This window comes from Passer domesticus, chromosome 1 (genome assembly GCF_036417665.1).
Source record: "Passer domesticus isolate bPasDom1 chromosome 1, bPasDom1.hap1, whole genome shotgun sequence".
Lineage (NCBI taxonomy): Eukaryota > Metazoa > Chordata > Aves > Passeriformes > Passeridae > Passer > Passer domesticus.
In genome coordinates, this window is record NC_087474.1 from 141,932,004 (window position 1) to 142,220,361 (window position 288,358).

At 37.9% G+C, this 288,358-nt stretch overlaps 2 protein-coding genes and 1 long non-coding RNA gene across 6 annotated transcripts; all 3 read right to left on the reverse strand.

The window, feature by feature from the left end:
* Positions 1 to 390: 390 nt before the first annotated feature.
* On the reverse strand, positions 391 to 29,220 carry DPYS (dihydropyrimidinase). 2 transcript variants are annotated; one of them, XM_064394286.1, is made up of 10 exons: positions 28,706 to 29,220; positions 25,322 to 25,480; positions 23,058 to 23,237; positions 22,007 to 22,196; positions 16,789 to 16,945; positions 15,670 to 15,811; positions 13,705 to 13,847; positions 4,161 to 4,368; positions 2,550 to 2,655; positions 592 to 730 (listed from the first exon to the last, which is right to left on the reverse strand). In XM_064394286.1, the coding sequence occupies exons 1-9, from the start codon at positions 28,973 to 28,975 to the stop codon at positions 2,581 to 2,583; spliced, it is 1,524 nt and encodes a 507-aa protein (XP_064250356.1). In that variant the 5' UTR covers positions 28,976 to 29,220; the 3' UTR covers positions 592 to 730; positions 2,550 to 2,580. The 2 variants fall into 2 exon arrangements, with proteins under 2 accessions (XP_064250345.1, XP_064250356.1); XM_064394275.1 differs by lacking the exon at positions 2,550 to 2,655 and having other exon boundaries at positions 391 to 730.
* A 7,483-nt stretch (positions 29,221 to 36,703) lies between these two features.
* LRP12 (LDL receptor related protein 12) lies at positions 36,704 to 86,620 on the reverse strand. Its single transcript, XM_064394295.1, has 7 exons — positions 86,224 to 86,620; positions 57,254 to 57,310; positions 50,551 to 50,686; positions 48,895 to 49,097; positions 43,246 to 44,347; positions 42,275 to 42,407; positions 36,704 to 39,921 (listed from the first exon to the last, which is right to left on the reverse strand). Exons 1-7 carry the CDS (start codon positions 86,300 to 86,302, stop codon positions 39,058 to 39,060), a joined length of 2,574 nt encoding a protein of 857 aa, XP_064250365.1. The 5' UTR covers positions 86,303 to 86,620; the 3' UTR covers positions 36,704 to 39,057.
* A 3,448-nt stretch (positions 86,621 to 90,068) lies between these two features.
* Positions 90,069 to 133,942, reverse strand: LOC135283463 (uncharacterized). 3 transcript variants are annotated; one of them, XR_010349218.1, is made up of 4 exons: positions 132,157 to 133,942; positions 131,899 to 132,047; positions 124,247 to 124,345; positions 90,069 to 91,162 (listed from the first exon to the last, which is right to left on the reverse strand). It is a non-coding gene; the product is annotated as an uncharacterized LOC135283463 (long non-coding RNA). The 3 variants fall into 3 exon arrangements; XR_010349217.1 differs by lacking the exon at positions 90,069 to 91,162 and having other exon boundaries at positions 122,681 to 124,345; positions 132,672 to 133,942; XR_010349216.1 differs by lacking the exon at positions 90,069 to 91,162 and having other exon boundaries at positions 122,681 to 124,345.
* Positions 133,943 to 288,358: the final 154,416 nt, after the last annotated feature.

Sequence of the window (288,358 nt, forward strand, 5' to 3'; positions counted from 1 at the left end):
TGGGTTCACAAGCATTGTTGGCACAGGTTTGCCATTTTCCCTTGTTTCTCAACAAGGGAAATAACTGAACCTGTCAAAAAAAGCTTGGTGGTGCAGTTGGCAGGGACAAAATATATAAAGTTCTTTAAAGATAGTGACATAGAGATGGGGCAGCAGCTCCAAATAGTGAGTGTTCTGGATATTTCTGCATATTTCTGTACTGACCCCTTCCAGACAGGGAAAACTAAAAAAAAAAAATAAAAAATAAAAAATTCAGCATCTGCTCTCAGAATTCTCTGCATTGCCAAGCACAACAGAGATCTTCCTAACATATAAAATAAGTGAATTAGAATTCATCTCTTGAGACCCAATGGAGCAGGAGTTTAAAAAATGTCTTAAACACCATTATTCATTGCTTTCACTTTATTGAGTAGCTGATACCTTCTAAAGATAAACATTGAGAAATACCATCCCAAAACTTACATATTTTTATGAATGTACAGAGCTGTGGCATTGTAATTGCAGGGGTTTTCTTATTATTACTACTCCATTTTCTAAAACAATTTTCCAGTTCTTATAGCAAAAGTATTTTCAAAGATAAATTTCAACGGCAATTTTATGTAGGAAACCAAGTATAAGGCTTATTGGTTATTGTTTCATGTTGGCTCTTGAGAAGTTGATTGTAGATTGATTGCTGGACCCAGAAGGAACTGCTGGTGAGGGCAGCAAGGTCATTTTCATTTGCTTTTATCTACAGAGAAGAAAAAGACAATACAATATCATCTTTCAAAAGAAAATCTCTTCTTTGCAATTTGTCACTCAGAGGTAATAATGGAGAAGGAGTGCTAGGAGCGAGAAAGAATGATTATTGCTCCCTCACTCTACTGAAGCTTTAGCCTTTAGTCCTCTCTATTAGAAAATCTTTTCCCTAAGGACAGAGAAAAACAAATAGGATACTGCACTCTGCTGCTGCTACTGATGCTCTGGATGAGGCTCACTGTAAGGTAGCTTTAAAGAATGATACCATGAGAGGTGGAAAAGTTCATTTCACCCTCCTACCATAGCAGGTTTGTTCCTGTCCCATATTAATTAGCACTAAGAACAGACCCATTTTGCCTGAGGTACAAACTGGGGCTTTCTCTTCACCTATTGGGAAATCATTTCTCAAAGTAGCTGATCTTATTGTTGATACACATTTGCACCCAAAACTTCAGCTTGGATTTTGGCATGCTTCCTGTCACTCCCTGTTCCCCCAACCCATTTTAATCAACTCCTCTGCTGCAGCAGACAACATTTCAGCTGCAGTTGGCACACAGCAGCAGCATGGCTTGACTGTGCTTGCTGAAGGACTTGCCTGGTTTTTCCCTTTTCCTGAAGCATTTCCTCTGCTTGTTAAAGAGCTGGAGAGTGAGGTGCTGTCACTAGTCCTTGTTCCCAGCTGCCTCACCCCACTCACAAGCTGCACTGCATTGATCTTTGCTTGGTTCTTCTAAGAGACACTTCAACTCACCAAGGCAACAGAAAACTAACCCAGGAAGCAAAGTTAATTGATTTCTGCTCGCGGAGAGATCTGCCAAGCACCAGGGCATATACAAGGACTGTCAATAACCAAGTTACACACTGTGAACACTGCAGAGGAGGGAAGGGGAGATGCTGGGTGTTACTCCTGTTAGCAGTGATGGGCTTGCACTAATTCAAACACTGCTGGCACTGCCTGTAACACCTTTACTCCTATAGTCACAGAATGGTGTGGGTTGGAAGGAAGCTTAAAGATCATCTAGTTCCAGCCCCTCTGCTGGAACAGGGGCAGGGATGCCTTCCATTAAATCAGACTGCTCAGATCCCCATCCAACTTGGCCTTGAACACTTCCAGAGATGGAGCATACACAAATTCTCTGGATAAACAGTTCCAGTTCCTTACCAACTTCACAGTAAATAATTTCTTCCCAATATCTAACCTAAACCTACTCTCTCTTTCAGTGTAATTCCATTTTACCTTGTCCAACTACTCCATGCCCTTGTAAAAAAAATCCTGCTCCAGCTCTCTTATAGGCTTCCTTTAGGTACTGAAAGGCTGCTCTAAGGTCTCCCTGGAGGCTTCTCTTTTTGTGAAAACAGCTTTTGTTTTTGCAAAACAAATCTGTCAGCTTAACCCAAACAGCACATTTGTTGGGGGGTTATTGTCTGTAACACAGGGACACTAACAAATTTAATTTTTCACATCAAGCTGTCTGTAAATTTGCAAGTCAAACAGTCATGTTTCATTTTGTAGTCTTGCTAACTGAACTCAGGTTTTGTATGTGCCTTCAAACCTATGTCTCAGTCTAGCAGCTAAACTTTATCACTTTCTTTCATCTGACCTTTTTAAATAAGACTCCAATCAAAATGATTTCTCCATGCCTGGGATGCCAGAACTTTTTGTCAAATTTACAGATACCAAGACAATTCAGCTTCTGAGAGGGCTTATTTCAGACAAGCCTGACACCAGATAGACAGCCTGCTACCCTTTTGTTTTCATGAAGTTTCAGAGAAGCATTAAGTAGTCCTTACTAAGCAAAAGAGAAGGTTACCTGCAACAGCCAAAACTGAGGAACAAGCCTGTTATTTTCCTGTGACAGGTGTTCCTGAGACCATGCCTGTATATGGTGCCCTCTTGACAGGAACAGGTTGACATACCTGCAATAAAATGTTTTAAACCTTTCACTATTTTCTCTTCTCTTGCAATTGCTAATTGGACAAAATTTAAATAGAAGTCCTATGATAAACTGTCTTTCTATGAAATCCATCCCAATACTTTCATCTAACTTCTCCCTGGAAAAGATCTCTTGCACTGGGATTAAGCTGTTCAGTTCTCAGCTTTCATCAGGAGCTGGAGGGTAAATCTGCTCAACACTCTAGCAATCCAAATCTAAATTCATCTTTTAAAGAAACAACAACATGTTCCACCTCATTTTGTGGATTATTCTATTTGTTAGAGTATTTATATATTCCAGCGATTTTTTTAATACATCAGGTAAGAGAGGTAAATAAATATCAATGAAGCAAAGCAAATTCTGGCTTGTGTAGATATCTATCACTCACTATTCCAGTTGCTGGCTGCAGGAGGCTGAGCTGGTTGAAAAATCACTTCTGAAGACATGCTGCAATTGATATTTGGGTTAAGGGAAAATTCTCTCTAGCTTTGATGGGAAATTGAAACCACTATGCTCACGGAAGTCTTTCAAAATTGTGTAATTATCAAATTTCTTATAAATTTCAATTTCGTTTAGTTTTGATACTGTATTGTGTGTAGGAACATGCAGGCAGCTCATTACATCCTGTGAAATTGTGGTCTTTGGAGGAAAGCGTCATTCAGCCACTTTCACATGCCCTCCTCAGTTCATTAAGACAGCAGAAGAAAGAAATAGACAGATTTTTTTGGGGGACATTTCACTGGGCCTTATTTCACATGGATTCAGCTTTTAGATCCTGCAATGAATCCCACTGATTCAGGTGGTGATTTTAAAATGTACTTACTCAGTGTGCTTTCAAAAATCCTATTCACAGTACACTAAGGATGCAAAAGCATCATGGATGCTTGCAGAGTAAATAGGCACTGAAAATCCAATCTTTATGTATTTGAGATATTTCTCTTTAAAAAACAGAAGGGAACAAAAGCTTCAACAGAGCTATCTTGCTGGGCCCAGCAGTGCCCTTTGCAGATGTTCCATTTTAACACATTCTTGCTGGAACACAACAAAATGTTCAACGCTCTGCAGGGTTTAGCCCAAAATATCTGATCCATGAAAGAATTAGAATTTTTTTTATTTCTTCCTTGGTGTAATATTTCTTCCTGCATATGAAATTTGGGCTCTCTGATTTTCAGTGAAATCAGTAATGAAATGTACCAGTTAGATTACCCAGAAGCAAAACTCTGTCCACTTTTATTGCAAGTAGGACATGTTTATTTTTAAAAGTACTGAGGCTTAGTTCCCAAGCTGGACAAACTACTGTAAGAGTCTATGATGTTTTTCTGTAAGATAAAGAGCAATAAAATTTGAGTCCTTCGTTTCCTTTCCTCCCACCTTGGCATATTTTGATTAGTAAGGAAAATTACCACTGAATCCCCAAACTCCTTTTCCCAAGAGCTAGTTATCCTCATGTTGTACAAGGCATTACAGAGATTTATTAGTTTAATTAACCTGTTCCCGCTGTCTGACTCGTTTGTAGACATATGGGGAGAATGGTGGACGGGAGACATATTTGCCTTCTCCTGCTGTGACATTGAAAACTCCACCTTCATAAACCACTTTGCCTCTTGAAACTGTCACAACTGGAACTCCATGGCAGACCATTCCTTCAAATATATTGAAGTTATTTGCCTGGTGATGTGTCTTTGCAGATATTGTCCTGTGTTTGCAAAACAACACACAGAAATTACTATGATTCGTGCATTTGACTTCATTATAAAATGTTGATAAATTGATATAGGAAGAAAATTTAGCAACATTATTTAAATACAGCCTTGCACAGTACATCATAGAGCACCTGTAAAAATAGGATAGTGTAATAACATTTCATTGAACAGTAATTGCATTTCAAAAGAATGAAGAGGGAGTCAAAAGGACAGCACTCAGCAGCCTTTAAATGCAAAATTTTCCACTACAAAAGAGATTAGTGGAAAAAAACCCAGGTTATAGTATTTTCTTTGGATAACATGATTTTATTTTGCGTTGTCAAGCAAATATCTATGCACAATCCAATCAGAAAAAGCTCTGACCTTTTATCTGGAATGACTTGCAATTTCAAGTTTGAAAGGCATGGCTGCAATGTTTCAAAGACTGAGTCTCACAAATAACACAAAGACCATTTCATTGGAAAGTCAGTAGATGGTAATGATTTTTGGTAATGCTTCGTGTGAGCTCAATTGATTCAATGACTGACAGCCCAAATATCTTAAGGCTGCTAAATAATAATGACATCAGACTTCTACATACCTTTCCTCCAAGGGTATTAAGTAAATTAGAACTTCAGATTTCAACAGAACTCATTTGAATGGTTGTATCATTGCTTTTTATATATATATATATATATATATATATATATACCTCATTCTATATGATTTCTATTTTTTCCAGACAATTTTTCCAACCCCAACTGGCTACTTTAAAGGCAGAGCCAATGCTAGAGCTGACATTGCTATCTGGAAGTCCAAGCTGTGTATACTTCCTTTATTGTCTATTTTCCCTACTGAGCTACTTGCTATGTACTTTAATAGCAGACTGTGAATTTCAGCTAATTATTTTATTAACTTCCTGTATCCAAGACACAGATTATATATATTATTTAGAGAGTTTATATATTTCTTGTAATTTATAGTTTTTGAAAAGGAAGCAGCTTTATGCTTTTGGCTACCAGTCAGGCTTTTTTCAGGATGGGTGCTCAGGCAATCAAAAATCTATCATGCATATATTATAATGCATATACATGTATTCATATTATTCCAGAGACTATATATTTTTGAAAAAAAATTATCAAAGTCAAAAGAAATATGAAATATTAATAGATGAAAGTATTGATCAATTTGGAGAATAATTTTTTAAAAAATTTTAGTGAATATTCTTATCAAACTGAGAAACATAAAAATCTGTATACTTGAAGTATAGCCATTTTCAAAACCAACCATACTAAATATTCAAAATGATTACTTATAAAGAGGAAGAAAGCATTCATGGAGGGATACTGAGTTTCCTTACATATCATTCTGTTGAACTAAGAGTAATTGTTTCTCCTAAGGGCTACATTTAAATCGTGGTGGTTACTGACATTTCAAAGGCTATATATATATGTAAATGCTCTCTATGACCAGTCTACCCATAGGAGTAAAACCTTTGCCTTATACAACACACCTTGGACAGAAAACTTATGTTTGCCTGCTCACCAGTATCAGCAGCACCTTGTACATTCACATTGGGAAAAATCAAACCTCTCTTGTTTTCACTGGTCCTATCGAATGCTGTCAAGCAAATTTATCCATGGTTGTTGTAATAGCCCTATTAGGAGTTTCTGAACATATTCCTCTTGCTTATTGCATTATCCTTATGGGTCCAATTGCTAGAACAGTAAGTAAGAACAACTGTAACACAATAATCTTCAGCATTCTCTGTGTATAAATCTTATCTACTTGCACAATAGCACCGGGACTTGAAAAGAAAAATGGAGAGGGTAATTTGAGGAAACACAGAAAAATAAGCAAGATTCTTCATCAAAGTGTGAGCTGTTTAAATGTGCTAGAACAGGATCACTAGAGGTAACCATGCCTCAGAGGTAAGTATGTCCTTCATTTAAAGATACAAAATGAATGGAAGTAGGTACATTTTAAAGTAATATCCATTTGTACAGCTAAACTTCGCAACAGGACAAAACACATTTCCAGACCTTGCCTCAGCAACAAACCTCAACAGAATTCATTTACAGCTCTTCTGTTGAAACAAGCTGTTGATCATGCTGCCCTTTCTGAAGGTGAAGTGCATTTTCCCTGATGGAAATCACCAAAACTTTCCTGTTATTTAACCCTTTGACATTACCAATGTCAGTAAAAGTTTCAGGTAGTGAGCAAGCAATCAAATAGAACTAGATTCTCTGTTTGGGTCTGAAGATCACAATTCAGCAACCTTGTTCAACAGATGGTTTACAGCTGTTATCACCAAATTCAGGAGCAGGCAGCTTATCAAAGTTCCGATATTTATTCTCAGCTAACAGCAAAAACAGTTGTAACACACCAATAATCCAAGAAACCAAGACTACCTCCATGGTAGACTACAACATAACAGCTGTCTCCAGCATCCCAAGTGATGCCTGACATTAGGGATTACTCAGCATGAAAACAGACTGTGAGTCCAGGTTTCAAAAATTTGTAATGTATTTTTAAAATAAGACTTGTAAAATTCTCTAATTCTGGTTATAAGTTGAAGTGGCTCTTGTTTCAAACAACCCTTCCTCAAATGGAGGCTGAGATCAGAGCAATTACTTCAACATTTAAAAGAACATTCTGCTCTATGAAGAGGATACTCTAAAGACATCAGGTTCTACATTGCTCTTACTCACATCAGTGTTTCCTTGCAGTTCACTTCAGCTGCTTTTTATATACCTGGCTTTCAAAGTGATTCAAAGCTATTAATACACACATTAACATTCCTGTAGTACCAAAGAGGAAGACATGCTTCTGAAATTGTCTTTTTTCACCACCATACATCTGTCCAACTAATTTAGAGTCAAAGAGTAATTTAGTCTAAAAACAGCTAACAGATTTGCTCTGTGTGAAGATTCAGTGACAAGAAGGACTGTATTTATTTATTTATGCTCTACATGAGAAAGGACTTTATAGCCACTCCTAGAGTATTGCAACTAAATAAAATACAGACTGCAAGTTGAAACTTGAAAAAGAGCGGCAGCTTAGACTAATGCAGCAACACGTAGGGTGAAATTCAAGACTATACAGATAGTCAGATCAAGTTATGACCTAAAACTTTGTTAAGGAGTTAGAGGAACCAGTTTTCATCTCAATAAACATGCCTGTCCTTCAGTCAGAGATTCAAACAGTAAACAATGAGTTACAGTTGGGCAGGAGGGGGACACGGATGAAGGGAAACCATTAGATATTAGAGTGATCTGATACCTTTCATAATGCATAGGACACAAAGCTACATCAGCTCTAGAACCAAGACATTGACTATCATAAGGATTGTCCTTTTAATTTTCAAGGTCACATAAGCAAACAAATGAAGAATTTAATTACATTCGATGGAAATGGCTCCATACCTCACCCACATTTCTTTAAAAAGTCCAGAGGTAGGAATATGAAGGAATGCTGCAGATGATAGCCCTCAGGCAAGAATAGCTGCTCAACATTTGAGTAAAGGGAGGACACCTACTTCATAATAAATTAATTACCTAATTTAAAACGTAGTAATAAAGTCTGTAATTGAAAACAGCTGCTTTGTTGACAGCTGCCAAAGAAAACCAGTTTATGTAGGAGTGAGTATTTGAGCTGTAAGTAACTTCTCTCAATTCTTATAGTGCAGTATCTCTGAGCTTTTCAGAGCTGGGCATAGATGAGAAATGCCACTTTGCTGAGGACAGTGTCAGCCTTTGTGAGTTGTCTCTTCTCATCACCTTTAAATGCCTTTGAACTCTACATATTGTTAACCCACTTTTCTAAAATCTAGAAAAAAAAAGTCTTTTACCTTTCTGGGTTTTCTGAGTCACTCATTTATAATGATAATTAAGTTTTATTTAAAAGGAAAGGAAAGAGCAGGAAAAATAAAATAGAGGAAATATAAGAAAGTCTTCAAATCTGTGTGTAAAAATGCTAGCTATAAGCCTATAATGTGGATTAAAACCTCATGACCTACTTTATATTAAGGAATTGCAATAAATGCCTATGCAAAAATATGCAGGCAACTATTCATAAAGTTCCTAGCCTCTTAAAAAATATCTTCAATAAACATTACTTTTGAGTAGTCATATGAATAGAGAAGATTTGTAGATAAAAATAGATGCAAGAAGAGGGAGGAAATTAATGTTTGGGAGTTTCATATCAAAGTGACTTTTCTGAAGAAATGGGATATTTAATTCATGCAATCATATCTCCTAACATTCGTAATTTTAAGGGGGGTAGATAATGACAACAAAATAATTTTTTATTGTGGTAAATAGCTCATTTGTCAACAATATTATCCAGTCTGGTCCTACCAATTGTTCCAAGCTGATATAGAATGGAAGAGAATGTTTGTGAAAAACTGTGGGCAGAAGAGAAGCAGGAATGAAAAAATAGTTTGCAGAAAATATCTTGCACCAAAGCATACAAAAAAAGAACACAAATTAGTCTATTCAACGACTAGAGAAGATCTTGAAGTGTTTACAAGGGAAAAAAAGTCAAAATTATGTAAAAGCAAAATAAAGACTTATTTAATTTTTTGGGTAACCTTTCAGAGATTTGCTTCTCTGAAGAGATCAAGTAACATTTTGAAGACAGCAAATTACTAGGGAAACAAACATCAAGCACTCTCAGAAAGGCTGATCTTTTTACAGGTCACAGAACCAGTGTCACTGAGGTTGGAAAGCATCTCTGGAGATATCTATTTCAAGCCATCTGTTCTGATCAGGGTCCATCAAAGTAGGTTTCTCAGGGCCATGTTAAATTGGATTTTAAGTGCCTCTAAAGAGGGAGATCCACAATCTTTATGGGCAACTTGTGCCAGTGTTTGATCACCATCACAGAAACACAATATTATTTATCATGTTGAAATGGAATTTCCTATATTTTAATTTGTGCCTATTGTTTCCTTCTTCCCATTTTCTTAATGTAAGATAAGAGGTCTTTGGCAGGATTCTGGTGAATTAGTGTACATTCATGCATGCACACTGCTTTCACTTGTGCAGAAGAACATGGAGCTATTGAAAATGCCAGAACACACTTGTCCTATGCATTGATATTTGTACACCACATTATTTCATTTTGTCTCATTGTGATTAGATGCAGTCATCCATATATTCAGTATTCAAAATTATGCTCATTCATCAAAAGAGTAAGCCAGTTACAGCATTATTTATTCTAATCTTCTGCTAACATCTTGGTTTCTTCCTCTCTTATGTTACTAAAAATTACAGGCAGTTACTTGGCAGAGTGCTTAAACATTGTAAAGTCCCCACTTAAGCCCCTGAGCCTGAAGACTTGACTGCAAATGAGACAGACATAGGCTACAGATTTTGGTTCTAACAAATGCAAAAGATTTAGCCATGAAAGTATCTGGATGGAAACAAAGGCATTGAGGGAACATATGCCAGGAGAGAGGGGAACTCTGACATTTTGCTGATTCACATCCAGTAACTGTTTCCCTTAAACTGGAAAAAATACTAAAAACAAACTAGAAAACACATCTTCCTCTGTCATTTCAGGCAGGTAGATTACAGAGTGATGTGTCCTTTTCCTCCCTCCTGTCCCCACTAAAGGCTTCCCACATCTCCTGCTGGTCAGGGGCAGCTGAACTGGGGCTGCAGCCAGCACTGCCCTGCTCAGGGCTTGAGCCCAGCTCCACCAGCACAGGGGGGCTGCCCAACAGGGCCACTCCAGCAAAGCCCAGAGAGGATGGTTCTACCTGCACAGCCACCTCTGCCTTTGCAATCAGAAGTATCTAACTTCTCAGCTATATTTAAGGAGGGGAAAACCCTGGGGAATGTGGCTTCCCAATTTGCATGTTGTTATAATGAAGTGGCTTGACTTAGAAAGTTAAACTCAATTTGAGACAGGTTTTTTATCCTTATGGGTGTTTGATCTTGCCTTTGGGACCTGATCCAGAGTTTACTTGCAAGGCTCCAACAGGCTACAGTGAATTAATTGAGCCCTAATATCTCCTGGGAGCTGGATGTCTCTTTACAAGATCTTTAGGACCTTCTGCCCCTACTTCACAAGGGATGCTCAGTTCTTTTCACTGCCTGAATTGGGCAATGCAGTATTTAGATTCCTTGCTGAGCATTTCTGAAACAAACCCTAGAGATTTTATACTCTTGCTTGCTTTCAAATAGCTAAAGGCGTCAGCTATAGAGGACACTGACTTGCTGACAGGTGAAATTCCCTTTCCCATACTTTGCTTTCTGCTCCTGAAAAAGTCTTTTACAGTTGCTTTTGTCTCACAGACTTGGGGCTTTTATATTATTTGTGTGCAGCCACAAAAGAAGTCAGTGAACAGTCTTGATCAAAGCACAGATTAAAATAAGATGGTGCAGTGAGTACACATTTGCTGCCTACATGGATTTTCCCAAGGAGTTTTCACAGAACAATCCTTTATGTACAGACTGTACTTGGGATGCTGAGGGTGTTGAGGTCTGCAATATGATATTTGATAGCACATGGCTTGCAATAAACCGACACATCCCTTTTGTATTTTTCTGGCCTTTAATGGATGGAATAAGTATAAGGAAGCTAATGAAAACACCTGCTTTGGCAGGACTCACCATCAATCTTTTGTAATTTCAGTTTCTAACCAATTTGTACATTTAATGTTTCTTCCCAATAACACTTGCTGTCATGCAGACATGCTAAAACCATTATTCAGATGCTTTTAAACACAGTAGCAAACGTTATAATTGTTGATATAATATTTTCTGCAGAAATTACCAGAAAATGCTAAAGAAATAGGCCAGTCAATGAAGCTGACACTTGAAAGCTTCAGCTGGAGCAGCAGAGTGCTAGAAGCAGAACGTTAAACTGCAATTGCTCCCAGTTTGCAAAGCCATCACGTAGAATTCACTAGGGTTTTGTAACCAAGAAAGAGAAAATCCTGAGTGCTCAGATAGCACCCAATGTTATTGTGCAATGATGTGGGCGGGGAAATGCAGCTGATTTTGTGGGGATACAAGTTTCTGTATTAAAGAGCTGCACTACCTTTCTAAATGACTCTAGAATCTTCTGTATAGACTTCCTCTGACAGATAGTGATAAGATCAATTCCTCACAGCAATACTTCAGCATTCGTCTAACTCATTAGGCTGGTATCAATCAGAATTTTAAGACTACAGCAAAACAATCTCAAACCAGAACTGGAAAATTGCATTTCCCTCTTGCAAGACTTATGGTTACAAACAAGAAAAAAAGTCATGCACAAAAGAGGAAGAACTTAGCAAGAAAGAGGAACAAGCCTATTGTGAAACTAAAATCACCCCCAGAATCAACAAAGGACAGGAGGCTGTGCCTTGTGTAACATCTTAAATGGCTGAAATCCATTACATAGATCCCTTTTTTTTCTTCTGGGCTGTCAATGCCCTCTTCAGGATTTGTGCTGAAATTAAAAGACAAGTTCTAGTGAGATTTATTTATATTTTCTCATATAGTTCACAAAAGTACCTGCAAAGAGATCGTACCCAGCAAACTTAAATGGAAAAACAATGGGAACTGTACCAGACCTGGAAGAAAAATATTGGCTGAACTTAAAATAAGCTTGCTCAATAAGAAAATACAGTTAAAATGTTTAAAAAAATGCTTAAAGAAAAACTGCACCTTCACAGCCAAAGAGGGTGAAAAGGCAATTAGAGCACTCAGGAGAGAGTGAAGGGAAGCAGAAAAAATGTTTGAGAGGAAAAAAAAAAATTACAGGAGCTGACAAAGCACCTTGAGAACATTGTCAGAACTCTGTTATCCCTCTAGATCATTTGTCCCCAGGAAGAGCAGAAGAGAGTTCAGAAAACAATCCTTCAGGGGTTTTTTAAATCACAGTTCATAACTCCACTGTCCTGAAATAGCTCAGTGCTGGTATCTCAAAATATGCCTGCTCAACATGCCAAAAGGCATAATGCACATGAAAATCTCCCTGACCCAGCACTGGGCAAGCCTCTATATTTATTTGGGTTGTTGACAATCCTGAAACTTCTTTTGCTGGTGCTGTCAGCTTGTTTGTGGGACTTCTGAATAGCAACCTCCATATCCTCAAATGTTGTAGCTTAAAACACAGAAGACTTCACACTTTCACATGTTTTTGGTACTCATTTTACATTATTAAATTACATTACATCAAAAATTTTAAAAAAAAACCAAACCAGGAGATTGGTCAAAAGATTTTTGTTTCTGTAGGGTAAATCTAGGATTGAGCAAAGTATTCAACTTTTTTCTTTTCAAAAATCAAAGGCTGAAAGCAGAGTTGTACGGTCACACTGCTCACTAGAGCTGAGCCCATGAAGAAAACCACCATCCCAGAACACTTCCCGACCTGCTGCTGCTGCTGTGTGCATGGGTGGTCAGAGGCAGGGCTTGGCTCTTGGAGTTCCTGCAGACCTAAGTTACCCTGCACAGCCCTGAAACCGTGGAGATGCACTCACAGAGCTCGTGGGCAGCTCAGCTGAGAGACAACTCCCCAGGTGATCTGGCTCTGACAGACAGCCCTCAGACCGTTTCCAGACAGCCTTAACAAAACCAGGATGGGCACAAGAGCCAGAGCAAGACTCAAGATATAATTCCTGAAATATTTATGGAGTCCTGGCTATGGAGCTAGCTGATGGTGTGAATACACCTGAGGACAGGAATCAGCTGTAAAGCACAGTATGCTGTGCGAGCTCACTTCATGCCCTTTCCATGGTATACCATGGGATCAAGTCATGCAGTGAGACACCAGGACACTGGTGTCTGTTTGAGCATCTGTCAGTGCAACAGGCTCTATTCTGGCAGAATTACTGTGCACACAATCAGAAAACTCCTTAAATAAAAGCATAAGGATGGAAAGATTGAGCTTCAGAAGTAAGTTCAATCTACCTTTGAGCATGCTTTAAGTGGCTCTAAGTTCAAAACACAAGTTTGTAACACGTCATGCTGCAGCAGGCTCTTCTCCCTGCCCTTTGCAGTGGAGGAATTCAAACATACTCCAGCACTAAAAAGAGTTGCTCTAAAATCCCAAAGGAGTTCTTTTTACTCTTAGGATACCAAGCCCTGGTTGCATAATGTACAGACTTTGTAATTTTTGCACTTGGTCAGCAATCAGAGAGAATGCTTTTTAATCCATCTAGAGATCAAAGATATCTCCTTACATACACTATTGTGGGAGACAAAACCCTTTAATTAATTCACACGAGGTGCTACTTAAAACTACCATGACCTCAACTAAAGGCTTATTGTTGTACAAAGGTTTTGTGTTGCTTTTTCCTGCAGAAAGGCTGGAAGGGTTGGGGGTGGGGGGGGTGAACAACTTCCCATGCATACCTTGTAGCTTTAGGATCCCAAATTACAATGTCAGCATCAGAGCCCACAGCAATTCTGCCCTTCTTTGGGTAAAGGTTAAAGATTTTTGCTGCATTTGTGCTGGTAACAGCTACAAATCTGTTTTCATCCATTTTTCCACTGTGCTGCAAAACAGTACACAAAAGAAAACTCATTACTTTTTTAAACACAGAATGAAAAAATGTTCTTCTTGTTGAAAAACTAGGATGAGTGACATCCATCATTTTTTTAAAAGGTCATACTGAAGAATTTAGAAGTAAAAGTGACTATTTGTCTCAGATGCCCATAATGCAATGTACTTTCACTAAATACAGTGACTTTATCTTACTTTATCCCACAGCAAAGAGAAAAAAAAAAGACAGCTTTAAACGAAACACTCTGTGGATCCAGCCTCAAGTCAACTGAAATCAAATGTTTTAGCTGGCTTTGAATCTCTACTCCTGCTCAGCAATTTCCTCAGGAAACATAACATCTCTCGAGTATCTTGGTTTTGAAAATGGTGACACAGTATCAAGGGGAGCCTAGAAGGTGATAAGGCAAGGCAAGGTACAATGTGTAATATAGGAAAACTGATTTGCAGATTTATTTAGCAATGACACAGAATATAGCAGTGATCAGTAACTGCTGCAATCAAATAATGTAAAAGATTGCTGACATGACATTTCAGCAAAATACCAAACAACAATGGATATACATGTGTCTTGGGACTGTCCACTGCTGTGTAACTAATTTAATCCAGTTTCCATGACTGTTGTTCGTTTGGAAAGCCACCTACCCTGGCAGTAATATTGTGCACAGATCAATCTGGGAATCAGACTGTCATAAAAACATATTTATGGTGGTCTGTGAGCAGTCATCTGAGAAGAAAAGTATAATGAAGATGGTGAACACTGCTCTTCTAAGTAATGGCGTGTGGGAAGAAAGGGAAGCTGTTCAAACAAATTCACACAGCTGTGTACTATTTTAGAAATTAAAAAAGGGAGGATAACATCAATTGAAAAACTTTTTAAAAATTATCTTGCCCAACAGGATGCACTGTTCAAAAGCAGCACAGATGAACACATTCATGTCTCAGTTTCATATGAGCCACAAGCTAGATTTCTGTTTACCCCACAAGAAATCTCACTAGAGCTGTGAGATACCACAGGTGAGTATAGACAGAAGTGTGTGAGTTTTGTACATACCAGCTGGAACTGAATCCCAACTACAGATAAGCAAGAGATGTGTGTGAGGTAGGTAATTATACTGTGACAAACGAATATGCTTCACAGTGCATTATCAACCTGACTTCACTACTGCAAGAGAACTTCAATAGAACTAGAACACAACAGTTTTGCATTAGCCAGAGCAATCATAACACCTGCTATGCAGCAGATTCCTCACGAGATTTCCTTACTTCCCCCCTCATCAGACATTGTCTGAGAAGCACTGACCCTTCTTGTGTTGGTACGACAATCTGAGGTCAGTGGGACTTGAAAATGCTCATTTCATCTTATCACATTAGAAAAGCATTTCTTAAAACATAAATTAGAAGTTGACAGGCACACCACTATGCAAACTCCTCCAATGGCTAAGTTGGAGAGAGATCAAAAAGGAAAAAACATACAGCTGATAGAGTTGAAACTGTAGGCATCTCTTTTATTTTCATTTCACTAGCTGAAAAAAGTGCTTCAAGGAAATATACTTGCAGTACCACTGAAACAATAGCAATGCTTTACTGCTAAACAATAGAAATTATTCTTTAGTGAAATACTTTAAACACTAAGAATCTTCTTCCATCTTCCATGAGCATAAAGTAAGAGCTAATAAGGACTGTTATAGTTTTCAATTGAATGAGTTATCTTATGATAAACATAAGATAAAACGGAAGAGTTAATACCTGCTGAGAGATTATCTTTTGTGGGAAAAATCAATTACCTCTACGTTTGGACATTTTGATATACTTACAACGCCTTTTTCCCATATGACTGACATCCTGTCCTCCACACCATTCACTCCATTAGGGATTTTTGTGAAGTCGTCTTTGCCCAGAGCTTTCTGACAAATGTCAAAGGTGCAATTGTCAGTCCCTGTCACAGACAGGTCACCACTGTAGAGAAACAGAGTTCATTATGAATCAGAGCATGTACCAGAGAGTACAGAGGAAAACCTGTTGTAAGGCTGGGTTGATCAAGACATTCATCCTTCAAGACAAAAACTGATATGCCCTGCCAGCCTGCCCTCAGTCCCATCTTCCAAGACTGGCTCCACAGTAACAACCAGTTGCCCTGTGAAGCAGTTTCCTCTTCAGAAACCCCTCAGAAGAAAACAAGCACCAACACTGTCTCTTACTCTGGATATGTCAAAGGCATCCCACATATGGAGGAACTGTCCACTTTGCCCAGAGCAAGCAGCTTTGTTTCATCCTCACATTGGGGAATGAAATTCCCCAGTCTGTGTCACTCCATAGGACCTCTGAAATTACTATGGATCTGCACAACAGTTAGCCTGTGTTGAGGCACACCTTTACAGGCTCTTCTGTCAAATTCAACCCTTTTGTGGACTTAACTCTTACTGGTAATGAAATACCAGCAAACCACACATCTTGTTAAGTGCAGATTTCCTAGATACTTCTTTTTCTACATCCTTCTGAAGTAGAAGTTATGAAGTGAATATCTTACGTGTACCTTCAGAAGTTAGCAGGCTTAGTTTCATGCAGCATTTGAATTTCAAGTGAAAAAGGCAGCTGACAACAAACTCCAGAAAAATCTAGCTGTGACCTCACCTTTTACATATTTCCCACTGACTTACAGCTTGTCTTCCTGATCATGTTACAATTTTTGTTGTGGTATGAGCAAGGCAAGGTTTACTGAATGAAATCATATGTGGACAGTAGGACATAAGAGTTCAGAGAAATAAAACAGAGAATTTATTTTCATCTGTGATTTCACCCTCCATTTCTCCTTTCTGATAATGTAACACTCCATACTTAGAAAATCTCTGGAGCATCAGCCTGCTATTATGTACTCCTGACAAAATTTGCTGTGCATTTGGGTATCAGTGGTCACTGTTTATTCATCTGCTTACTTGGCCAGTAAGTTCATGAGGAAACCAGGAGTAGATGGATCTGGTCTCAGTGGGGGTCCCATCACATATGCTGCAGCATGAGCCCAGTCTTTATTCCAGTAGTTGGTGCCATCAGTGCCAAGACTTGCAGCAATAGGCTCCCCATAAACCACCTTTCCTGAAAAATGTAAAGCAAAGGTATCATCATCAAACAACATAAAAATGCATAACTTGTATTTTCTCTGTGAAGGATCTTTTTGGTGGCAATGAATTTAAATTTGAATGAGTGTTTCAAATTAAGCACCTACATATGGAAGGACATAATAAACTAAGCTATAACACAGCATCTTTGTTCTGAATTTTCTGCTAGTGATTTCCCAATATATTTTCTCCTAAGAACATTGCTTGGGGAAGTTTTTTAATTAAATTGTTGATAGATATACTATAATGAGTTTTACACATTGTTTACTAGGAATGTGATTGAGATTTCAAAAAGAAAGCAGTCCTCAGTTGCATTAATTATGTTTAAGATTCATGTACTTGGTAGTACCTGTTTGGTGCTCTGAAATTACTGACTACACAACAGTATCAGTTAATATATACAGCACACAGACTTTGCAAGGTGTCACTTCTAATTGTCAGGCTATAATTATGGCAGGAAGAACAATATGGCAGGAGACATAAACCAGAAGGTATAGAAAGATTTCCCAAATCAAAAACTATAAATAACTTAATTTTAAAAGTTATCTCCCAAATGTTAATCTTTTATCCTTTGCTGCACAGTATCCTATTTTCCTCAGAAGAGGACACCAACCTAGACTGGCTGTTAGCCTTTGGACAGAACTAGCATATTTTAGCTACTTTTTTCTCCTGAGAAATGTGGATTTGAAACTCATCAGAAGAAGGTGTTTCACTCCCTGAGTGAGTTCTCCAGACACTTTGCAGTTCTGCAGCTGACAGGTGGAAATTTCTCCAACTGCAAAGGTCACTAAAGAAGCAGAATGAACTGGGACCTCCCACACCCACTCAGAGGCCACTTGGTGCTGGGTCCCAGCAAGAGCCTTCTCCTTCCCCTGATCCCTACAGACAGTGGGTATTTTGCATTGGATGTCAGATTTCACTCCAGGCACAGTTTTTATTGGAACCATCACTGCATTGCCCCAGCAAGGGCAATTCTCCTGGTTTTATCAGCTGGTGATTGCTTGGTGATCAATACTGTGACCTTTCTCTGACTTTCTGAGTGTAAGTCATGCAGTCATGGTACTGTGGAAAACAAAAAGCAAAGCTTTGTAGATCTCTCTCTGTACCTTAGACTGCTACTTCTGTGAGCTACTGCATTGCAACTCCTGCACTGGCATTGAATCCTCAGTAGGATTCAATTATTTTCCAAATACATTTCTCATTGCACTAGTACCATTCCAGAAATCTTTGGTGCTAGATTTGCTAAAAAGCCTCATACAACTTTATGTGGTGTCACAGTTGGCTTTGGTGTTACTATATTGTACATTTATTCCAAATACTACCTAGTACAACTTTGTCCACAGCCTAAAGACTCCCCATTACTAATTTTTTACCATCACCTCAACACACTCTGACATGCTCAATGTGCTTGTCTCATATTGATGCTTTGGCTTGGAGCATTCTAAATTCTCAGTCCCACTTAGCTACATATATTATAGATTAGTACTTGAGCTCAGAGGGAAACCACCATTTTTTAGACTTGAAAACACAATTTGAGCTCAGAGGGAAACCACCATTTTTTAGACTTGAAAACACAATTTTGGCAGTTATTTACTGGTTTTTTACATCTTATTTTCAGAACTCAAAAGCAGTGACTATGAGGCCATGCATGGAGTGACCACTCACTGATGAGGAGATTTGAGCAGATTAGTGTTTTCTTAATTCAGAGCTGAATGAGGAAACCTAAGAAGAGACATGGATAAAATCAGGAGAATGGATGAAATCAGGATGAAACCTGATCCTGAGGGTTCCTGATCGAGGTCTTCCCTGCCTTTTGCAGGAACCCTTGGCCTTCCCTGGCCAACTCCAAATATTGCATATGAGGGTAGGCTGCCACCAATCTAGATGTATATAGAGAAGGTCTGGTACATGTAACCAATCTGTCATATTTACGTATTAGTCTTTTGGCAGATTTTTTATTTACAAAGACATCAGAAAGGGGAGGGAGGGGAAGTGTGGTCTCTTTTACTGCATTTAAGCAAGCTAAAGAAGCTTTCATCCAAAGTAAACCTGAGCTATTAATCATTAGGACATAGCTACAAATTATTAAAATTAAAATTGCAGGAAAATAATTTTTTTTTGCTTAATAAATACTTTAGAGAATAATAGGAAAGTAATTTTCTCATCATAGTTTCACAACATGAAAATGAAAAGAAGTTTTCAAGCTCTCAGTTGGATATGCTGAACTGATTCTAACTCATGTACCGTAGCTGATGACAGTATTTCTGCAGTCAGAGTTTGAGCTGACCAGCTCCCTTTGTTGCCATGAGTGTGGAGGAGTAGAAGTTATTCCCTCAAGTGATTTTGAATCTGAGCACTGCAGTTTCAACAGACTACCTCTGGACAGTTCTGCTGAATGTGCAATTTCTTGCATTTCACTTGGGCCATGACAAGCCAGCCTGAAGGATACAATAATATCAAGATTCTGCTTTAAGAAGAAAATTCTGCACTAAGGCTCTTTCAGCTGAACTGGCAACAAGGAAATTCTGCATTAAGGTTCTTCTAGCTTGATTGACTTCTGCCTATAGGCATAAAAGTGAAGTAATGCAGTAATAAATCATGTCTTTCAAATTGTTATATTTTCTAGCATTCAATTAAAAAAAGGAACCACTAGCTGTTCTGCTGTTTGGTCTTCCTGACACCTTTGAGCAGCTGGTAAACAGCTGTGCATTTGGTGACTTTTTATCAGATGGTCTAAATGGCTAGCCAGAGCTATTTTTAATAGATTACTTTATCAAAAAGAAGAGCATTCAATTGCTATTTTTGTACCACCTGCCAGAACTCAAAAAGAGTTGAAATACTGATAAACACCAACAAAAACATTTACAGATTTGAAAAACTGGTCCATATGTTCTTATTCTTGTAGAAATTTTAGAAGCACTTAAGATGAGGTCATATGGGGCAAAGATACTCACAAGCTATGCTCTGAAAGGAGGAGAACTGCAAGGCAGGGTTTACTGAACCAGAGATAGCATTCCATCCTTTTGGCTATATACAGCCTGGACCTGAGCTGTCCTGCATGAGACAGCTAAAATGTTGACATTTTTAGTTGCATTCCTGTGCTCAGAATCAGCTTGAGAGTTTGTATTCCCTCCGCAATGGACATACCTTTCCTCTCACTAAGAAGAGACATAACCCATGACTGTTGGTAGGAAGCAATTTTTTAAGCCTTAATAAGCTTCTTAGAATCTGACCAAGGACATATTTTTTCTATATACTTTTAAAAAGGAGGAACTTTTATAAAAAATTACTTTTTCAGTACTATTTTGCTCTGCAGGTTTCCACTAGAAAGTCCCATTTCCTGGCCGTAGCATCACATTAAACGAGTGAATTTCCAATTACCAAAATTCATACAGATCAATCTCATTAAAAACTACAATACTTGTAACTACCTTTGTGGCATTCTAGTTAGCTTTTGAAATTTCTTAATCTTAGATTTCTTTTTTCTAAGCAGTATACTTCTATGCAGATCAATATGAATTATGAAAATATGTTATATGTTGCTGTGCACAGAAGAAAGCATTGGTGAATCTGACTGCAGCAGCCCAGGAAGCTATAAAATGAAATTTGCACCACAATGTGCATCAATTCTCCCAATTTTTTCTTAGTACATATTGGAAAAGCATACGTCTGTCCTCAGTAATCAAACTGGCACTGTAGATATCTTACAACACATTCCTAATCAATGTTTCACAGTATTTACTGTCAGCACAAAATTCTTTACTTGAACAGTGCATTATAAAACACTGGCTTAGGTCTTCACAGCCAGTTTTTCATCTTTAATCTGGGTATTTTAACTGTTTTCATAACTTGTAGTTAATGTTCACACAATACCTGTGAATGTAAAACCAACTGATGGATATAATCCACATTCCTGGCAGCACTGGCATCTAGTGGAGGAATCCAATATAGCACAGTAGAAAATGTGCCAATAAAATATAGTCCAGTAAATTCTTTTACAAAATTGAATTACTGCTAAATCTTACTAGAAGTCATGGTCATGCATATTGTGCATAAACATATCCATCTCCATTAGTGTAATGACATCACACTGCTTTGATTTATTATGATCTCATACTGTACATTTTAATATTAATAATCTGTGCCCCCTGTGTAGGCATTATCTAAACACAAGAAATAGTGAAACTGATGTCTATATGAAATTCCAAGTCAGGTGAAAACAAGCTGTAAATGCAAATATGTAAAAACATAGTAAAAAAGATTCAAAAAGATAGTGAGGACATATAATTTTAAGTCCTCCAAATCTTGGGCTCCTGACCTACTCCTTCCACCTTGATAATGTCTCCTCACAGTGCTGTTGTTCCACGTGCTGCTCTGGATTAATTTACAGATGTGGAGATAAAACATCCTGAATACCTACGGCCTCCAGGCTGCCTCTAGTCTTCTTAACGGATGGTCAGGAAAATCAGGCCCCCTTGGCTGAGCAGAGTTATTTGTGAACACTGCAGTGCAAACCTGAACAGCTCTGCACTGCTGGGAATCAAGGCTTTCAGACACTGTCATCTTCACCATGACTGTTAAATGCCCAGCAAATAGGAGTCATCATGGCACTGCCCGAAAAAATATGGTGTGGTCTCTTTTATAGAATTTCTCATCAAGATATTTGGTAAAGTCTTGCAGACAAACTCAAGAGAGAAGAACAGTAGATTATTTATTGTCTTGAACTGGTCACATAATTTTTAATGCAATAATGCTGTCCTGGCCACCACTTTCACCTTGGAGGTACAGTACGAAGAGAAAAAAGTTTGCTCTAGGGAGAAGGGAAGGTCTCGATTCTGATTGCTGCTCTTACACACTGCTCCCCTTGAGCCCAACAACAGACAGACAGACAGACAGATACACACACAAAATTTAGAAATTCACCCATGATCTGAGGCATATAACACCCATGAAAAGTAAGACACTAATGCTGTGTTTGGTTTTCCATGACCCTTCCCCCAATGCCATTGTCCAAGCACAAAAGAATCAGGACTTTTACCTTCCCTTCGTGCATTACTTATCACCTTTGCTGAAGATTTACTCATTACGTGGACTACATACAGGGGGCAGTTCACAGCATTTGCTATGGTAATCGCTCTTTGTGTAGCTTCAGCTTCCACTTCTTCAGGACGACAGAGTTCGTGACCCTCAGGGCCGGTTATTCCCATTGCCAGCATCTTCTTTGCACCCTGAAGACCACACAAAAGCCATGTAAGAGTCAGTTAAAATATATCTATGTTGTCATGGGCATGCTGCCAGTAAAGTGGATTCTGAAGCAGCCATTGCATCCAGTTCGAGAGAAAAAAATAACTAGGCAGTTGTGATTTTTTTTCCAAAATAAGTTACTGTAGTTTTATCTGAACTCTAATATATCTCTCAATAAACTCAGGTCTCAGAATACTTAGGTAAATTCAGAGAACACACTTCATTGTCTTGCAGGATTAAATCACTGCTCTTGAAAACCCTCCCCCTCTCTCAATATGTACACTTAAATATCACGGCAAATGTTGTCCCATGATGCTACTAACCCTCACTGGAGAGAAAAAAGGAAAAATTCTTACTAAGCACAAAGATGCATATCCAGAGCCTCTGAAAACTCCAAGAGGCAAAGAGGCTTTAAGAGGCAAAAAGGTTTTGTCCTTACACTGTTCCAGGAATTTAAGATTTGCTGATTTGAGATAATTTAGCAATGGATTACTTTCCCTTATTGGACAAGGGGCAGAGTCAAAGTGCTATTGACTGGAATAGTTGAAGAAATTATTTTATTACAGCCACTCCAGTCACCACTGATGTCTATTATTACCAGGGTGGTTATACCCTCAGGGGCCCAGAGCTCTCAGTGCCTCCACGCAGCACTAAGGTGGCAGTGGCAAGTATGAAGTGAAGCTAACTATGCATAGAGGGGTGTTGAGACTTCTGTACCCAGCCAGTGAAGCTTTCTCCATACTTATGGATCTGCTTCTGTTTCATGAGCTGACTATGTCTGGAGAGACCTAGGGCTAGGACCATCCATATTCCTGACTTTGATGGACAAAATGTCAAATGTGCACCTGTGCAATTAGCTCCCCATTCTCCGCATGGACTTGAGCAACCGCCCCAAGTTCCTTACAGCAGGAAAAGGCTTCATATAGCTCCTCATCATTGACCATGTATATGTCTTTATAGGCCATAAACATCTTGAAGGAGTTGACACCTTTGTTTTGAACAAGACTTTCCATTTCTTGCTTCACCTGAAAAATACAGCAATTATATTTTACATATTAATAATTTTGTATAAGGAAATTGTAAGTATGAAGGGTGAACCTTTGCTTACCCATCAAACATATGTTCAGTACAAATAACCCAAGTCACATACTTAAAGACTGGTTTAGATTATTCTTCTTGTATCAAATTGATTCTCAAAGTATATAAAAGGGTAACACTGCAGTGCAAATATTAGAAGCACAAGCTAATTGGAGGATGGAATGATTTTTACAAAAGGTAATGAGGCAGAATTTTATTTCAAATAAACCTCCTGATGTTGAAAACACCCATTCCAATATTACAATCAATGTGTCCAATTCACACAACATGGACCTTTATGCAAAACTGATTTTCAAAATTGGATTGCAATGGGCTGCAGCTTCTAGCAAACAACACAGTGATAGAAAAGATTTTGTCTTTTAGAGATTTGTCCTGACTCTAAACAACACACACAGCCTTTTAAAACATTTTGTTGTCAAACAAAACAGCTCCAAAATGCTATGTGCAGGCCTGCCTTTTTTTAAATTCTTTATTCACTACTTGTTAGGATTCCCTGGTTCTGCTAGAGCCTATGAGGTTCAGCAAAACATTTCATCGCAAAGAAAGAAAGACACATATTTTAGTCTTAAGACTTCTTGCACAACTGGTTAGCTAGAAACATATATTACGTAACTTTGGCTCTCCCTTCCCAGTAAAAGGATGGTTACAGTATCTGTAATCCTATTACAATTTCCATGGGATTAATTTCTTTCAAGAAGTAAAATACTAATTTTCATCTTCTCTCTAATAAACTGGATATATAAAAAACTCAATGAATTTTTTTTTACTATCCAGAGGAGGGATGGACACATCATTTGTGGGAGTTATCAAGGCCCTGCTCTGCACAAATATAGAGGCATGTCATTTATCCTCTTCGCTGTTTACTACATTTAACAGAAGGCATTGTAAAGTATGTATGCTTTTAATTAATAGTTCAAATCCTGATGAGATGAGAGCTGATCAGATGGGTATGACATATCAGTCTTTTTCACCCAGGCCTTTCACAGCTACAAAATGCTCAACCTATTTCTTTTAATCTTGGCCTTCAAAATTCAGTTACATTCTTAATATAAACTAAAATATTTCATTGATTTACATCTCCCTATTTTTATTGGATTTGTTAGGACAATTCCACTATTGTCTGCTGAGGCTGTTTCAAATGCACATTACTCAGATTTCATTGGAGAATTTATTTCATGACTTTGCCTTAAGTTAGAAGTTGTGGTCAGCCTATTTTAGCACTCAATACACAGAAGACCAAAGATGTGTTGTTTGCAGAGTGAATGCTTTGGTACATATATTCTAGAATTTAAAAATTAGAAGAAGTACTCATATATAAAATAGCAATTTACTTAATATATCTGTGTACTGATGCATAGCTCTCTGAGAATCCAAAGTCATCTTGTAAATCATGGGTCTCATTCTGATAGATATCAAGCACCTGAAAAATTAATTTATCAGTAAAGCTTTCAGGCTGTCAGCAAACATTGACTCAGCAAATTTGATTCTCCCATATGTAAATTCAAAAAAGGTTTTTTTAGATTATTTTGCATTTAATGTACTATTGGCTACAGTCCTGCTTCACTTTAAATGGGTTTTACTGCAGCCACCCAGGAAAAGAAGTCTTCCCCTACAAATGAAGTACCATATTTTTTAGTATACACTTATTAAAAAACAACAACAACAACAACAACAAAAAACCGACCAAAAGCACCAAAACTCATCAGAAGTATAAAATATCAAGTTTTCAAGCAAAAAAACCCCAAATTATTGTAAATACCTCTTTCCCCCTCTGACCTGCCTGGTCTTGGCCTTGCACAATCCCTACCTTTAACTCTGTGCAGTATTATCCAGAGATATATGCTATTTGCAAACTTCTTTCAAATACATATATGCTCAGAAGGGTGTGGGCTATTCCAAATGTTGTCTTTAATCACAAAACCACTAACCAGCAAGCTATATTTAGCATGTGAAGACTGATTCCAAGCAGGTGTGGTACAAATTTATGGAATTTAAAATCGCTCGTGTCTACCTTGTTGCTCCACCAGGTGACTGCCACGTGCAGTGAATAATCACAGCAGACTTTGGGGTCTGCCCAGCTTTTCCATGTATCAAAGGCTTCAGTAAGAGAACAACCCTTCTGAGGGATGGCAAAGTCAATGATCATAGTGGTTCCTCCTGCTATAGCTGCCTGAAAAGAATGAAGTTAATATTTAGCAATCAGAAAGAATGCAAAATTTCCTTCTACCCTCTCCAATTCCCTTACATCAATTAATCTGGATACACTGAAAAGCCAAAAGCCACTGAGGAGTTCCCCTGAGTAAAGTCCAGACTCAAAAGATGATTATGGAGATTAATTTCATTTGCTTTGAGAATGCAAGTGAAATTCTCACACTGGAGGAGAAGCTTCTCTTCATGTACAAAAACTTATCAAAGAATTGGAGGTGTGTCTGTAGTGGTTATGCATCAGTGAGTTTCCTCAAGTGTGTGGAATCACTGAGGAAGAAGAGCACTAGAAGAGCACAGTCAACTTGAGACGTGCTTCCTCAGAGTCTATGTAGTGGAAAAAACAAGCCTGAGTGACGGGCAAGTATTAAGGGGCAACTACACAACAACAAAAACAAAAAGCCCATTGAGTTTGAAAATACAATATGAAAATCCCCAAACTCTTGTCTAATACCAAAATATTTTAAAAGTGCTTAAAAGTATATTTTTATTAGAAACAGAATATCATTTAGTAAAACTGAAGAGAGGGTTTTAAATAGAATGAGGAATTTACATCCTCTACATAAGGGTTGTCAAGTAATAAAATAAACTACAACCTTACTTAACAGACGAATGATGATCAAAAATTGCTTTTTAACCAAAAATTTCCACTCTTATTTATGGACACCTGAATTATTACTTTTCTTGCCTTTGGAGGGAAAAGAAGTCACTCAGCTGCTAGATCCTTGACTAAAAGAAATTGATTCAGTACAGAAATTCCTTTGTTGAAATTGTTGCTTTCTTCCAGCTTAGCAAAAGAAATCCTGTCTATTGCTCTGAACAATGTCCCTTTGCAAAACAGAAAAAAAACAATTCAGATCAAAATATGCATGGCTCAAATTCACAGGATCAGAGAATCACAGAATTAGCTAGGTTCGAAAAGGTCTTTGAGATCAAGTCCAACCTATGACCTAGCACCACCTTATCAACTAAACCATGGTACTAAGTGACACTTCCACTCTTCCTTTAAACACCTCCAGGGATGGTGACTCCACCACCCCCCTAGGCAGCCCATTCCAATGCCCAATCATTCCTTCTGTGAATAATTTTTTCCTAATTTTGTCCAGCCTAAACTTCCCCTGGTGCAGATTAAGACTGTGTCCTCTTGTCCTGTCACTGGTTGCCTAGAAGACCAAGCCCCACCTGGCTGCACTCTCCTTTCAGGGAGCTGCAGTGACCTGAGGTCTCCCCTGAGCCTCCTCCAGGCTGAACAGCCCCAGCTCACTCAGCTGCTCCTCACAGGGCTTGTGTTCCCCACCCTTCACCTTGTTGCCCTTCTCTGGATGCATTTGAGCACCTCAATGCTCTCCCTGAACTGAGGGGCCCAGGACTGGACACAGCACTCGAGGAGTGGCCTCACCAGTGCCCAGTGCAGGAATGACCTCCCCGCTCCTGCTGGCCACTGCACTGACACAGGCCAGGGTGCTGTTGCCCTTCTTGGCCACTGGGCACACCCTGGCTCATGTTCAGTCTGTTGTCAGCCCCAGATCCCCTGGGCACTGTCCAGCCACTCTGTCCCCAGCCTGTAACGCTGCAGGGGGTTGTTGTGGCCAAAGAGCAGGATGCTGCACTTGGATTTCTAAAACCTTGTATTGTTGGACTTGCCCCATCTAACCAGCCTGTCCAGCTCCCTCATGCTATATTACTCTTCCTTTTTCTATGACAATTAGTCTCTTTCTCCCTTCTGTTCACTTAGAAATCAGAAGAATAATTGTAAACATGTCAGTATATTTTGCAAAAAGAGAAGTTTGGAAAGTGACACAAGTATTTGTAATCTCTAATGTATTGAGCAAAATATTTTCTCCAGGAAAAGTTGTTCAAACTGTCAAATATTTTCCATCCAGTCTGATTGACTTATTTGTTAAACAGGATTTAAAGAAAATTTATAGACTTAAAAAAAAAAAGTAATGGGTTCCACAACTCCAGTCAAAGTCTCTTTTTATTCCCTACATATTTTTCCCCCTCTATCTGTAAAGAGTGGAGCCTTTACTTATTCAACTGAATAGGTAAATCTTAGCTAATCATTGTAGCATATTTTGCAATAGCTGGAATACAACTCTGTCTCACTGAGTTTCTTGCCAAAATATTTGTCAGAGGATGACCTTCAGTGAATAGGTCTGAACACTTTCCACACTTTGACCTGGGTTAAGGATAGCCACAATATCTAACTTTTTGACATCTGATTGCTAAGCTGGATCTAGAATTTTCTTGTAGGCACTGAAGTGGCATCTGGATATCCTGTTTCGTGTACGCAGCCTCTGTTTTGCAGCTTCCCTGTCCTATAAGTATCTCAGTTACTCAGAAAACTTTAAAAACTCATTTTCTTCTTTTTCGTAAATGCCAGTTCTCCTGTGAGAGGACCTCACAGGAGAGTTCTCCTACTCACAGGAGAATATAACAATCTGTGAAGGTGATGGCTAGCAGACAGACCAAGTAGGGCAATGTGATCCTTTCTGTGAACAAAGGATTTCAGTCTGCACAACAAAGCTCTTAGAAAAGTGGTTGAAAATTTTGGTTATGGAAACTGTATGGAGATGATGCATGGTACTGTTAATATGAGTAATTGATACACTATTCATGTTCAGGGAATATAATAAGATCAGCTAAAAAGCTGAAATAAACCCACTCCAAGTGTAAAACTGGGAGAAATTAGGTACTTTCATAGGGTGTATTTGAAGTGGACTTTCATTGTGAGACACAGTAAGCACCAAAGTTACCAAAGTGAATGACAGAAGAATAATCTTCATTCCCTCATATTAACAGAGGAAAAAGATCAGATTACCATAGAAGTGCTTAAACAGCACAGGGAAATTAAACTGTTGCTTTAGTTAACCTTTGCTCAGAAAAGCATGAAGCTTGATGCATGTACCCAAGCAGGCTGTAGTCTGCATGCTGACAGCCAGGGTTAATGCCTGCCCCACTTGATCCCCGCAATAACAATTTCTGGAAGAGCCCAAAATAACATACTGGCTGGGGGTGACCTCGAGTACCCCAACTGCTTTATGACTATGTCCCAGTCAAAGGGACAGGAACAACTGGCAATGCTTGATTTACATTCTGTTTTCTCTTTTAGAAATACTACTGGACAACCAGCAGGCACCCTCCCTGAGAAAGCCCAGATGCACACACAGACATGCACACATGCACCCACCTTGGTTCCAGTGTAGAAGTCATCTTTTGACCTGCTACCCATGAAAGGGAACTCCATGTGTGTGTGAGTATCAATGCCCCCAGGGATCACCAGCTTGTTGGTCGCATCCAGCACCACAAGTCCAGTTGAGGGTTCTGGGTTTAGGTTTGGTCCCACCTGCTGCACCACTCCATCTTCCACATACACATCAGCCACCACGGAGAGGTCAGCATTCACAACTTTTCCCCCTTTGATCAAAAGTCTCTGCCGAGCCCGGGTTTGGGGTGGCATGCCAGCAGGTGAGAGTGAGGCCTCAGCTCAGAAAGCTGCTCTTGCCTCAGAGTACTTCACTGCCCCCTCCTCCCGGGGCAGCCGCTCTCTCCAAATGGCCCTAAACACCCACCACACCATGCTCTTTAAACAAACACAGAGGAACTGCCTCCTGTCCCCGGAGCTCCACCTCCCTCCTCCGTGCAGCCCAGTGGCACGGATGGGAGCAGGGCGCTGCCCTTGGGCCCTTTCTGCTCCGGACTCTGCCTGGACAAAGCGAGCCAGGCTTTCAGGGGCTCTGGGGTGTTCTCACAGCACACACTCCAGCCTGCCCTGTGCACCTGGGGGTTTGTAGAGATGCTTTGAGCATGTGGCTATTTTATCATCTTGTTTTATCATCACAACAAAAGCAAACGAAGCTTTGCAGCCACATTTGAGGAAACCGAGGGTGACCTGAGCTCTCCACAGAAGCAGCCAGAGCCCAGGGGTGACCTGAGCTTCCTGCAGCCATGTCTGGGGAGCCCGTGGGTCCAGCCCATGCAGAGGGAAAGGCAGAGTGCAGTGCTCTGGTGACCCAGGTGTTGCATCCTTCTCAGTGGAGATGGCGGGGTCCACGCTGCTCCCAAGCTGTTTCTCAAAGGATTTGGGACACACCACCCTCAGGATCCAAGCACAGCTTCCCACTGCCACTGCAATGACACCACAAGGACAGTGCTCTGGCCTGAAGGGGAAGCTGGGGTGTGTGTGTGCCACCATCCAGGCAGAAATCCCATTTCAGTATCTGATGCTCCACCTGCCCCACAGCCCTGCTGTGCCCGCCCGGCCTGTGCTCGCCACCCCCCGGCGCTGCTGCCCACACAAGCTCTGCCGGCCTCTGGAATCTCCCTGTCCCACGGGAGCCCTTCCCGAGCCCAGGGGAAAGTCAGGATCTTCTGTGCTGGGTTTCACACAAGGCTGGTGTGACCTTGGCAGGATGTGTTTCAGAATATACACCTGTAAAAAGAGGTTGGAAAGTAAAACGAAGACAACTGAAAAATGAGCTAAAGAGCACCACAGAAGAGGAAAGACCTGCTCTGTACCATCTCAGAGGCACTAGTTTCTATGGCATTTTCCCACTTCTCCCACAACCCTGGATTTGCAAACTGAGAAGTCTCTTAAGTGTGTTCCTAAACCTGCTGAGCACTTGCATCTTCATCCCCTCACCTCTTCCAGTTCAGTGGTGATGATTTAGCAAGATAGAAAATTGTCTCTGAGGAATGTGAGAGGGTACCACACAAGATACCAAAAAGCCATTTAGACAAAGGACACAAGATTTGGAAAGATCTCACCCTCACATCAGCATGTCAACTTTGTTCCTTCCCTTATGATGGGTAAGAGAGCATTACCATACATTTACTGTTCTATCTGCTCAGCCCAAAGTACCTTGTCTTACACCTTACCTTTGTGCAATGGAACAGAGATTCATAACCTGACACAGCAACAAAACAGGTCAAAACTCATTTGGAAAAGCAGCTTCACTTTGCATAAATTAAGTGACCTTTGTTAAGTGAGGAGAAGGGGTAACAAAGTCAGAGGTTCATCTGATCATGTGGTCTACAGCAGTTAAGTTCCTATGCCCACCCCAATGGATATTTAATGATTTGAAGTAGAACAGCATGAACAGATTTTACAGTATTTACTGACAAAGAGACTCCACCCTGAAATTTCAGTACCACTTCAGTGGTACCTAAATTGCCAACCTAAAATAGTCACTTTTTTGTAATTTCTCCCTGGCCAATGACTACTTAGTATTTTCTATGAAAGGAGTTTTGGCATGACAAACTCAGCCAGCCATCTCTGAGTATGCTCTTGGGCTCGTGGCAGTCGTAAACTGTTTCTTCCTAAATCCTTCTGCCAAATCGGGCAGAGGGAAATCTGAAGGCAGATTGTAGTGTGCACTGGGATATCCAGTTCCCTTTTTGTGTGTGTTGCACAGGAAAGATTTCATACAACTTTCATACATAAATACATGAAGAGTAGCACAGCCTATTTACATCTGTTTCTGCACAAGAACAGGCTTGAACTCTGATTCCCCTCCTCTGATTTCCTTCTGGATAATTTAGACTTGTGGATCCTACTCTCAAATGCCTAAACCTTCCTATCTGTAACTTCATGCCCAGTTCAGAATTACAGAGCTGCCCACAAACCAGCAACAGCACATCTTACAATGCCGTGCCTAGAAAAACTGAATTTATCCCACAGGTGGTTTTGAACACATTAAATAACGTATTGGTATGTAACAAGATTCTGTCTAAGCAGCCCTTTTAATTAAACCATTTGTACAAAAATATAATCTCACATCAGTTGCATTTATGTATATTTGGTAAATATTTAATATTCCACAGTTCAGATGTCCCTAGGAAAAATAGCCTGAAATACCACTGGTGGAACAGAAATAATATTTAAAATACTCAGAGAAGACAACTGGCCCTACATTCTCAGTGATCACTGAATATCTACTGCTGCTCCAACAGGGCTTCTGGCTTCTAATTGACTTTGTAGTGTTTACTTACCCACAAAACATTTTACCTTTTTATCCTTCTCTTTGCAGAGTTTCAAACAAATCTTTGCCCCATAATCAATGTTTGACTCCACTCTGTTGCAGTGGTCTGGGCTGGAAGAGACTTAAACTCTGTCACAGTACCTGGTATTGCTCTGTGTTTTGCATCTGTGCTGAAGGCACTGTTGGTAACACAGGGAAGTTCTCATTGGTGCTGAGCAGCACTTGCACTACGTCAAGGGCTTTTCTGCACCTCATACTGCCCCACCAGTGAGGAGGCTGGGGGTGCACAAGAAGCTGGAAGGGGACAAAGCCATGACAGCTGACCCCACCTGACCACAAGAACACCCCTGGCCATATGGTCACGCTCAGCATACAAAGCTGGGGAAAGAAGAAGGAAGGGGAGGGACATTTGGCGTAGATAGCGCTTGTCTTCCCAAGACACCGTTAGTGGATGGTGGAGATCTGCTCTTCTGGAGATGGCAGAACATCTGCCTGCCCCTGGGAAGTGAGGGATGAATTAGTTTTGCTTCGCTCACAACTTTTGCTTTACCTGTTAAACTGTCATTATCTCAAACCCACGAGTTTTCACACTATCACCCTTCCAAGTCGACTGAGTGAGTGGCTGTGCAGTGATCAAATAACAGCCAGGCTTAAACCACAACCCTGCAGAGAAGTTTCCTGTTAGGAAACATTCACTGAGCCTAAAATGTTACATAGTAGCTCAATAATTTGAGAGCCATTGGAGAAAGTCTTCCCAAGCTCACAAATCTGAAGTTGAATCATGTGCTAATGCTTTGTTGTGTCTAGCAAAGCAAACAATCCTAGAAATCTAAATATGGAGTGCCTTGTTTAGTGTAACTATCACAGAAATACAATCATAGGAGGTTTCTCAGTAGCCTAATGATTAACTGATTCAATTTGAACAACCCTGAAGGAAACACAATCCACATCCATGATTGATCAAATGAAAATAATTTAGCAAATTTAGGAATAAGTTTGCAAGAAACAGAGGACTGAAGTTTGGAACATCCAGCAAACCTTGAGGACATCCAAAAGTCATTATAATGCAGACACCATCAGTTTAAAGTCTTCTGAGACACACATACTCTCACCCACTTCATCCTGGAACCTTTAACTGCTACCTGCCTGCATAAAATACTATTTAAATTCTCCTTTAATTATCACACCTTACTCTTATCTTCCATTTGCTTCCAATTTCACATTCTTCTTACCATACCCTAGTGCTGTAAAGCTCTTCTACTATCACACAGTCTTCAGCTTCTTCTTAACTCCAGGACTCTTACTAGCATTAACCTTCAAATTAAAGTTGTTGAAGCTGAAAAGTATCTCAAAATGCAGGAGCAGCAAACAGGCTTTTGAACAAACAGACACTTTGTGAAGGAACCTAGAGGTTGATAATGAGCAGCAGAAAGAAAGCCCAGCTAATGTGCGATTAATATTACTTATTTTTGACAACTTTCCACCAATGTGGATCATGAGCCACATTTTCAGTGTGAGAAAATTAACAAAAATGGTACCAACAGCTTTCAGTAATGATGGATAAAGCACTAGGTTTTGGAGAATTGGTGAGTCTGAGGTGCACTTTGGATTTGCGGAAAGGAAAGAATGGTTATCTTTTGCCATATTCAGAAAGTCAGAAGGACTGAATTTCTTTCAACTCCTATAAAAATCCACAATGCCTCTTCACCTGGGTTTTGCTTTCATGCTCCTCTTCTCTGCAGTGGGAATTTAATAAAATTCAATTCAATAAAACCAGATGGTCTAAATGTACTTGCACCTGTAAAGTCTTTGTAATTGCGAGATGAGTCAGGTGCCCTTGTCAAAACCTCACAAGTTTTCAGAAGAACTCTGCTGGCTACTTTAATGAGATGGATTTTCAGACACAAGTGGTGAGGTTTCAAAACCAAAGCTCTCAAGCCTTCTTCAGCTGTGAAAGCTTTCCAAAACTAGCAAGCATGCCCCATGGTTTTCTATAACAAAACAAGGCTAAAGGACATTAAGAAAGGTGTTCAATCCTCTAGTTCCACATGACCTGTACTATAAATATGCTCTCCTAAGTACTGGACTACATCCAAGATCCTAGTGCCAGTCTTTCCACAAATTCATTAGCAGTGATGAAGCCCATTAGCACCCAGCCTTGGTTCCCCATGTGTGACACCAAGGACGGCAACCAAAGGGGTGTGTGTGCTGAAGACCATTCTGCTTTTTAGAGAAACAATAAGTAGTGACTGTTCTCTCATTTTCATAAGGCCAACTGCTTCCTCCTCTTTGATCAACACAAATGGTGAACCACAGACAGTACAACCAATAAAGAAAAAGGAATGACCAGGAATCCAGCAGAGGAACAACTAAGAAACCATCATAGTCTCTCTCAAAGTGCTCTTTGCTCTTTTCACTATTCATTGGCTCAATAAGGGTCCAATAAAATGTCCACTTTCTAAATATTTGTGAGACAGTTCAACTCAGGCATTGGAGTCTTAAGTCTCACAGTACTCTGGGAAAAAAAACCCCACATCATACCTGTCAGTCACTTCCTGGTGCATAATCTCAAAGAAACTAAGTTCTTAGGTCGGATTTTTCCAAACTCCAAGAAACATAACCACAAAAGCACAGGGATTAGCTATCTTTGGAAACTGTTATCTTTACTAATGCATTGTCTAAAAAAAAACACTGCAAAGTATTAGTTGTGTTTTCTCCAGCTCTCAAACTCAACATCTATTGAAGGAACACAAAGTCACAACTATAACTGCTGGCCAACAGAGTAGATGAGAAAAAGGAAAACTGAACATCTCTGCTCCTTGCCATGCCACTGCAGAAATACATGTCAGTTTATGACATTCCTCACTATCCTGTATATTGCTCCTCTTCTTCCTCTGGTGCACCAGAACTTCTTCTTCCAACTCTGGCTGTTCAAGGTGGTTTTTAACTAACCACAGGAAAGATGACAGATTAAACCAGTGTATTTTACCAGTTGTTTTTCCTCTGTTTTATAAACCTGGAGAAGCAGATAAATCTATTACTTCAGTTCTGCTGGCAAGCTTTCAGATGCATGATTATTTAATTGCGAACGTACAAATGCAATTCTACTAAACCTCTGTAACACCACAAGTCATCATGTTGTGATGAAATCTGAGATTTCTGCTCTGAATTCGGACACCTGCCTCTTAGATAATATGCTTATTTCAGCGATCATGTCCTTATTCCTTAAAGCGATTTTATTTCTTCGTCCTTTACATTTTGCATAAGAAACCCTTATTATTTGTAAGGAAGTCTTCACTAAATTATAACTTCTTCTTTCTTTCTCCTATTTCCTGACTTGACATGTCCTACCCACTATGACTTATTTTTGGGAAGGTCTCCTGCAATTGTTTGTCTCCAAAAAAACCCAATAAACCTTTGTGCAATGTAATATAATTATATTCCTTTAGAGTCTTGTTTTATTACAGCCTTTCCAAAATTAAAATTCAAAATCCAGTGACTCATCTTTTCATCTTTTTTTTCTTCCTGTGTTTTCCACCCAGCATAAAGAGTAACTGTGATCTGAAAAAAACCCTCAATCTTGCAAAAAAATTCACTTGCATTTGAGTATTTTCTTTGGTTCTTTGATAACAGGATGCAACTTGGTCACAAGGAGAAATTAATGCTGGAAGCTAAACTCTTCTGCTAAATTTCAGTGTGCATGTAAAAATATCACAATCACTAATTTGTGCTTGGATATCCACAAAGATTAGCTAAATTTTGTTTACTGTACATGTCCTTTCTCAAAATGTGATCAGGACTCACTGACGCTGCTCAGAGCGATGTCTCTTATTCTCTCCATCGATGTGGGGAGTCTTGCCCATCTGAATTCTTAGGTTGTACTTCAGTTTAGTGAATCCTACATTCTCTTCCCCCATTTATTACTCACCAGACAGTGGGTACTGCATATGAACAGAAACCTCAACTAGACATACTGACATGAATGTTGTGCTATAAAACTTCTCTGTATCAAGTCCAATAATTATGGACTTTAATTTATTTGGATGAAGCAAAAGCTAAATACAACAGTAAAATCCCAGTGGAGGATTGAAGGGTAAAAGTTTTAACTATCAGTCTGCTTACCTCTGTATACTTTTGGTGACTTGGCAAAGGGACAAGACAGTCTTCTCCCTTGTCCTTTCAGAACATACCCCATTCTGAGCAACTGACTTGTAGCTGATGTCCTGGAGAAATTCAGTTACCAGCTGCTTAGTCTCAGAAACTCACAAGGGAGGAAGAAAAGATACAAACAAAAAACCCCACAAACTGACAAAACACTTCACAGAAAGCTTCATCACAACTGGAGAAAGATTAAAACTTTTGACTTAAACCAAGATTTATGGGAAATGTGCAGCACTTCCTCAGGACAACCGTCACAGTTGAATATCTGGAGATATATATAGGAGAATAAAACACTCACTTTTCAGAAAGGAAGCAAAACCTCATCCCAACAGAAAAAGCCATCATTTGATCTGCAGTGAGTATTTAATATATAAACTTCACTGAAACAGTATTTGTGTCCCAACCTGAACTTGATTTCCCTGGACTGAATCCAAGCTTTGGCACAAGTTCACGCTTTGACATTCAGACAGAAAGTGAACACATAATACAGTAACTAATTCCAGCATCCGCTCCAGGAACCTGTTTTCAGAGGAGAGTTATCAGCAACACTTGCTGAACTTGTACTGAAAATGAACTTTGGAAACAAAACAAGTCCTTGCACCATCTGAAGCTCAGACACACCCCCATAATGTTTCAAATGACAAAAAAAGTGTGGTATGTGAAAAAGAAAGGTGACAAACTCTTTTCATGTTTAAATAACTTTACATGAGGAGAAAACTTGCCTCACAATAACCTAGATTCTTCAAAGCTGGCAGATGAAAGTGATTTATTACAGAAAACAAGATAATTCCACAGTAAATATTTCTGACATTTTTTCAAACTAGTAGTATTGTAGCACAGCTAAATCAAGAATCAATTCAACAAAATACTAATTCAAGCTCTCCAGCATAACAAGAAACAGGGTAATAATGTCTTATTGGAACTCTCAATAAAACAAATGCAAATCCTCAAACAAAACAAACGCAACCAATCACTCATACATTACTCCAAGGAAAAATCAATCGCTCCTTTTAATATCACCAAGAAGAAAAAATCACTGCAACAAATTCACCTCATACAAATATGAATTTTATTTACAATTTTCCAAATTATCAATCAAATCCAACTTCTCATTAAATGTGTAGCATTTGTCCTTTAAAACAAATTAAACATTGTGTTCTTTTTACATCTGCAATATGGAATCCATAGGTACATGCTATTTGGGGCATCTAATGGAACAAATTTAGATCACTATGTGTGTTAAACACTGAAGGTATTCTGTGAAGACTCTTTCTTTAAAATTTATCTGCCTCAGGGACAAGCATTTCCACAACCACTTGCTAATGACAATTAATTAGGAAGGTTTAAAAACCCAGTATTTTATACCAGGACATACTGTTCACATATACTTCAGGGTGTGTTACCATGTTCCTATTGCAAAGCTGCCTGCTCTATAAGCAATGCTACTGAAATCAGACTAGAGATTACCACAGATTTAGATATTATTCAATGTGAATAAAAATGGCCATTGATGACTTTTACTTGAGTATGTGTAATTATGGGCCAACTTGTACCTGATCTGGTACCAGTGTGTTGTGATCTGTTCTGAAACTTGAAACCACATGGGTCATTATAATAAAATCTTTTACAACTGTATTGCACATAAGGTTCCTCAAAAGCACAAATCTATGTAATTGCATCCTGAACTCAGAATTTACCTGCTAACTCTCATGAAAAAATCAACCAGATGGTAAAATAGTTTATTTCTCTCATCCCAGTGTCTGTGAATGAAGAGAAGAGGGAGAAGATATATACACTTTGGAATCTATTCAATTGTTTGTTCCTTCTGCATGTGATTTGTACTTCAGAGATGAGGATTTTAAAAAATAAAAAGCCAGACAGACCTTGGATTTATCTTTAAAAGTACCTCAAAAACATAACAAAAATTCAATTTAATTTTGATACATATTAAAATTTTAGTCAGTTCTGCCCGACAGCATAACACGACAGAAATGCACAAGACTTTAAACATGCTTTAAAATGACATTCAACAAAGTATTTAAAATTTAATAAATAGCATACAATCACACACAAATACATTTCATACTGGATCTTTAAGCCTACTGAAAACAGACTGGCAAAGAATAAATAAAACAGTAGTTGACAGTTTTGTTTTTAAAAGGTGTAGTTTCTTGTTGTCACACTAGTAGCCACATATTAACCTGCTTATCACAAAATTGGAAGTTATGAGCTTTTTTCCTCACTGATTTGTTTTGCTCCAACATGTAATATCATAAAAAATACACTAAAAGGGTTTTCTTTTGGTTTTTTTAAACAACCAGTCTGCAACCAAGTAAACCAGTTTTTAAATACAATGAATAAATAGGGAATTAGTAAAGCAAATTCAATTGCAACAAAAACGCAACACCCCAAGAAAAGAGCCATGGAAATATATAGCCATTGCAATATTAGACAATAATAGTACTTAAAGTGATAGTGCTTGTGCACTAAGCTCATTAGAGACCTTAATATGATTTTAGTGCAAATCCCTTGAGTCCAAACAAGCTTTATACCCTACAGTATTAGGGAAAGATCTATTACCAGTTGGAACTTTTTCTGTAGTGTATTTGTACATATCGGATATTTAAAGAACTAACACATATTGTAATATCTTCGGCCCTTTTTTACTTCAAATCAAAAAGACTAATGACTGGGGATTTTACATATTATTTGGCTTGTACCATATTAGATTGCAGTTTAGGAAAGTCAGTGCTAAAAAAGCTTTTGCCATCAGTTTATCTACTATGCCTAAATTCCATATATCATTGCATTTTGTACTTCTGAAAGAAAAAGAATGCTCCTGGAGAAAGTTTCTCCTCCCTTTAAGTAAGTTCACATTATGATGAAATTCAAGAATATTTAGACAAAGTGTTGAATAAACTCAAAGAAAAGTACATATTTTACATTAACAATCCTTACCATATTTAGTATATTAAGTTACAAGTATGTTGGCAATAATACAACAGTCAATTCCTAAAGGAAAATAATTCTGTACAAATTCACCTGTTAATATGGGGTTAAACAGGCAGCCACTAAGTCTTGAGCAGCCATGTTTCAGGTTTGAACTATAGTACCAGGATAAACTAAATTTGAAACTAATGAGGAAAACTTCAGTTTAAAGAGTAATCCAATTATACTGGATACACACACTGTGTATTCAGAGCCATTAAAATGTTCCCTCTTTTAGTTCCATAATGTCAACCAGTATAAGAGAAGTTTAATCAACCACACAGGCTAAAATAGCTTTAACATAATGTTGCCCTGGATTTTTTAAAACTAAAAACTAATTTTAACCGTGAAGTACAAAACAATGACAGATATTGCTCCAACTTGTACACAATCTTTCCTAAACAATCCGTACCTAGCAGAGTAATAATGCCTCATCGTCACTAGTTTCGTTTTTCACTGTTGCCTCTAAGCAAGTGTCGGGGATCTGGGCAGTGTGTACGATGCCACAGCTCTCACAGGGGCCATCTCGACTGCATGACCTTACACTGTGATGTGTTGCACTGTAAGGCTGTCTAAGCCCTGGTCCTTGATCTGAGCTGAGATCAAGTAGAGGTCTTGAACAGTCATTCATGTCAAAGTCTGATGCTACATCAGAGACTGGAATTAACATTTCAACATCATCATCCTCTTCTCTTCCACTTACCCCATTATCAAGCTGTCTCAAAGGACTTTGGTTCTGATTCACTGAGCTTGATCTCCCTAAAGTAAAGCGTACCCAGCGTAAGCCTTGAGTCATACGGCTTAGTGCGCTCGAGAGCTGGTGGCGTGCAGGGCTTGTGCTTGGGGGCTCTACACTTGTCACTTCTCTTCCACCATCCGTGGTGCTGCTACTGCTGCTCTGAGCAGAGGAACTCCCACACGCTCCCACTGTTGCTTCTATTGCTGTTGCAGGAGGGACTTTTTGAGGCAAGGTGGCAGCAACACCACCAACTGCTCCTGCTGTGTCTCTTCTTTCATTTTCTGTGTCTGTATCATCAGATTCAACTGAAAACAAACCTCTGTGAGTATTATTTCTTTCACCTTCTCTACTAGTACTTTGGCTGGCAACATCATCTCCATCCGCCGAGACCAATGCCAACGATCCAGAATGACGTGACCTTGCAAAATTAAAAATTCTATTCCAAATGTTACTTGATCTGCCAGCAATAGGAAGTCTGATTGAGGTAAATCCAAGCTGAGATCGTACTGCCAGCCTGAGGTTTTCCAGAACTGAAGCCTAAATAAGAAGACAAGCAACAATCAACCACTGACAGTCTACTGGTGTAACTATTAACTATTGCACAAAACAGCATTGAATGAAGTTAAATGTAGAATCTTAAATATTACAAAATGTTGCAACCTTCTTAATAAGGATCTGGTATATGTAGCAAAGGCTATTTAAAAGAAAAAAGTAGGCATGACAAAAGTCTAGATGCTATACAGGAAAAAACATTATAAACAGGCAAATTAAGTGGAAATACATATGCAAAGGCAACAAAAGAGCAAAGACTTCAATACAAGTTATATTTCTGCCCTAATAAAGGATCTCCAAATAAAGACAATGTGAAAGCAAGGCACTATAGTCTGGATAGGGAACACAGACTAAAGAAAAGTACAATCAAAGAGCCAGCAGAGCAGGCACACAAAATCTGTTACAAACAGTCTTACCAAAAAGACACTGTGGATTTTAGACTACAGCACACAGAAACATGTGTCAAAATGTTTAGGATTTGTAAACAAAGTCTTCCGGAAAGATTTAACAAAGGTGGTCACCTTCTTTATCCACTACCATAGGGCTGCCTCAAAGGGACTAAATTAAGTATCTTCTCCAGTAGAGGCTTATAGTTTAATTTTCCATCCCCGTTTCTGATATAATCAGTTAATTCCAGTTTCAAAATGCTTTAATGCTTCTGTTTAAATAAAATTATCTTATGTGCTCTAAATTATAAATTTCCCAAACTCAGTATACATTTTCTAGTTATCCAGCTACAGAAGAATGCATGCCTGAATTTTCCTTTTAAAATACTGTATAATTTTTCAACTGTAAGGTAACATAAACATAAGAACAGAAACTCCTTTGTCTTGGAGATCTATCTCAAACTTAGAGAAAACACTGCCTCAGTTAAGTAGCTCCATTCTCAAATAGGGTAGATCATCTTCCAGGTGTTCATCATTCTAAAAATATTCACAAATGTGTTTAATTATAGGATAAAGCCCATATTTGCAACTTTTCCTTAAGACTATGGCAAAAAAGTAGAACATTCTTCAGAATAGCCATTCCCTGATTAAACCGTTAACATATGTATTTCCCTTAATTTATAAAAACTGAAATCTAGTGTTCTCATGCTGTCACCTTTATCTCTCTTCCACCATCCTTCAGACAGTGTTTCTTCAGGAAGCATTAGTTTGTTCCATGTTACCTGTACTAGAGGACTCACACATCTGGGCATGACAACTGCATTGTCTCCAGAGACTTTCTCAAGCTAACCCTACCTCAAGAGACTTGTGAACAAAGATCCACCATAAACCAGTGAAGGTTAATTTTTTTGGATAAGAGGACAGCAAGACAAATTTGTGAAAGTACAGAACTAGTTTGAAACAGAAACATACTGATCTTTATCACAATCACAGTAACCCACTGAAAAAGAACACGGGATTCTACAGTGTTCACTACAGACAATTATTAAATTTATTAATGAAGTTCAGTGCTAATTTAGCTATCCAAAAAAATCTTTACAATGTTTTTTTAAAGCTTCTCATGCAAATTGCAATTTATTTTCCTCTTTTCCTCTAATCTTTTGTGGCAGATCCCAGCTGCTTGTGAACATGTGAGCATGAAAGAACATGTGATAGTCATGCAATTTTTTCTTACCATAAACTTTGCTATATTAACTGCAATAGAACACAATTAATGCCAATTCTAATAGAGCACACCGGGATTCCCAGACTAAGACTTCTATTTCTCACAAGAGCTTTATAACTGAAAGACATTTTTTAACTACTTGAAAAGTTTTTTTGAGAGAAACTCAATCATCAACCAAGTAAGAAATGCACGTAAGAAATACACCTCTGAATCTGGGTGACTAGAAACTACTGACTGCCATTTACTAGCTTTTGCTTTATTACTCATTCATGATAATTTTATATGATATGACACCCTGTCTTTCCCCATCATCTTGTTAGACACAGCAGGCAAGAACATATCTGCACACTGTGCATGTGAACTACCATTCTGCATTAGAAGGCTAGGTCTTCTTTTCAAAATTGCCAAGTGCCATCTTGCAATCTTTACTTTCACAACAGTAATAGAGAACATACAATTAGATCTACCAATCTATTACTTTTCATGCAAGAGGGAGTTCTATAGTGTGCATTATTGGCATTACCAACAAAAGAAAGCCTGCAAAAGAAAATGTGCTCTTACTATATCATGATTTTGTCCAAAGGCTATATCACTTGTATAACACTATTGACTTGAAAGAAGAAAAAGGAAATGCTATAGAGGAAAAAGAAGCAGAATGAAAATTAAAATATCTTTATCTCAGTCTCCTTAAAATTTAAGGGGTCTGCCTGCTACTTTGAAATCTTACCTGATTGGGGGAACAAACAGGGAAATCTTCAACTGGTGGAATTAAACCCTGGGCAATTAATTGTCCATAGGATGGAGGAGCTTCTCTTCTTAACAGTTCAGCCTCAACTCTTGACAAGTGAGTTTCAAATGATCTTTCAAAGAGAAAAGAAGTTTCAAAATATGTAAGACACTGATTTATATATATGTATATATATATAAGAATGAAAGCACAACAGACTATTATAATCTAAAATAAAAAAACTTCAGAAGAGGCAGTCTAGCTAATTTAATTCAAATTTAGTTGGCAAAGAATATAGTCATTCCTGTGAGTCTGTCCAGCTGAAATGAAAGAAAAAAAACAACCCAACAATAATTTTTTTTTAAAAACAAACAAACCAGCCCAAAGCCATGGGCCAAACAAATATAAAAAGCACCATAAGTAACTCTTATATTATTGTAAAAGAGTGAAGGATGTGTAATCCTGATATGAACTAGCCTACAAGAGAAGAAACATGCTGTTATATAAAGAACGGTGATATAAATTGCAAATTAATTAACTACAGTTTTCCCACACTTCCTTTTTGGTAACACCATCTGAAAGCTTTAACCCTCTATAGTGAAGTGATCAGAATACTTCTATCCCTTTTTCCTCACTGGGAGAGTAGTCAGTACCTGGAACAGGCTACCCAGGAAACTGGGTCACAGCACCCAGCCTTCAGAGTTCAAGGAGCATATGGACAATGATCAGCCATAGGTCTTAGCAAGGTTTAGCTTCAAATGTCCTGCAAGAAGTAGGGAGTTGGACTTGATATTCCTTATGGGTCCCTTCCAACCTGATAAAAGTCTATGATTAACCTCTTTTTACTATCAAAGAAAAAGGAGCAATGTCTTTACAAATCATGTGCAACAATAACCTTATGGGAATAAAACTACAAGTATATAAAGGACAGAAAGCACCAAAACATTTTTATGAAGTTGAGTTCTACTTACCTTCGCTCAAACATCCTGAGTGAGTACAATTTACAAGTACATCCCAGTGCAATGACAAGCAGCAATCCACAAATAAGACTCCCAATGACAGCTGCAGTTATCACTCTAGTGGGCACAATGACTGGGCAATTCTCTTCGTCACTGCCATCACCACAGTCATCTTGAGAATCACAAACCCAGCTCTCAAACACACAGCGGTTATTTTTACAGTGAAAATTGCCTGGCTGACAGAAGAAACAATTCTTTTCATCCGAACCATTAGGGCAATGATTCTGGTAGTTGCAGCGATCTGAACGAGGATAGCAAACACCATTCCGAGAGCAGGGAAACTCATCTCTTTGGCACATGGTGCAGTTGGTTTCATCCCTTCCATTTGGACAGTGCCAGTAGCCATCGCAGCGTTGCTGCTCTGTGTAGCACCCCCAATTTCCACCACAGGGGATCTCCCAGGGCAAACAGAAGCCATCAACTTGATACGTTGCATTGAACCCTCTTGCAGCATTCACTTTGTCAGCACAAAAATGCACTCTTATCTGTCCTGAGGATGAAACAACTGTGAGCGGAGCATGAGAGTCAAATGCTGTCAGTACACGCAACAGCCTCCGTGGATTCTCCTCTAATCCATCATATATTTTGACATAGTCTCCATAACCTGTACCATCAAGTTTAAAATCGGTGAATCGCAAGATTACTTTGCGATGGTCACCAGTGTCTATCAGCCAGGTGCAGTTGCTGCCAGGTGGGTAGAAGTCAGGATAGTTGGGAGAACTGAAAGTACCATAGAAGTATTTTAACCACTGTCCACATGTTGGCACATCACAGTCTATTTCATCTCCCAGGTCAAGACAATCAATGTTACCATCACATTTTAAAGATTCTGGAAGGCAAGTGTAAAGCTTGGTGAAGCGGGACAGACACTGGAACTGATCAGCTGCACAAGGCTGAAAGGAAGAAGCTGTCGGAGGATTAGATTTGGCACAGATTTCTTCATCTGAGTTGTCTCCACATTCATCCATATTGTTACATTTCCAACTTTCTGGAATACACTTCCCATTAGCACAATGAAACTGGTCACAATCACAACTTGGTTCATCAGATTTCCCTGAAAGTTAAAAAAAGAAGTTTTCTTAGAGTTTACCACTTCATAGTTTGTGTTGTATTTATTTGCTGCACCAGGTACTTCAGAAGGGCAAAGCAAATGCCTGAAGTATCTTTAAACCATGGCAACTTTCAGCAAATTTCAAGACAAAACAGGTTTTTCAAGTCAAAATTTCATCAACACAGCTGCATGAATCTTATCCTTAGCTGATTTCAGTCATATATGCTAAAAATAAGTTACGAAAACACTCTCTCATCTATCACTCAAAATACAGAAACATTTTGTGCAACAGTACTGGTTATCTCCTCAAATTCTTTCTCAGAAAAGCAGTGAGACTCTCTTCCCTTTTGGAAGTTCCTACTTTGTACCAAAGGATCTAAGGCAAGAGAGAAGCTGACAGCTTAAGATCACATATTACCACCAACCACAAAAAGAAACCTCTGTCCTCTCCTTTTCCCACTGTTTGCTCCTGTCTCTCCTGCAGAAACTAAGATGAGAGTGCAGCAAATGCAGAAACGCATGCTTGCCTTTACTTATTGAAGTTGCAGCCATGCTGAACACAGAAGCATACCTTGGATCCAAGTTATTTCAGCTCTTCAACAATTCAGTTGAGTCAAACACTGCTATATAATTTTCAATCACTGTTATTTCTACAAACCACAGTACAGACTGTAAAATTTGATATAAAACAAACTGTCATGGCCAAAGTATTAAAAACAAGTCTGCAATGCAGATGGTCTTACACAACAGTAATTCAGAAAATAAACTAGACAAATATAGATTCATTCTAAGGAACATTATACCTGAAGTTTAATAAGGAAACAGGAAAGATAGCATGATGAACTCACTGAAATCCTAGTGCTCCCAGGAGAAGAATGTTTTATCTTTTTTTACAAGAGAACAATTCAGATTGGAATGGAGGCCATCTAATAAAATAATCTGCTCAAAACAGAGCCAACTGGAGTTTGATTAGGCTTTTCAGAGCCTTCTCCAATCAAGTATTTTTAAAGTTCCAGAGCTTCACTATACAAAATAATAGAAGTTTTCACAGCTAGCTTGAATTTTTCTTGCTGGAGCTGATCTGCTGTGATAGGTCAAGTCATATCATCATTTTGTTCTCCTTTTTTTCTACTTTAATATCTCTTAGAAAGCATTGAAAATAAATACTCTAACTTAAAATAATTTTTCTTTAGAAAAGTACAACACAATTTTTAAATTTCACAAATGCTAAGGCTTTTAAAAAGTGAATGCAGGAAAAAATTAAATCAAGAGTGATAAATGTTATATGTACTGCTGAAGAATGTTTAAGTCTACAAATCTGCTTTCAGAGACTGAAAAATGAAAGGAGAGCAAAATGTATGTGTTGTCAGTGACTAATTTTCTGACTATGTTCATTTCACACAAAAAAAATCCAAACAGATGCAGTATAAATGATACCATCTCCTCGTTCTGTTACAGATATATAAGTATTTATAGTACACTCAGACATACATATGGTTGACAATATTAGTATGGCAAAGTTGGAACCTTGGCTTTGAATTTAAAGCCTGTAAAACTGAACTGCTAGACTAGTCCTACCTAAATTGAATGACTAAGCTCCATAGGTGGAGGCAATAGAATAGCAGGTAGGAGGTAGTAGAATAAGAGGTAGGAGAATATGCATCATTGAACCTGTTCAAGTACTGATTATAATCTACCTCAGTCCTTATGCATTGCAGAACCTGGAAGAGGTTGAGAAGAAAGCTGTAACATGGAGTTATAAATATTGGGATGGGAATATTGCAGTAACAAAACAGGATACAATTTCAACCCAAGCTCTTCCTTCAACAAGCTTTTAAACATCCCAGAAAAGAGATGGGATACTTGATCCTGATTTAGCATTTTTAATCACCACTCCTGCAATCCTTACATGAAGAGAATTTACCTATGAATCAAAAATTAGTCTTAAAATGATAAGAGATGTACTAAGTAAGACTACCTTAGTACCACAAAAGACTTCAGGATAGCACAAAATCATTAGCAGAACCCATATACAGTTGTAGCCAAAGGACTAACACAATTTTTCCCTTCACACTGGCCATTGACCTCTGTGCTTTTAGTAACTTTATTTTCCACTCTACATCACCATCAGTAAGTCCCATTTCAACTCCCGTAATTTAAAAGGCTGATAAATAAGTAGTTGGAGGAAGACAGAGGGAAGAAAGATAAATAAGTGGCCCAAAATTTACTTTCTAGTCCAGTACCCTTCCTACCTGTAAAGCTTTTTTCCTTCCTATTACTGGTTTGTTTTGAGTTAAATATGAATATTTACCTATTATTTTCTTTAAACAAGAATTAATTCAATGAATTCACAAGACCTGTCTTCCACATCAGATTTTAAACATAGGGCTCTCTAATGGTCACTTTTATGCTTGGAATCTGTAGTGTTTCTATCATTCCAGCACAGATAGGCCTAACTTGCATTCAAGTAACTATTGTATTACTGGTTTTTCACCTTCTTCTACGATGACTTGTCAGCTTTGAGAGTAGCCTTAAAAACACTGAATTAACTAATCTATTGAGGCATTACTCTGAGCACTACTGCATAAGGCTGATGAGAAGAAACCAAACACAAAATGGCACAGTTGAATGCATAGCAAATGCACTAGCATTTCAGAAGCCTTTTTTGACACTCAAAAGCAGAAATGACCAGATAATTATTAAAGCAACTGTCAACTCTTCACCTATACACAAGTTAGTTTAAAACATCAAAAGACCATTCTGATCACTGAAACACTACACTTATACTTCAATTGTGAAATACTTCCTAAGTATTGTATCACAAGGAGCAAACTCCAGCCAAAGTTTCAGTAAGACTTGTTTGTTAAAAATTTAACAAATCTTCCCAAAATAAAACTTTTTTTTTTAAAAAAAGACATTTATAAACATAGAAATAAAGTCTTAAGCACTCTAATCTACAACACAAAATAGAAGAAATCAATTAACAGAAAAAAACTGCTTGTTAGTGAATATGTTAGAGCTTCTTCCAAGAGGGGTTACATAATGAAATTGTCTCAAGATCAGAGAAAAAGAGAGGAAAGGATTTGGAATGAGGAAGAGGAAAAATTCTACAAAGCCCATGGCTTACCTACCCCACCCATTCCACACTTTTATCTTTCCTTCTCAAAACACCTCAGGAAGGAATGCTGCCTTTTCTCTGCATCTACTTTAAGAGAGAGGTGAAAAGGGCAGAGGCTGATGCCTGACACAGGTAGCAGTGTTCACCTGGGCTGTTGGCAGAAATGGCAGCACAGGATGACTGACTAGCCAGTGGCTTCTTCCCTCCTCCCTGACATGTTTTTGGTGAGACAGTGCACAAAACTCAGGTAGAACACTGCCCTGAAAGCTGAGCCAGTATCAAATGCAAGGCTGCATTACTTCCCCAAGGCCTGCTAAAGTGCAAGGAGCTGAACCACAGCAGGAGCTTTTTTGTAGACTTTAGAACAGATCAGAGAGAGGGATAAGCCTGCCTGGAAACTTGTTTGTGAGAGACTGACATAGTGGAGGAAGCTACAAGGTAAGAAGAGTGCAGAGTAAAAACCAGGAGCTTAGCCTAGAGATCAGGGGTAGATTTACTGAATCTTGTTGGAACAGTTTAGAAGCTGGGTAGCACTGGATATGTTTACAAATATGAATTGTTTTATGGAGGAGTCAAAAGTCAGCATGCACAGAAATCTGGAGCAGGCCAGTGAGCGGATACAGGCACAGTCGGAGGGAGCAAGGTAACATGAAATCATTGTGAAAACCAAAAAAAATCTAATCCAGTATTTGGGATGATCATGATGTAGAAGAACACCATGATCATGCTATTACATAAAACTGTAATATCTCTTAAAGCCAGGAAGGGTTTGGAACTAGTCTTGACCCACGACTGGCTTCCTCCTCTCTCTTGGCAACCTCTAATAGAACAAGAATGGCTCACAAAACAGTCTCAAACTATTACTACTGATAACTAGTTCTTATCACATCCTGTAATTACACAAGAAAAATTTTGCGTGTACAGAACCATGTCTGCACTTGGCTGGAATAATCTATTAATGTGGGGGCATTTTTTTAGATTTATTTTTTTAGAAGATAGTATGCCTTCTGGAGATGGGAAAAATGATGCAAATTCTGTGAGAAATGTAAAAAAACCAACCCTGCCATTTATTTCCTCTCTAACTGTATTTCTAATATTCAGAAGTTTACTCAACTACTTCAACAAATTAATTTTTGTCTGATGAAAACATTTTAAATCTTACTATATTTAAAGAACTTCCAGGTGCCTACTACTACTGGCTAACCTTTTCTTCCCAAATATCATTCCATCTACTTATTGTTACCCCCACTTTGAATATTCAGATTGTGCACGGGATTACCTAATCTGCATTTTCTCTGATTTCAACAGACCTTGAGGCGACTACAGGAAAGACCTTTAGTCAGTACTGCACCTCGTTAGAAGAAAGTAATTCTTGAAACAGGAAACAAAAAGTGAAACCATAAAATTATACTAAGTATCATTTGAAACATACCAGCAAAGTAGGCTAATCTGAAGCCTTTTCTGGAGATGCTATCATCTGAATGAAACCTTATCCAAACATGATCCTGTGAAGAGATGTATGGTGAGGGAATGGAAGAGCCACATGCTCTATAGCCTTCAATGTTCTTGTAGCTTCCAATTGTTAACCAATCTGAGCTGCATCGTCGAGATCCCTGAACATCAAAATCTTGAAAGCTGAAAAAGAGAAAAGATCAAAATTGCTACTGAACTATTACACAAACAAGATGCTGAATTACTACACATGAAAATTAGTTTGAAGTTCTTTTTGAAATAAATACTTCTTCTTCTGAAATAAAAAGAGTAGCTTCTCTTTACCCTTGTAGAAATAGGGTTTAACCTTGTGCTGATACTTTTATATTACAAGGACAGCAAAGATCTATTCTGTCAAACAAAATATTGCATCCACCACTCAAATAAATGTAATTTTGCTACCAAAACACACACTTTCTTAATCTAAAATTCTGGTAACAAAATTGTCCTTATGTGTCTCATTTAATGACTGTCATACACCACTAAGTGATTTTAACTCAAATTTTACCAGAATTTTAGCCAATGCTACACTTATGACAGTAACATGATTTGATATTATAATTACAGTTAAATTGTTCAAAATTATGTTTTCAGATAAGACTTTCTCCCAGTTGCACTACTCAGCTACCCCAGCATTATGTCATGGACTGCCATGGTATAGCTGCACTTGCTCAAGACAAGCTGCCATGGTAACAACATGTGAGGGGGAGACTGTGCAAAACACGTCTGTACAGACAACAGAGCACTATCAGAACTGAAATGTGGTATGTATGAGTAGAAGAAAACAACATGAAAGAAAAAAGGAGTTTTATTAAAAATAAACAGTATGAAAAGTTTAGAAAGCATTCTAGTAGCAGAGCAGTTTTACCTACTTTACATTGCATTTATGCCAGTCAAATATTTAGTAGAAAGACTGTTTAAATTAAGAGGCAGAATTTAAACAAGTAACTGATGTCAAAGCAAATACTTCATAATGAAGAGCAGTTTCTCAGGTCAGCAAGTCTGAACTGGAAACTGAAAAAAAATCTGCAGGTAATGCAGTTTCATAATCAAGTCTATGAAGCAGTACTAATTTCTATGTTGATGCTAAAAGAAATCAGTAGTCAGAAATGAACTGATGAGAACCTGAATCAACAAGTTTTTTACATTACTACTTTAGAAAAGCTACAAGATATGTGAAACTGTGAGGAGCTCCCTGTATTAAAACTCAGCCTTTCCTAAGCTGCTATCTATTGACTTGCTATTTGTCCCTGACATTTTTAAGCATGCAAGGAGACCCCACAGCAATGATGCATTACATTTAGTCACATTTACTTACATACTTTTTAATTAAAGATTCCTGTGTTTCAGACACACTGAAAAAATTTAAATAAATGAGCACACTGATATTTTTTCTAGTCACTAATTGTCCAGCTAAAAACAAATGCTGCATGGCTATGTGCAAGCAAATCAGATAAAAGGCAAGGCAAAAAACAGACAGAACTGGAATCCTTCACTTATGGGAAGGAAGAGAAAACTGGTATGTGTACAACTGGCAGCTAAAAATGCCTGGTTAGTATTTCCTCCATCCACATGGATATTACAGGAGCACTGTTACCTTATAGTAATGATCTCCCCTGGGTTGGCATGGATGTACCAGCTACAGTTAATTCGGGCAGGATACTCAGAGGGCCACCCTGGACTGGTGATTGTCCCGCTTGGTGATCGAATTTGTTCTGGAATATCTCCACAAGCTAAGAAAGACATATATATTGAAAACAACTTGATTAATTCCATTTTTTTTAAAGCCAGAAGGACAAAAAACCCCACCCAACCAATCATCACCCAATCAGGGAGAACAGAGTGAATTAGATGACATACCAATTAAAAACCTCACAACTTCTGAAGGAGTTTGCAATGGAACAAATAATCAAGCAGCTGAAATTTTCTGTCTTAGGCAGACCCAGTGTTTGACCATCAATTAAATACCTTCCCCCTTCCAATTCTTGGCATGGAAATGATCTCCATACACATGATTCCAAATGCTTGAAAGGAAAAGAGCACTTACTGCAGCAGAGAGACCTGCATAACTCCATGTCTGATAATGGACTAGAAAGCCTACATTTATAGGTCTAATTATATGCAACTGAAGTAACTCAGACATTTGTACTCTTACTTTATTATAGGTGTAGCTTTCTGCACTGGCCTTAACTCAGCTGCTGTTCCTTCCACAGCCGGAATGTTCTTAATTCTTCTGATTTTATTTATCTTCATATTTCATATGTACTTACATTTAACTTTGTGGATTTTTTTTCCTGTTTCACCCCCCTCTTAGCAGCCTCATATCCAACACCTGTCACATAGCATATACACAACCTTCACATGAACAGAAAGGCTAGAATACTCTCACTGCAGAGCTTCAAATTATGAGGAAGTCTCAGAGGTGAGAAAACACATTAAAAATAACTGCCCTCTGTGTTTTTATTTTTCAATTTTATCACTGAGAGGCCAAAATATGCCAAGCTGTCAAAGTTACTGGTAGCCCAGTAAGTTACACACAGCAGCTTGAACACAAGAACTATTACAAGTAAGGAAGCACTTCCATGATTTTCTGATCATCAAAACCTTTTAGAATTCCTATTTGATTAAAATAGCCAATCAGAACTGATGAAGAATGAACTGCATTTATAACAGTGGAAAAGTTGCAATAATGTAATTTGTGGACAGGTTACTTTTTTCTATTTGTATACAAAACCAAGTTTTAAAAATAATTTTGTAATATTATGGGGACCTGAAATTATAAAAAGTTATAATCTTAAATTATTATTACTTTAAAGTATTTCTATGTGGAAGAACAAATACACTTTAAAATATATTTTAGAAGGACTAAAAGACAAAAATGATGACTTATGTCTGAATTTTCTATATCAACTTAAATACCACAGCAAAAATAAAACTCATGAAATTTTCTATTTTCCTGTATATCTGTAAGAGAACAATGCTTTAAATAGTTTTTCACAAGTTTTTAGAGCTTTAGCCATGCTTCACAGTTAAGTATTAACATACCTTAACTATAGGACACAGGAGCTGCCCTAATATCTCAGGATGAAAGTCACAAAACACAGAAATAATTTCATTTGAATATGCAATCATTCACTTTCTTTTTAATTTTTGAGCAAACCCTATAGGTGGTGCTCTAACACCATGGTAATTTGGAACACAGCTCCTGTGTAAGTGATCTTTTGATACTTAACATTTGTTCAAGCAATAAATGTAAGGACTTGAAAGAAAAGCGGGTTATTCAGTTGTTAAAGTAAAATAGCAGTTTTAACAAAAACCAAAAAACATACAGAACAAAAACATGCAAAAAAGTAGAAGAATGTATAATATATTTTGTACCAAGCCTGCAAATGCTGGCAACAATTCCACATACTACTTGGTTACTACTGAAATAGTCCCCAGTTTCAAAAAAGTTGCCTAGAGGTAAATTTACACTACAACATACACCTGCTATCGGGTATTTCCAAACAGAAAAACTTTTGTAACTGAGAACCTCTAAAGAAGCTATTAAGTTTACCTGACAAAGGAAACTTTGCACTAAAATACATTAAAAATAATCCACTCAACAGGGGCTCATTCAGTTTTACAGAGTTCACCTCCAAAAATATTAAAATGCTAAATCCTACAGCAGTACAAATAGTAACATATTTGTACACAAGTGGAATGGAAGAAATTCCACATAAAAATCCTGTATAACCAAGGTAATACTTTCAGAGCACACGAAAGCTTCCAGTTTTACTCAAACTCAGGATTTTTTTAACCTTTGCAGAACCAACTTTATCCCTGTAATTTCTACATGCTTTTATTAAGATGTGTTTTTCTCTGTTTCCAGTAAAGCTCACACAACAGAGCTGAGAGCAAAAGATGATCATTTGCAACAGCATCCAAAATGGGGAGAGAGAAACAGACTATGGAGGGCACGAGGAAGCAAGAATCACCACAGGCAACACATGGTGAACAAAACTGTACAAATGCTGTAGAGGAGAAAACACTGAAGAAAGTATTCATGACAAAGTGGGGGTTCAGAAAAAAGGGAATGGACTTGAAAAGTGAATTACAGCTTTCTTCAAGTTGGCTAGACAAGATAAACACATTTGCATACTTGACATACATTCATGCACTAAAAATCTCTTATTACTCAGGAGACAACAGAAATCTGTTTGCTTTAAAAGTGCATAAAGGTCAAGATAACTGTGCAGAAGCTACACTTCAGAAGTGCAGTCTTTTTGAGAGAGAATAATTTTTCAGATAAATTTTTAAAATCAAGGATAACCTTTTGAAATAAAACAGCTTTAAAGGGAACATACTTTGTAAAGACAATAGCAAGCCTTTAAAATCAGTTCCTGACCCTCTGCATAACAAGGATGTTTCTCCTACACTATAATAGACTATAATCCACATATTGTAAACATGCAGAATGTAAGCAACAACATGAAGAATATGGGATAAAAAAAAAATCCAACTGGCAGCATGTAAAACAGAAATGCATCAATAGAGGCAAACATCCCTACTTTAAGTTGAGGAAAATTTGGACTTTTAATCTCAATTGCTAGCAGCCCTACAAGCATTTGTCATACAGGTCAGTTGTGTCTAGGACAACATAAAACTACAGGAAAATTGATTAGGTTTATAATAATTTATTTAAAGTATAAAAAATACAAAAGAGAACTGCAGAATGAAAATTAAAAGAGTCAGGATAAAAGGAAATTAATCTGCAATCAAGGCAGAAGCACAAAAGAAACTGAGAAGGCTGCATTGTAGAGAAGCAAAGACACCCAGTGATGCATGCCCAAGATGTTCTCAAATCTCATGCTGGTGGCTGTAATATTTGGAGTGGGGAACAAATTCCTCTTGCACAACCATTTCTACATGAATGCTGTGCTTGCTTACATTCCCTTCAATGCCCAATATTCTCTGGCAAAATTCTGTTCATCCATCTCTTACCTGTTTCAAACTCTTTCCTTTGATAACCTTTATTCTATTAAAAATCTATCTGCAATTCTGTTTGTTACTGTGATATAACTGTTCAGTAAATTGCAATACTGCAATTAGGACTGAGGATGATTCACATATTACAATATAAAATAATGGTCAAAAGAGCTTGCACATAATTTTCTGGTGCACATGGATTTTCCTGTAGACTTTTTAAAAACAGACACAACAATTTTTCTTATTTCCTTCTTCCTGAAATTTCTTTACCACCCCAGATTACACAGCATTATAATAAACTACAGGATGTTGACTGGTAAACAGAAGAGAATCAATTAAAAATTTACTGTACCAAATTCAACTAGCAAGTTGTAATAAGAAAATAATTAAGAAACTCATGCAAAAATTCTGTAGCAAGATCTTGAGAAGTACCTGTAGTAAGAGTGAACAACATGTCAAGGAAAAAAGTCACTTCAGAAAAGCAGGGAGAGGGAGATTAGGGATTTATCTTCACAGTAATGCCAGGAGATTAGTTGAAAAGATAAAAGAATTAGCTTTCAATGTGAACCACAGGATGATAAGGTATGCATTATATTGAACATGGTAAGGACATGAATGCAGCTGGATAAATGATCTGAAGGTGTTTAAAACAGCTTAGAGTAAAAAGAGAATAATGTTGTGATAAAGTCTAAACCGTGAACAGGGAGGATAATTATTGCATTGTAACTCTCAGGAGCCACTGAAAGTCTTACGTGGAGAACTACAGGGGAAGAAGGCATGGGAATCTTTGCCTCCAGGTCAAGCCAAAAGGCTGTAATTTAAAATGCCCTTTGCTCTGCAATACAGAGACATGCAGTAAAAAGAAATCATTATATATATATATATATATATAAAAAACATTGCTGCAGTTCTTTAAAATGTAGAGTGAGGGGTTAGGGAGATGGGAAATTGGTTTTGCAATTGTGACAATTATGGCTCAATATACCTCAAAGACAGACCTGAAAATATTTCTGAACTCTTCAGATTTAAATGGAATAAACACTTCTTGTTTTTTTCATAGCTTATATGCAAAGAGACAACATTCCACTAATTGCTGCTTGCAGAAAAAGCATGCTCATGTATTAGAGGGGTACCTGTAACCTGGCAATATAATATACAGCAGAAGCATAAATACCGAAGGCCACAGAGGTCTGTGCTATTAAAACATAATTTAGTAAGGTAGGTCACGTAGTCTTACAGCAGCAGCATGACAGGAAATCTACCATCAAGACAAAAATTTCATTTTACATCCCATCTCTGTACTACTGTCCAAGACAATCACTTGCTTGGTTTCAACACCAACTGAAAGTTGGATTTAGAAAGATTAAAAGCCAGATGTCTTTTGTTCTATTTTACAGAAACTCTACTTAAAACTGTTCTTCTAAATATAAAGTTGTCCAGGTATGCTTGATGAAACATATAACCTGCAAGTTAGAAAATACATTTGGGAGATCAAATTTATTTAAAAGGAACTAAAAAAAAAAATTCATTCATCACAATCTTTTATACTTGGGCTATGCACTTAAAATTTGAGATGTACATACAAAGAGCAGTAAGGAAAACGCTACCTGGTCAGTCTACATGCTTTCTTTAGGTTGCCCTTAACAGATCACCCCTTCCCCATTACCTTGAAATTCCCCAGTACTTTGTATTAAGAAACAAACTTAGGAGTACAGTATTTAATTAATTTTTTTTCCCATCTTGAAAGCTATTTAAAAACACAAGAACATCAGAGATACCTTTTTTGTTTTGGTTTGGCTTTTTTTTTCCTTTGTTGTTGTTATTATTTATTTCTAAATGGATCTTTCTTCTCAGTAGTTAAAGTTCTATCTACCAACTGCTGTTATCTTGTGTACAAAGTACGTTGTGTTCTGCTCTTCTTGGCACTGCCTATTCAAGCATGCGGGCCAAAGTACTGGAAGCAGAGTCAAAAATTCCATTCACCCCTTGCCCAGCAGATGCTTTTCTGCCTGTATTGTGACTTGCAGTCAACAAAGGTGAGAGGGGTTGTTAAAACATACTCTGAAAGCTGCATAACGAGATTTTAGTTTGATTTAGTGTCTCTCATCCATTCCAATTCCAGTAATAATTGTTCCAAGAGGGGCAAGAGCTATGTAGATATTTATTATTTACAGTGTGCCATAAATGTAGTACATATGATACTTGGTGCACCAGTACTATTAAAAAGCAACAGCATTCTTCATGACGCAGCACAAGAATGGGCAAGAAAGATCTTCTATAAACAGACTCTTAAAGTCCTTGTGTGGCGAACAATAAAAGGGAAATAGAAAGCAGTAGGTGTAACAGAGACCACCCACTGACCATAAATTTATCCAAAAATTCAACCATATAAGCATAAGTAGCAACATAATGTTTAAAGCAATACTGCAAGGATAACTACAGTGAGATGTACAAGCTGCTCTCAAAAAGGACAACTTTGCATTTTGACTCCTATTTTAGGAGAAGGAGGTGTGAAAATCAGTTTGAATTCTAGGGATTAGACGCAGCTTTCCTAGGGAAAGAACCAGGCTTGTATTCTGCTACCTGCTGAGGAGGCTTTATCTCCCCGTTTGCACATGCTGTGGGTATCTGTATGATAAACCACGCCCAGCAGCTGCTGACCCTGCACAGCATCTGAAGAACAAAGACTGCACACCAGTGCCTCAATGGCCACACAGTCCCACCACTAACACACAACAGACCCGACTGCGGCTGCTGCCCAGAGGGGGCCTAAAACTGACTTATTGGAAGGGAACATAAAAACCTTTGAGCAGTGTGTGCTGCTTTTATACTCCATATTCTCCCAGCATCTCATCAGTTTCTCAGTTTCATGAGTTCTAAATTTTTTTTCTTGTATTAAGGAAACTGTGCAGTCAAGTGTACAGTTGTTTCAGTTAAATCTAATCAGGTGAAATGCATAACTCTTGGATTTACGTTATTTGATAGTAGCAGTGTCCAAAATTACATTTCAGTAAATTTCATTTCACAAAAACTTCACTGTGGAAAGAAAATATCAATTCAACTTAAACCAACTTTTCTCTTAGTTCAATGTTTGTATGGAAAAATAATTAAGCAGTCCACTTAGAAAGGCATAATCTGTTCATGAGCATGCAGGTATCAGTTTTATCTTATGAGAATTTTTCCATGTTCCAGTTGCTTCATTCCTTATTACATGCTGCAAAAGGCAGTAATAATTTTTATAGCCAAATATCTCTTCATAAGATACCAGGTGGCTTTCAATATTTACTATTTAAGTCATGCATGAAATTTAAACATTACAAAAAATGACTTACCCGTTGACACTCCTGAAATATGCACATTTTCAGAATGTTCTGCAAGAGCACCATTTCCTAAAATTAAACATAATGAATAAGCTAATTTCCAAGATAAAATTTGTAAAAATTCTTCAGATACCTTTTTACAGAACAGAATGAACAAACCTGAAGTTCTTTTAATTAATATTAAACATGAAAGGTCCTACATAAGTTTTATCATAAATTAAAGAGAAAAACTAAAGAGAAAGTTACCATACAATAAAAAATACCCCCACCCAAGCATTTTTAGTTTACCAGGAACAATTAGATGTACTAGAAAGTTAAGAAACAAGTAGAGACTGATACTGTCAGTTTTGAGAAACCTTATGCATGTCAGATGGTAGACTGTATTTTGCATCAAGTGCTATTTTATTTTCAAGAAAGGTTTCTTTCAATGCATCTTCCCCATCTCCTTCTGGAGCAATATTTGTAAGTAAATGCTATGCAAATAAAGACATCCAGGAGACTATACCCATCTGTTTCAGAAAAATTGCAGCCTACACCCTTTATCCAGAAAGATAGTTCAGATACAGCAGGGAACCAGCTACCTTCGAGAGTAACTCCCCCCAGTGCTCAGTAAAACGAAGTAGACTTGCAAAGATGAACAAGACCCATGTGGTCATCAAGAGTAAGAGACCAAAAAAAGTTATCCCTCCAAACCCCATACTGCTTTGTACTCTCTGAAGTAAAAGAAGGCTGGTAAAGCCAACATATTTGCTGGCAGGTGGCAGTCCTGGTATACGATGCAACACATCAAATTGTACTTGTGTGCATTTCTCCCATCCTTTATTCATCATCTTTTCTTTTAACTTTACAACAAATTTTTAGTAAAATCTTTCAGAATTTTCAGGAGGAAAGAGTTACTTTGATACATAAGCTCCTTTGAACACAGGTAGTGAATCTAACATGTAAAGTACTTCACTAAGCAAAAAACCCCACAACTCTTAATCCTTCAAAGTTTTGTAGTATTTAAGATTTGCCATATCACACAAATTTTCATGCATGCGATATCAGTTGTTCTACCAGCACTGCAAGGTCAGTGTACTATGTCTGGGAACAAGAACCTTAAATATATGAAGAAAACACAAATTCCTTTTATACCAATTTAAAGACTGTTATGAGTTGACCAAGAACATAGTATACCTCAGTGCTCCTCTGGAATAGTGATTATACGTAAGATGTTTAAGAAATTGCTCCCAGGGTCGATACCAAATACAGAGAGCCGTAATTTTTAGCTTCTTAGAGACACAATACCTGAATGATCAGAATTTGTAGAAAAATAGTACATTTAGTACATTTTTTAATTTTTTAAAACTAAATTCCTTGGCTCTTCAAAGTGGTGCTTCCCACTCCATTTTCAAAGTACTAATTTCACTGCATATATTTACATACCAAGTTGTTTTGTCTCAGTTGTTAAAAAAATTCCACATGCAACAATTCTCCTGAATGTACAAAACACTAAAGTATTTTTAAAACAAATGCTATTTCAAATACTGTGTTAGTGAGCAACTATTTTTCAACTAAACTATTTTCAAAGTAAAATATACATCTATGTTTTAAAAACCGTTCTCCATTTTGCATATCACTGACATGCCAAAGGATGTTGCCACTAATTTTGTGTGTACGGTAACACTTAGCTCTCAATTTACAAAATAAACATCTTTGCTGGAAAATTATTTTACTTGGAACTAATTCCACAGAAGCATATTTCTTGATTGTTTTTTTTTTTCCATTATTTCCATCAGCATAAAGAAAACATTAACTCATTTCAGGACCTGTTGTCTAACCTAAAAATAACTTACTGACATTTCATCTTTCGAGTACACCAGGGATTATTCACCTTTTTACTTGTAAAAAGGGACATTAGCACATACATATATCTGTAGTTGTTACTGAACACTGAAAATGAACATGACAAAAAAGAAGGAACTCACAAACACTGAGAAATATGAAAAACCCAGAAGTTATTACACTGAAGACAGTATCTGAGCACTTCATTGATGCTCCCAGAATCTGAATTCCTGACAAGCTGCCTGTACATAAAGACCCAGCAAAACAAAAACCCCAGAATACTAATGAAATCAGTTCTGATAAAAATACAATGAAACATGAAAAGACTGACATAACACTGACGTGATGGAAAACAAAACAAAGTATATATATACCAAAGATTGACAAAAACTATAAATCAGTAACAATGAGAAGCATACTAAAATGGGAACTTGCATCCAAATCCTGTATGTGTTGACTCAGAGAATTAATGGATTAAGAAAACTTAAGCCAATACCTAAAGAGAGAACACTTGAATATTTTCCATCTAAATAGGCTTTACAATCTAACAATTAATCTCTTGAGATAAAGAAATGTCATATTTATTGCCAAACTAACTTCAGTGATTAGTCAGAAGTGGCATTAATGTGAGAGGATGAAGCATAAATTCAGATCCAAGTACTACAGCATCAAAATAAGGACTTTTGTTTTTTTAAAATAAACTCCCACTAAACTTTCATTACATTAAAGATGAGGAATCTCTCAGATTATTACTTCCTCTTTTGTTGAAAACTGTCATTGAAATAGTGTGTTCAGATGCCATTTAAGTGTTACTAAGTGCTGAAAACTTTATAAAATTTTTAGGCAATGATCATTATATGATCTCAACAAATAATCACATGGTTCGTTTTAAAGTCAGCCTTCTAGAAGACCAACATATCAGGCAACAGATCAGTATCTTCCATTAAGATATGGGAACATAATTATCTTTTAAACTCCTGCTAGTCTATTTAACACAGGAGAATATTAAAATGTAAAATAAAATTTCTTAGGTCACCAATAAGTTTTTATATTTCTTTATGTCCTAAAGAAATATTTGCTATTTATTTCCATTTCAACCTGAAGTTTTAAACTGAAACAGTTTAGGTGTCACCTAACAAAACTCAGCACTAGATTTGTCTGTATCAGTTACAGGAGTCTGACAGCACAGCATTGGAAGCTACACACTGAGAAGATCCTGCCTTCTGTGCTGCCTTTGAAAAACCAGGATTGTTTTTTTTACAACCAACATCTTCCATCACTTGAGTCACCAGGACTATGCCCATCTTCTTCACATCCTTTTATAAACACTTAGAACAAATACAAAACAGAAACTTATATCAACTTTAACCCTGCAGCTTAAGATATGGCGCATAAGTTAAAAAATACAAATCAACAAGGATCAAGATAAAATCAAGCATTTAATATACTTTTTCTAAACAAAACAAAATAAATTCATAAATAGAATATGAAATTTTAAACTAATGGAAATGTATAGATTTAAACAAAAATATGGAAAGTGCTTTTAATGGCTTTCTACTAAGGTGCACATGAGTTTGTTGCCACCATTCATGGTAATATCTCTAAAGATTGCTTGACTGCAATATAAAAAAACACACCAAACTTGTCACTCAATGAGCTGGATTTTCGATACAATGTTTTACAGCATGGAATAACCTCCAACATTTGAGGTGCCTTTCTGTCTCCAACAAATTTAAAAATCTCCCAAATGTTCAAAGGAAGAATGGTTATGTTCAAAGTTGTTCACCCATTCTTACAGATGTATCCATAAAATTTTATTTTACTTTCACAGCACAAAGCCAGACCTTTTGACCTCCACCATTTTTTTCTGTTCCACTCAAATCCTCTGGGCTGCAATGCCACCTCATCTAAGGAGCAGGCAGAGACCGACAAATAGTTCCACAGACACTTGAATTAATTCCTTTTGATTCATGTCTCACAGCTGACTGACCACAGAAGCAAGCAAGATTACACTAGGTCTGCCTTCAGGTTTTCCAGCAGTTGGGAAATTTCTCCCCTACAAATCCATATGAAATTATGACGAACATCTCATACCTCAACCAGAAAATCCTGCCACTGTCAAAACATCACTTCCCAATATCCTGGTTCCAGGACTCCTAAACGTAATCTTTAGAGGTGATCAGAACTATGCAGAAGATAACACCCATACCCTTGGAAGGTATTTGACTCACTAACTACTTCTGAGTTTCATCATAGGTAGGAGATTAAATACAGGCCAGGGGAGTGGGCTGGCAACAAAGAAAATGTGGCAGCAGCAAACACTTCAACTAAAGAGCACAGGAAAAGAATGCTTTCACACTTGAAAAACATTACTTATTTGGAAAAATCACCTGCCAAGTTCTATATATTTGAAACCCAGATAGCAGCAGTGATGCTGAGCCTCACTCTGGAGGTTAACCACAATGCTGCAGCCTTCATTTTAGGATGTTACACCTCTACATCCATCCTTCCCCATAGCCTATGCAGCACAGTTCTCTCAAAATGGGATGAGTATCAGACTCAAAGGATTATGTGCATATAACTTCAGAGCATAAAACTAAGCCTACGGTCCTGATATGAGCTACTTCTTTGATTTGTACCCAAATTCATGCATTTACAAAAAGCACAGCCAAACAGACTCCCACCTACCTCCACTCTCCTACAATTAAGTGTTCCTTAGCAGATTAAACAAGATAACCTTCTGCTCTCCAGATATATAAATACATACTTATATACATATATATATATATATCTGACCTTGAAGGCTTTGGACAAAGAACAAATTTACCTAAATAATGAGACAACAAATAATGACTCTTAAATTAAGCAGTTTTGATTTCAAATAGACTAAAATTAGTAATACCAATATAATACACTGCAATGATAAACAGTGCAAAAGCACACACAAAGATCTGGTACATGCAACTTTGTCCACTGTGATTGTAAAATCAAACTCTATAACTTCAGTTTGAAATAACATCATGTATCTTGAGACTGAATTAAATCCAGATGGTGTTTTACAGAAAAATTGATTGTTGAAGAGAAAAAATGAAAAGAAAAAAAAATCATAGTAGCAAAGGTTATTTAAGTCACCTTTATTTCTGCTGGTACACTAAGTAGTTACTGTCCACAAAGAAAAATCACATACACCTATCTCCATTGAAGCTAAATTCTTCTGTATCAAGATTAAGCCCGTGCCATTATCCTCAACAGTCAAATTACAACCCCCTATAAATAGAACTGTATAAATTGAAGAAGTGCTGTAACTGAACAGCTATGAAGAGAGAGCTTTTTAACTACCTTGAGTTAAAAGGCACTGTGGTGTATAATGAATGCCACATAAGCAGACTGGACAGGGTATTTTTCTTGAACCACAATTATCAAGGGCAAGAGATCAACAACAGTTCCTGCATATTATGTGTTTCTCAACACCCTTTATCGTGACATGTGTTCAACTTGCTCTACTTTAAACAACGTATTTCATGACCAAATATCTTTTCTTCATTCTACTCCCAAAATTCCTTCCATCCTGTACCTTACAAAGCTGCCTCTTCTCCTGAATTTACTTTGCATCATTTTTCACTAAGTTTTGCTTCTAATTGACCAAAATAAGGGTACTATATGCTTTCAAGAACAAATTGGTGCTGTCTTCCATATCACCTCACTAAAAAAACACTTAGCAATGGTGCTTTGACTACTGAGTACAAAAAATAAAAATAAACTTCTTCATCTACAGATACAGGAGCTGGCAAATCCATGATGCCTCTGTAATATCAGGCTTCCTGGAATGACTCTTTTTGATAGCACATTTTGTGACAATCCCAGCCATAGCCCACTTCCAGCAAACACCTAAGCACAGCTGAGCAGAAACAAGCTTCCACCGAAGCTGCCGTGTGTCCTGCTGAACCACAGTCAGGCTCCTCTGCCAAGCCTGTAGGAGAAAAGTGACAAAGGCCACGGCCTGCCTACCACGCCTATGGTTAATCCATGGTTATGATGTTACAGCTCAGAGTCAGGCATGTGGGAGACCAACTGAAAAACAAGTACTACTACTCTTCTTCAGATAAACTGGATTATCTATAAAGGTTCCTTCCAACACAAACCATTCTATGATGAAAGCATTAGTATTAGCAAAATACTGAATTACTTATTTGTGGGCCACCTGCAGTTAATGAGCCAAAAAAATCAGGAGCCTTCTCAGTCTTTTGACTCATCATTTACAACCTCATCTCTTGAACACTTTCCTTATATTTGTTAAACTAATGTTCATTTAGAATAAAATGCATCAGCTGCAGGAATTTAAAGCTGTATCCACAGCCAAGAGCTACACAGGCATAGGTATATGGCCATACTTCTGCCAAGCTCTCCTGCATTGCAGAAGGATCAGTATTTAGCATTCAGTATTACTGAAAGCACCAAATGAAAGAAACACTTTCTGTAATCTGAGGGACATGAGCGGGCAAAAAGGACTAGATGTGTTTTTTCCTCATTTATAACCCAGAGTCTCTAAAATTAAGGTTTCTCCTGTACTTTCTTTTATATCTCTGCACCATGTGTTCTCCAACCACTGCTAAATTGAACTACAGAAATTCAAATTTTCTCTTCCTCAGAAGACAGGAAGAGCCACATGTATGCTTCAAATTACATGAGTAAAGGAACTGAAAACGAAGCAAAAGCGAAAAACAAAGAGCAGTCTAATGGTTTGAAACTTACCTGCCAGAACAGTCTGTGAAATAGGGAGTTATTGCTATCTGGAATGCTTCAAACTAAGGTGTGGCACAGCTCAGAACACACAGTCCACTGAAGTCAGGCAACTGTTTGTAATATCTCCATATCCAGTAAAAAAGCAAAGCAGCAGTATCATTTCCAGATTTCTACAATACCAGTACCAGCTTTTACAGATATCACCACTTTTTTCATACATTAAAGGAAACAAGTTTTCTTGGGAACTTTACAGTACTTTTAAATTCTATCAGTAAGAAAACTAAACACATCAATAAGTATTAAAAGTTGTCAAATCAAAGTTTTATTTCTAGTAATAAGTAGCAAGAAGGAAAGAACAGTTTTATCTTTCAAATGAGGCTATTTTTCTTAGATGCAATAAACTATTTTACTATTTTCTGCCTTCTCACAGTTTAGTTTGCAATCACTATATCCCTTCTATTACAGATATGCATGACATAAAATTAGTTTGTGCACCAATATGTACTTGTATCAACTACTCAGAATAAGTTTCACAAAGCACAGTAATCTCATATTTTCCTGTCTTCACTGACTTTTTTTACATAATGTATTGCACTTTGACCACTAGTTTTTGCCCTACACCCAGCTGCTGCTTACTTCCTTGACAAAGGGCAATATGCAACTCATGATAGAAGGCAATTTAAAAAGCACCATGAGAAGGGATGATATTGACTTTTAGGAATTAACTGATCAATAATCTCCACTGTAGCTGAAGAATCTCCAGAACAGTTATTGACAAATTTTATATTATTTCTTTTTAAATCAACAGTTTGGCATTAACGAGTTCGGTTTACTTTATTTTTTTCCCCTTATTTCCTTACAGAATTTCAGGTGATCATTTGTAAATCAGATTTCAAATGCACAGCAAGATACAAAATATCCTTTATGTGAGGAATGGATTAAACAACCATTTATTTTAATATAAAATTACACATGAAATACATAGAAACACTGCCATATAGGCATCAGTCAGAATTTTCTATGGAAGGTAAGTAGAGCAACAGTGACAACCTTTATTGAAAGTTCTAGTAACAGAAGAACGCTTACTACAAAGAGGATACAGTTAATGTATCTAAAATTCCAAAGAGTGAAAGCCAATGTTCAGACGAAAGGAGAAAGTGTTGTATATGCAAACAGTAGCTTATGTAATTTCTTTAATTAAGAATAAAAGTGACTAACAGATGAAACTATACTGAAATTGTGGCTTATTTAAATATTTAACATTACAAAATCCAGAAATAAGCACATAAAATTTCACTGTAAAAGAAGATGAAGCACAGAATTTGCTTACAATACTCAATGCTGTTATTTTATGTGGGACCATTTTCATTTTAGACCAACTGTGATTTAACTTTATTTAATTATTTAAACTAAGACAAAAACTTAAAGAATCAATTCTGCAATGGAATAATTTCATGCAGGTTTCAGATTTTTTTTACCATTTACAACAACCAGTATCCACCATTTTCTGCTTAGACAATTATTCTTGGGTATAAAATAATGGAAATGGTGCTGCTGAAAGTCTGCACTGTATATTCAAAACTTGTCTCACATTGTCTTTGATTAATCACTCTCTCACACTGTCCTCTCCTTCTCTCAGAGGAACTTTGTGTACAACATGTAGTTGCATTACACTTTTGAAAAACAGGTCTTTATTCATTTCTTGGTGGATAAAACAGTCATGAAGCTTCCGAATCCACATTTTCTCTGAAAAGCCTAAGCTCCAAAGTTAATCAGCACTTGAATGAACATCACACCTACCTTTGTTGCCATAAGTAGGGCCACAAAGGTGATCAGTGCTGGAGTACCTCTCCTGTGAGGAAAGGCTGGGAGCTGTGGTTATTCAGCTGGGGTTATTTCAGTGCCTAAAGGGGGCCTATAGGAGAGCTGGAGAGGGCCTGTAGTGACAGGACAAGGGGTAATGACTACACTGAAACAGCAGGCTTAGTCTGGATACCAGGAGGAAATTCTTTGCTGTGAGGCTGGTGAAGAACAGAGAAGTTTTCTCCCTATAAAAATGCCCCATCCCTGGAAGCGTTCAGGATCATGCTGGATGGGGCTTAGAGCAACCTGGTCTAGTGGAAAGTCCCCTGCCTAGAGCAGGTGAATTAGATGGTCCTTTACTAGCACAGCCCATTCTATGTTGATATTTTATAATTTGTAACACTGAATTAAAAATCTCAAAAGACAAATGTCCTATTACTTTTATGTTTCTTAGCATTGTAATTACCTCCACATCTAAAAAAAAGTCTGCTTTCTTCAAAAATTGACTATTACAATCCATACTCTAAAAATCTAAGTTTGCTACATCAGTGAATGCTTTGCATTTACAAATTACAAATCTATTAGCTTCTTTACCAAAACATAATACATCCTTTATTCCTGATAGTATTATCATGTGAACTTGGGATTTGTCTACATTAGTATTTTTTTTCAGGTAAGGGACATGTTTCTGAATGGATTTCTCTTGGAGAATATGCTCCCACTTGTAATGGATACTGAGTTTTCTGGGCCACACTACACCTAGACCAAGAAAATCCCTTTAGAAACGTATAGCACAAACTTAAGTCTTCAGCAGAACTTGTTTTGCCCCATGAATCCCCTCTTGCCAGGCTGTGGGATGTACCAACACAGTCCCCAAGCATGTCCTCTACACCCCACAGCTTCAGTGCTGCCAGGGAAGCTCCACCTCAATTTCAGGAATAAGCTCAGCCTCCACAGCCACTCAGTGTAAACCACACAAGTTCTCATTCTGGATTCACCAGGTACTGCATACATTATTCACTAATATTACACCAGTTGTGAATGCCATGGCAACACACATAAGAAATTGTATAAAATTCCACATCATCTGAGATGTTAGCATAATACAAATTTTACATAGATGCTGCCAGACAGATGATGGTGGAGTCTTAAAACAGAGCCCACAGCACCATCAGCAAACATCAAGCAAATGTTTGGAAGATGCTGAAGTCTATAAATTATTCACATTCTTGAGCTGTAAATGTGGCTTCCCAGTCACTTTCACACTTTTTGTATTTTGAGACTGCTACCATTAAATACATAATTTTAAAGTAGAAGTTAAACTAATCTGACTTAAGGATTTTTGTGTGAAAGTTTCAGAACAAAAAAACAAAAAACAAACCAGTTGCAGCTTCTCAGTTGTTGTTTTAAAAGGCAGGAACAGAAAAGAACCTGACATTATTTTTTATTCTCAGTCAAAAATTCCACAAACTATTTATAGACAGCTCTAATATACTTGGCAGCAAGCAGTGGAAATTGGAAATCTAGCAGAGACACTGGCTCAGCTTCAACAAGATTCCTGATTTTAAGTACATAAGTACTTCTATTCATGTCACACCCTACCCTACTTCTGCCCTGCCAGGTGTAAAGGAGGTTACCTGACTGCCCACTGCCTGAAGGTTGTACATGTTCTCAGGTGGTAATCTAACGCAGCACTTGACATTAGACAGAGAGTAGAAGAAAAACAGATTACTAAACCAAAATAAACAATTCAAACAGTGAATTCAGTCACCTAAATTACAACTAAATCTCAACAAAAAAGACTGAGGAATTCAGAGGGAAAAGGAGTAGATCCAAACTAGCAGGGGAAGCAAGAGAGACTATACTGCCTACCCATCCTTAAATGAGCTATGTTCATTATGAGGCTTAGAAGCCTATTCTTAACTGATTAGACCCTGTCATTAATTTGAATCTAACACTTTGCCCTCCTATTTGGAAACTTCCACTGCTATATTACTTAAACTAGAAAAAACCCAAGTTTCTAGCTATTTTAAACAGCTATTTAAAGTACTGAAATTCAGTTATTTTATGAAAGAACTGCTTAGCCCATTTGTACATGTTCAATGGCTGTAACTATCCTTTTCTAAAACCCCCATTTCAGAATTTAAACTACGTCACATTCGAGAAGTGCCAGACTAGGGGAAAATTTTGATGTGTGGGCTGCACAGTGCTTATACAGAAGAGGGAAGAGCAATGCAAATTTGATTCATACCCTTCATACGCTTTGTACTTTTACCTACTGGCTTCTATAAATTATGGTTGTAGTAAAAAAATTGGTTTTGTTTTTTCATCATGCTAAATTATTTCTCATCTTAATTCTTTGTAAGTACAGGAATAAATGTTAGCACACAACAATCTATGTAGAGCTGGTGTATTGTATTTTTAAAAATTAAAATAAAAATTCATAAACACATACAAACAAAAAGATTTCACTACTCTGTCACAAGTTAGATGGTAACAGCAAGAATTAATCAAGTCATATATTCTTAAAGTATAATACTGCTGGTTATCCTCTTTTCTTCTCATGATTTGGGCCTGTGCCACCCCGAAAAAATGCTAACAGAAGCAATTAAATCATTATTCACAAATAATAACTGCAACCATCAAAAACCTATTGTAAGGTTGAAGAAATGAAAATATAATCTGCTATTACTCCATGAATCTCTACCAGGAATCCACAAAACATCCAAGTTTCTGGTTCCAGATTACAGTATGACTCAGACTTACAACTGATTTTTTTTTTTTTTCCAAAAAAGACTGAAATAGTGTAGGAGTACTTGATATTGTAGGGTGGTGGAGAATCACGAGGGTTTTTGAAAAGAAAGAAAACACTGCTCTACTGCTGCACATTTACTAGTGAGCCTACACATCATGTGCCAAAAAGAAAAAGGCCTAAGATACATCTAGAGAATCATGGTTTCAAAATCCAGAATGCTAACCAGATTCACAAAATAAAGTTACAACAACAATTTATTTCAAGTCTTTATTCAGCAGAAGGTCTAAGATGTCACAATCCAGACAGAAATCAAGCAGAAAATTTCATGGTTCTGACTGAAGCAAAAATAGGGGATTGAGAAATCAAACCAAAATTTCCAGATCTGCTATAGTCTTTTTGGAATATTGGCCTGAGCAAACCAGGGAATACTGGAGTCAGTGGTATAGTGCTGCTGAGCTTCAACTCCACCTTTATGACAGTAACAATAAATTAGAATTAACTGCAACATATCTGAGCTGAATTCACTGTAGTGACAAAAGTGACTTGAAAGCAAGCAGTTTACCAGGAAGGGCAATGAAGCAACAGTATATTTACAGCACATTTTGCACATATATCAAATATAAAAATCATAAAAACACTGCATGTTTATTGCATCTAAGAAAAATATCCTCATTTGAAAGATAAAACTGTTCTTTCCTTCTTGCTACTTATTACTAGAAATAAAACTTTTGATTTGACAACTTTTTATACTTTTTAATGTGTTTAGTTTTCTTATTGATAGAATTAAAAAGCACTGTAAAGTTCCCAAGAAAATTTGTTTCCTTTAATGTATGAAAAAAAGTTCACAGAAATCACAGACCTTGCAAAGACTTGTGCAGACTTGTTTATGCATATTCTGGTAACTGGAGTTTTTAGACCCCCACGCATCTATTCACATTGAAACTAAACTTAAACCACATGTCATGCTGTCTGCCCAGCACCTTCCAGTAACACAAGACATAGTCTCGGTCCCTTGTTAATGCTTCAGTGAACTAATTAAAGTGTAGAAGTAACCTTGCATAGTGTAACCCTGCACCCATTGTGCAGCCAGCATGAAACAGCACAGCCAAAGGGGGAAAGAGCTCCTAAGGCAACGCACCTTTTTTACCTGTCCCTTCAACATCTGTGAAATAATGCTTTTTGTTAATCACATGCAAACAACCTTGTGCAAAATTAATTTCCTTATTTATCACGAGCTACTTGATCTGCTCTAGTTACAGCAGACAGAAGTGGAGATGTTACAAAGTTTAAAGACAACTACACCATGTAGGAGCTTCTGTTCTTGCTACTGAAATGACATTGAATTGACACAGTTCTTGCTCTAAGGATGTCAGCAGGGAAATTTCAATTGCTATGATAGGAAAGGCTATTAATTAGCTACACTAACTTTCTAGAGTTGTCTAAACAATGCTGCTTATTAAATATCCTCAGGACTTAGGAAGAATAAGAGATGAACTTGCTAGAACTTGCTGGTCATACATACCACATTCCTCAAACTACTGTGAATCGCAACAAGTAAAAAAAGACAAGATGTTAATAGAAGATAGATGGCCTGCAAGACATGATTTTACCCAGATTAGTAACTTCTTTAAATAAGAATCAGATCTTGAAATTGCTAAAGCATACTCCTAATATTAACATGTGTGCACATACTTGAATGGGTACACTCAGCACCCATGAAAAAATTGTGCATGGCAGCCTTGAGGTTTTTAGATTCTTTTGTTCAAATAGATTTGATTCATCACAGCAAACAAGATAAGGCAAATAGCCAACAAAATTTATAATTTAGTAAAAATTATTTTGTCTCCAGTACTTTATGCAAGATCTGTATTTTTATTTGAGAAAACTCTGCTACAGCTCCTGCATTGATTCAAGCCATTGATTCCAAATAGGAAACTCCCGAGAGCCTCATCGATAATTTTTTAAAAGTCTAGAAGCTGTCTATATGTATTCAAAAAATTTTAAAACCAATAGACAAGTAGGTGCATATTGCTAAGACCCAAGTTCTCTCCCTCTCTTTCAAAAGATCTTTTCCCTTTTTCCTCCTTCCCTCCCATGCTATCTGCTATAAATCCTGTGATTCTTGTCCTGCAAGAATAATGCTGGTGCTGTACCTCACACATGAGCATGAGTATACCTGTTTTATTTCAAACACCATGGAGTATCTTAGAAATAAATTTTCAAAATAAATTTGTGATAAATTTGGAGTCTTCTTTACTTGGCTCATGATACAGTAACATACCACTACATGGCTATTTTCCCTGTAACAGTACAAATAAGCTTTTCTCTTTATTATAGCTTTATTGTGTCAGGAACTCTGCAAACAAGAAAAACAACTCTTGCTCTACAGAACTCATTGCTTTGTAAAAACTGGAAATTTCAGCCCACCACGTTCCAAAACATAATCAAATAGCAGTGCTTTACAGGAAGCACAGCAGAGATAGGTGGGGTTAAAGAAAGCACATACGATGACTTTGTGTTTCCCATGGACAGAACTACCCATGGGAAGCATAAAGGAAAGAACGACTAGGCTTGAGTAATGTTCATAAGTGATAAAGCCATCAGTACTAAAGAAACACAGAACAACAGCAGAGTAAAACCAAGTGAAACGGAACTGACATACAGCGATCCTGTGCTAACAACTGTCTCCTCGTTGTGCTTCACCCTCCCTCTCTCCCCTGAGTCACTGAGAAAAAAGTACAAAATTCTGAGCACCAAAGGGAAAGGCTTTCATGAACATTTGGAAATCCTGAATTTCATTGATTGTCCTGGAGGTTGTAATGGAGACAAGAGAGATTATGTGAAAACACTTTTAACAGTAATTGTAAGATAAGGACAGTTAAGACTACCACCTTTATATGCACTGGAAACAAGTGCACTTCTGACAGCCAGAATACTGTGTCTCTTATTGCACAGGACTGTAGGGTACTACAGCATCTTGCCATAAACACAATCTTCTACTATCAGCGACTACAAATGTGAGTGTTGGAAAGTACTCCACAACTGCAAAACAAAGCAAAATAAAATCCTTTCTGTAGAGCTAGATAAGCATTTGACTAGATAGATAGTTTAGGCAGCTGCAGTTCAGCAGAGTACAGCACAACCTCAGACAGCCACAGTACACCTAACATTGGTCGAAGAGAACACAACAAAGTCTGTTTCAAAACACTCAAGTATGTAATTTCCACTATCAAACTACATTCCTGAGACTCACAAATTACCCCTGAAAAACTATAACTGTGTTAAAGTAGACACACAAGTAATTTGCTATATGGATTCTGGTTTTGGCTTTTTAAGTAGCAAGTATTTGTCACAGAAACTTTAGGATCACGATTACTCACATCGTTTATATGCCATCGTTTACAAATGAAGGCTTGTTTGTATGACCCTAAAGGCACTTTCTGTGCCTGTTCTCAATAGTCGGTAAGAGCAAGTCTCACATTTTATGGGTCACAAAACCTCACATTTTATTATATTACAGTAGCTCTAAGCCTTCAAGAATCTTTCATTCTTTTTTGTAACATAAAATTTGAACTACATCCAGATTTCCTTCTTAAATATGTACAGATATTCCTGTCAACTACATCCATGTAGTCCTGGGCAGCAGAACCATAATTTCTATCAAAGTGCTTTGTAAGGAATTGGAAACATCCATAAAATTCATGATACATGTTGATCTCAGGGTCAAATTAACTCAAATATGGTGGTACATTGCACGCTGAACCATCATGTTTTAGATGTCATTTCACTGCAATTCAAAAGAGCAAAGAGGTTTTCATAAGTTAGGTAGTTGAACTAGGTGCATTTATAGACGTGTGAATTGGCCCACTCCCCCTTTTTCATTCAGTTACCAACTGCATGAAAAAGCCTATGGAGATGAATGACAAAGAAATAATCTTCCTCCTTTCACTGAAACATATTTGGAACCATACAATCTCCCTCAGTGTCAACACGGCCAGCATGAAGCTGCCCATTTCTAATACTCCTGTTCTCAGGCTCACCCACATGCCTGTCCCACCAGCAGAACTAGGAAAGGAGGTTCAAAGAAACTTACCTACCAGGGATAAGCACTGGGAAAACCAAAGAGCATCACACTGCAGTGCTCTGAAAAACCCTACAAACCATCAGTTCCCCAGGGAGGGAAAAGCAGCCCATGAGTAACACACAAACACACACACAAACACATTTGCTCAAGGGCAGGCTCCCAACGCGACAAAAGCACAAATAGAAAGAGAGGTTTAAACACAGTAAGAGAAATTAACACCTTGGACAAGAGAATGCCATCTAACAGGTATTTCCAAAATCCTTATCACCACATACCCTTACATTCATAGTTATAATTACCTTCCAGTATGCTATCCCTACACCTAGTACACCTCATCTCTTTGACACAAGCTCTTCTGATCTGTGCTTTTCTTGATAGAAAAAACATTCTCACTACTTGTTTACACAAGCCAATAACTTCCTAAGGGTATTTTAAAACAACTATTTCTTTCTGCAATCCAGCTTCCTAAAGAGAACTTATTAAAATATATGGGATAATATATTAAAAAAAAATTACTCTCTCTGTGGAAAACCCTGACAAGAATGATTCTGATTAACACCAGATGACTGAATGTCAAGTTACTATGTAACTGCCTGCTCCTTTGTCCATCCAGTTGACAACCTCATTCTCAAAAGGCCATTTCAGTTGTTTAATTTGAGCATACTCACTGTTACCTAACAATGCGACTATCAATTCACTTCCTGTGGATCACTCAGCCATGCACATCTGCACACTCCCCACAACTTCCAAACACTCTGGACTATTTCTATGTTTGGCAAAAGAGTAACAGTACCAAAAATCCAGTTAATAAAAATTTAAACAAAAAAATCTTACAGTTCTGTATGTATTCCAACACAGAGGTTTCACTGTAGATTTGTTACTAAGTGTAAGATTCCATATAGAATACAGTAATTCATGATAAAGAATATTCTACCTCTGCTTCCAAGAAAATGTATGTGGTCTGAAGGAGCTCTTTAAGCAGCAGCAGATCATCACTAAACCTCTTAAAGCACTCTGCATCCACTCACTTAAACACAGCTGAAATATACAATAGACTGTGCTTCTAAGGAGCAGATGAGAGGAAATCAGTTGTTAGTAACATCTGTAAAACCAGACAAGGATAAGAGCTAGAGTTTTAAATAAAGTAGAACAGACACTGCTCTGAAAGTAGCCTATTTGCCTATTTCCACTTCCACAACAAAAACTCAGTAACTGGGTATTTCCCAGAAGGATGCTGCTGGCATTTAAATAATTTAGGACAACTCTTCATTCTGTATCTTCCCTCTAAGGGCCAGACTAATCTGCCTACACTGAGAATTGAGACTTCTCTGCAGAGGAGTTCAGATCATTAAGTCATGCTCCTGTTGCCTCACATTCCTTTAATAAGCCTGCCTTTTCCCACACTGACTCTGCCTTAAATTATGCCAAACCAAGACTCCCCAGTTCACTCACACAGAATCCATATAGGATCAGAAATGTGGAGTAACAAACTCTAGGCATGCACAACCACGAAACAGCTATTTATTTTCTGTGCTTCAGCTTCTACCTTGCTCAACATACTTTACAGGAATACTGTCAGTATTAGTCTATCTTAACAATTAAACCTTATTTAGGTAGTAAAGAGCTTTTAGGAGACTATGCAAAAAATATATTAAACCAAAAATATTTATTGAAAGTTTGTTACCAACCATGTCCCATCTTGGAGCACAGTAAATTCAGATGCAAGTGAGGTTTACAGCATGCTTCTGGAGTAAGCCTATTTTTTTAAGAAGTCCAGTACCAGCAAGTCACCACTAGGTACATACATGCGCCTTTATAAAGAGAGACCACATGTGAAGTAAACACAACTAGGGAAAGAAACGACAGCCATTTGTTGGGACATTCAGATTCAATCTGTGTATGACTGGGAAAAAAAAAAAAAAACAAACCCAAAAACCAAAAACAAACCAAAAAACCAAAACAACATCACAAAACCCCGAAACAAACAAACAAAAAAAAAGCAAAAAAAAAAAAACAACCAAAAAAAAAACAAAACCAAAAAAAACAACCCAAAAAAACCAGAGCATTTTTTAAAAGAAAGGGATGAAGAATGCTTTGGAAAAAGAGCTAACTGAAAAATATATTACTTTCTTATGTTAATAGCATTTACCAAACTTGACAGGCAGTTGCATTCTTCTGGATGTAGATTCTTTTCAATGCACATGAAAAGCATTGCTACACTTTTGCATTGATGAAAGCAGATTACATCCCTTACAATTCCTTACTGGTAACTGTGTTTAATGAATAATAATAGTAAGTCACAGTTTAAGGGCATTGGCTTTGCTGTGTGTTGGTTCTTTGAGAAACAAAAAGGGTACCTCTAGAAGAGGTTCAGTTCTGGGAAACAAGTAGAAAGGAAACCTGGAATATTTCATTGTACCAGAGTTTTCCATTCCTCATCTCTTATTGATGGTAGATACATATACAACTTTTTAAAATTAGGGAGAATTCACAAGTTGGTAGAGATTACAAAACTGAAGAGTAAGGTTTATTTGTGATAAAGCAGATGTTGTGAAGACAGCACACTTGCAAATTCTTACACTGTTTACACTTCACTGTGATTGTTATCCACTTGACTATTTACTCCCTTTTCTTTCTGGATCATCTGCAAAAATACTCAGAGGCTCAGCACTGACATTACATGGTAAATGAGTGGTTTGGGTTTTTTTAGATGATTGTGGATCACGACACAATAGGTGATACTTTATTCTGCGTTTAAAAGGTTCCAAGGTTCCAATAGCTATGGCTTTCCTTTTTGGGAAATGTAGTTGGAAGAGGAGGTTTCAATGCATTAATTCAGCTGTAAAATAAAGGGTAAAAAAAATACTTTCATTTTACATACATTTCACTCTATTAAAAGCCAACCTGATAATAAATTTCTGCACTTGCTCCTACGGCCTTTTTAAAGGGAGGCACTTAATTTTAAAATAGCAAAAAATGTGACACAGCATGGTGACAAGTACAAGATCGATGTCAGACATAATGCCTACATGTTCAAATTCCTATTTATCTGCCTTTATATAATGAAGTATATTGCTAATTTAAGTACATATCATTCCTGTTTAAAAGCAGGTTTCCAGATCTGGGAGAAAAGCACTCCCAGGACAATGGAACTCCATAAAGTGCAAACCAAACTCTGACTACCTGTCTAAATAAATTTAAGTATCATCAAGACATTTCAAAAATACATCAAAGTACAATGTATTTCAGTACAGGCATAAAGAAGTTGCTTAGTTAAGAATCTAACAGTGTGATCCTTATATTCATAGCAATAATTTATACATCACATTCAAACAAGTTTAAAGCTAGTTCAGACCTCCTTACAATCACAGTAACTCATCTCTCTCAGAAATTGTTTGATGTGATCATTGTAGTTGAGCAACACACATGCTTGAGGAACTGTGCATGTTTATTTCAAATCAGGTACTTTGAGCACTTTATTTGCTTCCAAATACGCAGTACGGTCAGTAAGCAAGACCTCAGATTAAAGACTTAAATTCAGCTTTATTTTAATCATCAATCATTTCTGAAAGCTTTTACATTTTATGCCGAATTCCTTCATGATCAACACTTCAAACTGCTATCTCAGACTTCAGATAGACCTCCTTTGTAAAGCTGCAAAATACAGACAGTTTCAGAAAACTGGTGAAAGGAAGTCAAACACAGACCAATTAACTTAATTCTCACACATATTCCTGGCTTCCATGCTTTTACTTAACATTTTAAGACTGATGTACAGCCGAGTATTTCAAGATATTAATTTTTAAAAAGTCACTATCAAGCATCAATAAAACTTTCTGTTCCATAGGAGTGAAGGATGTCTCTCAACTCCCCAGCAATGACCTTAACTTTACTCTTTGGGCACATCTGACTTGAAAGATATCATGACTGTGTAGGACAGTTGCACTGCTGCTCCTACTACTCTGCAAAGTTAGAAAATAGGATTGCTTATTCCAGGAAAACTCCTCATGAACCCTAAAAGCACCTATACTGGGTTTACATGGTGAGAGGTTCAGGGAGGGGTTACAGGAGCTGGCTTTCCACAAAATCAGCTGGAAGCTTCCACTGTGTCCAGGAGAGCCAATGCCAGCCAGCTCCAAGACAGATGTTCTGCTGGCCAAGGCTGAGCCCATAAGAAATGGTGTAAAGCCTCTGTGATAACTTATTCAAGAAGAAAAAAAAAAGTCATTGTGCAGATGTAACTGTGGCCAGACAAGAACAAAGTGAGTACATGTGAAAGATAAACTTTGAAGACACCAAGATCAGTGGAGAAGAAGGGGGGTACGTACTCCAGGCACTGGAGTTGAGATTCCTCAGCAGACCATGGTGCACCCAGCCCATGGTGAGGCAGCTGTGCCCCTGCAGCCCATGGAGGACCACAGGGATGCAGAGATCCACCTGCACCTGTGGAGGAGACCCACACTGCAGCAGGTGGATATTGAGAGGAGGCCCATGTTGGAGCAGGCTCCTGGAAGGGATCTGCAACCTCATGGAGACAGAAGCTCACAGTGGAGGTTTATGCTAGGACTTGTGACCCTATGGGGAATGCAGAATGGAGTAGGCTGTTCTTTAAGGACTACACCCCAAGGAAGAATGCAGCAGTTCCACTATTGCCCATGGAGAACTGGAGAAGTTCATGGCGAGTTGTCTCTCATGCAAAGAACACTGCACTGAAGCAGGACTCCTCTCCCTGAGCAGCACCAGGGATGAACTGACCTAACCCCTATTCCCTGTCTCCCTGTGCCACTGGTGGGGATGAGGTACAGCTAAGAAAAAGGGAAGGGTGTTTTAAGGTCTGTTTTTACTTCTCATTTTCCTGCTCCAATTTTGTTTATTTCAGTTAATATCTCTAACTTGAGTCGGTTTGGTCTATGACAGTATTTGGTGATTGAGCTCTCTCAAGGACCTTATCTCAACCTATTAACCCTTTGTTATACATCCTCTACCCTGTCCAGTTGCAGAAGGGAGTTAAAGAGTTGCTTTTGTGTGTGTCTGGTATTCAGTCAGGATCAGCCCACTACGGTTCTACACACAATTCGGCTTGGCAATTCCAACTGACAGTGTGGGACAGTGCTCCTCGCTACGGCAAGACAACAAAGGTATAGGTCTTTCCCTCAAGCCTTATTCATGTACAGCGTAAAGGCAAAAGGCCTCTGTTCTATCCCACATTTCCACAATGGATGAGGAAAACTGGAAAGCTAGTATTGTGGACCTAAAAAGAAGTTAGTAACACTATCATTCAGCTGTGGTATATTGGATTGTCATTTGCATGAGAACTGTGATACCTCTGAGGCTTTGTTACAGTGTGCATAGATGACAGACACAACAAATAATTTAAAATATGGAACTGAAGTAAGAAAAACTACATGACACCCAGGCAACAGGCACTAGAAACAGCATTAGCCGGATCAGCAACAACAGGGAGGTAGGTCATTAGTAACTGGACTCTGTAAACATGCAGCTCCCAGGCACATCCTGCAGTAAAGCTGCTGGAGTGCAGAAATGCCAAATGCCAGTATCAGCCAGAAAAGGGATCACATAAAGGAAGCTTAAAAATATTGACGAAAGCCATTCACTGAATTACAAAATGTTCGAAGATCTCTACTTGTTTATTAACTTATTTGCTAAAGTACAGGTCAAATGCAGGAATCTAAAGTTCCTGTAATACCTCTCTGCCTGAGAATACTTGGATAGCCAGAGATCAAGACCTCAAGCAATTTCCAAGCTTTCTGGATTCAAACCCTTTTTTTTCCTTGCCCGTAAGAGTAACCTCTTAGACTGATTAGATGCTCACTCAGCCACCATAACGCCCTCAAAATAAAAGGATGGTTCCTTTCCTCCCCTCTATTTCCCAACCTCTGAAAAAACAGCTGTTCTTGTAGAGATCTTGGCCTCCTATTCCACTCTGAAGAACAGTTCTTCCACCTTTAGTTGTGAAGGCACCTTAACAAGAGATCCCAGTCTTTCCCTTCCTTGCCATCCCAGCTCTCTTGTCTTCATGAATCTCTCCAACCACAGACACCAGATGAACTTTAGCCATGGAACTGACTGCTTGTTCAGTACCTTTAGATAGGAAACATGACAAATGGGAGGTGCCCTGACAAGGGAAGCTATTTCTGCTAATTATACAATCACCCAAATCCATCCCCGTCAGTGCTTCCAGCTGCAAATTGTTGTGATCAAGTCATGTGTCTGATGTCATTCATCTTCCTGACTTAAGAGTAGACATCTCTCTCAGATAATTTTAACTGATGTTTAGATCATGGAAAGGACATATCTTCTTTCCCCATACTTTAAAAAAATTACAAATTGGATAAAAAGAAATATGTATTCTCTCAAGTCCAGTAACAAGTATTTCAATGTGGTTTAAACACACATTTTGAGTTAAATCCCTGTGCACTCTCCCTAAACACTTCTCTAGAAGACAGCAAATGGAAAAATGTAGTTCTTTAGTAATATGAAGAGCAGGCTGAAGTAAATACAACAACACTACAAGCAAAAAAAAGCACTTTAATTAGGACTCTAAAATGAATCTCTGTTTGAAAATTACTCTGTTGAAGTCTATGTGCAGAAAATAAAGAAAGGGAGGGTTAAAGTCTCCACTTAAATCTATGTGATAAGAAAAGCACACATATATGGATTTGTTTACTGCATGTGATGCATTCTTTATCGCAGTCCCAGTTACTACAATATCCCCAATGTGAGCTTCTCCATACAACTTCATAGAAGGAAAACACCCTACCTGGGTATACTAATTCATTGAATTATAATATCCTTTGTGAAGCATAGGAAAAAAGATATTAAGCAAAGTCTTACGAAAATTCATATACAGCTAACATCTAGAAGTCAGAGCATATGAATGTGTGTGCCTTCCCACTACAAGGCACATCAAACAACATTTCATTTTTCTGTTCTAAACTGCTTGCCTTCAGTTACTGAAAATTGCTTTCTAAAGGAGCAGCTCCTTAAATTAGTAGGATCATTAAATTTTTAAGATACATCATTGACTAGAACAAAATTATTTCTAGTAAAACTAAATATAAATTAGAAGAAAATCTTATTTTTTTCCACAAAATAACTATTCTCACAATCCTTCTGTACTTACAGAGGAACTTATCTCTATTTCCCAATACATGCATATGAAGCTGGCGTAATAAAACCAAGATATAGGACCCTTTAGCAGACTAACTTTTTTCTTAACTTTTAAATACAAGCAACTTCATTACAGACTTTTACCATGCACCAAAGTGTGCTCACACTGCTTGTTAGAGGATCATTCTACTGTTATATGGCTACAACTGACTTTGCATGTCTGCTCTGGTTACCCACAGCCAGTCCCAGGAGCTCCCACTTAGCAGAGGAAACACCTGCAAGGTTAAGCAAAGGGCAGTCATGAATTACACACAATCAGATGGGTGAAACCTGCAGTTTCCATCCCAATATATATAGTTCAAATGTACTTTCCACTCAGAGAAACACAACTAGTTCACTTTCATTGCTTTGCGGAATTTATGATTTACTAAGCGTGAGCACATTGAGCTTTCTTGCACAACAAAAAATTCCGCAACCAAATCAATGTATCTGGGAAAGTCCTGTAAGTACTAAAACTTACAAGATGCTTAAGTGAGAAACCACCTTGACTCAAGTTACTAAACCAAACGGTTTTGTGTGACTCCCTTCCCCCCTTCAAAACATGCTCTACTTGTAAGCTTTCTTAGTTTTGGGGAGGCTCTCATGTTTGCTTGCTAGCTTCCTGACTAGCCACAAAAAGTTGCTCCTCACAAAATAGCTGAGAAAGATATACAGAAATTCCCTCATAACCTAAAATTCAGTGACAGCAGGAAAAAGCCTGAACCTAACCTAACCTAAATAGAATAGCAGGAAAAAAAAATCTAGTACATAGCTACTAAATATGCTATCCTTGATAAGAAGACACCACCACCATTATAACAATGTACCAAAAGTTAACAGTATATCCAAATTTAAAGCAGCTGTTCCGAGAAACAAGTCCGAACCACAACTTAGATTAGGGCGTTTTTGAAGTGTTTGCACTGATCTGTCAATTATGCTGAATTCAGTAGTTGTAGCTTAGATACTCACAAGAATCAATAGTGTATATTTCAAAGCAATTGTAAAGCTTTGCATAATGAACCATCAGGGAAGTAACAACTGCAGCAAAAAAATCAAGTGTAGCGAACAAAGAAAGAACACAGAACAATACAAATACTTCACAATACTTCAGAGTATGGTATCGTACTCTGGTGCTATAAACCACTCTGAGCATTTATTTCTACTGAGGGGATAAACACAGGAACTCAAATTTACAACCAAATTTTTTAGTATCCAATGCACTAGTACGCTGTGTTTTCTTAAAACCACGTAAACTATGGAGGCTCAATGTTGCCAACCAACAGACACCTCAAGTAATAACTGGTACTGCAAAAATGCCACAGCTAGTAATTCTGAAACGCATGCCAACTAAAAACATCCCAGGCTGTCAACAAATCACACTCTCAATTACTGCCTAGCTAGATATCTCAGTTGTTCCAGTATTTTAACATAATCATTAACTATCTGGGACAGTATAAATGGAACACTAAAACTAGAAAATGCAGAGACATCTAAGAAAGCAAACCCACACTATTTACAAAGTGCAAACAGCACTCATGCATTTTCAAAAAACCTGTAAGGAAATTAGTGAATTATATTTAAGAAGTATGGAAATAGTGTCTACACCTTGGGAAACTTGAGGAATCTGGTAAAAGGTATATAATGTGTGAAGGAATGTACTTATACACCAAAGGCACAAAGTTTAAAAATTTGAGATCTGCTAACAAACCACAAGACTGATAATAATTTTAAGTTTTATCCAGACCAAGTACAAAAAAATAAATATTTAGTGCTTAGTTGAAAATAATACTGATACAATTTACATCTATTTGACATTAAAACAGCAATGACTGAAGTAAATAATCAAACAGATTCACGTGTAGGGTCCTTCCAACACCAATGCAGTAGAGCTCTTCCTCTCCTAGCAATGACAGAACAGATGAAAAAGCCATCCTCATTACATGCTCTGCTCTGATGACAGGAGTGGAGTCAGATGGCTTCTGTCATGATTCTGGTTACAAGTACACATCTGCTCTTTCTCTGGCTGACAGTATTCTCATTTAGTGCATCATAACAATTACACCGACTACTTTATATTCAATTTTCAAACTTTTTGCTATGAGGTTGTTTAGGATATGGGTTTTTTTCTTCTCTCCTTGAATTAACTTTGCTTTAAATGTTATCCACATGACCTCACAGACATTTTGACTATAGATGCAATATTGGCTCTGCACAGTCAGTTGAATGTGTACATACTTGGACAAGTTGACATACGATTAACTTATCAGACAACATAAATTTCTAGTGTTAAAATTAGGATGTGTTCTCCTAAAGGACTACAAAATTGTTCTAATAAATTAAATGCAGTGGTTTTGCCAATAATATGATTTACAGCTTAGCAAAATATATCTGTTCAGTATATCACAAAATATCACTAAAGACTGACATTCAAGACTTTACAATACAATAATTTATTAAGTCAAGTGATTCCTTTAGGACAGTCTGTTCTGGTTTTAGAGTTCAACTTCTCTAGAAAATGGAATAAACTGGCTGGCAGACTTCAATTGCTTACATGATTCAGGCTATTATTTCAAACAAGGTGAATGAACCCAAAAAGCTATTTATTCTTCCTCATTCACACCATCATTAACAAACTGACACGCAAGTAAAGTTCGGGTCCTGACAAGTGAACTTTTACGACAATTTTACTTGTCTTCCCTTAGAACCAAATGAAGAATGAGTTATATACACAGTACAGTTATCACTTCCAGCAACATTTGTACCACAGAAACCTGGAATTATTCTAATCCAAAATTAAATGTTTTACACCTCATGTAAGTGTACTATGTTTTTCTTTAACAGGACAAAATAATATCAGTAGCACTGTACTCTCAGTAGTCTAACATAAAGCACTGTTTCAATCACAATTTTGGGGAGTAATCCTTTTATGATCTCCACTAATGTTTCTCAGTCATTACTACTTATAAGGGTATCCACCAAACTAAAAACCAACCTAGAGATAAGGATAATTAAGACTGACCTCCTCTGCCGCCATTTCTACCTTGGAACTCTTTTAGTGTCCCTGTCCTACTACTGTAAATATTTTTTGACACATGTTTACATCTGGAAATCAGAGCAGGGAGATTCATCTACTGTACCACTGCGCTGACTGCCTCCAACTGTATGAAACTTTGTAGAAATTGCCTGTAGTCTTCTGCTCAGTGTGACAGAAATTCAAATTAATATATCTGGGTGACAACTATAGTTAAGACTACGTAAAGTTTGAATTTCCAGAAAGCTGAAGAAGCCAAATACCCATGCTTCCAGACTCCACTGCAAAGGAAGGCATGTCCTAGTTTCTGCACTGTACCCCCTCAGAGACTTTTCATAACTCAGCCTCTGCTCTGAACACCAATCCCTCACAAACTGGTCCTGAAAGTGCTCCATCACAGTACCAATCAGATATAAACCACCATCCTGTCAAGAATTAAACAAATATCAAACAAAATGGTAATGTTAGAAATTCAGTTCTCTAACTGAAGTTCATGTTACAGCAAAAAAATAAGATCAGCGTCCCTGGAGGTACTTTAAACATGCATAGATGTGTTGTTCAGGGACATGGTTTAATGATGGACTTGGCAGTGCTGGATTTGTGGTTGGACTCTGATCTTGAAGGTCTTTTCTAACCTACATAATTCTATGATTCCAAGATTTACTTAATTTACAGCAGATCAATCACAGAACTTTGATTTGAAAAATACTTCCCTCAAGAACAGGACCAATTTCTCAAACAACATTTTTCCCCCTAAAATAATTACTTGCACAACATATGGTTCTGTTTTAAACTCAGATAACTGTTATGGTCTTTGAGATAAGCAGAAATGTCTTAATACTTGTCCCAGTAAAAGCTAGGCCAGGATTATATAGAGACACATAAGATCAATTACTTGTTGGATATAAAATTCTCAAGGCAATAGGAAGGCTGGAAATATAAACCAAAAAATAATGTTGCCCAATGCACTACACCAAGCCGTAATTCTTGTTAGTCGGTGCTATTCCAATATTTCACTCATCAGTATTCCTCCTTCTCAAATTTTTATAATTATAGTCATCATCAGAAAGAAGGTTTGAAAAATTCACCAACTACAGGGAAACAGAGAAACATTCTCTGGGGAGCTGAATGCCCACATAACAACCTTGGTGAATTTAGTATTTTAATTAGCAGAAAATTCTAGACATTTTAGCTGTGCAACTGCATAATGGAAGGCAACTGAAGTGATGCATCGTTGCTTTCCCAAATATGCATTTACCTTGGGTACTGCCTACTGCATTCAAAGCCTTAACGTAATGATATCTGCAAGGCTCTGCTCAGCATCAACATTACAGTCCAGAGCTATGCTGACAGCAGTCTTGATCAAATTCATGTCAATACTAAATCAGTTTAGTTTGGAAGAGCTAAAAGCAGTTGTACAGGAAGTTAAAATGCTTTAACAGGACATAGTTCTCACTCTCACTTTTTTCTCCCAAAATAAATAAATGGGAGAAATCAAAGTGAAAGCTAGAGAAAGCTACACAATAAATGCTTGGTTTTGTTTCAGATACTATAGCCTGGGGACAATAAAGCTCCTTTCCTTTGAGCAGTGAAATTGGTCAGAACTTCAGAAATTTTTAACAAGAACTCTTAAGAGAAACTAATTTCTCATGAGGATGAAGTGACACAGCGTGCTTATCAAAATCAGAAGTGCCTGCTCCTTCCTGGCAGTGGCACTAATGGATGGTGATGTGTTTCTTAGCAGGCAGAAGAAACTTATGAAGACTTCTTGGCTGAACTTTCAAAAGCCTTGATTGAAGGTCTATGAACAGCGTTAACAAGAAACACGAACCAAATTAAATTCTTTCTCTAACCAAAGATTATGCTTGTGATTTAAGTTTTTGTAAGGGAAATGCTGACTGTAACACCGAAGTTACAGTATCACAGTTCAAAACGTTTTACTTGGGTCAGGCTGATGAGGAATATCACAATTATAATTTTGACTTTTCATTTTAATTCTGTGATGAGTATAGCACACTGAGTTTGTTAAAAAACCTTTTCACAGAAATTAAATTTGTTTAAGTACAGTAAGTATGCAAACAGAACAGCTTAATATATCGAACCCTGAGATTTTGCTACCACTTCCTGCTCCACCATTAGCTAACTCCCTTTCAGTTGTGTTTGTAGTTTACCTTTCGACATGAATTTTTTTTTGCTTTACTTAATGTGCATTTAAAGTCTTAAATGCAGTCAGCCAGTATCCCACTGACGAGTCGGTCAGTATCCCACTTTGTTCATGCAAATATAACCACTCAAAAATTAAACTTTACCAGTGTATCTATGAGTACTGGCCTAGTTGAATCTCTGTTTGAAGAAGCCTTCCTTATTCTTCTACTCATGTAAATATGAAATAGGAAAGACTCCTACACGTTTATGTAGAACATCTACATTTTTAGAGTTTGGACTGATTGTCACAGCACAAGCATGCACTGGACACACTTTGCAAAGGCAAAACTGAAATATCTTGATGTTCCAAATACAAGCTTGCTTTTTTCACAGTGAAAGAGATACCGATTTCTAATGTTCAATTGCGTGTTTGGAGCAAAGGCATTTACTTCAGAAACTGCTGAAGCAGGGCTCCTGTCGCTGTCCTCCTCGGGGCAAGGCACATGCCCAGCTCTGTGCCAAAGGCTGCTTCTCCTGCTTGAGGCCCATGGACACAACCTATGCTCGACTTCATAAAACAAACACAACTCCCTGAGAAAACATGAGACGACTCTCTTTGTCAAGTATCTGTGTTTTTGATCTCTCATGTGTTACTGGGCCCCCTTTACACTGTAAAAACCAACCTCAGTACATTTACACAAATATTTTTGATTAGCAGTTCTGTTTTAAAGATGGGTTTATACTCAGGCATGAATTCCTGTTCGGGTATGAACTGCGGACAGGCTGAGCAGAAGCAAAGGTCCCTGGAAGGTCTTCCAGGCCTGCGCTGATGTGTCACAAACTCATCACCAGCGCCAGCCCCCGACTCCGCGGCCCGGAGGGGCCGCCCTGCCCCCGACACCAGGCCTCGTTCGTCCTGGCCGGACGTGGAACATCTCCCAAGCATCCATCCCTATTATCCACAGGCAGCGATTACTCGTGACTCAGAGGATTTGGGGCTGGCTTGTTTGTGCGGCCCCGCGCCAACTCCGGAGTTCCCGGCAACGCACATCTGCGGGAGAGCAAGCCCAGGGCAGCTGGGCCGAATCCCAGAATCCCGGCCGCAGTTTTAAGCACTTCCCAGAGGAGATTTCCGTCCACCCCCACAAATAATAAATAAAGAAATTAACAACACGCAAAAAACCCCAAACAAAACAAACAAAAAACCCCGGAGCGAATTTTGGAGCAGTCGAGTTCGGAGGAGACGGGGCTGGGGGCAGAGAAGGTAAGTACGGGGACGCCAGCCGGCCGTGGCGGCGGTGCCGAGAGGCTCCGGGGACCCCGCCGAGGCCGGCCGGGAGAAAGGCCGCTTTGTTCCCCCTCCCCCGCGGCCGCCTCCCGGCCCGCGAGCCGGAGGCGGACGGGCGGCGTCACTGCCCGGTACCTACCGCAGCAGGAGACGACGAGGAGCAGGAGTTGCGCTGACCTCCAAGCCGGGAAGCCCTCCGCGCTCCCCCAAGGGGCCATAACACCCGCCCGCGGGGAGGCGGCGCGGAGCCGGAGCTGCCACCGCCGCGCCCCCGACACGGAGCCGGAGCTGCCGCCGCCGCAGGAGGGGCCGGCGGCGCCTCGCCCCCTCGCCCGCCGGAGCCGCCGCCTCGGGGAGCGCTAGCGGCCCGCACGCCTCGGCCGCCCGCCCGCCCGCCGAGCCATGAGCCGCCACCGCCGCCGGCCTCGGCCTCCCTCCCCGCGCGCCGCTTCCTCCTCCCGGCTGGGCTCCGCCGCGGCTGCGCACTGCCGGCACGAGCGCATGGAGCCGCTCCCGGCAGCCGCGGGCCGGGCGGGCGAGCGGGGCGGAGCGGCGGCCCTCAGACGGCGGGGGCGGGCCCGAGCCGCCGCGCTCGGCGCAGCACCGCCCCGCCGGCTCCTCCGGCTCCTCCTTCGTCACCTCCTCCCGACCCTCCCACTCCGTCGGCGCCGCAGCCGCCGAGTTTTGGCCCGCCCCGTCCCGCCGAGGCCGCCGCCGGCGGCCGTGGGGGCTGGGCCGCATCCGGAGGAGGGAGGGTGAATGTGCGGGCGGCTGAGCAGCCCTGATCCCCGGCCCACACAGGACAGCCCAGTGGGTGTTTGAGTGCCCTGGCTCTCCGCCCTGAGTAAAACTGCCTGAATCCAAACGCAGGCTGTAAAGCACAGGGGTACTCTGGCAGCTGCTGTGCTTCTGACCTCCAAATCTGCATTTCAACAGTGACACCGAAAAATTACCGTGGGAGCACAAAAAAGTTCAACTGCTGTACATGCAAAATTATGGACCCCATAGAAATTGTTTGCGACGCTTCCTGTTCGATTACAGTTCCTGTTTTCCTGCTGCATAGTTACCTGTTGTCAAAAACAAGTGGGATTCACAGCACAATTTTGATATTTTGCTTTAATTTTGCCATGCCTGTTGCAGACCATGAGAAGTGTTTATTGACCCTGTTCCACTAGAACAATTTGTTTGAAATAACAAAGTGTTGCCATTCCCGAGAAAAGCAAAACTTTGGTAAGGCTTTACAGCTACACCTTGAAAGCAGGTATGTTGAGTCAGACCAGAGTTCTTGCTCCACAAATGGTCATTGCTACAGAGAGTGCTCTATGCTATTTCTTCTCATTCATCTCATTTTTAATAGAATCATGAAATCACTTTGGTTGGAAAACACCCTTAAAATCATTGCATCCAACTGTAAATATAGTATTGCCAAGTGCACTACTTAACCATGTCCCCACATGCCACATCTACAAATCCTTTAAATACTTCCAGGAATGGTGAGTTAATTGCTTGCCTGTTACAATGCTTGACAACCCTTTCTGTGAAGAAATGTTTCCTAATATCCAATAACTTCTTCTGTTACAACTTGATGTCACTTCCTTTCATTTATTGTTCTGTGATTGCTCCTGCTTTTGTTTCCAAATCCTATCTATCTGGGAAGGAAGAGAAATATCTTGGGGAATGTCTCATTTGAAAAGAAGGAGATGTTTTGTTTAAGGGTGATCATCGTGATGAAGATTCAGCATTAATGATTGTCACGAAAGAAGGAAGGGAAACCAGCCAAGCATGAATGCTTTCCAAGTCTGGGAAGTTGTGGTCCAGAAACACCCTGAGGTGGCATCATTGAGTGTAACAGTTCTCAGAGGATTGGTCTTCACTACATCGGCCTTTAGTCACAGTTTGAACCAATGGGTGTTCATCTCTCCAAAGCCATGAGTTTGCACACAAAACATTTCATGGAAGAAGAATAGCCTGCAGTTTTATACAAATATGTAAAGCATTCACAGCAGCTTGGCCAACAATCTTTTAGGTTTCTTTCTACTCACAAGTCTAACTAACTTTTTCAGTGAAATCTCAGATGGCCTTTTTTCATGCAGTTTATCCCATTCCTTTTTTATTTTTAATTATTAACAATGGGGCACTGAAGAAATGCTCAGGAAGTCTGGTCTGTAGCTTCTGAGAGAGGAATTACTGCTTCTATGAACAGACACCACACAAAACCTATGAACACAAAGGGACTTCTAACCCTCACACAGTAATTACAGCTGAAACTGAGAGGTGTGATATGATTCTCTTTCCATAGATTTTAGTTGCATAACAAAGAAGACAACACTAATCATCTTTTAAGATTAAATGCAATTCCAAACAACTCAAATATCTCTGTTGGCAAAACTTCTTTCAACCTACTCCACAAAGAAGTGGCTTTACCATGTACCCAGGTTGATCATTCATGACAGAGAGCTGAGCATCTACCCCTGGCATCAGGGGCTTAATTCCAACATCCTTCTTAAAGATGCAGAGTGAAGATTTATATGCAAAATAGCCTTGCCTCAGTGCAGTACTAAATAAGCTTGGCAAACTAATGGTGACATACCAAAGTGATCTAGAGAAAAAAAAAAACAAACTGCAGGAGCAGTTTGCCAGCATATGAGATGAGCCGTATCTTCTAAATCCAGGGAAGAAAATGTGTTAGTAATCCAGATAAAACACTCAAGATGGCAAGCAACATCTACTCACATAACGCCCTTAGCAGGTCCACCAGATCTACAAACTTCTTCCCTAGCCAAATAAAAAGTCTTATTCATTTTTGGCATTTTTTTGCTACTCCTTTTGGTCTCTGCTGAGAGCTTTCTTAATCTCTTTGATATTTTGGAAGAATGTCTTCACTCCTATGCCTGAAAAGTATGTTGTAAATCACAGTCATAACTTTATGTACGTGAAATTCTAATCATGGCTGCATTTTTTGTTTGGATTTTTTTCTGTACTGTTATCTGAAAATGACTAATAGAAGTTTATTACTAGGAATAATTTTAAACTGGCACAGATGTTGACAGCATCTTTCTTTTGTATTTGAAGGCAGGTGAAGATAAAACAAAGCACACATGCTTCACCTTGAACCAAATCAAGATTGCTGTTACAGGCAGTTATTCTTCTGTCTGATGCTTTAGGCTGGTACATGAAGTTACTGAGGCAGCTTCAGCAAGAATTATCAGGCACCCACTGACAATATCAGCATATGATTTTTTTTTCCTCCTGTACTTTTCTTTGCAACATTATTATGTTTTTATTGATCAGTTGGGTATAGTCACTTCAGTTTCATTTTACTTCCCACTAAATGCACTTCCTTTTTGCCATCCTTGCTCTTCTTTTTTCCCTTTTCCTCATCAGTTCTCCTCGTTCAGACTATGGTGTTAGTAAATGCCACCCACAGATTTAACAGCAGTTTTATGTCCCATTGTAAAACTACTCCACATTTAATTCCTTTCTCTCGATTCCTGCTCTGACTGTGTGTAAAATTGGAGAAGATCTTACAGTGTTTCCTGAATGCGAAGTCCTGGCTGGAACCTCTCAGCACCATTTTAATACACAGTGACAATGGGGACAATTTAAGACATTTACAAGATCTCAGCAAATAAAGTAACAGTATTCTTTTACCAATCTCATTATTTTCTGTCCCATAACTTCCCCTAACATGAAGTCAAAAGAAATATTGCTATAATCAGTACCAGTATTTAACTTTTTTGGTGAGTCCTCTACTACATCTGAATTTACTTGAATTTACTTCTGTTTTTTGCAGAAGTTTATCATGTCCCATAAGAGGGACAGCAATGCAATTCTAAATATTCTTATTAGTTTTTATAAAAAGAATTACTTATAAACAGTAAAACATAGTAAATAGGCAGCAGAGAAAGTGAATTTCTCTTCTAGACATGTTTATTTTGCAACACAACATATGAACACTGGAACAAAAGTTATTTGTGCCATTTATTCAGTCATTTATTTTTTTCTAACAAACAGTTGTTTGCACAGCAGTTGTCTAAAGTGTGCTACTAAACTACATTTTTATACAACTTTAATTTTAACACTAGACCACAGCTACCTAGAATCTAGAGTACGCTACATAACTCCACTGCAAAATGATGAAAGACAGTAGAAGATGTCAGAAATGTCTGGAGCAAGGCCATTGTGCTAAAAATATATAGCACACATCAGAATCTGCTTACAGTGTGCTGGTGTACATATTCATATTGCTTTTTCATACCGAAGGAAATATATCAAATGTGTTAAGTCATCCTTCATTTCCCTGGTATTTATTATTAGTATCACTGTGCAGTCTAGAGGTCAGTCAAGAGCAGGGTCCCGTTTTGCTAGGGAGTCTACAAACACAGGACATGCTGTACATTTAGCATGTGAAAACAGTCCAAATATAGTTCGGCTAACAGCAAATGAAGTGTGCCTGGAGACAGTGGCAGTGTAGCTGCATCCTTGTAGCTTGCATCCACCCAAACTAATTTTGAAGGGCACATCAGTTGAAGCATTTATACTCCACTAGCTGCTTCTGGGATTCACATTTGTTTCTTCAAACCACTGCAGAGCACTTGGAGTAGGTCACTGCGCTTTTTCCATTCTTTCTGGACTGAGGACCTATTTGTAGACAGTTTGTAAGCTCTTTGCCTAGAAGCTAAACAAAGTAACTGTATCCCCCTCAGAAGAGAGATTTTTGTACAAACAAGTTTTAAGAACTGTCTACAAAATTTCTTACTTCAGTTAAAAGTACTTCATGTCCCTGTCACGATAGTAGTTGGGATTTTCTTTGCTTGCAATCCAAATCTGGACTGTCTCTCTTACATGTATCAGATATTATGCTTTCAATATTTTTACAGCTGGTTTATGTTCAACTGACTCTTCAGAATAAATGACTAGTCGTGGTCATAATCTCTGTAGTTTCTCTGACAGTAATAGCACTTCTGTCATATGCTGCATGAATTGCAATTGCCTAATTTTGTAGTTTTAAACAGAATTTTAAAAAGTTCTGGAAATGTTGCCCAAGCATATTCATTTGTTGAAGTACATTGCTGCTCCTGAAAGGACAATCAAACAGAAGTAACATCAATTTAGAATAAGCCATGTGACCAAGCGTGACCTAATTCAGCCTGCAATTACACCACATAACTTATTGCTTAGATAAGTACAACGTGGTAACACCACCAGTATTAAAACTGCTTTTGTTCATTCCTTGCTGTTAAGTAAAGCAGCTTAACTCTTACTGTGGCAATGTGGACCTAGATGACAGGCAAAGATGAACAAGTGTGGTGAAATCTTAATTCTTCTGCCTGCTTCCTTAATAACAGCCCCAGAAATGCTTTAAGAACCATTACATTAACATTGTTTTACTACAAAATTTCCAGTGCATTAGATAAATAGCAGTGGTTATCTCAAGTGGTTGAATAGTATCAGAAGATAGGAGATAATCAGGGTCTATAGTTTCATCCCAGAAGAAGATTTAGTCTTTCACTCCAGTTGTTAGAGGCCTAAGGCTGCTCTTCGCAGCCATTTTCATACCTTTGGATTTATTTTCTCAGGATTAAGGAACCAGATCTGCTTGCTGGTACTTGGAGAAACTTCTATCACTGAAATCTCTGTTTGACTTTTACTCATTACTGAATAAAACGTAATAAACCCATAAGGAAGACCTGAGTTTAAAGTCTAGTAAAAATAATGTATTTATAGCTGAAGATATTTGTATAAAGATTTCAAATATCTTTTAACAATTATCCAATGACAGAAGGAGCTCAGCTGTTCAGCTGATTCATGGATAAAATTAAGAACTAAACTATTATTTTAATTTAGAACAAGCCCAAAGACCAAAGAGAAGAAAGAGGCAAAAAATCCTGAATATGGAAAAAGAAAGAAAGAAAGAAAGAAAGAAAGAAAGAAAGAAAGAAAGAAAGAAAGAAAGAAAGAAAGAAAGAAAGAAAGAAAGAAAGAAAGAAAGAAAGAAAGAGAAAGAAAGAGTCAAGACAAAAGACTTCATGAAAAGAAGAAAACCAAAAAATCTCTTCAATACTAACAGAACATTTCATGAGCAGTTTTCAAAACCTAAGAGGCTAATTAGTTAGTGTGGAAAGAACTGTTAAAAAGCCCACAAGTTGTTTGGTTTTTTTTGTGGATTTTTTCATTTTCTTAATTAAATTTATTTTTTCTTACATACAATTTTTGAAGCAGTTATCTTTTCAAGCTCCATACTGACACTGGTAATATTCTTGATTTTTAATTAGGTTAAATTAGAACCTCCTTTATCTGGCCTGCACATGCACATTATGTCTCCACTGGTCATTAAATCAGAAACAGTACAAAGTCTGAAGTAGTGAACTACTTCTAAAGTACAGCAGTTTAAAGTTACTGAATTTATTAAAGTTTGAAGAAGCACAATAAATTGTAGTTTTATAGCGGTAAAACTATGTTCTGCATATTGATAGATCTGGAGGAAAAGGCAACAAGTGTAATAGGTTCATATTTTGCCCAAATAGATTTTTTTTAATCTTGTTAAGTGCAGCTAGTATTTAGTCATGGTTCCAGATCATCTGTTTCTACTGTGCACCCATAACCTCCAAGTGGAAGACTTTGAGTCCAAGGGAAGGATCCCAGACACAGGAGTCCTCAGGTCCACATGGGTGTCCTTGCCATGGCAGGGGCTTGGAATGTGATGATCTTTCAGGTCTCTTCCAACCCAACCCAATTCTGTGATGATTCAGGGACTTAATCCAGTCTCTTCTTCCTTAGTGGATGCCAGAACTGATGTCTACAATTCTCCAGGACCAAGAATGAAGTGGTTTGTTTTTCTTACATGATGGCAGTTGAAATGATGCTGTTTTAAAATTCTTATCAAATTTTGTTTGGCTTAGCCATATCTAATGCCCTTTCATTGATGCGATTTGTGATTTGGAGAAAACCACGGGGTCTAAACTTGTAGAGGTGGTGATGGGCACTGTAGGATAAATGTTAACTTCAAAGGGAGGAACCCCTAGAGGAGCCAGAGTGGGATTACATTACTTCAGTCTTACTCATCTTTTCCATTGTTCCAACCAGTGGAAACTATCCTTCAAAACCATAATTTGGGTTATAAGTCATGACTGAACTGGATTTGGCAAGACGAACTACAGTCATAAATCCAAAAGCATTGGTATCTCTTACGTTAATGAGAACTATGAGTCAAATAATCTAACTATAGTAAGACTTCAAGATAAGCAACAGGATACCCAGGGTTAGATGAGAGGGTCTTCTAAGAGCTTCTCTCAAGAGAAGCTCTCATCTGTTAAATACACATGGAGCAACTAACAGCTACTGGCTTGAGCAAAAGCATTCCAAGGAATACCACACTTTTCTGCCTAAACTTCTGAACATGACAGTTATTCTGTCAAAAATCCACATTTATATGAAACACATAAACACCTCTGTGTGTATATGTGTGTGTATGTATTACATTAAAATACACTGTTCCACCTTCCATTCTTAGGTACTTTAATCCTAGGAGTCATTCTAGTTCTCACCTTCCCTTGCCCCAAATGACATGGTTATTAAAAGATTGTAAGGCTCTCAATAAGGCTTTGCCTATGACTTGACTCATAAAACTTGGTGATGCAGTAAAGCTAAGACATAAACCATGTGGAAATATGTTAAGAGTGCCAGGGACCTACAAAGCTCCGGATGTCCCCAAGAGGAACACAAACTTTTTAGTTCTGAAGTGTGTACAAAATATGCATGTAAATTAGAACTCAAAGCAAGTTTAATTTTGTACTTTGTTTCCATTTACAAAGGTATTTTATAGACCATTCTAGTCTACTCTGACAAAACACCTTTATTTGAAATCCCATACTCAAACTTTTCCTTATTTGTAAAAGCAAATCCCTATTAAACCACTCACAAGACAGAGAAAGTGGATTTCAAGACCCTGAAGATGTACCTTAGTATATTCAAGAAATATAAATTAAAATAAAATGCCCTGAATTTAATAATTCAGTATTCTAATTGGACCTTGTGGCAGGGTGATATCCTGTAGTGAAGAAAGATGTATTACATTTTCATTTTAGCATTTCTCTATCTTTTAACTAAAATACAAGAAAATGTGAAAGGAAGATTAAGATTATGACATTCACATTCTGTCACCTATTCTTCAGAGAACATATCAACAGTACATTTTACATCTAGTCATTAGAGCTACAGGAGTAAATTAAAGCCTGTGTGTCTAAATCCCATTTGCATCTTTCAATGCATCTCCCATGAGTGACAGTGGAAGATTCACAGCAGAAAAGATGTCCTAATATTTCCTGTTTCCCTGTAGCTACAGATATCGGTGGGTTACAATTAGAATGATCATTTGGAGGAGCATTTCAATATACCAAAAATACATTTAGGACTAGACACAGTTGTTTTACGTTTTAGTTCTTCACTGTGCCAGGCAATTTGGCACTTCATTTTTCTCTTTTAAGCTTTAGTCCTGCTATGTTATGCTGCTCATTTATTGACATGATTTTTTAAAATATATTCCTGTTAGGCTTCCACAATAACACTGAAATATTTACATGACAATATTCAGAGACTTTTGAGTTAGAGGCTGTATCATGAACTGCAGGAATTAGCATTGTTCTGCAAAGTGAATGAAACTCCACTAATATCAGATTTGCCTGAAATCACTCTTGGATCAAGCTTCAGATTTTCTGTTTGTGAAAAATTCAAGCATTTGATGAAGTTTCACTTGTCTGCAAACAGACATCTGGCTTTTTTTCCCCACTGGAAAGAAGTGATAGGGGCTAACAGACAAAGGCTTTTGTTTGTTTGCTACAGAACAGCTGCTCCTAATCTGCCTTGGACTCACACTGGTATTGCAGTATCAAGGAGGATGTAAGCAGACAAGAGGACAGTGAGAGGCTGAAGGGCAGATTTTCAACACCAGTAGTGTTGGATTCAGATGCAATTTAATGCAATATCAATGTAGTTTACTGCAGTCATTTATTACATTGTCCTTTAGCTCCAAATGTGCAGAATAGTTTACTACTGAGCCTGCATAATTGCATTGCAGGAGATATCTGGGACTCCTGGAAATACTGGCAGGAGGGATAGTTTTCATGAGAACAAGCATGTGAGGCTCTTAAAATTCTGAAAGGCATTTTGTTATTTTTCAGAGTTACTTGTTTATTCATGACTGTCCAGGTCCAAAGGGTAAAGACACAGGCTCTGTCAGCACTAAACCCTCTGTCACTGTCTCTGATGACTGGCCTGTGTCACAGAAAGCCAGCTAGATGACACTGCTGCACCCATCTCTCATTTTACTCCCCTGTGTGCCCTCTTCCCCCTCCTTATTCATCACAGATCTAGAGCTGGAAAGATAAAAATTGAGGGGAAGCCAGTATTTCCTCACACTTAATCTGTGTGTCCAGAGACAGTATACACTCTGGCCATGCTGTTAATCCCTATGTGCCCTGAACAGATACAGCTTTCTAGAGAAGCTTCTGTAGACAACAAGGAGAAAATAAAACTCCCTTGGTTGCTTCCTTGGAAGACTTCAACTTCCTAACCTGAATGTGGACATCAAGTGCAAGAACAAATCCTGGCAATTTCTTCCTGTAGGAGGAGGTAAAATCTGATGAGAAGAGAGACAGAATTATAAAACTTAATTCCATAAATCTGAGGCAGCAGGAAACCTATCAAGACAACCTTCCATTCAGCTGCCGTTGGGCTGTTTGCAGGCAACATTCCGGCTTTTCCTGACCAGGCCCAGTACAGACATGGCACTTGCTGCTCTAAGGATTGAAGGGTTCTTGACAAAGGAAAGGTCACTGAAAGCTTCACATATTACTGCAAATTTTCTGTAGACTCTCAGTTACTCATTTCTTGCTCTTCTAACTAGTAGTGCAGAGAAGGGGAACTTTAATATTTCAGTTTGCTGACTCCTTCAACTGCCCATTAAACAAACCTAGACTAAAATATCACTTTCAGTACAGACAGTTCTGCATAGGATAATCCAGCCTACCTGTAAGATCTACTTAGCTCTTTGACAACTTGTGACATTTAGGCTTTGCCAGAAAAGAAAAAAAGGAAAGCCTAGAGTAATAGAAGATGGGAGTGCTGCTGACAGGACATCCGTGGAAGCTGGCACAAACTGGCACTAGATCAAGAGATAACGTCTTTGCTCCAGTTATCCTCACTTACCTTGTAAAAAACAAGATTTTTCTGTGTTTCCAAGGTAAAGAATGAGGCAATACTCTTTTACCCACCATTTTCTTTAAACTGGGGATTTTGATGGTGGATGTCTTAGTGCAAAAATGTACAGTGCCCATAGTTCAAGGATTCTGTTTTTAGGCATTCTGCAGTGTGTTTAGGAAACTGAATTGAAAAACTGTCTTTGTAAAATATAATTCATGACACGTCTGTCTGGAAATCCAGCAGCCTCTTCATATAACTCATTAGTAAAAAGCCTATTCACTTGCCTTTAAAAAGCAAGGACAGTACAAAAGAAAAAGACAGATCCATGAAGTAGAAATTCACAGAGAATAGAGATGCAAAGGTAAAGCCTTTGATACACTTTACTGCAGCCATTAAGGTTAATTTCTTGGGAAATTCTTTCTATGTGTAGATGTGCAACAAACATCTGGAAATCTCGAGTGAAATTTATAGTTGCAAATTGCTTGCAAATTAGATTTCACTGCAATATCAAGTAGCCCTCCCCTATTATTTTAATTCCTCCAAGAAATGCACTCGCCCACATAAGGAATATACAAACATTTTTATATATGTCTATATATACATGCATAATTCATATGTTGCATGAAAAAGTACTTTAAACTGCAGTGCATTCAAAAGTGAATAAATTTTAGCAATGGATGTACAAACAGCCTTTATTCTGTATTTGCATTTGCTCATTTTATAGTGCTCTTCGAATATTAAAGTAGTATTTATTCTACTGTTCTTCTTAGGTGGCTAGGAGATAATATTCCCATCATCAAATGGTTTATTTTTTAAACCTGTTGCTAATCTGCTGCTCAAAAGCTGCATGTCTGGGGTAGAAACCCCTTGACTAATAATTATAATTAAGTAATGAAGATAATGTCACTATTTCTGGTGATTTGGCAGGTAAGGGAATACATGAAGAAACAGAATATATAAGGATGAGCCAGTCTAGAAGATATGCACCCTGTAGTCTTCAGGGTATTCACTAATAAAATTACTGTATGACTTGTAATTATATTTTGTAAGTTAAAGGAGAGCCAGAATTATATCTAAGGGATTGGAAATTAAAAGATAGACTGATTAATTTTTTTGGTTATATATAAAGAAACAGTAGTAATTACAATTTGCTAAACATACCTTGAACTATCATAAATTTAATTAAGATCATAAATAAGAACATCTATAAGTAATCATCAGTGAGGACTAATAACATTTCAAAGGATGCAGATGCAAAGGCATATGGCACCTTAATGTTTTAGGTCAGAATTTCATTAGATTATTAGATACAACTATAAAACCAGACGGGACTTGTGGAGTTATGGAAAGAAGAGAAATTCCATAGTAATATGAGTTTGAGATGAGAGATTCACAGAATATTCTGAGTTGGAAGGGACCCACAAGGATTAAGTCCAACTGTTAAGTAAATGGCTTGTGTAGGGATTGAACCTACAACCTTGCTGTTATTAGCACCATATTCTAACAAGCTGAGCCTAGTTAAATACAGAGAAAGCTTTCATTTAAAAAAAAAAGGAGAAGAAAAAGAAAAAAATATTTTATTCTAAATTTGACAGAAATTTCTACGAAAACTTTCCAGTTGGCTTGAAAAAGTATGGGTGGAATTCTACATGAATTTGAAGTCAACAACAAAAGACCCATGAACTCCTGTGGGAAGAAGACAATATTTTGTACTATTGTATTCAACCTACAGTTTTCACACTGCATTTATTGCTGTGGTCTCTGAGTATTTTGCAGGGCATTAGGGTGATGACTGACATCTATCTGCCACGCAGCTGCTCCCTTGGGGCAGAAGTGAAGGTGGTGTGCTTTTCTCCAGAGGTGAAATGGACAGACCCCACCAGGTTACTGCAGTGCAAGTAAGTGAAAACTGCAGTGGATGAGGATGCAGGAGGTGAAGTGTGTCTGGAATCAGACACATATGCTCTGTGGCTACCACACGGATTTGGCCACTGAAAGGAGCTCTGTGATGATGCCAGTGCAGAGAGGCTGCCAGGATGAAGGTTTAAGCCTGTGTCTGTACATCTCCTCACCAGCCTGGTTGTATGGTTCTTTTACCAAGGTCTGAGCAGTGCTAGCAATGAGGAGCTGAGGGGTAAGGGAATTTGCAATGACATTTCACTTGCATGGCATTATACTGCCAGTCTTTCATCTGCTGAGTTATCTGACCTATATTTCGTCCTGTCCAAAGTAGCTTAATTTCTAAGAATCTTCCTCTTTGTACATTTTTAATTCAGAAGAGTAGCTTGTGCTGATTATTGTGCAGGACCTCTGAATTTTACCAGAGGTGGAATGCTATCTACATTTATTTAGCTTGCTCAGCAAACAGTCCTTTAAGAGTAATTATTGACAAGTTAAAGAACTCAAATTAAGTGCTGCAGGGATACAAAGGGATCACACAGAATGTCTTAATCAGGAGTATGCTGTTTGAAACAAAATGTCATCAAAGAATGGTAAATTGAAAAATGCAAAACATCTGTTAGATAACCCATTTACCATTTGATCTACTGTCATAATTCTTAAGGAAAAAAAAAAACAAACCAAAACAACAAACTCAAAATGCTGCTGTAACTGGTCACTGGTGGAATACAGAAGATAGAATTTCACTGATCAGATGATACAAAATTATGGAAAAAAAAAAAATTCCTATTTATTAATTTGAGTCTAATGGTAGCCAAATGACAATGTCTGAAATTACATCTTTAGAATTAATATTGAGTTTAAATAGTGTACTTAGAGATTATATTGCTAACTCTAGGGAACACCTAAATAACAGATCAGTCACTTGCTATTTTATTTGAAGAGTACTGATTATAAATCTGATGTAGCATTTCCTCAAATATTGTTCTTCCTTGATCTGAAAACAAAGAAAACAGATGTGATTTTTTCCAGTGTAACAGGCAACATTTCATAAAAGAATTCAAGGCTGAACAATCAACAAAGTCCCATTACAAATGCAAGAAAATTAAACACCATCATATTTTGTTCTTACATTTATGAAAACATTCAGCTTGTGTGTCATGCACTCCCTGCAGGAAAAAACAAGTTCAGCATTATGTAAACAACAGCAGTGTCCTTACCTGGGGGAAAGCTAGGGAAAGTCACACCATGAAAATTTTCAATGTAAAGGAGCTATTGAAGTTGTCTCCTCCCCTCTAGTCATACATGGTATTTTAAAAGTCAACATTTTTAAAACTAGCAGCTACAGTTAAATCTTAGTTACTATATTAGAATAATACATAACTTCAACATCAAAGCTACAACACAGTATTTTGACTACTACTAAATATTGATATCTTAGTTGTGAAATAAGGTCTGGGTTTCTTTGGATAGCTCTTCAAATTACAAATTTTTCTGTTCATTATAAATGCACATAATGGCAACAGTCTCAGAATTGAAACAGTATCAAAGTAACACCACAGTTAGAATTTTAACTTAAAATCTTTAACTTCCTTCTATAAACAGTAAAATGTTACATGCTACTACTTTAAAATAATAAAAGAAAATTTTTGTAACTATAGGTCATTGATACTATTACCAAGCAAGATATTTACTTCAATTCTCTTGTTGAAATTTTCCCATATACTCACCAGCAGAAGTCTCTTTGCTTCCCTAGGAATTTCCACATTCACCCTTGCTTTAAACTCTTCAGTATTTTCTCTTAAATGATCCAATTGTCTTTTTTAAAAATCTGGATCTATAATACTTTTGCATAAAATTAAATAGCCTCCACTGGTATATTTTGAATACTGGGGAACTCAGAACTGTTAGCAGTGATGGTCCATACCAAAACTTCATCTGTAACACTGGGACATGCACATTCCTTCCCAAACATGGTATTCATATTCCTTTCTAAGTTCACATGTGAAAAGGGTCTCCCGATTCATTTTGAAGGGATGCCTTGTGTAATGTGAGCATGAACATATATGAAGAAATTTCATAAACACATCAACTGGAACAGGCAGTATCATAGTTTCTGCAGGTGCTAGCCATAACATGCACAAAATGAAACAAATATTCACAGGGCCAGATGGCAGGATGGCAGGGCCAGAGCACAGCTAAGCCTCATGGACCAGCAGATGGACTGACAGCAGATATTTTATCTTTTATCCAAGGCCACAGGGAAGAAGGGCAGGAGGGCAGAGCCATCACCCCAAGGACCCATGTCTGCAGTTGTGTGGGGAAGGAGAATGCTGAGCTCCCAAGGTGAAAGTCAGTGGAAAGGACAGCTTGGAAAACGTGAGGAAGTGAACTGGATATTTGGTCTTAGTAAGTCCATAGAAGTAGGACACTGTGTAGATTCCTTTGTAAATAAACTGAATTTATCTATAGAAAGACCTTATTGTAAAAATCAATTCCCCTTACCAGCAGACTAATTGAGCACAGCTCTGAATACTGGCTAAACACTTGAGTCAAAAGACAAGAAGATAAAGCTTTGAGCATAGTAGAAAGGTTACTGAAAGAATCTTTTCAAGCCTATTCTGGAACATTACACAACTTATTTCTTCAGATTTATCCCCAGTGCTTTCTGTCACTGTTCTCAGAGGTTCTTTCATACTACGATATTGAAAAGCATAAACACTAGAAGTAGTCTGCCTTTCTACATCAGATTTCTTTCATGCCTCTTCAGGTTTCAAAGCAAAGTTCAAATACAGATGATGCAGGAAAATCACCTCTACCAAATGGGAAATTGACACCAAATAAATATGTGGAGGCATAAAAAGAAAGCTTATCTCTTACTAAACTTTATTTGTCTTTGCTTCAGTGTGGAAGGCATATACCAGTCCTCACTTTAAAGGAGAGGTATCCAAGAGCCTGTGTTGGCACAGAGGGGTGAAGAATCAGGAGAGATTCCAGCTAAGCAGTGGCTGGACTGATTATCAACTTGCTTCCTCCAGCTCACAAACCCCAGAATTGTCCCTCCGTATCTAATGTCGTTATGCAAAAGCAAAACAATTTCTTCTGTAACACCCCAATACACAATTAGGCTGGGGAACTTAGAAGATGCTAGGTACATAAATGTACATATGCCTTGAAGAAATATTATTAAATAAGCCTATGTGTCCTTGTGCTTTAAGCCAAAATTAAGCAGACTATCATATAACAGTCAAAAGAGTGCAACAGTACCCATAGGGATTTAAAAGGAAAAAAAGATCTCCCACAACAGGTGTGAACACTAAGCAACTTCACCAAGTGTAGTGAAATTAAGATGTGTAGTTTAGGCAGTTTATGTCTTTTAGTGTTTAAATCTATGGATCAATCTTGAGATAATTGTATAAAACTTCATTTGTAATGAGTGTTGTTCATTTGACTACATAAAAATACATTTCATTAATGAATGGTTTCCTCTTATTCAGAATCACATATTTTTAGTTTGGGGCCAGAGATAAATAACAGAAACTAAATGAAAGCAACATTTGCCCTGTGAATGATTTTCTTTTCTCTCTTGCTGGAAACATTTCCTCCCTCCCTGCTAGAAACCATAAATCTTTCTCTGTACTGCTCTGTTAACTTCCGTAAGAAGTACAGCACAGTAGCCAGTGCTGGCTTTCACTTACTGTAGCTGAATGTTAAGCAGCATTGCAAAATGTTAAGTTGCAAGATAACGGAATAGTTTTCTTAAGTATTTGTATTGGATTTAGATGGTAAGATTTTGGAAGTGGGAAGGCTGTAGGGTTGGCTTCTGTGAGAAGCTGTAAGAAGATTCCTCTGTGTCCAATGGAATGGATGCCAAGCAGCTACAAGGTAGACCTGCAACTGGCCAAGGCCATCAGTGACAGTGGCAGCACCTCTGGGGTAATGGATGTCAGAAGAGGAAAAACCTGTACAGCTATGGATGGAGCCTGAAGGAGAAAGGAGACTGTGACCCTGTGAGAACTTATGCTGGAGCAGCCTTCTGACAGGACTTGTGTCCTTGGGGTGAGCCCGCACTGGAGCAGCATGTTCCTGAAGAACTGCACGCCATGGAAGGGACCCACACTGGAGTCTGTGGGAAAGACCCACTTTGGAGAAGTTCATGGAGGACTGTCTGCCATGGGTGACCCCACACTGGCACAGAGAAAGTGAGGAGTCCTTCTCTGAGGAAGAAACACCAGCAGCCACAATATGTAGTGAACTGACCACAGCTTCTGTTCCCTGGGGGAGATTGAGAATTAACAATACTTCTCACCTCCCTCTAGACATTCGAATAGGAAAAGACTAATTTACTAGTAACCTCATCACAGCTGCCTTGCTTTGCATTTTCCTTGTTTCAGACAGGAACATATACAGTGACACCATGCATTGTTGATGGAAAAGTATTTGGGATTTCTTTCAGCAAAGATTCTGCTTGGGAAACTTCATCCAAGAGAGGGAGAAAATTTGCATTCTTTAGGGCATGAAACCCATACAACAGAATTTCATCGCTTTTTCATATGATCTTGTTAGTAATGTTCCAGTGCTTTGTGGCTAAGTTCCTAATCATAGCTATCTATAGCCTGACTTCTGAAAAACAAAATATTACTTTAGTTCTTTTAACACTGTCAGCAGCAATATGTTTATACCGTTGGACTGAATTTCTCACAGGAGTTCTAGTCCATAATCATCCATACTGCCTATGTGTTGATCTGTCTGCAAGAAAAAGTTTGGAGCCAGGCAGATGGTTTCAAAACAACTGCAAGTGGTCACAGATTACACGATTCCAGCTGGGATTCCAGTCTGCCCATGTACTCTGCCCCCTCCTTGCTCCATGCCACCAAGCACAAGGCACCATAACTGTGCCCAGTGCTGTGACATGCAGTGCTACAGTGAGCAGCTCTCACCTACTTGCTTCTGCTCTAACAGCAGCAAAGTTGATGAGGATGAGCATTGTTTTCCCATAAGTAATGGTTTGGTTGCACAAATCTGTCCCAGGCCTGGTACACACAGATCAGGAAACCATCTCAGAAATAAAACCCAAGAGTGGAACATCTTTGTTCCCCCAAAACAAGTCTTCAGTTTTGAGTAGCTCACTAGATTTACCCTTCCTACTAAGCTGGTCCTCATCCTTTACAAAGTGTCTATGACCAAATCAGATCATCTATCCTGTCTATATTCATTTCCAAGACACAGAAGAAGTTTGTTCCCAAGCCCAGTCTGTAGCCATGGCAGTGACACTTTTCCTCCAGTTCAGCATAAGTCCAAGCTAAGCTGCCTGACTAGCCAGCATTATGGTGTTACTCTGCAAGTGAGCTGATGCTGGTATGCTTGCTGCTGGTGAGGGGAGCAAGGCTGAAGGGCAGACAACACCATCTTTAGAGAGAGGACATGCTTGCACACACTTGTTTAAGGAGGGCATACTGACAGCCAGGGGCCAGAGCTGTGTGCCTGAGATTAGGAAGGCTCTCCAAAGACTACCCCCTCTCCCAGTCTCCTTCACATATGCATTTTTGCTGTTCTCCCTTCATCCATCTAGCAGTAAAGCAAGCACTGTGAAGGGTTCTACACTCTACTAGTCACACTTGCAGCTCCTCAGACCTGTATTGCAAATCTAGTCCTCATCTATCAGCCATGTAAATAGGCAAATTTCAAGCCTTGTTTGTTACAGGCTGTGGTTAATGGCCTGTAGTAGTTGTAACACTCCAGACTAGATCACATTTTTGTCCAGTGTGGGTAAATGTGGCATTAAGCAGAGGTACTATAATCAGAACACACCACCACTCCACTAATTACAAATGCCCATTTTGCTTTCCAAGGACTCATAAAGGAGCCGTGGGTTCTCTAACCACATCTCTAGATGTAGGTCAAGCATTAAGACAGACAGACAGACAGACAGTAGGGTAGTACCATTAGCATAGTGCCTTCAGGGAGACAGCTGTGTCTGCCAGGAAACCAGGTGTTGCAACCTGGGGCCAGAGATCTTTTCCAGCCAATTCCCCTGGATCAAGGCCTGCAGAGAAATGAGCCCAGCCTCGACAAAGGAATGTGAGTAGTGACCTGGCAGGAATCTAACTTCTAATGTGGAGTCTGCCCTCTTCTCTTTCCAAACATATTGGGAGGCAGAGGAGAGTGAAGATTTTTTCCTGGGAGACTGTGGCTGTAAGTACATGCTCAAAATGAAAAATGGGGCACAAAAAATATGAACATCAGCAGTAAGTTTCTGTGCCTGATTTTTGCCCATTCCTGTTAAACTGCCCATAATCAATGAAAATATGTTACAGCATGTCTGCAGGTTCTGCAGCACCCACAGCCATGCAGCAATCTCTGTCAGGGAGAGTGTGCAAACCCATAGAATGGGAAGGAACACAGCATTTGGACCTGTTAAGATCTGAAAGAGCAATAGGACACACTAAGCATATGTTCTGGAAAACACAGACCTGATTTCCAGAGGGAATATTTAAAAATATTTCCAGGCCAAGATGGACAGAGAAGGATAATGAGATTTTTGGGGTACAGGTACCTCAAAAAGAAAAGGAAAAAGTAGTGGTTCCTGTGGATAGAGCTATTCCCTGAAGAGGAATCTTCTCTGTGATGTAAAAGACAGAGGTATTTCTTTTGCTGCTCTATAGCAGAGTTGCCATAGAGCAACACAACTGTTTTGCTGAATTGAAAATATCTGCTCTTTGGTTTTGCATGGGCGTCAGCTCCTGGCAGAAGGAGAGGATGCTTTCCTCCTCTTGAGATTTTGTGCACATTGTGGCTATGTTAGATGTGGCAGGGCAAGTGATCTCAGTGGTGCATTTTGATTTCCCTATTTTAAAAGTGCAAAGAACAGATGAGTCCATCCTTGATTGGAAATTTTGGCCAAATATTTCCTAAACTGTGCTTTCAGAACTGTAAAATACCTCAGGACTGTTCCAAAATCAAATCATTCCTGTGCCTGTCTACTCATTGATCTAAGTGGCCAATAAAGTTGTGGCAATAGCTAAAGAAAAAGACAGGTGCTGACATTTACTGGCAGAGGGGAAAACATTCGTTATGAGTCTAATGGTATGCATTTGGTTCTGCTGTTTGTGCACTCAGAAACAAACCAAAAAAGCAAACACATAATGATGGTTGCTCCTGATGTGGAGGTATGGGTGGTCACGTGCATGGTGGTAGCAGTGGCTGGCAATGCCTCATTATCCAGTGGAGTTCCACCCAGGGATGGCTCTCCAGAGCTGCTGACTGTGTAGAGAAGGCATTAGCAAGTTATCAGGTGGCATAACCTGCATTTATTCAATTTGATATTGAGGAAAAGGTAAGTATTGGTGAGTTGGGAGCAGGTGTCTTGTGGTCTTCCAGTCACAGGTCTCATAGGACTTGCTGTCAGCTGTGGGAGCACTAGGCAGCGTGATCATGCAGATGCCTTACAGTCCAGCGAGGGCTGAAATTATATATTGATCATATTTCACAAGTTACACTTTAATCTGATTATTATATTTAAAATACTGCTTTAAGTATTTTGGACTGCTAGATAACTGAAGCCAAACAATAACTTTTAACCAACAACAGAATAATTTTAAGAATGCAATAAGAAACAAATGAAATTACAGCAGGGCTTCTGCTGTGCCTCTAATTCAATTTCTCACTGAGTGTGATCAGCTTTTCCTCTCTTGGTGAAGACCTGCCCTTTGCTCTGTGAACAGATGAAGGGCTGGTGGGGCAAATTGTTTCTGGTGGCAACTGCTTTGGTTCACCAAAGAGTCAGATTCAGAATCTTCTAATTATGTAAACAGTGAATTGGAGCACTGGTAGTCCTTCCAGCGTTAGAGAGGGTGTCAGTGTCACCACCTCTTGCTAATTCCTTGAATTATACAGTACATGTAGATGAAGGCAGCAAAGCATTTCCTTTACCTCAAGCTATGAAATAATTGGAAGTACAACCATTTAAATCCTTTGGTGCTGGAGGGAGTGGTAAAGGCAGTGGAAGGGCTAAAGGTGGGCAAGAGGTGGGTAAGAGAGGGGCAGTCTCTTAGTCTCAAAACTCATTCAGTTGTAAATCAGATGACCTTTGTGTTACTTTTCAATTTACTTTTCATGGAAATTCAGAAAACCCAGTAGCCTAAAGCAAAAGCTTAGCAAGCCAGGCTGCAAGTCAATGCTTGCTTATTATGACCTTTACTCATGAAGACTGTCTTCACTTTCTGAAACGGTTTTCTTTTCCCAGTTGTCAGAGACTGAAATGTTATGGTTCATGGCTGAAACATTCTTATGGAGGACCTTTTCCCCATGATGACAAAACTGTATAAAGAAGGTGTGATCACCAAAGCCCTCCCCTCCCTGAAGATGTCTCCTAAGGGGAACTTTGGACTGTGAACTAAGCCACCTAAGGCAACTTGAGATAAGATAGAGGTGATTATTGTTCAATGATCTCAAAAAGTAAACAAGGCTTAGGGAGAAGAATGCATCCACAAGAAAGCCAAACCCAGCAGCTGTTCTGAAAATCATCTCTGCCTGGGTTCCATGGGGCAGGGGAAGCCACAGCCCTCAGGCTCTCTGTTGAGGGCCAGTCTGCACAGACTTCGACCCCTCCCCTCACCCCGGGAAGGCCATATCCATGGGACATTCATGAGGAGCAGCTGAGGGGGTGTCATAACCCATCACAGACCTCTCAAAGTGCTCCCCAGACTTATTCCTGAGGCCTTACAACAGAGCGCTGCGCATGATGCAAAGCAATTCAACAGATCCAAAGTCCGCTAGTCTGCTAGAAGAGACAGTGTCAAAATTACCTGCCCCCCTCCAGGGTGGTACCTGGGCATTCCCACCTGGCTTAAATGTATATTAGTCCATCAGACTCTATGTTTCTGGGGGAGACCCTCACCACCAAGAAGACTGGATGGAGAGGATCAATAGGACATTGTTGGGGGTGGTGATATTTTCTACTTTGTCTGTCTCTTTCACTCTCTTTCTGTCCCCCCACCTCTTTTCTCTTTCTTTCTCTTTTTCTCTCTCTTTCATTTACTTTTAAATAAAATCCATACTATTGACTTTGGCATATGGTCTTGTTTGCACCTCAATTCAGGCAGACACATTTCTAATAATTTAAAGAACTGGATCATAACACCCATAGAGCTTGTATTTTCTAACCAGTGAAGAAAATGCAAAAATTATCACAAAAAGCATAAAATTCATGAACAGTAATTGAAAGGATGCAGTTTACAATAGGCTGCATTTTGGTGCCTGAGCTTGGCAGGAAAATTCACCTCTGTTAAATAGAAGCTTCTGGTCATGAAACACTCATTGATTATATCATTTTCTGGACTTAACTGAGAGTCAAGTTATAGAGGGCAGCATGGTATAAAATGTGACGGGCATTGTACATGGAAGCCTTCGTTGTAAATGCCGTGAACTGGATGATGCAAAAAGAAGGTAAATACAGAGGTTGTTGGAAAGGTTCTATAAGGGAAAACTCAGAGTGATAGGATGAAAAGGGAGGCCAGCTGCAGATGGATGCAGAGCTGACTGCATTTAGTCTGTGCCAGGGAGAAGACAAGGCTCCAGGAGGTCAAGCTGCACCAGAGCCACCACAGTCAGGATGGGAGATTATGAGCACCTATAAGCTATGTTCTAAGAACTGCCTAATAGGATGTGAAGGGTGAAGTGAGAGCTTGATTCCAATTCAGTTGGAAAACTTTAAAATTGCAGTAATAATTCCACCATCCACTTCAGAATTGAAGTTCAATGGAGCAATACATTATTAATTTCCCTCCTCTTCTGTACATCTTCTTTCCCCAGTGTTCTACCATGTCTGTGAGTTCACTTTTGAAGCATCTTTCTGTTTCAGCAATGATTCTTTTGTTTCCATCATCTTTCCTCCTCCCAGGCTCTTTTTGTCCTTTTGCTTTTTCTTAGCTCCCTGCCATTAATTTCTATTTCCCCTCTTACCTTGCTTAGTCCCATGTCCCTCTTTACCAGCTCAATCCTAATAAATGCTTGCAAATAAAAACCTGTGTTAGATTCATCACTGACTGCTCTTTTTTAATGCAACTCCCAATTTCAGCAGCCAGAAGCCTTTCATTGGCATCATGCCAGAATAATGACACAGGTGAGGAAGGGAATTGAACTCCCAATACGTACAGTTGTTAAAATTACAGACTCAGTGTTACGACCTGTCCCTGAAGGTGAGGGTAACTGAACTTGTTTTTAATAGAGTCCCTTGGGGTGGATTAGAGTGAAACAACAGTGAATGATCGGTGTTTAAATATATATATATATATGTGTGTGTGTAGGTTTATTTTGGAACAATTTGGTTGCAATAGAAAGGAGGTATGTAGCCATTTAGGTTATTATTCTCTATAGTAATATAACAGTATAGAAGTATAAAGATATCACTCAAGAAAATATTTAAGGAAAAGAAAGAAAAAGAAAGGATAGGAGTAGATTGTGGAGAGGAAAATATCACCACCTATGGATCCAGAAATGAGACTTGATCATTTCAATTTTGATGTCTGCTGGTTGAAGTGGTCATTAGAGTCTTAATCCATCAGAGTAGGGGAGGCCCATGAAACACAGATTTCAATGGGTTAATGCAAGTTCAGCTTTATGTGGGAATGCCCAGGTACCTCCCCTGAGGGGGCAGTTTTACACTGCCTGATGTAACCCTGTAGATCTCTTGCAGCACTGTGGATTATAGAGGGAGAATTACGCACAGTTCTCTGAGGTGGAAGGCCTCAGAAATGTGTCTGGGGGCACTTTGAGGACCTTTGATGGTACATGACACCTTCTAAGACATGACAGCTGTCTCTCACACCAGCCAGCATAGTTGAGCCACTTATGCCCCATCAGAAGGGATGAATACCTTCAGGCCTACATGAGAACGTCTTGGTACTTCATGGGAGGAGGGAAGTTTTACAACTGATACAGTTGTGTAAGGGAGGAAATTGGCTTGATAAAAAGCATTATCCCACCAAGCAGAATCTGTTTCTTATCGGCCCTCTCCCTTATGTGGCTCAAACCCCAGCTTGTTACTAAACAAAGGATGGTTTTTGTGGTGATCTCCTGGTGATGAGTGTTCACCTCCTCTGTCTTATGTGGATCAGAGATTTTGCCACCACACTACTCCCTGACCTTTGCTGGGCATGCAAATCTGGCCTCACAAAAGCACACCGTTGCTTTTGCAAATGGCTGATTGTTTGAATCATTGACCATTAACATTTCAGTCTCCAAGTCCATAAGGCTCAAAATGAGTTGAAACTCTGCAGTTAGTTCTGCATCATGCCCTTACACATGCAGAGTTGTTTCCCCTCTCTGCTACATCTCTGGCTTAGAGGGTCAAGCTGCTGGAGGATAGCTGCAGTTCAAAGTGGGGAGGACATTTATGAGACTGAGAGATGTCTCTTCTAGAGCGACTGACTGACTGCTTCCTACAACATGTCAAGATGCAACACTGCAGTAGAATTTGGGGGTAAATCAGGACACCCTTGACTGTGAGCAAGGCTACCAAATGTCTGGAATTTGCACAGACTTGATGTTTTTTCCAGTCCCCAAAATCTTTCTGGGTGAACAACTGACACATGAAAGCCCTTTGATGACAAAATTGTCTGTACTACACTTTGCTGTCCCAAAGTGATGTTGGGCTGATGCTTCTCTTAGTGCTCTTACACAACAAAAAGATCACATCCTCTGCATTTGGCAGTACAGATCTTAATCCTGACCCTAAAGACTGTCTATCCAAATTTTCCTTTGGCTAAAAGATCGAGTGGTTAACAAAGAGGAAAACAGTAGCAGTCCAGCTGCAAACAATAAAGGGGTGTTCCAGTGCCCCAAGGATAACCACAGTCTAGTTTTTGAATTATCCAACAGCATCAGGCAGTGCCACAACTGATGGCCTTGGTGCAGGGACAACCCTAAAACTCCTCTAAAACCAAATGCAGAGCGGAGGTCAAAGACTGGTCAGTCTGATCTAACTTCTTCATGGATGGTCCAAGTGATAAAAGCATTAAAACCACTGTACATGCTCCATATGTCACAGAACTCCTGTGAACATCGAGAAGGATGAGACAGTCCCACTGAACACAGAGTCTGCCTATGAGACAGTGACAGTCTTTTTCAGGCAAAAAGGGTCACATAGGTTGCTCCATAGCTGGAGACTATTCATCAATGTGGAGGGAAATATTTTGTAAATCAAAAATACAGACAACCAAATGCATTGGTTTATTTGTTTTGCTTTGGTGGGAAGTTTCCTTGTTTGGTTAGCTTGTTAGTTATTGACATAATTTTTCTGTTTGCATTGCAAGCTGGTTTCTTGGATTTTTTTAGTATCATGAGAGTAAAACACCATATGCCAATACACATATTTGCACAGTAAGTACTGCAGTAAATATAATTCCTACTAATTGTTGCCTCTGGGAAAAGGGGAGATTTCTTTCTCTCCCTTTGGTATGGGCATTTCTGCCAATTGTTAACATTATTTTAAAAACATCTGTCTTTAGGATGATCACCTAGACATGACACTCCAAACTATGCTTAAATTGGGAACACTATTTTCAAACCTGGCTACTTGAAACTTAATTATATAATAAAACAGTGGTCAGTGAAACTTCTGACTAGTCTGTCTGTTATCATCAGTAATGTTAAGTATCAGTTCTCTAGAAAATTAAGGCTCTAATAAAATAATCTATCATTAATTAAAAATAGTTGTTTTAATGTCTTATATTGACATCTGAATGTTGAAAGCAATGTAAATGAGACATCTGCAGAACTAATATACAGTACATCATGAACACTCATCTGCTGTCCATCAGTTTATTAATAATTATCACATGCATAGTTAGAATTAAAAATTTAGATTTGCTTCTTTGCTTTGATAAATTGATTTATAAGAGGCCTGAAACATAATATCAGTGTAAAAACCTTTTATGCCCTGAGCTCAGAAAGATTTTTTTTAACTCCTGAGAGCTTTTGTTGGTTAGCTGTTAGAGCATGTGGGAAGACAGGACCAAGTGCACAATTTTGAAGAATACAGCTGCCATTAGTTAAGCACAGAACATGAATTAGAGTGTCTGCACTGCTGAAAACATTGAGCTTTAAAAAAAAAAGCCTCCATTTTATATCAGTCAATTTAAATGCATTAGCTCTGAAAGGTTTTTTGCTATTTGTCATCACAAGAAGCCAAGATATTTTATGGGTTTTTATATAGGAAAAGCATTAAATACTGTATGTACCTGCATATATATATTATATATATATGTGTGTGTATATATATATATACACACACACACACATATATTCCATATAAAAGCTATCTTCAGGATACATAGAGACTGTAAAACCAGCCAAAGTTAAATGTGCCAGTACAACCTCTTGCATATTCATTATATGCAGGTTTTTTTCAACATATTCTTTCACACTACTGTCTATGGAATACTTTAAACCTGTTTTCACCAGAAAAACCTTCCTGTTCTCTAAGAGCCATAGCAGCACACCATCCTAAAATAAGCTTTTTGACAGCCTTACAGGCTGAGTGTGCTATTGCATTCTTGGTTCTTGGTTGCCTACTCTTTGCTGGCAGCTGTTGCCATCCCTGTTTTGCAGGTAGGAATATCAGGGGGATACTCCCCTTTTACACTTGCGGTGAGCATGGCCAGTGGATTCAGTCCACCCAGGTCTCTGGTTTCAGTTTACCCAGATGGCCCAGAAGTGGTGGCATGATTATACTTTCATTTGAAAAGCCATGGAGGGGGACAGGATTACAATGAGCAGCTGGGGTACAGTAATATCTCCAGTCAGTACAGCCAGCTTGGACAGGGAGGGGTGTCCACAGCCACACTTACATCACAAAATAGTGTTTCTGCTGACATGGCTGTCACCAATTCCCGGGACAGAATTAAGGCATGTAGCACTTGTTAATCTGTTTTCTTTCTGTCAGTAGAGTCTTTGTCTGTAGAAACCAAAAAATGACAGTGAAATACCAAGAGATTTTAGATCTAGATCTGGCATTACATCTTTGCCTTGAACAGCATCCAAAATTCTGAAACTGACTACCATATGGATCACAGGTCTTCATGTAATAATCAGTCTTTCAAAAAAGCAGTGATTAAGATGTGTATCACAGGTCTGCCTAGAAAATCCTTTTTAAAAAGCAGAAAACAGGTCCTGAGGCAAAGCTATTGATTTACCTTTGGAGTAAGGTAAATCTGGTACTCGCTTACCTGAAGTTCTGGCTTTGACGTGGTGGGTTTTCAGTTTCCTCTCATTATTGATTTCCATTGCTACCTCTGTAAAGATATGCCCTGCATAGCCCATGGTATAAGCAGCATCCCAGATATACTGAAGTTCCCATGTCTGAAGTTCTCTTAGAAAAATTCTTGCATCCTGGTTAATCTTCGAATCAAAAAATCACAACTTGGAGGAAACTTTTTTGATTCAGTGACTTGAGAGAATAGCCTTTGTAAGAAGGAGACATAGCACAAATCTTATAATATTCCTAATATTAGTGTTCTTTACAGTCAGTAAATTCACCTTCTACAATTCTCAGTCATTATATTCGCCCGTTCCAAAAGAATTATTGAAATTACATAGCATGGTTCTGTAGTTTGATACCTACATTGAGAAGGTAGACAATATTTTATTTCAGATGTACATTAAATACTTGAAATAAACCTTTATTTCTTCTCTCCTAACCTTGACTATAGGACAAAAAAATTATAACAAGCTACTCCTCAGTGGCCCCTTATAATAATTTTCAGCTTGGCTAGTGTTAGTTGCTCATCTTGAATGTGTATTTTCACTGTTCTAATAAACACCATACCCACTGGGAATGAAAGGTTTTCTTTAAATAAGACAAGAAGTCTCATTCAGATTTTCTATCAATTCAGATTTCTATCAAGTCCTTTCCAAGAGGAAAGGACTTCTATTGCAAGAAGTCCTTTCCTCTTGGAAAGTAAATTAGGAGTGCCAGCTCTCCTGACCCATCCTGCCAGCCTTTCAGTCATTTCTATGAGAGACAGAGAAATTTGATCTCTACAATATATTAACTTTTTGCTCCTTCTTTGAACTTGGCCAACAAACTGGGTCAATTAACATAAATGGCAAAAGAGACTGGACATCTGGGGAATGACACCAAATCCATTTTCCATAAACTTCAAAGTAACCAGATGGCAAATGATTCAAAGGCCTATTTTCAAGAACCAGCTGTATAATCCAGTTACCAGTATGGTGTTAGAAGTCAGGCTTTACAGTAAGAAATTATACCTACAACTTTGCCAATGACCTTGCATTAAAAACAACAAAAAACCCAAAATTAAAACCAAACCAAAACAAAAAAATTCACACTACAGGAAGTTCATAAGGAGCTTATCTGTAAATGAGGTATAGGCTATCAACAGTTAATTATATAAAGATAGCACTTAACAAGGAACAGGGTACACATCTTACCTATGCAGGCTGTATATTCAAAACAGATTAATGTTAATTAAATGGTCCGTCAAGCTAGAGTGTGCAAAATCGATGAGCGCTGACAGCAGTATAATAGAGATAAATCTAAGACATTGTCAACTATAGAAGGAAAAGTTTAGACATTACACATAAGCTGTGGCATCCAAATTTTGCCTGGGACCTCCTCACAGATTCAGTGTTTACTCTGGCTAGATTTTAAGGTCAGTTAGAAGTATAGAGAGAGACCAACTTTCAATATTAGCGGCTTTTGGACCGAGATAAGAACAAGTCAGCTCTACCAATCTCACATATTTAGGCTGAATTCCCCTCCCTCCACAGAAGGTAGATGAAGCATGACTTTTAGAAAGAGATCTAAATCTCATGAAAAAGCTTTCTGCTGAATATGTACACTAAAGTCAAAGTGACATTTGACTAAGTAATATACATCACTTGGTAATTCATTTCAGCTCTCTTTGCAGAATATGCAAATTTAATTAGCACAGTTTTTATGGCATAGCATTGTTCCCAAAGCCTTCTTTAGGAAGAAAGGATTTTGGTCCTTCTGGAACTTCCCCTCCCTGGTCTTTGAATTAGAAATACGCTAAAATGACGTCCAGTTCTGAAACAAAGCAAACTTTTAAATCAAAATGTCACAGAATATTAACTCCATACTTCATGAAATGCAAGAATTTTACTTGTGTCTATTTAATACCAGTCTGATGTAGATGAATTATCTAACAATCGCATCTCTTTTTTCTCAGAAGACCTTCTTGATAGCAGGATGTCAAAGCAAAAAGAGAACAAAGCACAGCTGATAATCCTCTTCCTATCTAACATCTTTCTGTAGCAACCCTGCTCCAAGCATAGCACTGTGGCATAGAGAGAGGCCAAAGCACCCCTTGATCATATACTGAGATGACATGACAGAATAAAGAGAAATACATTAGCTATACTTTACCTGTATTTTTAGTTTCTTTTCTTCCCTTGACACTTTCCAGACAGGAATCACTTTGAAGAACTGCCGGAACACAAATATCTCACTGAAAAACTTTTCTCTGTCTGATCCTTAATTCAGCTTTAGAAACTTTCCACTTTGAATGAAGGAATGACTACCCTAGTAGTACATGGATATTTTCTCTTCCAACATTACAAATACTAAAATGAACTTTTCCTGATTTCTACAACTTGTAAGTCACTTCTGTTGTACTACTCTAGAAAGGTGCAAGCTCCCCTGAAATTTCTAAGGCTAGCTCCTTTGTGTATCATCCTTCTGCTGTTGATTACCTAGTGCTCAAAAAAGGATGAGCTCACCCAACATCTTTTCCTGAGGGCATGTATGAGATCTTCTTTCCCTAAAAAATCATCTGTTTTCACAGAGTGCAATTATCTCTGAGGGCTGATTTCTGCAAGGACAATGAGCTTAAAAGTGATTAAGAAGGGTATGCACATCTGTATATGCTTGCACAAAGGCAGCATGATTTCATTTCCATAATAAGCCATAAACCAAAGTGCTTTTTAGATATTGGTCCATCTATGGAGTTTTCCATAGTCAAAAATTCAGGAGAAACATTAGCCAGTTATTTTCAGTTATTTTCAATTGACCATTCTGGTCAAATAAAATACCAAATAGTAAAAAAAAAAAAATTCCCAAGAAACTCATCTAAATAAAATAATTGAAGGAGGTACATCCATGCAGAGGAACAGGAAACAAGAGGAGCACATCCTAGACAAAAGGCCAAGAAAAGAGCATTTTGAGTCGTTCAGCCTCATCAACTACCATCCCATTCTAGTCTGTGCTAGTGCAGCCTCACCTCAAGTCCTGTGTGCAGTTTTAGGTGCCACAATTTAAGAAGGATATAAAGCTCTTAGAGAGCACCAAAAGGAGCACCACGAGGATGGTGAAGGGCACTGTGGGGAAGCCGTATCAGGAGCATCTGAAGTCACTTGGTCTGTTCTGCCTGAAGAAGAGGAGACTGAGGGGAGACCTCATAGTGCTCTACAGCTTCCTCCCAAGGTGAAGTGTTTCCTTCTATTTGGTGACCAAAACACAACCCCAGAGAATGGCATGACGTTGTGTCATGGGAGATTGGATATTAGGAAATTCTTCTTCACCCAGGGGATGGTTGGAACAGGCTCTCCAGGGAAGCGATCATGGCCTCAAGCCTGACAGAGTTCAAGAAGAATTTGGAAAATACACTCAGGCACATGGTATGATTCTGAGGGATGGTGCTGTTCAGGGCCAGGAGCTGGACTTCAATGATCCCTGCAGGTCCCTTCTGACTCAGATTATTCTATGATTCTATGAACACCACTGTATGTATGACAAGCAGTTCCCTGACATTCACATAAAAGCCTGATCTACTTTATGTACCCAACATTTCATTGTGTCACTACCATCTTTTGGGAACTCCTCTTCCTTTTATTTGTCTTTGACAGCATATTTTCTTCATTTTAGGGATTGATTGAGACACCTACGAACATTCACTCAACTGTTTTCTAAGCTCAAATATTTTGATGTTACTTTTGTTCCAGAAACAGACTGAATACCAAAACTTTCTGAGAAATTATTTGAAATGTTTTGGAAAAAAACCAGAAAATATTTTTTTTTCTCCAAATCCAAAAGATTCATTTCAGCATTTTCATATCAGCATATTTAATTTTCTTGCATTAGAACAAACTGAAGAAAAGTTGATTGAAGGCCACATAAAGATCCAGCAGTCTGTGAGGTTGAAGTGCCTTGTGGGACCTGTCATTCTAGAGCCCTCCCTCCTGCCTAAGAGTTAGGCAGCCTTTTTTGCAGTGCATGATTGCCATGACAGTATGCCAAAATGCATCATGAGAGAGATGTATAGGCAAACAGAAGCTCAGACCATGGATTAAGGGAGGGCTACAAAAATATTTGCACAAATCCGTGAAACCATCCATAACATATACAGGTTGAACTGATTTCAGAGAGTTTTAGTGCAGTTCGAAAGATTTTAATTTGGATCAAATGTATTCAAGAGGAGATACTTTCTCTAGTTTCTCCTTGAAATAAAAATAACAATAATTTTTAAAAATACTGTATTAAAGAATTTATAATTATAGCTTCATGATTTTAAGTAGAAATTTGTGAACGAGAAACAGCTTTGAGTGAGTCTGAAGGAGAGACACAAAGACGATCAGAGGGTTGGAGCAGCTCTCCCATGAAGACAGGCTCAGGGAACTGGAGTTGTTCAGCCAGAGGAGGAGCAGGGCTGCCCCTAGAGCAGTGTTCCAGTGACCAGAGGAAACTACAAGAGAGCCGGAGAGGGTCTTTTTATAAGGGCATATGATTCATCACTGTTTGACCCATATGAAAGTGAATGTAATGTAAATTAGTACAGGAAGTTAGCTATAATTACCAGCCAAAATGCTGGCAACCTAAGACCATTCTAGGGCAATTTACAAAGACACTGACCCCACACAAAACGCTTCTTTTTCTTTGGAGACAGATTTTTTTCTCAGAAATCTTGACTGCCATCTGGTAGGGTATAACTTTCTAATCTCTTTCTGAACCAGTTTGAAAGTGTTAATAATGCGCCATAATTTTAAGAAACAATTCTTTGTGAAAGGTAAGAAGATTCAGGTGTCAGCCTTTAGGGACCTTTGAAAACATTATTATATTCAGGAAAACTACCCATAATCTTGCACATAGAGAAAAAGTCTTAGAAGGGATTAGAAAATACCAGTGTTCTTTGTCAGTAAGTACATAATTCATTCAATTTAGTTACTGCTAATCTTTTTTTCTTTACCCTTTTAGAACTGACCTGATGTGTCAAATTTACATACATTTCAATAGAAACACATTCTCTACTCATACAGAAAAGATTAGCTACATATAGCATGGTCCTCAAGAGTTCCAAACTGCCTTTAAATCCTACAAAGCAATAGTTTAGAACTGTGCTAAGAGATTTTTTTATATAATTGCTAATAAGAACATTAGCACTCTTCCCTTACTAAAGGTATCAATTAATCTCATGTATTAGAGATAACCTGGTGTTAATGCATCATTAGATCAACAGCATTGATTTCATAAAGGTTTTATTATGTGTATACATTTTTGAAAGATCAGACTATAATAAACTATTTGGTTTATAAGTGTCCTTTTGCATATGCTTATCATTATCAAGCTTTGTAAATGACCCACTCTGCAGTCACACCAGGAGAATTATGGTAAAGGAATTGATCACACTGAAGGAAGTGTAATCTGTTAGTCTCTGCAGTAACCTCTGTACAAAATACCTGACTAAAAATTAAAAAGAAAACAATAAAGAAATGACTTAATGAAAGAACAACCCACAACTAGAAGAGAGATTGGCTGGATTGCCATGTGATTAAAATCTTGGGTTTACAGTTGGAAAACCTGGAGTCAATTCTTGTATTTACCAATGCAATTCATGTTTCTATTCATAACTTTGCATTTGTCAGATGAAATGAAAGTACTTTTCTACTTAAGCAGCTAATGTGTTGGAAAGGAACTGTTTCTCCATGTGTTTCTTTATTGTTCCAACACAACAGGATCCTGGTGCAACTGGAGACTGGGCACCATAAAGGCACATATTAAAACCCCCACAGAAATATTTATAGAGACTTTAAGATTTCAGAGCAGGTAGGGGTTAAGGCTTCTCCATAACAAAATGAAAATGACCTAGCTAAACAACATTGAGAGACAACATTTAAGGTCACAGGATGAGGTACAAGGAAGTGCTGGAATCAGTGTGTAGGTACCATTTTTAAGCTAGTCATCCTGATTATTTTTTTAGTTTTTCATTATGGACTGAATGTGCAGCTTCTAGTCACATAGAAAGGAAAGGATTCACTGTGTAGAGGAAGTTCAAGAGCAGGAAATTACTTCAAATCTTACCAGCCAGCAAGAAACTTTTTCTGTTTTCTTCTCCCCCCACCAATATGCTTTGTTTCCTCGGGTAGATTTTAGGAGGGAGAAATTAGGATGAAACATCCCATGACTACTGACCTTGTGGGAATGGGTGATGTATGTCATTTGCCAATTCTGTGGGAATTCATCAAGCTCCTTCTCTACCAGCTGAAAATCATTACGCACATCCTATTTTTAGTTCACACAATATTTGTTTGTGTATCTTTTTTCCTGTCTCTTCTTCTTCCCATCAGACTGAGGGCAAGCACTGTGGGAAATTCAATGCTTGTTTGATACATATTAGTTTTGTTTTTGTATTTTAAGTAGCAACAAAATCTTCCACATTAAAATGCTAGACTGAACCATGACCATAACCTTTTTTTTCTGATGGACAAGGCTACAGAATATCCTTGGAATAAGCAACCACTTAAAACCATGTAGATCTATCAAAATGGTTCAGATTTACTAAAAACAATAAAGGTAGTAGGCCACCTGCAGAATTTGTTGGTTAATTGTTTGTCCTCACCATTCAAACAATAACAAAGAAATAAAAAAGGAAAGTAAGTCTCTGGGTTTCAGTTTCTAGACTGGATTTTGTCAAGAACATACTACTGGGTACCAGTCACATCTTCATCTGCAACACTGGAACCCAGACTTTCATCAGTTCTCCATCACAGGCTATAGCTGGGAAACAAGTCAGCCCTCAGCTTCTTCTGTCACATCAAAGTGAATGGCCCACAGAAATCTCTCAGTCAACAGTGTATTAAAGGATGGTTTCCAAACTCTTCTCTAAGCCCTCATTTAGTGTGGGAAGAACACAGCCCTGAGACAGCTGGATAGCATTTGAGCTGTGTCCCTGTGCATCTGGTTTTCCCAGCTGCTGTCTGCATTCTTCAACCCTATAATCAAAACTGAGACCAACTTTTCCAAGTTCTTTTTAACAGCATGCACAGGACCTTTAGCTAGCTCTCCAAAATTTCCTACTGCTATTCCCATTCTCCTGCTTTCCTCTGAAAGAGTCCTCCCTAAGGAAAGAGCATCTTCTGCACCAGCTTCCCTCAGGGCTGCCATAGCACTTTATTAAAGATGAACTGCATCCTCCTTTGTAGTACATACAGGTAGGATACACTGAACTACAGCACACATAAAAGCACATGATAGAAGCTGTGAGGTGGAAAGTTTTACACAATTACACCCTTCAGGGCTTGTTCTGCCTTATTTATAGCCTTCTGCACCCTCTTATTCTACCCCTTTCCAGGTAGCAAATCCCAGACATACTTGGATAAGCACTTCAAAACTGTATATTCAGAGAACAGTTACAATGGACTGCTCATATTTACAGTTGCCATGGAAAACAACTCTGTGCCATGCTCTGTCATCTTAAATCTGGTTTAGGCATGACGGGCTGAACAACCAAGGTAATTCCATTTAAAATACATCTAGTCAGAGTCAAGGAGTTATTCTTTCCTAGACTGTAAAGCCATAAAGAAGATGAGATGCAGCACTGATGGTAGTAAACCTGGTGATAATTTTAAGGCTAAATGTGCTTCCCCCTTTTCCATTTACATGTTTTGCTCCAGATGGGCCTTAAAAGCTCGGTATAGTTTGCTAACTAATTACTGGATTAAGTGACACCGAGTTACAAACAATGACAATAAAACTCCCATATCCCTCAAAGGTATTTCAGTACTTGTCCTCTCACCAAAGAGTCATCAGTGATCCAAGGTGCTGGGCTATCCCTTCCCTGCCCTGACTTAGTGAAACCCCTCTGCTAGGAGCCACCACCTGTGCTGAGTGAAGCCTTGCTGCTCCTAAGATCAGGAGGACTTTGTCAATAGCTTCCAAAGAGAAATACCAAAATCTTTTCTATGGAAGGAATCCTCTCTATGACAAGGATCAAAGGGAGGCACAGCTCAGCCAGATTTCTATTTCTGACATCTACCTGAATCTTACAAGAAAGTGGATTATCCTCATGCAGATGTTTAAGGATTCCAGTAATTATGGAAATTGTTTTTGCATACATTTCAGCATGAAAATATGAAACACATATACAAATCTTAAATACTCAGTTGTGCAAATGTTTTCCAGAGCTGCATGATAAAATGATGTTACATTACCTGCCTTTTGAAGCCAAGCCATATATCTATTTTAAGAGGATAATTAAAAAATTTAAAATTAATGGTGAAGGGTTGCATATATCCTCTAGAGTGGATATCCTCTAGGTGTTGAAGATTAATACATTTACTTAGCCCACTTGATCTTGGAGAAATAATTGGTAAGCAAATTAATCCCTGATTCTGAGCAAGTATAGACCTTTAAGTGTGTCTATCTCTGGCTCCATATCTCAAATTTGAAGTTTACATCAAGTCTACCTCTATTAACAACAGGTCAGAATCATGCAGTCTTTTACAAAATAGGAGTTAAATACATTCTTTCCCCACTAGCCTTAACAGGTAAGTGAAAAAGTGATTGTCTATGTGTAGGTACACAGTTTGTGGTAACTGGGCGTGGGGCTGTGGCCCAGCCTCATCCCCAGTGGGCACAGCTGTGAAAGCAGGTGAGCAGCACTGACAGCACTGAGCCATGGAGTGCCCAGGGGCACTGACCAACCACCACAGGGAACAGAGGGCACACGGGTGCAGTGCATGAACATGAGGGGTATAAAAGGCTGGGCTAAAGAACAAGAAGGGCAAACACTTGAAGCCTTCTGAGGTGGTATGATGTCACTCTTCATGGGCAGATGCTTAAAGCTGTCTGAAATTGTATGGTGATACTCTGTGTACTGTGGCCCTCTCAACTGTGGCATATATGCAGTCTAACATTATCTGTAAAAGGGTGAGTTGAACAAACATGTAAAATGGGCTAAAGTGCATTGTTATAATGATCTAATCATCTGTTGGTTAGTTCTCATTTTCAGATCAAGTTCTGTGTTTACTTTTCTACTTGTTACATTATATAATTTATAACCTACCTGTTCATACTCATCAAAAGATACTGTATGCATATATATATTGTTTTTAACACCACTTGTTTTCAGCTTTAAAGATTGTAAGTTTCAAGGTTTTTTATTATCTGCAATACTGGATAAGATCTGAATAATATGCAGTGTAGTAATCCCTTAAGTGCTACTTTTCAGGCCAAAGAAACTATGCAGAAAATTTTCTGAAGTCCTCAATAGAAAAGGTTTTGTATAGGAGGAGGATAAAAAAGAAATTTTAATTAGGAAGTGTGGAATTGCAGTATGGAGTGACAGGTTAAGGCTCCCCAGGGGCATTAAGAAAATTTAATTTTGCTTCTCCAAGGATGGAGACTCAGGGCTTTGACCATGGGAAGTGGGAGAAGCACCACAGGACTCTTGCAAGGTATAGAATTTGTTTGGTTTGCTGCTGCCAGAGAGAAGGTCTGGGCATTCCCACAGGCCTGGGCTGCCCATGTGTCCTCATCCTCACATTGTAGCTCCACTTCCAGTAGTGACCTTGCCAGTTTTGCCACAGGCAATGTAAGCAGGAGGGGCACAGCCTTCCACAGTGTCATCCAAAGCAAACACCATCTCTTCTGCTCACAGCTGGTGATAATCCTTAATTATCAAGGTGTTCCCATGGCAGACAAGTTCCAGTGCCTAAGAGCATGGTATCTCCTTTTTAATGGACAAATATTTTTGGAATCATCATACATGAGCATAGTGCAAAAATAGGATCATGTATACGCAATGTAGAATCATCCTCCAAAGGATCAGCCCTTGTTGCTTGCCAAAGAAACTTATTTCAAGTAATAAATACAAGATACTCAATTACTAAAAATTGCTACATGGTACAGACATTCAAAATTAACTTGAAATTTACAGCTCTGTGATAATTTTATTTTCAAACAATTCACATAGTAGAGTACAGGAGCTGTAGTTATTTGTGGTGTACACAGATGTCTGGAGCAAGTGGGAGCCACATTACACAAGTCAACAGGCAGCACCCATTTGGCCACAATGCACCATTCATACAGACAGTGTGTAAAAACTAGATGAGACAACAAAAATCAGGGCAAGATGAAGATAGGACAAGGTGCATGAGGAAGTTATGTAACAAGACCATAGTTTAATATCAATAGTCAAGCATATATACAAAACAAAAAAGAAACCATTAGTAGCGGCAAGCACAGTATGAATGTTACAGCTAGGAAAATAAATATATTTTAGCTGATTTTAGGGTCTTTTCAATTTCCACACTTATTGTCAAATTCAATTTCCTTGAATTTGCTCACTCATAGCTATATTTGCTTTCTAAAATAGCTTCATGAGAATGCCTGGTTCTCTGTTTTCAAATGGCCTATAGAACTAATCATGAAAGGTTTCAGAAGTGGAGTTACACAAAGTTTGTTAACTGTGGTATTTGGGCAGCTAACCTGCTAAATTAAAAAAATATATGAGTTAGCCCTGCTTACTCAGCTATCATTAATAATACTCAGATTCCCTTCCCCTTTTTAAGTTTCAGCTGACCAGAGATGAGAAGCAATCTGATCTGTCAGGATTTCATGAAACCTTATTAACATGACTGAGGAACAGATAGCTAAAACAGAGCAAAAAGCATTGGGCTGACATGTCCAAAATTTCTAATACCTAAACATGTTTTATTAATAGTTTGCAAACAGAAACAACTGCAGACTGAAAAAAAAAATATGCTGAATGGCTTGATGGCATTTATTTACCACACCAGCAGGAAAATGTTTATTTCTAACATTTTAAATAAAATATTTATATTTTTGAAATAGGAAAACATTCACTATATAATAGTCTTCTACTTATTTTGTCTGAAAATATCTCAATCTTTGCAACAGAAATAGTTATTAATTAACAACACTAATTTTCTAGACTTGTTCAGACTACACTTTTGATTAAATATCCTCAGGACCCAGTAAGAATAAAACAGGAGCATGTTATGACTTGTCAGTTGAACAAACATAACTTTCAGTTACCAGGAAAGTCTGAGCTACATAAATACTTACTGCATTACTACAAAACACAAACCACATGGTGAACTGCCTCCACTTAAAAAAAAAAAAAAGAATTGCAAAATTGCATGTAAGAAGTTATACTTTTTCACTGCTTAAATTATAACCTCTTAAACAAGAGGAAAAATGGAGATATTGCCAAGTGGTTAACGTACATTTGTGCATAAACCTTTCTGCCCACGCATTTATGTAAATACAATCAGCATTTGATTTCTGTAAGTGTCACTTTTCCCCTACATTGTTCTAGTTAATTCCTACATTGCTTTCTGAGAAAAATAGCCAATAGGAAAGGAAACAAATAACAGAGGAGACAAAGAGTGTCTAATTAAATAAGGTATCTGCCTCCTTCCTGGAACTCTATTACATCACACTCCCAGAAAGTATTTTCAGAAAATCCATTTGTTCCAGATATCACCTCCTCTCCAGCTAATACACACAAAGCCTATTCTGCTTTTGAAACACTTTAGTCTTAATATTTTAACCAGTTAACATTGGAACATTTGTCTGAATCCTTTCACCTAGGTTAGAAATGGCAGATATCCAAATCCTTGCAGCAGTGTGAAGGGTATTTTTTCTGGGACAGGAGGCCTATTCTTTTTTTGTGCTCACCATTTCTTAACCTAAGCCTATGGTTTCTTTTTCTTGGATGCTGGTCCTGCGCTTGTGTGCATGAAGACAAAGATGCCTGTAAGAGATCATTTATATTACTTACAAACTCAGGTGCACTGGACCATGGAATGTTCCTCTGAGCCATTTCCTCTGCGCTGCCCTTCGAAATAGAGCTTCATCTCCTTCTTGTTTGCCGCATTCTCTTTACCACAAAAAAAAAAAAAAAAGTAATGTGTTAGTCTTTAATATCTTTAATACAGCACACATCAAGGACTTGGACTCCATTGTGTTAGAAACAACACAAATGAGGATAAAAAAAATCCTTACTCTAGAAACCTTGCTGTTCTGAGAATTAGATATGCTAAGCTGCAACACTGATGGATTAGATCAATATGGCATTTGCTGTATTTTCCTTTGCTTTGGTCCTTCTGGTAAATAAGGAATAGAGTCACTTCACTAGCAGCCAAGCTGTAATCAGGGAGCAGGGAGCTACAGCTGAGGTAAATCTTTGAAGGTTGTATGAAAGTCTGTGGAGACCATAGAAAATGCAGAAGTATATTTGCAGGAATGGCATGTAATTACTGTAAATCAGTCCTCAGATGATAAACACTGATATAGCTTAAAGACCAGAAGATGAATATTTGCAAGGATCCATTCAAACCAATAGATCCCATATGCATGTAGCATTAGGACATGGAAATGGAAGGAGAGGATGGCTGCCCATTTGTGGAACTGCTTGCAACTCCAATACCCAAGAAACTGGGTTTCCATTAGCATCATTGATTAAGGAAATTTCAAGCTGCTTTCTGCAGAACTGTAACACAATACTTCAGGTTGCCCACTCCCACATCCTGACAGGATCAGTGGCATAATCAAATCACAGCTCTTCTGGCTCCTCTCCTCTCCTTGCCTTCTAGAAACCATTCATGCAGGAACACTTACTCCTCGCTGCCCAGCACTTCTACTACTGAAGACATAAATCAGAGGCAGCCATTACACTCGGATCTCATGCTCCAGGGCTCCCTGAGGACAGCAAAACAGATGGCCCCCAAGACATTCCACCCAGCTGACTGCCAGTCTCTGTCTTCCCGTCCTGCTGGATCATCTGCTCCTCCAGTCTCTGCCTCCCATCTTTTATTCCTACCAAGTGCAGAGAACTTCCAAGCTGCTAGCTCCTTGGAGAAATAGTTATTTCCTTGAAGAAATTCTTTGTTGTTATTTTGTGGCAGGTCACAGAGCATGACTACAGAGAGGACAAGAAATAGGGCATAACCAATTCCCACATGCAGGCAAGACAGGAAAATGTCTTAGGACCATCCAAAGGAGAAAAGAATTAAGTTGGACACACTGCTTTTGCTGTGTGTCTCAGCAATGCTTTCCTAGGAAGTAATAGGGACCTACTTGATGGGCAGCCAGAAGTATGAGTTAATTCTACATCTCTCAACAAAAATCCTTGGAAAATCTTAGTAAAACAAGGGAACACTGGCCCTTTTTAAAGGTTCATATGTAAAGACTGCCTGGCACAGGCTCTGTGGTGTCTCCACAGCAACTTCATACTGACCCCCACTGTTCGCACCCTGTGAATACAGACACGCTGGGAGAGCCTGCATCTCCCGCAGAAAAGTTCATGTGCAGCACAGCTGCTTCTTCCCAAAAGTGCTGGAATTCACTCCACAGTGACATTGCTTAGGATTTGGAACACACAGCAGATAGGCTGGAATACCCGAGAAATTACAGTTTGCCAGGTTGCTGCATGCCAGGAAACATGGGATACCTAAGAAAAATTTTCAGATAGGAGAAGAACGCATCTGAGAGAACCTAATTATGTAGTACCTGTAGTCTGGAAGAAGACAACATTTCAACCCATGCAGAGGACACACGAGTCACTCAGCCTGTTTGGAACAGAAAGTGCAAATCCTTCCAGCTTCCAGACTTGTCTGCATTTCCTGGTGCCACTAATTTCTTTCCTGCCCCACTCCCCGCCCCCAGCTTCTGCCTGGCATTAACATGCCCAAATTTCTTTGTCTCCACACACCTGCATTTATTTGCCCTCCTGATGTACACAGGATTCTGCATATATTTCCTATATCATCTCCCTGTGATTATCCACACACACCTTTTCTGTCCTTTCTGACAACTGAACATTTTCTGAATTTTTCACTGCACACATATGGCACTTCTTTTTATATCCCCACCTTCCACCTCCCCCTGGAGTAAAATCACTTCCGCTCAAGAATGTAAGAAGCTTTATTCCCTCTCCTTTTTATTTTCTTTTTTTTTCTGATTATGTCTCCAATGGCCACTGGCTTGGGGTGAGTGTCAGAGCCATTTGCACTTCCCTTTGGAAAAAGCTACCCATCACTCATAAAACCTGGCAGGTAAAAAGTCTTTTGGCCCTTCTACCTCTCAATATAGTTTAGGTTTGCAAGTGAAGCTAACACCCCCCTGCTTAGGGGACTTTCTGTTTTTCCCTGTGGGTTTTTTTTTTTTTTAAATAAATAACTTTCTTCATGCTTTTCTCCCTGTGGGGTAGTGAGTGACAATCTTTAGCTGCGGTAAACTTCAGCCACCAGGAAGGACAATGAAAATATGTCTTTATTTCTCGGAATTTTGGGAAACCTTGACAGAATGTGACAAACCTTAATTAAAGCTACTTTTAGAATGGGGCTTTATCCCAGAAACCTTTTACTGAAACCATACCAAGTGTGCCTTGCTGCCTGGGGTGCCCCATCCTCTCCCAGTGCCCAGATGGCTGTCAACTGTTTCCAGGGCTCTGACATTCAGCAAAAGACTACTGGTGCTGGCACTTTGTCCCAAGACAAGTTGTAATACCAAGGCTAAAGCAGAAGGAGAGAGCCTTAAAGGTAAAGAAAAGGTGAAAGGTGTCATCTCATTTTTAGTGGCTGCTAGTGACTGGAGAAGCAGCAGTTATACTGATTTATAACCTCCTTTCTACAGAGAGGATATAAAATAAACAGAGTGAAAGGATTCAAGTATGTGGACACAGCTTGTGAATATCAGCTTAATCATTCCTGGAATTAAATTTTGGTGGTTTTTTTTTTTTTAGATAATTTCTTATAGAATCAAATCTCACTTTGTGTTTTGCAGAAGATACCTGTTAGAAAAGCAAGAGGCAGACTCTCTTGCCTCTCCCATGTGGAGTTTAGGATTATGTGCAGTTTGGTGTGTTCAAGGCCAACAGTCAGGCTGGGCTGGAGCCTGTTGGCTCCCTACTAAAAACAGAGGCTCGTAGTGCACTGCAGAGCTCATTAACAAGGTCAGCTTGTTCAAGTAAAGGTCTCTTTATCAAAAGGATTGTTTGCAATACAAGCAATCCCAAACACTTTCTGCACACCAAATTTATCATAGAAGTTCATGTCTGCACATCTATTTCTTTCCAGTAGTTTAGATGGAATAAATACTAGGATGTTAAACCACAATTTAAAAAGAGGGAAATTTTTTTAGTCTTCCAGCAGAGCATGTCTGCTGCTTAACTGGAAGCCCAAAGAAGCAGAAAAGCTCCTGAACATCAAATAAAACCAAATGCAAACTGAGATTTGCATTGAGTGAAAAGAAATACAATGCACATATGAAAAGTGGTCACCCTATTTCCCATTTGAAAATTTAATGTAATTTTTGAATTATATGACTGAACTTAAAGTTAGACATCTGTTTGGACAGATTACTTAGCACCTTGGCACAGATGTTCTATGTTTTTTATTATGGCACTTTAATTAAAGATCATTCATTAGCACTCATGCAGCATAGTTAAGTGCCATTTTGAGTAGAGCTGCACAGGGAATGAGTCCTGTGTGCCATTTGTAATAGCAGCTTTAAATCAGGTGGTGATGGCAAATGATTGCCACAAAGCCAGCCACAACCTTTTTGCCACTACTGAGTGGGGAAAGAGGTCAGGAGGGGACTCACACTCTCATATCTGTGCAGCAGATGCCAACACACCTTCCACCCCCTGCTATCCCCAGTGCTCCTGGAGGAGAGCAGGACAAGGTCCTGTTATCCCCAGTGTATCTAGAGGGACAGGAGCAGGTACCAAGGAAACCAGTGGGGCCTCCCCTCTGGTTCCTGCTTCCACTCTGCCCTGGTGCCTCCTCTTGCTACTCGCTGGTCTCTTCCTGCAGGGCCCCAGCAACAAGTGTGCTCTACCAGTACAGGGTTTTCTAAGAGGGTGAAGGGAGAAGGTGACACAAAATCTATCTTAGCTAGGCAAGGTAACTGGGAGTCTTTCAGGTTAGACCCCAGGAAAGCTACAGAAGACTAACTTGGGAGGATGTGGAACAGTCCTTCAAAAATATGTGCCAGGTGATGCAGTCCAAAGGAATAAATTTAAAACTCTGTGAGTGAAGGAAAAAGGTTTACAAGTTTAATGTCATATCCCTGCAAAGCATTTCTGCAATTCAGTGTATTCACCTCACCACCATTGCACATCAGCCTCTTGTAGGTATACCATGCCTTCCACCCTGGTCTCTGCCTGGCAGAGATTTGCAGAAATGACTGCTGCATACCACAGAAATGTGCTAGGTGGGTTTGATTTGTAGAGAGCCTATAATTTGCTTCCTATATCTTTTTAAACCCATTACATCCCTAACAATGGAAACTGTCAGCTGAAGTGATTTTGTCAGCCACATCTGAGAAGCTGCATATTTTATGACCATTAAAGTTTCCCGTAACTTCTCACTTGAATTTTTCATTGCTTAAGAACATGGGGTTTTTATTTCTCAAATTCCAAAACAAGCATCAGAAGTGATAAAAACTTGTCAGCTCAACAGGAAAGGAAGTGAGGATTTGTTCCCTGGGTTACTTCTATTCTTTTAATCTAATGAATGTTTAGCATAAAATTCACAGACAATTACATGGTTACACTTAATGCCATTCCCATTTTTCACCATGTGGGTTTTGTTTGCATTACCTACAGAGACAGCTCTTCAGCAGCAGGAGAAGAAATATGTTTCCCAAAGCTTAATTTCATCCCAGTGGTTGCAGTATTTTTCCGGGTCATGTAAGGTGCATGCTTGTTTCAGGCCAAGAGGGTGAACTTCAAATTCCCCTAAGGCATATTCTCACCTTCAGCAGAAAATGCCCAGCTGGGTCTAAGTGGGAGGAGGCTTACAGCAGCCTGATGCTGATGTGCCAGCTTTCACTACCCACACATTTTAAGTAGACCAATGCAGTGCTCTGTTGGGAGGGAGGTGGCTCACCCACCAGGCAGGGAGAGCAGCCCTGATAGATATCTTGAGATTCACCTTGCCAGATGGGAGCCCAAGTGATTTGCCTTTATTAAACCCATAGTTTCTTAAAAAATTCACTCTTAGATGGACACTTCCTTGCCATTTGTGTGTTTTAAAACCACTATCACTGTCTAAGCATTAAGGACAGCATCCTTTTCGTCTGTGCCAAGCACAGCACATAGCAGAGGCTTGGTCAAGAAGCACAGGGCTCTCTAATGATTCTGCTGGGGCAGAGTGAGTAGATGATTTGATAGAACTTTGGGGCAACATACAGAGTAACTCTTTTAGGTATTGTTCCTAAAACAATTTTGTAGTCTCTTTCTGCATATGTCCTTTCTCTGTACACATCTTTACCCTTCTGAAGGATTTTTCTGTCCTATTTTTTGTCAGTACAGAAATACAGTTCTGCTTAATATGCTTTGATTCCTGTTATATGCTGATATAACAGAAAAACAATTGAATGGCTACAATGGCTTAATCCCTATTCTTGTTTTGTGGGTGTTAAGAAATCTGGAAGATTGTATTTTGTATCTTTGTATTCTGGAATGTATTTCTCATCCTTCAATCCCTACCCTACTATTCATAAAAGACTTTGTGGGTAAAAGGCAAAACCATGCATACCCTGCTTCAAATGCTCCTTACCTTTCCTAATTACATGCATCAACAAGTTGGATAAATATTTTTTTCTGGAGTAAGAGATGAGAAAAAGATGGAAAGAATAACACATGACAAGTCTCAGTGACTTAACACATAGTGAAGGCATTCAGATACTTAGGAAATAGGCAAAGAGGAGACAAGGAGGAAGGAAGAAGCACTGAGCATTCATGAACAAAAGGGGCTCTATTGACTTCTTTATAAACAGAACAAATTATTTTGTGACTACAGCTACTTAAAACAGGGTTTGACAGGATACAGTCTTCAGTTAAACATTGGTGTGGCTCTATGCTAAGATGCCAAATAGCAAGAGTAAGTACAATTTCTCATCAAAGTGCCCTGTTGAAAAAGAAAGCAGATAAGAGACCATTTCCCATCTAATGTAGTTGAGAACCTGATGCTACAGAAAGCTGGCCATTCTGAAGAATAATCAACAGTTCAACTTTTTTTCCTTTCCAATTCAAGTTGTTTAAGACCAGTGTCATATTCCTGACTTGCTCTGTGCCTTACGGCAGTTGTATGCTGCCCTCCTTTCAGATGCTAGGCTTGCTATCCCTCCCAGCTTCCTAATTAATAAATTATATGTATGTAAGGGATGTATTGTTTTGGATAAATTTCCTTATTCCTTTAAAGAAATAAAGAAAAGAGATTGATTAAAACTTTTTTTTTTTTTTTGTTTTTTTTTTTTTTTTTGTTTTGTTTTGTTTTGTTTCTGGTAGATTTATAGAGTCACAGAACCAGTTAGGTTTGAAAAGACCTCTAAGATTGTGTGCAAACATAAAGCCAGCACTGCTAAGCCTATCACTAGACCATGCCCTTAAGTGTCACATCCACATGTCTTTCAAATGCCTCCAGGGTATACCCTGGCAGCCTGTTCCAAAGCATAACAGCACTTTCAGTGAAGAAATGTTTCTAAATACCCAATCTAAACCAAGGAGGTCAGTCCCTCTCAAACTATCATTTGTAACCTGGGAGAAGAGACTGACTTCCACCTCTCAGTACTTGTAGAGAATGATAAGGTCACCCCCAAGCCTCCTTTTCTCCAGGCTAAACACCCCAAGCTCCCTCAGCTGCTCCTCATGGGACTTGTGCTCCAGGCCCTTCAGCAGCTCTGTTGCCCTTCTCTGGACTCACTCCAGCACCCCAATGTCCTTCCTGAATTGAGGGGCCCAGAACTGGACACAGGATTTGAGGTGAGGCCTCACCAGTGCCCAGTACAGGAGGACAGTCCCTGCTGGCCACACTATTGCTGCTCCAGACCAGGATGCCATTGGCCTTCTTGGCCACCTGTGCACAGCTGGCTCATGTTCAGCTGCCAACAACCAGCACGCTCAGGTCCTTTTCCACTGGGCAGCCTTTCAGCCATTCTGTCCTCAGCCTGTTGTTGTGACCCAAGTGCAGGACCCAGCACTTGGCCTTGTTAAACCTCAAACAGTTGGCCTCAGCCCACTGATGCAGTCTGTCCTGGTCTCTCTGAAGAGCCTTAATTTCCTCAGCAAATTAACACTGCAACTCAACTTGGTGTTGTATGGAGAAAAAAAATTTGAGACTTTTTCCCTGAATTTCATCTCTATTTTTTTTTTATATTTTCAAGACAGCAATTCTGAATTCAAATCAGAGCATTTATCAGTATTAGCTTCAACTGAAATCTGAAATGAAATATTTTATTCCATCCCCACCAAGTGTTCCCTATCTCAAAAGCAGTCCAGAGCTGGCAGCTCAGATCTAGTATCCTCACACACACAAATTTCTATTTTATCACCCTCCTTCTTATACTGCCTCACTATAACATTCCTCTGTGGTTTTTCTGATGAACCTTTTTGCATGGGCTAATGAGAAAACCAAGATTAATCACCTGCAGGACAGGATTCTCTCTTCTCCCTCCACTCTCAGGAGTGAAGACGGCTTCTTTGAAAGAGTGGACTGCATTTCTGATCCCTTCAATTTGCTTTGTCTGTGATGATGATCCTTCCAGCTGTGAGAAATAGTCATTCGCCTACAAAACTGAAAGAGGACAAAGTCATCAAAGCAAAACTATTTATTGGTATCAACAAGTAAGCTGAGTCAGGCACATTTCACTGAGGAGGCAAACCTCCCTCTAAAATGCACAAACCTTTAGACACTTCCTCAGCTGGTGGGGTCGCTGTTCCTTTTTCACTTTGGCTGACTACTCAAGAATTCATTCTTTCTGACTGCCTACCACCTTCAAACTGACACCTCCTTTCCTCTCCCCTTTCTGTCCCTCTCACAACTAAGGACTCTGAAGTAATAAGCATCACTTCACTTCTCTTTTTCTCCCCTCCATATTCAGGAGGCCTGGCCTCCTGCTAGCTACATCTTTGCCTGCATGACATAAGCACACATGCTTATGGCTGAAACAGTGGCTGAAGCAAAACATGATTTTATTTCTCACACAAATCCATGCCATTAATTTCATTTTTTTCTGCTTTCTAACTTAGTTTAAAATATTAAAGTTACTTCAATTTGCAATATTTGTAAGAGAAAGAATTAAAATAAGCTTCCTAGAGAACTGGCTGTCACTGTGATATTTTCTGAAAAATCCCTTCTCCTGGAAAATTGAAAAGCCTCAGAGAAAAATGTAAGTAATAATTATCTGATTCTCTTCACCTGTGTTTGCTGCTTTGGAATGTGGTCTGGAGGTTGTTTACCAACAGATGCATGTTTGATTGGTTCCATGTGAATTGTTTGTAGTTAATGACCAATCACAGCCAACTGTGTCACACTCTCTGAATCAGTCACAGGGTTTTTTTTATTCATTCTTGTTAAACCTTCTGATGTATCTTCTCTCTATAGTTTTGTATAGTTTTTGTATAGCATTCTTTTCATATCATAATCATATCATATCAGCCTTCTGAGAACATGGAGTCAGATTCATCTCTTCCCTCGTCCTGGGTCCCTCGCAACCACCACAAGTGGCCACAGTACTGTGCCTGCCAGGGTTTGGCAAGAAACCTTTGGACAATGCTCTCAGGCACATGCTGTGATATTTGGGATTGTCAGGTGTGGAGCCAGGAGCTGGACTAGATGATCTTCATGGGTCCCTTGCAAATCAAGATATTCTTGATTATGTGAAGAATGCAAAAGTCCCTCAGAAGTATTTGCAATGTGAAAAGAGAGAAGAGGAAGGCCATGGTCTCCATAGTTTGAATGAATGTAGACCAATGCACAGACAAGATTCTGTTCATCTCTCCCTCCTAGAAACCAGAATGGTCAGTGAGATAAATGATGGCAGATACTGGAAAGGACAAGTGGGGCATAGGTAGGTAAGCTTCACGGACCAGGGAACTTACAGACCTCCAAACCCAAATGCTGACAGTCAGACCTGTGACCTCCTTTTTAACAAACTTGGGAGCAGACAAAGAATACAGCAGCTTGCAGTGTTTTGAAGAACGTTTTCCCAGTGTGATTTAGTTATTCTTAGTGTTAACATAAAAACAGAAAAAAATACACACATATCTAAACACCTACAAAGGACTAAGGGTGCTGTGTAGCACCCAGATACTGTTAGCAACAATAGCTTTTAATTGCAAAGTAGAAGCAGTTTTCAAAGCAGAGGTGTGAACAGAGATAATTTTAGAAGTAATGCATATCCCTCAGCAGCAGCAGCAGGAGGTATCTCAGTGGTCAAACAGCGTCGTGGTCAGAGCCTGACCCCAGAAAGAAACAACAGGCTGAACAACAGAAGAGTGGCTGGAAGTTACAGCCAACTATCCTTTTCTACCAAATCTGATGCCATTATGCTAAGATTATGACCCACATTATTATTTACTGAACAGACTTATGTCATTGCAAATGAAAATTCTGAAAATTAATGGATTTATATATGTGTGTGTGTATTTACTCAGTGTCACAAAAATAATTTATAGACTTTTAACAAAAAAAAAAAAAAAAAAAAAAAAAAAAGAAAGCAAAGGGGGTTATCCAGCTTTTTAAAATTAGAAAATGTAATTTTGGAGCATTGCTTCACAGAAGCATTTACGTGTGCTTTAGTGCAGAATTCACTCAAAATGTGTAAATAATCTTGGAAAAATTGGTGCTGAAAGAATTTTAGTCTGAAAAACCAGTTTTCATAACAGTAAAATATGGAGCTGTGAAGGTTCATATATTAGTGCTCAAATCAACCCCTTTAAGGAAAACACAACCGTGATTCAAGCACACAAAGCCTAGCAGCCAGACCTCTATTGCAGAGGGAAGACCTCTGGCTGATCAGCCTGCAGCAAGTGTTCACAACAGAAGTGTCCACAAGAGATGTGCAAATATCCAGATATGGAACTGTGTCTGTGGAACAGGAGTCACTGATTCTGGAACCACTGCAGGGGGAGAAAAGTAACAGTATGCAAGACCTATGATCTGTACAAAATAATAGAGAATAGAAACATAGATTTGTTTTGGTTGAAAGAAACCTTTGAAAGTCCTCTAGTTCCAACTCCCCTGCCATGGGCAGGGATACCAGATGATCATAGCCCCATCAAACATGGCCTTAAATGTTTCCAGGCATGGGAAATCTCTGGGCAACTTGTTCCGAGGTTTCATCACCCTCATCGCAAAACACTTCTCGCTTATATCCAACGGAAAACGAGCCTCCCTCAGTTTAAAACCATGATGTCATAAATCCTGCCCTGGCCTTTAAAAAAAAAAAAAAGTGTTGCCTAAATAACACCTCTGGTTAGAACTGTTCCATAGATTATATATGTAGTCCATTTATTTTTGATCCTGCCGGGGGCTGGCTCTGTAAAGGCGCCATAAAGAACGGTGCCAGCGTTTGCCGAGGAAGGCCCGGCCCGTGCCCGCAGCCCAGCGCGGCCCGGCGGGGCCTCAGCGCCGGCGCCGCAGCGCCCTCTGCCGGCGGCACCGCGGCGTCCGGCGGCATCGCCAGCCCCGCCCTCGCCGCGGCCGCCACGGGGGCAGGGGCCGGGGCAGGAGGAGGGCACGGCTGTGGCGGCTGCCCTGCGCTTGATCCTGACTCAGGGAGTTACACCCGCCTGGTGAGCCGCTGCTGCCCGCACCAGGCTGTGAGGTCGGCGGGTGCTGCGTGCTCAGGTGCGCAGCTGGGAAACCAAGCTGAAGGAGCCAGGCCGGCGGCTCGGTGCCCGCAGCCCGGGTCAGGCTCTCCTTTAAGAGACTCGTCTCCATCAGATGTAAAGGTCTCACTGTTTTGGCCCGGTTCAGCAGTGTATCCCTGTTCAGGGTACTTATGCCAGCCTGCTACTAACTTCTTGTCACAGGCAACAATTTTGTGTAAAAACCCAGCACTCGCCATCCAGAGCTTGGCCGTGGGCAGGTCCTGAGGCAGGTCCGGCTAGGGCGAGCTCACTGACCAGGTGAAAACAAGAGAGAGAGAAACGAGAGCTGTGAAAATGAGAAAACTTGCCGGGGGGTGTAGTATCATCAATCAGCTGCTAATCTGCCAGCAGTTCATCTCGAGGCTCAGATTAGTGTTCTTTCATTGATGCCAAACATGTATGTCCACATAAATGAATAGATAAACAATAAAACATGTTGTGTGTGTTTTTGCCAGAAATCAAGACAAACTATGTTTTTTCTTTCACACAGTTTGCATTTATCTGACCAAATCCAGAGTATGTGGACCAAATGCTGGTATGTAGATCTGTGAATCCCCCGTGTTTAATTAACACTTTAATTTATTCATTTACAATTTAGTGGCCTATTCAGTAAATATTGTTTACACATTCTGGAACAACTGAAGCTGCAGGAGTGATCCTTCAGAAGTAAATTTGGAAGTGGGTCCTGCAGCTGACAGAGCACATCCTGCAGCATAGCAACACCATCAATCTGAATGAAAATCCATGGACTGACAAATTCTGGATCAAGCCCTTGAGGTATATTTCACAAAAACACTCCTTTGGTCATCTATGTTAGCGTAGTATCCAGTGGCATTTGAGCTGGGAGCAGGGTTGCGTGATGCTGGAGATTGAATAACCTTTCAACAAGAATGATATTTTGTTCTTAAGATGTAGAGAAATTGAAATCAAAGTGTGTGTAACATGTGATACTAACACCAGAGGAACACAGACTGTAGAAATGACACAGTATTGACTGCACAGATTTACTGAACTACCATAACAATCCTACATCAGACCTGCACTGTCAGGATCTAGAGCTAGACCAGAATAAAAGTTTTATCCCAGCTGACAGCCTCAGCTGGTAAGACTAAAGTGTGTGAGAGATCCTCTATTTGTTGTTATTTCTTTTGCACCATCTCTGAGAGATCCTCTGTTGTTACCTCTTTTGCACCATCCCAGTTCCCAGCCTCAGAGGCAGAGGATCTACAAAGCATGCTTCCCACTCCTGCCTTCAGCCACAATGACCCCAGGCAGTGCCAGACCTGGGGAAGGGTGGCTGGAAAGCTGTCCAGGGGAACAGGACCTGGGGGTGCTGGTCAACAGCCAGCTGAACATGTGCCAGGTGAGATTCAGGTTGGATATCAGGAGGAATTTCTTCACTGAAAGAGTTGTTAAACGTTGGAATGGGCTGCCCAGGGAGGTGGTGGAGTCACCATCCCTAGAGGTGTGAGAAATGACTCGTGGCATTTACTAGTGGCATTTAGAGTTGTGGTGTAGTTGGCATGGTGTTGCTTGGTCAAAAGTTGAGCTCAATGATCTCAGAGGTCCCTTCTAACCTAAATGATTCTTTGATTCTGTAAACATGGCAGTGAAACTTCATGGAAACTAGAACAGTAGCCTGGGATAGGTCTTGTTCAATAATATGCCTTCAGTTATGCTGGCATCTACTTTGCCTGTCCTTTGCCTGTCACAAGTTGACTGATGGCAATTTTTTTTTTTTTTCCAGTGGTTCTGCCAAGCCATTCCTGACAATCTTGTACACTGTATAGGCTGAATCATAAACACTGTAAACAAATACAATAAACAAAATATGTTTATTTGATTTATTTCCTATTTATTTTCCAATTTTGGTTCTACTCTAAAGGCTGGATATGCCAAACAGGTTTCTGAAAAATAATTAATACTTATAAAAATTCTTCAGTGTTCAAGTTCCTGAAGCTGAAAAGTTTCAACCAAAGTTGTGCAGCCATACCCTGGATACTTATTCTGCTCAAAGTATTTTTTCCAGAGAATTCTTTTATATGGGTCTCATTTTTTTCCTCTGGACTTTTAAAGTTAGTAACAAGTAATTTTTAGTAGTTTCAGCTCATGGGTCTTGGTGTATTTATTCAACAACATAAAAGAGCCTCTCATCATCTAGTTTTGTTAGTGTCTCATAGCTCTAATCTTGACCTAGTTTGTGAATGTTTTATTTATCGACAGCAGGCTGCACAAACAGCCTCCTCTCGGAGGGATTCCAAATACAAGCTCAGTCCAAGAGGATGCAGCTTCTCCAGGGCATCCTTACCTCCCCCATTTTTATTTTTGTCAGCTACGCCCTCCCTCCTAAAGGGCCTTTAAGGCCTCATTTTTTCCTGACAGTATTTATTTTTTTCACTAAGAAACATTGCCATGACACATAGTTATAATTAGTTTCTCCTTTCTCCTGCAAACTATGACTACAAATCATGCACACAAATCTTGCAGCATTATTGGGAAGTGTCCATGGTGGTATGACTCATTTCTCAGCTGAGATTGTGAGCTGGGGCTTTGCATTTTTCTCATCTTTCAATAAAAAATAATTTAGGAAAAGAAGCAGTCTGAAGCATCAAGAAAGGAGGAACAACAGAAACCCTTAAAGTAAGTTGAGCATATATCACATGTAACAATACATTTGTTACATTGGCCTTTATGGTGCTTTATGGCACTTCTGTTTTAGAGAGCAGGCAGACATACTAGGTGGATGACAGGATGGACGTGACCCAGCATTGTGCACTTGTAGCCCAGAAAGCCAATGTATCCTGGGCTGCATCAAATGAAGCATGACTGGCAGATCAAGGAGGTGATTTTGCCCCTCTACTCTACTCTTGTAAGGCCTCCCTGGAGTACTGTGTTCAGCTCTGAGGAGGGAGGTCATGGACCAGTCCAGAAAAGGGATATGAAGTTGATCAGAGGGATGGAGCACCTCTCCCATGAAGACAAACTTGAGAGAGTTGGGATTGTTCAGACTGAAGAAGGGAAGTCTCCAGGTAGATCTTGTAGCAGCCTCTCCATGCTTAAAGGGGTTTATAAGAAAGATGGGGACAGACATTTTAGCAGGGCCTGTTGCAATAGAGCATTGCATAAGTAATGGTTTTAAACTGAAGAAGGGTAGATTTCAGTTAGGTATATGGCATACATTTTGTATGATGAGAGTGGTACAACACTGGCACAGATTGCCCAGAGAGGTAGCAGATGCCCCATTCCTGGAAACATTCAGGGTCAGCTTGGACTGGGGCTCTAAGCAATCTGATCTCATTGAAGATGTCCCTGCTCAGTGCAAGGAGATTTGGACTAGATAACCTGCAAAGGTTCCTTCTAATGCAAACTATTCTATAATTCTGTGATTAAACCCTTAAGGTCAAAGCATTCACCAGCCAAAAGACAAAAAAAATCCCCAAACTAAAACCCACAAATAAAGAGAAAAACCTGTGTAGAACCACAGAGGAATTTTTACCCATTTAATTCTAAAAAAATAACATGGCACTTTGTAGTTGCATTTTGAAAAAACCTAAACATTTATACTGTCTATCTCTGCTCAGGCAAGTGGACTTCCAGCAAATTCTGAAAGTACTTGGACAGAAACTGTCTGCTATCAAGACAGCTGTTTCAAATACCAGTGTAATGCTGTACCGAAAACCCAGTGCCTGAGAAAAACAGTATCAAATGAGAGCAAATAGAGATTTCCACTGCAGAAGTTATTTCAAAGGCAAACATAACAGGCTTCAAACAAAGCAGATTGACCCAGGAGAAGTGAAATACTCCTGTTGGCAGAGTTTCACAGGCCTCCTGTAGAGAGCTAGGATGCCCCATGGACTCTTTGGGGAGGTTCAGGCCACCACCCTGAGACTGTGGGTGAGGCTTGACAGCAGGGGTACCCCAGAGCTGCTCCAGCTCTGAAACAACACCAGAAAGGTCATACGGTTGCTACAAATTCCCTCAAGGAAAAGGAGCCATGGCAAGAAATAGGCAGAGCTTGGGGGTGAGGCTGGGAAAAAAGGACAATGCCAACCTCTCTCAGCTCTGTAACTCTCTCTCCAACCAGCCATGGCTATATCAACTGCTGGCCCACCATGTGGCCCCAGAGCAGGTGCTGCCTCCCTCTGCTCCCAGCATATTTGCAGATTGAATTTATTTTATTATTTTCTCATCATATGCCCAAGGTCCACCTTCTGCCCAGCTCTTTGTCTCTACCTTTCCCCCAGCTGTTACCTTTTCAGCATCTCATCAGCGTATACTTTCAATTCCCTTTGAGACCATTTATAAAGGTGTAAAGGAACATAAATGCAGTTTTCTCCCAAGTACATTAGATATTTGACTGCTTTGCAGCATACTAAAACTGGACTCATACAAAGAGGCTTTGAAAAGGTCAAATTCTGTGAATATTCAGTTTCTAGCTACATTATATGCAGCTGTGCTTATACTCGTTTTGTGTTCATTTTGTCAGGCTATACTAACAAATGAGTTTGCTGATATTATTTATGGGATAGTAAATCTTATGTGCAACAACATAAAATTCATACTAATGAGCAGAAATCCATCACTGATCTGTGTGTTCAGTCAAAACAAAAATAAATATCGGAGACTGTGAATACCGAATTCTTAATAAGTCCTGGAGATACACAATTTAAGGATTAAATTATTCATAGTTTCCACTGACTTCAAATAATAAGTGTATGTGACAAATTTATAACTCATTTGTTGTTAATTTGTAAAAGGAAAAAAGGTAAAAATTGCAATATATATGATTCTTGCAGTTTATGTCAAATAATAACCTCCTAATTTTAATTAGAATCTTGAAAGTTTCCTAATGAAGACCACTTAAATTAGTTTCAAGAAGATTTTATCATAGTCTGAATTGATTTACACTGATATGATTTCCCTGCAGTCAGTGGAGCTAATCTGATTTAGTCCTCACGAAGATCTAACCTGAAACAAGGCGCCAGAAACAGCTTGCTCAGAAAGTATCCAGAGGTGGAGGTGCCTGGAGTGAAGGGGCTCTGGCTGGTAGAGAGTTTGTGCAGTTATTTCCATCACACCCTGGGTTGCTGCACCCTGGGTTCTTTAGGACATCCAGTGAAAGAAGGGTGGGTGTAATCACAACATGGCACAGAGGTGACACAGCAAAATTTAATTGTACCCATATATATATAGATATATAATTTTTTTTTTTTGGGTATCTTATAGTCCCTGAAACAGGATCTGTGGATTTCTCCATGCTCCACCCCTTCAGCACAGAGAGATCTGGAACTTTACAGTGAAGATCATTCCTGTAATACATCTAATATGGACTAATACGTAGTTTCATTCTATCAGGCACTCAGTGAGGGATGCTTTTTCAATATAAACTTTTTAATAAAATCTTTGCAGTCTCAGACAATTAATGGAATTTTAAAGAGATGGAAAAGTGAACAACAAAAAGAAAAATTAGAAAGAGAAATGAAGAAATAAGATCCAGGAGGAAAATAACTGAGGAAAAGGAGACAATTACTATAATTATGTATGACTTGAAGATGTTAATGACTATAGGGGTACTGTGGTCATCAGCATAGGGCTATAGCATTCAATAGAGAATGTCAGTTTTTGTGATGAAAGTCTTCTGCAAAAGAACTTGTCATCAAATGTTTGCCATTGTTCTGCCCTTGCATCATCTTGTTTCTCATCCTCGAAGGCCTCAACCATGCTGTCATTCAGTTCTGTGGGGCTTTTGTCTCCTGTCCTCTTCTCTGCTACACCCTCACAGCCCCTTTTCTCCATCTTTTATCATCACTATGGCTTGTGCACAGGCACAGCTTGCCCAGCCAGGCCTTCTGCAGCCAGTGGTCTTGGCTGTCTGTTACTCAGAGGTGATACTGAAGAGAGCAGAAGGATGGCTCGAGCGCCCTCCTTGCTCCCCCCGTTTCGCACAGGTCCGCACAGAGCGGCTGCTGAAGGAGAGGCCCTTCCTCCATCTCCTGCAGTTACCCCTGTTGGCTGCAACGCTTTCAGAGGCAAAGGTGGGGAAAGTCATCAGGTACACAGTGCTCCCTACCACACCCCATATACTGGGAAATCATGAGCATCCCTTGGGTGCATATCCAGGAGCCACTGCAGCCTGTTGCACACACTCTTTGCCCTGGATTTTATGATTAACAGTAATTTGTACTGTAAGTAATCTTGAGAGATTGAAACCTCTTTTTGACCACATGCTTTAGCCTTCCACCCCAATTTAAAAGCACAGAATGTGGAGGGGGCCAAGAGGCAGCAACAGCTGAGGCGATTTGCCCAGCAGAGCTCTGTGGTAGAGGCAGAAGCAGAATGCAGTTCTCCTGCCCTCTTTGTCTTCTTACTGAGATCATCCCCCAGTAAAGCAAAGTTTATAGTCCTACGTCTTGTTAAGCCATTACAGCTCTGGGCTTTTACTCTGGATCATAAAAATACTTCAGAGGATTGAATCAATTTTATTAAATGACATTTCGTCTGAGGTTTTTTGTGCCAACACTCTCTTCTACACCCCTGCCAATGACTGATTTCCAAAGTAAGGGAGAGAAAAAGAATGAGGAGGGAATGGTAGCATTGCATCTTCAGATCCTAATTACTAATGCAGGTTTTGTATTTGTTGTATGGATGATGTTTAGCTTCTAGCAAAGTTAGTGAGTACTACTGCTCTACGTGGATAAAGAGGAAATCAGATTGACTGCACAGATCAATGGCTTGACACAAAAGCCTTCTGCATGCAGACTAAACAGAGATCTGTTAAAATGAACCATGTAATCTATGGTCAGAGTGCTGACATGCTCAGAAAAAAAAAAAAAGAAAAAAGCTGGTATTTAAACAAGACCCTTGTTTTGAATAAATCTCAGTATCTTCAGCTGGAAATGACCGAAAAGATCTAGTGGATTTCCAAGAAAAATTACAGTCTGCTATTTGTGAGCTGCCAGAGAATGAGGATGTTTCCTGCATTGATTGATGCTAGAAAATACTCACCCACAACCAACTCAAGGGTACTCCTTCCAAGAACACAATGCTTCTGACTTTAGTGGAAATGAGAGATAAGGAGAAGATCCTTCAGGCAGCCAGGAAAGAGAGAAGCATTGAATTCCAAGGGCAAGTGATAACAATTTCTCCAGACTTCAGCCAAAAGATACAAGAAAGAAGGAGTTGGTAGAACTTTAAAAAACCTTTGTAGATTTAAAACCGAAGGCTGTCATCTCTTCTGAAACTGGGATTTCTACATGAAAATAAAGATTACCTTCTCTGGGATGCAGATTGAGGGAAACAGTTTGTGGAAGATGCTACCCTCATTTTTGCCCCGGGGCATTCAGATGGATTAATTCTTTGTGTTTTTCTGGCAGAGCCCTGTTTTATTGCCATTCCCAGCAGTGTATGGTCTGTGCAGAGGGTCCCATGGGAGTTACAAGCAGCCCACCAAGTCTACTCCATCTTGGGACTGAGACAGATGGTGCAGCTGCCAAAGCTGGCGGGGCCGAGCATCTGGTGTGTTGATTTAAAGCAGTTCTCAAGCAGCAGCCACTGCTGTGGCTGAGATGAGCACAGTTCAGAGGTGCTTCTTTGTCTGGAGCCTGTGGGGGAACTGGGGTGGTATTGCCACAGTTTCTTCTTGGAAGTGGGTACCAAATGTTTTGGAAGATGAAAAGGTTTTGGGTGGCCTGTTAAGGATTGCTGATATCAGAGAGGGAGTCTGCACCATGGAAGGTTAATGCTACCACTATTTCACAATGATACTTGATATTTAGGTTCCTTTAGGAAGGTTCCGGTCGGGCTTGTATTTTCTTTCTTGGCTTTGTCAGTATCTTCTGTCTCTCCCACTCTGAATAAACAATGTCTGGTTTAAATATTAAACTGTACTTCTGTTTTTGAGTACTGATAGCCGGAGATGAGTGGTGATTTCCCTGGCATACAAAGAGCACAAAGGGAGAGTTTACTAGCCCAGAGCTGAGACTACAGCTTTGGTGATTGCACCCCAGCTAGATTTAGATTGGTAGTGTGGAGGCCTGGGTATATTGTTCTATGACTTTATTTTTTATCTGAGACAGCTTTTCCCCCAAGTTCTCTATCATTGGTACCAGGTGACAGCACACTGCTTAAAGGCTACGTAAATACAACCTTAATGTATAATGATGACCTTAATAAGTCATCAGAAGAAGACTGGTGAGACAGGACTGAGGAAAAGCCTACATGCTAGGAAAAACTACAGCCCCAGAAAAGGCCTACTATTAAATACTACCATCATGCCCAAGAAAGAGAGCACACAGGAGCTGTGAGGAAACATTACCAAAGCCATTCCCACAGTTGCAATGGGAGACTGCTCCTCAAATTCACTGATGATAGTTCTGCAAAGTTACTGTACCACTCTGAAGACATATTTATTTACAAAAAGAATTGGGTAGAAAGCAACTACTTCTGGTGTATGTCAAGGGCCCACAGTTCTAAGAAATTACTGTTGACAATGCTATCAGTAAAACTCTCCCAGTACATTTCACAAAAAAGTCCAAGTGAGACAGCATGCTTGGTGGTCAGATACTGATGATACTGGAGAACAGATTTATAACCATAAACCTTGTCAGTGTTTATAGCTGAAAGCTTATTCACCAAGAAATCCCTGTGAAGTTGCCCTTTCTTTGATAAAAACTTTGCAAATGAGGCCAGGTTTTTTTGTACAGTCTTCTCCACCCTACAGGTCTCTTAATTTCTGTGACTTTTGGTTTACCTAAAGAATTAATGCTTGATATACTAAGATGTCATTTGCACCTTAAAAACTGAGGAAATTTCTGTGTGTTGATAAAATTTGACATGTTTTATCTGTACCCTACCATCAGAGTACTAATGGGAATCCAAATGTTTTCAGAACTTTTTAACTGTCACACAAGCAATCAGGAGAGACACCCTATCTTTAAATCAGAAAATAGCTTCATTCCTGCTATCTTATCAAACAGCAGCACGTAGTCCCACAAAAAGTATCCCCACTGAACGACTAATGGAAAGGTGTTTACATACCAGACAGGAAGCCATACAACCTGTTTTGGGTAAGCATAAGAAAGGAGGGAACCAAAGTGTGGTGGAGAAGGAATTCCAGAACTGATCTGAAGAGGAAAGAAGATTAGATAGAAAGGCTTCTCTTAAGAGCATGAGGAGCACGGATTATGAACCTTGATGAATATGGGTGGAAAAGATGCAGCAACCACTGAGAAAGTGATGGTACATAAAAGATAATGAGAAATTATAAAAGATAATGAGAAATTTATTAATATTAATTTTATTTGTCAGTTTGCCATTCCTCCATAATTTATGTTAAACAAAATATTTGACAGTTTATATAAGTACAGACAAAGAACAGCTATTAGTGAATTAAAATTGTATCTATTTATATGCAATTATATTGCTTTACACAGAACAATGGAAAAAGTCAGCAGATTTGGCTTAAAAAATTAAAGAAAAAAGAAAGTTCTGGAAATACTTTTGCTTCAAACTATCCAAGAATGTTGGCATATAGCATTTAATTATATATGAATTTATAATTTTCCAGTTACTCTTTGAAAGGTGTAGTTGGTTCTTACTATGAGAAAGAAATAACAGCATTAATAACAGCCAAAAGCATGTCTCTAATCCTCAGCCCTTGGTGTCTTGAGGAAGAAAGACACTGCTCTGCCCCATAAAGAGCTTTACCCCTCTCACATAATTTTGCTTCTGTTTTTTGCCACTTCACTGCTCAGGTATTCATTCTCTCTCTCATCCTCCATATCTTGCTTTGATTTTGACATGGTTGATTCCAACCTCCTTTTGCTCTGTGAGAGCCAGCTGTTGTTTCCTATTTTTACCTTTTCCCAGAAGCATCCTACTTCTTTGTCCCACACTGGCCCCAGGCTTGGGAGATGTCTAAATGATCGTTTTCCTTTACCTCCATCTCTAAAATGTCTGAGAGAATGGTCTCTTAGCTTCGTAGTTAAAACACCTTTGCCTTGGTGTCTGCAAGACAATCTGCTATTGTTGAGGTGACTGCTTTGTGGATAATTGTCCATCACTTACAAGAACTGTCTTGTTCTTTCAAGCCTGTCTATTTCCATCTGACTATTAGGGCATGTGGGGTTCACTCCTGCTCATTCTCTTACATTCGTGCAGCTCCTGTAACAAATCCCCAAGCAAAGCTGGGAGGCGCTGCCACAGTGTCTGTATGCAGCAGGAGTATGGGTCTTCATGTGTTAGAAGCTCACTGCTGCTCTGAAAGTTTAGATATAGAAAAGACAGACTGTTTTATCCTTGCCTTACAGAATATCCTCTTGGGTTTAGGAGCCAGCTCAGAGAGCCTTGTTCACTCGCTGAGTTCAGCATGGCTGTAATGTGCTTAGTTACAGTCCTGATCTTGAAAAATTGATTCCACTTTCAGAAATATTACCAATTCTAGGGGCATTCACCACTGTAAATATAGGGGCTGTTGCAAAAGCCTGGAAACCTCAATGATCTTAAATGTCCCTTCCAACCTAAGTATTCCTATGTTTCTAGGAAATTGTGAAAACCATGGGCAGCTTTATAAATGTGCCCATCAAGTGTTTCAGTTCACAAGAAGAAAAGGAGCAGAAGCCTCAGGAAGTTGAAGGCTTATTTCACTCAGGCTGCTCTAGTCCAGGAATATCTCAGAGAAGACATTTTCTTACAAATTTTTGTATACTTGTTACAAACTTGTTGGAAGCAATATTAACCCCCAGCATATTTTAACATCTCAGCCTTTTCTCGTTTGTTTTTAAGTACAAAAACAATCCCATAATGCTCTTCCTCCGTCTCCTGAGTTGACTGCAGCCAGCACTGAAGATACATCCAAAATTTTGCACCTGAGAGTGGCTCTGATCCAGGTAACCATCAAGGCACCCTGTGCCCTGAGACCCCTTCGTGCAGGACCACAGAACGGAAGAGTGACAGCCCTGTGTTTCCCTGGATAAACAGGGCTCTACCTGGCGCTCAGGGCCAGCACTTTTGAGTGTAGCTGAGTTAGAGCCAGGCTTGAGCAGCCAAGGGGAGCGTGCATCTTTCCTGTGCACAGCTGAGTCCATGCAGCTGTTTCTTCCTACATTGCTAGCTAAAGGATGCTGGCTGAGATATATGACCTGCATACTGTAAAAAAAATAAAAACCCATTTTTTCTACCCAAACCATAGGAACCATAGAGGAGTAGAACAAGAATGAGGAGAAAAGGGGGAAATTCCTCCCTTTAAATGATCTTTTAAAAAACTATTTTTAGTGTGTATGATAGGTTTGGAATAAATATTAGGAATTTTTATTTCCCTGTTTTTGTTTCCCTGTTTTTTATTTCCCTGGTTTTTGTCCATTGCAGGATCGGATGTGTGAACATCCCATGAATATAACACCCTATTTCAGTATGGTTATTTCTATGGGATTGTTGGGCCCACATGGTAGCAGCAGAACCCAAGTTCTCAAACTGTCAAACTTGCTGCTGAGCACTCAAAAATTTATTCTGATCTTGCTTTTTATGGCAAATATTCTGACATGTGCAGTGACAACAACAACAACAACAACAACAAAAAGTAATTAACAGGAACCAGTTGGACTCAAAGCCACTCTTCTCCATGGTATACCCTAGTTAAACATATCCCTAAACATAATTGCTACTGAAGAGAATATAAAAACAAATACATGGAGTGTCCATCATATCTACATACTTAGTGTACCCCTTAAAAATACTAATAAACTGTTCAGAGGGATGTAAAAGGACATGAATAGACTAGACTAGACTAGAAGTGATTTCTGAAGTGAAAAAAACCCAGCAGTGGCCAAAAATTATTTTTTTTTTACTTTGTTGATGCTTTTGTTTGTTTGTGTATGGGTTTTAGTTTTGATTTTTTGGTTTTCTCTGGGTTTGTTTTGTATTTTTTTTTTAATTTAAAAGGTTCTGTTAATCTTCATCTGGACGCTAGATGGGGATCTTGAGTCAGTCATGCCAGAGACTCCTTTATCCTGCTTTTTCTTTATTTTAATCTGTTTTATCATGGACAGAGTACATGCAAAGCAAGTTTACTCTTCAGGCATTTATATTTATACTAAGGTTTTTTTGGGGGAAGGGTAATCTACAGTAAATAAATATTTACTTTTAAAAACGCAAGTTTAATTAAGGTTACATTGCATCTTTCAAAACAGAAGGGAATGCATCTGGAACTGTAGAGCACATGTTCTTCTTCGTCCTAATTATTTGTTTAATTCCAATGGCACATTGCAATTGTTTTCTCACTTTTCAGTGAGGGATGCAGTTTACAGTGACAATTGTCTCACCGCTGTGTAGCACAGATTATGACAAGGGGAGAGGCGGCGGAGTCGCTCATTTGCGGCAGTACTAATGACCCAAGCATTGTTATTTCCATAAATGAGATCTTTGTGTGCTAACTAAACCTGAGCAATACAACTGTGAAAGCTGCTTTCCTTCAATCTTCCCCAAATCTCCATATGACTTGTATACATGATAATAAATTAATCTCTCTTGTTACCCTGTTGTTGTTCGTTTAGTAAGTATCTCTTTCTTTCATGTGATGTCAAGCTCAGCCTTAAAATGTGAATCATATTTTCAGCCATTGTCTCAAATAGTTCCCTTCTCAAAGGATTCTTTCTTCTTCCTTCAGTAAACTGGGCTTTGCAATTGCTTTGTAAAGAAGCATGTATGGCACCAACCTCATGCCTTCAGACTCTGCTGTGGACTAAAGTGGCCATCTTTTGTAGGGACACACTAGCCCACAGTATGTAACATGCAGTTTGGGATTATTGCCAGTTCCTTCCCAGAAAATCGTCAGCAAGGAATTAGTGAAAGGACTGAATGACTTCTTGCGGTGTCTGTGGAGTCAGGGTATATCCAAGGTGAAATGGGATCATTCCTCGGGCAGCAGAAAGGAGGGAAAATAAAACAATCAACACTGCAGTGGCCTGTTGTTCTTAGTACCTCATGCCATTATTGTTGGAACACTCCAAACTGAAACATGCCGGTGAAGGAATAATTCGTGCTGCAGAGAAACAAGCTGAACACCAAATCGGTTCTTTTAAAAGGATCAATTTTTAGAATGTATTATAAAAAACCAATTGTTTCTCAATATGGAGAATGATTTTATTTTATGACACACAGTGCTGCATCCGCAGAGCTGATTGCTCTGTCAGAGCAAAAGGAAAAAATAATATATTAAATACATGAGATGCATGAAAAATGTCATTAAATAAGTCTTTACTAGCCTTGAAATGGGGATGGTTTGCATAATTGATTAATCATAAGGGGACATTTTTGGTCACAGAAATTATCATTAGTAGAGCTCCAAAGTTAAATAATCTCTATACTAATAAAAAATGCCATTTTCCCTTCAGATCTTTCCAAGATCTCTTCTCTTTCTTTTAGTCTTTCTTGCTTTTAAAGGCCTTAATAATTAAACGATATTTAACTTGAAGTGTGGGTGAGGAAACCCTTGTGAGCCAATCCCTCCCCCCGGCACTCAGCGAGAGCAGCGGCGCCCAAGCAGCGCACGTGGGCCCAATCCTGCAGCTGAGTTTCTTCCCCTCCCTGCACCAGCAGTTTGGATCTGGGCTTTTCCTTCCAAACTCCAGTAAATGAGACCTCTCTGAATTTTCTTCCTACAAAGTTATAATCATGCCGAGCAGCATCTTTGTGCACCCTTTTCCATTCTAGTATTAAAAAGCAACTGTCTTGTTTGCTCTGAAAAATTTCACCTCCTTGTGAAACTGTGGGCTTGACAAACATGCACACACTTTTTTTGTGAGATAGCTTGTGGTCCTTTATGATGGATGTCACTGAATCTAGTTCAGAGATATAATAATAAATATTTTTTTATTGCCAAGAATTTAATTAAAGGAAATAGCTTTCGATACACAGCTCTCAGAAGGATTTTCTTTAGCCTGCTTTTTTTAAAGGCTATTTTACATTGAATAAAATAGGGATTGCATGAAGCTGGAATGGGTTAAACAAGGCTTGCCATACCTGATTTCATTAATAAAAAATAAATGGTGTATGGGTTCAAGCCTGGTCCCACACCACAAACTGGCAATTTCTCTACTTCTCATTTATTGTTAATCCTTCAGGAGGTAGAAATGGTTGGAAATCACATCTACAACTAAAAGAGGAATGGAGATGTTTGGCATCATACAAAAGACTTTCCTGTTTGTTATTTTGCTATGGAAAGTTTAATTTGGTTTATTTAACCAGGAGATGATCCTTAAATTGAGACATACAGTACCTTCTCATCATAAATGTACACTGCAGAAAGAAAAATGTGTTTAAAAGCTCATTTATTACTCCACTTTTTAAAATGTGAAAATAGGGTAATACTCATATATCTCAGAAACATATTGTAATGGCTTCCAAGCATGAACATAAAATTGGTGTAAAAGTAATTTCAGTCTGTAAAACTTTTTTGTGTTTATTTGTATGCAGTACATATAACATGTATGTTAAAACAAGCCACTATTCACTCTAGCTTGTACATGTACTGAGATGATTACACAGAATTGAATGGTGATACATGTGGAAAATATATTGTGTAAATATTTAAAAGATGGAAAAAATTTAAGAGACAATTTCAATGCATTTAGAAATTAATTGTTGTACAAAATCAAGATTTCCTTCCTAAGTTATAGTGGTCTGATTAATAACTGTATTGCAATGTGAGGAACTGTTTTCTAAATCTCTACTTGTAGCTAGCCAAATTCAAAAATTACTCTGAGAATTTCAAAGCAAACCAGTTTTTCAGTTTCTTACCAGTTGTTTTTAGCAGAGTAGAACCAGAGCAATGCAGACATTTAAAAGGTTTACAAGATTAGGCTGATATATATATACACATATATATGATATATATATATATATATACACACACACACACTTTGTCAGTGAAGAACACAAATGTTGATTGATGAATACTATAGCTAGTATATAAAAAAACCTCTTACCACTCTCCTTCAAATTTCTTTCTATTCTGTCAATATTTTATCTCAAACTGAGTTGTATATTTTTTTCACATCTCAAGATTTATTTCAATATCTCATAGGTGTATAAAGCAAGTGCTTTATACACCTATGAGATATTGAAATAAATCTTTTTTTAAAATTTTAAAAGATATCTTTCATATCAGAGAAAGGATCGGCAACTTAGTAAAAAAAAATTCGTGTGATTTTTTTTATCAAGATTTAACTTGATAATGCAATAATAATGGTTGTATTGAAGATACAACTTTATTTCAGCTTCTGTTTTGATACTCTGTTTTTCTGCATCCTCCTGCATTGGATGTTTATTATTATCAAATATGAACAGGAGCACATTACAATGCTGCAACATGCTCAACCAGTGTGACTTTTTTTTTTTTGGTGTGTTTTGCATCTGAAGTTGTGTAGTAATGTAGTCCCTAGACCAGCAGCTAATTCAAGAGTATGAGCAAGATTTACTAGCATGGTATGACTGTATTAGAGGTGCAGAGACATCCATTTCTTCTGAATCCACCTGCCAGTATATTTTAATAACAATCCTAACTTGAATAATCTTCCCCAAAGAAGTTGTTTAATAGAGATATCCTTTCTTCCACTTTACGTTTTCCTTGTATGCTTCAGTTCAAGAAAGCTTCCCACCTTTTGTATTTAGGCATGTTTTGAAAAGCATATCTTAACTTTGACAGGATCAAACATTTATCTTAGGCTAGTGTGAATATTCCAAGGAAATTAATTATTTGATATTTATGTTATGAATGCATGATAGTATGCATACTATCCTGACATTTATAAGAATCAAACATTTAAAAACACAGTAGTCGTTATTGTTCAGTTGTGGAAGAAACTGGAGGGGGAATACTTTCTCATAAAATACGACGTTATGATGATCTTCACCAAGTAGAGTACTAAAAATACATTGGATTAGAATGACTTTCCATCACAAAAACCAGCTTGCTTGTAGAGTAGTGACCTAGATAAGATGGGATCTGTATTATATTCTAACTCCCTAAACTACCTAGTCATGCATGGAACTTTGTCACCTTTCACATGCTAGTGTGTTAGAATACTCTGCTAGATCATATAGTCCAGGATACCACATGCTGACATGTTATTCCTGTATTAATTATGCTTTACCTTCACTGTGCCTTTATGAAAGAGATGTTTAACCTATTAATCTTGCTGCAAAGTAAAGTAAAGAAAAGTAAAAATAAAATGAGCTTTTCCTGAGACAGTACAATTAAATCCTCAAGAGAATGAAATTTGTCTCCTCAACTCCTGGAGCTCCATATAGTGAGACAGGACTCAGTCCCATCTACTTCATCCTACACATTCTCCCAGTGTGCATTAAACGTCCATTGACTCAGCTGCTAATTCAGGAGCATGAGTAAATTGTACAGTGAAGGAACAGAATGACTCTACCTGGAAAGACAGGTGTTGTCCACAACCTACTAGGTTAACCTGTGCACAAAAAGCCCACGTTATTTCTGGAACAATTCTGTTCAATACAGATACTTTTCATGGAAAATCTGTTTCCAGTATTGTGCACATACCACTATCCCTTCTCTTGTTGTAGTTGAATGCTGACATAAATCTTTTTCTAATAAAATGAACTATTCAAATTTTTTCTTTACTGAATGATGTCTGAAACAGATGTATTTTAATCTGCTGGGCATAGAAAATGAAATTTACATGTCAGTGAGGTCTTTCTGGTTAATAAATGTTTTAAAAGAGAGAAAGCAGGAAGCTAAATATATGTAAAACTGCACTGCTTTGCATATGGTGCTTTTAGCAGAAAATACAGTATTCTAATACTAAATTGTATCTTATTTATGAGACAAAAAGTATACATATTTTGTGATAACAAATATCTTTCATGTAGGGGTATCATATAAAATGCTGGAAAGAATTCTGATTTCACCAGCAATACTTCCCTTATGCTAGTCCCAGTAATTCTTTTTCTATGTAGGAGCAGCATCTGCATGAAGCATTTTGTTTGTTATCTCTGTGTGTGTGCAATTTTGAACTCATTATGTTTTCCTAATATTTTAGCTGTTTACATAGCACCAATTTTAGTACATTACTGCAGCTTTCTCTTTTTCTGACTGAGCTGGATCCAAACCCCACTGAAATCATTGGAGGGGCCCTGTTAGCTGAAGTTGACTTGCCCCTGGGGATGGAGATTAAGACAAAGAAGAGTTGTATTCAGTGTCCCCTGGAGGTTCAGACAGGTTTTCCAAATAATCGTGAACATTTCTAAAAATAGCTGGGTATGCTGATGAAATTTTATATTTTCCATCACAATAGTGTTACTCATTTTACAGCATTGTGTGTGTGTGGGGGGGTGTCAAAGATAATAGCTATTAAAAATGAAGCTTTAAACCCTATTTACTTTACAGCTTGAATGGTTGCCAAATTTGATAGAGATGTAATAGCAGAGTTAGCCTAAATTGCTTGTATAGAAGGCCAACAGACAGCCCCATGTCTGCTTGTGCCATGTCCTGATACCCTCAACCAAGTCCTTCTCCCAGCCCACCCCCCCATCCCTCCCTCTGTTCCTCCCTCTCTCCCTCCTTCTTTCTATTCTTCCCCTAGGTTCCCACTTTTTTCCTTCCAATAGCAATAAACAATAATATTATTAATAAATAAAAATAAGTAAATAATGTAATTAATAAAAAATATTTTAATATCAATATAAAATAATTTCCCTGTTCAATATCCAACAAGTTCATCCACTGAAAATATATTGATAGCTGAGGTGACATGAATTTTACCTCAAGGAGAACAATGGTCTGAGAGAGTCTTTCTTCATCAGAGTCAATGGTTGGACAATGCAAGAATTGTCTCCGGAACGTTCCTATCTTAAAAAATGGGGCTACAGCCCCACAGTAGAAATCATTCCTTAAGTATCTCAATTAAGAGCTCAGTTTTTATCTTATCCTGATTAAAAAGTGCTTGAATTTCTGCAAGTTTTTAGCCAGAGAAACTCAGGAATGATGTCCAGGTTCATTTTTTAACAATTAGCAAGTCTGAGCCTCAAACTGACAGATTACCGCCATTTGGCAGTATCACCAATAGACAGGGAGTTGTGAAATTGTAAGATATTATTGTATTGTTGGTAGCCTGAGTAAATCTAAATCTTTTCAAGCTTTGCTTCAGTGGGTTAATTCCAGGACCTGAATTACAAGTGCAATTTGAATTACATTGCAAAGACTGAACTTACTTCACTTAGCAAAGTCCTTTTTCTTAAGACTTATGAATTCCAGTTATTTTGCAATCCTGAAATGTTGAAATCTTTTGATACCTTTCTTATTATTTCTAAGAAAAGATGGGTAAAGGTTTTCCCTGACTTTCCCTGCCAGCACCTCTTTATTTAGGTAAATGCGTTTCTCTGACTTTACCTTTATTTTGTGGTATCTTAGCAGCTGCTACATGCAATATACATCCACAGGGGCTTTTTATTCTTCCCATCCTAAACCTGAGATATTAAAATAGCAGAAAGAACAAACCTTTCCAGAATCAGAAAATAATAAAAAGAAAAAGAACCAAATACATGTTCTGTATATATTTAGGGCAATTGAAGAGACCTGCAAAAAGCAGGGGTGATTTCAGATTAGCTCTACATATTTTGTCTGAGAATTTTAAAACACTTAATGGATTCTAGCTAATTAAGTCTCAAAGCTTGATGCTGAGCTATATGAGGCAGGGCAGAGGACATCACCCATTCAGTTGAGGAGTGAAGGGAAAAGTGATTGCATGATTTGCTGGGTACAAAAGAGTATTAAATATTGGATTTGTGAATAAAGATACATATTCCAGTTATAGTTTAACCATTAGGACTGATTTTTTTCACCAAATAACAACATCTGTGACAGTAGAGAAAAAGTATGCTGTAATGCAGTCTCTCATAAAATAATTTGATTCATCTGCAGCTTGTTGTTAAAAGAAAGCTGTATCTGACAATAATACACACAAAATTTTATTTAGAGTAGAAGGTCTGTTACTGATACTGCCTTGAAACTATAGCTTTTCAGGTTGTGGAAGTATTTATTTTGTATTCTCCACAAGAGAAATACTCCCTGGATAATTACTGCAGAGGGCAAAAAAATACATGTTAATAATAGCAGTTCAAAAGCTCAACAATATTTTTAAGAGAAGCAGCTAAATGGGGCTCAAGCTCTGCAGTTGCTTGCAGTAATCAAGGACTTTTAACACACAAGTCCTTTTTCAGTTTCTAACAACTGTGTGGATCTGAGTAGTCAGACTGGAAACTGTGAGCACACTGTTCAGGTTTCAGCCTAGTTTTTGACAGCTTCAGCTTTCCCTGGTGTAGCACCAGGATTTTTAAAATCTCATCAGATAAATTCTATCTGGAGTGGAAAGTAACACTATGCTGTTATGATGATGCATAATTCTGCATCTCTGTATTTCTCATGTTAATAAACCAAAACCAAATGGGAAATGGAAAAGATCTGTTGCTTGAAATGTTTAGTCTTCCACATCTACCAGTTGCAATTTTTTCCTCCCAACATGTTTTACTTAATCCAGCCCTAAGAGATTGAAGTGATGAAGCTTCCTACAGTTCCCTTCAGAGAGCATTGCAAAGTATAATACACAACAATGCTCAATATTTTTAATCAAATTATGGTTATATTTGGCTTTTTATGTGGATTCTGTAAATCTGATATACCACCTTTTGTTTGCAAGAACCCCTCATTATTCGGGAAAAATATATACTGTTAATATTTCCAGCCAATTATGCTAGCCTCCTTTAAGTATTCTTACTGAAATATGTTTCCAATGATTTTAGAACAATTTAATGCTAGGAAATATGTCTGCAAAGCAACATTTTTGTAAAAATATCTGAGGAGAGTATTTTTACTTTATTCTGTCTGGAGATGAGTTTAAGATTTGGCTCAAGTTGAATTATAGGTACAAATGCCTTACATGAATTTGCAGGTTGTGTGACCATGTGGTATTTGGTCTGCTTTTCTGTGCTGCTCTCCTCAGGTTCTCAGATTTCTCTTATGAAAAATTCTGATCATATTGTAATATGATACAAACAGAGGTATCAATAGAGGAAACCAAGATTCAAATAAATAAAAATTTGGTTTATGTTTTTCATAATCTATAATTTTTCAATATTTGTAACTCTATATGAAGTCTCTTTCATATTTATTTACAAATTCACTTATTCCCCTGGTTCCTTCTTATTATATGATGTGCCTTAAATCTCTCAGGGTAGTGCAATGCAGAGACTGAGGTACTGCAAGAAATGCCTTGTGCAGACTCTGAAGAATATATGGCACTGGCTCACAATTGCGTTTAAACACATATTATTAGATCTCCCTCTGATTGCATATAAACTATCTCCTGTAACCATTTGAATTTGTGAAGCTGGAAGGAGAAGGCTGCAGTGTTCATGGATTCCAGTGGGATTGAGTTCCAAAATCCTAATGTGTACCAGATATGAGAGGGAAACTTTAGACAGACTGGTGAGAGGCTGACTGCCATATTACATAATTACCCAGAAGTGGGGAATGTTCATCACACAGGACACCCTCAGTGGCGAAAGGGAGAAGGTGGAAAGCCATTTGAAAATTCAGTCTCCACAATATTATTCAAATGCTTAATGTCCATAAAATGCATTGCAGAAACAGTAGCAATCTATTTTTTTAATGCAAGGTTTTTTTAAGAGCTTGTTTCAGAATCTGTTTTCTCATTAAGATTTTCAATCCATGGCTTTTAACTTTGATCTTATTGGTTGACATTAATCCTTATTTTACCTTGTCGCTGTTTTAGGTTTCCTTGGGAGGGACTGCATCCCTCAATCCAAGACACCTAATGCTACTTCATCTGAGTAAAAAAGCAACCATTTCCCAGGACTAGGCACAGATAGTTCTGCTTTCTCCCAGACAGGGAGGCAGGAAGACTCAAAACCAGAATGAATCAGACACCACCACCACCATCTGTACACTGCCCTTTGCTCCTGTATTTACTTCATTGCATCCTGGATTACACATATGACAATAAGAGAACAAGCCCTCTGAGCTGTCCAAGCCACAGTGTTGGCTCCACTCAGCACTGTAGTAGATGGGTGGGTTTGAAAGAGAGAGAGAGAAAGGAACTTTCTTCCAATTATGTGGGCTTTGACCATTGAATTTTCTATGTGAATGTCACAAACATTTCACAGCAGGTCATATGTGATGTATGTTCTGGTGTAACCCTGGCAAAAGAGAAATATGCTGAGAGTGGTGACATCTGCTCTGTCCTAACTGCAGAACAGAAACTCCTTTTCATTTGGGAAAACAGACCTAGGTTTAATTTGGCATGACCACATATCTACGCATCCCCTTATGAATGTAAAGGAAGATACTATTCCTCGGTGGAGAGCTTGTAAGTTCTATTTGTTTGCTACTAGGCTTTCCTTTGCCAGCATTGCTTCCATGCCAGCAAGACCTTTACCTGACAGCGTTTATTTCAGGACCCAGATCTGGAAAAAAAAGGAGGCAAATGGAATATCATCAGCTCTACATTTGTAAATTTGCCCAGTTTTGTTTAAATTACTTTCCTGCTTCCTAGTTTGTCTTCCCCTCAGCACAGAAAAAAAGAGGATTAAGGCTGTCAGGGCTGTACTTCAGAGGCAGCCCCAGCAAAGCCCCTAAAGAAGAAAAGTGAGTGATCATAACCCATCCTCTGGATCCTCTCCAGCATAAGAAAGGATAAACTAATTTTTTTTTTAGCATTCGTTAGGTTCCTCAGTCAAGTAAACAGCACATGACAGTCTCTGGAATTGAAGATAGAAGGTCACTGAGACCTGCATTTATTAGTGAGGACACTGAACATTGTCCTAGTGACAAAGGGAGCATTTCAGTCACTGAAACTGATGCCCTTCAGATGCCATGTAGAAATCTGAAACCTGACTGATTGATGTCTGAAAATTAAGAGGAGATGCTGTTAGACACTACTTGCTGTTTATCATCTCTTCAGTAATCTTGCCCAGAAATGGGAGGTTTAGCAATCAGCAATAATTTCTTTGCAAGAAAATTAATGTCAGAAGAGGATTTATTGAGTAAGGACCAAATAAATGCATGCTTGAAAGCTTCTGGCAGTCTGCCTTTTCTAAATAAAAAATTACCAGTAGGAGGTGTTTTTTCCCAATTTTCACCATGGGAAACATATTTCCCCTCCGTGGAGCCTTTAAGAAATTTTCCTTAGAGGATCCAGGACCTCCAATAGAAACAGGTGAAAACTGAGTTAATTGAATGATCTAGTATCTTTATTCCTTTTGATACAGTTGCAGTGACAAATCCACACCCAGAATTCAGATATAATGACAGCTTTATGCAGCATGAAATAGTACAAGCTTAAACAGTTGGAGGCAATCTTGGCTAATCAGATAGACTAACATCCATAATTGTTTAGTTTTAAGATTGTTGGGCATTCGCAGTATTAAGTCCAGTCAGGACTGGACTTTCATTGGGAGAACACACAATCCAAATGCTGTGGTCCATGCCTTGCATACTTCCTGTTCATTGTAAGGCCAATGCAGTATGCAATAGAAGAAAATGGATGTTAGAGGTGCATAAAAATAGAGAGGTCACATCCTTTAGCTGATGCATTGTTTTCTACTTCACAATTATTGATGATTTATAGCTCATTGGAGGTCAAAAGAGATTGAGAAGAAGGTACAAATAAAGTTTGGAAGGCTAGACTTTGCATTCATTAGACTTGATAAAAAAGCAATTTATCTTTTTTGTCAAAACTGTGACATCTTCTTTCAAGAGCAGATGAAAGAGCTTCTATTAGGTAGTTTGAGTTCATTTTATATGAACATAGTGAGCCTACTCTGAGAAACACCTATCAAATATAGCCCTGGATAATAATTTGGGAGAACTAAATGTTAATTTTTAAAGTCTAATTCCAAGCCTCTTATGTCCCATAGACTTGTTGAGACCTACTTTAAAGTCTGCAGTTCTAATGCATCCTGTTGTTTAGATGAGAACTAACTATAATATTTAGTTGCAGAACAAAACAAGAACTCTGAGTTTCTTTGGCTCATGTATTTTACCCACCACTCTTTATATCAAAATCACAGGCTGTGTCTCACAGAGTTTTAAAGCCATGAGAAGGATGAGGAGAACAGCAAGATACTAGCTTTAAGAGCTGTAAGTTACTTATTAGAAAGACTTTATCTCCATGTCAAATTCTGTACTTTCTTTCTTTCAATAGTAGCAGTTCTTTCTATTTTCTTTCGCCTGCTACTCTACATTACACTTCTGAGCTTTGTTCTTTCTCATCTAAGTGATGTTGTATTTCTGGGTATGCCAATAAAGCATGTCTTCTCCAGGCAAAGAATTTGTTGTTGGAATATCTATATTGGAGTTCAAAGACAAAAGCCCCGTTAATGCAATTTCTATTCTGAATTCTGAAATGCTGTTACCATTTCTCAGTTTTGAAAGGATTTGTGCATTTTCAATTTTTACTTAGGAAGTCCAATTATTAATCCTCAAAATAGTTTGCTGTGACCCACCTAGTGCTCACCAAGAAGTAATGGCTTTAGTGGCTCTTCTTGATGTTAGCTGTCCCTGCCTATCCCTGGTATAAACCAAGCAAAGGAAAAATGCATTCATCCTGCATTATCTTGGGTATGATGGGGAACAACAAGAACAGACTTGTCTGTATAGTTATGAGAAACAGCCCAAAAAACAACGCCAAACAATAGGGCTGGAATCAAGCCAACAAATCTCAAAATAAAATGGCTGAAGATTTCATCAGTGCAGGAGTGAAACATCCTCTTGAAGCAAAACCAAAAAATACAATTTGCTCAAATAATAATCTGGAACAATGATACTAAACATTTTTTTAATAATACATGATTTTTTAAAAATCTCCTGGACAAAGGTTGATAAGGTAAGAAAGTCTTGATCTCTCACATTTTCACTTGTTATGACACTATGTAACTTTGTAAATTTTGTTCCTCTGTAAGGGCTTCATCCAAAGACTACTGTATCATTGGAAAAAAATTGATTAACTACACATGCTTTAGATAAGGGCATAAATGAAAGATGAACTTTCTGAATCATTGTGCCTCATTATTTCTGTTACAGTTTTGGCCTTGGTCATAGTTATTCTGACATAGGGCATAAAAAGGACATATCCTCCAAACCTTTATTCATATGAAACCAATTTGTATTAAAAGTATTTTAAAAATAATATCAGACCACAAATATTCCAGACCTATGTATTCATTCATCCATTAAATTAATTTCATTAAAATCATATGGGTGTGTATGAAGAATTTCCTTGGTTTTATTCTATGCCTGCTGAAACACTGAAGAGTATTGGCTGACATTTCAAACAAAATACCTGGAGGTAGGATCATCTTACTTGATGTTGTATTCTGCCAAATTACATTTGGATTTCAGAGTAGATATTTAATTTTTGCAAAACACACAGGGAATAAGAAGCATTTTCTACTTATAGAAAGTGATTACAGCTGAAGACATGCAAGTTGTCAATTTATCTCATGCAATGTGTACTGCAGTACATCATAAATTATGCTCTTCTTGGAGGAAAAAGCCTCTTTTAATCTTAGCAACTAATGTACAAGAATTAAAAAACCATTCCGTTATACCTATTTGAGGAGCTGAGTGTAGAAATCACTAATAAAAAGTAGATGTCTCTTGATAGTCAAATGTAATGGTGAAGAGGGAATTCTGTAGAATCTCCTAAGTATGCAGATTCCCTAAGTTAAATGCCAAACACAAATATTCCCTGGACCAGTTCTAACTATGCCATTGCAACACATTTAATTTTATTTTGTAAATAATGAATTTTATTTAACTGAATTAAAAAGTTTTGTATTTGAGAATGAGTTGTAAGAAGAAATTAATTGAAAGGTAAGGTCATGGCAACTTTTGCTAAAAGACACAAGCAGTTTGAGATATATTGTTGGAGGCTGTGAACCATGCAGAGCTCAGCTGAGGAAGGTATGCCTGCCTCTGAAGGTGCTTCCCTCAACCCCATCTATGGCTGACATGATGGGGTTGACATTATTCATGACAACCTGCACAGAGAATTCGGTGTGTAGTCCTCTAAAAGAATATGTTACTGGTTTGTAAGATATTTATTGGTAATTAGCAAGTCAGTGGCAACAATTCTTTACTTTGTTCAGCAGCAGCAGGGTTAATGAGTTTGCGAGTATAATGAGTTTGGCTAGTTCCGGTAATGAATATTACTGAAAGGCTGCCACAGGGATTCCTGGGTTGGTGTAGTTTGTGGACTGCTAGGTAGAAATCAGAAATAAACTTTTCCGAAAAAGTTGAATATAGCATTTGACAGCAGGTGAGCTTTTATATAGATTCTCTGAAGTTGCCAAATGGGGACAGAATTTCTTCAGCAGTGATAAACACAGAGAGGCCTCTGCTGTGGCACGTTTGATTTGCTGTGTGTCTTGCAAGTTTTGAAGCCTTGCACTTCAGTTTTGTTAGCCCATTGAAAGAAATCTCATTTAACTGGCATTTTTACATCTACATTAATTCTTTTAAAACACTGAAGTGAGTGTTCTACAGCTATGTAAAGAAACGCATTATCAAAGCATTAAGATATGATTAAACTGACATTTTCTTAAGAAAACGAAAGGAGCAGGAAAAAGCCATTCTAAAAGGACTGAGTGCTACATACTCCAGATATTATCTTCAGTGCTTACTCAGGGATCTTTAAAGAAGCTTATTACCAAGTACCCTAAGAAGACAAGTGTGGATGTGTACAGATCAGAGGAATGCAAGTTAATGCACCTGCCAGATTTTACTATCGTACAAAGCATGTCAATCAGCACTCAGACCTTGCGTTTAAAAATGTGTTCCTTCAGATTTTTTTCAGTGCTGTATCACACATAGCTAGAATTTCCTAGTCAGTATCCATCCAGTGTTGCAAATGTCATAAATTATGCTACTGAATATATATCACTGATGTGAATGTGCATAGTCCTTCGTTAGATTCAGTAATAAGCTATAGAAATACTGGTAGATATGTTTGCTATGAGTACATATATATAAATCTTTCTGCTATTCTCCACAGGAAATAAAAATAATATTTTGAAATGAAAGAAAAAATCAGTTCTGCATATGTTTTCTTTAAGAAAGATAAATTAAAATACACAGTGAGTTGAGTAGATTGGGCAGTTTATTGCACATGAATTTACAGTGGTTTGAAGCACAGCTACTTGATAGCTACATACAGCTCACATCCCACAGAACCATTTCGAAAGTGATGTCTCAGTTTTGCTTGGTCTTTTTTAGGAAAAAAAATATGTTCAGAAACTCATCCTGAGAGGTCACCATCTGCAAAAAGCCTGTAGTGGAGAAGGGCCTGGTGTACCAGATCACCACAGGATGGTTGAAGGCTGCAGTGATGAAGAAGACAAATACAGAAGAAAACTTATGAGAAAAAAAGGTATTAGGGCCATCACACACTGTGCTAATAAGGCTTCCTTTGTTGCTCTGTACAAAAATCTGACATTGCTCTCTAAAAAAATATTATCCAAAGTGGAACTGATGTAGAAGGACTAGCAGCAGGATGTGAGGAAAATAAACTCAAATGAGAAAAATCTTCCTTTTGCTGTGTCTACAGTATTCAGGGAAGTCATGACTACTACCTATATGGGGTCAGAGAGAGATGCTGTTCAACGTAACAGCCACTGACAGCACAAGAACAAGCAGGTCTTTAAGAGCAGGTGGGTGAAAACACAGATGGCAGGAGGCATCTGTGGGTCTTGGTCGCCCATCAGGGTCCTCAGGCTTTGGTTCCCACCAAAACAAGGAGTCTGAGCCTTGGGAGGTTCTCTGGTCACCTTCACATGCTCATGCTCTCTTACTTGTAGCTCTCACTTACTCAGAGTGAAAAGTCTTTAAACCTTGCAGAAGGGTGCAGCACCATGAAAACTTGTCTCTATTCACTGTTGTAGTTGGTTTTTCAGGATTTTGCCCCCCAAAAATTTTATCGTGTGAAAACTCAGTATTTACTGAGTAAGGACATCAAGTTGTGGTGTTAGGTGGAAGTCACTTTATAAAGAAAGTAGGATAAACATAATGTGACTGAAGATATTCAAGTGACACTGTTCTACTGGAAATATAGTCATATAAATAAATGGCCTTTATCAGTTTGCTGGTACCTCCAGCAATGTTGACATTTGCATTCTGCTCTCCTACCTCTGACAGACTTTAGTTCTATTAAAATAATGAATTCTTATGCTGATATTCACCTCTTAGCATGAGGCATTTGGAACAAGTCAACACAGTTTCAGGGATGAATTTTGGAAGTTTATTAAGATATACAGATTTAAAAAGGAGAAATCTGTACAGATGGCATGTGTCAGAGATTTCTCTTTTTATCAGTCCTCATAAAACATGTCCATATATGATGTGTTTTCCAATAGAAAAATGAAGCACAAATCCTATTGGGATCACCAGCAGGGTCTGATGTCCAAAGGCAGATATTTTATTTAAATGATCCTATACTGCTCAGTAGGAAATACCATTTTCATTGTGTTTACAAACATGTTAGCATTCATTAAAATGTTTTTCTGCTGCCCTTGAGATACGTATTTTAAAATACATACTTCTGAAAAGCTTTAGAGAGCAGAATTTTTTAAGTCTGATCATTTGACAGGTGTTAATTCACATTGAAATTCTCTTTGCAGAGACCTAGAAGCCAGTGTTCAGAACAGCTTCAACACTAGAGAATGACTGGGCCATAATGTCCTTCAAAATAGTTTGTGCTTCATGACTTTGTGGCTACGTTTGAGGTCAGTGTAGTGGTACCTACCTGGGATATGACATACTGCATTACAATCTGTCCAGTGGTTTCCCCAGTCAGCTCCATGCTCTGCTTGTACTTACCAGCATCTCAACACTATCATTTCCTTTTGATGCATGACTTCAAATGCACTTGATGCCATGGCTTAGTTGAGGTGTTGGGACATGGGTTGGACTCGATGATCTTGAAGGTCTCTCCCAAGCTAGTCATTCTGTGAATTCTGATAACAATAGGGAGCAGGGACAGAGTTATTTTCCGTTCCAAAAGTGATACTCTGATATGAATTTTTGGTTGCAGCCCCAAAAGCCAAAAGATTGCTAACAGAAGCAGGAGGCTGCATGTGTAGCTCTGCTGAAATCACTTCGTGTTCCTCCTCTTCATGTGCTTGAAGAATTGTTTGAGCAGATATGTCTTTCAGGCTGTAATTGTGGTCCTTCAATCCTCCAGGCAGAAATTGTGCAGTTTTTTTTTGTTTGTTTGTTTGTTTGGTTTTTTTTGCAAAATTGCTGTGACTGGCATTGTCTCAGTATGGAGAATTTCTACAAGGATTGATTTTTTTCATGGTGCAATACAAAAAGTACTAATTACTATCTCATGCGACTTTGCCTAAAAGTAGGGGTCTTGCAGGATGCTCCAGTGAAGAGAAAATAAACAATGTGGATATTATTTGTTACAATTCTGCCTATTTGTAAAGAATATTACCTTTCATGTCCCGCCTTATGTAGAAGATCAGGTGATATTATCAGATTATATTTTCCAGCATTACATCTTGGTAATGCATGAATTAGCCAGCAGATTTTAATAACTTCTTTGATTTAGAGTACTTCAATATGTAATTTATTTCAGTGTTTAATTTCAGTCAATAAATATTGTTTCATAGTGTTTTCATTACAACAGGAAGTGCTTTGAAACCAATGTTATCGGTATATACATTTGAAGAGACCTGTGCTCTCAGACATAATATGCATTTCTTAGTACCTGGAAAAAAGTAAATATACTCTTTTCTACTTGGAAATGCTTTGAAAGTGATTGTCCTGTTGAGAAACTGAAACATACACCATAGTTTCTTATTTTGGATATGTAAAATTGGTAAAACTTTCAAACACAAATTCCCCTAATGACAAATTTTTCTATTACGATTAATGAAGTTAAGTGATACATCTTCCTTTTATTTTAAACTATTCTTCTGAATTCATGGACTAAAACATATGACCTTGGGAAACTTTTGAGTGAAAGAGGTGTTTCCAACTGTTAGAGATGTCCAGCTCTACCAAGACCTCACACCATCCAGGAATCATTCCACAGAACACTGAAAGGTTATGATTATATCCTAGAGATACTGAAGGTTTTTCAACCTTTAGGACAAATGGAGAGCTCTGTATGTAGTAGAGTTTTTAGATCACAAATTAACTGGAAAACAGCTTGAGCAAAAGCTAATGCTTGACCCTCTTTTGGGCTATGTTTCTTTGAATGGTTCTGTGAAGTCTATAATTTTCTCTACTTTCTTTAAATAAGTCTGGTTTTGAAATGGCTAATTAATGTGCATGAATAACAATGACTAGAGAGAAAGCTGCATCACCCTTGTTTACTTCACACAAGCATTAGGATGAGGCTTTGGATTAGCATAGCCATGATTTACAGGGAGTTTCCAGTTTTGAGCTGGTGATGGTTTGCAGAATCATAGGCAATCACTGTTACAAGAAGACCATGAGCCTCATTATGTGCTCCTTGCTGGCAAGTAATTACTTCTAAAAGTACTTCCATATGGATCACCACAGTTGTGGATGTGCAGTTACACTTGAAGTAAATTCAGACAGAATTTATGTGTGAGCCTGTCTAGTGAATTTCTTTAGCTTCTTGGAGCAATTTAAGAATGGATTATTACATGTAGATAGATTCTTCCAAGATCTGAAATTATTTTGTGGTCTTGCCACTGAAATCTACCCATTTTTTAAATGAAAAAAATCCCAGGACTTTTAGAGTAAGCCCCATAACCAAACTTTTTCAAAAAACTTTCATCATATCTCTAATTCTAAACTCCTTGGAGATATGAAAAATCTTTAAATTCCCACCAGTTCAATGTAATAAAGATTTATGCATAATTTGTCTAGCTACAGCTACAAATGAAATACTATCATCCTATCATCCATTCATGAAGTATGGCAATTCATGGCAATGTTTCTCAGTACAAGTAAAGGTTTTCTTGATCTTCCCCACATCAACTTCACTAAATTTCCTTCTTAGTTAAGTGGAAAACAACTTCATTGAATTATCTAACAGGAATCTGAAGAAGCTTGGGCAAAGCAGCCATCCACAACAGTTTCATTCTCAATCTAGAGAGAATCAACCTTCATGTGGAAAACGTACGTTTCATGTATAACTTGAATAATACTGCAATGTGAATTACAGAAAAAGTTAGATAAAAGTGATTGTCTTTTATTTGCACTGTCTTTACAGAATAAAAATGGAAATGCTTTAATGTGTTGCATAACGTTTACCCTAACACATAACGTTGCATAACATTAGTCCTAACTAATCTTTGAAACAACACTGATTTATGTACACAGTAACTATTTGCATCTTTCTACTTAGCAGAGTATTAAAAAAGAGATTAGGACCAAGGTTCAGGATGAAGTTGCCTAAAGCTAAGTATTTGATTTTGGCTTTAGGAGTCTAAATAAAAATGGCCTAGATTTTAGAGCTGCTGAGCACAGATACCTCCACATCAATCTTGTGAAAGCTGTAGTTCTTACATGATGTAGGATCTGTGCAATCTTTGAAGTGACTTACATGGGTTGAAGTGTCTGGTTGACCTGCTTAATTTTGAAAATGTTGGTCTACAGTGCTTGCCCTGAAAAAGGCTAAGCAGTTAATCAAAAAGAGAAGGAATCCTGTCAGGGACAGTGATCTCCCAGTCCTGTATTGCAGGCAGAAAAGCTCCATAGGGAGGACAGCAGGAAGAGAAACAATAAGTAGGTATGGCATTACCTCTGCAATATCCATTGGATCTTAATGGACACCTGCACAACACTATACAGTAGCACAGGAGCTGGGAACTGCCCCTGACATCGGGAGGAATGATCTTCAAAAGCATCTATATTGCATCTAAGTTCCAAAGTATGTTTTTCACAGCACCTTTCTTTATTGTGTGGGCACACATCCCAGCTCATACATAACACAGGTGCCAATAGGATGAACACTGTTGTGCCTTAGGGGCCTACTCTTGGACTTATTTGTTCTCTTGAGTTGAATATATTTAAAGATATTCCACTTCTCTTGATTTTTTCTACCTAACTTCATCCTGTTTCAGATATGTAAGCTCTTTTTCACGTCAGTCATAATTCCAGCTGCAGTTTGAAGAAATTTACCGTACATATGAGTATGAATAAATATTCATAGGCAATGCTTCCCTTAGTCAACTGAATCTTTGCTTTTGCCATATCCAGTTGCCATTTTGGTGAGTTAGAGTCCAGATAAGGAACCAGTATTTTGCACGCCTGCCTTTTTCAGCAGAACTATAATTGATCCGTATTCTAAGAAACCATTGTCAGTGGCTACTCCAAAAAGACAAGCATGTGTGACAAGCATGTTCATAGAACACTCTTAATTGGTTACAAAGCCTCTAAATATGTAGAGGCTAGGGTTTAATTTTCTAAATTCATGTTGATTTACACTGCAGAATAAATTTGCTTTTCTGTGTCATAGTAGTAATAAGTGCACTAGTAAGCCCAAAATCAGGCACAAGGATGGGTTTGAATAGAAGGCATACTATTTCAACTTGATAATGACAGGAATTATCCCACACACATCAGGAACTAAATTGGTTCCAGTGAGAACTGGAAAGCCTTTGTACCACATAAATGGTGTTAAGTGGAGATTGGATTTTTTCAGGCTGTTCCAAATACACTGTTCATTTCTGAATGTTGCCGTCTCTGGTCTGATGGAAAAGGGGCAAATAAAGCGGGACTTCTGACATGCCAAATGTTACCTGTCCTACAGTTTACCTCTGGCAATTGATCTCTTCTGTCTTTATATGCAGGGGACTGCAGTAGCAACATGCTCAGAAATTCCAGGTCTCCTAACAAGCACTTCCTGTTCTTATAATCCTGACTGCTTCTTCCCTTGTGGTCTTACCAAATAGACCCAAAAGTGGAAAGCAATCTTTCCCATCTCTTGACCGCATCAGTTTTCATGATCACATCCACATCCAGGGAGGTCTGTCATGAGAGCACACCAGAGCACAACAGTGATGGAGGAAAGAAGATTCTGGATGATCAGAAAGGAATGGAAGACAACAAGAGGATCAATAATCTTCTTGAGGATGGATTTAGGAAAGTTATAAGCAAAATCCCACCTCTCCAAAGTCTGCATGAAACAGACTGACTTTGGTTTTGACTATATACTGAACTAGTCCTGCAATTGAGATACTAGTAGGAAACTAGAGATTTTGGCTCTCTGTCCATTATACTGCATTTCACTGCAACCCAAGCAAACATATTGGGACCTTTTTTCCCTGAGTTAAGGGTATAATGCTGCCTGTTTAAGTCATACATGTGCAATTTCTGTAACTCAGAGGCAGGAGCCTTGAACACATGTAAATGCACAATGTGCAAAAATTGTCAAGGGTATTCCTGAGGCTAGATATTTTAACACAAATTGTGTGAACATGATTGTGACTCATAGCTGTCACTTGAGGGCTCTAGGAGAGGTTTCCACAACTTCCTCATGTTGTAAATCAGTAATAAAAACAATAGCAGTTAGCATTTTTCTCCTATTTCCAGCCTGCAGAACACAATATAAATATTGACTAATCAGCCCACATGAGTCAGGACAATGCTCACCACATCTGCTCAGAAATGTGGAATGAGGCTGGGATATTCACATGAGCCTGAGGGAGTTCCCTGCCCAAATCACATGATGTGTCACGGGGAGGTGGGCGCTAACTCCCTGAGGTACCCTTGAAAAACCAAGCTTTAATAGATCATGTCTACAGTCAATTTAACATACAATTAAGCATTTTCACAAAGCAAATAGTACCAGAACTGTTGAAAATGTAATCCTGCCCCCTTGTTAAAACAGGCTTGGTTGTTTGGCATTATGCAGAATGACTGTCACCACAGTGCTTTGAAGTCACTATCGCTAAGGCAAACATATGCAGGTACAAATAATTCAGCAGCAGAACACTGATGCTCCCCAAGTTTCTTATGCCATGTATGATCCTGAAATCTTCAGGATCATAGTTTAGTCTATTTATTCTCCACACAAAAGGTACTTTACAAAATCTGCTGAATAGCTGGGCCTACTTATTGGGACCCAGGAATATGCCCTGCACACATCTCATCAGACACATCTGTTCCTCCTGCTCCTGGCTCCTCTGTTCTCTTTCACCAGCAGCTGGTCTCTGAATGGATGTCAGAGACTGATCTCTTTGCTTTGCTTAGGCTGTGGGATTGTTTCTCTTCTGGTCTGCAGAGATCTGTCAATATTAGCTTAAATGTAGGTTCTTTTTTCCTTGTGAAAAGAAAAGATAATAATTCTTCTTCCTGATGGTGGCTTAGAGCACTTCAGATTATCCCTTGTTATTTCTTTGCAGGAAGAAATGTATATTCTCTTTTCATAAGAATTATAGCAGTTAACAATCCTCCAGCCCAAACTTTGTCCCATGAAGAACTAACATCAATGGGAGTTAGCTATATCCGCTAAGGGTAGAATTAGGATTCTCACAGAAATCTTTAGGTTCAAATAAAACAATCTTCACTGCTGTAACCGTAGCAGCTCTCATGTCCTACATAGTACTTTTTAAGGATATCTTGGTCAAACATAGCTTTCAAAGGAAAATATTTTTTTTCTCCCTCTATGCCATGACATTTTCTTTCTATGGATCTCTGTTCCACAGAGCTACAAGTATTCCTTAAATGTCAGGCGTTCTGGTTATTTATTTGTTCCAACTTCAGTCTTGTTTTCCAGATTCTAATTAAAAAAAATAGGTGAAAACAAAGCAAAACAAAGAAACACTACCCTACTTCAATTCAATTATTAATGTTTTGCATTGTGTGCTGTCTTTCTACAGTTATTTGTTATTTTTATACTTAGTATAAAAATGCTAGTACTTTTTTACTAGTATGTTCCCTGGCCAACTTTAGATGCCTAATTTGCATGCCACATTGCCATTTCACAGCTTCCAATACAGCTAATGAGGACAATGTGTCTTCAAGAGCAAACTTTAGGCTGCCTAAGTTGTTTTGCTGTCTGAAAATTTGGCAAAGAAACCTTTGTTAGAACCAAAGATGTTCAATTTAGGCACCTCAAGTACCTGGTTTGGTGCTAGGGGAGCCTGTTCTTTTCTGCTGCCTGTGGGTCACATTTTCCTTTGCCCAGGCAATGTGCCCTACCTTTGGAGACAGAGAAGGCCCTCCATATGGCTTACCCTCCCATCTGGGTTTGCTTCTGACCAGAAATTACTCATGGGCTAAAAACAACACGTTGAAGAAGGGCCAACACATCACCAGGGTCTGAATCATGGACTTCAGCCAAAGTGCTAGGTTTCCAACATGAAAACTAGGAATCTGGTATCCAGTACAACCTGTGAAAAGGGAATAGCAGACATGATTCCCCTTTCTATCACTATATTTGTTAACCTGTGTTTGGCCAAATTATCAGGGTTTTCACAATTGCAGCAGCACTTTCTATAGAGATTGTTATTTCTGCAATGGTTTTGAGGGCTAATGATGAAGCATCAATCAATCAATACATATTTCAACAAGTGGATGCACTAGACTTGTTCTATACTTATTTTATTCATCTTAAAAAAGAAAACAGATTTTATTTGGGGGAGAGTTGAAATTGATACAGGATACCTTGGTAATGAAACTCAGTATTAAATGCAAGTAGGTCACACTACCAGGGAGAATGGGATAAATACCCATAAAATAAACACCACACAGGCTGGACTGAAATGGGAAAAAAGCATGATTGTGATCAATTAACAGCTTTGTCCTTGATGGCTTTACATATCTTTTAGTTTACAGGACTAGTTGTCCAGTGTGGGAATAAGACCTGTTCATTGTGCTACAGAAACAACTACAATAGCAATGGGTATGAAATAGAGAGTGGGGTCAATTTTTTTTCAAAATGAAATAGAATTTTCTTCAGAAATTATTTGAATACATTATAGGTCTTGTGAACTGTCATCAATATGTTTTCCTTGATCTATCATTCACATTACGATAGCCATGGCAATGGTGGCAATTTTTATTTGCGTTTTTTGAAATGGAGGATTATTTTAGCATGTAGCTATCCCAAATACATTTGTCCTGTCATCTAAATATACAGTAGACTGCAGCCTGCCCCTTTGATACATTGATTTTAATATTGGATTATGTTAATGCAGTAAACATTAATAATTATGTTAAATCTCTACAGTATATAGCAAAAAAATGAAGACACCTTTCTAAATTTGAAATGTGTCCTGAAGAATATGGTTATAAAGCATCCATAGGGACACTGTGTGCTTAGGCCATTCTGAGACCTGAATGCTACACAGCAATGAGCACTCCCTGCCCTCAATAAAGATCTCTAGCAAAAAACAGATATGCTCATGTACAGTACTGTTAAAATGAATAGTTCCCAAAATATAAGTGTATTTAATTGTAGAGTGTAAATGTCTTACAGGATCACATTCAGATGCATGTGCCTTCCACAATGAAAAATGGATTTGCAATTTTCATTTTCCCTAACTATAAATATTTGTATGCCACTTAATTTAAAGATTATACTGAAAGATATCATTTTCGATTAATATGCTGTATTTTACAGTTTACATTCCATTTCAATATGCTTGCCTTCTATAAAATGTATTTCAAGACTCCGTAAAAAAAAAAAGAGAGAGAAAATAGGCACACTTTAAGCAGTTTACAGGAGACAGATCATTATCTCCTACAAAGGAAAGGAAACAGGAAAGCTGTAAATAATAAGTTCTGAATAGGAATGACACAAACAGCCTAATCAATGTCTTCCAGAACTGGCAAGTGACACCTCTTTGTTTTTTGCAAATAAAAACCTTCTTAACATCACAATATAAACCATTATCTCTGCAGGCAAGGTATATTTAGAAATGTACAAAATGTACATTTCCTGCCAGCCACTAGATCAGTAGGTGGAGATCTAAAGTCATGCAAATATTACAGTAAATGCAGGCAACCAATTTCTAATTATTCCATATCAGCAGATTTGTGAGGAATATAATTTATTAAAAAAAGAACAGTTTATGATCAGCAGACCTTAGTTATGACTGTTTAGGAATTCAGTGCATTTTGATCTAATCACAAAATCAAAATATTCATGAAACACAATGATATCTCCCCAAAGCAGCCGGGCAGCCATTAATTTTGAAATTCGGGTAATTTATTAACACTTATCTGTAGCTGTAAAAGCTTACCTCTGTGTTTGTAATACGGGTAAAAGTGAAAGCAGTTTTAAAACTGATTCCTAATGATTTATAATGGTTTGCTGTAATTTGAGCCAGAAATTCAATTAAAATGTATGTCTAGTTTTGTTTCAAGATCTTTAGTTAAAAATTCTATTAAAATTCTATTTCCTTCTTGCATTAAATGTATCTGTTATCTGCATATATGAGAAATATAAGAAAATTCTATCATTTATTCCCCAGACTGCACAAATGCCTTTAAAAACATCCATTTTTATTTCATAATTCTGCCAAGGTACTATTTAGAATTTATGTACAGCAGAGGAGAAATAAGTGTGCGTGCTGTTTTCTTTTGAAGAAAACTAGCTTCTCTACTGAGTGCTCATGCAAATATTCAAGTGACATTTATCAGTTCATCAAAGAAAGGAAAAACAAATAACACTGAATTATCGGGTGTTTTAAAAGTGTAATTACAATACCAAGGGTATAGTTTCTTTCTATATATGTTTCCGTTATAAATCCTTCTTGTAAAGGATATGTAACTTCACTACCAAAATTCCCTTTTGAGATAACACTTCACATTGTTATTTATAAATAAAGAGAAGTACAACTGGCCACTCTTGTGTTTATTTATAGGGAAACAAAAAAAAGAGACAACTCACTGCTGATGTTGGAATCACTCCAGGCAAAACCAGAAGTGAAGGAGTGAATATTACTCACTTTCCCTCTGTGATTGTGTTATCTCAGAAGACTTCACCACATGTAAAGGTAAAGGACTGGGTTTATAGATGAGCACATCTGTTAATGTTGATGAGAGTGATGTGGCCAGTCCTAATACTCTGTGTTGGGAACTGATCTTTTGTAATGCAGTTAATCAGTTGTTTCTAGATAAAGAGAAAAACATTCAGGTACCCAAATAAATGTTACCTTGTGCAAAATACTTACTATTTTCAAATTCAGTTTTTCAGCATTTACCATACTCAGGTGTAATTGATTTGGAATAGTGGTGAATTAGGACCATATACCAGCAAAGTAAGGATGCAGTTCAGCAGACTAAGTGGCACTAGGAAAGCTATTGAGAGCTTTCTTGTTCTGTTTGATCTGGATCAGTAACAGCTACTGATCCTGTGAAAGTAAGTTTTACACAAGACTGGGACGCTTCACAATCAGTGGTAAAGGTAAATCTGAGAGGAAGAAGATGTAGGTCTCTCAGTATAGGATAGGTTTAGATTTACAGGGCAAATGATCCACCAAATTACTTCGTTGGCTTTAAGACTCAAATGCTTTTGACTAGAGAGTAAGGAAAGTCTGCAACTGAGGAGGTTCCAAAATGGAAGGCTTTCATAGAAAGAAGAAATATTTGCTGTAGGAGATGTGGATTAACAGAGATGGAGAAAACATCTCTGAAAGTATTTGGATGATGCTTTCACAAGATGAAGAGCAAAGGATTAACTTTTCTACTGTTGATCAAAAGGCAAAGTTAAGGAAGGAGTATTCATGTGTTTTACCCAGAAGCAACAGAAAAGGAAAACAACAGCCAGTTGACACTGGCTAATGAGAATAAATGGGCAGGGCTGCTGAGAATCTTCCTTCCCTAGGTGATCTTACCAATACATGGAACATATCACTGTCACATTTCTGTCCTTTCACACCTCTGACAATTGATAGTATTTTCAGATGAAATGAAGAGTCTCTGTAAGGTGTGGCTCTACAGAGATGGTATTTTGGACACAATCCAGTCTGTCATTCTCTCCTGAGGAGGGCAGTGGTACGCTTAAATAGTAGCTCCAGGCTTTAATAGTGTAATTAATGATCTCAAGATGAAGCAGCAGCCAGCATGTTAACAATATTATTGTGTACTAAACTGGATGAGAGATATTGCAAGAAACAAGAAATGATACAAAAGGTCATAGAGAGGTTAGAAATGTGGGCAAAGAAATAACAAAATTGCTTTATCTTTAAGACAAAATACATAATTTTGTAGTTGTTTCACACTTGTAATAACAGTTCACAACAGACAACAGACAACAACAGACTTTAGGAGTGGGTGAAACTTGGAGAAACCTGCTATACCAGGAGATAGGGGTGAGAGAACAAGAGACCTTAAAGTGAAAGAACAAGAGATATCAGAGTGATAACATCAGAGACCTTATGTTTGTAGGAGATGAAGGAGTGATAGAAGAAAGCAAACTGGATGATAAGTGAGATGCACATAGGCATATGGGACATAGAAAAGACTCCAGAAGCATTTAATGAAGAGATGTGTTTCTAGAGCTAAGCATGTGTATTTCATTGTTTGTGGTTAAATTAGGTTTTTATTACTGGGTTCAGTCAAAATTCTAAGTAATTTAGGGAGACTACTGGGAAGAAGAAATCTAAATGTGTATAATGTGAAGGAAATACACCTTGTTCTCTTAAGAGAAATGTTGGCACCTCACTGCTGAAGCCACTGCCTCTGCCTGTGCTGGTATCATCATCTCTGGGCTTGTCTCCCCTCCTAGAGCACCCTCATGCTTGCTGACACCAAATCCTGTTGCAAGTACTAGGAATTCTATCTTCACTGGGCTTCCATTTTGAGGCAGATGGCTGTTTGCTTTTTCCAGCTGGTAGAAGGACTGAGATTTTTTGCTTGACTTAATGTGATCTTTTTCTACTCTTTTACTGGAAGACATTTTTAAAATAATAAAAAAAATTATATATTAAAAAGAGTGAAGGAAAAATGTGATTTTAAAACCAGAAAATAAAAAGAATACAGTTCTAATATTGATTTGCAGAAAACTGCTTCTTCTACAATAATTTCAGAAGTGTATTTTTTACAAATACTAGGTTATCACCTGAATGCTTGCAGGAACTGAACACCACCTATGATAAACTTGATATGTTCGTTTAGGAAAAAGTAAGACAAAAGAATATGTTTTACATTGTTTGTCAATTTCCATTAAAAAAATACCATCAAGGAATGCTGACAACTCTGCTTTAAATTGAGCCATATTCCTCTGAAAAAGGAGTATATAACCACCATCTTTAATGACATGCAGTCCATAAATTTAACCATTTAAATCCTTTATGTAGCTAGCATTCTGCCTTCCAATCACAGACATGTTTCTGACCAGAATATATTAACAAAATATATGTACAAAAAAAGTACTAATACCTTTTTCATACTGAAATTTTTGTGCAAGGGCAAGAAACAGCTGGAATGCAAAAAGAGAGGAGATTCAGAGCTCAGTTCTTCAGTGTCATAAACCCATCTAGGTGGGATCTGTCTTCCCTTCACGAGCTCTTGACTGCTTGTTCCTAGTCTGTGAGCTGGTTCTGGACTAATCTGTTAAAAAAATGTCATTGTTTTGTTCCATTCATGTCTCTGGTCCCTTTACTGGGCCACCACTGTGAATGGAGAACAAATAAGTGATTCTGGAGGAGACACGGACTGTGACTATGGCAGACCTGACGTGGAGAGTCTTATGTTGTGGCAGGGCTGCAGAAACACTGACAGCTTGGCATTGAGAAAGTATCTTGAAAAACCTTTGGAAAAGGAGCTAGCAAAATGAGGCTTGGAGATATAAACAAAAAAAACACTGCCTTAAATATTTCAGGGAAATTTGACTAATACCTTCTTGATAGATAATACCAGAAGTACCTACTGCTATTATTGACTTATTCCTCTTTCAGCAGAGTTTATATGCCCCTGAAACATGCTGCGATATTATTTAGCATTTATAATTGTTATGGGTATTCCACATATGTAAAACAATTCCTTCTCCCCTTCTTCAGAGCAGCTTCCCAAAGAGCTTGCAATGTCATTTTCCAGAGGCACATGATGTAGCTCTATCTCTCACTGGCATCAGTGTGTCAATAACAAATCCCATCCTACTTCCAGAGCTATCCTTCTGCCAACATGTTGGTGCTTAATTCTGTCTTGCCTGAAACCTGTGGGAAGCTGGAATTCTTCAGCTTAGTAAAGTAAAGTAGGTGTCCAAGTCTTTGTTCACATCAGTCTAGTGCATTCAGCCTTCCTTGAAGGAGAGCAGAGAGTCGCCCATACACAGGCAGAGTCAAGAGCTTTCACCTTTGTACTGTTTGATTGCTGTTTCTCTCCACCTGATTTAGTGGGACTTGGTACAAAAAAAGAGGAAAGATGAAAGAAAGTATTAAAGGTGCTTTTGATGCTTTCATAGACATAGTTTGCATAGGAGAATAGAGGTCTAAAACATTTTTATGCACTCCTTTGGATATTTACACCTCTGAAAGAATGGTGCTGACTTTGTGTCTGAATCAGCAATAATATTTTATAATATAGCTGCAGTTACTCTTTTTTTCCCCATGAAATGGAAACATGTCATTATGTATCAGAAAACTCCATTGTTTTCTCATAGAACTCTATTGTCTGTGATATATTAGCAGCCCTTTTGCACTGGAGAACATTTTGTATAGTATATTTTCTAATTACTTATGAATTTTCTGCTTTTATTGTTCTATGTCACAGCCTTAACATCCCTTTTAATGTACTTTTGTGTGCAAATTAGAATAGGAAGAGTTAAGATGTAAGATTTTCTGTACATGGTGGTGGATGTTCAGAGCAATTCAGCATGTCAAGCTGGGGTCAAATGGAAAGGGAATGTCATTACTAAATGGTAACATTTTCTGTGGATTTTAGAGAAATTCAAATCCTTTTTTAATCTAAATTTATTTTATCTTTTTTTTTCAGGGTTAAAGGTTGGACTTCAAGTTCCTGTCAGACATTTGTATATTAAAATGACTTTACATTTAATTATTTTCTAAACTAACTTTCAAAATAGTTTTTCACAGAGCTGCTATACCAGAATGCAATCTATTTCACAGGACCTTTTATCCTGATTCACATATATTTTGTATGATATACTTTCCTACTTGCAAGGCATGGGTTCACATATCCTCTAATTATTTTTTTAAATCTCATGCCCAGGAAGTGTCTTCTGTCATTCTATAAAAATCTGGGACACAAGTCTGTATCCAATATGTATATGCCTAAATGATGCCTAAATGTCCCTGATTTACTCTGAGTAATTGAGCAAGAAATTTAATCCATGATCTATTGCAGGAAATTTACATAACAAAAATAAAGGGGAAGGGTTTCTATCTGTGGCCTTATGACAGTGGTCAGTTGCCTTTTTTTTATTTTTCTCCATTCCTGTATTCAGTGTGCAGTTAAAATTCCTATTTTCCTTTAAATCTTCAGTGATGTTGGAATGAGTTTGAGATGGGGTAATGTATTCAAAATCATAATGGTTTAGAAAATTACTTTCTATTTTTTGGCTATTACTGCAAAGTCTTGTAATACATTATCATGAAAAGAAAGGACTAGGCATGACAGGTGTGCTGTAACTTGGTCATAATTGTACTAATGTGTGTGGGACTGTGTGGCAATAGATTATCCCATGCGTCTTTTCCATTATTGCCCATTTTAGCTAGTCAAGGGAAACCATCAGCACCAAAACTCTTCCTTCTATACTATCATTTCCCTGCCTACCCCGTTTTCCTTCACTATAGCCACATGCGCCTTGCTAACCTATGACCATCAAGTAGTGCTGAGGCTCTATGGAACCCACTAAACTGCATGAGGCAAGGAGGAAAAAGGGATTGCTTTCTTATTCTGCAATGTCTTCCATCATTACACACCCTCCAGTTTTGTTCCTGCTTTGAATTCTGATTTCTCAGCAAAGCAAGCCCAAGTGGAGTGCTTATTGACACCTAAGTAATGAAGTGTCATGCTGGCCTGAGAAGCAAGGGGTAGGAGAGAGACCTGAAATGAAAATAATGTTATCTAGGCCAGTCTGTAAGTAAGATTCTTCCGCAGCTCAAAATGATGCCTGGAACAAAGTTCTGACCACACGATCTGACAGAAAACCTAAATATATTGATGACTCAGCAGAATATGTTCATGTATTCCCAAGCACACAAAGCCATTTATGAAGCTAAGTGAGGGTGCATTGCTGATGCAAGCTACTGTGAAATGTGTTTCAAGCTTTTTAGAACATTTCTGTATGGAGAACTCTTCATCCTCTTTATAATGAGTTTTCTTTTACAGGGTTTGTGATATTTAAGGTGTATAGCAGCTTAACCTTGTAAAACTATTCATCTTGTCATGTCCCCACGAGGCCTATATTTTATTGATAGTTAGCATTTACTTTATCCATATTGTAAAAATTCCTTGTTTTGTTACCAGTAGGAAAAAAAAGAACAAGTTCATGTTGCTGGCATGTTCAAAAATATATTTAAAAAATTATGGTTTTGGCCTTTTTTTTCCCCACATCAAAAACAGCCTTGGAATTGAAAAAATGTAATTTTTTTGCATTCTGAAACAGTGACCAAATACAGTCAATTGCTTTCCAAGTAATTGTTCCACCACAGAAAGGATTTACCAGTATCAACAGCATTTTCAATGAAGGAACAAAAGGTATTTTATTTCTCTCATTTTAATAACTAGCATTTAAAGAGTGCTTATTAGAAAGATAAATCCCCTGATGGGGGGCTGTTTGAAGACCAGGTGTTTCTAAATGTGTGTAGCCTGTATTTCTTCACATTTGTAGACCAGATCTTCAGTGAGAAGTACTGCTTTGATTTCTAGCAAGAATCCAACTTATACCCAAGAATTCAGTGCTGTGTACAGAGGTGAGATACAAGCAAGCAAAGACTTCAATTAAAATAATGAAAATGGCCATGCTGTCATACTTTAGCAGAAAACTGTGAAAAATCAAATAGGGGCCAGATTTTGTACTAATCTTCATAGCTGTAAACTGTGACTGACTCCATTTGAGTGAATTCAGATGTGCATTGCACTTATTCTCTACTTCCCATTAACTGACACTCTTCCCATTAATTGATTTCTGAAGTGTAAGTATCAAAGACAACTTTGAAAATTAAATGTTCACAAAGAAAATGAAAATTTAATTTTTAAACATTTATACAAATTATTAAATTCTTCATGCATTCAAACTCAGGAGTGATTCCTCTCCCTTGCTGGGAACTCCAGACACATTCAATGCATAGAGCTAACTCACAGAACTAACAGGAGTCTTTGGACCTAATTCAATAGTTCTTGTCTATGAAGGAAAAGTGTGTTTTCTTTTACTAGCACAACAAGACATTATGCAGGACCTTCCAAGCTTCTCAAATCCCACTGCTACACTGAAGTAGTGAAGCATCTGCCCAGAATCTGTGTGCTGTGCTGTAAAAATACTGCTGGTTAAAGAAAATGAGGTATCACAGCAAAACTCAGGTTCAACTAACTCAGAATCCTCCTGTTCTAGGGTGACTATGTGAGATATAGAAGGAGGAATATTAAAGAGACTAAGGAAGATCATTCTTCATGATTAAATCAGTCTTCCTGTTACATTGTCTTCTGTCTAGCCACAGAGAGAAACAGGGGTCAAATCAGACAGTGATGCACTGCATCACTTTCTAACATAGCCTGCAACTCTATTGATTGTGGATGAAGTGGGGACAAACTTTTTAAAATTTCTTTAGGCTTACACTGACTTATGATTCCTATTGATTCAGCCAAGAAAATATGATCATCCGTCTAAACAATGATAGTTGGAATATGCAACTCTAATATTGCCTGTATTATGTTAGGGCATAGGGCTCTATCTGGACTGTTCTTGAAAAACAAATGTGATGGAAACTGCAGCTACTGGCTGGACGCTCTTAGATGCCTGGAATTGCCCCTTCAGGTTGGAGCAGCTCAGCTCCACCAATCTGTCCTTACAGAGCAAGTTCTCCACCCTGTCCAGATGGAGGTTCTAAGCTGAGTTAGCCCAGGTTACAAGTGTCCTCACACTGGGTTATCAAAAGCAGATCAGTATTTCAAATGTCTCACTAAGCTTCAGCTCTGCCTGTGTGTTTTGCATGAAGTCCTTACTGAATGTGTCATTGCTTCTCAGTGTATCATCTTTGACAAATGTCTGTCTAAATCCATAGTCTTTTAGAGAGAGTAAAATTAATCATCTGGTGTTATGGACAAGTCTCTTGCCTGATTTTAAATCTGGGAATCATTGTTCAAAATAAATTTCTAATTAAAAAAGGCTAAGCAAACACTCCAGTTGTTACATCTTTTCCCAGTTTATTTGTGAGTTCACCAAACTGCACAGAATTGCTAGGAAACTGTAGGAGTAAGGAACTGGAAAATCTGCTCCACATGGGTACATTAGAGGAATTACCTGTTCCTGTCTACAGGAAAGAATCTGTTTTGTTTGGAGGTTCCATCCTCCGGTTTAATACTTCTTCCTGTTTTTTATAGGCAGTTCTTTGCACAGGGCAACCTGTGACACCCCTGAAATTCCTTTAGTGTCATTGTGATATTTTTCACCATTTCCATTATATGCTGCATTATTTTTGTAGAGAAAATAAAATAGAAGGAGTGATGGAAGAATAAGTTCTGTCTACAGGAAGAATGTCTGAGTGGAACATTTTGGATTTGGTAGATTATTTTTGAGCCATTCTATTAAATTTTTTTGGTAGGGTTTTTTTTTCATTTTAGTATGTTTGTCATATTTTGAATAGTTTGATTCTATAATTCTATTGTCTTAATTTCTCTATGAAGAGTGATCCAACATGTATATACCATAAGCAAATTTATGTTTCATTTTCCAGTAAAAAAAAATTAAAAAGAGATATTGAAGTTCTGCATTAATTGTTATATGTTATGCAAGTGTGCATCAATTCTCCCATTTCAGAATACCATTGAAGTCCCAGATATACTTTCTACAAAATTTCTTGTGGTTCTAGTTTTTTTAATCCATTATGTCAATAATTGTATTGTAAGCATGAGTAATAAATTTAGTTATATCAAGTACATTTAGCATCAAGTATTCTGTCCCATTAGTTAAGGGTGGTGTATTCAGATCTCTATGAATGAAAATGACCCAATATTATATTTGATTTAAAACAACTGTATCAGGAAAAGAAAATTGGATTTGAGGTTGCTTCAAATCTTGAAAGGATTTACAATAGGATGAATCAGAACGATCACCTATAAAATTAGCACTGCTTACCTTCCAATACTTGAAATCTGAATTACCTAGAAGAGTGCTGGAAAAGCATTTTGGATTCAGGATGTAAGGAAAAAGCATCATGAACTCAGGATTCAAGCTCTTCTGTTGGAGAAGAAGGACAGCATTCTTCTTGGTCTAGGTGTTTTTGTAAGGCTGAAAGAGGGACTCAGTTTTGTGGTGCTATATTGGCCCAGATTTCTCTAAGCCATGTATTCCATTTACTGCAGTACCTATGCCCAATATTCTCAGCTTTAGGAGCAAAATTCCCATTGTTTCCCTGTTGGAAATTTTCTGTAGGAAGTGCTGGATTCTTAACCATGCTAATGTGCTGAGCATGAAAGTCATGAAGCTGGAGAAAAGTAGCAGTGGTAGAGATTGCCTACAGCCCTCACTCCTCTGCACTGTTTTTGCTGGTGGGCTGTGGACTGGTCTTGAGAAAAACCCCTTACTCTGGGGTTCATTTGGCTGTTGAATGACAGGTACAAATACAACCACAGTGATGGGGAGAGGTTAAACCGATTTTCAGATTTTTTCTGAAAAAAAATCTGCTGTTATTTCATATTCAAAAATGAAATGATTGAATGAATGCTTCATGCTCCACTAGCTTATAACTTTATATGAATGCCCCTCTGCATACATCAGTCTGGAGGATGCATTTATGAACTGAAACTTCTGAAGATTCAATCTCTGTTGGAGCATTTCATCACATATACTTATATTTTAAACTTGAAATAATGGGTTGACAGCTATGTTTTGTGAGCTTCTTTACACTCGGTTAGAGCAATTTGGGCACTCAGGTCCCTTCATGCTGAGTAAAAGTCCACCACCTGCTTGACAATGAGGGACCTTGTCCTATTCATTATTGTGTTAACATAACAGCGTTTCATGAATGGCTAAGCAGCTCTATTTTCAGCAGCTTTATAGCTGTGGCAGTGTGACACTTCTTTCCCTAACATCCACCATTAATGAAAAGCTGCAATGAGCGGTTCTCCCTCGCTGCCGAGGTGTTACACCACCCCCTCCAGCGCTGGCTGTCGTGCTGTGGCGGGGTGAGCACTGAAGGCAGTAGGAAAGCGACACTATTAGTCAGCTCTGTCTTGCCTGACCTCAGCGACCAAGGCTGGAGTTAAAAGCAGGGTAGTTGTGTATAAAGCGAAGTGTTACAGACATGTTAATAGCTTCCTCTCCCCACCCACTGTATCAGTGGAGATACCATGTTCTCTAATGCTCCACTGGTAACCTGCTGGCTTTTGACTTTACTTTGTATGAGATGAAATCCCAAATTAGAGGTTAGTTTAAAGTTAATTTATTGCCTCACAGTAAAGGGAAAATTCAAACAGGTTTCAAGAAAGGCTTCAACTCTGTCATTGATGAGAGAGGATATTGGATATTAGGAAGGAATATAAATATAACCCATATTTGTGTTTGTGCGTGTGTGTATGTATATCTCTACCTATATATCTACCTATATTAGAATATATATCTAAATGGACACCTATATAGATCTACATACATAAATATTGGTTACTAATATATTAATATAGTTATATGTGATGTAAATATTTTCCTGTATTTATTCACTGTATTTTCTTATTTTCTGTGTGAAGGCTGTTGCATCCAGCTTGCCCTGTTTTCCATCACAGATGGATGTAGCATGGCATAGTATGCAAGAAGCCAAAAGTGACTTTTTCAGTCCTTTTTGTACTAACTGCTGTTCTTTCTCCCAGTAGCAGTCCTCCTGTTCAATAAAGCTTCGAGTGAAAATCCAGAGGTGAAATACTGTCAGGAGTTTAGTGGCAGCAGGATTTCCTTCTTGTTTATCTACATGCAGTTTCAATGAAGCAGTGGGCACCAGGATTTTGAAGGGTTCTGGTCACTTAATTTTGTTTGGAGATGAACACATATTGTGTGCTTTTCTCTCCCTTCGGCAAATGGAAGTAAAACTTAGAAAAAAAGTGCACGATTGATCATACATAGGAATTCTGGCTTCTCTTTTGCTTATTCCTGAGGCTGGTCCTTGACTCGTGCTGTAACGTAAGTCATGTGCAGGTGTTGTCACAAAGAAAACTGCACAGCATGAGTGAAAATTTTGTGAGGCAGGGCACTAACAATAAAGTAAAGTAGTTGCCTGTGTTCTAGTGCTCAGATCCAGGCTCACCAGCATCACCATGCTGGCTAAAGCAGTTCACCTATATCTGGAAGAAAAGTAAACCATAACAGAAACTAGTATTGGTTAGAGATTTGATTGCAAGTGTATTTTTTTATTACTTATTTTCCTTCTTCCTACAAAAGTTAAAAAGCTAATGACTATAATGGTTGTTGAAAAAATACTGAAAATGTCATCTGGGTCCACACTGCAGGCTCAAAACCTAGAAAGTGAATGAAACAAACATTGTAAGAGACTGTAAAGGCATATTTTAAAACCATATTTTCATTGCATGGTTTGAGGCCCCTGACTTATGAGTCTAAAGTATTTGACATCCCTGTGTGCTGATTTACCAAAGCAGGGCTATTCTTCCACTGAAATCCTCATGGGAGCAGTTTAGCTCTCATTGCTGTTAACAAATTTCATCTGATAATGCAAAAAAACCTACTTTTGCATACTTAGAGCAATGCAGTACTTAGTTCATATTCTGGCTTACATCACCCTGACTTTGTTTATGCTTAGATACTCATCTGGACATGGGCAGCACGGTTTTGCTAGTCTCCAAGGTTCAGATGCTGCAGTGAATTCCGGCCATTGATGAAATACTGCGATAATGGTCTTGGTTTATGTGGTGTTTGTTATCAGCTACAAAATCACAGAATTTTATGGGTATCTCATTCACTGTTTTGAGATAGGAGGCTACCAACCCAGTGGGCATTGTCTTTATGTTCATTTTAGCCACTTACTGGTTCATGGTTTGACTAATACTAATTTTTCTTCTAAGAAACAAAATATTCTATATTTTTGTATTTCCAAGGGAAATGTGTTTCTTTTATTTACGTGAAGAGTAAATAGGACATCTTGCTCACTTTATCCATGTGTATCAACTCACATTATTTGCTATTTGAAAAATCAGCTTAGTAGAGATCTTTGCTAGGCACATTTTAGGTCTTTAATTTCTGGAACACACAGAGTCTACAATGCAGTCATACATACTGTCAAGAAGCAGTCTATAGCTACATCCCACAATATCCTTTTTTGTGTCTGTGGAATCAATGCTTCATTGTCATGGGAATCACAGATATATAAGGCTGGAAGGTATCTACAGACATAGGATAATTCATTCCCTATCCTCACTGTACATAAAACAAGCATGACATATCTCACTTGCTCTTAAAAACCTTCATTGAAAGAGATTCTGCAACCTGCCTCAGTGAACGGTTTCAACCCTTAACTGCCCTTCCAATTGGAAACCTTGTAACCTGAATCTCCTTTACTTCAAATTATTTGGCTTTCTTCTCCTACAAATCCCACTCAGGCCCTCAGAATAATTGATCGCCGCACTCTTTCTAACAAGCTCTATATATTTGAAGACATTATCATGCCTGCCTTCAGTCTTCCCTTTTCCAGACTAAACAAATCCAACTCTTTCAACCTTTCTTTGTAGGTCACGTTTTCCAAAGCTCTTATCATTCTTTTTGCTTTCCTCTGGATTCTCTCTAAATTGTCTGTATCTGTTCTGAAGTGTGGTGACCAAAATGGGAAACATTACTCCAGCTGAGCTCTGAGCGATATCCAAGGAGAACAGAACATCAAGAACGGCACCTCCAATAGCATATACACACCACTTCTGACCTCCTCTTCAGTTAGAGTTTTTTGCAATAGCAAGAAACAACTTAGTTTATGGCCTCCTGTGTTTGTTTATTTTACATTAATCTTGCCTATTTATTCTTCTTTTAACAGTTGCTCATATAACTTCTCGAAATTTCGTGTTCTGCATGTATAGTGATTGCATTTCATGTTAACTTGTGAATGCTTTCTCCAGGATTTGACAAATGGCTTGTATTCTGACTGAACTGCCAAAATGCTTTGTTGTTCTTGTCTTGTTCCACGTATTCTTGGGACAAATGCCAAGTATAAAAATGTAACTGTGTCCTCCATCCCACCACTGAGATTGTCAGTGAAAATCATAGTAGAACAGAGGCATCGGTAGAGATTTTTAGAGGATTCTGTTTGAAATATCCTCCAGTTTGACAGGGAATCTGTACTAATCATTGTGGTGCGTGCTATTTTCCAAACACTTCATCACAGCCTTTTCACTAAATCACCCAGACCACATTTCTCTTGCTTATGAGAACAATATGCAGAGTTGTGTTGAAAGACCTGCTGAAGTCAGGATTTATCAAATCTGCCTTCTGCTACACTGTTATCCAGTCATTCTGTCAAAGAAAGAAATTAGATTCATGTGATCTGTTATTGACAAATCTGTGCTGGCAATTTCTTTTCACCTTGCTATCTTCTTGGTGCTTTCAGCTGGATTGTTTAATGATTTGTTGGTGTGTCTTTCTGGCTGTCTTTAACTAGACTATAATTCAAAGATTCTCTTCTGCTGTTTTTTTAAAAAAACAAACAAAACCAAAACCAAACAGTTACTGTATCTACCATTCTCAGTCCTTTGGGAACCTCTCCCATACTTGACAAAATTTTGGGCACAATGGCTGGTAGTCCAGAAATTACTTTATATAGATCATTACAGCCCAGTGACTGAATACCACTTGGTACTATAAACTTGAATATATGTAAATTATGTACATTCCAAGTCTTTAACCTGATTTGATTAAGACTTTGTTGGATCTATTCTAAATATATTGCTCAAATTATAATATGAATTTTCATTAAAGAAGCATTTTTTAAGGGGTTCATTTTCTGCCATATTGAAGTATATGTTTGAAAGAATCTCTAAAATCTCTTTACACTTTTGAGAGTCTATATGGTACAAGAACTAGTTTTAAAAAGTTTTGGCTCACAGGAGTTTGTCTGTAATCAACTAATAGTAGTGAACTGAGACTGGTCAAAAGAAATAGGATGGAGAAACTAAAAAGAGTAATGGAATTACAGAACTACAAGGTCTAAAGACACCTCAAGACACTATGCAGTATAACAATTTTCACAGAATGAAGGTCACATAGACACGCTTTATCTGATAGTTTATACCTAGCTTTCAATGTCTCTAGTTGTGTGATTTCCATCAAAACACAGTATTTTAGAATTTGACTGATGATTGAATGATTTTGCTAGCAACACTCTGTTTTCCCCCATGCAGATTAAGGTAATTTCATCATGCATATGATGAAAGAAGGGTGCAAAGATGGAACCAGGCTCTTTTCAATAATGCCCAGTGACATGAAAAGAGGTAATGGACACAAACTGAAATGCAGCAGGGGTCTGTCTGAACATAAGAAAACACTTTTCTGTGAGGATGTCTGGGCACCATTACAGATTGTACAGGGAGATTTTGGAGTCTCCCTCCTCAGAGATATTAAAAAATCACCTAGACATGGTTCTCTATAACTGGCTCTAGATGTCCCTACTTGACAAGCTGGGTTGAACCAGATGACCTCCAGACTTCCCTTCCTAGCTGAACCATTCTGTGATTCTATGATCCCATCCTTCTTCTAGAAGTCAGGGAAAACATTTGAAAATTTTCACATGTATCCACAGTATAGGATATTTTCACTGTATCCACAGTATAGGCTCCTGCAACTGAGTTTTTTTCCTAATCTAAATAAACCCATTTTCTTCACTTTTTTCCTGCATCTGCTACTCATTTCTAACTGGATGTAGATTTGGGCTACTAAGAGAGCTTGGTATCAATATTTCTCTTTTTCAGTAATGCTTAAACGTTGTTCTATATGTCATGTTCATATACAATGAAAATGTACTTGCCGCTCACTGCTGGCTGAAAAATCTCATCAGAAGTGATCAATTATACGTTGGCAAATTGGGAAGTATTTCAAATGAATCAAAGAGTCTTTGGCAGGTCTAGGTTTATTCAAAAGTTCCACTAAGAAGCTTCTGTAGCTGTACCTATCTGCACATCAGTTGAGCAAATAGGGATATCACACATCCCTGGATTTACCTTCAAGTAAGGTCAGGAGCAGAGAAGATGAACTCTTTAATAGGCAATTCACAAAAGAGTTAAAGAAGTGAAAGGATTTTTACAAGCAAATGTGAGTGAAAAAACCCAACATTTTTTGCAATAAACCTCATGATATGCCTATAATTAAGTCACATAGGTTAAAGGCTTGTTATGCTAGGATTAACATATGGTAAATACATCCATTGAATTTCACTGAGATTCATATGATGATTACATATAAAATTCCATGTAATGAGATATATTTATCATCAAAAGGTCTTTGGCCTTTAAGAAAATGTTACAACAATTATCCTGTGAACGTGAAAAGTCAATAGAGGTATAAATGCATGTCTTTATGCCATTATTGTGACTGGATTAATTTCAACAAGACCAGCCCTGCTGACATTAAGCCATCAAGGGGGAAACCTAGTGTTACTCATACAGCCTCTCAGCATGCCCTCTTGTCTCTCCTTGTCTGCTTGGACAGACAGAAAGAATTTTTCCTCCACTCCATCCTTTTATAATCACAGCTATGGCATTCTGTAGTAAGTACTGCAAGATACTGTCCTAGATTTTTTTTCCCTTTTGGATTTCCCAAATCTCTCAGTTACAAAAGTTGTATTAGACAGGAAACACCAAAGTTCAGCAGTCACTAATGTGATTTGGAGTAACATATTACTATTAAGCAGCAAGTTCAGGCTCATTACCACAAGGGCAAATAAACTGTGGAGTAATAGCAAAATAATAATTTTCTGCCATCTCTGTGAAAGTGAGATGCAAAAATGAAGATGGGGTAGGATCCATAGGTATGCAGGAACAAGCAGTAAAGAGAAGTCAAATAGATACAAACACAGATGGCACACCAACCTGCCCATCCCTTCTCAAGAAAAGCAAAAACACCCATAAAGAAATGGTTTCCTTTTTTTTTTTTTTTTTCTGACCTTAAGTGTCTTGTTCCAATTAGTTATTTTCTTCTTGCAATATAACATTCTCTGTTTAGTATCTGAAATTCCCAGTCTCAGGCAGTCTTTCAGTCACTGGTACTTAGTAACATGCATTTGGATGTCCTGTTTGAGCACAAAGACTGCTTTTAAGGTAACTGAAATCAGATTTAGAGTCTCTGCAGAGGGCTTGCACCTTGCTTTCAAGCACAGGAGCAGCCTGGTGTAATTCTTATTTTCTAAATACTTTTTGTTTTAACATTTGTAACAGCAGTGTTATACCACTTGACCATTTTACATCAGCAGACATATTCACCCACAAGGAGATAAAGTTATAAAAATCAATAGCACTCTTCTTCAGTGGATCAAACAAAGACTTTTTTTTACTTCTTTTACAGTTTGCAAAATATTGGGAATTTGACAGAGACCTACATGACTATTTACTCATTATTTATTTATTTCTCTTTCTTTAGTAACATTCTACATTGCAGATTCTTGCTTTCCACTGTTGTCTTGCAAAAGTCAGTAAAAGACAAGAAGAAAATATGTATTTTTCTCACCACTACTTATAATTTCACATTCTTAATTTTTCTCCCCAAACTGATTTTTACATTTAATAGGAAAACAAACAACTAAGAATACCGTTCCTGTCTATAAATTGCAAATTAAGTTTAGCTATGAGCTCTTGTTTGGAAGTATAGAAGTTTACATTGTATTATATTTAAAGGCAGCTGTCTTTTGTGGAATTTTAAAATAGGCTATTTTTTATCAAAGGTTTTCCTTTCATGTCCTTTGATTACTAAGCTATATAAGTTAACCAAAGATAACTAAGCATTAACCCATGTTGCAGTTTTTATCTCCTTTGGCAATCCCATGAGACTTCAGCTAAGTACATTAAATGGAGCATAAATCTTTTAGTTGTTTTCATTAAGTCACATATTTAGAATACATATCCCAGTTTATTTGATCAATTGTAAAATATTAGCTGTTGCAGTGAAGATTTGTGACATGGTTTGCAGCAAGTGAACAAACATTTCTGCAGAGCACTGAAAATTTTTGCTGGAATGCATGGATAAGTTACAACAATTAGGGTTTGGAACAGCCATTTGAGAGGTTTTTTTCTTTATGTAACTTGCAAATGTATGCTTAAAGGCCAGTAATACCAACAGGCAAGCTTTGAAGATAATTCTAATATCGGCTTAATATTCTTGGTTTGCATTTCTGTTAATTTTCCCAGTTTTCATATCTTTTGTTCCTTTTTTTTTTTTATTTTTTTTAAATTTATTTATTGGCCAGCCACAAACCCCAAGAAGAACACTTGCTGCAAAAGGGCAGGTGCTGGGAATAAAAGTTTTAGTGCATGGTGGGGCTTACCATAGCTTCCTAAAAAACTCTATATTCAACTCGTTTCGGATATTAAACTATGATAAAGGAGTCATTATGATAAGTATTAATACATTAATTATTTGTGTTGGTGGGTGGTGTGAATATAAAATTTGTGTTGAATAATTTATTGAAAGATTTTGTCCTTGAAATAATATTTTGCACTTTAGAATTTGCTTTTGTCTAAGACTTTGACATTGTTCTACAAGGATTAGTATCATGCGTCTCAATATGTAGCAGAAAGAGTTACTTTTGCATTTACAGAAAGGGAAGCTCAGGTACTAAGGCACTACACAATTTCTTCCAAGTCACAGACAATAGAAAAACCAAGTTTAATGCCAAAATGTATGGACTTCAGATAGAGCCTTGTGCTGACATGATCCTTCACATCCTTGTGTCTTTTGTGGCTCTTGTGTTTTGAAAGAGGACAGTTTAGTTCCTTGGCTAAATTGCCTGGAGTAGAAAGAGTGTGGTGTAAGCTTGTTGCTTATCCACAGTGATCCTGAATGTTTAATCAGGCCTGTGTCCTACTATTTTTGACTGGCTTTTCTTATGTGAGCATCCCTGTCCAAATCAGTAAGGCAGTTCATGTAATAAGAAATTTCCTAAATGAGCAAAGGATTTGCATTACTTTGGTAAATAAGTTTGGAACCATACTTTTAAGCTTGTGTGTAAACCATCTTGATTGTCAAACCTTCACTGCCAAGGGAAGAAGTATAACAATATTTACCTGAAAAGTGTTCTTAAAGTATAACCTATGTTACCATTTCAATATTTCTGACCAGATACATAGGATCTATGGATTTGTCATTACACAATGGTATTGCAGAAATTCAAATTAACTGCAGAACTACATAGCAATTTGACAAGAATGGCATATGTACAAAGGGGTGTTCACATTAAAAACATGCAGAAAATGCCATATGGAGATTTTTTTGTGCTTTCTTTACCAATATAATCCTGCAGTAATTCTGTTTAGTTTCACAAGCGTTCAAAGAGATTAAATGAATGTTCAGTTTTTGTTTTAAAATTTTAACTGTGTATTTGACACAAATATTCAGTGAGCAGCTCAGATAGAAGCATTTTGAAATTTAGAAGCATACAATCAACTTGGTAACAGCCCTTCATGTGCTTTAGAAACATTGCTAAAACTTGATTCTTAGTAATAGCCAATGTGGTAGTTCCAAAGCAAAAGCAAGACATTTTCAGGTGCCCCAAATCTTTTTGATATGAAAGGCATAGCTTCAACCTCATTTATGTTAACTGCAGGTCTTTACAGCACTGGGAGGTCTGCAATTCCTTCTTTAGTTGTGCATCATTTGGTAAATGATTGAGCTCCTATGAACTTAGCAACAAAAGCTTTAGCTACAAAATATTTTGAATCCTGATCTGGAATTCTTTGTTTTCTATAAGACAAACAGTTAAGTAATGCTCCACAAATGCAAGAGAGCTGTGCATTGCACATTCTATGGGCCATTATACAGGCCAGTTTTCCTATCAGTAACACACCATTTGGGAATCAGTAACACGTTGTTAAAAACTTGTGTACAGCAGTCTTTTTTTTGGCAGTGAAATACCCCCTTTGTGTTAATATACACTGCAGTTCTGCTTATTTTAAGCATGCTATACATTAAGTAGATATGATAGGTTGGCATTCATTGACAAATTAAGTGAGTTGATTAGAAATCTGAAATCTGCATGGACCTTCATTATGTTTGTCATGAATTGTAGGCCTAAAAAGTGCTTTTCAGATAAAAGTCACAAAACATGAAAGTGAAGCAGAGGCTGATAACCCTTTCTGAAGGAAGAGCTATTAGTAAGTCTCATTGCTTAGCCATCTAGTAAACACTTCAATGACTTCTGATTACTATTAACCAACAGAATGATGTTTTTCTCAGAAAAAAAGAGAATTATGATTTCCAAGCTGTGCATTTCACTTGAATAGAAAGATGGTAGCTTGGTAAGACAACTGTGCAAATGTTGGCCAGTTTAAGAAAGAAGTATATGCAGATTTCCCTGTTTTGAACTACCTGTATTATCCAAGGCAATTAAAGTGTTCTCAATAGATACCACAACATTTTAAATATATATTTGATCAGATGCAAGGTGGTCATTACCAGTGATTAAGTGATTTTTAGAATCACTTGTTCATTGAGCCTTCTTTAGCTAGTCATTATGTGAAGATCACATCTCTCACTTACATGTACTTGGTTCAGTATTTTCTCAGATAAAAATGTGGGGTTTTTCATTGCTTAGAATGTATGTAGATTTGTAACTAGGTGGTGAAGTGAGGTCTCATATGGCCTGGAAGCAGGGCAAAAATTGTTAACCAACACTCATATCTCAGCCCTGTGGAAGCCCTGACAGCATAATTTAGGATTGCCTTAAACTGGTTCTAAATTTCATCCAATTAGCTGGACTTCCAAGATACTTCCTTATAAGCAAAGCACTGCCGAACAGAGAAAAAAATATCTACTGTTTCCTCATCCATGCTCCTATGGGAAAAGCTGTGAAAGAGACAGTTAGAATGAAGACCTTATATCAGTATGAAAGCTGATGGGAAAATACAGTCAGTGCTCCTGAGAGAAAAACACCAGAGAGCAGAATCAATGTCCAGGTGCATAAATGCACCTTTTGAGAGACAGAGCTTCTCATAAAAGTTAATACGTAGCTGAAAAAAACAGGCATACTTCCAGTTGCACAGCCTTTGCTGTGCAACTTTGAGTAATTCGCAAATTTTGTTTCAGTTACACTTTTAGACCATCATGGCTGTAACAGCCATTGAAATACCTAAGTGCCAACCCAAGGCAGTTATAAACATTTATTTTCAAAAGAGGCAGTTTCATCAGTGTTGTCAAAAGCAATGGTTAAAAGAAATGAAATACCACCAGATAGGTACTGCTTGATTCATTTTATGAGGAGGCAGGACATGAACAACGGAAATTGTCTTCTAGGCTATGTAGGGCATAAGCCACATGAAGTCTAGGTGTGCTATTACTCTTCTATGTGAGTCTGCACCCATCAAAATGATCTTGTTACTGATTTAACTTTGATCAAAAACTACTTGACAGAGAAAATAATTCACATCATATTATGCAGATGAAGTTTATATCTGTTGTGTTGGAGTATATCTAATACTCTAGCATCTAGGTACTGGGAAATTATTTATGGCTATAAAAAAATCCTCTTTGTGTTTTGCTACCTCAGCCATAGTGCAGTAAAATACATTAATATAACAAAATACTTGGTATGCAGAAAACTTGGTATGCAGCAAAATTTCCACCATAATTTTTAAAGGAAACTCAGGTAAAGTCTTGCAACATCTATTGAATAGTAGAAATGTTTCATAAAACTGGACAACACAGTCACCTCATAAATATGTTAAACCATGAACATAGTGCTGTACTGTTTCCAGATAGATTTGAATAGTTCATCAGAAGAAGCAATACATTTCTTTATTTACTAGGTAATCAGAATCAGAGTTAACCCTTTAAGTACTTCTCTGCTGTCAACAATGGAGGTTTTTAGTTAACAGCTCTCTTTTGTCTTTTTCAACACTTGCTCATATTAAGGAATGTTAAACACTTCTGGCTTATTTAACATGAATGTTATTATTGGATGTTCTATGAGGCAGCTTACAGGTCCAAAGTCCTGGATAGAACCAGTCTGCTTTTCAGTACTGGTAGTCATCAACAGAGCATTGTCCTAACGTAGGCATAAACACAGAGAAATTTGCAAGTAAAACTTTCAATGACTTTACTGTGTGTTGAAGTTAAATTTTTAACTGTTAAACAGCTAAACAATTAGTTAAACTGCTTTAAGTGTTAAAAAATGCATTATCTATTAGTTTTGGATTGTGTCTTTATTTAACACAGCTCTTAAAGAAAAGCCAAGTAAATTACTGCATAAAACCACTGAAGGTTTCAAATGCTTCAAAGAGCATTTGAAATAGTAACTGAAATATCATCAGGTGTGCTAAAATATATCTTTCTGGTGAGCTTGATTGACTGTTATTACCATTGTAATGAGTATTATTGTTATTTTAATTATTTGACCTAATTTTAGGGTGAGAGAAGACCTCACTTCTATAAGTGGTATGTAAACAAAGATGGTCCCTTCTGCAAAGGTTGATGAAGCACAAACTCAGTAAAACCTTCCCTAGCTCTGCAACAGTCAGGTATGCAGAAAAGAAAGAAAAGAGATGGTGACTTTCTGCATTAATCAGCAATGCCAAGTATATATATTTACTGTAGTTAGGATAAGATACATTTGGTGCACATTTTGTGACTAGACAGTGCAAATATAAGCAAGTCCTAACCATACAAAACACCTTCTCTGCTTAGTTCTGACCATTACAGAAAAACATCAGGTTCTTTACAGCCTTTGATATCCAGCAAGGGGCCAAGCGTTGGCCTTGAGCAATTTTGATTCCCCTTTATGTGCTCAATGTTCTTCAAGTTCTGATGCCTGTGGCCATAGACTTAATGGAACTCAGAGGCTGGATCTTAATGCTGGTAGTTCTCAATAATTAATTTGAGTAATCAAGCACTTCAGGAGGAAGTAAACTTCTGTCCAAAGGGAGAAATTCTTGAAAAAAGTGAATTGCTGACGAAATATTAATAAAGTTTGTGAAAAGAGCCAGAAACAATTCAAGTTCTATTTACAACAGCATCTTGAGCTTTGTGGGAAAGGGGTTGTTTAGCTGTGCTATATAATTGTCACATTAGAAAAGCCTCCATTTGATTTTTTTCCCTTCCAGTGTAAAATCACACAAATCACAAGAGTTTCATCTGGGAAAATACAGAATGCTTAAATATCCATAGTCCATGTGTTTTTCTTATTTTGTAAAAATTCTATTGCTTTTATCCACAAGTGGATGAAAGCAATATAATAAGATTTTTCTATACTTAGCAAAACCTTTAAGAGTATCAATAGCTTTTACGTGGATTTTATATTTTGATAAAAAGTTAGTATTAAGATTAAAACATCCAAGAATTCAAAACCAAACTAGGATTACAATCTCTTTTCACAATGTTTTGAGAGCCTTCAGTACAAGGAAACAAAAATTATCTAAAATGACCTGCGGAGTGCTTTGGAAAACAATAGCTTTTTCACTTTTCTATAATAATTTTTTCATAAGATATGGATACTGATTCTGTATGATGGTTCATAAGCTCTCTTCTCTATCTTAGTTTTCCTTTCATTTTTCTCCTCTCCGTATTTGCTCAGCTCAGCTTAACTAGCGCCATTTCATGTCTCTCTCCACTTCCTGGAGTGATGAATGCAGCCATTCTTCTCTCCCCATCATTACAGCTGGTCTTTGATCCAGTACAGCTAATTTATATTTACCAGCTATCATCTACCATCAAAACTTTATTGGAAAAGAGGTGCACCTGGACTGAATTAATTTCTTTTGATGGAGTCTGAGACTATTTTAGGACTTGTGTTTAGGACATGTTCATCCTCTTAATGGAACACAACACAGCCATCTTCTAATTGGTGCTAGCAAGCACTTGGTTTGTGTGAACATATCACACATATTTCAGAGTTTCTCAAATGTTAGATTTTGATACACTCATTTGTTAGTCATTTGATCAGAAAGGTTATTTTCCTTCTTAAACTGGGATGTGTTTTATGCACATACAAATGTCATTTGTATTTGTAGCACAATCCTAATCATAAGTCATTATAAAACTGTAAGGATATAGCCACCCAATAGACTGTAGAAATAACTCAGAAAATTCTGATCCCTACTCTTCCAGAGATGAATAATTACACATGCCTAAATTGATCTGGTTTATCCTATTTAAATATGTCTTCATTGCACATTAAGACAGTGCACAACGTTCAATTAACATTCTCAAATTATAAGTGTACTTATACCTGTATACAAAAAAATCTATCACAAGTTTTCTATAGACAATTCATTCAGAAGTTACTCTATTTTACCACTGTTTTTTGTCTTTACATTAACAACTGAAAATCTCTCAAATAAGCAAATTGGACATCTTCTATCAAATTGTTAGATGAAGCTGTGAAATGTGGGTTAATTGTCAATTCTCCTTTAATTGATTTGAAATAGTGTTGCACTGAGGGGACTGGTGGCAAATGTCTGCACACTGCTGATATAACTTATTGTCAGGGGTGTCAGATATATACTAAGATATAGCACCTAAATTTAGGACTTTGCAAGAAGATGTTCACTTGGACCTTAATGTGCCTAAGCTTCTCTCATACTTAATGCAGAATCAAATTAATAGAGGCTGAAGAGTGACTAAGCTCATCTTAAGCAGAGATCTACCATGTGTTTAGAAAATGGCCACTTGGGTTTATTTACAAAAGTTGTTATGTTTTATTATATTTCTCAAGGAAAAAAAAGAGAAGGCAGGTATCCTAGTTCCTGGAAACTCACCACACTGTCCTCAGTCAAAGGACGCAGAAGCTGTCTCTCACTAAAGGGACTTAACTGGGGAAACCTGACTTGTCTGAAAGATCTAAATTATTCTGGGGAAGTGTCCTGATTTGGGAAAATCCTCTGTCTCAAAGCTGGAAGGATAGAAGTCTAGAAAGTCACAATTCATACTGAGTACTGCAGAACTTCCATTCTTCTGGCTTTGACAGGAATCCAAGATGCAGCAGAGGCAAGTGGTGTAGGCAGCTCTAAGCTGTGGTCAGCTGGCAGAGAACCTGAAAGCTCTCCACTCCTGTGGCCAAGGCAGTCCGAGGCAGTACTGTCCCAGTCAGTGAATCTCACAGACCTGTGCATCCTAACAGCCTGGACCATTCCACTGAAATTCTTTTTGTGTATTCATGAGAACTCTTAAAACTCAACATATTTTTCAAAGCATTTAGAATAAGAAAAATATAATAAGAATTTCTTAGGTTAGAGGCTGTAGCTGTTCCCTCTTAGCCTCTTCCAGTGCAGCATCCCTTCCTTGCTCCATGTCACAGGATGAGGAATGGCACTACAATCATACTAAAGCCGAGTTTGACTTTGTGGTGTACATGAGAAAAGCACCTAAATTAATCATTTGGAAGATTCTAGATAGAAAACAAAAGTCTTCAAGTGGAAAATTCCTGGCAAATTATTTGTAGTTTGCATTTTGTGTAGAAGGCTGAAACAGATAGCAGGTAGCACACAGGATGATTTTAAGAGTTGAGGACTTAACACCATAGGGAATAATGTAGCAACACTGAGTTATAGCAAGGTCAGTGGTGGATTTACAGTGGGTGCATTAAAAAGTGCAAAGGGACCTTACTTCTTCCTCCCCATTCAAATCCCATTAGTGTGACCTGCCCCAGTTGGGGAAAGGATCCTGCAGTGACTCTATAGTCTGCTCCTCACCCTGTCCCCGTCACAGCTGAATCCAGTCACTGGCTCACCATGGGGCTGACGACAGGTTGTTCACTGATAATGACCCACACTTCATAACTCTTTTTTTCCAGTCGTCCCTGATAGGTCATCAGTTCCAGCAAACCTGTGTGATGCACTGCAGGAAGAACTGCAGGAAGAGATGTTATTAGCAAAAGCACAATCAGCTCCAGACAACTAGGAAGAGTCAAGGCATCTGTATTTTCTCATGTTAGAATATAGTAATAACAACACAGAAATTCACACTTAAGTGTTGATATAATCTTTTTATGTTTTTGATTTAGAATAAAATCAACAGTTGTTAAAATAGTCAGGGCCTATTGGCCTTGGTCAAGTGAGAAAGTTACAATCATTTATTAACTTCATCCTTTTCATATATTTCAAACTAGGCAACAAACACTCATTTCTAGGAATTGCATCTATCTGTTGAACTTTTATTATAGCCAGAGCACTGGTGTTAATTAGATACTGTGTGGGATTTTAATCTCTATCATTTGCCAGGATTCACGCAGGAAGGCAGCACCTTATACAATGCATCACATCAGAAAATCTATTTAATAATTTGCTTTATTATTCCAAGAGTGTAAAACTTCTTCACATGGTATTATGATACTCTGTATTCACAGTCCCTATACAGCACAGAGTAAAACAGTTAAAGGATTAACACCCTCAAGTTTGCAAAAAGCCTGAGACTAGTTTAGAAACAGTAAGATTTTTGTTTAGGGTTTTTCCCTTATTGTGACTTTTTTTGTGTTCTGAGTTTTTTGTTTTCATTTGGGTGAATTTCAAGATTTCTTTAGTCTCTGCATGGTCTTGGACTCTGATGTAATAAATATATTCCTGTTATTTCTTGATTCCAAGAGATGAGAATTTTCAGGGAAAAAACTAACAAAGCAAAACTCAAAACCAAAAAATCCAAACCAAACCCAAAACACACCAAACAAAACAAGACAAAAAATCAAGGAAGGGCTATAACAAAATTCTAATGTAGTCAAGCATTCTGCCTAGATTTTTATTCACTGCAAGCGACAAGCCCTACTCAAAAAGAAAAAGGCTTTTAATTCAAAATGCCAGTTTTTATTGTAATCCAAACTCAGGTAATTAAGAAATTCTTATACAGAAAAAACCCCTAAATATTTGGGTCAAAGTGCAGAGAAGTCACAAGCAGGGAGTAATGCCCTTTGCTACAACCATCTGAGTCCTCCTAGGTCTGTTTCTGCTTCTTTCTTTTCTGAGTGGTTCAGGCCACTCAGGAACTGTCAGCTGGATCACCCCCATTCCTCATACTCCTCTTTTGTCCTTGAGCTTTTGCTTTGTCTATCCCCTCAAACAACTAGCTGTGCATTTCTCCCCTTCTTTTCCCAGTATTCCCTCCTGTGAATTCCAAACCCTCTCTGAGTCCCTGTATTTCTCATTCCCACCCAGGATGGATTTCAGATGCAGTTTCTCCACAAGCCCCTTAGCTGCTAATACAGTGCAGCATTCCCCTTCCTCCAGGAGTCTCCCCTGACCAAGCCACTCTCCTGTAATCCAGGAAAAATCAGAGCAGACACCAATCTCTGTCTTGCAAGACTGATTTTTCTCTAAAATCAAGCTGGCAATATATACTCTGCATATGTCCTTTGTAACCTGCTGTGCTAACCTCTGAGTTGGACCAATGCCTGTTTCCACAGCCTTGGTCTTGATTTCAAGAAGTAGATTGCTATGTTTTGTGTGTCTATGCAAATATGTGTATCAGTGTTCTGTGCTTTACGTTGCATCTCACTATGCATCTCACTATGCATCTAGCTCTATGATATCTGCTGAACTCACAAGTACAGTTTAAGGCTCTGCATGCATAATGCATATGATGGCATTGCATATATCTGTATATATACACAAAACAAAAGAAAGTTGTTATAGAGGTAGAAGGTAATTTTACAGTCATTTTACAGTAAGCAAGAGTTTTGCTTACTCTTGCAGTAATCAAACATATTTTGTAGTCTATTATGTAAGTTAAATATAAATATATTCTGCCATTGTGTTGCTCTCAGAACCTCACAGCAGGTAGTATCTCACTTTCCATAAGAGACACAATGTATGAACATTTCTCATTTGCTTGATTAGATCTTATATGATGATTTTTAAAAGGTCAATAAATGGTACTAAATGTTTACCAGATGTGTTACCCACTGAATTATCAGTACTTATAAGTTGTTGCAAAACCTAATGATAATTAAGGTTTTTTGTATTCACCTCTCATAGCTCCTCTAATAAGATTCTGAGAATACTTTATGACATACCATACATGATCACCCTATCAACTTGTTTTCCATTTCAAGATGAAAATGACATATAAAGTTTTGTCCAAATTAATGCTTAAAGATATCTCTCATCCATGTCTAAAACACTATCATCCAAATACAAGTATAAATTAGATACAAATCTGCTTAGCAGCAGATGGGACTGTTATGTCCTGATATATTGTCTATGTGGCTAGTGGTGGGCCTTGGAAGTAAATCCTTTGTAGGAGTTTCAAAGTGAAGAGTATAATCCAAATATAAGCTAATAAACTTTGTAAGGAATAAGCCTTTGAAACTCAGGACAAGAAAACTCTCTCACTTCAGGAGAAATGTTTTTCTTTCTGTAGCTAAGCAATCACTTAGCTGATATTTGAATCTTAACTTATGTTTCCTGAAGTTGTTCTTTGATCCAATACTGCTCAGTCAAAATCCACTGTTGTAAGTTTATATATGGGATAGAAAAGTGACCTCAGAATGTCACACCATGTGTTTCTCATGAGCTGTTAGCATGCTATTCCCTCATGATTAGAAGCTGCAAGATTCCCCTATGTTGAATGATCTGATGATATCATGAGACTTGCATTTCTCTGGATCTTTAGCTACTTCATAAAGACAATACAGAACAGATTTTTTTCCCAAATAAATGTAAAACCTGTGTATTATCAGAAGAATGGCATTTTGTGTAAGCAAGAGGACAGTATCTTATTCAAGCTGGTGTTCTGGGGCAAGGACTGGATATTCAGTTAATTGTCTAGAAATGACTATTAAATAGTAACTAGATACATGATACTGCAAAGCACAATGCACCTTTGAAAGTCTGACTCTATGTCAAAATGAAAGCAGAGGACTGCAAACCATGAAGCAAACACTGCTGTGTACTTAAACCCAGTCAGCAGGCTCGCTGGATGTGTGCACTCCACTCCACCCAGGCAAGTGCAGCGGGGTGTGCTGCCTGTGAGCACTGCACACTGCTGCCTGCAGCACATGGGCAGCTACAAGGGGGCTGGGCACAAGAGAAATCAAGATAGGGTGAGAAACAGCCAGGAAAGGCTGCTTTTGAGGGTGGGAGGAATCTCAGAATAAATCCCAGGACTTCAGGCATCAGGGCTTTAGGTGAATTGGCATCTGAGAGAGGGAGAAGGGTATGGAAGGTGGGTTACAGGTGCTCTTCCTAGTTACAGAGCTAAACTGTAGCCTCAAAGGATGCTGTCTTTTTTCTGAAGGAAGAAAAGTGCAGTAATTATGTCTATTCCTATAAACTGTGGGGAATGAGATTATACGGGGGTGGAGTGGAAGGAAGAACAGAATGAAGAGATGGGTGAAGCCTTAGGGTTCCCACACACACACCAGCTAATCTCCCGAGACCACATGTCTTGGAAGAGGAAGAGCTCATGCTATGATGCCTGGGGCTCTTCCACTGCTGAGCTGCACACTCTTCCTGCTGTGACAATAACTCCTTTGGAGGAAATGCTAGAGGGAAGGAGGAAAGGATGAAACTTGGAGCTTTCTGGGATTATCATCAAATATTCACCCTGGACATACTCAGGATACAAGTGTCCAGTGTTAGCCTGTAAATAAAAATGAAAAGCAATGACTACAATGTCAGGACACCACAGGAAAAAAACCTTTATGTGACTTTGTTGCTGTGTGAATTTATTTGCAAGAGCTGTCCATTTCCTTTTTCTGCATTGTCTTGATGCAGAGCATGCTATACAATAAGGACTTGGTGAATATAGTTGTTTCTGAGTTTCTTACTTAGCTCTGAGCACCTCAGAAAAGTTCAGGAATGACTTTCAATCAGGCATTTTTAAATTGTTTTTAATTTATCTAAAAACTAAGCTAAAGAGTTTAATTAACAGGCTCAGAGTAATAGTTATACCATTTTTCCTCTGCTATCAGCTTTCACTTTTATTTACGATGGGAGTCCCCCTTGTATCTCCTTTCCCACAGGGCTCACTATCACTAATATTTCTGTGATCTGTGAATAAACCAAAATTTAAAGTTAGTACTTACAATCAATGCAAATTAATGATTTCTTAAAAAAAATATTTCAATCAGGAAAAGCAGCTTTGTAGTTGAAAATCCCATGCTGGCCTTAGAGTGGGAGTTTTTCCAGCCTCTGCTTAAATCCAAAAAAATACTGCAATCTTCTGGCACAGGCTCACTGTAATGCTTTAAAAACAATTTAGCAACTGTCATTGCTGTAATTACAGTAACTAATTACCATCCTTAGCAAACAAATAGCTTAACATAATACGCAAGCCGAATCAATTTTGAAGAAATGCAAATTCCGAAAGCGAAAAAGGGCATTTTGGCAAACCTGAAAGAGAAGCGGGAAAATAATACACTTTGTTTTATCTGCACATAATTCCCAGGGAATATCATATCATAAATATTTGCATTCAGTTCTTATCAGGACATTTGCATTTGCTTCTTATCAGTCTGCAGGCTGGACTCTGCCAGATAGAAAGTAGAGCTCCACACCATGCACATATTTCTAATGAATCACGTCTCAGGCCGAGAGAATATTTTGGCTGGAACTTTATCACTGAGATGAAGAGGTCATTTACTCTCAGAGTCAGTTCATCTTGGAATTGTCTTGAGATTTTGATGTGATTCAACCAACATTTTTTAAAACGGGAAACAAACCAACTTTGCATTCTGTTTCTGTAGCAGTTATTAAGTGTGATTGTTTGAGGAGTAATTCCTCCCCCCAAAATCAGAATCATATGTAAACAGGTTTGATTCATATTTGTGTCCCACACTCTATAACAAACAATGCTGCACATTTTCCAGTGTACGGAAAATGAATAAAGCAGTAACAGACTAAAATGAAGCCTAAGAAGGAAACAAGCTACACTTAACAACCATTATCTTGAAATTTAATGCCAAATCCTTTTGTAGTGCTTCAGAAATGCATTTGATTAGTGGCAGTTTTCTCAGTAATGAGAGGAAATGTTTATGAAGGGAAAACAGTGACTCTAATGAGCAATCAGATTTCCTTAGCTGTTACCACAGAAAAAAAATCACCTTTTTATTATAAAAATGCATTTCACCTGTAAGAAAAACAAGTGGGAAATGTCATAAATGTTTTCCTGTTGCTTCCTCACATAGACAAAGGGAATATACACAAAAACATTGAATCAACTCAATTCTGCTTTCAGCATTCTGCATGTATGCAAGATTTTGTTTGTTTCTATGTAGAATACAAGTGTGAGCCCATAAACACATTCTGTGATGGCAAAAAAATAAATACCTCCTATTCTTAGGTATAAAACTGATAACTATCACATACCATCTGGAAAAATGTAGATTTTGCACATTTATTCAAGGGTATAATATCTCCAAATATTTTAATGGTACTGAGCAATTATTTTCTGTTACTCTAAGTGCCAGAATACCCCTTTTTGTTTGTTTATACATTTATATGTATTCAGTATTCCTGTAGTCTAATTCAGAATTTAAAACAACTTTTATTTTTAAAGTATTTACTTTAAATCCATGTAATTTACCACTTTCAAGTTCCTCAACTAGTGCAACACCCAGATACTTACCAGATCTTGGTAAGCTGTATCCTTCCGGCATAGTTGCTGCCTGTAGCAGTTGAGTAGTTGGCACTATTTATTTTCACATAACTTCTGAGAAGTTGAATCTTGACTAGTGATCAATCTACTATATGGTGTGTTGTTCCTGTTATGTGTTGTAACACAGCAAAGAAATTTGTCTCCCGGTCATTTGAAGCATTACAAAACCATTTTAAAATGCATCTACTTTTTTCCATGTAACGATTACTTAAAGTTAGTTTCACCTGATGCCCAAGTATTCCACTTTGATTTATTTGTTGAAACACACTGTGCAGTTTCTAGTTCATTATAATTCAAATGACTGATACAGCTCATTTGGACCAAGGAAAACATTGCATCAGCAGTGTCAGAATTATCTGAAAACAGCTCCTGAAACCTTACTGCTGTTGCCAAAGTTGGGATAGTTTTGATAATATACTGTAATGCAGAGTGAATGCTGTTTTGCCCTTTTCTGGTGCAGTATTTGGATTTGCAATGCTGTAAGGACTTGACTGCCATGCAGCTGTAAGGAAGAAGAAGACTGAATATGTGAATGAAGGTTTGATGGAGTTGTACAGCTACAGAAATCTTCCAGTTGTTGTTTCCATATAGAAGACCCAACATCACCTAAATTTTTCCGTGGAATCATCAGAAACTAGTGGAAAAACCCCCAAAAGCAGAAACAATGACATCTTCAAACCCTCTCAAAGATCTCCTTTAGAATAAGTACATATCTGAGACTCTGAACATTTCCCACACACATAAAATGTATATGAAGAGGGAAAAAAACCCCCACAAGACTGTCTCTAGTTTTACCTCTATGAAGTTAAATATTGTTTCACTGAAAAGTAGAATTTTGTAATTTTTTTCTATTTCTCTAAAAGTACAACAGTTAAGCTTTTATTTCCATGTTGCTGAACGTACACCACTGCAGTCAGTGACAATTTAGTCATTTTAGCTCATTGAGAGCATTTTCATCCTCATCCCCATCCATTCTCCTTTTGTCTCATATTAAATTACATTCATATTAACAGTGCAGTGAAAAGGCTGTTTTGAACATGCAGTTGAATTCTGTAACTCCTCTGGTCTAGAAATCATCTCAAGGGTTCATGTTTTATCATTTGTTTTTAGCTCTTTCTTTGAGGTGGGAAGGGCTTATAGTTAAGAGCCCATTATCAGAGTGAAGGATGCAGGAAATCCAAAATATTTATGTTTGTTCATGGCACGCAGACAAGAAACAGTGCTCAAGAAAAGGGTTTTCTGATTAAGTGATTGAAAACACTCTGGTGTATGTTAATGGCTTCTTCTGTCCAACAGATAACATCATCTTTAGCCTTATCACTGTTCTTGAACTTATTTTAAACATTCTCCTGTGCTCTTCCAATTATATACTGTGCTCTTTAGGCATCCTGTCTCTTCACTGAAAATCATCTAATTTGTTTGCTTTCTAATTTTTTTGCCAGCAGGTTGGGTGTAAAAAGAAGCATTTAAAAGATACTTGAAGTAAAAAAAATGCTTTCCTGAGTAAAATTAATTTACATGGAATTAAACCATACACTTACAGAAAAAGAAAAATTGGTTTTTAAAAGAATAACACTTGAATTTTAATACCTTGATATCATTCTGGCTGCATGAGCACTCTGAAAAGATAAAGATGAAGGAAGATCTGATCATTATTTAAATATATGCAGAAGACTCCCAATGAGATAAAATTAGGTATGATCATGGTAGATCACAATTTTTAAAACACTGAATATATCTTTGTGTTTTGTGCTGTAAGAATCTGCCCAGGATAAGACACTACAAAGGCTTTTGTACCAATTATAGTACCACTAATAGTAACTTATAGGGCACCTTTCATTGTCTAGGATCCCAAAGAGGTTAGCAACTGTGTCTGCTGCTTCTTCCTTAAAGAGCTATGCTTTTAATAAAAGAGCTATGTCTATATCAGAGGGACATATTTATTTAGATTTTCTGCACTGTCTGTATCAGTAAGTAGGGAAGAAGGTTGATCCAGAAATTAGAGCATAACTGTAGGCCTGGATTTGATCTAGTCTGTTGCTGAGGGTGTAGCAGATGAATAAAATAAAACATGACTTCTCTGGTGAGTGGGATAGGGAGGGAGAGAGAGAAGAGGAGAAGACAAGAAGACAGGGAGAGCACAGAAGTGGGAGGACTGCCTTCCATGACCTGATTCAAGATTTATTTCTATATTTTGCTCACTATTAAGTACAGAATTTTTTCTTAAGCAGTGTCTAAAAATTCAGCCCCACCTTTTCTATCAGCCACTCTACTCCCCTGGCCAGTTGGATGAGGGTTTAAACCCTTCAGAGTGAGCTGGATGTTAAAGGAAGTTTGATATTTTCTTGTTTGAAGGGATAATCACTATGATATTTTAGAGAGGGTAGGTTACATCAGTGGAGGTTACAGTGTTTTAAAAGAAAATGTGAGATGAGCTATTGGAAAGGAAGAGAGCCAGGCTGTGCACCCTGGATGGACAAAGGTGCACCAGAGGATCTCTGAGTGGAGGAACAATCAGCAGGGTATGAAGCACCCACCCTTTGTCAGCACCTCGACAGAACCAGTAAATAAGAGGTAGATGTAGATCCTATTTACTATAATTTTTTGACTGCAAACAAGCAGAGGTTCCTTGAAGGGACTTATTCTCTGTTTCTGTACATTAAAAAAAAAAAAATAAAAAAATCTCTGTCTATATTTCATATCCCTGGATCTCTGGTCTGTGAGATGAGAATAGAAGATTTCATTCAGATATTTATTCCTTTGGAGGGCAGGGATAGGGAAATGCTGATAGAATACCAGCATTAGACATATATCAGTATTTGGTCAGCATTAGAGCTGCATTAGTATTTCTTACCATTGAAATTAGTTGATATTTTTAGAGGAATAAAAGAGTTGAACACATATTTGGTAATTATGACCATTGTTTATTGAATTCTTTATTCAAGTATGTATAGTATTCAACTACTCAGAATTACTCTAACACCTCATAAAACTACTTGTTGAACATCTTATTTGATGAAAAATGGTAAATTTCTAAGGTAATGTATTCCTTAAGTACTAGTCATCCAGCTATAATACAGATAAGAGATTTTTACTAAAACACCAGGCACTTTAGGATCCTTTTGAATTGAAGGACCTATATAAATATTGAGTTCTATGGATAGAAGAGTTTACACCAGTCTAGCTCTATTGAAATTACAACAACTCTATCCCTTTCTACTGATATAAATCCAACTCAGATTACAAGAATTGCACAGACATGTTAACTTTTATCCTAATGAACACATCACACACTCATTTATCTATCTTTATGTTTCTGTCTAACTTTCTATAGGATACACACGTGAAACTCTTCCTGCATCACTGAAATGCTGGCATCCATTGAGGTGAAAGGCAATTTCTGTTTAAGAGGAGACAAAAACACAAAACAAATGTTTAGGACAGGAGGTGAAGGAGAACTAATCCAGCTGAAATTCCAAGGGATTCCAAGCAGACGGAATAATATTTGCAGATGTGATTAAATTACTTGTTGTGAATGGTTTTTTTCCCTATTGAGTCCTGAATTTAGGACTACTTTTCTGAGTCTTGTTATTGTATCATAAACTGCATCATCCACTAAGGATAATATTAAAGCAGATATATTTTATTCACCAGTGTTTCCTTTTGACTTTCTCATAAAGATATTACAATCAATATATTTTTTAAGCACTGATGGGGTTTTATCATAATTAATAATTGCTCTCTGTAGGGCATAGCTGATCATCTAAACCTTATGCTATTGCTCTGTCTTCCTGATAGATGGTTACTCTTTTAAGATCCCATGCCTCCTTTATTGAATGGAATACCAAAGGATGAAAAATGAATGCCAAAACACTGTATTCATATAAATATTAATGCTGAAAATACTCAAAGTCTTTGAAATCATGACATTATAAGTGAACTGGAAATTTTCAGCATATCTAAAACAGATACAGCGGCAGAAATAAAGAGTTGAACAGTCTAACAGCTTAGTTTTTTAAACTAGTCAGTTCTTGTATTCATTCAACCACTGCAATTGTCCAAATTGTTTTGGAGGTCTCTCTTCACTCTCAGCCAGGACTAAGCTGCTGGTAAGAGGATGCAAGTGAGCATCAGCACCATAACTAAGAATGCCTCAGAGCTAATTTATTTCTGGATCTCTTTGTCTGCATGAATATGAGACCACCCTGGAAATCACAACTTGCAGTGTGTAAGGCTTTATTCCTGTTGCTGAGCCATCATTCTTGTGACTAAGTGTTCACCTCAAATTCCCGAGTTCCTTTCCTTTTATTGAAACTCTGTGGTGCTGGGAGAAGCTGACAAGGAGGGAAGAAGGTCCTGGGTGTACAGCACCTTGGTAGGGTGGGACTGCTTCTCCTAGATACCTGAAAGCCATCCCACCTACCATTCTGGCAAATGCTGCTCATTTCTCAGGATGACAAGGTTGCAGGGGCTGGAAGCAGTGCAGTGGCTGAGGCACAGACAGGCAGACCTTCCTTCAGGAACAGATTATGTGGCTGGGGCCTCTGTCCCCTCCTGGACCAGTTTCCACCAGCCCTTCCCACCACTACGATCCAGCCACACACTTCACTGTGTACAGCCATGGAAAAAAAGAGTAAAATAGCTTGCTGTTAGAGAAAAATCATTGTGAAGAGTGGTGATGATCACTGGAAAAGTTTCTGGACCTGACAGGTTTTCAAACTTCTGTTTAAACACCAATTCTATACTCCCATTCATATCCTAACCTTCACTATTAATTGTTCCTTTTGAAGCAGTATAAAACAAAGAGAGGAAAATTAGAGTCTCTTAATAGAGTCTCTTTGTATCTGGAAAACACACCGATTGAAATATCATCGTGGGTAAGTCCGCTCTGCAGACACTAATTGATATTGTCTGAATAAGTGGAAGTGCCTGTCAGAGAATGCTTTTAAACTGCTGACTTGTTTCCATATCCAGTATGCTTAAAATTGGCATGATGTTAGCTTCCCTCTTAGAAATCCTCATATTTTGATTTATGAATGTTTTCAAATTTTTAAGATTCTCAAAAATGTTGTTTCACCTGTAAGTAGAGAGATAGCTTGTTTGGCTAAATGCCTTGAATGACTGTGTGCCAGGTAATGAATAATGCCATGTTCAATATTCTAAATTTGTGTTCCAAATTCTGAATTCCAAATGAGCTGCATGGAAGTATACTGATAAGTGGCTGATTTTTACTGCAAGGATTGTCTTATTTTAAACTTTAAATTTAGTTGCCTTACTTTATTCAAAGGATTTTTGAGTGGAATGGGATTTAAAGTGATAGTCCATAATATTCCTACATCTTTCTAAGTCTTGGATGATTCCAAAGTGAATAAAGGGATAAATCAGTGCAACCTATTTCTGCAGAATAAAAGGACAAAATGCATTTCTGGGTGTATCTATCAAGAGTTAAGCCAAGAATGAGTTTCCCCCAAGTATTAAAGTGTCAAATCTGTTTAGAGACTCTCCTGAGGCCAATCAACCTTATTAAATAAACACTATATTTTAAGTTCGGCAGTTCTTTTAATTACATTATATTAAAAATTCGGTGAAAAACTCAAGTGAGGAACTCAGGTTAAGAATTTACCAGTGGTGGAGTCTGAGATACTGTACTATTTTCCAATCAGGAATATAAGGAAGCATTGTGTTTGTTTTTCATTTACATGGCCTCATGATTGCTGCTGACTATTTAACAAGCATGTTTGAAAATTGAGGTTAATAAAATCAACATTGACAAAGACACAAAAGAATTAAGTCCTTTATTAGAAATTTTAAATAATATGAACAAAATTTTATTTGAATATATTACTGAGGTCATCACTATGCAAAGAAATGTGAAATGAAGATAGTTCACATATTTTGTTACTGCAAATACTATGGAGATTGTATATTATTTTAAATTCTCTTTAATTAACACTTCCTAAGCATAACTAGTGTCACGTATACAGATGTGGAAAACGAGTAAAATGGTGCAGCTGATAAGCAAAACAACATCAAAAGTCCATTACAATTATCACAATATATTTTCCTCAGTATAATAACATGGAACTGATAATAATTATTTAGCTGCAACTACGTAGCTGCTTTAAGACTAATAAAATGCAAAATAAAACCCAGTTTCAATCTCAAGAAAGCCATAGCAGGAGAATTGCTGTTAGTCAGTTAAATATATACAGAGGTCTAGCTGTGGAAATGATTGACTGCCTTAACTACACATGCACATTGCGATTGCTCTTGATTTCACTTGTACAAATCTTTCAAGTTTTTCAGGTTTATTAGCAAATTCTGATTTACAGAGAGATACCTTTGTTCCTCCTGGTATTGTTTTAGTCCATTTTATCAGCATATTCTCCATCACCTGAGTGATCTCTGGAGAAGTATACTTGCTGACTTTTAGTGTAAGAAAAATGCCCATCATGTGGAACAATACACGTTCAATGTATTTTATTGGCTAAAAGCCCATGTGAATTCATTTACATCTCCATAGTTTACATGAGGAATGTTTCTATGTCAGGACAATAGAATATGCTTTTCTCAGTTATAAATAGCAACAAAAAGTGAAAGAGCACAATCACAGACTAGACTTAGTCCACCAGAAAAATAGTAATATTTGTAAAAAGCTATTACTGAAATCTTTAAAAAGTAAATTTTCTGCAGATTTTAGGGCGATAGGCATGGAGGTATTCATCATAGCAATTTCACTGCAAGATGAAGGGAGCAGAAGGATTCCTAAAAGTCATTTAGTCACCAATCATCTTGATTCAAGACTGAAGTCAGACTAATTAGTAAAATTAGTGCCAGAAGACCATAGTCTTCTGTAAGACATGTAATCCCTTTTCATAATGCAGAATGAAGCTGGATCCTAGGAAGACAATGGATTTTTTAAAATAAGTTAGTATTCATTGCAAACAAATTAATTGAAATATAGTTTAGTATTGATGTTCTGTTCCGAAAAGGTATGTATAGTGGAAAAAAAAAAAGGATAGAATATGGTGATGACAATTTTTTTCTCAAAGTTTGTTTGAATTCAAATCTGCAAGACCGTATTAATTACATTTTTTTTTCTTATCTGCCATGTTATTTTTTCCTAAAGAGGGATAAACTTCCAAATTTTCTCCTGTAGAGTCCATCCTGTGTAGGTTAATGCTCTTTCATATAAGTGAGAATTTCTTCAGGTGCTTCTATCATGTCAGAAAAAACCAAAAAGTTCAAGGCACTGTTTTTAAAACAGAATCTTTTCACTTCCCCAGTGGCATATTGCTTTCTAATGGCAGTAAATATTGAATGCTTTGGCATTCTTTTCTTATCTGTTTTCTTATCTCTGTTTCCTTATCTGTCTTTCCTTGTTTTTCATTGCTCTTATTCATCAAGATAAAGGAGGGCCCCAAAACTGTCTATTTCCCAAAAGTTTCTTTGCATAATCCATCTCTGTAGGAGAATTTCCTTTTTTAGTTCTTAACCTTTAAGAGGAGCTTGTGCCAAGATGGGCTCTGTGCATTATCTGAATCCTGCTGAATATGTTTGAAGTTCAGCCCTATGTTAACGATGTCCACAGAAGTCTTGGCATCATCTTCAAAGATGTGTAGGGCCATATTTTAAAGGTATTTAGGCACCTAAGCATGTTTTTATCTCTAGTTTTAGGTGCCTAAACATGAATTTATCTGCTGCATTAGCTGATTAAAAAAATATGTTTATGTGCAGTTTTAAAAATCTGGCCATAAATTTTCAGGTAACTCAAGATATATTGAAGCAAAACCAGAAAAGGTTCCAGCGGGGAATACATCACTGTATGATGTGGGGAATTTGGTGGCTGCTTCTTCAGTGTAAATTTGGGGCTAGCTTGCAAATCCAGTGATAATTCATGTGAACATTAGAATGTTTGTACTGGAGATGATGAAACATCCATCTAGACTGTTGTCCTCTGTCCAATAGTTGCCAGTAGCAGATTAAAAAAAAACCTCAAACCAAGCAAATAAACCCAGGGCAAGAAGACAACAGTATTTTTCCTGGAATATAATGTTACTCTCATCATGGATTAGGGATTTCCGGAGACAGAGGCTGCCCATGTAACGGCTTCTTAATATGCTGTCAGCACTTAGTGGTTGCAGTACAGCACTGGCCCGAGGTTTGCAAAAAAATAGCCAGACCATCTCCAGAATCTCCTTTTGAAGAGTAACAGCCATCTGTTTTTCTATCACTGCTATTTCATATACCTTTAGGATTATTTTCCCAAAGTACCTTACTTTAGATTCATTGAGATTGAATGCTCACTTGCATCAGCACAAAGATGCTTGAGTATCTTCTTGTAGTCTTTGTCCACTGTCAGTGTAACCCATGCTTTGTTTCCCCTCCTTTACGTTCAGAGGTTAACTCATGTCTGTTGCTATCAGCTTTTCTGATACAGAAATGAGCCTTGCTGACCCATGGTGTCAAGAGTGTCTCCTGGAGCTCTTTTTAGAAATTGAAGTCCCATTTGCCTCTTCTCATGCTGCTGTGCTGAGATTGAGCCAGAGCACAGCAGTGAGTATCAGACCAGGGTCCAGCAACATGTTGAGATCTTTCCGAGCTCTTGAGTGAATGGTTCTAGAGATTTGTTCTTGTTAATTTCAGCCATAGGCTCTCAAACACCTTTAATTTATGCTCTTGTTTTACACAGTTCTTCTAACTTGTCCTTTTCATGGAATGAGGCAAGTGTTGGACTCCCTTTATGCTCCCCTAGAGTGAACCTTCATGCAAGGAATTCTCAGAGGTTTTCTAACTGCTAAAGTTTTATTTTCATCAAGTTTCCCTCTTGCACCTTTACCATCTATCAGCTCCACAGATTCCCTGGCAGACTTCTATTTTTTTTATGGTCTAAAGATGGTTTTATTGTTAGCTATTTATGCTGTTAGAAAGTTCTTCCTCAAATTCTTTTTTGGTCTGCCAATGTTTTTTTTTTATTTATGGTTTGAATTTACTTACTGGTGTTTAGACTAGAAAGAATTTGCAGACAAGCTAAATGCCAAAGTTATCCATGAAAGTAGAAGATCTGGATCAGCTTCGGAGCTCACTTTTCTTATCTTGACAGTGGCTAACCCCAGATACTTCTGGAAAGAAAGGAGGGAGAAAGGGAAAAAAGGACAGGGTGTTTTCAAATTGCCTACTCTAAGACCTGACAGTGGTTAAATTTTTCCCTGAAGCTTGGTATTTTATATCATTAATATTTTTTAAATCTAATGCTTCTGTGAATTTGACTCCTTGCTTTCACAGTGTGTAGCAGGATTGAGTTCTACAATGACTTTATTGTGGGAAAAACATGTTTGATTTTGTCTTGAAAAAACAAATTTCAATACCACTAATTCTTTCTTTCTTTTGTACTATGGAAAAAAAATAGAGCAATCAATTCCTATTATTCATATAAATCTTTCTATTTTGGACTGCTTTGGGGAAAAGAGGTTTTATTTTGGGAGAAAAAGAGAAGAAATTGGATACAGTTAATATACATTGATTTACTGGGGAGGGACTTTGACAAATTTGTGGGCAGAAGATTTATGAAACGAAAAGGTGATTCACTGATTCTAGTGAAAGGAAGAAGAAGAGGAAAGTAGTCACAATAAAATTTGAAAAGGAGAATTTTGGTAAGCTATGGTTAGGTAAATTCCTTGGGAGATAATTCTGCGAAGAAAAATGAAGTTCAGAAGAACTGGCCATTCATAAGAGAAACAAGATTAAAGTCACAGCAGTAAATAGTTGTGAAACATAAGCAGTGCATAACCAAAATTGAAATCTTTAATGCAGTCAAAAACGAAGAAAAAGAGGGAAGGGAAGGGAAGGGAAGGGAAGGGAAGGGAAGGGAAGGGAAGGGAAGGGAAGGGAAGGGAAGGGAAGGGAAGGGAAGGGAAGGGAAGGGAAGGGAAGGGAAGGGAAGGGAAGGGAAGGGAAGGGAAGGGAAGGGAAGGGAAGGGAAGGGAAGGGAAGGGAAGGGAAGGGAAGGGAAGGGAAGGGAAGGGAAGGGAAGGGAAGGGAAGGGAAGGGAAGGGAAGGGAAGGGAAGGGAAGGGAAGGGAAGGGAAGGGAAGGGAAAGGGACCTGATAATACTTTGACAAATGAGATGTATTTTTACCAGTCAAAACAATCCAGTAAATTATTATGTTTAGGAACTCCTACAATGTGGAGGAGATGCACAAGACAAAGGAATGGGAAAAAACCCCACTTGACTCATAAAAAGGGGAAAAAAAACTCTACCAAAAAATTCCATAGGGAATTACATACTGTACACAATTTTTTTTTTTTAAAAAACCTTGTATCTAATAATATGGAGCACATGGAAGATAAACATGATTTTGCCCAGACAAAATTATCTCAACCCTATCTATTTTCTCTCTTTGTCAAAGTGACTGGAATAAACTGGAAAATATAATGATGATTATTTATCTTGCTCTTTGTAAAGATTTTTATGCTGTCATATTACATTCCCAAGAAAATAATATATGAACTCAAATAATTTCATTTTAGATGAACAACTATTTGGAAAACAATACTCAAAGAGAATGCATCAATATCACTCTATAAAACTTCAAACTGAACCATGCACAATATTTTTTGTGACCTGGATTAAGAACTGGAAAGCATAATTGATGAATGACAAAACTAGGAGGGAGAATTACACACAATTTGAAGAATAAAATAAAATAAAAACTTGAAATCTGCAATTAATGACATTAAACCTGAGGTGGAGAAAAAGTATAAAGTGATACATGCAGAAAGGAGAAGTCAAACACAATACCACAAAGTGGACAGTAACTAGAATAAATGATGTACTGCCAAAAATATCTTCAGCATGTCAGACTGAATGTGAGGCAGAAATGTGATGTTGTTTCAAAAAGAAAATCTTAGTCAAAGATGCAGAAGAATGATGTGAGATTTGGGAGCTAATTATTCTGGTCTATCTACTACTGGTGGAATATTTTATCCAGATTTGGGCACCATGCTTTATGAAAAACTGAGTTTGGCGAGAGTCCAGGACAGAGTGACAAGAGTGATTAGAGGTTTAGAAAGCATGGTCTATGAAGAAGGGTTGAAAGAATTTGGTTTGTTTAGTCTAGGAGAAAACAGACTGGGAGACAGACATGGTAGCAGCCTTCCAATATGTAAAAGTTTGTTACAAAAGATCTGAAATGACTTGTTGACTATAGGTAGGTTCAGTAATAATTGGAACACTCTTCTGTAAAAATTTGAGTAATATATTAGACATGATTTTATAAATGAGATATTTAAGCAATGTAGCACCCAAATGAAGAAACTTATGCAATCTCAGTTGATGTTTTTTTCCATATCAAGTAAACTAAACACTTATGTACTGCATGTTAGATCCTCTGTCAGAGCAGGGGGGATATTAGATGGTCTCCTCACAACCCTATTTTCCCATTATGCACATTTCCTTAGTCAGAATATTCTGTGTTTTTTACCAAGAAGCATGAATGAAATGTGAACAAACTAGCAAACCCCACTATCCCTTATTACACATTTCTTATGACTTGACACTAATTTTTTGTCTCATTCAAGCAGCCAAACATTTTTTTCAGAATAATTTTCAATTATTTCTCTCATGACTCTAACAGTAGTAATCAGCTGACAGTAAAACTCTTCTCTACCTCCTGTCTTTAAGATAGAATGACAGCTGGTCATAGTGTTCCAATTGAGAATGAGCTGCTTGTTTATGACCTGGTATAACTTGTCAGGGTAATTGTCTGTCCTAGTCTTTACTGAATCTTATACATTATTTCTGTCTCTAGCCATTGTTGACAATGACCTGACTGGTTTTTTTGTATGCCTGTTCACACAGACTTGCATGGTGCCCCTCCTTATCTTTGTGTGTGCTGGTTATTCTGCATGATGTTTTGTCACCGAACATTTTGTTGTATTGTTTTTCACCATTTCTGCCCATCATTGTTATATATTAACAGTCCTAGTTTACATTATTTATATTCTCTTCTCTTAATCTATTGCTAGGATAAAACTATCCCATTAATATTCTCTGCCTCTTTTATGTTCCTCACAACAAATGCTTATAAAGTCACTTCACAGCCTTTATTTTGCCTCAACACCTTATATTGAGGGATGAACCCCTGACTTCCCCACAGTTGAATGTCTTTCATTTAGTGGAAAAAACCAGGATCTTGGGAATACTATTTTAGATGTCTATTTTAGGTGACATGAACTAGTTGCCAGTTGCACTTCACTGAATCTAAAGACAGTCTGACTGGCTCAGATGTGAAGTTTATGTCAGCCAGGTGAATTATCCTAAAAGTGTATGGGGATATTTGAATAATTGTACTTTTTCATAGTGGCCAAGAAGACAGTTTTGGCAAAGAGTATCTGCCGACATTTCAGTGGCTGAATTACATCTAGTCCCTGCTTCACATATTGTTCGGCATTGTAGAATACCAAATCTGAACTTAGAACATCAGAAATACTGAATAAATATCAGAAACTTGTTTGTAGTGGAATCCACTAGAGGATTACAAGAGCCTCCTTATGTCTGTGACAGAGCATGGACTTCCTCAGTGCATGATGCACAAGGGGGGAATGAAGCATCAAAACCACAGTGGCACCAAGAGTAGAGTGAGCATCAGTCCTGTGTAAGCTCTGAGGTGGTGCCCTGCATGAAGGCACAGCTCCACAGACAGGCTGAAACTACAACTTTCTGCAAAGTAGTGTTTGAATACCAAGGCATTTCTAGCTGAGACACTATGTCAAAAAAGGCCTTATGACCATTTCTTGAGTCCAGAAAGATTAGTCTCAGTCAATAGAGAGTGGATGTTACACAAAAAGGAAACCTTCTGAGGTAAAAGCTGAAGTGGCCTATACTAAGCATTCTCTGTGAGGACACTGAATTCTCTACAAATTGAGCATGAAAACTAACAGCAAAACTTGGGAAATTAGACTCTGTAGGTGAAGTTTAATGGTACGGAAATACAGACTAGCTCAGGTTTGAATGGACCTCAAAAAACCATCTGGTCCAGAATTTTTCTGGAGAAGGAGCTTAGAAGAAATGACATTTCCTTTACAAATGAGCCTGGATGTCTATCTTGGCTATATGATTGAGCAGATTTGCTGTTACATTGCAAGAGCAAGGATGAAGCATGTGTTGTTAGCTGAAATAGGTAAAGATCTGCAAAAATTTTCTTGACTTCCCCAATGTAACTTCTTTATGTATGACTCCATGAGGAGGTTAAAAAGAGAGAGGACATGAGTAGATTGACAACATATGTGTAGTATCACTAGAATAAGTCCTATACCTTCATCATAACCACCCTTGTCTCTGGATTTCTTTACCACCTCCAACACTGTCAAGAATCTCACAAATGAAAAGAAAGACAATTCTGCTTCTGGGCTCGCTCATTCCCTGAAAGTCAGGAATGAAAGAGACAAAATTGCAGCTATGATTAAACCATAGTATAGAGCAGTAAAGCTTTGTCCATGTCATTCACTTGAAAGGAGTCAGCTACTTGAGATAGCTACAGGCAGAGATGTCAGGTTTTGCAAAATAAAACCCACAAAAGCCTACAAATTAGGACCACAGAATTAGTACTGGTTTGGATGAGTGTGTCTGGTTAACCTAGATTTTTGCAGTCACTCAGCTGATAGGGATTATTGCATTGTTTTATGTTTAAAACGAAACCCCCAGGATTTTCTCTTCATAGTTATCACTGGCTGCAGAATCATCTCCTTGATGTTGAATCAAAAAACTATAAAAAATGAAAACAGTTACCATATGCTCATCACTGTGATCTTTTAAAATGTGCACCAGGTATGAGATGATAAAAAATGCTCTTTCCTGAATCTTCAGGGAGCCTGAAATTTTATCTGTAACAGAGATGTAACCAAACTGCTTCATTCAGTTTGATTGTCAATTGTGAAACTTAAAGATAATAGGAGTGCAACAATTGTTAACTATTTAAGTTCTGATTAAGTGGAAGGATATTTTTTGACTGTTCCACAACTCCAGTCCTCTACTATATTTTATCTGTGTTGCTTGTTTTTTAGATGTTCAAAATTCCATCATCTGTCTCTATGTCAGCGCAAGGCAACTTCTAAAATACTTCTGTGCACACCTCCCAAAAACTATAGCACACTGAAGATGTCTGGTTAGAGACTGATAAATGAGATGTCCCAACAGTAAATGAAGAAAAGAGCTGGAAATAAAAAATTTCATTTACATTTCCAAAAGTGTCTGTCTGTTTTCCTTAATTGGCCAAACTGTGATCATCATATCTACTGAGCAGTAGCTCAGTCTAAATCAAATAGGATCACTGAAACCAGGGAGAAAAAGTATGATTCTGCCATGAGCAGAAGTGTCACTGCCTGGTCCAGACCATGGTGCCTAAATTAGAAGTACACTCAGGAATTTGCCATTGTACATCTCAGCAGTTCAATGTTCAATGTTCAAAATGGCAAACCCCATCTTGGGTTGGGATTTATTGTGGTGGATGTTGCCATTCTAAGGGCAGGGTTTTAGTGTAAACCAAGCACAGTGCAAAGATATCCAAGGTAGCCTGGCTACCAGAAGCAATACAGATATTTGTGTATAGGCTCATGGTATGACAGGCAGTCGTTATTCTTCCTGGTTAAAGCTAGCTCAGTTATCTCTGCCATGCACTCCTGTCTGCAGTGTGACATATCCTTGAAGCAGTTTTTATTCCAGGAAAAGTGAGTATTATTAGCATGGTCACACAGAAACTGTGTGGTAGAATAAGGAACCGACTCCTTAATTCTTAGACTCTGGTGTTTAATTAAAAGACCAGACTGCTGTGTGCTCTTTAGCAAGCCTGGCTTTGATAGTGCACCCAGTACCAGTTTGGCAGCCCCCCATCTAGGCTGCTGCCTGGTGCCTGGGCTCAGCCAAGCCTCCTTCCCTTCCCAGCACAGGCACTTTCCTTTCTCTGCAGAGTTCCCCAGACCCTCCTGAGCAGCAGATGAATTCCTCAGGTCACTTCCACAGATCTCTACCGGGACTCTGGGCCTCATGAGAGTGATTTTCTACCCTGGGTTGAAGGAGTAATGCATCCAAAGAGACAGGACCTTGCTGTCAGCTAGTTGAGCCAAAATCAATCATTATACAAGCCATACTAATGTAAAAACAAGTAAGATATTTATGTGCAAAATCTGAACGTGAAAAATATTCATAAAGCAGGTGTAGGGAAAATAAGGAAACTATACTTATTTTAAAGGCTTTTTCCGTAGTCTGTTGACAAGTTGACAAGCAGTTTAGAGGTTTATTTTACCACATGAGTATGAGCTAGAACTCATAAGAATAAGAACTTTTTGTCCTTAATTTTGTAGTCATGGAGCAAATTTTTTGTTTGCAGGAAGGCACTTAAAAATCTAATTCCTACAGCAGGAAGACACTTGATTTAAAGCTAATTCCCATACCTTACATTCATTCAGTGGAAAACTGCTTTCCTTCAGGACCAATTATATGAAAAATAAAGCAGAATGTCCTCGGCAGAAGAGATTTCTGCTGCTCTGTTTGTCCTTTACTTTTCACGTGAATCAAGCAATGTAACAATCATAGCTCATAGAACCAAATTAGTGCCCTAAATTCTGCACTGCCTCTGGTTTGAGACCAGGAAAAGATATAAACAAATGACTGCAGGTGAAATAGAGTTAGTCACTGCAACCTGTTCCTTAAGGGGTGCCTTGCAACAGAGTGTCTTTCTTTGGGCTCCATTAGAAAAGCCATGATCTGAAATTGCTTCATATATGCCATCTATGGCTAAGTCTGCTACCACAAGGTTCTGTGAAAAACAGGACATTCTTAAAGCAAGTTATTGAACTAAGTTTTCTGGAAGGTGTATGGATATTAATATATTTCTCTGAGAAAGCATGAATTCCCTCAAAGTTTTTAATTTCTATACCTACAGTTCTGTAAGGCTTCCTTCAATGATGTACTATTGAAAAACAGAATAGCAGTGGTGTTTGATGTGCATTGATCCAAAATAGTTTTGAGACTCCTGAAGTATCTACTGGCATAAGTATTTGGTGGGAAATATTCTGAAATGCTATAGAATCAGGAGGATTTCCAGGTCTGAATATTTTTATAGTGAGAATACTTAGACTTCAATTCCAACACAGCCATTGTAAATAACTTTAGACTCCACAAGGAACATGCCAGAGCTCTCATCTATGTTGAGATGAAAAACAATTAACTAACTTTAAAAATCTGCAGGTATATATGAACCCTTGCCCTAAAGCAAGTAAATTTTACAAATATACAAGAGATTATAAATAAATACGTAGAGAAATTTTCCCAAGAGTTGAACTTGTTTCTGACTTATGCTGCTTGGCTAAGAAATTCCCCAAACCCTGTCACTCTCCTTGCTTGTTCACACACTGCGGAAATCACAGTGAACATGCTGCCAAAGCAGATTGTGGTGGTTTCTTTCCTCATCAAACTATAAAACTGTTGCATTTATCTGTACAAAAATGTTAGAGCTACTTGCAGACTCCTGAAGAAACAGCACATTCCTCCAATTTCCTTTGAGCATCATTATGCCAGAACATATCAATATCTGACTTGGGCAAGCTGACACCCCCCACCACCAGGGTAGAAATACTACTAATGAGGCTTTAAAATAGATAAGTTACAATATTCAGTATATCTCCCATTATATCTATGGGTTAAACAACAAGCTAGTGGTTTGCCCTGAGGAAAAGGCTAATGACACAAGCAGCTCCTGAATGATTTCTGCAGTTAAACTATTTTATTTTAGATACCAATGTTGAATAGTTTCAGTTTATGTCAATAGAGTACTTGAGAACACTGACATTTTAATAAAGTCTTCAATTTCTGCTGTTTATGAGGGTTATTAGATCTCTGGTGTGGCATGCCCAACTCTAAAAGTTCCGAAGATGAAGCTGTCACTGCAGAGCAGACCGTGGTTTGTACACGGGAGCACAGCTCCAGGCAGTGCTGCTCAGCTCTGCTCTTGCCTGGAGCCCATGGCATGGAGGGTTCCTTGCTGAGTCTGGGGCTTACCAGGACACTCAGCTGCTCTTGGTGTGTGCAGAGTGAAAACTGACAGACTGATGCATGTGTGTGCCACTTTGAGAACCTGCCTCACAAGACCAGCAGGTGCTTTGAACCTCCAGCTTGTTGCAATAAATATTGCCTGATAACTGATTGATTAGCAGTCTGATGGCATCTTCTAATGATCTTTCTACCCTCTAACATTTTTAAGAAGGTCTCTAAATGTAGCTTTCCCTTTTTCCAGTATGGCTTTAAAATTGCTTGCAGTGTTCTAAGTTAGCAGAACCTGATATTTCTACCTTCTGGTATAAGTCCCATGCCAAATTTGATCCACTGCAACACTGAGACATTTTGATGGTGTATTCTGTGCCTTGCAGGAGATGGAAAAAATTATTTGCCTCCCCTCTACTTTCTGCAGGGTGATTGATAGCCTGATTAAACCAGACTGACTCCATTTGGTTACACAACTGAGGTTTTGCTACTGTGAAAAAAAATCCTGTTACAGTGCTTTGCAGTTAAAAAAAAATCACGTGGATTTAGACAGAAATATCTGCCTCCATGGAGACAGAGCAATGTTCAGAGAGGACAAATGTTAGTTTTAGTTTGAATATTTCTTGCTACTTCCTGAAGTCCAGGATAGCAAGGCCCTCAGAACACAGAGACCTGCATCACATCCTTTGTGGAAATGGCAAAGGCAACACAATTTAGGGAACTAAGATCTCGTTCAGGTAGATATGAAACAAATCTATAACTATTTTCAGTGAGGCTACATGGCATATCTGTCCTGATAAAAGGACTATTGAAATGTGTAATAACTGCCTACTAGAATAACAAAGTGATCACTTTTTGTTACTGAGTTTAGAATTTAAAGAGGTAGGTCTGTGTTTCAAGGGGGTTTACATAGTGATTAGGTTAATCAAAAGAAATCCTTATACCTAAAGAAGTAACAAATACCAATCCATTTGAGACTTGAAGGTTAGTAACCATGGAGAGAAAATAGCAGATCTCTGGGTAAATTAAAAAGAAACTTCTGCTAAATTTCCAGAACCCGCTCACTTCTTTTTGAATTTCACTTCCTTCACAGAATTGGGGAATGCCTTTATATTTCCTTACAGTTTTCTATTTTAGTGTCACAGGATCTCTGTTTCTTTTTACCGTTTTCTTTATGCATCCCAAGATTCATTGTAAAAGCAGTTTCACAGACAGCAGTTATTTTTACTTGCTAGCAAAAATCTTACTAACTGTACCTTACACCACATTGCACATAAAGTATTTATTTGTTATTGCCTAAGTGAATTGTATGAGTTTTACATCACTCCAGCAATTATACCAAGTGATGAGTGTAATGTAAATAATCCAGCAATTGTTGATGTATTGTGCCAGTGTATAAGGTCACTGCCCTAAACACTGAGTCCTGATTTAACAAAGGTTATTTTTTTTAATAAGGCATACTAATCCTACTGTATTGGTAGCTCTGTCCCTCTTTTGAGTTGAGCTCTGCTATCCCACAAATTGGATGAAAATCTCATTAGTGGAGCTATAATGAGCTGGCAATGAAACCCCTTCAAGCCTGCGTGCTTACAGCCATTTGCCTGTTTGTCTTACTCTTCATCATGAACCTAAAATTGCCCATTAGGATTCCAGTGAAGAGCAAGTCTGACTGGAGCTGCAGTGCTGACAGAGACACCAAACAGGCAGAAATCTGTCAAAACCCAAAACAGGGGTAGGGTATTATTTATGGGGAGACTGCACCTGTGCACGTGTATTTGGTTGTTCAGTCAGAAGTAAACAATAGGGGACTGGGGCGAAGAGAAGAGGGAAAATAGAAATAGAATAGTGGGTTAGAATTAAGGGAAAGGGAACAAGGAATTTGCTTTATTAGAAGTTTTAAGCATGAGCCAGCAGCATTTTATTGTACCTGAAACTAATCGGACGTTAATGAAAGGAGCTTTAAGCAAATTCTTACTATAAATTGTTGTGAATGCCAGCATTAGTACCAGAATAGGGAGAGTCCCAAGATGGTTAAGCAGATCCTTTGAATCAAAACTGTTCAAATATTACTCCAACACAGAAGAAAATAAGTGGAAACCATGGTGAAAGCATGACCATGTAAATGACAGGTGCTTCTGCTGCTTTCCAGAGAGACAATCCTTTAAAAAGTCAACATGCAGGACGCTGAATGCTTCAGAAAAACTGAAGTTGTTTTGTGATAGCAGAAGTCTTAAAGCTGCCAAGACTAAAAGGAGAGTGAGTAAAGCATTCAAAAAGCCATGTCACAGGTGCATTGAAGTCACACACAGTTTCTACAATTGACTATAAGCATATTTAAGTGTACTGTACATAGTCAGCAAATATTTTAGAAAATTAAGTCACCAGTAAATCATTTCAGAGACACAAGAAGCTTTTGTATTATTTAAAAACAAAACAAAAAAAAAATTAAAACAAAACACCAAACAACAAAAAACCCAAAAAAACCCCAAACTAAAAACCCAAAACCCATACCATTGTGGCAAACACTTGAAACTTGCAATCCAGTTACTACATGAATGCAGAATTAACCAGGCATGTAATATTAGTCAAGGCTCTCATTGTGTTTATCTGTTTATCTGTAAGATTCAGCCTTAAAAATATTTGGAATATTCTATTGTCTTAAATAAAAAAAAAGTCTTTCTCAAATTCAGGCCTTTCAAATAAAAAGAGAAAATACAAAATACAAGGCATTTTAGAAAAGCTCTAGATAGCACTTAGCAACAACAAAAATCCCACCAAATATAAATGGGAGACAAACCCAACATGAAATCCTTTCCAGAAAATAAAATATGTTCAATTAAATGTACTGTTTAGACTATGAAGCTGCATGTCTTCATTTTCTTGCTTTTTAGTTTTGATTTATAAAAGTGATTCCTGCTTTGAAATCAGGAGTTTTTACTCTTTGCTGTGTTCAACGCTGCTCAAAATGGAGTCAAGAAAATCTAATAGGCATAGAACTTTTAATGAATTCTAACAATTAAACAATTAAACTTGCATTGCAGTTAGGCTCTAAGGCTTCAGGGTTTTATGTCCCTAATCAAGTTTACCAAAATTTTTAAATGGTGCAAGGTACAAGTTAAGACATGCTATCATTAAGCACCAAGGAAAGAAACACGGTGATGTATCAGATCAAAGAAGGTCAATGTGATGACAGCTATGAAGAACTTGAGGTGGGATTTTTTGTACTCAAATTTGACTATATAACAGTTAGAAATATAAACTAAACAAGTCAGGCAGACTTCTGTGGTCAGTAAGGAGAGAGGAAATTCCAAAGAGTGATTCATCACACTGTGATGAAGAGCACCGGTCCACTATCTACAGAGGGAGCCTAGATGACAAGCATAAGCTCTGATAAAATAGTGTAGAACATCAAAATGTTTGACTGAGTTTGTTTCTTCCCCCCAGCCATCTGCCCAAATTTCTGCAAAATATTTCTGCCCTTAAGAAACATCTCATCTACATATTAACCAGCTCCTGAAGCACTACAGCCTTTAAACATGTACAGGACTCAGCAGAGTAAATTTGTGTCCTGTAAATTTGTGTGTGGATCAGGTGTTCTGGCTGGCCTTAGGTTGGCTATTCATAGCACAGATGAAAAGCAGATTTTCCTTCTGCTGTTGAGTTTTTAAACATTATTCCTCTTCTATCAGAGCCCTCAAGGTAGACAACAGTTTTCAGACAACTGAAGTTAATAACACCAATATCCTGCTTGATATTGGTATATCCTACTTACTATGCTAAGCATAAACTATTACTTATCATGTGTAAAACCTTTTAGATTGAAAGAGAATTAATGTTCAGCAATATAGAGGAAGTGTTTTGATTTGCACCATGGACATTGGAGGCTCATTATAACTTAGTGAGTTTTGAATGTGAGTAAAAAGGCAAAAGAAAAAAATTACAACTTAAAGACCAAAAAGCAGTATTTCAAGATGTGTTGGCTTGGAGTTTTTTTCCTCACTTAATTTTAATTATTTATAATAACACTGCATGGGATATGTTCAGGAAAAAATAATGAAGTTTTAATAAAACGAAATTTTGCTGCAGCACCTCACTTCTACATATTACTTAAATTGAAAAAGATGATAGAAAGTTTTTTAATTACAACTCATACATATCAATGGTTATGAAATAACTGCTTTCTTTACTGCAAGTTTTGTTAACCATAAAATAATGATTCAGTGAGTATTGGATCCATATTGATTCCTCACGGCAGGGCCCAGAAATGATGTCTGCAGCTTATACCATTTTATGCTACTCTGCTGGGTCACTTTTCTCACAGAAGGCTCACAGTCAGCTGCTTTATGCCATCCTGTGCTCTCACCCAGGTGTCTGTGTGCCTCAGTGGATGTGAACAGCTTTAACTCTATCTGCAGTAGGTAAACAGCATGTAGGAAGACACAGAACCATGACCCTCTGTATGTTTTTTTTCCAGATGAAATAATTTCTTCTCAAGTTGTATAAGAGACAGAACCATCTGATAATGATGCTGGAGAAGAGAAATGAGAACAGTAGCCACAATTGATCAAATACAGTGTACTGTTGAGATCACTGCTTGTGTTATACAGAATTCAGTCTGGCAATGGCATAGACTATGTGCTGGCACTGAAACAGCTCTGGAAGATACAAACTGAAGGATCTGAGTGCTATGATACAAAATTGGAAAAAGCAGCAACAGGGACAAGAGGTCACATTTGATTTCCCATGCTGTGCTCCACACTAACATTGCCACATCCCAGCTCCATGTGCCAGATCCTGTCCGTGCAAGGCCAGACCAACTGCTGAAGTCCATTCCATTTTTCTGTCTATAAAGAAGCATATTATCCCCCCTGTGAAACAAAGATTAAGATTGCTTTTCATTGAAAGCTCTTTATTAGTTGTTTACTAGAAATGTGGCACGTGACAACATATGCCCAGTGGGCAAATGAGTTTCACCACTGTGACAGCAACAGAACACAGCAGTCAAACCCAAAGGATTAGAGAGCAGTTTGTGAGTGCTTTTTAGTGACAATTTACAGTCTTTTTTTCATATAATATTTTTAAACTATTCTAAGCACTCTAAAATCAGAAATTTCCTGGTTTTTTTAAGTTACTAATATTCAGAGCGACTCATTCTACCTTGCCCTGGCTTACTCCACCCTCTTCTATCACATGATGGTAGCTATTCTTGTACTGTATGAACTTGCATTCAGTTTTACATCCTTCTTAACTCACAGATCGTGTTTCAGGGCAGTAGATTTTGCCAACAGAGAACAGATAGCAATTTGTGCCTTTTTTTTTTTTTTTTTTTTTTTTTTTTTGCAAGGAAGAAGTCCTTACCTTTGAACACTATGCTGCAGAACTTGCAATTACCTCTCTGGGTTTATGTGATTACTTTATCCTTGTAATACTCTCTTAATTTATCCTCTAGCTCCTTGGAATAATAAAATTCCAACTTTTTTTTTGTTATTTTTCATATCACATTCTAATGTACTGATGTAATTGTTTATTAATTGGCAATTGGTTTCACCTCTAGCTAAACCCCAAGATCTTTAGGAAAAATATCAGAGATGTCAGGGAAAGAAACAGCCACGTTTCCAGGAACTCTAGTATCTGATGGAAATTGTTAATATATTTTTCAAGTTGTTAAGAAGTTGTCCAGGGATTTTAGGCTGAGCAATAGAAGTTGTAAAAATCATTACTCCCCTGATCATTCTCCTTCCTGTCCTTTCAGTGCTTTCCTGAATGCTAATATTGAAAGTGGTAGTGATGAAATATTGGAATTGTACTTCCCTTTCTGCCATATGTTAAGATGAGGGGCAGGCAGTGTTGTTAATAGTGATGATGATCTTGAAGTCTCTGGAATCTGTTTTTCTGCCTTTTACTGATCTATCCAGATACAAGATCCCAAAGGTTCTTCCCTTTTTTCTTTCATCTGCCAGTAGATCAGGCTTCTGATCTCATTGTTTGTGATGTCTAGGAGAGGAATATTGGCCACACAGATCATAGTGAAGGGCAATGTTGATGCTATCTGTGGTTTACACATTGTGCCAAATGTATTATGGCATTATGTTTTATAGCCTTTCACGTGTGTTATCCCTCCTCCTTTTGTGTGTCAAGAGGCAGTGTGCAACTGCAGCCAGGACTGCAGTGAATGATTTTAGCTGAGCTATCTTACCCAGAAGAGCCTTTATTGACATTTTAATGTCTCTTCACACATTTCCTATATCAGGGCCTTCTGCCTCTAAAACTGATTTTCTTTCCACTATTGGATTTCCTCCCTGTGTTTCCACAATTACTCCCTTAGCCGATAACTTTAAAGCTTGTCTGAGAAGCAACTCTCTAGACAGAAGTTTTTCAGACTTCTTCCAGCTTTTCTTCTAGGTATATTTAAGATCTCAGTGCCTGGGTTTAGATGTAATACTCTTTATGGACTAAGTATTTTTTTTTTTTTTGTTATTCTTCCAATAACCTCAGTTCTACTATAAGTCCCTTCAACATATATTCAAAATAGGGCATGGCACTATTGTCTTGAAGAGAGGCTGTTTCTGCTAATTTTGTGTTTAAGGAGGGAGTTTTCTCTGAGGCATAATGGTTCAATGGTTTCTTCTGTAATTAAAAGTAAATAATTTGTTGCAACTTGTCTGAGCTATGTGATTTCTGAAAAGACTCGATGATGTTCATGAGGTTAAGATAATTTTACCTGATTTAGTAATCTTAGATTATTTATATGTGGGGTGGTTAATAGTAACATTTTGCAAGATGCATTGAATTTCCATTCAAGTTTTCCTTCGAAGGCTGAATAATGACAAGTTGTAAGTTATGAAAATTGGGATAATAAAGTTAGATCTCTGTCTTCAAGATAGCTTTATGTAAATTTTCAAGAATGATATTGTAGTGCTATACATTGTTAATGCTTTCTTTCTTCAAGTATGAGGAACAAAATCAAAGACCTCATAGTCTTTGTATATTGTCCTGAGATTTTCTGCTTTTGGCAGTTTTTATACTCTACATGTCAATCAGAAACCCATCCCCAAAAATAATAGTATTTCTGTTTGCATCCTTTTCATTCCCATGTGAAATTTGCATTGGTAACCGCACTTGAGTAGATATTTTTCAGATAAAATCAATGTTAACAGTTTGCAAATAATTGAGAGATGTGATTATTTAGGAGCTGGGAACTACTTGATGGCCAGTGCTTTTGTGTTCTATAATTAACATTACTCTGATGTACATCATAATGATTACTCCTGAGACAACTCACTGGAATTTTGAGTTGGTCATGGTGCAAAAATACAAGATACTGAAGCCAAAAATACGGCAAACATCTGGTCCTGCTTTTTTTTTCCTTGAGGGATCTTATGACTGCTTCTGCTGCTGGTTTTAGTTTTATTTTTTGTCAAACCTCTGCTCCAGGATCTTTAATCCACCTGGTATTTATTTTCTGTTTAATAAGGTTGGTTGGAATTTTGTTGCACAACTTTATGGACTTTGGAAAGTTTCTAGAGATTCCTCCTGATAAAGTTTTTTGTTTTAAGTTGAAAGGTCTTTCAGTCTACATGACTTGCATTTTTGTATCTTTTAGTCTGCAGGTGAGGAGGGCATGGTTGCTCAGTGCTGGACAATTGGTAAATATTAATAATAACCTGTGTATAACAAATTAATTGAGGGATTTTTTTTTTTTTGTACTTGAGCATTTATAAATTGCATGGCTTCTGAAACTGTGACTGACTTTGTTCACTGGAAATGTGTAATTTTTTTGTTAGTGGTTTTCCTCTTTCTCCACACATTTCCTTCATCTTACCTAAACTTACCTCTGAGTGATTTTATTTTGGTGTTTGTTTGTTTCTTCATTCTTCTTCAGATACTGTTCTGTAGAAATGCTATTTCCTGGACCCCATTTGTTGAAGAAGATATGCTCTTGGGTATAATCCACAGGCTGCAAGTTTGGCCATCTCACCCGTGTTACACAGGAATTGAATAAGAAAGGTTAAAGGATTAAAGCCTCAGATATGAAGAACAAATACCTATTGATATCTCTGGAGTCTTTCAGACAGCTGGGGTAAAGTCAGTATAATGTTCATTTATTCAGAGAGAGAGAAACCTCAGAACTTTGTGATTCATGGTAGCAAAAAGCCAGTGACAAAAAAGATGGTATTAATGTCTGCTTTGATCAGTAATGTTTGTGACACCTGGATCACGTCTATAAGATTAGTTATCATTACAACTGGATACATCTCTTCCTCATTCATTTCAATACTCTGCTTGGAAAGACTTGAAATATGGATGGGAACAAATTATGTGTCACAGGAAAGGGATCACCTTTCAAAATGAGCATGGCCAAATAGCAAAGGTAAAAGCTGCAGTGATTATTTGCCAAATATATTTTAATTTGCAGTAAACTAAATTTATTTTCACCAAGTCCGGTCCCATTTTGCCCATGATGATAAGTGTTAAGTGATCTTCTTTTCTTTGTCTCATCCCACACTCTTTTTCATCCTATTTTCTTCCAATGACACACTGTGACTTGTTAGCCAAGGTTAACTGACCACATTTCATCATAGTCTGATTTCTTTGCCTTTTTACTGAAGCTCCTGCCATAGCTGCATTTTTCCATTCATATTTGGTGAGTGTGGTTTTTAAGAGAATCCCCTGACCAGGCCCAGGGTTGACATTGCAGGGAGGTCTCAAAGCAAAAGACTGGATTTCCTTTGGGGGAAACTATCTAGGTAAGTTTCTAAAAGGACTGCTCCTGCTCTGATCCAGCCATCAAAGGGTATTCTGGGCAGGGAAGGCTGGAGCTGGCTCATCCTGAAACACAAAATGGACATGGAGCCTGACAAAAGCCCTTCTGGCTATGCAGGTCCACTCTCTAGTGTTCCCTGCTAATGTAGACAATGCCAATGGCCTCCTTGGTGCTTACTTAATGCTTAATGCTTTAATGCTTACTTGCATTAAAGCTAAAGAACAGAGCCAAGTTAAATAAAAGAAGATGGATTTGCTTTGGTCTTTCATAATTTCTGGCTGTATCTACAGTGCTGTAGAAACAGTTCCTAACCTACAGACCAAAAGGAAAAAAATATATCCCACACTGACCTAGGCCCACAGCCCCAGATGTGATATGCAATGCTTGTTCCAGATATTTTCAGGTCATAGGCACCCTTCTGAAATGCACTTTACAATATTATTTTATTTTCAGTTTGAGGTGACTCAGTTGTGACAGTTCTGCCGTGGCCTATGACATGGTGGTTTATAGCATCATGCTGCAAATGTGAGGCATGCTATGTGCAGTGACAAGACATGAAGGTGTATATATACTCATAGGTATAAAGCTCGTAGTCATAGGACTTCAACACAGTTTCCTTTCATAGAGCAAAAACACACAAGGTCACATCTGAGTTTCACCTCAGAGGGAAATAATTGTCAGGAAAGTGCCAAATAGCAGTTCAGAGTGCGCTGGACCTGAGAGAAATGAGTTGAGAGAGGCAGATCCACCTTCTGCTGAAGATCAGAGGACTCCCCAAGAGGAGAGTAAGTAGTTTCTACCAACATAGCAAATGTTGCTGGCTATGCAACATATATAGTTTGGTTTTAGGTAGCCCTCTGAGGAGCAGGCAGTTGGGCTCAATGGTCCTTATAGATCCCTTCAGCTCAAGATATTCTGTGATTCTATGCAAATTGTTTCAGTCTACTTATACTGAGATGAAATTTTTTACTTATTACATGTGTGGTGTTCTCCCTTGACATAAATGAACACTTTACCAACAAGGGGATTACCAAGAGGTATCCTTATCAGTCCTTTCAAATCTTGCACATTTTCCTCCTCTAAAGCAAAACAGTCATGATTTTCATAAAATGTCAATGTTGTCTTCAAGTTAATCTTGGTTTTGGCAAAAACAGTCAGGCTAAAGAGACAGACCTATTGTCACCTTCTAGAATACCTTAGCTAGCCAGGATTTAAACAGAAATTAAACTCTAAGAGAAGGAAAATGTCTTCAAAACTGTGTGCCATAACTCTTGCCAAGACCAGCTTTTAAGACTTTCACTGATGACATTTGGGTTCAGACTCAGCGAAGTGGCTCTGAACTTTCTATTAAACCTGGGCCCTGGGTCTTCATCTCTTTCTGTTAATTAGTCTTAGTCTCTGAAGAATTATGATGTCTTGTGATGCCAGCACAGCTCTGAAAGGTCTAAGTTTGTCAGTTATCTCCTGTTTGCAGGGAGTTTATCAGTCCTCCAACACACTCATCTCAGGGAAGGATAGCATCCTTCATCAGGCTCTTCTGGAATCCATGTCCCTCAGTGTCCTGTTATTTGGTTATTTTTAAAGTGTCCGAATGGAAAGAATTAATCACTTATATTTTTACAAGTGTATAAAAAATACTGCTCCTTTACCAGGAAGATTATTATGCTGTAAGTGCTATGAGTGACTCCAGGAACAAAATGTCAGATTCAGGATTGCCAAGGTGCATGAATCATGCACTTAAGTTCAGAGAAAATTCACAAAAGAATTCTCAGAGGATTAATCATTTTAGTAGGAAGTATAGGAAATGCAGCAGTTGACAGCTGGGTTTTTTTGTTTGTATAGTTGGTTTTCCATGTAATTCTCTTTATTTTTTGGTCAGGGGCAGTGAGGATGAGTGTTATTTACTTCAGTATGAAAGACTGATGTTTTCATACTTTCATTATTCAGATTGTATGTAATATTTGCTGTCTATGCTATGAAGGCTTTTATTTAGTATTAGTCGTATGCACTAGCCTTGGAGAACTGAACTTGCTCAATACACAGAACAATTTACTGAAAGAGCCATCAGTGAAACCCTGGTGGTTTGGTATGGTTCTTCATGTCTAAATTGCAGGTTACCCTCCTTTTCAGTCGAAGTCATATGAAAAACTGTTTTTCCAAGGTCAGAATTTGACCTTATTATAGAAAATATGTTTATTACTTGTTGTGCAACTAGAACACTGGCCTGAGGCTCACTTTTATTTAATTGCACAAAGTGAGGAAATTTCAGGTTGTTATATGGCTGAAATCAGCCCCAAAATAATTTCTAGCATTAGCAGTAAAAACAAAGAGACTTTGGAAGCCAATGTCACCAATACCGAGCAATATAAAAAGACAGGATTTTCTTCTGCATGCTCTTAGGGAGAGTGGAAATGAGATAAAATACAAATGGACATAACTCTGGTCGGACAATCTACTACGTACATAGCTTCTCCTCCTGTTTGTCCTGCACTGACAATGCAGGAGGATTTTAAATGGTGGTGGATAGGAATGGGGAAAGGAGGAGAAAGAGATGGGCCAGATGCTAGCTTGAACCTTCAGGAGTTATTTCAATAGACTTGTTTCAGCGACCCAATAAAATAATAAAGCAAAAATATTTGCACTTTTGGCTGAGTATGTTTATTGGGATTTGCTGATAAATGGAAAGAAAATGGCCACATAAAGGGGAATCATCAATAAAAGTTATGGACTCTAGTATATGGTCAAATGAGAGGCTGCATTCTGAGAACAGAATCAGGTTTTATAAAAAAATTGTGCATCATAATAGATTGAAGTACCATCATACCATGTAATGTCTATTTCAGCACTGAAATTTGTCTATTTGCATGAATAATTCAAGATTTTATCATGTTTTAGGGGCTATTTTTTCATTCAGTTTACTGTCCTCCTAAGAGCCAATATATTCTAGTGGCATGAGTGAAGAAGAAGGAGCTATTCCCATTTACACCAGTAGGAAGTTTGCCCCATTGTATTTTATATAACATGATTTCAATGTTGGAACTGATTTCTGTAAGTGATATATTTTGTTTTTTGCACTTGATGATTCTACTTTGCAAATGATTAGCTGAAGTTTATTTTGAATAATTTGCAATTTCTGGAGGATAAAATTGGTGAAAATTTTGCCATATATATCTGTCAATTTGTGTTACTTCTAGAAAGCTGAACTGTGCATTTCCAAATCATATTACTTGAGTATTTTGAATATACCAAAGTGCTAAAACAGAGCAGCATGAAAGAACTGATCATTGCCCATGAGCAATAATTGCTTAGAGGCATTGAAGTATGGTACTTCTAGACAAAATAGGTAATATTTTCAGAGTCTTCTCACAGTTCGTCTTCCTGCTTTAACACATTGCATGTTATAATGTAATCTATGAGATAGAAACAATACCAGCAGTCCTAATTAAATTAAAAGCAATTACCCGTTGTGTAGATACGGCTTCCAATTGAGCAGCTGCAAGTTGATATTTTGTCATCCCCAGTTTATCTATATGCTCATGTGTGATTCTTTGTATCAGTTATTAATGACATTTTCTCAGTACTCATGAAGTGTTGTGGAAAACAGAAGAGGAAAAGGATGAATGGAAAAAGTGTTATAGGAAATTCAGACAGTGAATGAGTATATTTGCTACTGTAAGTTCTCAACTGGGGTGCTGATTCCTTGCTCACTTATTCTCTGTTCTGCTCAGAGTACTCTGGAAGAAATATGAGATTGTGCTTTTCTTCCCACCCCCCTCTCTTCTTTGGGGATCTAGCAGCAAATTTAAAAAACAGAATCTGACAGATTAAGCATATGGGTTTACTTCTTTTTCAAGGCATTTCTATCCTATCCTGGAAATGTCAAAATATTCTACATTAAACATAAATAGAATTATTTGTTTAATATATAGATATAATCAACACACTTTTAAAGAGCTTTTACATTATAGGAGAGGAGAGGAGAGGAGAGGAGAGGAGAGGAGAGGAGAGGAGAGGAGAGGAGAGGAGAGGAGAGGAGAGGAGAGGAGAGGAGAGGAGAGGAGAGGAGAGGAGAGGAGAGGAAAAAGGAGAACTTCTTTGAAAGTAAACTGAAAAGTGTTTGGGTTTTTAATGTTGCAATGGATTTTCCACTTTCAAAAGAAGCTGGTTTTGGCTTTTAAGAAGACTTTTACTTGACAAAAAAAAGGAAGGCTCATTACAGAAACAGTATTTCACTAGAGCATTGTTCAGTTTGATTTAGTGTCTTTTTCAGGTGCATGGTTCTCCTGTAACAATGGGATGCACCATCATTCTCCAGCTGAGAATATTATGCAGTTGCTTAAGAGTGTACACAGGGTGATGTCCATTTGAGTGACTGTTATCTTGCTGGCATAGGCCTGCTATCAAATAGGAGCAATTATTCCCAATGCAGTCAAATTAAATTTTCATAACTACGAAGATGCATTTTACCTTGGGGCACAACCTGATGCCCATTTCTTCATTCCTTGTTCCTTAATCCTCTATATTAAATCTAAACAAATTGATGTTTACTAACATTAATATTTTAACGCCCAGTACTTGCTCTGCCTTCTGACATCTTGTGCCTTTCTTAGTAACATGGTGAAGGCTCTCTTCAGCTTTTGCTTTCTGCCAAAGATCCTTTGTTTGATTTTGATTCTCTTTAACTGTTCATTTCTTCATGTGTGAATGTGCATACACAAGTATATATTTTTCTGTTACTTAAGTGGCACCACGACTGAATATTCCTAATTAATAAAAGAAAACACACAATCTTGCCATTGAACAAAGGTAATTTTATGAAAAGACTAAGGCAGCATTAAAAAGTCCTGCTTCAATTTCTGCATTAATCAAGTAAACAAAATGGGTTCACTTCCCTGTAAAGAGACAATCAGTTACTTCTTAGTCGCCAGATTTACCAGCACAGGTATGTGTATGCACTTTTATGAAAGCACCTCTCTATGTAGAGACTGAAGGCAAGGGCTTTTCAAACCATATCAAGAGCAAAGCACATCAGCTGCTTGTGAAGCTGCTTCCCAGATACAGTGATCCCACAACTGTCCTCGAGTCACAGACCCCTGATTCCCACCCTGCAACTGCTTCATATTCCTATTGGATGCCTTCCAAATACCTAATTATAGTATTTGAGTGGCTACTCAATACCTGGAACTAGTGTTTGTCTGTATGTGATACAAAGCAAATTAATGGATCGGAGCACAAATCAATTAAAAATAATTAAAATGGTATTCTATTTCTTTTCTTCTTTCCTTCACTCCCATCCTTCCCATTCATTTTGTGATTTTTCTGCCTATATCTATAACCTAAGTCCCCCTGCATTATTTCTCTGTCCCTAGTGAAGTTTGAAACTCCTTTCCATTTAGTATCAGCAAATGTAATTACAGGCTAGTTACTTTCATTTCCAACTCATTAATGAAAATGTTAAATAAGACTGGACCTAAAGTACCTTCTTAGAAATCCTCCAGATAATGTTTCCAATTTCTATAATATGGTCACTCTCTTCCCAGAAAGACTTTTCAGAAAATATTGACATCACCTCTTTACTTAGCTGGTGGGAGTATCTGGATAGTCATCCAGATTCCTCCAGGACTGAGTATAATCTCTCTCATTGCCTTGAGTTTCTTGCCAGCTCATAAACTAGCAAAGCCAGGCTTGAAAACTGAGATCCTTGGCACACAGCTACTGTTAGTTTAAGGGCTTACTTCCTTTGCTGAAGATGAGGAGATGGGGATAGAAAGAAAATTACCTTTGTTTAAGTCATTCTAGTTCTAGCACAGATTTACCTATGGCTAGGAGTATAAGCTTGAAAGTAGAATTCTGTAGGCTGTGTCCATCAGCAATGGACGAAAAAATTACAGATAATTACCAAGCTAACATCAGCAGCCACATTTTTTCTGCCTTTTTTATTATTAGAAAAAGTTAAGTCCTGATATCGAGTTCATTCGTTGTGTTTTCTGGCACACACTCTATGTTTGTATGCCTGCTGGGCTGGAATCCTGATGCTGGAAAAAAATAAAATAATGCGTGCTGCAATTTCTAGCTAGCTACTGGGCTCTTCCTTGCACTTAGCTTCAAAGATTTTTTAAAACATATTTTTCTGCACCACAGCTCAGAGTTGCTAAATCCAGAAATTGAAACATTCTGGGAACCAAATCATTTGGGGGAAAATCAAAGCTCTTGGAACGTTGCCCTAGGATTTTGGAGATAGCAGTTAATAGTAAAAATGTTCAATATTTTTAAGGAAATCCCAATTATAAAAGGCTGCACCATTCAAATCCATGATTCAGGAATAGAATGAGTGCTGCATGTCTAACAGTGAAGGAAATGCATGCCTGTGTTGTGAAGGTAGGAACTAGTAAACAAAAGGAATTCCCTTGCATTTTATGTCTTTTTTGCTTTTGTATTTACATGCTGTGAACAGTTGTGTGTGAATCCAAAGATGAAGCTTATTTAGTGGTTCAGGTTAGTCTCTGTAATAGGTCTGACAACAACTATAAGACGCTATCTGATTTATGTAATTTGTATTTAAATACTGGTGTTGCTTTCCAAATGGAAAGAAAAAGGATTAGGGGAGAGAAGGGTTTAAATGGTGGTGTTAAGACTCCTTTCCCTCCTCTACCAGAATTCCCTAACACTTGAATTGTGCAATGATATTTTAAAGCACATTTTAGTTGAAGTATAAGTTTGCAGAGGTTGTAGTTATATTACTTATATCTGCCATAAATGTGCGTCCTCTGTGAATGGGCTGCTCAGGACAGTGGACTCAGAGATGACCAGGTGATGTCTAAGGCAGTACCCAGTTTGCAGCAGGTCCCAGCCCTCTGAAGAGCTCTGTAAAGGCTGTGGCCAGCACTGTGGAGCTAGCAGAAAGGAATGGCTGAGAATAGAGGGAAGGACAACATGAATTCACGGCAACACAAATTTACATCAGACTATAATGACTATGAAGTTATGGTGAGAGAAAATAAACAAACTGACAAAACCAGACCTTTTAGACTTTTCCAAATGCTCCCAAATCCCAAAGCTACAGTATCCTCAGGATTTCAAAGATAGAAATAGTGTAGCCTGGAGGCCCTATCTTTTTAGGCAGATTAGTGGTGGTCCCCAAGGAAAAATCTGTAGTGAAGATCAGTAGAACCACTGGGCAAAACTGATCGAAGAGCCTGGGGAATTGAAAAAGTGTAAAACTGCAAAGCACTCTGCCAACAAAAGTCCCTCTAACATGGTCATTTATATATTAGAAGTCTTGTATAGACAATTCTTCAAAGTTTCTTTAAAATATGAAAAATCCTACTTAATTTACTATAATATATGAAAATTTCAAGTGTAATCATTCAGGAGAACCTGGATTTAGAGACCATGTGCCATTTCACATTGAGAGCACTGCAGAACAGTCCCCCATGCAGGAAGGGTGTAGAGCAATGATGATGCACCCATATGTTTGAGGGTGTCTGTGTTAAACAATGATGTTTTGCATATGGGACTTAATGAGGTTACGTGTAGAGCAGAATGTCATTACAGCAGTTAAATATTTTCTTTATAATGAAAAATAATGTTTTCACCAACATGGTTTATGTTTAAATTAGTAAATGTATTTTCTCCATGTATTTTTCCCAGTACATTTATTAAACTTATAGTTGATCTAATCTGTGGTTTCTTAATTTCAAACAGAGACTCATACTTGGTTATTCGATTTAGGTACCTGACTGCGGTGTCTACATTAGGGGCTTCAACTTTCTGTGAAGTTAGAGAATAAGGTCAGATGTTTCCACAGGATGAGGACGGACTGCATTTCTCCAGTGAATGCTGAGACCTTACATTGATTCTAGGTCCTGCAGCCTTAGTGAAACTCTACATGAATTGCTATAAAACATAGTAATAAGGATGGATGTCATTTGTATTTGCCTTTCTGTAGATCTCACAGAATATCCAATGATAATGGTTAAAACCTGTGTCAGAGTCCTCATTTTGGTGTCTGTTTCATTATTTTCCTAGTATCAATTTTCTGTATAAAGTGGTTTTTTGCTATTCATCTCAGCAGGAGACAAGAGTTTTCAAAATGCATTCTCCATGAAGGTGTGCTTTTCTGTACATTTTGGTGTTGGCCTGGAAATCCTTTGTGTTTTACTGTTATTTTAATTTGAAATTTAAGAGCAAAGGAGAGATCTCTTCCCTATCTTCAGATTTATCTGAGACACCATCAGATGAATTAACTACATAATTTGAAGGAAAAGCACTTTGCAGTGCTTTGGCTGTCCAAAACCTCAGATCAAGGAGACAATTAATGTGGGAAGGCACGTGCCACAGCACAGCCAGCTGCATGGTGGGATATGGCTGCCCTGTGTGGGGATACCCACTCAGTACTTCAGGGCACTGTTTGTACAAACTTGGTGCTGCTGACAGCTAACAGGGAGTCCATGCTCAGGAAATAAGCTTAGTTAGTGCATTCATTGCACTGGCTTTGGTGTTTGCTTGCCAAGAGCTACAGCTATGTAGTGTTTACAGCACCAGAGCAGTACAATCTCCTTTATCTGATCTTTTTTCTTTTCCATGGCATATTGATATGATTCATTTCCTCTTCAGAAAAGTAATATCTTGGAAGTATGACCAAGTTATGATGAAATAATGAGAGGTAGTGGGTTACATTTTCAAACTTTACATGTTCAAAATCTTCCTGACAAGATATTTTTGTTTCAGAAAGCAAAAGATTTTACCAATAAAGAAACACTTCGCAGACAATATCTGGAGTTTGTAGATTTTCCATAGGTGGAAAATAATCTACTCTGGTAGACAGTAAGTTTCATGTAGTACCACAGGGTTTTCCTGTGTTCTCCAGGTCCCTACAAGGATTTACCTGAACTCAATATAAGGTTCTGTGGTGTATCATTACATCTGACAGTCCAGGTGGTTGTAATGTACAAAACAATCTTCAGTAGATTATTTTTTCTGGAAATTACTTCCATGCCAAGCCATATCTCTTGCACCTTGCTATAGTAAATGTAGTGTTTGGTTTTGTTTAATTGTCATACTATCAGCTCCACATTTTCTAAATGTTTCAAAGATGGTGATGTTTTTTTTGGTTTTGTTTGCTTTTTTTCCTTTTTTTTTTATAGTAGGACATGCATGTGATGATGAATTTCTAAAAACTCTTTACTGGCTCAGCTCACTTAAATAAGGATAATACTAAAAGGGTTCCAAACATTATTCACAGTTCCATGTATTATGTAGTGAACCTAAGATGCACAGCAATACTCATGTTTCCCACTCAGTATTATGTATTTTATTTTTCCTTACACTTAGTTTGCCTTTGGGAAACTGATTACAGGTTCTTGCCAGTTTGTTGCTGTCTTCAGTGTTGAAAGACTTTAGACATCAGAGATGTTGTCTTCCTGGTGACATGATTGCTGCAAATTCTGCCTTTTGCTTGTGTTTTTCCCGAATGACTTATGCTGATTAAGTTATCTTCTGATCTAAAGAGTCATTGCAGTGGCCCTGATACTGTTTCATTTGCTTCATTTTTTAGAATATCTTCTCTGTTTCGTGGTCTCTCTTAACCTTTGAATCAGAAGTTTGAATCAGTTTTTTGAATCAGAAGTTATTTCAAGAACAGTAGTTCAAGATGCAATAAAATCCATGGTTTCATAATATACTCATCTCAGCCTTTTCAGGATTTTAACTTTTTATGCTTCATGGTTTCTATCTAAAATGCAAAAACCCCCAAACATTCCAGGCAGTCATTTCAGCCATTTAAATCATATGCAAGAAATCTCAAGACTGGTGTCTTCAAAGTTATGAGTGCTTTTTTCTGGATTCTTGTTCACTACTTGCTACTCTGCAAGTTCCCAAACATTGTATATTTTAATTACATTAGTTAATAAGTGCTGCAGATGTGACCAGTGCTTCTAAACTGATTCAAACAAAAACAATCAGATTTTATAAAAAAACTATCCTATTTAGCATTTCAGCTTGAAGTGAACCATTTGTGGATATGTCAACTTTAGTAGTCCCAGCCTTTAATTCTAGTTTGCAATATGCTCAGAAAGAAACCTGCTCTGTATTTCCAAAATAGAATATGCATATGAAAATTAAAATGTGCATGATTTTTCTTCTCATCACAAAACAACCCAATAACTCTTCACTTGAGAGAAAGAAATGACACACAAATTTTCTAACCTCACTGACCAGATTGCTGATGAAACCTCCCTTGCACTCGAGCACTTTCTTTATCACATTTATGACATGTTCAGAAGTAAAGACCAAGTGTTATTAGTAGAAAAGGAATGATTAATTTTTTTGCAAGTGGAAGTGTTAATATTTAATTGTGACCTTTGTAGAAATACTATGGTTAAAATGGAAAAGTTAATAAAACTTCTATTCGAAATAACAGCAGATGGCCATGTAGTGAATACAAGCTTAAAATCACTCTTGGGGCTCTATTATGTTCACAAACTGCCTCAGCTATCAATTCCTGTGTATGTTGCTGATGAGAGAAAAACTGAACTCCTGTTTCATGTAGTGCACCTTAGCTGAGTATCATCTGACATGAAGGGCTATAGACAGCTCTGATTTCTAAACAAATCCCCGGTAGAGAAGCCTGGCATATTCAGTTAAAAGGCATTCTATTAACATTACTGTGGGGCTTTTTCCCATGAAAATTTTCATTAATATAGTACAGATTAAACAGTCACATGATAGTAAAAGAAATACTTTTATTCCCTGGAGTATTGCTTTTGAAAATATGACAGTGTTGAGCCAACTCATCTTGCACAAAAATGGAGTTGAGGTGTGTGAGACAAAATATTCAGTGAAAGAGGAACTCTTGTCTGATACCTTGGAACTTGGACAGTGATCCCAGTTTCTGAGAAAATGGAAAGGCAAAACCAGTATGCAGCAGAAGGAAAGGTATCTGGATAAAAGCTGTAGAGAAGATACAAGCAGACCCAGTGAAAAAACAGGTGATATAGCTGAGATATGCAGAAAGCAAACATTCCTTTCTATTTTTGTGTGTTCTTTTTGAATAACTCAAACCTTACTGACTCTGGTTGAATTTTTACTGTCTTCTTTAACCTAATACCAGATATCCACAGGAGGATATTTTCTTTTCATCAAAGGCAGACAATGCAGGTGGCAAATTGTTGTTCCTTCTTTCATTTCTTTCTTCTGCAGGCAGGTGTTTTTTAACCCTTATTAAGTTTTTCTTTTTTACTTCCAAGGCTATGCTATATTCTTTGGGGCAAAAAATAGGAATGAAAAACATATTGGAACATGCCTTTATAATAATATTCTCACCAGTATTTTTTTTTTTTGTCCCATGCTGATTCTCTGATAAATGTATAAAAAACTTACCAAAATGATGGTGTGGAGGTTACTAATATCAATACAATTGCAATAAAATTGCTGCAATTTTACGTTATACTGGAAAGACAGACGTGTGGAATAGTGTCTAGCAAAAGTGTTTCTCCACAGTGTCTGAAATAGACTTTAGGGAGTTCCTCAAGTTCATACTTAAAGAAATATAATAGTGGATATTTTAACAAAGGTAAAAATTTAAGCCCATGGTGATTTGACATAATGTTTTGACTGTTCGGCAGACGGGGCTTGGTCTGTCCATAGAATAAGTTGCAAACAGAGAAGAGGATGTCAGCAGAGTATCTGTGCACATGTGGGGTCTGCCCTGTGTGCTCTCAGCCTGCAGCACATGGTGAGGCAGAGGGGGCCTAAGCTATAACCTCTCTTTAGCTTATTTTCGTAAAGGTAAAATTTTCTGCTTTATTTTTTTTTCTATGTTGGGAGAACTCCTTTATTTTTATTGGCTCCTCTCTTAAAACCACCCGTGAAAAAAACAGTAAAGGATTAGCAGGGACATGGCTGAGGAAAGAAAAGGGGATGAGAGGGAAGCACATCACCAGCTAAGCATGTAGAACCTTCTGCAGACAGACCCAAGGACAGCCTTAGTCATCCAGCAGATCCTGAAACCTGCCAGAGAAGATCTTAGACCCATTCTTAGCTGTTAACTCTTCTGGATGCGTCAATGCCTTTGTTTCCAATTGTAAAGTGACAAAGACAATCAAAAGGTAATGCTTACAAGTGTCACAGATTATCACTGTGCCTGGGGCACACAGCATATAACAAAATAGCCAGAGAGATAAAGGAAGGGGTGGGAACATAAAGCATCATGTACAGGAGGTTTGTTAAACCTATTAATTTTAACCACCAGTATTTTTACGAATATTTCAGGACCAATAAGCTTTTTTGGTGTTCTCAGGGACTTAGGGACCAGTAGTTTATCAGAAAGAGTGACAAACACTTACCAGAAATCTGTCTGTAGCTGGAAAGCTGAAGAATTTTTTTGCATTTATGTTCATTGTAAAGAGGCTTGAGCACTAGAACCTTTGTGGAGAATGATTTAGAGAATCTGCTTGAACCCAAAATGTCAGAAAATGAGTTGATGTGTTGATATGATATCATATATATTGGTATTTTCTAAAGTATATATTCTATAATAATAAATCCTCAGATGCAGATTGTATGTACACGAGTACATATTGAAACTGTACCACAAAGGTTTTGATCTTCTGTTCATGGAGCATGACTTATCACATGGATCTTCCTCCATGTCTTTGAAATACAGGGTTGCAAATAAGATGGTAGTTTTTTAAAACAGACTCCTGAATGCTCTGTGAGTCTGATGTCCTATCTGGGAATTTTTGTGGAAATTACCATAAAAGAAATTAATCAGCAAATAATTTGATCAGTATAGACAGAAGTGTTAATATGGGTTTTGCACAGGGAACTGTTATTTCAGGTAATCTATTTGAAAGACTCATTGAGCATGTGCATGAGGATGAGACAACAGATACAGTGTTCTGACATTTCAGAGGCTTCACCAGTCTTCACCCTACTTGTGATCAGTTCAGGGAGAACAGATAAATATCTAGCACAGATAAATGTGCTTAAAAGATAGCAAAAGAAAGAGAGGAGTAAATGGTCATTAAGAGAGGGGAAATAGTGCACCCTACAGCGACCTGTGTTAAGGCTTGTTCTATTCAGCATATTTGTACAGGATCTAGAAAAGGTGGTAGAGACTGATAAAGCTTGATGGTGTTAAATTATTCAGTGTAGTAAAAATGAAAGCTGGTTCTGAAGAGCTGTGGAAGGATCTCACAGTGTTGAGTAATTGGGCAGTAAAATGGGAGATGAAATTCAGTGTTAATAAATGCAGAGTAATGCAGTTAGAGAGAAACAAGCTTAATTTTACAAACATGGTATTAGGCTCTGAGCTGTTACCACACAGTAAAGAAATCCCAAAGTCATAATAGGTAATTCTAAGAAAACATTAACACAACACACAGTAGCTGTTGAAAACAAACAAATTAACAAAACCAAAACAGAAAGCAAGGAATTATTAGGAAAAAACCAGAGCACAAACAAAATGTAACAGTAAATCCAAGTGTCCTCTGTATGGTTTTGATGCTCATCGCAATAAGAATTGAGAAATTTACATGCATCTGATGTTCTCCTTTTATCTATGTAGATCTGAACACATATCCTCTGTTGCAGTGTCTGGACCCTAGAGAATCAGAAGTGGGTGTTTTTGCAATACTTCCTTTTGAATTTTTTTCACTGTGCAGGACTGCTTGCATGTACATGTGTAACCCTTCAGAGCAGCCTTGGTGTGAATGTAAAAGCCAGTTCAATGAAAGCAGTGTGAAGATAAGCATCAATGAGCAGGCTCACCAGGATACATGAACTGTGCATGGATGGATTTCAGAAAAGATTTCAGCTGCTGATGATTGAGTGGATTTCAAAGGAAACATTGAAATGAGGCGACATGACTACAAGGGCAGGTGAAGACGGGACACAAAATGAGAAGATGTTTTATGTGCTGAAACAGCAGCAGAAGTCAATAGAAGCAGCTTGTCTGGTTGTTCGGATGCTGATTTGAGAAGTGTGTTGACAGAGTTGGCTTTCAAACAGTCTTTGAAGGGGAGGTGATGGTTCTAGTTGAAGACAGGGTGACCTGAATGAAAAAAAATCATGAAAAATACCAAAAATTGTTCACTCAAGCCTAATTATGTATTAGAACACTGTCCAAAAGTTGTCCCTTCTGAATAGCAAACTAGGTTAATGTTTTAAAATAACCAGAGGGTGGGCGATGGTTGAGCTCTGGAGCCCGTGGTGGATATTCTGCTTCTTCACCCAGAGAAGGCTGTTTCTAGAGCCCAGAGAGTCCTGATGGAAAGAAAAAGGTTAGCAGTAACATCTTCTGGGGAGCGGTGTAACAGGTGAGAGGGGAAAATCAGCACAGCTTCTGTATTTCACAGAGATTTTACTCTCAGATAAAAAGAAAATACTGAGCATGATGAGAAACAGAGGAATTGTAGACAACAGCCAGTGACTATAGGAATTCCAGAGGCTGGAATTCCAGCTTTTTCATCTTGTGTTTCGTTTCAAAAAGTGTTGTCAGACAACATCCCTATTGTAAAATAAAATAAAGAAGTCCAGCTGCAAGAATACAAAGGCTCAAAAACAAAGAAACAAAAAACAACTGAGTGGCAAAAGAAAATGAAAGTAATTGCCTGGGAGGAAGGCAGCTGCAGTGTGTTAAAGGGAGCTTGTTTGGTCACCCAAGCTCCAGCATTTCTGTAGAAAGCTGAGGAGGATGACAAGAGCATCAAAGTCAAAGAGGTACCAGCAAGACACTGGAAGCCTGTCTCATTTTCTTTCTGTCTTACTGAAGACCATCACTGTTTTCCTTTCTATCTCAAATCTTCAGAGGTTTCTACCTTGTCGTCTGTCTTACCACCTGCCTTTGTGGATCATTCTCCTTTCTGGCCTCAGTGCTTTCCTTAGCCTAGGTCCTGCTCCCCTGTGGCACAGTCCATTTATTTCTTCCCTTCTTCCCCTCCAAGTTACTTCCTTTTAGATGTCTCTTCTGCCTTGCTTCCCCAACTTTTTTGCCATCACATAAACACAGAAGAGACACTGAGCCAGGTAACAACAAAAAGTCACAGTCTGAGCAAGTTCTTTGCAAACAATTGCTTCCAACCCCTGATGTTTTTTACTGACAAATCCTCCATAGGATGTAAATCCAAATCCTTCCCTATTACTGCTCAAATGAAGTCATTGTCACTTTTCTTCAGATTTCAAAACAGGTTTGGCAGCCCTACCCCTTCCTCAGTGAGCCCCCAAGCATTACCACACTTGTGCAGGGTTTCTTCCCACAGCTATGAGCATGTTGAGCCAACAGCTACAATTTTCTAAGAACAAAACAGTAGAATAGTCAACATACACGTGTTGACTAACTTCTGCACTTGGGTATTTGAGGCTTTCTGAAAAACCTGTTTTGATGATTACTCCCTTACAATTACAGTTGTTTCAGAAGAAAAAATAGGCCAGTTTTTCCTTTTGAGATAGTCTCTGATTTTTATGATCTACTAATTACAGTATGTACAAAAGAATTTCACATATGTTTACAAAACAAGCATTTACGGTACTTGTGTAATTACAAAGTCTGCCATTAAATTAGTGTTTCACGTGTTTATGTTTTAATTATTAACTGTGGCAGAATGTAGCTAAAGCAGAAAACATGTAATTTCTATGATAATAACTGAACACAATCAGCTGAATATCTTTCTATAAACAAAATGTGGTTTTCATTTGGATTCTTCCTATGTATTGGTTGCATTTAGGACAATGAAAAGAGTCTGGCATGCTCCCTCTTCACTGTGGGGGGTTGTATGGCACTTTATATTTTGGAATCTACTAAGCTAAAAGTGTTTATTTACATTGTCATGCTTTAACCCCAGCCAGCCACCAAGTATCTCACAGCTGCTCACTCACTCCAGCAAGACTGGAGAGAGAATCAAAGGATAAAAGCTAGAAAACTTGTGGATTGAGATAAAGACTGTTAAACAGGGAAAGAAAAAAAACATGCACACAAGCAAAGTAAAACAAAGAGTTGTTTCACCACTTCCCATGGCAGGCAGGTGTTCAGCCATCTCCAGGAGAGCAGGCCCCCATCACATGCAGTGGTTACAAGAGAAGACAAATGACATCTCTTCAAACATCCCCCTCTTCCTCCTTCTTCCCCCACTTTATGTACTGAACATGGCATCATATGGTCTGGAATATCCCTTTGGTCAGTTGGGCTCAGCTGTCCCAGATTTCTGGTGTCCTCCCAATTTCTCATGCACACCTAGTCTCCTCACCAGTGTGGCAGAAAGAAAAGCAGAAAAGACCTTGACTCTGTGTAGGCTCTGCTCAACAACTATGAAAAAATCTCTATATTAACCCTATGCTCAGCACAAATACAAAGCACAGCCACATGCCAGCCACCATAAAAAAAAAGTCAAAACCAGCACATAATGTAACTTCATGTAATATCATGTGGCATGATGTAAAGATTTTCATAGAGAACTTGCCTCCTACACGTCCATACATTATTGTCTGTACTGTAGTTTCTTTGTGCTTTTTCTGATGTACCAATGGCCCATATGTCCATTATTAACTAATAGCCAGTTTTGTGCACATGGCTCCTACCAAGTTTCCTCTCCTTATCTGTGTAGTCCTAATAATTTCATAATACACTTCAGTACTGATCCTGCCTTTACTGTTGTCTATTTTTTTCAAATTTTTTTCCCGGGTTTTCAAAGAATTAAATAATTTCTTCTTCATTATTGCTATTGGATCCTGTGGTATGAAATAATTTATGAATGAAAAAGTGTCTCATCTTATTGAACTTTTAAAAAACTTGAGTATGGATTGCTGAATTTAAGGTGTTCTACAGAAAGGTAAGTTGTGCATCTTAAAAATCTAATTTCTAACTACATTTATCTTCCTATCAGTATGAAAATTGTGCATTTTCAATTCTTTGTTGAGTGACGGTCTAGCCATCAAGAATTTCTTCACTGAGAGCAGCAAAAACCAATCATTTCTTCAGTCCCCTGGAAGATATTGCCAAAAATCTAGGTTAACTTTCCTAGTCCTGGTGAAACATGACAACACACTAATTCCTTTTTCTATATGCAGGAGTCTAATACTGGATTTCACTTAAGTAATATTTTTCCTTCTTTAGCCTAACAAAAATATTGCATGCAAGTTCCTGGGAGGTTTCCCCATAGGGTGTCACTCGCAGAATGGAGGGAAGCATTACTGTAACTCCTGAAAGCTGCTTCCATGGTCTGTGAGCTGGGTGACAGCTGACAAATCTCAAAAATTTTCTGACAGCTTATCTAGTTACATGAGTTGCTGAGATTACAGGTGCTCCTTAGAGCTTGGTACAGCCCTGCTCCTGCAGCTTCTGGAGATATCCTGGGCTCAATTTCCATACAGCTTTATTCCATCCCTCTAGGCATTGAGACTTGATACCTACTTTGGAAAAGCTGCCTTCACAGACTATTCAAAAGGCCACAAGAACAAACTCCTGCCCACAGGGAAAGGGCTCTGGATTCACCTCTAGAGGCACATCTTAGGCAGCCCTTTGAAGGCTCACTCCATTTCCCATCTGACACTGACTGTAGGCCTCAGAGTTGTGTTATCCTCACTTACTCTATGGCCTGCTGTCTTTCCCTGCTATTGGAGATTCCTACAACCTGGATTACCCACAAGCAAAAGAACTCAAGGATGTGAAAAACCTTTTTAACCTCAGGGCCATCGGGGCAGGAATCCAGTGGGAGGTGGAGGAGAGATCAGGCTGCAGCAGACCTCACACAGAATGCCATGGTACTGGATGCACAGGGCTCCTACGGACCTCATGTATGACTGCTGAGGATACAAACACACTGAGAATTGCAGCTACTGCGTCTTGGGGGAGAGAACTAGAGCTGTCTTCACCCTGACCCAATATTTCCGTTAAAAGAAAATACCACATATTAAGATGTGATTAGGTCACCTTTTAATTTTGTTCTGATTCATGAAAGACAAATGAAAGAAATACTTGACTGAAAATGTCACTCAGTGAAGATTTCCTTGCATGATGTATACAATCATTTCAACAAGAATCTGTACACAAAGCAAAGAAACCCAGAATTTCACAATTTTGGTCCTGCTGAAAGATAAATCTGAACCTTCACATAGGCAAATATAATTTCTTCATGGGACTCTCACCTATTTCTACCACAGCTGAATTTGATCCAAATTGCTTAACACTATTTTCCTTAAATATTCATTTTTCAGGGAAAGGGTTTATATAACCTGTCACCTTATATTATAGCTGATGTAAAAAGTTTGTGACTGAAACCCTAAATGTTTTATCACCTGTCAGACATTTCAATGATAATAAAAAGTAACATCCTTTAAATTAATTAGTCGTGATTAGAACTTCAAGCCCACAGGCCACTTCATTATGCAAAAATTATAAGTTAGCTATTTAAATTACCATTAAATTGATTCTTATGTTAATTGATATCTCACTTACAACCCCTGTTTTTAATTTCTATAGACTCTTATTAAGGTTTAATACAAGTAACTAAAATATTTTAACTAATCTTTTAAATAAAGATACTGAAAAAATTATGATAAATAATTTTCTCTGCTTATGATTTATGGTAAAAAGAGGAATTACTTTAATAAAATATATCAGACATCACTCCTACAACCATATTAGCATGCAAATTGTTGTGATTTTCTATCCTACGATTCAGCATAAGAGGAATGTTCCTTCTGCTCACGCACAGCAGAGATCTTCTGAGATATGCAATGATTTGCAGAGATATTGAATAGCAGAACTTGGATCATAGAATGCAAACAAACCAGTAATGTGGAATACTAATAGTGGAGATGAGTATTCAAATTCATGTAAGTCAAATGTTAATACTTAGACTGGTTTAGATCTTGGATTGTCAAGGGCTCTTTGCCTTGTCTATGGCAAAGTAACAAATTTCTTGGGAAATGTGTGATTTGTTCCCTGAGCTAGGGCCTGCCAGCACAATATTAGAACAGACTTCCTCATTTCTCCAAACTGTTTCATGTTCTTAGTATGTCGTTAAACCATGTTGAAGTTTGGTGAGCTCAGTTGATTGACCTTTTCTTTTTGGTTTCCAATATTTGCAATGAAATCTCATCTGCTATTTAGTTTCTTTCCTGATTATTAGCTTTCTGAATAATGTAATACACTTAAGAAATAGAGATATAGGGTTATATCCCAGCAGTGTTACTGGAAATGGCTGTGCTGTCAGTAATTCGAGCTGAGACAGTATTCCACCCTCTGTCCTTCCCTGAGAGTTCAGAGCCCCTGTGATGAGCAACATTGGCTAGATCTAAAAAGAAATACAAGAACATCTTTTATGTCTCAAATAATCTCAAAGTTCTTGTTTGTACCTCCAGTACCTTCAGACTTCATTCATGCTCCAAGGCATGCAAAAGGTTGTTTTGCAATTGAAAACATCTCTGGTGGGCTCTGACACAACTCACAGTAGATCAGGCACTTTCATCTGAAAATCCGTCAAAAAGAAAAAAGTTCCAGGACTCCCATCTGCCAAGTGGGGCCCTGGGACCTCTTGAGCCAAGAGTTCTGCATTACAGAGGTAGCTGACCTCCTTTGAAGGAAGCAAGTCCTCTGAGGGCAAACCACTTGGTCTCGTATCTGACAGTGCATCTTGGAGCAAACAGAAAGAGACATATGTTTAAATACCTTCTCTGAAACAAGTGCAGCTTTGATACTAGCTCATGCTTTAAACACTTGATACTTCATTTGTCAATACCATGCATAGGTAGTTAAAACTTCTAAATACACCAGAGATTATAAAAATATTAAACATAGCTAAACTCTGAAGATTTTCAGATAAACTCTGGATATTTTCAACTTTTCTTAGAGGTGGTACATTTTATCCCTCTTACTGTAGCTGTGAGAGGTTAACCACCAAAGGCTGCTGGGTCCAGTATTCTCTGAATCACAACCGGACAATTCAACTGATACTATTTATTGGGTGACAATATCTTTCAGCTGACAACACCCTACCTGAATTATTTATTCTCAACAGACATCTTTTATTAATGGGGCTTCCACTTCACATTGTGTTAACAAAGAAAACCAAAATAATATTTTCCTCTAAACTACTAAATACTGATCTTCAGGCAAAAAGAAAAATGTGCTTCAGATGGTATCAAGGCTCATATATTTAACAGTTTAACAACACCTGTCATAATTCCCATTAGTCTATTAGTGACAGAGAAAAAAATCTTAAATTAACTTGACCAGAGGATGTTTTAACTTCATTGCCATAGATCAAATTTCACTGTTGTGTGTTAATGGCTTTTTTTGAGGAATGATATGTGAATGGATTAATCTTACTGTAAGTAACAAGGGTCATTGGAAGAGCAGATCTATAAAGGGTCAGAGAGTACATCTAAGGAGTTAAAACAAATCTCTAATATCATAGTGGCATAACCCATGAAATAATGTTCACTTTTTACCTTTATTTCTTTATTTTATATTTGTTGCTTTTTTCTCTTCATACTGTAAGAATATAAGTTATAGCAGCATCTAAGGGCACCGCCATAACCAGATTGGATAATTACTTGCCTTATAAACTTTCATTTCTCAGTTTTAAAGCCCAATAGCAAAAAAAACCCTCCAAATAAACAGTAGTTTGGCATCTTGAGCATCAAGGATTCAAGGCATCCAGAGCTTCAAGGATTTAGTTTGGGATTGATATGAAGTTATAAAATAAATTTTCAAAGATAATGAACATCTCTGCTGTTTGGTTTTTTGTTTTGTTGTTTTTTTTTTTTTTTTTCCCATTAAGGCTTCTTTTAGTGGCTGTGTAACTTGAAAAATGTTGCCATGTAAGCAGGATAATTTGGCAAGGAAGTTGTTCATAATATGTTTTAATTACTTTTAGCATTATATACAAGGACCTTTTTCAAATTGCCAAGACGTTTTAGTTGGAAAAATGTTTTCAAAACAGGTGTATTCAGGTGGATTCTTTCTTAGCATAATCTGCCATAAAGTTTCATAAAATACACTTTCAGGTACCTACTGCTTAAATGTGCACAAAACTTCTTAAATACATCCCCAACTTTTCTTCATTAGAAATTAGGCAACTATCAGATTTTGCAGGTGTAGCAGCTGCAATTCAAGCTACAACAAATTAAGGCACAATTATTACTACCTTAACTTGCATTTTCAAACTGCAAATAGATTAACACAAATTTTTTAACATCAATATAGCACTTTTCAAGAGAGATTTCAAAGCTTCTTCACAGAATCATCACTGAACCATAGAAACAAGGAATGGATGGAGTTGGAATGGCGCTTCAATATCACCTACTTCCAGCCTCCCCTCCATGGGCCAGGACACCTCCCACTGGACCAGATTGCTCAAAGCCCCATCCAACCTGGCTTTGAATACTTCCAGGGGTGGGGCAGCCACAGCTTCTCCAGACAACCAGTCCCAGTACCTCACTACCCTCACAATAAAGAATTTCTTCCTAGTTTCTAATCAAAACCTACATCCTTGCAATCTAAAGCCACCCTCCACCTTGTCCTATCACTGTGTGCTCTTATAAACAGTACCTCGCCAACACCCTTGTAGTTCCCTTCAGGTCGGCAAAGGCTGCCATAATGTCTGCACAGGGCCTTTTCTTCTTCAGGCTGAAAAAACACAACTCTCTCAGCTTCTTTCCGTGGGAGAAGTGCTCCAGCCCTCTACTCATCTTCATGGCCCTTGTCTGAACTCACTCCAGCAAGTCCACATCCTGCTTATCCCAGGGTCCCCAGAGCTGGACACACAACTCCAGGTGGGCTTTCATGGGGGAGGAGTGGAGGGGGAGAACCACCTCCATCCATCTGCTGGCCACACTGCTTTTGATACAGCTCAGGATTCAGTTGGTTTTCTGGGCTGCAAGTGCACACTAATGGCTTGTGTTGAGCTTCTTTTCAACCACCACTCTCAAATCCCTTTCAGTGGTGATCTCAAACTGTTCTCTGCCCAGCCTGTATTTGTGCTTGGGGTTACCCTGACCCACATGTGCTTGGCCTTGCTGAACTTCATGAGTTTCACACAGGCCCATCTCTGAGTCAAGTCAAAGTCCTTCTGGATGGCATTCCTTGCCTCTACATGTCAGTCACACCACACAGCTTGGTGTCATCAGCAAACTTGCTGAGGGTGCACTCAATCCCACTGTCCTTGTCACCAAGGACAGATGTTAAACTGTGGCATGATCTTGCCTGTTACAGAGGTAGGAGACTGACTGGACTGTATTTCCTGTGTCTTTTTTTCCCCCTGTTTTAAAAATGGGAGTTTATTATGCTTCCCCTTCTCTAGTAAGTGGAAATGCCACTGGATTTCCAAGGCTTCTCATATATGATAGATTGTGGTTATGGAAAGTTTTACCATCCTTAGTTTATGAATGGGTAAGCAGCATTAAAGAACCCCCCAGCTGCTGGCCATTGTCATACCAGAAGAAGAAAGACTTCTTCGAAGCAGTAACTCTGATGTTAACATAGCTTTGGACAATAGAGTGCCCACAGTTGTATATTGAGCTAGAATGAGAAGGACATATTTTTAAGATCCTTCTCCCCACCCTACTTCCCCACCTCCCTCTGACTCCTATGTACTATTGGATGTAAATTTATGTACAGAAAGGGATAAAAACTCTGCTGTCTTTCTGAAGTCTGATCCTGCTCACATATCTAGATTAGTGTTCCTTATGCCAAGATCAACATATTCAGATGGAGATATTATATATTAGATGCTTTCAAAATATTGTTCCTCTCACCTTTATATTGTTCAATATGGGATTTGTTGCTTTACCCTGGCTGGTTAATCAGTCATAATGTTACCCAACATTACCCTATTAACCAAAATTTATTTTGGAGAATTCTCTAATGAGGTTATTCAGTCCTTGGTGGAAAATATTTCCTCATGAATCTACATTGGGAATGGCATCAGGGAAAGGTGTCTCTTAACAAAATAGTGGCATAGATTCCAGTTTCTAGTATCTAACAAGCAAACAAGTCCAGTGGCTCAGTGGAGTGGTGTTAATGGCAGTCTTCTTCAGTTGGGAAAAAATTACAAATGGCTTCATGATGCAGATAATAGTTCTCAAATAAATTGAGTGGTGGCTTCATTAAACAACATCCTTTACTTCTTTTTCGTATTTACCTGAAACAGCCATAACTAGGATTAACAGTTGTGTGAGAATATAAAATAGAGAGACACTCTCCAGAACTGCAGACCCTAAAGCTTTGTAGGGATTTATAAGATTATAACCAACACTTTGACCTGGCAGTAGATGGGTAGCTAGGGAAAAGCAGAGAGTACAAGTACAGAGTACCATTCTGATAAAATGAACCATACTATACAATACCAGATAAAGCTTCCATGGACATTGGCCTCCCAATGTTGTGCTGTGTGTCAGCTCTACTCTTGGAGGACATTTAGGCTGTAACATTTCCTCAGCATCTGATACCTTGGCAATTTAGTTAAATAAGACAACGTCTGTTACCATCTCCATGCAGATGAATCATATTCATATATCTCTAATGCTCTGTCCTGAAACTGATATTTGTGTTGAAAAGCTAAAGCTTTACATCTCTTCATGGGCGTGGCTTTCAGCTTTAGTGCATGGCTAAGAAAAATCTCATTCTTTTCTCCCCCAGACTTTTCTGCATCGCTATAAGCATCAGCACCATTCTGCCTGCTATTCACACCACTAACATGGACATGATCTTTGCCTCATACCTTTGATTTTTAGTTTTCATGTCAAAGCCATGGCTCAGCTTTACATATTATGGCATAGGAACTCCAAAAAATAACAGATGGTGCAGGCAGCTAGGGAAGCTCCAGAAAATAATGAGATAGTACTGGTCATTGTAACAACTATTTTGCAGATCCTTGCAGGAATGGCAGATTTTCAAGAGAATCCTCTCTATACAAGTCTTCAAGTGATTTTCTACTCTTTATCACCTCAGAAAAAAAGTCCTACTTGTCTTCATGTACAAGGCCCAGCCAGTGTCCACTCAGCACTGATTCAATAGCTAAAAGGTGGCTGTTGACTCCCAGCAGGCCAACTTTCAAGTTTTTGTGCTTTCTTCTGTACGGGACCTCCTGGATAAGAGAAGGTGACACTGAAATACATGCTATCATCTTATTGTCTCCAAACCATTATCTTTATGATGTGATTTTCCTTCTGCTCCTTTTTGTACAGTCCCAACTACAATGAAGTCCTGGTCCAAAGCTAGAAACACCAGATGTTTCATCAGTATTGTACTCAGCATCAATTTCTCTTAAGAGCATCTGAAGTGCCTTTTATGGCTGTGACAAAGCAGACAGGACTCAAGAGGCATGAAGATGAGGGAGAAACCCTCTAACCCCTGCAGTAATGGCAGGCCAGGGCAGCTGAGGGTTTTGGTCTTTCCAAAATGGCACATCAGAAAAGAAACTAATTTTTGTCCCTGAAGGCAATTGTGCTGAGGCTAAAAGAGAATAGTGGAACTCTTTTACTGGATGATTTTTCCAACAACTCCTCCCTTCACCAACTCATCAAAATATATTTTGATATACATTTTCCAGTTTTTTATGAAAGACTGGAAATTCTTAACATTTTTCGCTTAGGGGTGTGTTTTTTTCATGTAGGAATCTTTAGGGGTATGAAAAATATTTTGAAAAATATTTAATTTAATCTTTTGCTCTGAATCTAAAGGCAAAGGTGATGTGGCAAGCTAGGATCTACATGGAGGACCTTTGTGTACCATAGAAAAGGTGGTAGGCTATGGGAGCCTTTGAACTCTAAGTCTATCGGAGATGCCCTGGTTCAATAAGGAATTAATTCAAAGAATCCTGTGGCCTGCATTATGCAGAAGGTCAGAGTAGAGGGTCACAATCATCTCTTTCAGCATAATAATCTGTGAATCTGTAAGACCATTTTTTATGATTCATTTCTTCTAAAGGCCAATGTTTATTTGTAGCTGTAATACTGTTTAGTATAACATATATAGCTGGCAGGGTAAGTAAATTTTTGCTCAAATATATTTCATGAAAAAATCAGAAAGTGAGTAATAGATGATGTGATGAACACTTACATCAGATATTGACCTAAAAAAAGGTCTAACTTACTTCTCTTTCACTGGATCTTTTTCCTAGGCTAGAAACTTTTGTTCTTGAAATATTTTAACTGAGTCTAGGAGAGGATCTTGAGCTTCTGCATAGGGTCAGACTATAAGAAATTTGATTTAAATATTATCAGAACTTTAAATATCTCTGTCACAGAGCTCGATATTTTTGGCAGTTAGAGGCCACCTTTATTCTGTGTAATGATGAGGCTTTGACTTCGTTTGATATTTCTTTTTTAGCCAAAAGAATGGTGCATCTTTCTTTAATTGTGATCCTCATCAACCATTTGGCCCAGTAATACTATGCAAATTGAACTCTTCAAAAATTAATGCTAACATTTATTAAATAATGCATCATACAATAAGTTAATTTGAAATTCTAAGTTGAACTCCCTGCTCATAAGAGAGGGGTATTTTTTTCCCTGTGCCACCTTCATAAAACATCTTTATAGTCTTTCTAAATACCTTGAATGTCATTCTTGGGTTTTGACAAATTGATCTCTACTGAGGCTATTCATAAGGAGACATTCTCTCCCTTAGAGAGCTTTCAGATATCCTACTCCTTGAATTCCCTCCATTCCCTCTATTTCAACATCATTATTTTTATTTTCTTAGTCTGAACATGTTGGAGAAATGTATTGATGAAAAGCAACCATTTTGCTAAAAATGTAAAAGCTCAGAATACATGTGATGACATCATCTGCAAACCAACAGGAATTTTGCCCTGTTACAGAAAACACAACTCATTTACCTGATGACATAACATACCAAGGACACCTGGCACCATGTGGAGAAGTGACCATTTGGAGGACAGATTTCTATAGATATATGTGTATTTATATATTTATATAATTTATATATGTGGATAAATAAATGCTTGACCTTTTTTATTTATGATTTTAGGGAAAGCAGAACTGGGGCCTTAAATTAAATGACAATTTGCACATATGTTCCTTTAGTTTGACAAAAGCAAATGTAGATTTCCCCATTTGCCTGTGTTTAACCATTCTGAATGGTTTTTGAATATGCTTTTTCCCAAGTCCTGCTTGGGGTTTGTCCCTTTTTCTCAAATGTTGAATGCATACATGAGTCTGTCACTTTCCACTCACTCATCCGGTGGCCATGACCCCGACAGGTGGTGAAACAGAGGCTGGTTATCTGAGTAGAAATAAATGCAACAAAAGGTAGTGAGGTCTGTTCAGTAGGAGAGGGCCCTTGCAAACACAAATCAAGATAACAAAACTATCCCTTGCTTGGCAATTAATTAGCAAAGCCCTGAGCAAGCAGGCTGCATCCTCAGCCTCCTGGAGTCCCTGCTCACTCACCACCAGAGCAGCTGGGGCAGCTTTAACTTTCCGTGCTCTGGCATGAAGCTGCATCGAGGGAGCAGCACCAGTCAGTATTTGGAGGAAATGCATTAAAAAAAAAATAAATTCCTTTGACATAATATTGTCACTAGTGTGCATAGTGGGGGGCGTTATCAGTGGAGTCATGAGCTGATGTTATTTCTTTGCTTTGAGTATCTTAAGAATGTGTTCATGCTTGTGTTTCAGATGAACGTAGACCTTTAGTTGAGGCTGTTTTTACCAGTAGTTCTTAGTACTGTTTCCCAGAGTAGCAACTTTGCCAAGCAGTGGCAGCATGCACTGGTCACTGGGAGCAGAATAACTGTGTGGAAGGTGACAGCTGGAAACATCTCCAGCCTGTTTCATCTTTCTTCTCTCATGCAGCTTTGGTGGACTGAGATAACAGTGCAGCTAAGGGATATCACAAGGAATGTGCAGATGTGAGCTGAAGTTTTGCTTGTGACTTGTGCTGCTGTCTGGCTTCATCCAGCAGGCATTGGCTCTTTGGGCTGAAACTGGATGTGCCTTGGCTATCCTTCCCAGGTGTGCTACTGCTTTCAGAAACTGAGGGGTCTTGCTCACTTTTAGCCTGATGCGCCTCTCTATTTGGGACGTACTTCTGTCTTTTCTGTTGACTAAATATCACTTCAACAGTTCAAAAGCGACTACTTTATGAGTGGAAAAATGTGATCTGTTTGAGTATGATGGGCTCCTATGTGAGCACAAATGATTTGGCAAATTTTGAAAGGAGAACATGTGGCCTGAATAATCAACAAGAGGAATTCACAATGGTTTGGCTTGCCTTGCCTAATTTTTTTCTCTGATTTGTCTGTTCTTATAACTGCCACCTGTTCTTTTGTTTGCCCATAGATCTGTTTTTGTTTTTTTTTAAACTAGAAGACACACAATGATAATTTAACTTGACTCTCTCCATAAAATAGAAGCTATAACTTCGCTGCTTCCAATGCATTTGTGATGAAATGTAGCCTTTAGAAAGATATCAGTTGTAGCATTCCCAGTGATGTCTATTACCTCCTTAGGTAAAAACTTCTTGTAGTTAATTATTTACAATTTTTTTATTTCTACTTGGAATTTTTCTGGCTTTACCTGCCATATACTGGATCTTGTTCACTCTGAAGGTAGAAGGAGCCCTCTGCAAACAGAGATCTTCTGCCTCAGCACTTAGAATCAGAGTCTAATCAAGTTACTTATTTCACCTTCTCTTTGATGAACTGAAGAAATAAAGCTTTGTATCACTCTACCAGTTGAGATCTACATTATCAGTCATTCCTGTGGCCCTTCACCAAAGCCCTTGCCACTTTTTGAGGCTGTGTTTCAGTAATAGTTGCACCAAGCCTATAATACCTTAGTTTTAAGAGCATTCACATACATAGGTAAATGAAGATATCATCTGGGCACATATTATCAATCTTGTGTGAGAGTAAAACAATTGTTCAGCTTCAAATTCAGCAATGCCAAAATCTTCTGAACTTTTTTTATTCATGTGGGGGAAAGCTGCATCATATCATGTAAGGTTTCTACATTTAATTGCAATTTCTGCTTTAAAATATCTGCAACAAAACAAATTGAATTGTGTTAGTAACAATAGATGAAGAAAGATCAAGAAAGATGAAGAAAGAAAGGTTGTATCCTACAGGGAATAAATGAAATCTGCTTTCCACAGGAAATAATAAATTTTCAAAGAAAACTATGGTAGAGCAAAATGGAGATCTTTGAGCTTCCTTGGGCATACTGCAAGGTGAAACTGTACAGGTCATGGCAGTTCTTTGGAGATTTGTTTTGAGATTCTTTTTAATTTCTAATCCAGTGCATGAGAGAGAGGAGGTCAGATGAAATGAAGCCGTTTGCTATGAAACTCCACCTGCTACAGAAGAAGAAATAGCTTTGATTTTAATCACTTTTAATCAAATCACTTAGTCAAACCTCTCCATCTTCAAAATGAATCCTGCTGAGGGAGCGTGCGAGCCCACAGAACCACAAAGAAAAATGGCAATCTAGTTGGAAAATGCTTCCTATCATTTTGGCAGAATTGCAGAATGCTTTGATTCACAGCAGTATAGACCTATTTACTTTTGCATGGTGTGTATGTCCATGGTGTAATCATTATATTTAATTCTTGGTGGCAACATACAGTCACACACAATTTTAACTGATGAACTAACCAACTTCACCTAATGCTCTCTCAGTAGCAAAAAGGGGCAGTTTTGGGAGATAGAACTATTTTATCTTGATTCAGGGAGACAGTGCATGGCCTGATGAGTGATTTAGGTGCCTTCTTTCCTTCTGCCCCTTTTTTTTCCTCACAGAAACTACATGCAAATTGTAACTTCCTCTGCAAGTCCTGTCTGCATTACATTTCCACTCTCTGCAGTGCTCTACATATGGAATTATTTTATTTCTCTGCCCAAATTCACTTAGGTATTCCCCATGCATCCATAACAGAATAATCCATCAAATAATGCATACCACTACATCTTTATATATGACACTTAGCATTGTTTCCTTATGGAGCATCCACCCAAAAATTCTCTTCTACATGACTAGGAAGAAAGAGTGTCACTGCAAGCATTTAGTTTGTCTCAGCTGTAGATCTCTTTATCTTCATTTCTAACAGTTTTTTATTGTTCAAATGGGACTTCAGCAGAATTCAGCCCAAAACTTATGAGTATTCTTTTATTTTCAATTAATTTTTTGTCATGTATTTTGAAATAGACTTTTATTCCTGGGATTGTTTTCTTTCTTTCTTTCTTTCTTTCTTTCTTTCTTTCTTTCTTTCTTTCTTTCTTTCTTTCTTTCTTTCTTTCTTTCTTTCTTTCTTTCTTTCTTTCTTTCTTTCTTTCTTTCTTTCTTTCTTTTCTTTCGTGGCTTTACTATTAAGATTTAAAATATCAGAAATATTCCTGGGTCTTTAAGACAGCCTCGAAATTACTGTGTTTTTTCACTGAGCTCAGTGTTATTCTTTGTGCATGTGGGACTTGCTATATGCTGACATTGTTTGTCTTCTGTTACAGGATTATAAGATTCCTTCAGTCTGGTAAGGGAGAACATAGATTGAGTATACACAATTTGGTGTTAAATGTTGGACATGTGCTGTGCTATCTTTTTCTGTAGCACAGCAGTAAATTCTTCCTATCGCACCGAGAGGTAAGCATGTTCTATGTTACAAGTTTTAATAAAAACATAATTAAAAATGTTTCTTTTGCTACAATATATGTATGTAGAACACACTTTTTATTTCTCTAGCATACAGTATATAATGAATAATGTGATTGCTCTAGATCTAATATAGGAGTCCTCAATATGAATGTGAATTATGTCCATGCAATGGTTTTGTATATCTATCTTTTATTATGTGGCACAATTTGCTTTATTTTCCTCAGGGTACAGCTTGAGCTCAGTTTCCACCTCTGATTTTTGTGTGGATAATAAAATATTTATAGTCCTCAAAATTAGGTGCTGAGACAGTGATTAGTGTGGTATGAATGAGCAACTGAATAGATAAGGGCGTGACATTTTGCACATGCATTAGCACATACTGAACTTATGCACGCAAAATCCCAATTTGTGTGCATGTACATGCTTGTGATTCCAATTTAGCAGTTGCTTTCTTCTTACCAGTGACATTCCTCCTGCAGATTTACCTGCCCTCTGTGTTCTTCTGTTTGGAAGATATTTGGCCACGGCAGCTCTGCTGTGTGGGATACAGTGGCAATACAGTTCAGGCAGGCTATGATTTTCTAAGTCTCCATTTAAATTACAGTGTGATTGCCTGGATGCAATTTTCTGTGTGTTTCTTCCTTAGGTGGATGATACATTAAAAGTCAACAGACCCTGAGAAGCCTGTGACCCTCCAGAAGTGCCTTGGACCAGATCCCTTTGCTAAAATACCTTCTCCCCACCCCACATCCTATACTGCACTTCCAGTGGTCACCTTTACCTGCAGACACTTTCAGTGTCTTACAGAACATTTGTAAAAATTTTTGGAGACAATTCAGGTCAGTGGTACTGCCTTAAGGTAAAGAAATCTTTAAAGCCACTCCTCTTTATCAATGAAATTTTGGGATGTGATCTCAATTTTTATGCCTTGTAGACACAGTAGTGAATTCAGTTGTTGCCTGCTTGTTTTGCCTGATTCAAATCTGACTATTTACAGGGCCCACAAAAAGACATTGCTTTACAACCAATAATATCAGTCTCCAAAGATACTGGATGCAGGCTTATTTCTATAAGGAAATACCCCAATGTACATTGGGTTTGATCACAGTAAGCAAGCTGTCTGCCTCCACAGAACCCTTGAGAATATAACCATATTCTAGGATAATTCATTAATCTGTTCAGTATTTTTTAAAATAGAAACAAAATTTCTTAATGTTATGTCCTTGAAAATTGTTGGGGATTTTTTTGTCAACAAGCTTCTTCTATCAAAAATTGTGTTTTAATAATTACAAAGAACTTACAAATGATTCTACCACATTGTGAGTCTTTGAAAGTAGTAGATAATGCAGCCAAAGAATTGATCACATGATACTGACCCAAAGGGCTTGTCGTTTGCATGTTTCTTTTAAACTAAAATGGTACTAAATTAAAGTATCCCAGCTACTGCTGTGCATGATTCCTCTTCTAGTATCCTCTTTTTCTTAGTGCATAAAAATCATTGTTTTGTCCCTCCCCAGAAGTAACACTGTCAGTCTTCTTGCATATACATGTGATATAATAAACTAGCTGTCAGCAATATGATTAGCTTAAGCCACATTTATTTTCCCAACCAAGTTGAGAGGATTTGGAATGGTGAAGCAGCATTGATCATACCGTGTGTTTTGCCATTGAATATCTAATTTAATATTAGTTAAACTTGATCAACAATTCAAGAGTTTAGGGTCACATTATTAACAGAAAACATCAATCCTTTGGATAATTCAATTAAAAAACATCAATAAAAATCTAATTTCAAAAGTCACTAGTATACCAATATACCATATCCAGCAGACAGAAACTGCTCAGCCACCATTGAATCATTGCCTGTTTTAATAAGTATTCAGAAATTATACTGAGACTTCAAAAGAAATTGTAAGGAATTGTTAGCAGGTTTATTAATGTTTTATGTTTTATTAAAAGTTTGGGTGTACATTTCACAATGAGCAACATCAAAAATCAGACTTTCTGCCTGTAATTTTGCTTCCTCCTGTCTTTCTGCCTTTGGGATTCGCTCTTTTCCTTTCATCAGCTGCCATTTTCAGCAGCATGCAGTAATTTCATGGCTCATTGCAAGCGCTGAAAACCTTTGAAACCACAAATGCTAACCTACCTGGCCTGCAGCCATTTAGGAAGAGATTAATTTAGCAAACAGAAGCAAAACACTTTCTACTTCTAGCCTGTGCATAATTTCACTTCTATCTATATTTATTTTACAGTGAGCAGCGTAATGACAATTTCAGTAATTGCAACTCTGTAAAAATTTGCCTACCTAGCTTATCTCACTATCACAAGACTGTGAGTCAGTCAGATTAGAAAAAGTACAGCATGTGAAACTGCATTGGTTGCCTTCCAAAAAATATGTGCCTTATATAAAATTTAAGTGATGCTTTGCACTTATTTGTATACTTATCTACAGGACAATAGATTCTCCATGATGTTTGCTTGAGATGCGTATGCCTTTTTAATGCACTGTGATTTATGGGTGCTTTTCCCATACAAAAAGATCAGCAGCACTGGTAGGCTGCAAGTGCCAACCCATTTCTGCAGACTTAGTTACAAATGGCTGTTATGGTGCTGTCAAGCGATTTGAACAGAACTGAAAGTCCATCTGGGGCAAATCTAAGCTATCATGCTTGGAACGAATTCAAATTCAAAATTAGCCTGCAAACTGTTAGCTGAAAAAAAAAAGTTCAAAATGTTTTATTGTTTCTAATTTGTCTCGAAGATCAAATTCTCTAAGTAAACACAGAAACTATTTTTCTAATCCATTTTTTATTCAATTTGACCAGCATATTCAGAACAAGATGCATAAAGTCAAGCTATTAAATGTTTATTCATACAGTAAGATAGAAACGGCTTGATTTTCCTGTTCCCCTGTGATTTGTCTCCGTGCTGAGTATCCCACTTCTAACCGAGTGTGTTGAGCACTAAGGTTCCTATGTTTATCCTCTGGCAAATGTAAATGTTACAATAATTGAACCCAAAGCCTTTGTTGCTATGTGCTGTGCAAAAATAAAGTAGCAACAAAGAGTTGTTATAGCATTTTAAGATACTCAGGAGAAAAAATATTTCTTTGTGATTTCTTTACAATTCCCATGCCTGACTTTATAGCCAGCATGATGGCCTCAGGTATGAGGAATCCCTAAGGTATCTCACAGCTCCTGACTTCTATATTGGTATCCTGGCACTGGTAGCAGGGCAATCTGGTGCTGCTTTCTGGCAGTCATTGCTCCAGGCTGAGCGGGTTGGAAGGGATTTCAGCGACCTTGAATGACCTTGTGGATGGCAGTCACTGGGTAATGATTTTGACTGCAGGATTATGCAGTAGTTCTTCCTGCCATGAGGGGCTGCAAGAAGATTGCTGCCAATGACATGGAGGGAGATGGAGTCAAAGAAACTCCATCAGTGTTGGAGATGAAACAGTTTAAAGTGTACATCTTTCCAACTTTTTACATGAGAGTGGTGAAAGAGTAATTGAATATCATTGTTAGCTTGCTAGGCTGCAATTCAGATACGTTTAGATCAGCAAAAGGAAAGTGTACAGCATTAAACTTGTTTATGCAGTGTTTTTATAATAGCTAATTCATTTAAGCATACAGATACACAGACGGCAGTGGGATGACTGGCCAACCCACACAGATGTACACCTCCAATCTGGCATCCCATAACATTCATAAAATATGTCAACACAGCCTGGATTCCTTCCATAGTTTATGTTAAACTATTGGTGTTCATATCATACAAGCAAAATATTTCATGTTGTTAAAATTTGTGTCCCTAGTAAATAAATAGAAAAACTAAACACATTCCCCCTAAATGCACAAGCCGTGTGCAGCAGCATTGAAGCAATATGTACTGTTTGTACTTCTAGTAACATTGCAGAAATTAACATTTGTAGAGCTGTTTATCATGCAGGCAAGTGGTAATATGGAAGCTCCTATGTTTTATTAGTGTTCTCCTTTCAGCTGTAATGTCCCTAGCAGTGTGCTCTCTTTAGTTACTAAATTCCCAGTACGTGGGACCACACATCAGAGCAAGCAGGGAGGAAGAGCTTGAGATAAGGAATGTGACTATGTGAGGGGAGTCCCATGGCCTATTGATGCCCCCATATTGCTGCCTCATATCTTTGCATTGTCCCTTCCACTCACCCTGAATCCCCAGCAGTTGGCATAAACCATCTTTTTTTGGCATGGAGTGTCCTTGAGCGGTGGGAAGGCAGCAGCTCCACTGAATATGAGTAAGTGCAGATGCTCTAGTGGAGGATAAAGGCCAAGAATGAGCCTGGTGTGCAGGATGAAAGAATAAAAGCTGGATCCTATTTTTAGACCAGAATTCATCTAGCACCCTGAATGTAAAGTAAATTCACAGAGAGAGTCCTCATAATCCATGGAGCACTTGAGAAGACTTAGCACAGTGCTGCTTCTCTCCTATGACAGCAGAGTTATCCCACCTTCCCTCACCAGGATTATCCCACCCCTCATTCACAGAAGACCGTGATGGTCTCAGCAGCTGCAGAGAGTCTTTGGGTAGCTCAGAAGGTATTTTCCTTTCTAAAAAATAGAAACTAGAAAGGTTGTTGCAAAGTCATAATTGGTGGCTCTTGCTGGGGGCCTTTGACATTTTGGTGCTAGCCCAGATTTGGTTTTTGATTTGCTTACAGGAGATCTTTTCCAGAAATCTTTTATAATTTCCTAAACATGGCTGCTTAAAATGTTGCAGCTCCCCACATGTCTGATAGTTATATATTGTTATTCAAATATTAAATATTGTTTTTCTATTTAGTGTGTTAAATTCTGTCACTAATAAATTCTGTCACTAATGTCTAAACATGTAAAGTAAAATAGATGGGTGTAGTACTGTGAAACACTATAGTATCTTAATATGTAGTAAAATAGATCCATTGCCATTATGTTTAATGGATAATATTCCCTAATAACACATATGTCTGCATTTAAGTAATTCCAGAGCTATGACACAGACCAATCAAATGAAGTCAAATGAAATGCCCATCAAGGTGCAGGACTAGTATGGAAAGAAGAAAGCAATATTTGATCATTAATACACAGACACAAAAAATACATTGCTGTTAGACATGCAGAAGTCAGTAAAACCACATTCTGCTTGGAGAGGATTGAATTATCTTCAAGCACTACCATCTAATTAAATATGTATATATTTCTAGGGCCTGAGCTCTGGAAAGCATTTCTATTGAAGAGGGAGTTTAAGCATATGCTTGACTGCAGAATGGGGGCTCGGAGGAGGCATTAGTATGTGTAGTCAAAAAGTACATTCAGCAGATGAGAAAAAAAAACTTGTTTCACAATCAAGACTGATGACAGTTTGCTATAGGTTAATCAATTGCCTCATTTCATTACTCCATTTGAAGTTAGGGTTTTTTTCTGTTAGATGGTGCAAAACATTGTTATAAACAAGTAAATTGTTCTTTTTGATTAACAGATGGCTTGAGACTAGCCAAAAAATTATTATTTTTTTTACTTAAAGAAAAAGTATTCCTTGTAGAAATCTTCTATGTTGCAGTTCATCCAAGGGAAAATTTGTAAAAATGAAATTATAAACTTGTGAAAAACAGAATTTATAATGGGAACATGGATGCAGCCATAAATATAACCATATGAACTATGCTGCTATTATTTACTATGGTAACATTATAAAAAAAACTACTCTGTTTGGGCCATTATCCTTACAGTTTTCTTTTCAATACAAATCATTATATTTATTATCTGTCTTCTTGTATAGAGGGTACGGAAAAGGCCAATCAAAAGCAGAAGAAGCCTGCTTTTCAAAAGGAAATTGGACCTACCTCTAATTCTTCTTCTTTATCAAATAGAGGGAGTGCAGACTTTTTTGTGAAAAATTGTTTCATGTAAGATAAAAGTGCAGATTATTGGTGAGAAAATGACATACTTTTCTCTACATCTTGAAGATTCTTGGGTGATACTGCCAGTTTTCCTAAGAGATTTTTACCGTACTCACAAATGCATTTCCTTCAAGCAGCAGGTGCTGGGGCTCTGAGTATTTATTTGGGAATACACTGCATAATTCAGCCTCTGTGACTCAGAGAGATGTCTTAGCAATGTAGTATCTTAGAATAAATATTGTACACAGTATTGGAAAAATGGATGTTTTTAGAATTAAGCCTTTCTAATTTAACAGGTGAAGAGAAACAAAACTGAATTTGTGTTTGTTTCTTTCATCACTTCTTTCTTTCTCTGAGTCTGGAAAAAATATGAATCTCAATTTATTATTCCTGCCTCCTTTGAAATTGCTCTAAACATACCTGCATTTCTGTGTATTATAATAGTCACAAACATACCTGTATTTCTGTCTATTATCAGAGCTGGTGACAGTAGTCTAGTATGGACACAGAGCCCCAGTGCCTGGCTTATACAATTGCCTTTATAATTATGACTAATATATATGTGCCAGCTTTTTAACTCTTTCAAGCTGTAAAAGGGATGTGGTAGAAGTTAAGTCTCTCTTATAGACTGGACAAGATGTAATACATGTTCAGAAAGCCTTCAACATAAAACATAAAAAAGCCTTGAAATTTTATTTAGAAAGCGTTCCATGACTGTTGACGCATCACTAATCCGAGATGAAACATCAATGCATGTGGAACCTCTTTCTTTTTTCTTCTGAAACACCTATTTGACTTAGAAATCAGTTAAATATAGCACAATATGATTAATCCATATTTATAGTAACTTTTTAACGTGTTTTATTTATCTATGGTAAGATACCATGCATTAAAAGCATGGTTAGGAACTGAAGTGAGTCGATATTAATACCAATGGTTTAATACTATTATCTTCATGACATCAATGCTTAATTCAGTAAACATTCCTGACATGGTAAACATGGCCAGTATAGCTGTTAATACAAAGTAGGAAAATTGATTGATAGATAATATGTTTAGAGATGTGGGGCTCTTAAGACTATGGATCTGTTGTTTACTGATAACTGGCAGGGTGTTCTGACTCAAATTCTACCAGTTCAGCTAAAGAGCAAAAAGCCACTTTAAGACTTCTGCATGATGAAACAGTATTCTTTTTTGGGAGGATTTTTTTCAGACTATGCTGTCAATTTAGGAGTATCACCTCCACACAAGAAAGCCACGTCACAAAAGGAAAATGATAATGCTTCTGAGACACAGTTGTGTTTCTAAAGTTGAAACACCCAAAGCACTTCATGGCATTTGATGGCTTCTTATGACAATTAATGATCACTTTATTTAATAGGAAAGTAGACATTGAACATAAGGGTTAACCCAAATGGATTTTATTTTAGACTACCTATTGTTATTTCAGCGTATGTCAATATTGCGTGCTTCAAAAGAATGGATAGAAAATGTTTATCAGTAGACAATGAAGGCAAATAGATTGTTTATGACAGTATAGGGAATACATTTATTGGCAAGATTTTGAAATGCAGTCAAGGAGGGTCATTATTGTGGCTGCTTTTGTTGACATTCATCACAACTGAACATCTAGATTGTTAAATATGTAGCATTTTTGCACCAAGTGATTCTCTAGGTGCAGCATACTGAGTTTGTATTGGACTTTGATGGCACAGCCACAAAAGATAGGATGTTCAAATACTGCATATGCTATTGCTGCTTCCTTTTTCAGTGTTACTTGTATTGCTCATTGTAATTTATAAATCACTACCAAGCTTTAATTTGTTTAATTCCTTCTTAATTTTTTGAGTATACATGGATATATTTTTGTCAACATTCATGATTTTCCCTTATTTCTGACATTAAAGCCTAGAATCTTATTTTGAAAACAAATAACCAGAACAAGTTTATGTGTATATATATGTGTGTGTGTGTGTGTGTATGCGTATGCATATAGTAAAATAACACCCAATATAAAAGAAGATTAATATTTCAGTTTTAGTTGATTTGCACATTCTTGGTCAGTTTTTGCTAAATTATTGTCTTAATCCATTAATTTTACCACATCACAAATCCAATGTCAGGCAAGGTAAAACCATGGAGCAGATATGATCAAGGAATATTGCTGTTGTGAGGATTACAGGAATATAGCTCGTTTCATAAAAATATTGCTTTTTGTATCACCCCATTTTGCATATTAATGTCTCATTAGTAGGATAGGGAATTCCAGTTTTTACAAGGTCTATAAAAATTGCTGAACAATAGGCAGTGAAAGGAAGCCTGGAGAAGGAAAAGGTTCATCCCTACCCAGACCCTCTATTTCAGCTATTTCAGCTGTTATTTCAGCAATGCACCAGAACCTTTACAACTAGTCACAAAAATAATTGTCTCAATGTGTGTAACCATTGCAGATAGTACAGCACATTTTATTTATTACTGAAGTTAATAATGGTATTGTATTTATAAGACTTACAAGTGACATTTCCTTTATTTACTACAACTTACATGGCTGTTTGATTCTACCCCAAGCTTGCCCTAAGGAACCTGCTCATGATATTTATTTTTCATTTTAAGTAACCACTGCTTCTTCTCTTTCAGAACAGGCTGGCTTTGTTCAGCTGCTCAGCTGCTGAGCCCTGCATTGAGCAGTGGTAGCACAGACCTGCACAGCCTTCCACCATGCTTCATCCTTCTACAAAAAAAAAAGGTACACAGACGTGTGACCATATGCAAGATTTGGACTAGTTACGCACACGTATTTTTATTCCTTGCATAGGTTCATCTCTGGTTGAAAGTGGATATAAAGTAACGGCTCTTCTGATTTGGCATAATCTCATACCTACTTCACACTCATCAGTGTGAGTTCACAGCTGGTTAAGAGCAAAACAAATTCAGGCATTATCAGCACAGATATATTTTTACAGAACAAAGTATTGTCAGCATGCCACACTCTCCATGTTTGATTAATGTGCACATTCAATACAAATCAGGATGGTCCTTCAAAGAGCTCAGTTCATGTAATTGAGGCCAAATTTTAGGAACTGCTGATTGGTGAGGTGATTTTGAAAATGTGGCACTTTACACAGAGATCGCTACCTTGCTGCTTTAATGTCATACAAGGTGTCAGAGATCTTTTTGTGCAGATCTGTTGTTTGAAGATGCTGTCTTCAGATGCACACAAATGAGGCGGCATCATCATTTCTCCCATATATGCTTTAATAACAAAAATGAATTACTGAAATGTCACAACAGTTCTGTGAAGCAGATAGTAACACACTAGACTGGAGAAAGGCTGGAGAAAGACTGGAGAACTTGAAGAACCTGATTGTGAACAAAGAGTAAATATCTTTGACTCCTGATTTGAAGTCCAAAATGCAGAGAAGAAATAGTAGGTGATTCTTGCAAACATTTAAGTGACATTAATGAAGTCCAAGAAAGTGCAACTCACAGGATAAGAATCCAGAAGAAGGAAGCTGGAGGTCCATGATAGGACAGGGAAACAATGCTAATGGAACAGATATGTGAGGGGCCTAAGTTACAAAACCCACTTCTCTTTTTTGCCTTGTGGTCTAGCCACAAGACCACAATCCTTCTCTCCATTTATTAGAAATATTAACATTTTAATCAAATTTACAAAAAGGTAAAAAGGGTCAGAAATATAAAAATCTAAATAGAAGAGAATAATTTTAGGTGAAAATTTTGGGAACCGGATTCCAATCAAAATTTTTATGTATAGAAAAACTAGCTAAGAATTGATTAGATAGTTAATGTAGTGAGTTAAATAATGGATTTTGGATTTTCTAACTATAATATTATAGATACAATGCAGAGGAAGAAATATATCCTTAAATGAGTCTAAATGTAAATAACCCTCACTTCCATTTGGCTAAATCAGAGAAGAAAGCATCTTTGTTCTACTGCATTTCAAAGGGCATTGAAGAAACTTGGAGCAGCACGTATATGAAAACCCCACCCTCTTCATCGCTCTCAACATTGAAATCCATTATATTCACTAAAAAGAACTTGGCATTCAAATATCTGAAGATTAAAAATATTTGGAGATGTTTAAATCATCAACCTTTACTGATACATACTTCAAGAGAAATCACCTAACATTTAGATCAGATACCTACAATCCAATCTGAAAGAAAGCTATTAAAATTGTTCCTGCTCTCCTTTGTAAGTTTGCCAGTCTCATGTGGTATGATGTGTCATGTTGGCATACAGCATGATGCTGCATAAACAACAAGACTGTATTGTACATCATCAGAAATATGTGAAAATTCATTTGGATCTGCCACCAGCTGTCAATTTCAACAAGGAATGTATCTGCTCCAGCTTAATTAGACAGGATGAAAGCAGGGCATACAGGTCAGGCTCCCCGGTGCTCTGTCACAGACATTTTCTCTATAAAACATTCCACTTCCCACTTCAGTGTCATCAGCCATATCTGATAAAACAACAATAGTCACAGGTTACAGATGCAGAGTGACTTAAAAAAAGATATTCACATTTTGTTTTCCAGGTCAGCTGGAGAAATATATTCATCTTTCCCCTTAGACAGTATCAGAGGTGGGATTTTACTGACTTCAGTGTGATACCTCCTCATTCAGAGCAATGCAAGACATTAAACTCAATGTTCTGGGAAATCTTCTTTGACACTGAAACTCAGTGTCATTCTACTTTGTACCCAAGATGTGGCCTTTTGTTCTTAATTTTTGTATATTTGTGTGGGGTAAATAAATACATATATATGCTAATATACTGTTACATATATATACATACATATATATATATATTTGCACTTATATACGGTTACATAAAGATATAAGTTTATATACTGTTATACAGATGAGGATTATAACACTCTTCATACAGAATGCATCTCTGTCATTAAAAAGAAAAAAAATTCGTCTTTTTTCCTCATGCATGTATTTTTAAGGCTGCTTATTTTATTTTGTCATATATTTCCAAAAAGCCAAGGAAAATAGATTTTTAAAAATCCATTAAATTTTTTTACATTCTTAACTTCATACTACAACAGCCAGTGCAATTGCATTTTACAAAGAAATTGCATTACTACCAGCCCACCCAGAGAGTTTGTGACCTGTTTTTTTACTAGTCTAAAGGTGACTTTCATTTTCATGTTGACTTTACTCTGTGCCCATTTGGAGGTTCATTCAGTGAAATAAAATTGCCTTGTAATTATTTCTACTTAGAGAAATATGACAGCTAGAATTTTTATGTTAATTAATCTTTGTGTTTTTTTCATTATGTGCGTCTGCCTATCATAAATTTCCTTGCAATCCAGTTTTAATACATTCTATAAATTATTGTGGTTTCTTCCAGGCCCATCATGCCTTGCAAATTGTTGACTTTGCACAGATTTCTGTTGTTTGCTGTAGTACCACCATATGTGTAATTCAGCAGGAATGCTTTTCATCTCTGAAAATATACAATTAGGAAGGTTACTCATCAGAAATGAGCCCATGGTCAGAGCATAATCCTGTTATGAGTGTCTGTAAAAAAATTAAAATATATTAAAAAAAGCTAAAAAAGTAACATCTAATCGCTGAACTGAAGGGATCAAAGAGGGCATTACATTTTTTCTTGTTTTGCTGGTTCAGTGAAATTAGGAAGCCACTGTTTCCTCACCTGCATGCCCAGTTAAGGGCCATCTGTTTCCTGTTTAAGTGTAGTATCTCTTACATGGTTTTTCCAAAACCCCTCTTGCATTAATCAACACAATCCCAATAAACAGAAACACCAAATCTTGCTTATCTGTCTTAGTCAAGAAAGCATTTTGGTAATTGTATCTACCACACTTTGGCTTTACTGCAACGTTTTTTTTACACCAACATTCATTTTTGTTCTCTGCATTTAAAAAAATTTCTCATCTAGCTCTAGGCTGATTTTGCAACAGTCTGGACTTTTAAAATAATTATATGTTGATTTTGTTCACTAATGGTTTTAATCTGGGTCTGGTGTCATGTGTTGGAATTAAACATCTTCATGAATGTTATTATAAATTTAGCATTGAGTTAAAAATAATAAGGTCAAATGTATCCTTGATATATTGTCTTTGATGAAGGTAACAAATAATGAACGTGGCCTGGTCTCCTTATTTCCATGGTTTAGATTTACAGGAAATCATTGGTGGATGGATACTCCTGGTAAGAAGAATCAATGAGCCAAATTGGTTACTTGGATTGAGGTGAGATTTACACAGAGAACTAATACCTTTTATTATATCAAATAATTACAGTATTATGATGCCACCACAATGAATGCAGACATGATAAATATCAGGTGTCATCTTTAGATAATAGTCTTTAATAAAGCACCATTATCATTGATATCACAATATTTTTTTCATTTAATTTTAAATAAAAATGAAGATTAATGAATATATGCAAAAAGTAAGGAACAAAAGTAGCTTATAAAAATGACCAAGTGAAGTACTTCATTTCATAAACACATGCACATACACACAAAGAAAGACTTAAAAAAACTTCATTAACGTTTTCAGAATCAGCCACTCAAATGCCAGAAAATATGGCTTGGGCATCATTGATCTGCCTCATTTTTTGCATTCATTCTGGTACAGCCCTGAAGTGCATGGCTAACATCTAGCTGTGTACGAAACCCTTCCTCATCCATTGTACCTGATGGACAAGCCCCACTTCATGAGCTTTTGTTCTGCATTTGTTGTCTCCTCATTGCTGAGCGTGTGCTGTGAGACTGTATTTACAACATGCTTTTCATACCTTCCCTGAAGGCAGTCAGTTATTTTTGGGTTTCTCTCTTGTGCTCATTGGTAGCTGTAACAGCAGTGGGGGGAGCGTGCAACTGCTGCAGTGTCACAAAATGGAGATACAACATCTGGAAGTGCATGCCATGCAGTTCCTCCTACAGATCCTGCCCTGCCAGCAGTGCATCTGAGTGCTTGACCAGTTCATTTTTTCAAAAATCTCATCATGTGGATAATTATGGTGCTGTTATTATTTACAGGCTAAAGATTAAACAAATTTTGATGAAGACAGAAAGCTTGCTCTAATTGTCAACAAGATATACCTAGGATCTGATTTTTTTGAATCCTTGGGAGAACTCCGTGGCATCCCTGCACAGATAAAAACTCCTATTTCATTTTGGTTAGGCATAGTGATTTACCATTTCCAGAAGACAAACCTCCCACTCCAAAATTAGAAACCAGGAAATTATTATACTTGCTGAAATATTGTGAAAAATCTGGTTTAAGTAATGGTCCAGCATCACTCAACTCTGACACTTCATGCAATACATTTTCCTTTGGTCCAGGCCTTTTCTCTGTTGTCTGAATTATAGAACCATAGAATGATTTGTGTTGGAAAGGACCTTAAAGATCACTTAGTTCCAACCCGCCCTCCTTGGGCAGGGACACTTCCCACTAGGCCATCCAACCTGGCCTTGAATACTTCCAGGGCAGCCACAGATTTCTGGACAATCTAATCCAGTGCCTTACCACCCCCACAGAAAAAATTTCTTCTTTATATCTAATGTCATTTCTCATCCATTCTGTACATAGACATCTGAGCTTTCTTATCTGTCTGATGTGTCATTTGGTGCCATTTTTTCATTCTGAGGTCTCTCCTCAAATCCCTGGCTCCTCTCCTTTCAGATGATCACATAAGAGCTTTTCTGTAGCCACTTGTGGCCTCCCTGCCATGCTCCTTGAAGGCTTCATCCCACTGAGCAGCAGTGTATACATGTTACAGCAAAAACTGGGACAAATTTTGTTATATAAGAATTGTTTTGCACAGTTCTATTGCACACCTGGGACTGCCGGCTGCACATTTGTAGGAAGAGGACTTATTTCTACATCAGTCTTGCCCTCCTATCCTGGTGACTCTAAGACTCCAGCTGGAGAGCAGGCCATGGGAGAAAATAAGATTAGGCGGTCTGGTTCCTCACCTTGACCACCTACACTGGCATATATTAGCACTTAGGGGTCTGACTTTCAGCAGCAGATCCAGCTGAGATGACAGGGAGCCTTGTGCAGGCTGGCTTTGTCCTGGTTGTGGCTAGGTGCAAAGGTAGCTTAGTCCAAGCCACAGTCCATGCCTTAGTGCAAGGAAAAGGTGACATTATTCATAGCAATGATACCAGTATTTTTCAAAATGCACAATACAGGACTCAATCACCCTTGCTGAAATTTTGTCAAAGAATCCAGCTTAGGTCAGACAGAAGGCATATAGCATTATTTTATCCCAAACAGATGAAATTTGGCTGAGCTGTAAGTCCTTGAAATCAGCAGAGTGTCTGGTAAATGACAGGACGTGTTTCTAGTCTCACTTACAACGTGCTGAAAAAACAGTGTGAATGCCAAACAGAAGATATAAAGCTGGGTCAGAAGTGCATGGCTCAGGACAAGGAAGTTATTTCAGCTTGTGATTTAAATAAGTAAGGATAATAAACAGAGACTGGCACAAAGGGTTAAATCTTATACAGCTGTTTCATCTTGACTCTATTGAACACATCTAATAGTTTTAGTTGACTTAAGAGACTTACTTTGCTATAAAATAATTGTACAGGTTTATAGAAGCAACAAAGAATGCAAATCTGGTTCTACAAAAGAAAAACCCCAATCAAAATTAACATTTTTGAAAGGAAAAATGCTGACAGAACATGGGGCTCAATTAATAAAGGTAACTTAAAGAACACAATGCCTCCTTTGTCACATGAGTCCAACATACAGGCAGGTACAGCTGGTATCTAATGGCACTGTATCACCTTGTCTAATCTTGTAGGTACCTCAGCTTCACTGACACCTTGAGAAAGCAAGCAACTCCTAAGTCCAGAGAGACCAAAACACCTAGGCTCACTGTCTGTGCATTAAATAGTCACAGGTTATTCTTCTTCTATGTATGCCACCAGTAGGACTGAGTCTGTCAGGCTTAGGAAACACAGGAAAAGAGGACAGGAGAGTGACTACATCCACATTTTTACCAGAGAAGTGTGTGGTTTTCCATAAGTTTGGATTGTGAAATGCAGAGCTTTAAATATTTCCTTCCTGTTGGGTCCTTAGTTCACATCTTTTGGTTCTCCAGATAATGCCCTTGGCTGTGAGGTGACCAGAAACAGAACCTCCTCAGTCAAGTGAATCTATATGACATAATGCAATATTTATTTGGGCTAGTGGATGGATAAAGGCAAGAAAAGGTGATTTTTTTAGATACTTGAATGAGACGAATATAAATAAAACCATCTCCTTAAAATGGTCATCATTCTGCTTTCATGAATGTGACTCTTCATATCCACCCCTTCCCTTCACTGTACAGGGAGCCCCTGAGAACTGACTGAATCAGGACTGGGAACTCCATTAATGGCAGGATGCTTTAACATGACAAAGTTCAACACAACAGAAAATAAATCTCTCTGTTCACTTCCCACTTGAGATGACTTCCTTCCTTGTTTCCTGTAGCTGGATATGTGCTATGCAGGAGAGGGGGCAGGGTGACTACCTGGTGTAAATCCTTCTCTCCACTGGCTGATATATTTTATTAAAATTAACCTTTCAATAATATATCTGAATTGACATATTCCTGACTTCATAATACCTGTCTCTCTTCTGGAGAAAGACTGGCAAAGCTTCAATGCATCATATTTTCTAACACAGGAAATGTTCAACCTTCTTCTAAAACAAGTCTTTCTATGTAAGCCTCATATTAAGACCAAACCTGAAACCAGAGATACTGGAAATTAAAATTGAAAGGTGTATTTGAGTAACATTCCAACAACCTCTGCTTTTCTAGAAGAAACAGCTCAAACAATGTCTGCCTCCAAAGTGCTTCCTGTGCCACATTTTGGACCTGGAGCAGCCTCTTCTCATGCAGTCAGAAGACACTAACTCTTGCATTTAAATTCCTTCTAAAGAGTCAGGGGAAGGCTGCTAACATGCAACAGAGCAGGCTCACTCAACTTACAGCTTCACCTTATAGTTCTTCCCTTGAAATTAAGTTAGCAAATTCAGACTAAATCAAAAGGATGTAGGAAAAGAGATAAGGGCCAGTGCAAGCTCTCATGGCTTTCATGTTCATGGTGTTTCTCTTCCAACTCTAGCTTATACAACAGAATGTACAACACCGTAGCTCCTGGATTTTCACTTTCATAATTTTACAGTGGCCAAAGCACTGAAAAATACATCCATCAGCCAAACACTGGCTATTTTGTTCTTCCCTCTATCTAGCTTTTTTCTTTCATCCCTTCTTTTTCTTTTGACCTTCTCTTACTCATTTCCAATTCTTTGTCACTCTTTCCAGTATTATAATGTCTTTCCCTTCTTATTAAACTTCAGTTCTACTTCCAGTCACTGTGAAACTTGTGTTGTTTTTCCTTCTTCTTTTGTAATTTCTATTTTTCTCTTTATAGCATAATCTTTCTTCCTTTTGCTGATCCATTAATTTCTCTGGTCAACCAACTATGTTACTACTTTCTCTGTAGAGGTTCCAATATCATTGTCTTTTTTTTTCGTCCTTCCACCCTTTCCTCATTTTTTTCTTCTTTTTCTTCAGAAGCATTTTCTTAGTCTTAATACTCTCCCAGAATATTTATTTTCTGATATTAATAGAGAAAGTTTTATTCACTCACACAGAATCACACACAGAACCCCTAGGTTGGAGCAGACCTTCAAGATCATCGAGTCCATTCCAGCCCCAACACCTCAACTAAACCATGGCACTGAGTGCCACATCCAGGCTTTTTTTTCAAAACCTCCAGGGATGGTGACTCCACCACCTCCCCAAGTAGACAATTCCAGTATTTTATCAATCTTTCCATGAGAAACTTTTTCCTAATATCCAACCTGTATTTCCCTTGGCACAGCTTGAGACTGTGTCCTCTGGTTCTGTCGGTTTCTGCCTGGAGAAAGAGACCGACCCCCACCTGACCACAACCACCTTTCAGGGAGTTGTAGAGAGTGATAAGGTCACCCGAGTCTCCTTTTCTCCAGGCTAAACAACCCCAGCTCCCTCAGTTGTTCCTCACAGGGCTTGTGTTCCCAGTCTCAATGTGTTTCCCAAACTGAGGGCCCAGAACTGGACACAGCACTCAAAGTGCAGCCTCACCTGTGCCAAGCACAGGGGAAGAATGACCTCCCTGCTCCTGCTGACCACACTATTCCCGACACAGGCCAGCATGCCATTGGCCTTCTTGGCCACCAGGACACACTGATGGCTCACATTCATATTCATTCTCCTACTTTCCCACAGGCTTAGTTCTCTCTCATCTCTCCTTTTTCGACTAAGCACTTAGCAGCCACAAATATCCAAGTAGGAACTGGAGTAACTTAGTTTGATCAAATACTGTTGATCAGGGTGGTCATAGGTGAGATAAATGAAGACTACAGCTGGACTGACCAGGAGCACACAGTTTGTTAACAGAACTGCCCAGGAATAAAAGAAGTTCACAAGTTTTGAGCCTCTCAAGAGCTGTCAAAAGCTTAAAGGGGCAAACTGCGGAACGGTGTAGAGACATATGTGGAAAAGGCAGGGAAGATGAACTAGGGGAATATTAATTTTATATTATGTTTCTGTATGCCTTTCAGGTCATTAACATTTAGGGTTTGCCGATGCAGCTTGAGAGATCCATTTATATTTATTTTTCGAAACTTCTCAAAATTGTGTTATGAAGAGCATTTTTGGCTCTGTTGGGGTTATTTCTAACACGGGAGAAAAGTTAATTCCTCCCAGAACCAAGTTATTATCATAATTTGCTAGCATATGTCTATCATAACTATGTTTTTCCTTGGAATCCTTCCAGCAGGTAATTTTGGGAGACCATTTAAGACAGCCCTTTCTCTTTACTACATAATGGGACCATGGGGATTTTGATTACTATTACCTCCATTTTAACTTTTCAACTGTTATTTTAAAAACCCAGGCTTGGGTTTTTCATTCTTCCAATTCAGTTTTCAGAGTGCAAAATGAAGGTCTGGCACTCCAGGGTGTATGTTAGCTACAGGATAATGTTTGTGGCAGAGAAGTATACAAGGCAAGAAATGGCTTTTGTGGGTGATTAAATACTGAAGTGAAGCTGAGGTGTTTGATAACCACAGAAGCTATTTATTGTGTGTATACTCCAGTGCCATGAACATTATTCCTATTATACAACAAGACAAAAGAAGATTCAACAAACCATAACGAGAGAAGGATGAAGGGGTTTTTGCTTGTTGCTTTTTTGTTTGATGGAAGTTTGAAAGTTCTAATTCATTCTATGTTTTCCCTATCATTTCCTTTCATGTCAAAGAGTGGCAGGGGAGGGGATTAAGGCCAAAAGGCAGAGACTGGCCTGCAAATGGTAGTAGAAAGGACTGAACTCCGCACAAATATTGTCAGTTATCATATGTTATCATCAAACAGCAGTGCTCACTGTTTTGCTGGAACTGCAAGAAAGACCATGCTAATAGTATTCATAAAAACCTCTTCTTTATGTTGTGACAAATAAGCTTAAGAAAAGAATCAAGTATTATCAGGTATAAGAAATCCCAACAATATGATATATTAAGTAGATAATGGTAATATACATCTTCTCTATGTTCTGTTAATCCTCACAGTAGCAGTGAGAGCTCAGGAAATACTGTGAGACCAGGCTCAAAACCACTATTTATATTCTAAGCAACAATTCTATTTGCTTGCGCCCTGCTCTTTCTGTCTAGTATTTTGGTTATTTGGGATGGCCCTCAGTGATTTCCATCAGGACTCTATTCTCAGAAGGAACTGAAAAATACAATGAGCTTTGAAAAAAAAAATCTATCGTGTGGGAAAACTTACCTGTCTCACTGTCATTACTTAAGAGGTGTCAATTCCTCCTCAAATCATTTCAGTTGTTAAGAAGAGCAGAAACATATTGGTGTGGCTAAAATGACCAACCAGCCCATGGGAACCTTGAGCAGAAGAAATCAGTCACAGCCAACCCCACCACTGGTCTTGTTTGTAAATATTGCTCATTAAAAATTATGAGCAGACAATGCATTTGTGAAGTGAGAACTCTGTTTGCAAATGGCTTGCCCTAGTTAAACAAAGACTTCTTTGTCAAATCATGAGAAATAATTTAACCATCTGTAGCCACAACAACCCTGTGAGTATCAGCTGTTCTTACACCACTTCAGAGGTGGGGAATTCAGAGAGAAAAATGTTCTGCTCCAATAGAAAATGTGAATTAATTTAAAACAATGTTAATCATGCTATGATTTTCTTTGCACTTCTCTTTACAGGAAATAATACAAATTCTACAGGAATGTTTGTTACTTTAATGAATTAACATTAAATGACTTTTGAGGTTGACAACTGTTGCTGTCTGCCGATAGACATTCCTTCAGATCAGGCTGTTTCTAAAAGATTTTTTAAGTCATTAAAATATTATCTGAGCATATTGTTGAGTACTTGCAGCTTTGAAAGGTGCTGGACTGTCATCACAAGCTCACCTAGCAAGGGAGATTAAGGGGGCTTGCACCTGCCAGCCACAACACAGCAGAAACACTTGGTCCTTCTGCCCCCTCTGAGATCCCTCCCTGCCTCTGCTGCACTGGATGATGGTGGAGGCAGGTTCCATAGTCCTCCATCCCTTCCTGTTCCTGCCCAGGAAATATTTCCTCAATATCAATGTAGTTGTTGCCAGCCAATTTTCCTCTCTTTTACTTATCATCATATATATCTTAAATGATCAGTGCCATTCCCTGTGAGATTCAGTACCCTACTAAGCACATCTTCTTATTTGTATGATTGATTATTTTAAGAACCCTTGAAATACATGCCAGTTTTGTTCAAAAAGAAGGTATTTTCTTTTTTTTTTCTTGTGTCCATGTTTTATATTATTTACAGCATCTAAATGTTTATATATTTTGTTGAACTGTATATAAAAAATTAAAATGCACAAATGGAAATTTATTTTAATGCCTAATATAGCCACACAAAACAACAGTATGGACTCAATGATTCTTGCCGTTGTTTTTCAGGTACAAATTTCCATATGAATTATGGGATAATATTTCTGCTCTGGAGTGGAATGCAAGTACAGCTTTCTTTGTGGTATTCAGTGCTAATGTGCATATTTAAATGACAAATAAAGTTCTACTTATTCTAAATTATCTTGAATGACTATAGGATATGAAAACATACTGTTACATTCAGATGTATCATTTAGAAGAGGTTCATTCTCTTATGATGTGACCTAATTTCAAAAAAATTGAGACTGGGAGTTGTGCTCTCTTTGTTTTACACAGCAGATGCTAATGCCATTATCTACTTAATTTGAAAGCTGCACTGATTTCCAGTCCTTCTTCCTTTGAGTGTCAGCGCTGTATGAAAAAATACTATCCAGTATAGCAAAGGTCATTTACAGTTACACCCAAAATGCTGCCCTGACCTTAAAATAATAATTTTTTTTTAGTCATATGAATGTGGATGTCTGTAATGTTTCTATTGCATAAAGCTGGGTGGCGTAATAGAATTACAGAACTGGGATTGTCATCAGAAAAAACATAATAAGATTTCTCATGGCCTTACTGTCCCCTGGGTTATGCACATTCTTGGAGGCAAACTGACATGGGAAACTAGTACTGGCCCATATTTTTGCATACTATTTTATTTCCGTAGTTTCAAGATCAAACCTGCTCAGTTTACAGGTCTACTTCAGAATAAACTATGTGTGCCTCAGGTTTTAGAGATTTAACAGTATTGTGGTTTATCATCTAACAGTATCTTCTTTCCAAACTTAAAATATCTCTGTTGATGCTACTTTGATGCTCGGCATTTTTAATCTCATAAAACTCAAACTCTACTTGCATCCTTTTTCAAATGTGATGTATTGTAAAATTTACTAATGCATCTTTTTGATATTTCATTTCAACAGCCTAAAAATTCAGTTGCTTGTTATATGAATTATGAAATCCTACTTCTTTGGCTTGTGGTCTTCCCAAGCATCAGAACCACCTAGTACTGGGCTTTATCAGTATTGAGTTAAGGAATCTGTAAAAAAACATGGGATGTCAACTGAACTGGTATTGATAATTCAGTGGGTGGCATTCTCTCCTCTAACTGCTACAGTCACTGAATCAGAATGTTAATAGAGGGATGAACTTTCAGTTAACTAATTCTTTGGTATGTGATTTTAAATAATTTCCCTACACTTGTGTTGGTAGAAACTCCTCTAAACCACTACACAGAAGTAGCATAACTGTATGAACAAGAAAAAAAATGTGACAGATCATTAATCAAGTACAATAGATGGTGCAAATAGTAATTTGGAGAACCAATAAAACCTCTTTGAGCAACATGATCTTGAAGACATTGCTTAGTGGATGAACTTATGGGCTGTGTTGGGTGGATGTTAAAAAATGTGTCACCTATAATATAGGCCCTGAAGAGATATTATGTACCTTGCATTATAATAGGTCCTGTAGAGAGACCTCACCAAATAAGAGGGTTGGGTGTTCTCCAGCTGTATTAAGTTTAACAAATACAAGTTCTGGATTCTGCACCTGGGATGGGGCAACCCTGAATGTAGGGACAGCCTGGGCAATGGGTCTGGAGACCAGCATTGTGGAAAGGGACCTGGGAACCCTGGTCAGTGGAAAGCTGAGTATGTGTCAGCAGTGCCCTGGCAGCCAGGAGGGCCAGAATTGTACTGGGGGCAACCAGGGACAGCATCACCAGCTGGGCAAGGGAGGGGATTGTCCTGCTCTGTTCTGCTTTGCTCTGCTCTGCTCAGGGGTGGTCTCACCTCGAGTCCTGGCAGAAGTTTTGGCTGCCACAATATAAGAATATTAAGCAATTAGAGAGTGTCCTATGGAGTGCAACAAAGACAGTGGAGATATGAGGTATGGCTGATGTCACCTGCTTTATTCAGCTTGGAGGAGATTGGGAGTTTTCTCAGTCTAGAGATTCCTCATGAGTAAGATATTTACAATCAGGTACTGATCTTTATAATGCCCAGTGACAGAACCCAAGAGAATGGGCTGAGCTGTATCAGGGGAGGTTTAGGTTGGATATTATAAAAAGGTTCTTCACCCAGAGGGTGGATGGGCAGTGGGACAGGCTCCCCAGGGAAGCAGTCAGAGCACCAAACCTGACAGAATTCAAGAAATGTTTGGACAATGATTCCAGAAACATGCTGTGATTCTTGGGGAATGATCCTGTGCAGGGCTATGAGCTGGACTTTGATGATCCCACGGATGCCTTCCAGGTCAGGACATCCCATGAATATTTTGTAAGATAATTACTATGCACTCTGTAATGTAGCTAAGAGCCTACAAATACTGGAAAAGAAGGAAAGCATGTCTGCTAAAGATTATCTGAAATTATTTTTGCCATATAAATATAATTCACAATGATGTCAGAGCTGAAAGAAAAAATCTGTTGTTAATTGAAGTAAATTTCTAATGCCTGAAAATTGCTTTTATTTTCTTACAGAATCATGTAGTGGGATTTCCTAGAATTGTTTACACTGTAACTTGAATGTTACATAAATGCAAGCTAAATTTAAATAAAGGTGCAAGATGACATTAGGAGAGGTGGAGATCATGTGGTATTTTAATATACTTGGATTAGATGATAAATAAAGACAAAGTCAGCTTGTTGTCTCTGAGCTGAAAACTGTGTAACTCTACAACAAAGCACATCCCTTCATTTCTCATTTCCATTTATTGTATTACTCAATGCCCCTAAAACAATGCTTTGTTATGCCAAACTTGTTTAAGGTAATAAAGATCAAACTTCTGTAATAAAGATCAAGATTACTTTAAGTTTGTGATTTTTTTTCTTATACATGTTCTTAGTTTCGGGATAAATATAAGTAGCTAAATATGGAAAATGCCTTCCAAGAATATAGCTGTCATGAAAAAAATCCAAAATAAACAAAGAAATTAGTAGGTACTTAAGCCATTCAGTCAAGATTGCTCTTAAGATAATTCCAAACATTTGAAAATGTTATTATGAGAAAACCTTTTTTGTTATAATGAGAAAACCTTTTCATTAAAATGAGAAGTAATTTTATTCATTTTTCTTGAGAAAATCTTACAGCAGCCATTAAAACATGGTCTTGAGAAAAACTTTTCTATGAACAGCAAACCTTAGAGTATCTTTACTGAATGGAAAATAGCACACCTCATCTCTCAGCTATGCAGTGACAGTCCCAATTCCAGACATTTTGGCAACCATACAGTATGCAAACATAAACTTTGTAAACACATGATTAGGCAGGACCCTTCTGCAGGATCCCATATTTAGGATGGTCATGGGATAGTCAAACAAAGAATTAATGCATTTGTATATACAATCCCCTTAGAGACAGATTATAAAATTTTCACAGATAAACCCTCCAAAAAGGATTCATGATGAAACACTATCCATAGCATTTGAAGTATGTACCAAACCCATTCTTAGCAAACATTCCAATACACCATTTTCAAATAGAGCCACCCTTAGTCTCCATAATACATCTACTCTTTCAGACAATAGGCTTCCCTCTATCTTACAGATTAAAAAGAAGAAAAGGTAGAAGACATCCCAGTGGTGTTGTTCATTGTTTCTTAAATTTATTTTGCTATAAAATAGATTTTTGTTTTAAATTTAAACCAAATTTAATATCAGTACAAAATGTACATGGTTGACACTGTGTCATAACAAAATAGTCCAAGTGTAAGTTAAAGAAAAAATTAATCATACCTGAAAATAACATAAAAATGGTTGAAGTAAGAAAAAAATTATTCAGGTTGACCAAAGTGAATTTTTAGTTTTAATACATCTAAAGGTAAAAGAAAAATCACTTAATATGGTTTTGTCGAAAAGCAAAAATCACAAAAATATGATGACTATTTTGTTAACAGAAGTGTTAATTTTATTATTTATTATTTATTATATTTATTATGAGAAAGAAGCTAAATAATAGTTAACCAAATTACTATATTGTTTAAAACAAATTAGTTAAACTATTCTTTTATGCTACATATAAAATATTACTGTACATGGGAGTTTTTTCCTCTCATGACAGTACAAAGTAACAGATGCTCAGGAAAGCCATACTCAAGGATCCATATGAAACAAATAATAAAAGCCTGAATTCTTTGGGATGAGATATCAATTGTTAGCAGTGCAATTATTCAAAAAGAATGATAAGAAGAAAATAAACATCATGTTGCTTGATACCATGTACCAGTCTGGAATTATGGAAGAGTAGAGGCCTCTCTCAGTTTAATATGTCACTTGCTTAGTTCAAAAGGTCAATGTGCCAAGCATTTACTGCAAGTACCTGGAGAATTGTTACATCCTTGGCAATACCATGTAGAGTTCAGTAAACAAATATTACTTACTCTGAAGGAAAAATATGTTTGGTGTCACTTAATTCATATTCAGGTAACTTGAAAGAGAATTATAGTGGGACAGTCCTAAAAAGAGTAGCCTGGATCACTTGCTCCAATTTACTACAATCATAGATTATGTGATTGTATTTCAGTCTTTACAGATGCATTGCATTAAGCAGGTATAACATAAAAGATCATGTTTATCATACATTGTCAAGCAACTAAAAGTAAATTTCTGTGATATGCTCATGGGGAGAAAAAAATGGCTGTTGTTGAAGTTCCAGCCAGAAGGAAATTTAAATAATATTCAGTGTTTGCAGAGGCAGAAATGGTAGCATATGCTCAAGAGAAAATAAGGAAAACCATTTCAGTTGCTTTTTTTACCCTATCCCTTAAGTCAGGTGCTGAAATGTTCTAGGCTAGATCTGTTTGGAGGATAAAGTCAAAGACAGAGGCAGATTTGGTTTTAATGCCATTCCATATATTTTTTGAAAAGAAACTTTAAATGATTGGCACACAAGGGGAAGAATTTTCTGAGATCTTTCCAGTCTTCTCAGAAAGCTTTTTTTCTTGTCTTTCCCTTATGCTTCAAGTATTTCCATCGGTGTCCTTGCTCCCAGCAGCAGCAGCAGCAGCTCCGTAACAGGCCTTGGTGGCCCCTCCCAGGCCACAGACATCTGTGTTTGCCCACATGCTCCAGGTACATCATTCACTTCTGGTGGTGTCTGTGACCCATGTTTGACAATTCTCTATTTGTTGTTCTTAAGAAGGGCTCAGGAGACCAACTGACCCAGCTTAATTAGTTTATTGATTAGTACCTTAAAGTCCATAACCAATTAGTGAGAGTAAAGTTATTAATGTCCAATTCTGTGATAGTTTGCTGTGGGGATGCAGTCATGTAGCAGAACAAAGAAAACACAAGATACAGCTCATCATAACCCCATGTGTACCCTTCTCCTTCCCCAGATCACATGAGAAAAGCTTCCATTGTGTGCACTCTGTTCCTATTTTCCCTGACACAGAGAGGACAACATAGCATTCTGGGTTTATTCTGTCTTGCTACTAAAACAAAAGGAATAACTGACCCAGCCCCTGGTGGAGAGACTGCAGCACTTTAACTCTTAAAAAAAATGACTGCTGTGGAATGGAGTGTAGCATGAATGCAAAACATTTTGAGGATGTAAAACAGAGTAACAAGACTTTGGATAACAGGGCAATAGATCCTCTTCAATATCTTTCTGAATGAGATTTAGTTATATCTATCATAAAAATAGGTTTTTTTATACTGTGAAATTCATAGTCATATATTAAAGCTTTAGTGGGAAATTAAGCATGGTGTTTTACAATAGTAGTTAAAGAAGGAATTACAGAATACAGAAAGGATGCGGTAATCATTTGTACACAGCATTTGTGCTCTGTTAGCAAGCAGACTGTTCTTTCCCTACATATAGGAAAAAAATCTCTATGCTGTAAATGTTATACTGTTATATGTTTTGAGGTGTTCTGATTAGGCATATCTTCATAAAAGAAAATTTTTAATTTTTTTAATATGACTGCAAATATCTGGAGGTATCAACAGGTTGTACAATTAAATGTCTATGTTAAACAAGATGGGCTAACAGGATTGCTTCTAACAAAACCCAACAGGAGCAAGAGAAACTCATCTGCATTGGAATATGATTGAGTACAATCAGAATCTGTAAGCCAGGTCATTAAATACAGTTCTTAGTTTACAATTGTTCTGTTTCCAGGAGACAGTTTATTCTGTCTCATTGTCAGTTTTTCTCTCAAGACTTTAGATCATTACCTTTTATAAGGATTACACAGTGACATTCTGTTTAGGGAAATCCAATAATTTCTTTCTATTCCAGCTTTGTAACTTTATTGGGATTTGATTATGAATGTTTTGATAGTAGTATCCTATTTTACAGCATACCTCATAGTTCTTAAGAGGTAAGCAAATCTACTGTAGCATTATATTAGCAAGGACTTTGTTCTCACCAAAACAGAGACAGAAGAGGTACTGTATTTGAAAGGGCTTCAGCAACCCTCTTGGAGCTGAAAAAAGATACATTGAAATTAGCTTGTTGAAAATAAGTTAATTATCCAGTTTCATTGAGGAAAATTGATTCACAGAGGAAAGGCAGTGCGGGGGGTTCATTACTGCAGTATTTCTTGCATGAGTTCATTGATGCGTTACTCTCATGTTGCGAGTTGAAGCCTCAGCCTGAGATGCTAATTCATGATGATGCTGCAGTGCAGCTCATTTCTGAATGTATGTTGTAATGCTATGCTAATGGTTCATTCTTTCTCATGATAGAGTGGTTGTGCTCCAGAGAAGGATATAAAAACGTGGTCATAAGTAGCCCATATAATTCCTAGCTTGGATTATGCAGTGACATACAAAGAACATGAAAAAGCTGGTACATTTTGTTGTATTTTTCCAGAAAATGGGTTGACATCCTGTGTAAAACCCATGAGGAATCATTAAACAGAGAAGGATGAAACAGTGAACTCTGAAAAAGAAATAAATAGCCAAAAACCTTGTGGAAATCAGATGTTTGACCCTTTGCAAACAGAGGAGAACAATTTGTCGGTGGAACCAATGCTCTTTTCAGTCTGTGCAATTGCTTGTTGGAATGCAAATTTATTATAAAAGTGGTAGAACTGCTTTTTTTCCCTTTTTTTTTTTTTCTAAGGTCTTCCTAGAAATTTGCAGGTGATGAGAGAAGCCTTCATTCTAATAAAAGAATAGGCCAGCTTACTGATTGGAGAAAATTACATGAAGTTTTTTAATCAAAGTCTCTGTGGTCTGCTGTCTGATTTTCTAGGCCAGATGTCAAATGTTTTTCACTGATGTCGATGTTGAAGTAATCACTAAGCCAATTCCAAGAATGAGCAAGTGAGACTGTAATAACATTTCATTTCAGTATTACATAAGCTTTTTTTTTTCCCAGCTATGAACAAAGTAACAGGACCCCTCTGATTCAATATAATTACACAAACTATTACTTTGAAATTTGTGAGACAGTTTTATGTGTGGGCAATTGCTCTATACATATATATGGGAGGTTTCAGTAGAAAATGCAAAAACACATTTACAAAGTTTTATATTTTTAAACATTTACATTTAATTTAAAACATAATTACATTTTTCATATTTAATCTATTTTATTAAGTTTATCTTTGCTGCTACAGTATTAAACAGTAATTTGAAAGGCAAGAATTTTCTAGAAAAAAGAATTTGCAGTTTGAAAATAGGGAAAGAAGTAGCTGGCTCAATGGATGATGTACCTTAGTGAGTGAATCTCAGATGAATATTGTGAGACTGTGGCATCAGATTAAATATGTTACCGTATTTATGTGAAATATAATCAGTTACTCATAGTGATGTAGAGAATTAGTCTAGTAGAACTCAAAACTTAAAGAATATATTGTCTATTGCTGTTTCAAGAGGAAAGTGATGATATAATGAAACAAAAAAAATGTCACAGATAAGTAGACAAAAAAGCAAATCTAGCTATTATGAAACTATATACAATGTTCAGAGTAATCTTATTTTATGGGTAAATTAATAAATTAATGGGTAAACTAATATGGGGAATAATTATTACAAAAATACTTTGGAAGCACATTGACCCTTAGCAGAAACTAATAAAATGTTAATGTTGCCTCTTTCACTACAATTCCTGTCTTTATTGAACAGATATTTTGATTACATGTCTTCTGCTTTGTCCACTACATATTTGGTGAGCAGCTGTCCAATTTACTGTTCCTTCATCAGTGAAGAGCTGTTGCTTAGAGAGAATTTCATATTCGTTCATGAGCTTTGCTATAGTGCTTGGTACTACAGTTCCATAAGCAGTGATGACATCATGAGGTTTTCAGACTGCTTTTCTGAGAAGGAGCATTATTTATGCTTATTTTGCAGAAGGGTAATATTTGCAGAAGGCATGGAAAGATTGACACAAATATGTGTTACTGTTTTCTGGCATCCATCCAGGATTGTGTTTTAGAATCCTTCACCACATTTCGTTCAAAGATCAGCTTGGTCCCTACACACATTTGGCATGTTATTTGCAATGCCTGTAATTTCACCTTATGCCTCCTGTATATAAAGCCTGTGTACACGCAGAGTATGTGTAGAAACCAAGGTCTTGTGGGACAGACAGTCCAGCTCCTCTTGCTGGGCACACAGGACAGACAGGACTCCTAAGGTTGCAGCCCAGGCATTGCTGCTGGCTCCAGCTGTAAAACTGCACCTCTCAAGGGCCTGTGATCTGATCCAAATTAATTTGGCAATTAATTTAGGCAAGACAGAAAGACTCATTTCGAGGATGGGGGCACTAGATCTTCTAAGGAAAGGTCACTAGAACAATTTAATGAGGCTTGGGAGCCCTTGAAGGCATACCATGTGCTTTTTCTGAGATACAGTGGAATCCCCTTTGGCTCATATTTCCTAAGTTTATTCAGTCTGAGAGAGCTACACAACAGGAAAACTTACATTTCAAAACCCAAGTTTAAAGTCTGAAATATGTCAGAAAGTGAAGACAGAATGTTAAAATGGTGAGTATCATACAAGATTCAAAACAAGAAATACTATCAGTCCTATCCCCAGAAACAGGCAGAACATAAACAAGTTGGAGAATACCCTTAAAATATACAAGAGCTTTCAGCTTAGTCATGGTGATCCCCAGGGACAATTCTCTGTCCTGCAATCCTGACTTAGTATACCAAGTACCTCAGAAGACAGTGAATGGAAGATATAACATATAGTGAATAAGTAGGTCAGTTAGAAAAGTTAACATTTCATTCATAAGCTCACACATGATCTTCTACTATAGACCTATGCCATAATATAAAAATTTTCCCATAAAGTGAGAAGCTTTGTGATTAAACACAGGCTCAGAGCTCCAGCATTCAATGATATCTTTCTGCTTTATCAGACAAAACTATTTTCATGTGCTACCTATACAGCAAGGACCAAAAAATCTGCAGTGATTGAGATAGTCCAGTGTCATTTTTATAGTGTAATGCTGAATTAAAAACTTGGAGACACAAATGGCTAGATACTATTGCATAAAACAACAGCTCACCAGAACTGCCTCATGTAAAAAATTTGCATGTGCAGAGCAGTCTTTGCACACTCAAGTGATGGTATGCAGAAATCATAAATGTTTTCTTACGGCTTGGACCCTAAATGAGAATTATAATAATCAAATCTATGCTTCCACATTGGAAACAAATGGAAAAATTAATATCACAGCTAAAACTGTTGAGGATAATAAGATTGCATTCCAGAACATAAGTCTGATTCCATTTATGTGTACTTCATGACAAAGAACCTGTTCCCTTTAAGGTTAATAAGAAGTGGCACATTGAACTGTCTAGCTTTGTCAAAGACAAGCTTTCTAAGCAAAACCTCTTGAAAATCATATATAATATAGCTCCTTAGACAATGTAAAAAAATTCCTTCAATAAATAATGAATAATTTTCTTTCTTTATCAATTTTTCAATATTTCTGCCTCTCCACTTGCTTGTTGAAAATAGCTTGTTTTCTTTTAATCTGTGTTGAAATTGTTCACTCAATTTTTGGTGAATTTTTGTTTCTTCATAATTTCTTATTTCAGTTGTTTTCTTAGCTACAATGGGTCACTGGAGACTCATATAATTGTTTCTTACTCTCTAGTTGGATGTGTGAAATTGTAGATACAGACCCTCTGATGTGAAGGCTCCTGGAAAATAAATACCTGCAATTGTTGAGCAGGCAGCATTAAAATATGTTTTATGAGATGTTCATGGCAATAAAAAGACACTTCCAGAAAGTATACGGGAAGAAAAACCCTGGTATGAAAACATCCCCAAATCATTTTTTATTTTGTGTAAGTATTTATGGAAATAGTATTTGCTGTAGAGGGCTAGAACTTACACAAACAATATTTTTCCTACTCTTCGGGGAACCAGAGAAATAACACACAAGTAAATCATTCAAAAGATGTATTTTTGTTAAAATATTACTGTTTCAATATTTTGAAGACACAAATTGGTCAAAACCTGATTATCATGACACAATCAAACACATTAAAGCCCACACTGGTGAATGCAGACTGAACATTTAAAATAGCACCAGTAAAAAGGTAGGTATATACTTCTATTTAACATCCCCAAAATATGCCTTTCAGAGTCTTACATACACTTTGGAAGCAGAATATTTTGCCTTATTCTTGGTAAGAAAGACTGCAAATACTGCTCCAAACACATTCTTAATAAGCCTTCCCATAGCCAGAAAAGTAAAGCTACTGTTGGTAGGTCACCAAAAGGAGGAGGATGACAGAGCAGGTAGCTCATGCGCTGTATACTGGCTCTGACCATGGAGATGCTTCTTCCATCTGCTCTGCTTTCTCCTCTCCCCTATCTCTAGCTGTAACATAAACAGCAGGACCTTGGCTCTTTGAGTGTGGACTGTGGCAATTTTCCCAAATGAGACAGCAGATCTTTGCAATGGTCTGCGAACAGAGCAACAGCACAAGTTTAGTAACTACTGCCGGCAGATGGAAAAGTAAAGAGCTTACTGATGGAAGCTGAGACTGAAGAGGAGAAGTTTCCATATG

What these genes read in the sequence shown, in the direction of transcription:
- DPYS (XM_064394275.1), bottom strand. Translation starts at nt 28,975, where the DNA reads ATGCCACCCCAAACCCGGGCTCGGCAGAGACTTTTGATCAAAGGGGGA. An exon ending in AAGTAATGCACGAAGGGAAG is followed by an intron (nt 16,946 to 22,006) that starts GTAAAAGTCCTG and finishes TACATTTTTCAG; the next exon opens with GAAAGGTGGTTTATGGGGAG. An exon ending in CTCATGAACTTACTGGCCAA is followed by an intron (nt 15,812 to 16,788) that starts GTAAGCAGATGA and finishes GTTTCTCTACAG; the next exon opens with TGGTGACCTGTCTGTGACAG.
- LRP12 (XM_064394295.1), bottom strand. Translation starts at nt 86,302, where the DNA reads ATGGCCCCTTGGGGGAGCGCGGAGGGCTTCCCGGCTTGGAGGTCAGCG. An exon ending in CCTCGTCGTCTCCTGCTGCG is followed by an intron (nt 57,311 to 86,223) that starts GTAGGTACCGGG and finishes GTTTAATTTTAG; the next exon opens with GAAATGGTGCTCTTGCAGAA. An exon ending in TATTTCAGGAGTGTCAACGG is followed by an intron (nt 50,687 to 57,253) that starts GTAAGTCATTTT and finishes TGTCTTTCTTAG; the next exon opens with CTTGTGGAGATATTCCAGAA.